Raw genomic sequence first — 288358 nt, 5'->3', positions numbered from 1 at the left:
TAATTAGACAGGAATAATTTGTCACTTTTGACAAACCACTCATCTGAAAATAATCCTTTCCTCTCGCAGTTCAACGAATTTTTCTTTTTCTGCACAAAATTAAAAACAAGTTTTTTTTTACAAAAATTTATAATTACAATTAAAATTAAATAATTTAGAAAAATTATACATTATAAAATTAAGTGTGATTAAATAAATAATTAAATTTCTGAAAATTAAATAACAATTTTCTGATAATTAATTAAAATTAAATCACTAGAGTATGTTAGAAAAAAGAATATGACAGGGTTGGGTAGAAATGATTTGTAAAATACGTTTTCTGATTTGCTGGTAATATTACCGGAAATATTACCATCCAATCAGAAACGTACAACAATTTACGAACAGGTGCTACCCAACCCTGCTTGCGTCTTGTCATTCTGTCAAATATTTCTAGATTATATTCTCTTTTTTTTATTTCTTAATGAATATAATAATAATTGTTGATTGTTTTTTATTTTGAAAAAATTTGTTCCCCTACTCCGTGTATAAAAGTATTCTATAAAAGTGTTTGGAAAAAATTCAATACTCTAAAGAAATAAACATAAATAACCTAAAAAATTACCATATTTTTCATTGAGAAAAAAGAATTATTAAAATACTAAAATTTGCAATTTTAATTAATTTCAAATAAATCGGTAATGCTGAACAATATTCAGATAATTTATTAATTAACGTTATAATTAAACCACTAAATTAGGTCAGAAAAAAAATTTTAAAGCAAAGAAAATTTATAAAAGATTGTATATATATAGTTTTTTCATCAAAATACCACAGATTCATAAAAAAAAATTTTTGATTTAAAAAAAAAATTATAAATTTATATTTTATCAGCTTCACTGAACTCGAAAAGTTCCTTTTTTTTAAACCACATAAAGGTTATTCTGTGAGAGAAAAGTATTAACTATCTGTAAAAACGACGAGAATGACCTAGTTCTTGTGAATGTAAAAAAAAAATATATAAATAATAAATTATTTTTAAATGTCTTTTCATTATTACTGTATTATAATAATAAAATTTATTTTTCGGTTTCATTAATAGAGATTAAATTTTTTTAAATAAAAAATAAAAAAGAAAAAATCCGTATTTTTTTACAAAAAAAAATGTTGTAATTACTTTTTTTCGAAAAAAAAACAATGACAATGATCTTGAAGAATGGGTCTCGTGTTTATTGTAGGTTGCTCGGAGTTCCACGGAAGCTAGGATATCGTGTCCGTTACGAAGAGGGAACAAATTTGCGATGCCGCGAAGACCCGGATCCCGAAGCCGATTCGGACGACAGGTTGGCATTCGGAACATGAATCGTTGAGTAAAATTCTTACATTGGCAATTCAATTGTTTTTTTTTTATCAAAATTTTTTTTCTTTTATTAATAAATTTTTTCTCTCTTGAATATAATTATTTTTTTTTATTTTATTATTATTAAAAAAAGAAATTTTTAAATAATATTTTCAACGGTACCAACATTTTTTTAAATTTATTATAAAATTTATAAATATTTTTTCTATTGTAGTTAATTGAAATGAAAATTTGCTATTTTGGTTTAAATCCTAATTTTTATTCGATTGTCAATTATTTTTATTTGAAAAAATTGCTCCTCATTTTTAAGACTCAAAAAAAATGTTCTTTTTTCCTACTTTTCTTTACAATTAATTCTTTGTTGTTCATCTTTTTTTATTATTTATTATTATTATTAATAAATGAAATTGAAATTGAAATTATTATTAATCTTAGATTATGTTACAAAAACTTTCAATATTTTCTATATATGAAATTAAAAAAAAATATTGGCACTTATTGTAGAAGCACCTTAAGTATTTTAAGAAAATAGCAAAAAGGAAACAATTTTAAATTAAGCTTTAAGCTGTTTCTACAACAACTTTTTTTGTCTGTTTCTATTTTTATGTCGAAGAAAAAAAGTTATTGTAGAAAGAGCTTTAGCTGACAGAAAGTACCAATCGCGTGGCTAGAAATTAACAACGAGCGCAGCGCCACCAATATCGCGAAATTTCAAAACGAAGAGTAAATAAATATTGGAAAAGTGATTAAATTCTTGTAAAAAAATTTTATTTTTCAGTTACTAATTAATTGACTTATTAATTATTATCACTAATAATTAATTATTAAATAATAAATTAAAAGAAATGGAAAATAAAAATTTTTAAATTTTAAAAGTAAAAATTTTTATTTATAACATTTAAAAAGTTAAAAAAAAAGTTAAATGGAAAAAACAAGCGATAAAGTAAAATAGAAAAATAAAAAAAGGAAGAAATGTGAAAAATTCCAAAAGAAAAATAAAAATGTGAATCAAAAGTTTATTATTATACGAGTGCAAAATTTTACCTAACGTATTCATCAGTTTAATGAGCAATATAACGCAAGGAAAACTCGAAATTTCATATATAACTAAATTGAAGTGTAGGTAAATAAACCCTCATTCGCAAGTGTGTTGAACAGAGTAATTAAGTAATTGTTGATTGATAGTAATAATTGAAGTCTTCAACAAGCTGAAATATACGCGGATAGAATTTTATACCTCCATCATCATTCAATTCGAGACTAAAGTTTATAACTCAGAGTTTTCAGCTTCTCGAAACTCATCCAATATTCATACTTGTTTCTTTTATTTTTTTTTCCTCCTATTAAATCGTAAATTGAAACTTGAGCGAACAAGTACATTTCTTTCAATACAACTATTCTGCATATTGGAAATTATTCTTTTAAAATGAAGATAAATATTTACATCAATTTCCAATGTCGACAAATAATAATGAAAACTATCAAAAAAAATTTATCTCCGTTTTTTTTTTATTTAATTTTATTTATTTTTATTAAATTTTTCAATAGTACACATTATAGATATCGGAAGCGTATGACAATTTACAGACAGTTGCTACCCAACCCTGCTTGCGTCTTTTCTGTCAGATGTTTCTATACAGATTATATTCTGTTATATTCTCTTTTTTTGCCCAGAGTACATTAATTGTTTTTTATTTTGAAAAAATTTGTTCCCCTACTTCGTGAATAAAGTATTTTATAAAATTGTTTGGAAAAATTTGCTTAAAGTTTGTCATTGAGCAATGGACAAAGGAAAAAAGGAAACGAAATTTCCTAACCTAAAAGTTTGGAATAGCGAAAATTACGAAATGTTTACTATTCGCGTGTCATTTTATCAAATTTTGAGGTTAAGAAAGTGCTTCGACGAAATTTCGATGCACACGAAAAAATTTTTATTTCGGTTTTTTTAATTTTATATTTTTATTTCTTTAAAAAATGAAAATTTTTTTCATTAAAGAAAACAAAATCTTAGAATCAAAATGTGACAAGGAATCAAAATAATTATAAATCAAAAAAATATTAAAATAATGTATTTATCAATTGAATTTAATTAGCGATGTCTATTTTAATTAAATTTTTTTGCTCTTTCATTTTTAATGTAAAAAATTTTTCTTTTTTTTTTATTCTCCGTTGGATTAAATTGGCATGACCTGATTTCATTATATTTCTTTTTTTTCAAACAAATACATTCCTTTCTTTATATAATGACAGATACAAAGTTTTTTTCTCGAAGAGGAATTCAGTCGAGGTCAAGTGCATCAAAGGATTTCAAAGTTTATCTGGCGTCGTTTTAACACTTTTTTTTTACTTTATGCATTTTTCATAGTTTCGCGCCAACCCTTCTCACCCCCCACCACTCTTTGCTAAAGTGCGCGCTCGGCAGTCACTTCAAAACTTTATGACTCATTATAACTGAAAGATTAAATATTAATTAAAATACAAATTAATTAGTCTCACATTATAGGGGTGAGAGAGAAGAATTTAAAAAAAATTTTGTTGAAAAATTAAAAATTAATAACTCCTGTTGTTATTATGTCAATTCATTTTTTGTGCTGGAATTCTTTTTAATTTTAAAAATTAAATAAATCAAAATTAAATAAATTTAAATTAATTAAAATTAAAAATTTATTAATTTTTAAAATAGGAGAAAAAAAATTTGAAATAATTATTAACAAAAAGATGTTAATAATAAATCATTGGTTACATTTAAAGAAAAGTTTATTTCTTTTCTTCATTTCTTTTTATTTTTTGTGCATGCATAAGAAAAATCGATTGTGCGTAAACAGAGAGATAATCAGCCTGTATCGTTTAAAATGTAAATTTTTCTCGAACGTCACGTTTTTACTACAAATACTGTTACAAATATATGAATAATTCAGTATCACAATTTTTTTCAGTGTAAAGGTAAATTTAATTATAAATCCCAAATTAAATGCAAATTCAATCCACAAATGAACTGTTTTTCTTTTCTTAAATATGTATAAGGGTTGTGGGTTCAAAAAAAAATAAAAAAAAAATTTCTATTCATATTTTATACAGAGAATCTCTGCTTTCTATATTACGAGAATATATACATGTAGCGTAAATGCAATTGTAAATTCCACTCTCATCATGTAATGAACGAGACTCTATTTAGAGAAGAACTCGCTCGTATATACGAAAATTGTATTTTAAATTTTTGAACAGTTTTTTTTTTATTTTTAAACTATATAAGGAAAAAAAATTAAAAATTTTTTTGAATGTAAAAGAAATATATTTTTTTTTTACTTTTAAATTATTTGAAGAAAGAATTAAATATAAATGACAAATTGAAAAAAATTTGATTTACTAAAAATTGAAAGTATATTAAAATTTAAAAAGAAATTATCATTTTTGATTTTTAATTTTTATGATATGTAACATTTTATGTAGATGAAACTGCGATGATAATGCATATAGAATGTCAGGTACACTTTAGTTGATAAAATAAAATATAATTTCAAAATTTACATATTTTATATACTTTTACCATATATTATGTAGAATTTAATTTTACGATGGTTCGTAAAATAAATGTAATTAGTGCCATTTTCGAAAATTATATATATTTTTGAAATATTTTATATGAACAATTTATTTAACATATATTTATTATATATATATCAATATATCATATTTATATTAATTTTGTATTCACTTTAAAAAATTTTATTTTTTTATTTATAATTTTCTTTTTATTTTTTAAATTTTTATTATTTTTTTTTTATATTAATTATTTATTTTTATTAAATTTTTTTAATAGCACACTTTATAGATATTTTTAAGCTGAAAAAAATATAATTTGCCAACAATGTTATAAAGTAAAATCCAATTTTGTTTTTTGTATTATCGCATATGCGGATAGAATGTGGTGGTAGTTTCATTTTATTTCTGTTGTTAGTGCCACATAAACGTACGTATTTACTGCTGGGCAATAAAAAAAAAAGAGAAAAAAAGTGTCACTAACATGGCAACAAGAAACAATAACTAAAAAGGTTTTTATACTAATGATTGTTTCAATTTTTTTTTTTTTACTAAAAAGTTCCATTTTCTCGTTATTTATGTGATTTCCTAACAAATTTTACTATTCGCATGGGAACTCTCGGATTTCAATACCTCAAACGTCATATTATATATACACCGAGACACACCAACGTTGCACTAATGATCCATTGTGTTGCGGTACATGCATTCACAAGCACATTGTCAGAAACTTAAATTCTATGCTTAAAATTATGCGACACGTTCCTTTTGACAGACTTAAATAAAATATTCATTTGGAAAAAGCATGAGAGAGAAATTTTTTTTTTTAAAACCAACGTTGATAAAAATTAAATGAGAAAAAAAGGTTGAGTAGAAAGGCTACGAAAAATGTTTGTTTCTGATTTGCGGGTAATATTCTCGGAAACATTGCCAGCCAATCAGAAGTGTACGAAAATTTACGAACAGTTGCTACTCAACCCTGCTTGTGTATAGTCATTCTGTCAAATGTTTTCATATATTCTCTTTTTTTTGCCTTTAATTGTATTTCATTTTTAAAAAAAAATTTCTTGCCCTACTTCGTGTATAAAATATTTTATAAAAGTGTTTGGAAAATGTTGCTCTACTTCGTGTATAAAAGTATCTTATAAAAGTGTTTGGAAAATGTTGCTCTACTTCGTGTATAAAAGTATCTTATAAAAGTGTTTGGAAAATGTTGCTCTACTTCGTGTATAAAAGTATCTTATAAAAGTGTTTGGAAAAAATTTGTTCAAAGTTTGTCTTTAAGCAATGGAATTATTATTAGCTAATTAGTAATATACTATTACTAATTATAGAACAAAATGAAAAAAGGAAACGTAATTTCCTAACCTAAAAATTTGGAATAGGGAAAATTACGAAAACTCGCGTGTCACTTTATCAAATTTTGAGGTTAGGAAAGTACTTGGCAGAAATTTCGATGCACACGCAATATGAAGAGGGGTTTTTTTTTATTATATTCGAGTCTATTGACAGCAATTAGGGACACGAGGATCTCTATTAGATATATATACCCGCAGACTATATTAGTGATGGAACCTATATCGTGTATTGAACGGAAGATATATAGGAGGCTTTCTAGCTGACATTAGCTCATCAATTTGCCTCGTTTCAAACTATTAACCTGACAGGCGTGTGCGGAGCAGTAAATAAGGACCTTTCCTAATAGCATATATAGATATCAAAGTTCAATTTCTATATATGTGACAAGATACTAAAATTATTTTTTTTCATTAAAATAAAAATCCATTTTATTTTTTCAAAAATAAATATATTTACTCTCATCTCGATCTATTAGCTTTATTTTATTCGTCTCTGTTTGTCGATTATTGCCAGAGAGAAAAGAACTCAAAACTAGGTAAACTACGTTTTTTTTCTTCAAGGGGAAATAATCTTCCGAGTACAGTAAAAATAATCCACTATGCATTTTTCAAAAAAAAAAAAAAAAAAATTTGTACATGTTTATTCAATGAGAAAAAGCAATTTATTATGACGCAGTAAAAAAAAGTCGTTTTTTTCGTTCAAAACCACATCCCTCTTCTAAAGATAAAACGTTTTTCTGTTTTTAGGCTGGTCTTTCTTATATACGTCAAACAATGTTTAATGACCAAAAAAAAAGAACAGTTGTTTTTTCTCGGTCCAGTAAAAAAGAAATTCTTGCCTGAGAATCATTTTTCAGAAAAGGAAACATTTTCTGAGAGATGAATATTTTTAGAAAATGAAATTACAAATCATTTTTCGTAATTTTATGTAGTGAAAGAAATCTTTTGAATTTTTAAAAAAAATTTCTTTATTTTTAATTGTGTGAATTCTTTTGGGAATAATTTTTCTTTTTTTCGCTTGTTCGATCAATAATAGATTTTTGCTTTTATTGAAATACTCGTGTTATTTCGAACGGGAAGCTCCTCTCTATTTACACGCGAAGGCTTATTTTCATGCAAAACAACCCTTACGGAAACAAAACACTCAAGTCTCTACAATAATTTTAACTGCTTTTCTATTTTTATTTATTTTATTAAGTTTCAAGAAAAAACAATTGCATATCCGAAAGTAATTCTAGTACTTGAAATTTTTTTCCTCCTTTTTAAATATGTTCGTATTTTTTTTTTAATTAACTTTTTATAAATAAATTTTTTTTTTTGTTATTTTACCATATCAATTCAATTATTTTTTTCTGTCTATTTAAAATTTATTTAAAAAAAAAAATTAGAGAGAAAATAAAAAAAAAAGTTTCGAAAAAGAATTTGTTGAATGGTTTTTTTTTATTACAATGGATTAAGAAATATTTAAAATATTTTTTGGGGGGGTGAAAATTGATGAATTCTTTTAAAAATCAAGCAATTTTTCAAATTGACCATCATTTTTTTATTGGCATTACTCTCTCTCTCTCTCTCTTTTTTTCATATATGTATACATATTGTGCACGCGTGATAAAGGAAACAAAAAAACAAATCAAACAAATGCACAGAAATCGATTATGACAAATTGCTTGCGGATTGAGAGAAAAGTTTCTGTAATCTATATATAATAAAACGTATTTCGTGCAATGAATAATTGATATAAAACAATCAATTTCAATAGTTTTCCCCCTTTTTTTTATCTTCTTTTACGTGATTCATATTTTTATATATAGAATAAATAAATTATATATTTTAGAAATCATTAACTAATGAGAAATACATTATTGAATGATTTTCCTATTTTTATGTAGAAATAGAGAAAAAATATTTCTGACTTTATCATTAAGATCACATTAAATAATTCACAATTTTTTTTTAACAATTATTCACTTGAAGGATATTACATTTAAATTTCCCGCTACAAAAATGAATTTTACCACAAAAATAGCCAATAAGCTGCTTAATAATCGATATAAATCGATATATTTACATGTTTAAAGAAAACATAACCTATTTGCCATTTGTCAGGAAATATATTTTAATAATTTAATACGATAGCAATAATTAAAAAAAACAATTCCAATTATAATAAAAATTTAATTTGCAATAAGTATAATTAAATAGTAATTTCAAGTATATAATTATATTTTCATTCTAATTATAAACGTACTTTATCAAAAATAATATATATTTATAAACGTACTGAATCAAAAATAAATATATATATTTATTTTTGATAAAGTACGTTTATAAATCATGTTCAATGGTTATAAGTCAACTATTTCCAAAAACGTTTTAATATTTAAATAACCAATTAATCACGGGTTCGTGACACCGTTTGTCACGGTACACTAACTTTAGCAATCCACATGCTTGTGTGAACAAAGCGATATCACTTGATGCCGCCTTTTTTATGAAAATTTCATCTAAATTGTCCCTTTTAAGAAATATAATAGTAACAATAATTATTATTAATTCCTAAAATAATAACAATTAATTAATAATAATAAATAATAATAATAATAATAATAATAATAATAATAATAATAAAAATAATAATAATAATGATAATAAGAATAAAAATAATATGAACAAAAATAAAAAATAATATTCATAATAATAGTAATAATAAAAATAGTAATAATTATAAATTTCTTGAATAAAATTTTTTTTATTGACTATTTATATTAACAAATTAATTTAAAGGGAAAATAAATTATTCTAAATTATGCAATATATTATATAGAAATATGTTTATATTAAAGTAAATTTTTCCAATAAAGTGAAAATGTTGACAAAATTGTTTTTATATAATGAAATAATCAATAAATCTTGGGTACGTGACACCATTTATCGCGATACACTAATTCGGATGATTCGCCTCTTTGTAAGCACAACGTTATCAGTTGTCGGCAACTTTTACTTGAATAAATTTTTGTTGTCAAACAATGAAAAATACCTCAGTTGTTATTAATATGGTTTTTAAAATTTAATTCTTTTGTTTGTTATGGTAGGCCATAATTATAATAATTCAACTGCTTCTACACTCAACGTTGTCACATGTTTTATTATTATTATTTTTTTTTTTTTATTAAATTATTCTATTAATAAAAACGGATTTAGTGTTGGTGTTTTAGCAAATTAAAAAAAATATATATATAAGGCTACCGTTGATCGCGATACACTTGCAAAAAGTTTTTGCCTCATCGTATGATAATTTATTTACACTTCTTGTTTAGAAAAAAAAACGTAGTAGTACCGTTATTCGCGATAAACTTAGGCGATTTGCCTCTTTGTATTCTCGGAGTTGCCATTTGTCTTATTTATTCTTATATTTTTTTGTAGCCCATGCTTTTTTTCTGAGTTGTCATTTGTCTTTTTTTTATTATCTTTTTCGATACTACCATTCATGGCAATATACTAATTATGAAAATTCGTCTCTTTTTTTGTAGAGATATCAGTTGTCTTTTTTAAACTACGAACAGTTCTGTTTACCATTTATCGCGATACACTTTTCTCAGCGTTTCGGTATCTAAAGGATACAGTACTGTACAGTTTTTTTACAGAGTTGTCACTTGTCTTTATTAAAATTATCTATTTCGATACTACCATACATTAATTGTAAAAATCTGTCTGCCTTTTTGCAGAGTTGTCAGTTGTCTTTTTTATAAACTACCAACAGTAGTGTTTACCATTGATCGCGATACACTTTTATCAGCGTTTCGGTATCTAAAGGATACAGTACTGTACAGTTTTTTTACAGAGTTGTCACTTGTCTTTATTAAAATTATCTATTTCGATACTACCATAAACTAATTATAAAAATCTGTCTGCCTTTTTGCAGAGTTGTCAGTTGTCTTTTTTCAAAACTACCAACAGTCCTGTTTACCATTGATCGCGATACACTTTTCTCAGCGTTTCGGTATCTTAAGAATTACAGTACAGTCGATTTAAATTGCGAACAGATGTTTAATCATTCATAACATAAAATTTTTCTCTTTCTAAGAGGTGAGAGAGGGGGGGGATTGAGAAAGAGAAGGAGAAGTGGTGAAATTCGTGTGTGACGTGTTGCTTACGCCACTCCGGGGGCTCACCCTGGTATATCCAGGAGTCGTGCATATGCACGTGCGACATATATCTATGTATATATCTATATATAAAGGTATAACACTTGGAATCCCGAGTACCTCGTTGTGCGTCACTATATATATATGTGTGTGTGTATGTGTGTTTTCAGTCATTTGAAAGGGCGCATGCCTGACCGAAAGAGGGAATTGAGGTACAGAGAGGGTGGGTGGTGGGATCAAGAGAGGAATGGAAGAGCAGCAACGTTGAGCGGAGCAAGGAAAGAAGCCAGTGGCTTATTGGGCACCCCCTCGCACTTGGCCCTCGCAACGATAACCGAACCCTGGTCAGTAGTTTGCGACTAGTCCACCCTGTGCAAACCACAGAGACATATACACGCGGCGCGCCGCGATTTTTCTCCTCTCTCTTGTCACCGGGGTTGCGTTTTTTTTTGAAAAAAAAAAAAAATAAAAGACGACAAATTTTTGTTTTTCTTATTAAGAAAAAAGAAACTATTATTTTTTTTAAAGAAAGAGATTAAGGGGAAACATTGTCGTGAGTCGTACAAACGTTTCTCGTATATAGAGGAGCCGGGTCGGTGATTGTGTTTGCCAGGATCGAAAGACGCACGCGGGATATGGAGACCACCTGAGGCAATCCCTCGCTCTTCAAAGGACCCCACCTTCCACAATCCTAGTCAGTCTCTCTCTCACTGAAAGCAAATTACTAATTCCCTTTTGGATAATTAAAATTGAAAACAATTTTTTTTTAAATGATTACAAGTTAGCCTCACAGAATTTGAATTATCAGTTGGATTATCAGTTTTTTTTTTTGGAAATTAGGATGTGATATTCTAATATCCTAATTTTCAAAAATGAAAAATAAAAAATTTTGAAAATTTGTTTTTCGATTGGTGGATCATTTTTTGAAAGCATTGGTATTAGGATAGTTTTCTGGATATCCAAACAATAGCCAGTTTGAAAGTTTGGATAAAAATGGATGACGTTTGGATATTCAAAATACCTGAAATAGGTAAGGATATCCATGGATCACCTGACGATATTCATAGAAAATGCTGGGACAGGAATTGTCATCCATAGGGGATGTCAGGATATTCTTAAATAACGTGGGACAGGTTCGGATATCTTTGGATAACCTGAGGGTATTCGTAGGTACCTTTGGGACAAGTCAGACATTCCAGATATTCTATGGATGTACTCAGATAACACCAGGACAAGTTTGGATATTTATGGATGACCTAAGGGTAATTATAGATAATACCGAGACAGGTTTGGACATCAATTGTTATCCTTTGGTTATCCATAAATATCCAAACTTGTCCCGGAGTTAGTCATTGATATTATTAATCCAAAAGTTATCTAAAAGTTGTCCAAAAGTAATTCTGGAACAGGATTGAAAATTTATGGATACCATTGGGTCATCCATAAATATCCAAACTTGTCCCAGAGTTACCAATTGTTATTCTATGGTTATCCATTAATAATTCCGAGAAATGTTCGAAAATTTATGAATATCGTAGGCTTTACCATAAATATCCAAAGGTGGTTTCTAGTTATCCAAAGATATTTTTTGGTTATCCATTGGTAACTCTGGAACAGGGTCAATAATTTTTGGATATCATTTAGTTGCTAATAGATATCCAAACCTGTTCCATAGTTATCCATTGATGTTTGGAGGATATCTATAGGTAATTTCGGGACAGGATTTTGATATTTATGGATGACATTTGGATATCCATGACTAACTCTTGGATATGTTTGGGTATTTATGGATGACATCCGCAGCTAACTCCTGGACATGTTTGAATGTTTATGGATGACGATTTCCTTAACTCCTGGACACTTTCAGAAATTTATGGATGACCTTAGACTATCCATAACTAACTCCAGGATATTTATGGATGATTTAAGGATATCCATAGAAAATTTGGAACATTCTATGAATATCCAAAGCCGCTAAATGTGAAAAAAAAATTTTTGGAAATGGAAAAAAAATTTTGGATAGATAAAAATAATTTTTTACATAATTTAAAAAAAAGGAGCATTTATCCTTTTTGGATAACAAAAAAGAGAAAATATTTGTTTTTCCTTATAAATTTTTAAAAATTAAACCCAAAAGAATCGGTTTAATAGCCACGGAACAATAGTTATATGCAATCCGGAAAATGCAATTAGTATGTTAATGACGAATCAATGGTTCAGAAGGGATTTCAAGGATCGAGTTTCCTGAAATGCCGAGAGTTCTCGATATATATATATATAGAGAGAGAGAGTAGCTTCCGGTGAGATTGGAGAAGTTTCCTGTGATGGAAAGCCTTCCAAGATTCTTTTTGAAGACCACTATTTTTTTCCATTTTTTTCTAAATTTTAAAATTAGCACTGATTTCCATTCTTAAAGAACTATTGAAAATAATTTTCCCCTTTTTTTCTATTTTCTTTCGAATCGTAATCAAAATTTTTTTTTTTTTTTTTGAAAATAATTGTGTAAAAAAAATTTTTTAATTTGCTTTTTTACTTCTATTGTTAATAGCAACAAATGGAACTTTTTTTTCTGAATTTTAGTTTTTAAAATTTTCTCTCTGTATATTGTTTTCTGTTTTTTCCATTGTAAATTTTTTTTTTAAATTCTCTCTTTTTTTTCATTGCAAATGTGTTTTTGATTCTTAACAAAATGTGTTTAAAAATTGAAAAAAATAACTCAAATAATTTTTGCACTGAGTCGTTGAATTATTGATAAACTTGAATTATTTCACGCTTTGAATGTTACATTTTGAAAAATAAATTTGAATTTATTTTTATTTTGAAAATAAAGAAAAATGTTTATTTGAAAAATGTTGAAATATTATTTTTATTTCATAATGAAGAGGAAAAATATATAATATTTTTTAAAAAAATGTAATTTTAAATTAAAAATAGAAAATTAATTAATATTTTTCTTAAACACAAAAATTAAAATTAAAAATTTATATAGATTTTCCTTTGACGAGTTATGATTGTTTGGAAATTTCGCAATCATTTGGCTTTAAATTATTTACGATGCTTTGATAATTTGTGGTTTCTTAAAGAAATAAAGAATTCGCCTTCATTTTTTTTTGTTTTCAATTCTCATCTAAATTTTTTTTTTTTTAATCATTCCAAAAATATTTGATTTTCCCACGGAAGCTGTTAGATTTGTTAGATTGTTCAAATTTTCCCTCGGAGATAATTATAAATTCTTGGTATAATTCCAAAAAATTTTTTGATGATGTCAGATTATTTTAAATATGACAAGAAATTGTTTCATTGGTCTAAAAACGTGTTTCAAATGATTTACAAATACTAAAGATTAAGTAATTTAAAAAATTTTAAGACTAAAAAAAATTTTTTTTTAATAAAAAATTTTTTTAATTTTTTTTTTGTTATTTAAATTTCTTTGTATTAAAATTAAATTCTGAAAGAAAATAATAAAAAAAAATATGTTAAAAAATTTAGTTTTGGAAATAAAAAAAAAATCTTTCAAAAATTCCAAGGGGACATTTTTTTTTTTTCTTAAAAATTGACACGTCCTAAGAAAAACCTATATATGGTCGTAAATTTTCTGCATCGTAAAAAGAAATCCTGTTGGATTTTTAAAATGTCGTAAAGAATCTAATAAAATCCTGGGAACATGGTCAGATTTTTAATTCAAGGGTCAATATATTGCGCAGCGAAAGCAAAAAACTATAATACACAAAATTTTTCTCTTTTTGGAACTATACTTTTTTCCTTTTGTCATTAATTTTTTTACCTAATTTATTTTTTACAAGAAAAACTTTTTTTTTGCATAAATTAAATAAATTTCAATTTTGTCCACTTTTAAAAAAATTAATTTTTAGATTTTTACTACAATTCATTTTTTTTAATTTAAAAAAAATTCATTTTCAAATTTTCCTCTAAATTTCAATTATATTTTTTTTCAAAAACTACTTTCTAAATGTTTAAACAGGAAATATTTTGTCAGGAAATTGCTGTGTTCATTTTCTGGAAAATTTCTCATCTATTTTCTGAAAATGATCCTTACGCTTTTATCGAGTTGTTAAAAAGAAAAAAAAAAAATTTTTTTTGTATTTAAAAAAATGTTTTTCTAACTGTCCCCACAAAAAAAAGAACACATTCTTTAGAAAATTCTCCTGGTAAAATTTTTCCTATTTACCATTTTGAAGAAAAACAAGAAATTTTACTTTTAAATTCTTGGAAAGTTTTTTCCAGTATAGAAAAACTTAAAAAAAAATAGAAACTCTGAAATGAAATAACTTTAACAAATAAAAAATTTGTCAAGAAAAATTTTTTAAAAAAAATTCAAAGAAAATTAAAACAATTTTTTTTTAAATTTATTTTTTAATAATTTTATATATACAAGTAGAAAAATTCGAATAGGAATCCTTTTTGTGTATAAATATATTGATAAAATGAGAGGCAAGAAAAATTTAAAATTCAAAATGGTGGATTCAATATGTCAGTTTTAATATTGCAAAATCTAAACAAAATTCGAATGGAAATATATATATATCTGAGAGAGAGCATCACGGGTCACTGCTTTCAAAATTGAATACCAAATTTTTTAAAGTTCAACATTTTTGTAGTTGTAACATTTCTATTCAACACATTTATATATATATAAAACATTCGAAAATGATAAAATAGAATCAAATTTTTTTTTATTTCAAAAGTTATAGATAAAAAAAAATTTTTTTGAAATTCTCATCAAACTAATTTTTATACAACTTTTTTTTTACTAAATACACAATTAATTATTATTATTTTATGTTAATTATTTTTTATATTTAATAAAAATTTTTTTAATCAAAATTTTTAATTAAAAATAATAATTAAAATACAAATTTTGTTGAAATTTGATTTAAGATTGAAAAAAAATTTTTTTGAAACCAAATTGGAAAAGAAATAATAATAATAATAATAATTAAGTTAATAGAAAAAATAAATAATAATAATTAAAAAAAAGAATAGTAATAATTAAAATTTTTAACAATAATTATATATTTTGAAAAAGTGTCAAACACAAAAGGGTTTAACATATCCGGAAAGCGTTGTGAGGGAACCTTAAGCGATCGGTTATTCCCCTGTATCGAAAGTTGAGCGCGCAGCATGTTAATTGTAGAGGAACCTTTACTTACCAGTTACCCCCACTTCTTGAAAATTGCGCGCGCAGTATTTTTTTTATCTCAGTATTAAAAAATTCATAGATAATCATAAAAATAAATAATATATTAATTAATTAATAAATATTATACTGATTAATAATCATATAATAATAATAATAATAATAATAATAATATTATTATTATTATACTAATTATTAATATCTTCTCAAGTACTTAAAGAAAATTAATATTTTTATTAGAATGCAATATAATTAACAAAATAATAAATTGAATAGTAAAAATGTTTTTATATTACTTTCTATTTTTTTTATTATTATGCATTTTATCTAAAAGCGCTTTTTCGACCTTTAAGAGAGTTTTTCGTAGCGCAGTTGCGTTATTGTCAACTCTGTGTTCCTCCGTACGCAGCCTGCGCACGAAGGAACACTAGTCCCGCCTCCACGATGCGCACGCAGCTTTCAAGTAGTGGAGGTAATTACTGAACCCATTCCCTATTCTCCCAATTAACTAGTTTATTTGCATCAAAAAGTAACAATATTTTTTTTATATTAAAATAAAAATAATAATTAACAGTTTGCTAAAAGTGAGAGAGAGGGACTATTTCTAAAAAAAAAGGATCAAAAAAACGCTCGAGAAGTGGAAAGGGTGAAGTGATACTGAGATCACTTAGAATGGGCTGCAGATCGGCAGCTGACACGAGGGCGACGACGACGACGGAAGGGAGCGAACGAGGGACGTCGTCGTCTTGGAGGCAACTGACATCGAAAAGTGATTGTCAGGACGAGGAGGAAGAAGAGGAGGAGAGTGAGGGACGACGGTGGTGGTGCAGGTCAATTGAGGCCAGCACCAGGTGAGGATGCAGAAATTGCGCTCGACCTTCAAGAGGTCACGCACGCCAACTGGCTCAGAAATGAAATCACAGTCAAGTCTCGAGGTACCAAAACAAGTTCGTTCTGCATCATTTGATGAAATTCAATTGGAAGTTAAACGTCACGATGAGTGTCGTGATTTGCGTCTTGCAACGAGAACATCATCATCGTCATCGTCATGTTCACCTGTACGTTCTCAAGATCCCAGCAAGAGGCTAAATACCCTTAGGGTTCCACAACTTCAAAGTGGACAGAGATCGAAAAGTTTTGATGTCTGCGAAAGGAGTCTTTTTTCTGAGAGATTGACACGAAAACCTGAAACACCAGTGATACAGGTGTCGGGTTGTTATCATTGTGCTTGTGTTGAGGAGTACAAGAGCCTCTATCAGAGTCGTGACGATGATGATGAATCGTCGTCGAGAGATGAGGAGGAAGAGGAGATTGAAATCATTCAAATCTCCGGCGATGATGTTAATAATGATGATAATGATGATGATGAGGAGGAGGAAGAGGAGGAAGAAGAAGAGGTGAGTGGCGATTCGAGAAGGGAGGGAAGTCCTGAGATAAGAGTAACATTAATGACGTATTCGGAGAAAACTTCATCGGAGGGAGAACCAGAATTGGAAGCACTTGAAGTAACCGAAGGAATTCCATGTATGGAGAGGAGAAGATCTTTTGGAAGATTATCACGTCAAGAGGCGCTCACATCGTTTCCCATTGAATTCCCAACGGTTATTGGTGGTTCAAATGATGATGACGACGATGATGATGATGATGACGATGAGGAGGATAAGAGTAAACTTGTTGTGAGGGATATATTTCTCACTGTTCCCGAATTGAAAAGAGATCGTGCCGCATCGGTTGATTCGTGTTTTAATAATACAAAAAATGGAAAAAGCGAAACTGGTGATTCATTGCTTGTGCCACAGCAAAATATCAGAAGCAAGAGTGTGGACATTGTTCTTCCAACGGATATTCAAACAAGATATACGGCACTTCTACCAGGGAACGAAGCATTGAGAGGGTGGGTACGTTAGTGGACGTTATTTTTAAGCTTTTTAATTTAAATACGAATTTTTAGATTGTTATTAAATTTTTTTTTCATTTTAAACAAATTTTATCAGAAAAAAAAGATAAAACATATTTCAAGGGGAAATATTTTTAATTTTTTACAAGTTTGTAACTTTCTTTTTAACGAGGATTAAAAAGGCTTGACGTACCTATATATATATAGATATCTATATAATAGTGGTATATAAAGATCAGCTTGAATTTTTATGAGGCAATTTGACTTTATCTTAAAATAATGCATTTCAAAATTTCAAGCGTTAAAATACTATTTTTATATACCTATATGTATTAATAATAATTTATTTGAATGAAACATTGTTTATATTGGGGGAAAAAAAATAAGAGAGAAGAGATAAATGAAATAGGTATTATCTTTTCTTGTAAATAGAAATAAGGGATGTTGAATATAAAAAAGTTGAAGGTTCTTTTTTTCCTCTATATATAAAAGTTTTTAAAACAACTGCAATGGAAAATGTAAATTTTCGAATTATAATTTTCCTAGCACACAATTTTGAGATAATAATTGGAGGGAAAATTATAAAGTACTTTTTATAACCACAGTTATGATAGCATTAATTAAACTCCATTCCATTTTTTTGCATTTCATTGTTGGAACTTTTTCTCTCTCTATATATATATGTATGTATTTTAAAGAGTTGAAATTTTCATTTCATCCATCAATTTCTTCTTCTATGTTAATTTTAATTATATAATTATTTATTGTTTCCGCGGTCTTTTTTGGACTTCATCAATTGTTTAATTCTTTTTCCTTCTTTTGTCATTAAAAAAAAAATTTATTATTAATCTTTTAATATTGAAATATAAAAACAAAATCAATTTTCTTCTATTGATTATAAAAATGCTTTGACTTTACGACGTTAAGCAGATTTATCAAAATTTAATTAATTTTCGTATTAATTATTCTTCTTAAAAATAAGACGTTGATTTTCATGTTAATTTTCTTCTACTGGCCATAAAACTGCATTCATTCATTCATTTCATTAATTCATTAATTTTTATATCAATTAATTAATCATTGCAATTAATTGTTCCTCTTCCAACTAAACTTTCATTTTAAATTTTCTTCTGCTGATCATAAAACTGCGTTTACTTTTATATATTGAGCATTTTTATAAAAATGCCATTTACGTTTATATGAATTTTCTTCTACTGGCCATAAAACTGCATTCATTTTTTGATGTTTATAATCTTTATTAACATTCAATTTATTTTTATATCAAATAATTTATTATTGCAATTAATTGTTCCTCTTCGAAATAAACTTTGATTTTAAATTTTCTTCTGCTGATCATAAAACTGCGTTTACTTTTATATATTGAGCATTTTTATAAAAATGCCATTTACGTTTATATGAATTAATTAATTAATTGTTATAATTAATTTTTCCTTTTTCGGAATAAACGTTGATTGTAAATTTTCTTCTATTGTTCATAAAACTGCTGTTCTTTTCGATGTTGTAAATCTTTATCAAAATTCCATTAATTTTTATATAAATTAATGAAATATTCTTCTCAGTAATAATACGTTAATTGTAATCAAAAAATTTCTTCTACTGGTCATAAAACTGCATTCATTTTTGTATATTGACTATATTTCTAAAAATTGCGTTAATTTTTATATCAATTAATTAATTATTAAAATTAATTGTTTCTTTTCGCAATAAAATTTAAATGTAAATTTTCTTCTATTGATCATAAAATTGCTGTTACTTTTTGACGTTATGGATCTTTATACAAATTCCATTAATTTTCATATTAATTAATTATTTCTCTCTGAAATAAAACGTTAATTGTAATATAAATTTTCTTCTACTGGCCATAAAACTGCATTCATTCATTCATTTCATTAATTCATTAATTTTTATATCAATTAATTAATCATTGCAATTAATTGTTCCTCTTCGAAATAAACTTTGATTTTAAATTTTCTTCTGCTGATCATAAAACTGCGTTTACTTTTATATATTGAGCATTTTTATAAAAATGACATTTACGTTTATATGAATTAATTAATTGTTATAATTAATTTTTCCTTTTTGGGAAAAAACGTTGGTTGTAAATTTTCTTCTATTGATCATAAAACTGCTGTTACTTTTCGACGTTGTGCACCTTTATCAAAATTCCATTAATTTTCATATAAATTAATGAATTATTCTTCTCAGTAATAATACGTTAATTGTAATCAAAAAATTTCTTCTACTGGTCATAAAACTGAATTCATTTTTGTATATTGATTATATTTCTAAAAATTGCATTAATTTTTATATCAATTAATTAATTATTAAAATTAATTGTTTCTTTTCGCAATAAACGTTGATTGTAAATTTTCTTCTATTCATCATAAAATTGCCGTTACTTTTTGACGTTGTGCATCTTTATCAAAATTTCATTAATTTTCATATTAATTAATTAATTATTTCTCTCAGAAATAAGACGTTAATTGTAATATAAATTTTCTTCTACTGTTCATAAAACTACATTCAATTTTGGATATTGGTGATTTTTATCAACATTACGTTTATTTTCATATCAATTAATTAATTATTATAATTAATTATTCCTCTTCCAAATAAATATTGATTGTAACTTTTCTTCTGCTGATCGTAAAATAGCGTTACATTTTTTCATATTGACTATCTTTATAAAAATTTCTTTTATCTTCATATCAACTGATTAATTATTTCTTTTTGAAATAAACATTAATTTTAAATTTTCTTCTATTAATCATAAAACTGCGTTTACTTTTCGACGTTGAGTAAATTTTCTTCTACTGATCATAAAACTGCTTTCATTTTCCAATTTAAAAATCCACTTTTTATATAAATTATTATTTTTATTAATATGAAAATTTAATTAAAAAAACAAAATTTTAATACAATTTCTTTTTTGTTTTATTATTTATAAATTATCGAATAAACGTTGTTTGAGAAAAACTTAATTATATATAATACATTCTTTGCCTGGGGGGATAAATATCGGATTTGTCTCGATATCCAAAAGTGTTACTAACTGTGATAAAGTTTCCTTTGGTATAAAGCTTGGATTTTCAGTTTAAGTTTGCACACGAAGCACACTGTGAAGAGAGGAGAGAGAGGGAACCTTTAGCCAATGAGTAACCGAGAGCGAAAGATTAAACTCAAGTTTAAGCTCAAGGGTTTGAATTGAAAGACGAGATTTAAATCCATTACTTGTATAAATACAGAATAAGAATTTCAATTTTTGCTCTTATTTCATTTTTAATGGTATTATATTTTTCTTAAAATATCTCTTACATCAAAAAACAATCGTGTGATTTTTTTTTTTAATAATTCTTGATAATTAGAAAAAAGGAATGTTGACAGTTTTTAATAATTCCAAATTACGGATTCAATATGAAGATTTTTAAAAATTTTGATGTTACTGATTACGAAATTAATTTTAGATAATTAGTGATCCTAGAAATAAGTTTCAATTTTTAAAAAATCTTTCACCGTTTTGAATTTTGATAACGGATTCCTAATTTTTCATTTATGAATTAATTACTTCTTTTTTTTTGTTGTATAATTTAGCATTTTTTCTCCACATCATCATCATAGGGGGAAAATTATTATTTTATATTTGCAAGGAATATTCATGGGCTATATGTATATATGATAAATTGCCAAGTCCTTTTTGAATACTCCGTCAATTCCAATGCGAAATGTGACCTAATTGAACTTTAGTTTCAAAAACATTTGCAGATACATTATCATACATTTGCATATAAATCTCAAAGTTGTACCCCGATATAACTATATCAATACATATATGTGTGTGAGAGGTATTGTATTTTTTTTGTATTATATATCTAGATAAAATGATGAAAGGGAGAAATTTTTTTTTTTAAATCGAAGTTACGTTTTTCATTGTTAGTATAAAATATCTAATTTTGAAAAAATTATATCCTCAAACTTGTTTTCAATATAGTTTCAATTATATATATTTGTTTTTGAAAACTTTGTGATAATAATAACAATATATATTTGAATAAGGGTTTGTTATATTAAGTGAATGTAGGTTAACATCTGCTGTTGACTTAACATAGTTAACTGACGTTTATTAATTAATTATATTCAATAAAAGAATAATTAAAAATTTTTTTAATCTTACATTTTTTGTTGCCCAAAAAATATTTAAATTTTTTTTTTCTTTTCAATTGGTTCTAAATATTTAATTTTACTTTCCTTTTCACTTTCACTAATTAGAAATTAGTGAAAGAAAATAAATAAAACTATTTTTAATTCACATTTTCCTTTTTCATGAAATTGATTCTATATCTGAAATTTTATATATTTCTATAATTTATAATCAATTTTTTTTACTTTATTCTGGTACTCAATCTTTCTATTTCGAGATATTTATTCCTGTCGTGTTTGGTTGTTTTTAAACATTTATGATATGCATATATTATTAAATAGAATTTTTATTTTTATATTTTTAATCAATATCTCTTTTTTTCAAATAAAATATTCAGCTCACTGTTAAAAAATATGGCAATAAATTTGATGTAAATAAATCGAAAATATATTAGCATATCGAATAGAAAATAACTAATTTCATATTATTAAATTTAATTTATCATTTTTTTGAAATAATATAATTAATTAATAATAATAAAAAAAATATTAAAATATAATTTTTATAGAATGGTGAAAAATATTTTGATAATTGAAGAAATATTTTCCTGCTAAAAAAAAATATTAGTAACGTTTATTTTTATAGAAAAGAAAAATATGAAGAATATTGTATTTCCTGTCTAATGTTTACAATATAATTTTCTCATTGGACGATAATCGACAAAGTTTTTTTGACCCTCTATTATATACTGAAATGGAAAGGTAGTAGAAGAGGGAGAGATACTTCTCGCCCATTAACGAAGTAAACGTCAGTCACTTTGACCCCTCGATTAAGTCAACATGTCGGGACTTTAAGGTGGTGGTTTCCTCTTTTTCTGAATTGAAGAAAGAAAGGAAAGGGGAAAAAAGAGTCGTTCACTTCTTTCTTTTTTTTTTTGCCAAGAGAAAGAGAAGTTTCTACGAATCACTTTATATAAAACCCAAAGAACCTTAAAAGAAATCCTCTTGGAAAATTCAATTTATCCTTGTAAAATTGAAATTCCCCCTTCTCACATCAGAAAACGTTTTAATTTCCATCGTATCTAGAATATCATCTCACATATATTATTATTATTATTCCATAGATCCATTTGAAACTATTTTCATTCCATTAACATTGTTTTCTTTAACATTTTTTTTTTATTTAAAAATTTTTGTTAATCGATAAATGAAAAATGTGAAGCAAAATTTAATTATTATAATTCGAGAAAAATGAAATGACAATTGTTCTTGGGGGATTTTTTTTTTAGTTCTTAATTAATTCAAATTGTGTGATAGAGAAAATTCTTTTTTTAATTTCAGTGGGAGAGAGGAGAGCGGACCAAGTAGTAGTCACAGAGAACCGCGATCAACTCCCGACTGGGGTTCAGGTGCAGTTAACGGAGAACATCTTTGGGTACCAACCGCAGCATCCGGGGATTTCTGTTACGTCAACGATTGCTCTGTAAGTGCCGGGGATTACTATTAATTAACTTCGTTGATTTTCTGCATTAATTAACACACTCTTACTTATTATCCTCGAATTTCCTTTCCATTTAATTATATACAGTAAATCGTTTGAGCTATTTGAGAATATTCAAATGTAAAGGCAATTACGTAATTATTTTTTTAGATTTTCATTTAGAATGAGTTTGCTCTCTTTAATGCGCTTTCGTTGCATAGAACTTCGTTGCGTGGAGAGCGCACACGATAGGATATCGTAGCGTGGAGAGTCTGCCAATTGGAAATTGCCTAACGCATCAAGGGGAGACACACAATTCCTTCAACTATTTTTTTAATTTCTCTGCCTTTTTTTATCGTTTTCCAAATCATCTCTACTTTTACAATCTGCTTTTTTTGTCAATTTTTTTATTTTTGGTTTTTCTAATTGAAGAGCTTTCTCCTCAAATCGTTATCTCTCTGAACGGACGCTATAAATAAACAAATTGCTTCTGTCCACTTGTCCTAGTTTCAAAAGACTTCAGAATATACATATATATGCGAAAAAACGCGAACCTTTTGACTAACGACACGATCAAAAGCAATTATATGTATAGGTCCTTTTTTCATTTAAAGACCCGCTTGACATAAAAGGTCTGAGGGAGGAATGATTAATGAACGATCTGAGATGTTAAACAGCGTGGCAAAACTGTTGAAATTTCTCCTAAGCGTTCAGTTTTATCGCACGTAAAATGGAGATTGGAACGATAGACTTTTATATTTATATATTTAAAATTCCTTGTGCAAATTTTCGTAGGTGACTTTTTTTTCATTCTCTCGCGTGCTTACATTGGGAGGTTCTTTTTAAACATCGCTTCATAGTGAATAATTACACTAAAGTATTATTAACAATTTTCAAGTTTATTTGTTATTCACGGAAAAAAAATTTATTTAAATTTTTTTAATTTTAATTGAAAATAATTTTTAATATTCAGTTTATGATTTTTCGAATTATTTAAGTAAATGCGCATGTGGTATATATATATATTTTGCATTTACATTTTCGAGGCACGTAAACTTGTTGGGGGATTTATAGAGTCGTAACAATTGTAGGAAGATGATGTTTAATGCAATGCACCTCAAAATACATTTTAAATACGAGCACCAACGCCATGTTGATTCAAGTTTTAATGAAACGACTCCCAGGTGGCTCTAATGTTCCATTTTCTGTAAAATAAGTCAGGGAGTTCATCCTCTTTGTATGCCTCCTATTCTAAGCATATGTGCTCTAATTTTCTAAACCCTATTTCATGTTTCATCATTAAAAATGTAAATAATAATTCAGCTTCGAAAGAAAAAAGGTTGATTGTAAATTTTCTTCTACTGAACATAAAACTGCTTGCACTTATCGACAATGAAAATATTTATCAAAAATTATATTTATTTTCATGTATATTAATTAATTATTTATTGTAATTAATTGTTTCGGTGCGAAATAAAAATTGATTGTAAATTTTCTTCTACTGATCATAAAATTGCTTTTAGTTTTCCGACTACATTTATTAAAAATTCTATTAATTTTTATATCAATTAATTAATTATTACAATTTAATTGTTACTCTTCGAAATAAACTTTGATTTTAAATTTTCTTCTGCTGATCATAAAACTGCGTTTACTTTTATATATTGAGCATTTTTATAAAAATGCCATTTACGTTTATATGAATTAATTAATTGTTATAATTAATTTTTCCTTTTCGGAATAAACGTTGATTGTAAATTTTCTTCTATTGTTCATAAAACTGCTGTTACTTTTCAATGTTGTGAATCTTTATCAAAATTCCATTAATTTTCATATAAATTAATGAAATATTCTTCTCAGTAATAATACGTTAATTGTAATGAAAAAATTTCTTCTACTGGTCATAAAACTGCATTCACTTTGGATATTGACTATATTTCTAAAAATTGTATTAATTTTTATATCAATTAATTAATTATTAAAATTAATTGTTTCTTTTCGCAATAAACTTTGATTGTAAATTTTCTTCTATTGATCATAAAATTGCTGTTACTTTTTGACGTTATGGATCTTTATACAAATTCCATTAATTTTCATATTAATTAATTAATTATTTTTCTCTGAAATAAGACGTTAATTGTAATATAAATTTTCTTCTACTGGTCATAAATCTGCATTCACATTTGGATATTTGTGATTTTTACCAACATTTCGTTTATTTTCATATCAATTAACTAATTATTATAATTAATTGTTCTTCTTTCAAATAAACATTAATTGTAAATTTTCTTTTGCTTATCATATAACTGAGTTTACTTTTCTATATTGAGCATATTTATAAATATTCCATTTAGTTTTATATAAATTAATTAATTATTTTAATTAATTATTGCAATTAATTTTTCCTATTCGAAATAAATGTTAATTTTAAATTTTCTTTTGCTGATCATAAAACTGCATTAACTTTTGTACATCTTAATGAAAATTCTAATTATATTTTTATAAGAATTAATTAATTATAATAATTATTTTAATTCGAAATAAACATTGATTTTAAAATTTCTTCTATTGATCATAAAACTGCAATTTTCATTTGTTAAGCATCTTTATAGAAATTACATTTGTTTTTATATGCATTAATTAGTTATTTTAATTAATTGTTTTTTTTTTTTGAATAAACGTTGATTGTAAATTTTCTTCTACTGATCACAAAACTGCTTTTTTCGGCAAATATAAATAAGAATTTTTTTTCTTATTTCTAGAAACACGGACCACGTATGAAGTGCGCAGCGTGTAGAGTTGTCACTCATGTGCTTTGCTTCGAACACTTGAACTTTGCCTGTAAGTCGAGCTTTCGTGACGTTGGCGTACGACAATATCGTGAACAAACACAAACACATCATCATTGGGTTCATCGACGTTCGCAAAAGGGCAAATGTTCCAACTGTGGCAAATCATTTCAGTCAAAACTGAGTTTCTCTTCAAAAGAGATTATTGCTGTGAGTTGCAGTTGGTGTAAGACAGCCTATCACAATAAAGAATCATGTTTCAATGTCGATCGTATTGGCGAGAATTGTGAACTTGGCACAAATTCATCAATAATTGTCCCACCCTCATGGATAGTTAAACTTCCTAAAAAGGGAAGCTTCAAAAGCAGTTTAAGAAAATCACCACGTAGAAATAAGAAAACATCTGGTAGCACATCAGCTGCATCGAGTCGAAGAAAAATTAAAGATAGCAAGGAAAAGGAAAATAATAAGGAAAAAGAGAAGGATGAAAAGGAGCAAAAACTTTGGGTGATTAAACCAATTCCCACTACCACTGTTAAACCAGTTATTGTCTTTATAAATCCCAAATCGGGTGGTAATCAAGGTTCAAAACTTCTTCAAAAATTTCAATGGCTTCTAAATCCACGACAAGTTTTTGATTTAACCCAAGGAGGACCAAGAATGGGGTAAGAATAATATTTTCTTACAGTGAATATTTCATTTTTTTATCTCCCTTTTTTTTATCACCAAGAATAATTTCCCCTTTTTTCCCCCACTGCTATTTATCATCTACGTCAGAATCAGAAATTGTGTCCACAAAATTTCCATTTTCATTAAAAAACAGTTATCATCTGGGAACATGTTATTATTATTAATGTGGGTAAAATCCTTCCTCTAGTTAGCAAAAAAAAAATGAGCCGATTAATTATTCCATTTCTCATTTTGTGTAGCTCTTTCAAAAAAAAAAATTTGAAAAGAATTTCGGGTCAGGGTTACTTGAAAATAAATTGACATTGAATTTTGTCAAGATCAAAATGAAAGGTTATGTTTTCTTTTCCTGAAGACGAAAAAAAAAATTTACTAATGACAAAATTTTTCCTTTCGAATAGATTGGAACTATTTCAAAAAACACCGAATCTTCGGGTTCTCGCTTGCGGTGGAGATGGAACTGTTGGATGGGTACTATCAGTTTTGGATCAAATTGGTGTGAATCCATCACCTGCAGTTGGTGTTTTACCATTGGGTACAGGAAATGATTTAGCAAGAGCACTCGGTTGGGGTGGTGGCTATACGGATGAGCCAATAAGTAAAATTTTAAGCAACATTGGCGATAGTGAAAATACTTTACTGGACAGGTGGCAATTGACAGTGGAGAGGAATCCTGATGCAAAAAGTGATGAAGATGCAAGCAAGGGCAAGGAGAACCTTCCCCTTAATGTCGTTAACAACTATTACTCCCTTGGGGTTGATGCTCACATCGCTCTCGAGTTCCACGAGGCTAGAGGTGAATAAGTAATATCGACTTTACTCGTACTCCTCCCTTTTCACCCCGCATTCCATTTAAAGTGCGCCACTGGGATATCTTTCCTTCAACTTTGTACCCGGAACGTCCTTTAATAATCTAGATCGAAGGAAATTGACTACGGTAGTTCGAGGGATGAGGGGTGGGGGGATTTAACGACTCAAAAACCTTTTTGCTTCGTCAATTATTAAAGGTGTAATTAATCTTCAAATAGAGTTGTATCATGAAATATTTGTTATCAAACATATCCCCTTTTTTTTGTTGTTGTTGTCAATTTAATGTTTTCCTTTGAAGTTTAACTACCTGTAAAATGGTCTCCAGTCGAGCCGATCGAGATAACCCTCCTTTTTTTTATTACTTTTCAATATTTATTCAACTCTCATGGAAGTACTTTATATTTAGTATCTCCCCCATATCTTTTGATTTACTGTATTAGAATTTTAAATCATTTTTTTCTATTTACTATACAGTTAATTAAAGAGGATAATTTGGGAAATTAATTTAAGTACGAACAAATTTTATTTGTATTTTCAAGTGGACCACTTGAAAAGAATTTGCAGCAATCATTCAAATGCGTTGGGGATACTTGAAATAAAAGTCAATAAAAGATTAAAAAAAAAAAAAAAAAAAAAAGTTCCCATGGAAACCAAATAAAAAATTGATAGCATGCTCTTGTGCTATTAAAAATAATATATAAAATGCAATAAATTTTTTTTTTTTTCATCTCAATTGTCGAAAATCATGCCATATATAGAAACCGAAATCCATTTACTATAATATTAATTTATTTATCGAGTAAAGGGAATTGAATATTGATGAATTCTATGTTTTTTTGAAAAACCAGAGGCACATCCAGAGAGGTTCAATTCACGATTGAGGAACAAAATGTTTTATGGACAAATGGGTGGTAAGGATTTGGTGCGTAGAAAATGGAAGGATCTCTCAGAATTTGTGACCTTGGAATGCGATGGAACTGACATGACACCAAAATTAAAGGAGCATCGTGTTCATGCTATCGTTTTCCTGAATATCGCTTCATATGGAGGTGGAACACATCCCTGGGGAGGTGGAATCGGCAAAGAGCCATCGACTGATGATGGTCTCATTGAGGTCGTGGGTCTCACGACATATCAGCTTCCACTTCTTCAGGCCGGTGGTCATGGAACGAGTATTGCGCAATGCAGCAAAGCTAAACTCATTACAACAAGAACAATTCCCATGCAGGTATTTGATAATCTTAATTCCTTTGTATTTCTTGTATTAAAATTTCTGTTAATAGAGGAATTTCTCGTTTATACACTAATGTGACTTGAGGCAAATTCATTGAAAATTTAAATTTTGTCTCTATAATTTGAAATTCCTTTCACCTTTTGAAGGATTTCCTTTTGGAGAAATATCAATAAATCTAATGAATTATTTTAGGAGTTCAGAAATTAGTTTTATTTGATTTTGAATGTTTCTTTTCATTAAAGGTTGACGGTGAGGCGTGTCGTTTGTTACCATCAATCATCAATATGAGTTTATTGAATAAAGCAACAATGCTGGCCAAGAGAAGAAGTTCTGGTAAGCCGTATGTTGCAAAATTGGAGAGGCTCAAGCTACCGGTGATGATGATTAAAATGTCAGACTACGAGACCTTCCATTCTGATAAGGAAAGACTGAAAATGACTGCGATTCAATGGTTGGCTGATCCTCTCGATTTAGATGCGACGACTGATCTTGAATCCTTAAGGAATCTACTAGCCAAGGATCATCCTATGGACACGTGTTGTTTCCTCGATTGTAAGTTTCTTATAAATTTCTATTTTGCTTCTTTTAAAATAAAAATCCCTTTTGAATTATTCCATTTCTTATTGATATTCTGATTATAATTAGATATTTAAATCAATTGAATTATCCTGCAATTCAATAAAAAAATTAATTTAATTAAATTACTGTAATCGAATTTTTAAAGTTGTCGAAAGTTTTATGAATGAAATTGAACATCAACTGATTATTGAAAGTAATCGATCACTGAACCCCCCGATCTTGTTTACGGAAACTGAAAAGGATATTCGAGGAAATCAGATTTAGTATAAAATAATTTCATTTAATTGAAACGATTCCTCTAGATTTTGATATTGAGATGATTAGTTCACATGATCTGGTTTGTAAATTGGATTTATACTTAGTTTGTTATAGATTGAATGTTGAGATTAAGATTCGTTTTCTTCTAATTGATTTGAAATTTAGAATTTAGTGCAAATCTTATCAAAGATTTTTGGGATAAATTTAATTTTAGATTAAAGAAAATAATTAAATTTCGATGATTAATGTTGGTAATCTAATTATTTTTCCGTCTAAATCGCCTATGTCTAATTATCTAAATGATTAATTACATTTTTATTTCCCCCGGATAATCTGGATAATCATCTTAATATAAAATCAATTAATTCGTTAATCCCTCTAAGATAAAGAAATTTAGAGAATAATTTGTAATTTCAGTAACCCGGCAAATTAATATTTAAATAATTGAATTAGGTTCTTGAATAATTAAATTTAGCAATCAAATTACTAATTAAATATTCAAATAATTAAATTTAATTCGATAATTAAGCTATCAGAATTATTAATTCGATATTCGAATACATTTTAAATTGGACACGGGAATTATTAATTAGATATTCCAACAATTAAATTTAATTAGATAATTAATTTGTCAGATTTATTAATTATATATTCAAATAATTAAAATTAGATACTGGAATTATTAATACGACATTTGAAAACGATTTAAATTGAAAGCTGGAATTATGAATTAGATATTTAAACAATTAAATTTAATTAGATAATTAATTTAACAGACTTATTTATTATATATTCAAATAATTAAAATTAGATACTGGTATGATTAATTAGTTTTTCGAAAACGTTGTATATTAGACACGGGAATTATTAATTAGATATTCAAACTATTCAATTTAATTAGATAATTAATTTATCAGATTTATTAATTATATATTCAAATAATTAAAATTGGCACTGGAATAATAAATTAATTATTCGAAAAATTGAATTCAATTAAATAATTAGATAATTAATTTATCAGATTTATTAATTATATATTCTAATAATTAAAATTGAACACTGGAATTATTAAATAAATATTCGGAAAATTAAATTTAATTAGATGCTAACCTTATCAGATTTATGAATTAGATATTAAAAAAATTGAATTTCTTCAATGACCAAATTGAATATTATCATATAAAATAATTAAATATTTTTCTTTAAATTCACTAATAAAATTAATTAAATAAAGAAAATTAATTAGACAATCGTTTCGAAAGAGTATTTCAGATTTAGACATTCAATTTGAAATTAGACAATTACAAAGAAGATTTCTGATTTAGAGGGTTTAATTAGATAATTCAAAAGAGGATTTCCAACCTAAACGATTAATTAAATAAATTGCCTAGAAGGATTTGAGAATTGGATAATTGCAAAGAGGATTTAAGATTAAGTAAGATGATTATAATTACATTATATATCCCCCACAAATCGATATAATTGATTAATTAGATATAATTAGCTAAAGCTTATTTCGAGTGACAATTTTTGTTTTTTTTTTTTAATTTAACAGCTTGCACAGCAGAAAGATTCTTTAGGATAGATAAAGCTCAAGAGCAGTTACATTACGTCACGGACGTTGCTGTTGAAGCTGTTTACGTCCTTCAGGAGAGTACATCTCATCAGGAAACGGGAAACAAATCTCAAAGTGCAACGAATTCTCAACGATTATCAAGGTTTGCTAATTTAGTATTGAATTTTTTTTTTTGATATTTATAGATATCAGTTTGTTGATTTAATAATTTCCTTCACCGATAAATATTCGCTATTGATGAATTCTTTGATTGATTGTTTCATTGACTGACAAATTGTGTGATTGATGTGTTTGGCTCATAAATTTCCCCTCGTTTTATTGGCTTCACATTTTTTTGAATTTTCTTCACTCGATCAAGATATTTGAATGAAAATTTAATTTAATTAAAAAATTCCAATATCAAAAGTCAAGGGGAGAAAATTAAAGGGAAAATTATTGTTAATTATACAAATATTGAACAATGTTTTGAAAAAATAAGAAAAATTGTCAAATAAACCTAAAAATAAAAAGTGATTTTCAGTGAAAGTCGTACAAGAGTTAATCGAACGGTAACGGACGAGAAGATGCGTCCAGAAAGTAGATCCCGAGAGGCTTCAATACCGGAACCGATTTCAGAAAATAGATCTGCCTCTAGACTGGAATCTGTTTCAAAAATTCGTGAGCATAGTAGGCAAGCGTCGAGGAATTCCCATCTTTCGACGAGGGATTATGAGAATGAAGACAAATTTCCCCAAGGACCATCAAAGCAAAGCTCCACCTCCAAGTCCCATTTGGCTGCTGGTCAGTCGCACAATACTCCTTCTTACATAAGGTTAGTATTATTAATATTAAAATTAGTAATTAAATAAGAATTTTGCAATTGAAAATTAATTAATTTTTTTTGTGCAAGGTTGTGAATTAAGAAAAATCAAAATGGAATTTTGTTTTAAAAAATTCTAATTATTTGATTCTAGCCCGCAGGATAGACTATTTAGCCTAGATTCCGAGGTTCATATGTTTCACACTGGATTGACGTCAAGGCCATGTGATGGTGTGATAAGAGCTGCAAAAATGGGCGATCTTCCCGCTCTGAAAGCACTACACAATCAGGGATTCTCACTCCTGACAACCGATGCAAATGGCCAAACTGCCCTTCATCTGGCTGCATGCCTTGGTCACAGGGATATCGTCAGATACCTCATTGCCTGTGCTCCTCCCTCAATTATCAATATGACTGATAATGACAAGTAAGTCCACTATATAGTTTCATCGATCATTTAATTTTTTTTCATTAAAACTAATTTTTTTTTTTATTTAATTACCCAGGGGACAGACTGCCCTTCACAAAGCAGCCGAAAGCAAATTTCGTTCAATTTGCTGCATGTTGGTAGCAGGCGGTGCCAATTTAACACTTCAAGATCGAAAAGGCAATGTACCAAGGGACATAGCAATGAATGCCAATGATCGTGAACTTGCCGCTTATCTTCATAGTGAGTTTACAAAATCAGTACAATATTCAGTACTTTTGTAGTTTAGTAAAATTGTTCCTGCAGTTCTTAAAAGACAAAATATATTTATTTTCTCAAAGTTGAAAATACTGCGCAACTAGAAGCAAAAAGTGTTTTTGCAGTTCTTAAAAGACAATATTTATTTTTACAATTTGAAAATAACGGCTATTTTAACAAAGAGAGGGGACGCAGCGCGCGCAACTTTAGGGAAGGGGAATAACCAATCACCGATGTTTCCCTCACCCCCTTTAGCAGCCGCGCAGTATTTTCACAAATAAATTATTAAATTAATTTTTTTTACGCCCTGAAATTAAAAAAAAAAGAATTATTTTTTTATTATTCTGACAATAATAAAGAAAAGAAAAATTTTTCTTTCAGGTCAGGAACAATTCCAAATGGTTACAGGGGACATGGACAATCTTCCATGACCTCGTGAAATTTGCGCGCGAGCGTAAATACAAAAATTTCAAAGAAATGGAGATTAATAATTTTAAAATAAAAAAAATTTCGACTTTTTTCAAATTGTACGTCAACAGTTGAAAAAAAAAAATTTTTACTGTGACGGATACTCGTGATAATCCGAATCCTTAGACACACACACATATATTATATATAAATATATATATTGTAAAGGCTCTTTTTTGTAGGCTATACAATTAAATAGCAAAAAACGGTCTCACTTATATAGTTAAACGAAAAAAAAAAAATATACGAAGTTGGTAAATTTTTTCAATCGCTAACGAACTACGTATAACGCATATACATTTTAATAATATCGTACACACATTTTTTGTCTTCTTCTTCTACTTAAAAAAAAAGTAAAAAAAATGCGCAATCATTTGTCACTTTTTGGGAACGGTATAAAAAAAAAAATTTCATGAAAATCATTTGGCGATTTTTTTTTTATTTTTTGTTCATTTGACAACGAAAAATATTTTTGTCACAATTCTCATGTTTTCTGCGATAGAATAAATTTTTTTCCAAATCGCCGATTGATTTTCTTTTTCATTGGGCTTTGAATTACAGGGAGACATTTTTTTTTTAAATTTAAAAAATATATTTCATTTTCAGTGGAATGTTAAAAGAAATAGAGATTAATAAATTAAAAAAACGAATTAATTTATTGCAAACAAAATTATTTCTGTAAATTTATTAAAATAATTTAGATATTTTATTGAAAAGATTTAAGAAATTTTTTCAAAGGAAACTTTTAACTCCATTTAAAGAGGATAAAGTAGAATGATATAAAATTTTTCCTAATATAGAATTAATTATAAAATTTAATATTCCATTATTAATAAAATGATCTGAACGTAAAACTTTGAACAACACTGAAACCTCTCAAATGTGACACTAATTTTATCATTAACTAATTAAACAGATTTGACTGTATTTAAAAATTAAAATTTCAACTAATTTTCCACCTTGATTGTGAGGCTCAAAAACAATTTAATAAAAAAAACTTAACAAAACTATGTAAATAAATAATTTAAATTTTAATTAAAATGCGACTATTAAATTATATAAATTACATTTTTTACTAAAATTCATCAAAAATTTAAACATTGATAAAAATAGAAAAAATTTATAAATATGTATATCTAATTCAACTACAATAAATTTTTATAAATAATTTTCAATGCACCAACTAATTAATAAAATTTCACTGCAAATTTTGAAAATCATATTTTTTTGTAATTAAAAAAAAAAATTTTTTTTGTCTCTCTGTAATCCAATAAGGGATTTGAATAAAAAAAGAAAAAAACAGTTCGTTGGTCGCTTCGAGGTAAAAAGAAAAAAAAATCTTCAAGTTGAACAGGAGAAAAAGTATTAAATATTGAATGGAAAAAAAAAATTCAAAGTATCCTTTTTTTTTAAAAAAAAAGAAAAGGATAGACATAGAATTTCCATATGTCTATTTACTAGTCGTATTTAAAAGAAATGAAAACAAAACAAAAAAAAACCAAGAATTATTCGGTACCAAAATGAAAAAATGGGGATCAACGTACTAACACCAATTAGTTCTTAGAAGGCGGTCTATCGCCACCACTATTATTACTACTATTGCTAAACTATTTAATCTAATTAAGAGTACTATTATTATTATTATGAATTATTATTAATATTATTAATATAATTATTATAATTATTATAATTTTTATAATTATTATTATAATTATTATTATTATAATAATTATAATTATTATTTTTATTAATAATAATAATAATATTATTATTATTTACCAGCCTATGTAGGGAAAACGTGCAAGTAATTCCCATGTCTTATAATATATTTAAATAATAATTATATAAAATTGTTTTTTGTGACAATTCGACGAAATGCATAATTATAGACTGTAGGAAGTTTTATGGTATAATTATTATTATAATCTTTAAATCTTTATGAGGCCAATGAACGCAGAACAAGGGGGAATATTATTTATTTATTTTTTTTTCTGTTTCTTTTTTTTTCATTTCAATTTCCACGAAAGTGCATCGCAACACTCTCGTTAATTACTGTAATTAGCGCGTACTTTTCAATGCCACAATCGTATTTAGAAATTAGTGCGAAAAAGCGTTGATGTCTCTGATTTTCATTTAACAAAAATTTTATTCATCGAAAACAAATGAAAAATGATCAATTATATATATCTCTGTTAATTATTTTATTTCATGAAAAAATTTGATAATTCATTTGGGAATTAATTAAATTATTAATTAATTAATTGGGAATTAATTAAATTAATAATTAATTAATTGGGAATTAATTAAATTATTAATTAATTAATTGGGAATTAATTAAATTATTAATTAATTAATTGTATCTAATAATTAAATAATAACCATTAATTTATGGTATCTATTAATTAATTATTAAATTTCAAATTAAATTTATTGACTAATTAATTAATAAGATGTATATTTAATTGACAATGTAATTAATTAATTCTGAAATTAATTAATTGATTATAAAACTAATTAATTTCATTCTTACATTACTAATTAGTTAATTAATTTTTAATAGTCTAAATAATTAGATAGTAAATTATATAATTCATTAGTTAATTATTTAATTAATTAGTTACTTATATCAAAATTTATTCGTTAATTAAATTACTGATGTAGCCAATTAATTAATTGTTTGCAAATAACTAGTTAATTAATTAGATATAATTAATTGTCTAATGAGTTATTTAATTAATTGCCTACAAATAATTAGTTAATTAATTAATTAGATGATTAATTGTTTAATGAGTTAATAATTTAATTAATTCTAAATAATTATTTCGTTAATTACAATACTAATTAGTTAATTAATTAATTTCCATCAAATAATTAATTAATTAATTTTTCAACTGCCAAAATAATTAGTTAATTAATTAGTTAATTGATAAATTGCCTAACTAATGAGTTAATTAATTAATTAATGGCCTAATTAATCAGTGAATTATCTAACTAATTAGCTATTTAATTTGATAATTATCTTAATTATAAGTCAATTACCTTAATAATAATTTGACTGATTAATATTTAATATAAAATTTAATTAACTATCTAATTAATTAATCAATTATTCAACTAATTGACAAATTAATTAACTAAATAATTACCTAATTAACTAAATAATTAGCAAATTAACTAAATAATTATCGAATTAACTAAATAATTAGCTAATTAACTAAGTAATTTGCTAATTAACTATGACTTTATAATTTTTCAAATTATCTAATTAATTGTTTTAATAAAAAATTTATTTCTTTTAGTTTTAAAAAAATGTACCAATTGATAAAAAAAAAAATTAACTCGAATTTGTGCCAAGATTTTTTGCAAGGTTTTCAAAAATTTTTGATAATGAAAAACGAGACATTTACAATTTACAATGTGTCAGGACAATTGTTAATAACTGTTATTAAAAAAAATGAAAAATTAGGTACAATGCATCATATCGAATTAAAAAAAAAAAACTTTCTTATAATAAAGCCTTCAAAGTACGTCGCGCGCGCGGTATAAATTTTATTCGTGATAATATAATAAATTTAAAAAAAAAGAATAGAAATATTTATAAGAAATAATTAATTGCAGAATATAATTAAACTTATTAAATCAATCAAACAATTCATTATTAAAAAAAAAAAATTATTTCATTTTTATCAAAATTAAAAAAAAAATGTTTTCAAATAATTTTACAATGATTATTTAATTATAAAATATTCAAATATCATTAATATTAAAATTTACATCTAAATTTATTAATTAATAATTTTGTAATTTATTAATATAATTTTATTAGAAATTTTATTTTATTTTCATAATTACAAAAATTATATTGTAAAAAAAATTTTAAAATGTGTATATTATAGATAAAAATTATAAAATTTTAATATTACTATTATTTTAATAAGAAAATGAAATGATACAATATTTAATTATATACGACAATTATAAATTCCAGAAATGTGATTTAATTAAATGTAAAATGTAAAATTGTGATTTAGTTTTAATTTGTACAAAGTTTTTAAAATAGCAAAAAAATTGTCAAATAATAGTCGAGTGTTGAAAAAAAAAATATTTAAATATTTTAAGAATTTGAAAATTATATAAAATTTTTAAAATAAAAAAAATTATGAAATATTTTAAAACAAAAAAAAATTATGAAATATTTTAAAACAAAAAAAATTATGTAATGTTTTAAAATATTTTTTTTAATATTTTATAATTATTTTAAAAATATTTTTAAAAAACTAATTTGAAAAAATTTCTTGAATAAAAATTTAGAATTATATAATAAATAATTTTAATATAATTATTGTAATAATAAATAATTTTCATATTTAAAAAATATTTTAATATATAGTTTGGAGAATTAAAAATTAGAATATGTAGAAGGATTTAAAAAAAATAATATATAATTAGGAAGTACATTTTAAAATGTAAAAAAAAATATTTTAAAATAAAATAATATAAATTATTATTAAAATATAAAGGAAAAAAAATTAATAAAATTTATACCGTTCGATGCAGCTATCACTGTATATTATAAATACGCATGATATTATTATAATTATTATAATATAATATCTAAAAAAAAAAATTGTACTCTCACATCACATCGAGCGCAAAATGCGCTCTCGAATATATTAAAATTAGAAAACGTATAATAATAATAATAAATTAATTATTTGCGAGTACTTAACGAAAAATGCCTTCTATGGTCCATATATATATATATAAATAAAATATACTAACGATTATTATCGTAGGTTATTACGATCACTTTATAGATGGAAAAAAAACGTTACTCATTTATTCAGGAGAATGTGTGCCATATGAGACAGCAAAAAAAAATTTACTCTTAAAATTAAGTTTAATTTCAAAAAAAAAAAATTGTGTGTACGAATGTGAGAAATAAATTCTTGTGTCAATATGATAATACAAAAAAAAAGAATACTAAAAATCTGAGCGGATGATTAAAAAAAAAAAAAAAAAAATTGTTGCAGAATGAAGAAAAAGTAAGAAAAAAAAACACAGTATTGCCTTTCTCAAAAAAAAACGAGTTTTTTTGACGTGAAAATAATATTTTCCCTTTAATTTTTTAAATATTTTTTTAGAAAACAATAAATTCCAGGACAATCACAAAAAAAAAAACAATTTTCCCGTCAAAAAATCTCGTTCAATTTTCATTTTTCTTTCTACTTTTTCTTTTCTTTTTTACTATATACGAGAAAAAAAAAATTCTCGCGCTAATTAAAAAAAAAAAAAAAAAATTTTCCCTCATCCTTTCCATGTGAAAGAGAAAAACAGAGAGACCCAAAAATAAAAAAAATCAAAATGTTTCTATATTTAAAAAAAAACTTTTTGGATTTTTTTATTTATTTTTTCAAATTTTTTTTTTTAGAATGTTTAAAATAATTTTTACAACTTTTTGGGTCTATCTATAATAATATCATTCTACAAAAAAAAAAAATGCATTCTATTTGCATTTTCTTTATTGATTCCTTCTTAATACAGGGTAAAGAATTCGGGACGAGCTAAAAAAAAGAAACAAATTTATTTCGCGGAAGAATGAATTTTTTTCTCAATTGTGCAAAAAAAAAAAAAATTTTTTTTTAATTAATAATTATTTAATGTTTAATTTCGAAAAAAAAATTTTTCCCTTTTTTTTTGTCCCTCAAAAATTGTAAATAGTTTAATGTAATTTATTTTGTTTTTTGTAATATTTATTAAGAAATTTAGTGCTTCCAATTTAATAGAAAAAAAAATTACTAAACTATATAGCTCGTCCCTCCGTCTCAAAAAAAAAAAAAAACCAACAAAAAAACTCCAAGGGGGTGACGAGCGAGGGTCGAAAAATGCGTTCATGAGCATTTTTCGAGAATCGCAGTCAAAAAAACGAAAAAAAAAAAAAATTTGAAGCGATACATATATAAGAGTGAGAGAGAATGAAAAAAATTTGTTACGGGTTTCGAATGAACCCGCTCGACACCCACTGTGATATATTTTTAATTTTTTTTCAAATTTTTTTTTTAAACTCGCTTTTTGAACGTAAAAAAAAAAATTTGCAAATAATTTTCCTTAAAAAAAAAAAAAATTCTATTAAAAAGAAAATATTTTCTAAAAATGTGAAAAAAAAAAATTTTTTTTTTCGAAAAAAAGCGAGTTCCTTCTATTTCTATACTCTTTACTGACAAACACCAAATGGATATGAATGTAAATTGAATTTTTAGCTATAATAATTCTTAAGTTGACGTATTTTAAAATACGCGGCCTGTTGATACAATTATAAATATAAAAAAAAAAAAAATATTAAAATACAAAAAAACCAACTAAATCGTCATATATAAAAATAAGAGATTGCGATTATTCTGATAATGTTAATATTATAAATAATTAAAAAATATATAAATATTATATCCTATGCCGTTTTAATTAAAAAAAAAAAAAAAAAAAAAAATAGTTAAATTTAACTATCTATACTCTTCTTTAGAGAAAAAAAAAATTCTTTTCTACTCTGTTTTTAAAACAAACAAACAAACAAACAAAAAAAAACACTGCAATTTTCAAGAAAACATCGTCGTCCGCCTTCACTTCGAATTTCCTATTTAAGAAAAATAAAATATTTTTTTCGATAAAAAAAAAAGAAATATGTATAAAAAAATGTTATATTCCACTGATACCATATATAAAAAGAAATATATATATAAACATGAAAAAAGAACCAAAAAAAAATATATTGTCAAACGCGTCGTAAAATCAATTATTTCTATTGCACATTCGTGATATTATACAAAAAAAAGATCCGTTCGTCGATATATTTATTATTGTACAGATTACACGCTAATGAAATTTAAAAAAAAAAACTTTTTTCAAGTAGAATCACTAAAATCGATTCATTCTTAGAACTATTTAAAAAAAAGAGAGAAAGAGAGTTATTGTTATTAATGTTACTATCGTTGCCATTTTCTGTAATTAGAATTAAAAAAAAAAATTATTTATCATTCGTTATCACGAATTTTGTTTAGTTTAGAAAAATCATCTCATTATTTTTTTAAAAATTATTTTTATTATTATTTTTATTATTATTTTATTATTTTTTTTATTATTATTATATTATTATTTTTTTTATTATTATTATTTTCATTATTTTTTTTATTTTTATTTTTATTATTATTATTATTATTATTATTATTAAAATCATTTATCATTGAAATGTTTGTCGACTAGGCGAGAGATTTCGCGCTTGACGACAAATCGTCTCGGTACTTTCCAATGGAATCTCAACGTACTTCGTATATATTATAATATCTATTTATGGTACTCGTTATAGTTACTATACGATATATTTGAATCGCTATATTTTCCTCGATTAACGAAAAAAAAAACAAAAAAAAAAAAAAATTTGTCTCTAAAAGTTTATGAAATTTTACGAAAAATAAAGCACTTTACGATAGCAAAAAAATGTTGTTGTTTTCTCATTTTTTTTTGTTTAATATATTTTAAATTTCGCAAATTTATTGTCAAATTCGTAATCAGCGACCACAAAAACCCCCGAGTAACAAGTTTCAAGTAAAATAGTTTGATTTTTCAAAAATGTCACCGCCATATTGGATCCGCCATTTTGAATTTTCAAAAACTGACTTTAGATTCGTAATCAGCGACCCCAAAAACCCCCGAGTGACAAGTTTCAAGCAAATTTGAACAATTTTAAAAAAATTGCTACCGCCATTTTGGATCCGCCATTTTGAATTTTTTAAAACTGACAGTAGATTTGTAACCAGCGACCCTAAAAACCCCCGAGTGACAAGTTTTAAATAAAATAGTTTGATTTTTCAAAAATTTAACAGCCATATTGGATCCGCCATTTTGAATTTCGAAAATTTATTGTCAAATTCGTAATCAGCGACCCCATAAACCCCCGAGTGACAAGTTTCAAGTAAAATAGTTTGATTTTTCAAAAATTTAACAGCCATATTGGATCCGCCATTTTGAATTTCAAAAATTTGTTGTCAATTTCGTAATCAGCGACCCCAAGAACCCCAGAGTGACAAGTTTCAAGTAAAATAGTTGGATTTTTCAAAAATGTCACCGCCATATTGAATCCGCCATTTTGAATTTTCAAAAACTGACCTTAGATTCGTAATCAGCGACCCCAAAAACCCCCGAGTAACGAGTTTCAAGCGAATTCGATCAATTTTTTAAAAATAACGACATTTTGAAACCGCCATTTTGAATTTCGAAAATCTGATGTCAAATTTTCTTAAAACCAGTAACTGACAAGTAGGTGAGTAAAATTTCAAAAAGAATACCATATATTTTTTTAACAAAAACAAATTTTTAATACAGATTTAGACATTTTACAATAAAATTGGAGAAAAACATTTGTTTTTTTATAATCTACTAAAAAGTTGTTAAGTGAAAAAAAATTCCCCGACGAAGCCACAAATCCCTTTCGTCCCTTGGACAACCAACAGGTAGGGAACAAATTAAAAAATTTCTTTGTGAATCACTATAAACAGGAACATTCAAAAATTCATCGTCCTCTAATTTTAAGTCTTCTGAAATTTCCAAATTTTCATCATTTTCCTTGGGTAGATAAGCTATTTGACAACCCGGAATTGCTATCACTGGTGCATCATCCATTGTCACTTGTTTCAAAAATCCTTTCTTTATTGTTGCACCTAAAAAAAAAAATTTTTTTTTTTTTGCTACTATAAATAGAAAGGAAATAGCAAAAGGAAATGTAAAAAAAATTATACAAAACCTGTCAATAGAAGACCATCGATAGTAATCGAAGTATTCCAATTTTCTGCTGTTGTACTCTCGGACCAATTGGCAGAGAGTCGAAGATTTTCCAAAGATTTTCCACATTCTCTAGCTGTAAATTGTTTCAATGCCGCTAAAAATGCTCGAGGTCTTGCGAACCAAAATAAATTCACTCTTTTTGGAAGTGAAGAATTTAGAGAATTTAGTGACTGATGCCTGTTTATCAATCCATTGACAAATGGAATTATTTCCAATGGTCCAGTAGGCCATTCACTACTCCAACGTTTTGGTACCTAAATCAAAAAAAAAATTCACCTTCCACTAATTTCAAAAAAAAAAAAAAAAAAAAAAAAACCCACCTTCATTCCCTCAATATGTAACGATTCAATATCAGATTGTACAATTCTCAATAAATTCACTGCCACATTGTTTTCATCTTTAAAAAATTCATTTAACGGATTTTGATTTGTTCCCTCCGTGGGTTTTACATCAGTAAGACACTGATTAATCCAATTCTTCAAATCTCGTTCAGTTTTTGTTTCAATTTTTCGATGTTTCTTATCCTCTTTACTCGAAACTCGAACCACGATATCTAAAAATTTCAAAATTTAATTCCCAATCCAAAAGAGGGCAAAAAAAATAAATTTACCTTTCAATAATGCTAACGCTCTTTTCGAAGCCGATTTCTCCCATGTTCTATGAGCATTCGCTGGTAATCCAAAATAATCTTGTGGCGATTCTAAATCATTAAGACGATCAATAGAACGCACAGGATCTCCCAATGTTGCCTCTTGAACATTGAGAATACCACCCAATTTTTGTTGACCTCTATAAATTTCATTACACCAAATATTTCGTAAAATTGATCTAAGTGCTCTCATATCGTAATCATCCTGTAGACGACCACCATAAACTGCCACATCCAAAAGTCCCCTACCCTCATCCCAATCGTCATTATTTGTTTTCACTACCAATTCACAAGCTGCTTCAAGATCAGCCTCACTCCAATCGTATTCTTTAATCCAACCCTGTGGTACAAATTTTCTACGTTCTTGTAAAATTGCATGCAACCATGATAGTAGAACAATTTTCTTGCTATCGCCCAATTCGGATTGTTGAACAAGTTGTTGTAGGGATTTTTTCACATTTCTCTTGACACCCTCCGGTGGTTCGTAGGCTAATTTTAGACAAAGTCCCGCTAAACCTGGATAGAATCCTAAACATTCCTCGGTTGTCAACCAAATTCTCGTGCTTGGATTTTTGTCAACTGTACACATAGGAGAACGTAGAAATCCCTCAAGACGAGGTAACCAATTCAAAGCTAATTGAAGATTACTCAAGAGGATCCAACTCCCGTTTCTAAAAACGAGATATTTATTTGATTCTTGGAATTAGAAATGGAATTCTAAACTTACCTGCACGCTTCCTGAAGAGCAGCTTCGGCCTGATTCACTTGACCCTGACCTAGGGATACCTCAATAAACCCAGCAGCTTGTGATACATGACCAGCGGCAAGGGATTTTAATTCCGGACACGGATCAGCTCCGGGAGACAGTAACAATAGCACAGGATATGTTCCCGATTCCTCTGCCACTGTTTTTAGAGTCCATGTAGGTGGAGCTAAATTTCTAACACCTAGCAAAAAACAATTTGATCAATTTTCTTCCAGTGAATCGAATTTTTAAAACAGTTAAAATTACCAAGCTGATCAGCTGCCCATTTGGAGAGAGCAGCATGTAGATGATCAGGTCGAATTGCTTGAATCACCAACACCTTCTCAAATGGACTAATAGTGTTCTCAGCGTAAATGTGACCTACATCTTCAAACCAACTGGCTTTCATTTTCGATGCTATCTAAATTTTTTCATTTAACACCAAATAATTCAATAAAAATAGCAATGGGATTACAATATCAGAACCTAATTAAATTTTACCTGAGGCAATGTTGATGTCAGCGCCCTGACTCCAACTTTCCTCTCCTCAGGAATCCAATCCGGTGTTTTAAATTCCGTAGAATTATTTACTGCCAAATTTTCTCCATTTAGTAGTAAATTTTTTTCCGCTTCAGATACCGGTGAGATTGTCAACGCTAAATGAAGAGCTAAAGCAAGACGATGTTTTCTGTACGCAGTTTTCGTACAATGATGTAGTGTGAGTGCCACTAAACTGAAAAGATTAATTTTCAAAATTAATACTTTTTTAAATAAACAGAATTAGGCTAAAAAATCTAATTATAACAGAATTTTAATTACCTTTTCTCGAGATATTTATCCCTTTCGACTTTTTCATCAGCTTTAAGAGAATTACGATCTTTCTCCGCATCCAAATAAATATCAGTTAACGCTTCATTGGAGAAGACATAAAGTGGACTTAGGGAATTCAAAAATTTTACAGCCTTAAAGAAACTAGCGGCAAATTTGGCAAGTTTCTCATGTTCCTTCATTCTTCGTGTAACATCCTCGAAACTGTGTCTACTCTCCTCTAGTGCTAGTGCAATTTCCTTGGCTTTCGACTGTGTTGCCTCCAAAGATGACAATAAACCACCTTCCTGTAAAAGATCCTGTCCCTTAGCTGCTCCCAATTGAACCAAAAGATCCAATCTAGCAGCATCTCGTTCGCCAGCCAATTTCTCTTCCTTCTCCAACGCCTCCCTTCGTTGAACTTCTATTTCCGGTGTTTCTTTTAAAATCACCTTCTCTATGAATTTCTCCGCCAGACTTCTAGTACCAGCGCCAAGGGTGAGTCTAAATAAAACTGCATCAGCCTCACTTGGAAGACCGTCTAATCGTTCTCTTCTAGTCGCAAGGAATAACTGAAATCCATGCTGACAGGAAAGAATTCTATCTCCTAATCTAAGGGATCTTCTTCGAAGCAAAGGAAGTAGAATGGAGGGAAAATTAACAAGATCCTCTACCAGAAGGGGTTTTCCAAATCTCACGGCTAATTCGACTGTTGTCAAGAATTTGGTATCATCCGGTTTTGTAACTTCAAGCCTGGATCCTAAGTTCGATCTTAACCAAGCAACAGCCACGCCAGAGGGATCAATAAAAATAGGAACCAACGGTCCTCGGAGAGCACAAGCAGCACCCACCAAACTTCCAGTGTCAATTGGTAAACCCTGAGCTCTCCATAGTAAACGTTCTCTTTCATTAATCAACAAATCCAGCACTGATCTCCTCCAATGATCATCCTTACTAGGATCCTGATAAACCAAAAGTGAAGCAGCATCAGCGGCCTCAACAACCAAAATTGTCTTTCTAGCCGTAAGTGCCTCAAACTGATTCTGCCAATCACAGTGTTCTGTGTCAAGTTTCTGCAAAAGTGCCCTAGCAGTTGCTAAACTAGCTTCAGTCGCTTCTGATTTCAACTGAAGAGCCGCAGCACCCCTAGAATGAGCTGCTAAATGTTCCTGGAGCTGTGCAACTTTACTCTCAACAGTATTAAGACCTTCGGATAATTTTCCAAGTTGTGCTTCAGCAACAGCTAAACTCTGCGCCAAGGCTCGCTGTTCCTTCTCCAAAGGTGCAACTTGTTGCAAAATTTGTCCATACTGCAGATTGGCAAGTACCCAAGCAGCTAAAGGAGCCGCTGCCACCGAAGCTCTTTTCGCCGTCTTCTCCTCAAAACTCTCATGTCGTTCTTTTACAAGCTTATCAACAGCCTCTAAACTTGCCGGAGTACTACGTCTAGCGTCCCATGATCTAATTTCCTCCTTAACACCTCGTTTTGCCAAAAAAGTTTTCATACTATTCCAAGAAGTATCTCTAATTCCCATTAATCTTAAAACACCCTCAAGAACGTCTCGAACAGGCGCTGGAGGTGCTCTCAAGGATCGAACTTCAGAAATTGCATCAGCACCGATTCCCGCAACTGCCTGAGCAGCTTGTTCAACTAGAGGCTCAACGTTACTTAATTCACTTTCAATATCTGCTTTTCGTCGCGCTAATTCCGCACTTTCGCGTTCTGTAGCCGCTTTTAGTGTTGTCATTTCTCCCCTCTGACCAGTGGCACCTCTCATAGTAGCTGTAATTTGCTCCAAAGCTGCATTGGCTCTTCCTTTCTCGGCCTCCAATTCCTGCCGTTGCTTATCCGCCTCCTCTTCCAACTTAGCGACTCTTTCCCCAGCTTCTCTAAGTCTACTAATCCCAGCCTCAAGACTCTGAAGTTTCTCTTCTATCTCCTTAGTCCACTTCTCCCGAAGTTGGCTCCATACATTCAAAAGAGCTAAGAATCTAGCCGGAGCTTGTTGGTGCCGAGAAACCTGTAAGTGAGCCTTAACTAATTCCTTAACACCCGAAGAATCATTTTCAATTTCTACGTCCGTCTGTTGAGACGCCAATTCCATTAGAGATTTCTCCAAAGTCCACCATTCTCTACCCGGCCCGTAACCAACAACTATGCACTGCTTCAAAAGACTTGATCTTGATAACCAAGCAGCGTTCACATCATGAACGTCCAAAATTATGATAACCTTAAGCAGAGTTCGTAAACGATGATAGAAATATTGTTCCAAAGTTCCTGGAAAGTCTTCCCTTCTGGCAAGTTCAGCCAGTGGAGCAACGAGTCCATCTAACTCTTCCGGAGTCAGTAAACCTGGTATTTCACCTTGCGACACGATGGCACCGGCTAGAATCGCTAAACCCTCCTCTCTGATATGATGCTCCTCCAAAAGAAGTATTGTAGCTTCTCCGTCAATTGCGGATCCTTGCACAGCCGCCTTAATCGCCGGCCGTCCTCTACCTGGACCAAAAGAAACCACATTCATCGATAAATACGTACTAACTAATCTCACAGATGACTTGCGTCCAGCACCAGGTTTCCCAATCAGAACAATTCCCCGTTGTTCATTACCCAAAACCCAACTAATTCCCGCAGTCGTTTGTAAAAGATGAGACGAAATCACAGCCTGTAGTGGATCTCCTTCTCTCGCACATTTTGCCGCTGCACCTTCAATCTCCTTCCTCCATGATTCCTTCTCCATTGGTGACAAACCAACTCCTTTCCATACAAAAACGTCATCTAAACCCTTGTCATTCGGTACCCTTGATGTAATTATCATCTCCCACTTTTGAAGATCAATTGCTTTTAATTTAGGTCTAAACAACTGTCGTCCAGAGTATATCAAATAACAGGTAATATCTGATTCATCTTCAGGCAGCGGATAATACCTCAACGAATCAGCCCAAAGAGCCAAATCCTTGTACGACCACCGTGAAGATAAATCCTCCGGAAAAATATTCCCAAACGCCTCTACCATGGCGGGAGCAACTCTAGAAATCCAGGACTCAACCATAACATCATTTTTCTTCAAAGCATTTCTCAAATGAAGTTCCACAATCGCCACCATGTCCTTTGAAGATTGCCGAGGAAGATAGTGTATCATCAAAAGCGCATTTAACCTTGGATGAATTTTCGTATTTAAATCTCCACTGCAAATAACCGATAAAGAAATACTTGCAAACTCTAAATCATCCTCATGAAATCCTCCTTCCTGCAACAATTGTCTAAGAAGTTCCTGTAAATCCTTAGAAGCCAAATGTAGATCTTCCAAAATTAATATCAAACGTGAACCATTTCTAGGTCGATATGTTCTTCCCTGTGACGACGATTCTACCTGAACACAAACCCTTTTTAATCTTGCAATTAAATCCTCTGGTCCATAAAGCGAAGATCCTCTAACAACCACCAAAGATTCTCCCTCATTATCCCTAATTGATGACGAAATCATACCAATCAAAGCCGTCTTTCCACAACCATCGGGTCCTCGTATAAGAACCGATCTACAGCTCCCAATCCACGGAAGAATTATCTCCATTGCCTTCTTCATCGTTCCTGACACATTAACAGGACCACTATCACTCATTACTGATTCATTTGAATTACCCAATGGTTCCAGTCGATCTGTTTCAGGATTATAAAGAATCGAAAACGGTTTTTGTGGATCTGGACACCAACAATCCGTTAACTGGTAAATAGATCGAGCCAACTGATCTCTTTTCTGAGAATCCTTAATCTGACTGCATAAAGGAGCCAATAGTGAAAAAGTTCCCAATGTCTGCGTATGAGCTTTAATCAAATGAGGAAGAGCACTATTTATCAATCCTGACGCCGATGAATATTCTTTATTGATCCTTAACACCTGTTTAATCACACTACTCAAATGGGTATTAGCAATGTCTTTTCCAATAACTGGTAGACCTTCCAAAATACCAGGAGTGATCAGAGAAGAAATTGTCGCTGATCCAAGATGCAAAACTCCAAGTCGTGAAACTGTTGCCGGACTCGCGGCATCAAGTTTATGTGTCTCAAAAATAAATCTTGTACCACTTCCAAGTCTCATTCCAACACCATTAGGAAGTGTCAGTATTCGATTATCATCTAGTGCTGAATTTAAAGCTTCTGCCCATCCTGGTTCAACGTCTCCATTTAATACAATCCAAGTTGGTCCATCGCCAGCTGACGCAACGCCATTTGCCAAAAGTCCCTCTTTCCATTCCCTCGTTTGAGAATCGACTTTTCCCAAAAGCTTCGATTTTGGCATTGCTCCTGGATAGACAACAATTTGTACAATTGGTTGTCCTATCTTTGCAAAAGCTTCAGCTAACAATTTCCTAACTAATGTCTTCCCACTACCTGGAGGTCCAACAATAGCCACACCAGTTCGATTCTGTAATTGATCATTCAACTGTAAACATCTGCTAATGAGGTTTTCTTGCCATCCTCTACCTTCACAGATTTCCATCAAACTTTTTTGTAAATCCACCCTATCTGTTGAATCCACAGTGGATAAATTTATTTTTGGAAATACGTCCTGCAAAAGCCCGAAGAATTTACCTGTATCTTCTTCATTCAATTTGGGTAAAGTTGAGGCTTTAATGGCAATTAATAGCCTCATACTTTCACTTGTATCAGACTTAACATTCGAGGGAATTGAATCAAGAACGGATCTCAATGCCCTGAGACCCCAATCATAGTGAGGCTGTTTGGATAACAATTTCTCTGCAATGTCCATAATCTCCACCAATTGATTAGCAAGATTGGAAGCTTCTAAAAATCCCGCGCATTCCAAAAGGGCTCTAACGATATTTATCTTGTCTGGATGTGCCATTCCAATGGGTCTGAATAGACGAGCTAAAGAGTCTGGTAACTTATGACGACCTCCATAATCATTACTGGCAGGATTCATTGTAATAAAAACACAACAATGTGAATCCAGGGGCACATTTTGTGAACCTAGTGATACATTACTTGCTCCATCTCTCACGGCTTCTTGAAGAGGTCTCACCAACATGGCAACAGCACTAAGCGTCTCTTCCTCAAGACGATTAAACTCATCAAAACATCCCCAAGCTCCAGCCTGAGCAAGTCCTCCAAGAATTCTTCGCATACTTCCAGCATCCATTCCCTCATCACAATTAAAGACAATTACAAGACGTCCCAAAAATGCCCCTAAAGCTTTTACACTTTCAGTCTTTCCAGTACCTGCTGGTCCAGTGGGACTTCCTCCTAAACCCAACTTCATAGCCTGAGTAAGTGCTAAAAAGCATCTCTCCGTCAATGGTGTCCGTACTAAACCCAAAGCAGCCCCTTGATACTCAAACCGATAGGAAAATTCCGCTCCGGCACATTTAATAACCGCTCCATTGCCTCTACGATAACTCCTAAACTGTTTGCTCCAACTCCAAGAAACATTTTCTTTATTTGTCAAAATAGTTAAAAGATTTCTAGTCACCTGCAAATGATGAACCGTATCGAGCAAAAGACCTCTTGCCTTTAGAGACGTCAGCCTATCCCCAGCATCTTCCAGTCCTCTAAACTTCGCCCTCTGCGATTCCAAATACTCCAAAAGTTTTTTAACCGAGTGTTTACCTTCCTTTATAGCAACTTCACACTTTTCAGTAAACAAAATCCTTCCACTGAGAAGTAAAATTTGTGCCGGATACAATGTGGGATCTGCTGATGAATCGGAGAGACATTTGGACAAACTCTGACGTAGGGCATTTCTCATACCTTCTTCTAAATTCTTCAACCACTGAGGCAGCGATTCTGTGGTGTCTACAGGTTGTGGAAGCTTTAACACTTCACCTTCCGGGGAGACAACACTTTTTATCACATTCTTCTCCCTTTCAATTGTCCCAACCCCTTGATAAAGTTTAGGTAACTGTGTCTCGAGTCCTTTTCCAGTTCCTGATACCAATTCCAAAAGATCCTCATCACTTAGAAAGTACAAACGAGGATATGATGATCTTTTCTCCTCCAAGAATTCATCTAAACTTCTCTGACATCTGTCCAGCAGATCCTTTAAATTCGTCAAAGCTGGAAGTGGCAATTTCCTCAAAGACGGAATTCTAGGATCCTTGACAACCTCATTCATAACATATCTAAATTCCTTATCAGCTCTCAACCACTTTCCAGTATCATTAGGTGCTGCCCCACCTCCATAAACAGGTTCCAAATAAACCCATTTTCTCTGCAAAACACTCAAAATTTTGATTCTTTCCTCCAACTCATACAATGCAGCCTCACATCTAGAAGCCCTAGAGGCAAATCTTTCATAACCCGAAGCACCTCTTGCTCCCTCGAGCAAAAGTCTAAGTTCACCGGCTCTTGCCAAAAGGGGTCCATATTCTCCAACCAAAAAGATTCTACTATTCTTACTATCCGTTGATTCTTGCAGAGGAAGTGACGTTGAACCTTCCCAGGCTTCCAACTCAACCAAAGCCTGACGAATTCCACTCTCGGCAGTTGCTCTTTTTGTTATCTCCTTAACACGATCTTCATTCTCCTGTATATTTTTATAACACCTCAACAAATCACCCAAACTAATATCCCTCGTATTAACATTTAATTTCAAAATTGGCTTCAATTCTGCCCAATGTTCCTCGGCCAATTCATCACCGCGAAGAATCTGTATCCATTCAATTGCACTTCTAATTTCGTCTATTCTCTTTTTCACATAGGATTCTGGTAAAACTTTCTTTCTTTCTTGATCGAATTCCTGATCCTTGGAATGAACCTTAAGTCTCGCATCCCATGAATCTAACCAATCGTGAAGTCTAGCTATTCTCCTTCTAGCCACTGACCATTCCTCATCTTCCTGTTTCTTTAACTCCTCAATGAACTCTGATTGGAATTTACAATTCACCTCCTCAGCTTCAAGTTCCGCTTCTAAAGAATCAGCATTATCTTCTTCTTGAAATATTTCCCCGAGATCAATTCCAATTCTTTGACAATCAGATTTTAACGCCTCTTTCTGATTTTTCAAAGTTGTCCACCTTTCCTTCATCGAATCTAACCAGTCGATGGTAATATCCTCCGGCTTCGATGACCATTTAGTTTCCCATCTCTCTCGATCGTCACGCAAAGCAATAGCCTTATGTCGTAGATTTACTTTCGCGTCCTCCACCTGACGAATCATCACCGCTTGATGACGTTGTAATTTGTCGGTTAAACTTTCCCATGTTGCATGTGCGGCACTTATTCCTACAAAAAATAATTAATACAATATGTAGATAATTTAATACCTTCTAATAATTTCCGTAACTACCTTCTAATTTCTCTCGGGTCCAAGCAGCAAGAACTCTTGCCAAACCAGTAACATCGTCTAATTCCTTAGATATTCCCTCTGATGCTTTTTGAATTCGAGAATAGGTCTCATAGGCCAAACCAATTTCTTCAACATTATGCGGTCTCTTGTCCAATTCTCTTGCTGATGCTGATAGAAAATCAACAATTGCCACCAATCTCGATGAAGCTTCTGCACGTAAATCAAAAGACATTCTCTCCCAATATCTTCTTGATGCTGATTCTAAATCATTTCGCGCCGTTGCTGTATCGACGACAACACACCAAATTTTCACATCACTTCCACGTAATTTACCAACTTCCTGTGCCCATTGTTTTGCCTCCTTAAATGCTCGTTCCCATTCCTGAGGACTTTTTCCCTTGAGTCTGAAAAATTAGATTGGGAACAGATTTAACTTACAATTAGCACTGCTATCTCTTAAAATTCAACATACCGCACTGCAATTTTGTTTTCTTTCGGAATTTTTTGTGAAAAGTATAAACTAAAGGACCCATTACAGAGCCCTAAGGGTTAAAAAAAATTACCGACATAGAAATCTACCTTGCCGACTGATGGTAAAACAGGTTTTTGGAAAAAGACAATATAAAAATTACCGACACAGAAATCTACCTTACCGACTGATGGTTAAGAACTTTTTTTTGGAAATTTTACTAACTTTTCAAAACTGTTCTACCATCAGTCGTTAATTACCATCTAACGTAAGGTAGATTTCTATGTCGGTAATTTTTATATTGTCATTTTTTCAAAAAAAAATTACCATCAATCGATAAGGTAGATTCATATGTCGGTAATTTTTATATTAACATTTTCCCAAAAAATTTCTTTACTATCAGTCGGTAATATAGATTTCTAGGTCGGTAAGTTTTATATTAGCATTTTCCCAAAAAAAAAAAATTTCTTTACCATCAGTCGGTAGGGTAGATTTCTATATCGGTAATTTTTTATATTAGTATTTTCCAAAAAAAATTATTTACTATCAGTCGGTTAGGTAGATTTTTAGGTGACCCACGTATATCGGATTTCATGGAACCAAGAAAAATATTCGATGTTAGCCTGAAGAATTTGATTTTGAAAAATACTTACTGTTCGCCAGCGTCAATTTTCGCCGGTGCTGCCAAAGGTATCCATTTGCATCGAAGTGCTTCCAGGGAACTTAAAACCATTTCAGCCTCTTTATAAACACCTCCATAAAGATAGGCGCATCTCTGTACAAGTGTATGAAACTCCGCATCAGATGGATCACCAACTCCACGAAAATTAGTTGGAATTGCTAGAAATCGTCGAATTCCGGAATAAATTTTAGCTCGAATTTCCTCCAAAGTTGGTCTCCATTGTAGAGATCCATAGCGAAATGTTAATTCCACTCGAATCTCTGGTAATTTTTTCATCAACGTCGGAAGAGCTGCTCTGTCATACACAAAAAAAAATTCCAAATGCAAAAAAACCTTTGGTTTATATTTCTAAGGTTAAGGAAATTCGAGAAGCTTTACGAAAAAATAATTTTTAATAGTTTACCTATAGGCAATACTTAATGCCTTCAATAACTGACGATCCCAATGTAATTTCCAAGCTTTTGTATTTCCATATTCAGCTTCCACAGAATCGACAATTGTCCTCATATTCTTTAACGTATCCTTCCAAGTATTTTGATTAACTGCCAAATTCACAGCGTCACCTTTCAATAAATTCGATACCAAATCATTTAATGTTGAATGTTTAGCCGCAAGTTCCGCGTTCTGTTGAGCAAAGAGCTTAACCTAAAAAAAATTGTATCCAAAAGAATTAATAAAAAAAAAAAAAAAACGTTCCTAAAATAATTAGGATGTGGATTTCGAAACAGATGATGCTAATTACAAGGCGATTTAATCGAGCAGTGTAGGCATCAACGGCATGAGGATCGGACCAAACAACTCCCGATTGTTCCTGAACAGCTCGAGCAAGTTCAAGAGCCGCTGACAGCATCAATGGTCTTTGTGATGGTACCATACGATCTCCAATTGTATTATGAAAATTTGCAATCTGCTGAAGTGCTCTGGCTCTACTTGCCAATAATCCAGCTCGTTCTACCAAATTTTTCACTTCCTTAGGTAGCTCCACACCTTGACCGGCCAAAGCTCTGGCTTCTCTGATAAAAGTCGTTAAACGTGGATCATAATTGACTCTCATCATACTTGTTCCCGTTAATTCAACAACTGCTGAATCTGTACCTAACGTGAGTTCCCTGCTTGCTATTGCGTCAGTTGTTTCTGAAATCTGTAGATTTCTTTTTAGAAATTATTTTTTTCTAAAATCAGGTGTCTTAAAAGGTATAATATTGGTTGCCCGCTTTACCAATAAATAAACTATTAAAGGAATAAAGGAAAAGGATTGAATTTCGAGGAAAGTATAAATTTGTAATTTTGTTTAGACATTCACATAAATTATTATTAATTATTCAACTTACAACTGATATCACCTAATCCAAATTAATAACAGAGAAATAGGTAACCAGTGCACAACACTAAACCACTGAGATTACTTTTGTTTTAAAATTGTTTATAACGATCTCTCCAACACTCTTAACGCGTAATAGAGACGACCGATCCGTAAGACAGACGCAAAGCAATTGAATTTAAATATAATGAGAGGAACCAAGTCAAAGCGGAATAGACTATAGCGTCATACGATGAACAGAATAAGGGAAACTATAGTATATAAGGGAAAGACTGTGACTATGTTACAAAGGATTTCAAAATTAATTTCTTTTTTTACCCAATTATCAACGAGTTCTTGTCTCTTTTTTCCAGCGTCTTTGGCAGCAGATGCAACCTTCTCTGCAGCTTCCTCATAACCAGGTAAATCCGCCAGAAGATCTTTTCCCAATTTTTGGAGATTTTCTAATTTTATTTCCGAGGCACGAATTGTTTGAATTTCCTGTAGTATCAAAGGTGTGTCGAGGAGATTTTCTGTATCTGGACCAGCACGACAGGATTCTGGATGAAAATAAAAAAAATATTTTAATTCCATCAAAAATTGGGAAATAATGAAAATCATTTTAATTCCTACCAACTAGATGATTGTAAGCTGACAAAAGTGCTTCACGTTCGCTACGAAGATCTCTTTTAATTCGTTCTCTTTTTATTAATTCTCGATATCTTCTAAATTCCTCAGCCATTGTTGCAGAATTTTTTGCCTCGGCAATTTGTGTTTTCAATTTTTCGGCAACTTTTTTCTCCGCCGGTACTAAACCATCTTCGAATCTTCGTCGCAATCTCTCCCAATCAAAATCCTTGTGATCCTCAGCCAAACCTAAAGCAATTTTTTGATTTGAAAATTTAATTCTTTAAGGATAATAAAATTAAAAATTAAATTTTTCAAATGGTAAATTATTTCCAAAAAAACAACCATCAATGTCACCGAAGCCATCGAGAACGGAATTTGTTCCAAGACCAATTCTTTCTTTCGATGACAAAAGTCTCGTTAATTGTCGATGTTGTGCACGAAATTCGGCAATTTCTCTGTAAATAAAATTTACAAAATAACAGTTATGAAAAAATAATTTAAAAATTAAAAAACAGAATTTTTAATCCAAAAATTAAGTACTTCAATCTGTTTCCTAATTTTGAACATTTTTTTGGTGTAAACGCTGGTCCCTTCCATGGATGAAGAGAATAATGAGGCCAAAATAATGTCGTCAATCTCTCCGATACTGTGATCCATTTTTCACAAGCTGATGCTCCTAATTCTATTGTTTCATCCTTTACTCGAGTTTCAGAAGATTTACCCTATTAATTTTTTTTAATTATTTTTTTGTGACTGGAAAAAAAATGTGAATTTTTTTTTTTAATTCCTTTTTTTTACCCCATTTATTAAATTTTCAACTAGTGTTACGACTTCATTTCCAACAATATCCAATAACGTTTTCATGCGTTCTTCGCTGTAAATTTGACCTGTTAGTTTCCATAAATCGTCAGCGAATCCGGAAGCAACTTCGAGTGTCTCTTCCAGTCCAGCGAGACCTTCTCTAAAATTTTCATTTAATATAAAAAAAATTTTTTAAAAATTAAAATTAAAATTAAAATTTTTGATAATAATAAAAATTAATATTTTTTATCATTAAAAATTAATATTTTTCATAAAGAAAAATTTTGGAAAAATCCCCCTATTATTAATTTATTGAAAAAAAATATTAATCCAATTTTTTTTTAATTTAGGAAAAAAATTTTTTCGAAATTTTGAATTTTTTTTTTTATTTTGTAATAAAAAATATTTTTTTGCTACAAACTTGGAAACTGCTGCACTCTCAAGTTCGACGCGGATTTTTTTCAAAAAACTAACAACTTCAAGATGTGTTCTTTTTTCGTCATTTTTTTTTAATTCCTTAGAACGTCGATGCCAAAATAATTCCTCTTCCTCAATTGTCAATGATGGTCTTGGTCCCAAAATATCCTCCTCCAATTTTCTCAATGAATTCGCATCGACACCTGATGATTTTAAAGTTGGTGCCCAAACTTGACGAAGTGCCTCAATCAATGATGAGCCACCATTTTTACCCGTCGATGTAACATGAACGAGATCATGAAAATTTTCTTCTGTCACTCTTGCTTCGTTCACCTCAAAAATTAGTGTTAAAAAAAAAATTTATTTTGAAAATTAATCCATTTTTTCTATTTTTAATTTATTTATTATAAATTAAATAACAATAATAGTAATTAATAAATATTTATTTATTATAAATTAATTATTAAATTTTTATTTTATATTTTTTAAATTAATTTTTCACTTCTGAAAAAAAATTCCAATTATTTTTTTAACTTTTTATTTTTAATATAAATAATTTTTATTATAAAAACTGATTTTTTTCTTTTATCAAATTTAATTTTGAAAAATATTTTGAAAACTAAAAAAAATTTGTTCTCTTGAAATATTTTATGAAAAAAAAAATAATATTTAAAACATTTTTAAAAAAATAATTTTCTAAAAAATGTTTGTTGAAGATAAAAATTTTTTTTTTTGTAATTTTTTTTTTTAAACAAATTTTAAAAATTACCTTAAAAAAGACAAGTGTATTTTTTCCAATTGGCAATTCATTGGTTAAATTGAGAAAAGTTTCATTATCCTCATGAAAAGTTGGATGCGCGCACAATGTTCGACATGATGATTGATTTAAAAATTTCTCAAGAACTGAGGAATCAACAATTTCAGAATCAAGTTGCGATGTAATACCAAAAAAATTACCAGCCGTAGAAATAATCAATGTCCTCCGTTTATCGAGAACAACCATTTTTTTTTTTTTTTGGTTTTGTACAAAATAAATATTTATTTCATAATTTTTTTTTTATTATTAAATTATAATATAATAATTAACTAGAGTAAAAGTGTTACTGCAAAAAAAATTACTTTTTTTAAAAAAAATATCTTGAAAAATATTTCACACGTGTTGTTTGACTCATTAGGACACGTGTGTGAAAATTACTGTTTCAATGGAAACACACTAGTGGTGTGTGATCGAAGTGACAGTGACAGCGTTTGTCTCCATGACAACTGAATAACAACAAAAATCGCGCGCACCTGCTATGTAGTAAAATACTTTGAAATATTGTTGAAAAATTTTTGTTATCGATTTTTTTTTTTTTTAAATTTTAAAATATTTTTAAATTCGAAATATTTCATAATTTTTTTAAAATAAAAAAAATTAAGTTGTTAAACAATTTTTGAATAGTTATAAAAAAATTTAATTTCTTTTTTAAATTTCATTATTAATTAATTAATCAATTAATTAATTTTCAATTATATTTTTTATTTAATTAATTTTTTTTATTTTTTTCCTATTTATTTATTTTTTATTCATTAATTTTTATTTTATTTATTTATTAAAAAAAATTTTTTTTTTTATTTATTATCTATGTTTTATAAAATAGTAAAAAATTATAAAATATCGTAGTAAAAATGTCAATAAATTGAAAAAATTAAATTATAAGCAATGATGTAAATTGTATTTAATTTTCTATAGTAATTTTTTTAATTATTTATAATTTCATCGATATCGTAAGTAAATAAATATAAATAATTAACACACACGATAATATTCATATAGCTATAATAACTTTAACTTTTTTTTTTAAATTATCTATTCCACTGATAATAATTTTACAACTATAATTACGTTGTTAACAATTTTTTTCCAATTATCATTATCATATTAATTCTTATTAATTTTAATATAGGTATCACAATTACAAAAAAGTGGAACTTTTCTCAACTCATAAATATTTTTCAAAACTATGTATTTTTAGAAAAAAATTAAATTTCCCCCATAAAAAAAAATATTTTCCAAAAAAATTGTTATCTTATAAATATTTTTCAAAAGATTAAAATTTTTTTTTCTATTCTTAGAAAAAAATATTCACCTTAAAAAAAAAAATACTGTTCAAATACAATTACAAAAATTTATTACAAATTCTCGTTTAAAAAAAAAATTGCGTAATTAGAATAAATGCGCGAAGAAATCTCAAAGAAGTCATTAAAATCATTGAGGCGCATCGAGGCACACAATAAGAACGTGTTACATATATTTATATATATATATATATATTTACGTGTGTGTATTCATATTATAATGACCTCATCACAACAATTAACCTTGACAGTGAAATGTTATTTTTTATTATGTTTAATCTAAATCAAGGTTATTGTGAATACATAATTAATTAATTGAAGAAAAAAAAATCCGCATTCCAACTGGTTATCTCTCAGAATCTGCAAGTGACACAAATACTACAATAATAATATATTTTTCTCTTTCCTTTTTGTTTCAACATTTCCAGATGGAAATTAATTCTCCAGTTGTGAATCCGCATTGAATTATTATTACTATAGAAGAGAACTATTAGCATAAACGTAACATACGTATAGCAGCGCATAAGTGCCAAGAGTGCATTCCATTGCATTTTGAGGCCACAATATTCGAGATGCTTGCGTGCATTCCTATATATATATATACATGGATTTATAATGTCAGTGTATTTTCATCATCCATCAAAACCAACATTCAGATTTATTCATATTTTTAAATCGATAACAAAATTTAATAAAATTGTCGAAATATTCAATATTCATTCGAATAAAAATTATAATACTAATACTAATAACATTTATAATAATTATAATTATAATTTTTATTATAGTAATTATAATAATACAAGCAATAAACTCGCGTTACCAAGATCCCATTCGTCAACTTTCTTCTATAAAAATATTTAAATCATTATAATAAAGTAATTTTATAAATCAAAGTAATGATACAGCTCCCAAAAAAATTCAATTATTCATACACAGAATAATTCATTGCAAATTCTTGCACAAAATACACACACAAATGTAGAAAAAAAATAACAGACCGATCCGAGTAGAGGAACACCAATTTTATGACGATTAAAGCGATTTTCGTCAAAAAAAAATTTTCAAAAAAATTCAATTTTTCTTAGGCACACTATTTTATTGCAATTTCTTGCACAAAATACACCTGAAAGTGTAGAAAAAAATTGACAGCCCGATCCGAGTAGAGGAAGACTCCTATTATGACCTTTAAAGTGTTTATGGTCAAAAAAAAATTTTCAAAAAAATTCAATTTTTCTTAGGCACACTATTTTATTGCAATTTCTTGCACAAAATACACCTAAGAGTGTAGAAAAAAATTGACAGCCCGATCCGAGTAGAGGAACACCAATTTTATGACCATTAAAGCGATTTTCGTCAAAAAAAAATTTTCAAAAAAATTCAATTTTTCTTAGGCACACTATTTTATTGCAATTTCTTGCACAAAATACACCTAAAAGTGTAGAAAAAAATTGACAGCCCGATCCGAGTAGAGGAACACCAATTTTATGACCATTTAAACAATTTTCGTCAAAAAAAAATTTTCAAAAAAATTCAATTTTTCTTAGGCAGACTATTTTATTGAAATTTCTTGCACAAAATACACCTGAAAGTGTAGAAAAAAATTTACAGCCCGATCCGAGTGGAGGAACACCAATTTTATGACCATTAAAGCGATTTTCGTCAAAAAAAAATTTTCAAAAAAATTCAATTTTTCTTAGGCAGACTATTTTATTGAAATTTCTTGCACAAAATACACCTGAAAGTGTAGAAAAAAATTTACAGCCCGATCCGAGTGGAGGAACACCAATTTTATGACCATTAAAGCGATTTTCGTCAAAAAAAAATTTTCAAAAAAATTCAATTTTTCTTAGGCACACTATTTTATTGCAATTTCTTGCACAAAATACACCTAAAAGTGTAGAAAAAAATTGACAGCCCGATCCGAGTAGAGGAACACCAATTTTATGACCATTAAAGCGATTTTCGTCAAAAAAAAATTTTCAAAAAAATTCAATTTTTCTTAGGCAGACTATTTTATTGCAATTTCCTGCCCAAAATACACCTAAAAGTGTAGAAAAAAATTGACAGCCCGATCCGAGTAGAGGAACACCAATTTTATGACCATTAAAGCGATTTTCGTCAAAAAAAAATTTTCAAAAAAATTCAATTTTTCTTAGGCACACTATTTTATTGCAATTTCTTGCACAAAATACACCTAAAAGTGTAGAAAAAAATTGACAGCCCGATCCGAGTAGAGGAACACCAATTTTATGACCATTAAAGCGATTTTCGTCAAAAAAAAATTTTCAAAAAAATTCAATTTTTCTTAGGCACACTATTTTATTGCAATTTCTTGCACAAAATACACCTGAAAGTGTAGAAAAAAATTGACAGCCCGATCCGAGTGGAGGAACACCAATTTTATGACCATTAAAGCGATTTTCGTCAAAAAAAAATTTTCAAAAAAATTCAATTTTTCTTAGGCACACTATTTTATTGCAATTTCTTGCACAAAATACACCTAAAAGTATAGAAAAAAATTGACAGCCCGATCCGAGTAGAGGAACACCAATTTTATGACCATTTAAACAATTTTCGTCAAAAAAAAATTTTCAAAAAAATTCAATTTTTCTTAGGCAGACTATTTTATTGCAATTTCCTGCCCAAAATACACCTAAAAGTGTAGAAAAAAATTGACAGCCCGATCCGAGTAGAGGAACACCAATTTTATGACCATTAAAGCGATTTTCGTCAAAAAAAAATTTTCAAAAAAATTCAATTTTTCTTAGGCAGACTATTTTATTGCAATTTCCTGCCCAAAATACACCTAAAAGTGTAGAAAAAAATTGACAGCCCGATCCGAGTAGAGGAACACCAATTTTATGACCATTAAAGCGATTTTCGTCAAAAAAAAATTTTCAAAAAAATTCAATTTTTCTTAGGCAGACTATTTTATTGCAATTTCCTGCCCAAAATACACCTAAAAGTGTAGAAAAAAATTGACAGCCTGATCCGAGTAGAGGAACACCAATTTTATGACCATTAAAGCGATTTTCGTCAAAAAAAAATTTTCAAAAAAATTCAATTTTTCTTAGGCACACTATTTTATTGCAATTTCTTGCACAAAATACACCTAAAAGTGTAGAAAAAAATTGACAGCCCGATCCGAGTAGAGGAACACCAATTTTATGACCTTTAAAGCGATTTTCGTCAAAAAAAAATTTTCAAAAAAATTCAATTTTTCTTAGGCACACTATTTTATTGCAATTTCTTGCACAAAATACACCTAAAAGTGTAGAAAAAAATTGACAGCCCGATCCGAGTAGAGGAACACCAATTTTATGACCATTAAAGCGATTTTCGTCAAAAAAAAATTTTCAAAAAAATTCAATTTTTCTTAGGCAGACTATTTTATTGCAATTTCCTGCACAAAATACACCTAAAAGTGTAGAAAAAAATTGACAGCCCGATCCGAGTAGAGGAAGACTCCTATTATGACCTTTAAAGCGTTTATGGTCAAAAAAAAATTTTCAAAAAAATTCAATTTTTCTTAGGCACACTATTTTATTGCAATTTCTTGCACAAAATACACCTAAAAGTGTAGAAAAAAATTGACAGCCCGATCCGAGTAGAGGAACACCAATTTTATGACCATTAAAGCGATTTTCGTCAAAAAAAAATTTTCAAAAAAATTCAATTTTTCTTAGGCACACTATTTTATTGCAATTTCTTGCACAAAATACACCTGAAAGTGTAGAAAAAAATTGACAGCCCGATCCGAGTGGAGGAACACCAATTTTATGACCATTAAAGCGATTTTCGTCAAAAAAAAATTTTCAAAAAAATTCAATTTTTCTTAGGCACACTATTTTATTGCAATTTCTTGCACAAAATACACCTAAAAGTGTAGAAAAAAATTGACAGCCCGATCCGAGTAGAGGAACACCAATTTTATGACCATTTAAACAATTTTCGTCAAAAAAAAATTTTCAAAAAAATTCAATTTTTCTTAGGCAGACTATTTTATTGCAATTTCTTGCACAAAATACACCTGAAAGTGTAGAAAAAAATTTACAGCCCGATCCGAGTGGAGGAACACCAATTTTATGACCATTAAAGCGATTTTCGTCAAAAAAAAATTTTCAAAAAAATTCAATTTTTCTTAGGCAGACTATTTTATTGCAATTTCCTGCCCAAAATACACCTAAAAGTGTAGAAAAAAATTGACAGCCCGATCCGAGTAGAGGAACACCAATTTTATGACCATTAAAGCGATTTTCGTCAAAAAAAAATTTTCAAAAAAATTCAATTTTTCTTAGGCACACTATTTTATTGCAATTTCTTGCACAAAATACACCTAAAAGTGTAGAAAAAAATTGACAGCCCGATCCGAGTAGAGGAACACCAATTTTATGACCATTAAAGCGATTTTCGTCAAAAAAAAATTTTCAAAAAAATTCAATTTTTCTTAGGCAGACTATTTTATTGCAATTTCTTGCACAAAATACACCTAAAAGTGTAGAAAAAAATTGACAGCCCGATCCGAGTAGAGGAACACCAATTTTATGACCATTAAAGCGATTTTCGTCAAAAAAAAATTTTCAAAAAAATTCAATTTTTTTTAGGCAGACTATTTAATGGCAAATTCTTGCACAAAATACACCTAAAAGTGTAGAAAAAAATTGACAGCCCGATCCGAGTAGAGGAACACCAATTTTATGACCATTAAAGCGATTTTCGTCAAAAAAAAATTTTCAAAAAAATTCAATTTTTCTTAGGCAGACTATTTTATTGCAATTTCTTGCACAAAATACACCTAAAAGTGTAGAAAAAAATTGACAGCCCGATCCGAGTAGAGGAACACCAATTTTATGACCATTAAAGCGATTTTCGTCAAAAAAAAATTTTCAAAAAAATTCAATTTTTCTTAGGCAGACTATTTTATTGCAATTTCTTGCACAAAATACACCTAAAAGTGTAGAAAAAAATTGACAGCCCGATCCGAGTAGAGGAACACCAATTTTATGACCATTAAAGCGATTTTCGTCAAAAAAAAATTTTCAAAAAAATTCAATTTTTCTTAGGCAGACTATTTTATTGCAATTTCTTGCACAAAATACACCTAAAAGTGTAGAAAAAAATTGACAGCCCGATCCGAGTAGAGGAACACCAATTTTATGACCATTAAAGCGATTTTCGTCAAAAAAAAATTTTCAAAAAAATTCAATTTTTCTTAGGCAGACTATTTTATTGCAATTTCTTGCACAAAATACACCTAAAAGTGTAGAAAAAAATTGACAGCCCGATCCGAGTAGAGGAACACCAATTTTATGACCATTAAAGCGATTTTCGTCAAAAAAAAATTTTCAAAAAAATTCAATTTTTCTTAGGCAGACTATTTTATTGCAATTTCTTGCACAAAATACACCTAAAAGTGTAGAAAAAAATTGACAGCCCGATCCGAGTAGAGGAACACCAATTTTATGACCATTAAAGCGATTTTCGTCAAAAAAAAATTTTCAAAAAAATTCAATTTTTCTTAGGCAGACTATTTTATTGCAATTTCTTGCACAAAATACACCTAAAAGTGTAGAAAAAAATTGACAGCCCGATCCGAGTAGAGGAACACCAATTTTATGACCATTAAAGCGATTTTCGTCAAAAAAAAATTTTCAAAAAAATTCAATTTTTCTTAGGCAGACTATTTTATTGCAATTTCTTGCACAAAATACACCTAAAAGTGTAGAAAAAAATTGACAGCCCGATCCGAGTAGAGGAACACCAATTTTATGACCATTAAAGCGATTTTCGTCAAAAAAAAATTTTCAAAAAAATTCAATTTTTCTTAGGCAGACTATTTTATTGCAATTTCTTGCACAAAATACACCTAAAAGTGTAGAAAAAAATTGACAGCCCGATCCGAGTAGAGGAACACCAATTTTATGACCATTAAAGCGATTTTCGTCAAAAAAAAATTTTCAAAAAAATTCAATTTTTCTTAGGCAGACTATTTTATTGCAATTTCTTGCACAAAATACACCTAAAAGTGTAGAAAAAAATTGACAGCCCGATCCGAGTAGAGGAACACCAATTTTATGACCATTAAAGCGATTTTCGTCAAAAAAAAATTTTCAAAAAAATTCAATTTTTCTTAGGCAGACTATTTTATTGCAATTTCTTGCACAAAATACACCTAAAAGTGTAGAAAAAAATTGACAGCCCGATCCGAGTAGAGGAACACCAATTTTATGACCATTAAAGCGATTTTCGTCAAAAAAAAATTTTCAAAAAAATTCAATTTTTCTTAGGCAGACTATTTTATTGCAATTTCTTGCACAAAATACACCTAAAAGTGTAGAAAAAAATTGACAGCCCGATCCGAGTAGAGGAACACCAATTTTATGACCATTAAAGCGATTTTCGTCAAAAAAAAATTTTCAAAAAAATTCAATTTTTCTTAGGCAGACTATTTTATTGCAATTTCTTGCACAAAATACACCTAAAAGTGTAGAAAAAAATTGACAGCCCGATCCGAGTAGAGGAACACCAATTTTATGACCATTAAAGCGATTTTCGTCAAAAAAAAATTTTCAAAAAAATTCAATTTTTCTTAGGCAGACTATTTTATTGCAATTTCTTGCACAAAATACACCTAAAAGTGTAGAAAAAAATTGACAGCCCGATCCGAGTAGAGGAACACCAATTTTATGACCATTAAAGCGATTTTCGTCAAAAAAAAATTTTCAAAAAAATTCAATTTTTCTTAGGCAGACTATTTTATTGCAATTTCTTGCACAAAATACACCTAAAAGTGTAGAAAAAAATTGACAGCCCGATCCGAGTAGAGGAACACCAATTTTATGACCATTAAAGCGATTTTCGTCAAAAAAAAATTTTCAAAAAAATTCAATTTTTCTTAGGCAGACTATTTTATTGCAATTTCTTGCACAAAATACACCTAAAAGTGTAGAAAAAAATTGACAGCCCGATCCGAGTAGAGGAACACCAATTTTATGACCATTAAAGCGATTTTCGTCAAAAAAAAATTTTCAAAAAAATTCAATTTTTCTTAGGCAGACTATTTTATTGCAATTTCTTGCACAAAATACACCTAAAAGTGTAGAAAAAAATTGACAGCCCGATCCGAGTAGAGGAACACCAATTTTATGACCATTAAAGCGATTTTCGTCAAAAAAAAATTTTCAAAAAAATTCAATTTTTCTTAGGCAGACTATTTTATTGCAATTTCTTGCACAAAATACACCTAAAAGTGTAGAAAAAAATTGACAGCCCGATCCGAGTAGAGGAACACCAATTTTATGACCATTAAAGCGATTTTCGTCAAAAAAAAATTTTCAAAAAAATTCAATTTTTCTTAGGCAGACTATTTTATTGCAATTTCTTGCACAAAATACACCTAAAAGTGTAGAAAAAAATTGACAGCCCGATCCGAGTAGAGGAACACCAATTTTATGACCATTAAAGCGATTTTCGTCAAAAAAAAATTTTCAAAAAAATTCAATTTTTCTTAGGCAGACTATTTTATTGCAATTTCTTGCACAAAATACACCTAAAAGTGTAGAAAAAAATTGACAGCCCGATCCGAGTAGAGGAACACCAATTTTATGACCATTAAAGCGATTTTCGTCAAAAAAAAATTTTCAAAAAAATTCAATTTTTCTTAGGCAGACTATTTTATTGCAATTTCTTGCACAAAATACACCTAAAAGTGTAGAAAAAAATTGACAGCCCGATCCGAGTAGAGGAACACCAATTTTATGACCATTAAAGCGATTTTCGTCAAAAAAAAATTTTCAAAAAAATTCAATTTTTCTTAGGCAGACTATTTTATTGCAATTTCTTGCACAAAATACACCTAAAAGTGTAGAAAAAAATTGACAGCCCGATCCGAGTAGAGGAACACCAATTTTATGACCATTAAAGCGATTTTCGTCAAAAAAAAATTTTCAAAAAAATTCAATTTTTCTTAGGCAGACTATTTTATTGCAATTTCTTGCACAAAATACACCTAAAAGTGTAGAAAAAAATTGACAGCCCGATCCGAGTAGAGGAACACCAATTTTATGACCATTAAAGCGATTTTCGTCAAAAAAAAATTTTCAAAAAAATTCAATTTTTCTTAGGCAGACTATTTTATTGCAATTTCTTGCACAAAATACACCTAAAAGTGTAGAAAAAAATTGACAGCCCGATCCGAGTAGAGGAACACCAATTTTATGACCATTAAAGCGATTTTCGTCAAAAAAAAATTTTCAAAAAAATTCAATTTTTCTTAGGCAGACTATTTTATTGCAATTTCTTGCACAAAATACACCTAAAAGTGTAGAAAAAAATTGACAGCCCGATCCGAGTAGAGGAACACCAATTTTATGACCATTAAAGCGATTTTCGTCAAAAAAAAATTTTCAAAAAAATTCAATTTTTCTTAGGCAGACTATTTTATTGCAATTTCTTGCACAAAATACACCTAAAAGTGTAGAAAAAAATTGACAGCCCGATCCGAGTAGAGGAACACCAATTTTATGACCATTAAAGCGATTTTCGTCAAAAAAAAATTTTCAAAAAAATTCAATTTTTCTTAGGCAGACTATTTTATTGCAATTTCTTGCACAAAATACACCTAAAAGTGTAGAAAAAAATTGACAGCCCGATCCGAGTAGAGTAACACCATTTTATGACCATTAAAGCGATTTTCGTCAAAAAAAAATTTTCAAAAAAATTCAATTTTTCTTAGGCAGACTATTTTATTGCAATTTCTTGCACAAAATACACCTAAAAGTGTAGAAAAAAATTGACAGCCCGATCCGAGTAGAGGAACACCAATTTTATGACCATTAAAGCGATTTTCGTCAAAAAAAAATTTTCAAAAAAATTCAATTTTTCTTAGGCAGACTATTTTATTGCAATTTCTTGCACAAAATACACCTAAAAGTGTAGAAAAAAATTGACAGCCCGATCCGAGTAGAGGAACACCAATTTTATGACCATTAAAGCGATTTTCGTCAAAAAAAAATTTTCAAAAAAATTCAATTTTTCTTAGGCAGACTATTTTATTGCAATTTCTTGCACAAAATACACCTAAAAGTGTAGAAAAAAATTGACAGCCCGATCCGAGTAGAGGAACACCAATTTTATGACCATTAAAGCGATTTTCGTCAAAAAAAAATTATCAAAAAAATTCAATTTTTCTTAGGCAGACTATTTTATTGCAATTTCTTGCACAAAATACACCTAAAAGTGTAGAAAAAAATTGACAGCCCGATCCGAGTAGAGGAACACCAATTTTATGACCATTAAAGCGATTTTCGTCAAAAAAAAATTTTCAAAAAAATTCAATTTTTTTTAGGCAGACTATTTAATGGCAATTTCTTGCACAAAATACTCCCAAAAGTGTAAAAAAAAAAATTGACAGCCCGATACAAATAGAGGAACAACAATTTGAACACCAAAAACAAATCATAATATTTTTTACTATGGTTTTTTTTCAATTCTATTTATAACAAATATTATCCATTACTTTGCAAACACTCTTCATAATTTATTTTATTTCTCTTTTTTACAAAAATTTTTTTTTTATTATTTCCAAATCCGCATAATCTAAACAATGGTAATAAAAAAATTTTTTCACACATTACAAAATTTAAAAAAAAAACATTGTAATAATTCCTACTAATTTTTCTTTACTTTGTATTCGTGGCATAGTTGTTGAATAGCGATTTATTTTAGTAAATTCGTTTTTGTTTATTTCAATGAACACGCCTAAAACCGGATACACTAAAGTTGTAATCGCATCGTTCGATTTTATATCCGCCGCCGCGAAAAAAAAATTCTCTCGGATGTGATTCCTATTCATGGATTTGTTTCGAAATGGTGGGTCGTTGAACGTCTCGAAATAAATAAAAAAAAAAAAAGAGTCAGTGTTATCTCTTCCTCCTTATAATTAGACCGGCACGCTCGGAAACTCTGTCGAGTCGATTGTACAAGTCGAGGAATGCGTTCACCCACGCGAGTAATCGACACTTGTGAGGTCATATAATCCCCCGATAAATTGTACATATATGTTGAGAATAATAAATCATTCATTTTCAATCATAAATGAAGAAATCTTTTTTTCTCTCGCACTGTCAATTTTTTTTTGCATATAAAATAAATAATTTTTTGAAACATTTTTTTTAATTTTTATTGTTTATTAATATCTGTTTACTTAGTTTATTAATTTTTATCAAATTTTAATTCTTTTTTTTATTATTTTTGTTTAATAATTAAAAGAAACTGTCGGGAAACTGTTTTTAATTATTTTTAATGGAAATTCTGATGTGGTCAAAATGATTTTGGTGGGATAAAGTTGAGAATCACTGGACGTGCTGTAGAGGGGATAGCGTGCAGCACAGTTGATTGGTAATTTCCTTCCCCCACTCCAACTATATGCAGTGATTCTCAACGTCAACAGCGGAAAACGATTTATATTCTAACTTTCTATTGTAATTTTGTTTTAAAAATATTTTTGTTTATTTTTTCTCTATTACTATTTATATTTTTAATTATAAAAATTAATTTAAAATTAAAAAAAAATGTTCCTTGTAAAAAAAAATAAATAAAAAAAGAAATTAAGAGACAATGAACTAAATGGCTTCTTAAACATCATGATGATAATAATAGTAATAATTTTAATTTCGAAAAGTAATATTAGGTTTGCAAATAATTTCAGTCTCTCTCTCTCTCTCTCTCTCTCTCTCTCTCTCTCTCTCTCTCTCTCTCTCTCTCTCCTTGGGTTTTACAGTGATGGTCTAATGCAATTCCGTGAAACATTATTTAAAAAAAAAACAGAAAATAGAACACAACGAGACTTCGAAGTGAGAATCGTCGAAAAGAGGGAGATAAACAGCAATTAAGAAATGTAAGGTTAAACATCATACTTACATAGTTTGAGACACGTTTATCTTCATCGTGCGCGCCTTGAAATGGCATAATTGTTGTTCATCGTTAACAAGCAACCGCACTCGAGGTCTTAAGCGCTAATAAAAACTGAAATAGAGAGAGTGTAATAAACTCAGTTATTTTGAATTCCTCACATTTATTTATTTAATAATAATAATAATTGCAATTTACATTTTTTTATAAATTTAATTTTTCTCACTAAATTGTGTACTGAAAAAAAATTTATTTTATTTCTCATTAATTGGTTACTTAATTGTTATAAATAAAAAAATATATTCAGCTTATTTATTAAAATAAATATTATTATTTAAATAATAAACAAATTTCAATAAAAATAAATAAAGATTAATATAAATAATATAAATTAATATTAATATAAATATAAAATAATAAAAAAAGAAAAAAAAATAGTTCGTGGTCGAGTGGTTAGCGCACTCGATTTACAATGCGGCATTTAGGGTTCGAATCTTGTCACAGTTACATTATGAAAATGAATTTTTAAAAAATTGAAACAATTTTAAAATAAATAATAAATAAAAGTAAATAAAGTAAATTTAAAAAAATTTACTATTAAATAATTAAATTTGTAGAATGAATCATAATTATAAAATTAAAAATTATTTATTAATATTTTAAATATAATAAAATAAAATATAAATATTTTTCACACGTCTATTTTTAATTTAATGTTAAAAGTATAAAAATTATTTTAATAATAATTAATTAAAAATATAAAAAAAATTTTTTCAGTTAAAAAAATCTAAATTAAAATTTTTTTTAAATTTATTTAAATTAATAAATTCTATAAAAGAAAAGGAAATTTCCTAATATCCTAGAAAAGAGGAAGTATGTAATTTTTTACACTTTAAAGGAATGTTTAGATTTTGAAATTTGCCGCCAATCTCTTTCCTCTCTTTTCACATAAACACACATACATATATTTTCAGGTCAAATAGTGTGGGTGGCAGGTGGTCAGAGTTGGAATTTTCTGCCACATCAACAATTTCTTGACACTTATGCGTGAATTTTTATACATATTTTCGCGCAAATTATTATTATTTACATTTGTTTAGAAATTAAATAGTTTTTTTTTTGAATGAAATAAAATTTTTTTTTTTTTTTTGACAAATGAGTGGAAAAATGTCAAGAAACAGATCAAAAGCAAGTTATTGTAAGTTTTGAAATACAAATTAATTTTTAAAAATATATAAAAAAAATTTTTTGTTTCTACATTTCCGGTAACTCGCAAAAACTTTTTTTTCTCACATTTTCCTAAGGAAAATTTTTTTCAAATCTCTATCAATTTTTTCCTCATTAATTTAACTTTTTTCGAAATTTTTTTAATTTTTCACAATTGATTCAGTTTTTTTTTTAAATTTTTCCAAATTTTGTTCCGAAAAATTTTTTTTAAATAAAAAATAAAAATGCAAAATTGTAAATAAAAATTATTCTTATCAGATAAATATTGATTTATTTATAAATATGTAATTTATAATATAATAATGTTTATAAATATAATGAAACTAATAAAAACTAATATAAATAATAAATTATTATTTATAAAAAATATTATACTAAACACGTAACATAATTAATTATGAATTTAATTATTATTTTTTTAAATTTATCATTAAAAATATTTGAAAAATTATTAATTAGTTTATTAATTGTAATATTAATTAATTATAAACTAAATTATTAATTTATTTTTTAATTATTATTTTAATTAAAAAATTAAATTATTTATGAGATATATTATTTAATTTTTATTTAAATTAAAAATAATAAAAAATAAAATTAAATTTATCAAAAATTATTTCTCTATCAGTACATAAATTATAAGATTATAAAATTTAATTGAGAAATTGAAAGAATATTTTTATTATAATAAAAAAGTAAATTAAAAATTAAAAGAGGGGAAATTTTTGTTGGTTTGGAAAAAAAAATCTAATTGATAAAATACAAAAGGACCAGTGTATTGTGACTAGTATAGAAGAATGTTTACGATTGTAATATATAGCTGGAGGAGAAATATGTTGGATGGTATTGCATTTGCAGTAAAAAGTGATCCCGAGTGGGGAACCTGATTACAAGGCCATTATGTTTTACGCTGGTTTTTCATCCTAGACAGTAAGGGGATTCAGTTCGACTTGGTTCGACTCCAGTAGTGCCCCATAAAGACACGAGCTTATAGTTTTATCATTTTTTTTTTAAATTCACATTATTTAGTTCAACCCTTATTTATTCAACAATTTTTTTTTTTGATTCAGTGCGTGCTTATTGTTTATTTATTCTGTTTTCATTTAAAAAAAAAAATAAATAAATAAAACGGAATTTACCATTCTATAAGGTAAATATTAACAATTTATTTAACTCCACAGAATCAGTTTTCCATTTGTTTTTTTTTCGTTCTTTTATTTATTTATTTTTAATTGTTTTAATTTTTATTTATTTTTATATACTTTTTTTATTTACTATTTTTATTAATTTTTTTATTTATATTTTTCATTTACTTTTTTTTAAAATAATTTTTTTTTTTTTTTTTAATATTTATAAATTTTTTTTCCATTCTTTTTTTATTTACTTTTTTTTATTTAATTTTTTAATTATTTTTTTATTTATTTTTTAAAATTTATAGATTTATTTCTTTGTACATTCTTTTTTTATTTACTATTTTTATTAATTTTTTTATTTATATTTTTCATTTACTTTTTTTTAAAATAATTTTTTATTTATTTTTTCATATTTGTAAATTTAATTATTAATTTATAAATAATTTTTTGTTATATTTCAATTATTTTTAATTCATTTAAAAAAAAATTAATTTGTTTTTAATTTTTTTGCATAATTTATTTATTTATATTAACTATTGTTATCATATTTATTATTAATCACTTTCTTATATTTTTAAATAAATTTATTTATTTATGAAATAATTTTTTTTAATTAACTAATTAATTAAGAAAATTATTGTCATCCAAATTAAACTTTTACTTTGTTATCTAAATTTTTTTTCAATTTTCGAAAAAAAAAATTCCATTTAATAATAATAATTAGCCCTCGATATTTTTTTATAAATCATTCTGATTGAAAAGATATAAATTAAATTTATTCACCCCTCTCTAATTTAGAGAACGTAAAAATAGAAAAAAAATTTTTTATTTTTATAATTTTATTAGAATAATCATTAAATATCAATTAATTTCTATTTTTATTATGCTATATCACTGTTTAAAATCGCTATTAACAATAATAACAACAATAATAACAAAAGTGATAAAAATGAATAACAATTAAAATAAATAGTTAATACAAAAACTATATATAAATGAATACCATAAAAATATTACTAATTTTTATTATTAATTAAAAATAAAATAATTAATTATAGAATAATAATAATATTATTATTTTTAATTAATTAATTAATTAATTACATAATTATATTATTATTATTATTATTATTATTATTATATTGTTATTATTTGAAAATTTTGTTTACCAGCAGATAAAAAAATTTAAATATTCATAAAAAAAAATATATCAAATCTATAAAATTGCGGTACAAAATATTTAATAAATATAATATTTTTAATATAAGAGCACCTACGTAAAATTAAAAAAAAAAATATTTTTCTCGCCTACGTTTTTAAATTAATGTGCAAAAGAAATCATCAGTAAAGTTTTTCTCTCTCTCTCTCTCACTATTTCTCGGAGGAAAATGAGGAATTCAGGCGCGCAATAATTATTTTGATGAATCACTGTGTGAGCATTCTCATCTTTGTGATTACGTAAGAATTAAAAGACACATTCATTGAAAAGAAAAATTTTATTCTTTGCGTGATAAAAAAAATATTTATTTTTATATTTATAAATATTTTTTCTTAATTTCTTTTTCTATATATATATATATTTTTTTTCCAGCACAAGACTTGGGTGCAAGGGACGATTTTGAAATGAAGACAGAACAACAAAGTAGAAAAGCGCCACCGGGTTCTTTGACCCTAGGCGTTTCATTTCTAACACATTTACTATTAATTCTACCAATTATCTATATATTGGTCATTGCTTTTCATCGACCTGAACAATTATTCACATGGCATCCAATTTGTATGTCATTGGGGGTAAGCAATTTTAAAAATAAATACTTTTTTTTAGTTTAAACAAAAATTAAAAAATAATTTAGAAAAAATATTAATTTTTCTACAAGTCATAATTGTTTAGTGCAATAATTATTTTTAAAATCATATTTTTTGTATAATTATTTTTTAATATTTTTTAAAATACTTAAAAACAAAAAATAGCGGAAATATATTCCTAGAGGAATAATTAGTTTGCTTTAAAAAAAACAAACAGATTTAATGATTTTCTGATAATTACCACCTACAAAGAAAAAAAAATGAAGATTACTGATTAGTTGTCTGTAATATAACAATTCTAATGTGGTAATTGTGAGCAATTTTATTGAAATGAAAATCATATTTTTGCATTGAATTAAAAATCAAAATTAAAAATGACATCAACCCAATATAAGATGTGAATTGTTCCTGAATTTATTGTCTTTGTTTCCTCAAGGACTGACCTCTGAAGACTTCGAATCGTTAGTTTGAATTTTGTTTTTGTTCTTACAATCTGCAAATTTATGATACAATTTTTTGTACATTAGAAGCACACGGAATTAATATGTTCTTGCTGGGTAAGACAATCCAAGTCGCGGATTTCGAGAGTTACTTTTCGATCCACCAGCTTATGCCTGATTAAAACCACTTTGGTGACCTGTGCTGTAATAATTACGTTTACGTTTAGAACCTGGGACCTTGTTTGCTGGCTTTTTGAATACATTTTTTAGCATCTATTAAACCTCTACTTTCTAGGTAAAACAATCCAAGTCGCAGATTCGAAGAGATACTTTATGTTCCATCGATTGCAGATTTTCCATGCTTAAGACCACTTTGGTGACCTTTCCTATAAAAACTGGGTTTACGTTTAGATCCTAGGATCTAGCTTCCTAGCTTCTAATCAATTAGCATCTGCTGGCCTTCATCTTCCTGGGTAAGACAATCCAAGGCGCGGATTTTAAGAGTTAACTTTCGATCCACCGATTGCAGCTTACTTCTGATTAGAACCCTTTTGGTGACATGAGCTTTAAAAATTACGCTTAGGTTCTAGGATCTGATTTCCTAGCTTGTAGAATCCATTTTTTAGCATCTACTAAATCTCTACTTCCTGGGTAAGACAATTCAAGTCGCAGATTTCGAGAGTTACTTTTCGATCCACCAGCTTATGCCTGATCCAGAACCACTTTGGTGACCTCTCCCATTAAAATCGCTTTGACGTTTAGGTCCTAGGACCCAGCTTCCTGGCTTTTGGAACACTTCTTTTAGCTTCTACTAAACCTCTTCTTCCTAGTAAGACACGCGGATTCTAAATTGACTCAACGACCGCAACTTATTTTCCACTACTGTTTTGGTGACCTGTGCTGTAAAAACCGCTTTGATGGTTGGATCTTAGGACCCAGCTTTCTGGCTTTTGGAACACTTCTTTTAGCTTCTACTAAACCTCTACTTCCTGGGTAAGACAATCCAAGTCGCGGATTTCGAGAGTTACTTTTCGATCCAGCAGCTTATGCCTGATTAGGTCCACTTTGGTGACCTCTCCCATTAAAATCGCTTTGACGTTTAGGTCCTAGGACCGAGCTTTTTGGCTTTTGGAACACTTCTTTTAGCTTCTACTAAACCTCTTCTTCCTGGGTAAGACAATCACAGTCGCCGATTCTAAATCGACTCAACGATCGCAACTTATTTTCCACTACTGTTTTGGTGACCTGTGCTGTAAAAACCGCTTTGATGGTTGGGTCTTAGGACTTTGCTTCCTGGCTTTTAGAACACTTCTTTTAGCTTCTACTAAACCTCTACTTCCTGGGTAAGACCATCCAAATCGCGGATTTCTAGATTAAGTTTCGATTACACTTTATCCAAGCTTAAAACTGTTTTGGTGACCTAGTAAAAATTGTCTATTTGGTGACATCTTCTATTGTAACTATAAAGTCTCCCTTTTTATACCTCCTGCTCCTGCTCGTCTGTGGCTGACTATGAATTTCCTTACGGAGTTTGCTCAGAACCTCGCATACAACTTTTCTTTTGGTGATTGCGGTCATCATTGTTGATACTTTGCTGGACATCTTCTTCTCTGTCCTTCAGGTCTGGACTTCTACCAGAGTATAGCCGGTGGGGGATCAAGGTTCATTTCCATCTGGATCATTGGGTCGGACTGATGGCAGTGGTTAATAGTCTACATCGCTTAGGGCTTAAAGCTGATGGTGGAGGGCAATTCTTTGGGTGCTTTAGCGCCATCGGAATTGTTCCAGTCTCTAGGTTTCGATGTGTGAGTTGCAGTTGCAACTTAGGAAGCTGCCTGCAAAGCCGTTAGGGATTAGAAAAGTCCGGATCTTCGCAGAGGGTCCTTACCAACCTTGTGGAAATCCGCAGATGACTAGACCATCAGGTTCATCGACATTTGCCAAGCGTATTTCGTCTCCGTGACTATGGGGTCTGTGTGGGTATACCTGTACATAAAAATCTGTCAGATAAAACTTGTCCTCTTGATCTGTAGCTATGGTCAACTTAGGGTAATTTCATCATCTTAGGGTTTTATTTTAGATGATGCTGCTTCGTTTCTCTTGTGTCCAACACGAAATCTTCTTCTTCTTCTAATTAAATTACTATGGTTTCGCCGACTGTCAGATCTATCCTAATGTCATCTAGAGTGGAACTTTTCCAAATCTATTGTTAGCAGATTCCCTTAACTGTTGTAAATAATTTGAATATTAAAATCGGTGCCGTACCAAATCTTCAATCCCACCAGCTGATGCGGGTTCTCCTGAACACTTTACTTTCTCCCTTACCCATTGGAATATAAAGGAAACAAACCAAAATCAATCTTGTTAATAATTCTCCAATACAAAAAAGCACTTCTCTATAAAATTAATTTTACATTACTTACTAAATCTCTTTCTAATTTTAATTCTCTAGTCTCATTAAAAAAAAATTTCTCTTAATTTTTTCAGGCACTCTTGATAATTGAAGCAGTCTTCAGCATATCAGGCGAAGTTCTATTGGCCCATAAATTATCACGTGCTCAACGAATAACAATACATTGGATAATGTTGACAATTGGATTATGTTTAATTTTATGTGGTCTTATTATTGCGATTGTCAATAAAAATAATAAAAATAAAGAACATTTTGTCTCGTTTCATGCAATTTTGGGATTAACGACAATTGTTCTTGCATCATTGGTGGCAATATTTGGAATTATTGCAAATAATACAAGATGGCTATATCCACGTGTTAGACCAGTTTTAATTAAAGTACTACATGCTTATGGTGGTATTGTAATGACAATTTTATTTATTGCAAGTTTAATTGCCGGCGCCTATACACATTGGTTGGAACATCAAAATATTGGTGATCATGAAGTTGGACAAAAACTTGTTTTTGCCTCATTATTTATTGCTGGGGTATTGGTATTGTTTAAACCAATTTTAGGAGCAATTTCAAGGACAATTGTTCTTACTAAAACACCCCAACAACCAAGTACGTGACCTTGTTGTCTTTTTTTTTTAAATGAAAGATCATGAGTGTTACATTCTATTTTGTCCAAAGAAAAAAAAATTTTTTTTTTTCAATTTTTGTTATGGTGAAAATTTTTTGAGAATTATGTTTTTTTTTGAAATCTTCTTTTTTAATTACTATAAAAAAATGAAACAAATAGAAACATAGCTATCGGAAAATTTTCATCAGATTTTCAAAGTCTCAAACACAGTGTAACGCCTTCACTTGAAATCGAGACACGTATGTATATCTATTTTCGTACTTTGTTTTATGAATGTGGCACGTATCAAGAATTATGTGATTTCAACAAAACAAGGAAATTTTTTTTGTTTTTTGTTCAAATAATACGTGAAACAAGATTTTAAGTTTTATAATTGATTATTCGAGGAAAACAATTTTTATTTAATATAATTTGAATTTAGTTTGCTTTTTCATGAAAAAAAAAGGAATAATTATTGTTACAACGAAAAACTCCGTCCATAGATTGATATATACGACTCGATTGACCAAAGAAGAGATTATTTATTTTGTTTTTTTTTTTTATTTATTTAAATCAAGTGACGCCGTTACATTAGCGAGAATTATTTCACTGCGTCTATTTTTAAATATATAAATATATTTTTATAAAAAAAAAAAAAATTTGCAGAATTATAAACGTTAATTTTTTTTTTTAAATAACAATTTTAGATTTTAATAAAAGGATTTTTTTTTATTTTTGAAACCGGGGACAGACAATAATAATAATTATATTTATATTTTATTGCGTAAATTTGAAATTTTTTTATTTCTACGGCATCTTTATGACGGTATAGTAAATTTTACTATCCACAACTGTAATGAATTATTGTACTATACGACAGTATGATAAATTTTACTATACAAAACTGAAATAAATTTTATTTTAGAACAGTATAGTAAAATTTACCACAAACGTAATGTAATTGTTACTATATTTAGTTATGAAGTCTTTACACGACGGTATAGTAAACTTTACCACAAATTTAACGTTCACAGTATAGCAAATTTTACTATACAAAACTATAATAAATTGAATTATACGACAGTACGGTAAAATTTACTATGAAAAACTATAATAAATTTTACTATACGACAGTATGGTAAATTTTACTATGAAAAACCATAATAAATTTTACTATACGACAGTATGGTAAATTTTACTATGAAAAACTATAATAAATTTTACTATACGACAGTATGGTAAATTTTACTATGAAAAACTATAATAAATTTTACTATACGACAGTATGGTAAATTTTACTATGAAAAACTGTAATAAATTTTACTATACGACAGTATGGTAAATTTTACTATGAAAAACTATAATAAATTGTACAGTATAGTAAATTTTACTATACAAAACTGTAATAAATTTTACTATACGACAGTATGGTAAAATTTACCATAAACGTAAATTAATTATTCAGTTGTAAGGCCTTTAAACGACGGTATAGTAAATTTTACCATAATGAGTAAAATTTTTACCATTTAAAAGTTGAACTTACCGAATTTTTTTCTAAAACATAAAAAGAGCATAATATTAATAATAAATATAATTTTAAATGTACTACGTGAAGCAGAAAAAAATATAAATAAAACTCAAAAGTCTGATTTTTATAAACTGTACAAGCTCTACAAATGTGTATTCGTAAGCTCATGCATTTCTTGTTTTTTTTTATAACCAATGGATACTTAAAACCGAGTTTAGTTTATAAATTTACTTTAAACTCAGTTTAAAGTAATATTATCTAGATAATATTTTATCTATAAATATGTTCTACAATTTTTTTGATACAATGGATTTTTAAAAAATTTTTTAAATTTTTTTTTTGAATTTTTTTTTTTGTTTTTAAGAAAAATGTGCAACATATCGTCAACCATATATCAACACTTTATTATAATTACACACGCATCGTATACATATACACAGAATATAATGTATATATATATATATATATAATATATCTTTCGTAATACAATGTACATGTATAATAATACAACTTTTGCAATACCTTATTAAATACCACATCTTATGTATAGACGCTCGTTTTCAAAGTTGTCTGTATTTTTTTTTTATTTACCACAACTTCGCAGGTTTTTTTTTTAACATTATGTAACAACGTGCATGTATGTATATATATGTGTATATTTATACAATATACATACATACATACATGCATATATACATAATATGTATATCGAATATAAACTACAATTTATATTTTTCATATATATATATATATATATATATATATATATAATTTATTAATATTAAATAATTTAATAACAATATATTATAATATACACATATATATATGTGTATATATAAGAAAATTATATAATCAATTTTTTTAACAAAAAACAAAATAATTATATATAATATATATTTAATAATATATATCATATATAATATAAATATATTTTACAATATAGTATAAGTTAACTATTATATCAATAATATTTATTTTAATGCATATTTTTGCATATAACATTACTTTTAATTTGAAATATAGAATTTCAATATTAATTTTTTTATATATATATTTTCTTTTTTTTACATATTATATTATTGTATATAAATTTTTATATATATGCATGTACGTATGTATAATGTATATTAATCTATTTATTTATATAATAATATTCTCCTCTCTTTAATATAATATTATTTATTTGTACACACGGTGCATACAGAAAGTGTCATAAAAAAATGTTTTAATCAAATTTTTTTTTCAAAAAACTTTTTCATTTTGATCTTTTTATTATGTTTCGACCAAAAATTTATATATTTATTTATTTATTTATATATATGATATTAATATATTAGTAAGAAACGATTATTATTATTATTATTATTTTTCTCTTTAAAGAAAAATATTTGAAATTATTATCATTTGACACTATTTTGTACACCCCGCATATATAAAAAAGTTATATAATCTCTCTCTCTCGCTCATTCGGAAAGTCCCGCTTTTATTTATTTTTTTTTCTCTTATACAACTATCGACTTGATTTGAAAATAGTTTTTTTTTTTTATTTTCGATTTTTATTTTATTTATTTATTTTTTTTTGCAACTTCCTTTGGCTTTCATATTATTGTGACTTGATTGTATATCGTTCCAATTGTGTGACACTTTTGAGCTTAGGACCATTTTTTTTTTTGTATTTTGCTTCACTTGCGAAACTTTTTCATTTAATTACTAATTATAATCATAGTAATTAATTAATTAATATTTTATGATTATTAAAAAAAAGTAATTAAATGAGATTGGTATATGGTAAACTTTACCAGACTGACATATAAAAAGTTACATGACAGTTTGGTAAAATTTACTAGTCTATCGTGTAATAATTACTCGACAGTTCAGTAAAATTTACTATTCGATCGTGAAAAATTATTCAACAGTTCGATAAAATTTACTATGCTATGGTGTTAAAAAAATTACTCGATAGTTCGGTAAAATTTACTATTCTATTTTGTAAAAGTTACTCAACAGTTTAGTAAAATTTACAATGCTATCGTGTAATAATTACTTGACTGGTAAAATTTACTGTGCTATCGGGATAAAGTTACTCAACAGTTTGGTAATATTTACTATATATGTTGTAAAGTAAAATTTGCACATTAAAAATTAGTTTTAATAATTAATTAATTACTGTTGATTTTTTTTTTTTTTATTGACTTTTCTTTGCCAAATTCGAGTCGTTTTTCCTATTGCTCAGTGTCAGGCACGTTACGACGAACCTCTGAGAATCGCGTTTGATACTCTAATGAACTTTTGTTTTTTGCTTAATTTTCTAATTTCTCAAATTCTCGACGTTTTTTTGAAAAATGAAACTAAGAATGAAGAAAATATTATTTTTCCTCCCTATTTAATAATAAATCCATCGAATTTAATTTTAATTTTTTTTTTTTTGTTCTTTTTAAATCTACGTATATAATACAAACAGATATGTAACTCGTAACAAATATTTTAGAGTTTTTTTTTGAAGCATCAAAAAATTTTTTTTTTTGTCTTTCAAAAAACAAAAGAAATTTCTCCGGTTTCTTGAAACTTTCAATATATATATATATATACATGTAAGTAACTTCTGTTCATTTTTTTTCGTATACATTCGAAATTTTTTTTTTTGATTAAAAGAAATTTTTACAATTTTTCTATTTTGATAAACAAATTTTTTTTTACTTAATTCTCTTACCTTTGACTTTTTTATATGTATATATATATATTTATAGTTAATATAATTTTTACGAAAATACGTTTAGCTTGGAAATTGGTAATACCTTTTTTTTCAAATTAAGAAAAAAAAAGGTATAAAACCTCTCCATTTGCTTTTTAATTCTAGGACACATTACTTTGTACTGTTTGCTCTACGGTTGCTCTTAATTCTATCTATCTAGGACACTCAGCCGATCTTTTTTTCTACGACTCGTTCCCATTTTTTTTTTTTTTTTTTTTTTTTTTTTTTTTTCTCATATTTTTTTACTATTTCTATATAATTTACACAACCATTATTCTTCATTCGCAATATCGAGGTAGATCTCTTTATTAGGTGAGAAAGAAAAAAAAAACTTAACACACTGATCCAATATTAGATATAATAATAAAAATAATATTTTTTATTAAAAAGAAAAAAAAATTTTAAGAATAAAAATAATATATTTTAATAAAAAGAAAACAAATTTTTAATAATAAAATAATTTAATTAATTAAGATGAATTAAATAAATAATAAATAACAAATAATAACAAATAAATAAACAATTATAATTTAACAAATAGTTAATTAAATGAATAATTAAATAATATATTTTTATAAAAATATATATAAAAATAATAAAATTGTAAATGAAAAATTTATAAAAAAATTAAGAATAAATAAATTGGAAATAAAAAAAAAAATTGGAAAAATTGTGTGATTCAAAGCATCATTGGAAAATGAATGTAAATTTTTTTTAAGTTACATAGAAATTTCCTGGGAGTATAACAATTCAGACAGATTCTTGTGAAAATTGTAAATTGTCATTAAATGCTCGACTAAATGAGTGCCAGCTCACATGCCATAAAATTTATTGACGCTAACTACCATCATCATATTATCATCATCATCTTCATCATCAGTCACCCTATTCCTACCAACACTTCGTCAGGAGAAAAATATTTCACTCATTGAAAAATACATTTAATCGTATTAAACGGTGTCTGTATTTCTCGATATTTAATTCCCTGCATTTCTATATATATATATATTGCTATATATATATATACGTATTTGTACGTATATATAGTGTTTTCCGGTACGCAGCATTATATTCTTGAATTAAATTTTTCTACTGTCAATTTACTGTTGTCTAATCCAAGGGCGCCGGAAAAGGAAACGAGCCGTGAAATAGTACAAAAAATTATTATTATTATTATTATTATTGTAATTTTTATTTTTATTAAAAAAAATTATAATTGTACTCAATTTATTACTCAAATTATTATTTACAAAAAATTTGACAAATAATTTAGATATGTTTATTTGTTTTAATTTTTTGAATTTGATGAAAAAAAAAAAATGTTAAACCAAAAAAATTTTTGGAAAATTTTTAAAAGCCGAAAATAATTTTGGTAATTTTTAAAATAAAAGAAGTTTTGGAAACTAATTTTGTGAATTAAAATAAATTTTAAAAAAACCTTAAAATAACGTTTTTTGGAGAAATTTTTTTTTTGCAAAAATCTAAATTTTCGAAAAATTTTTTCAAATTATATATGCAAAAAAAGGCTAATTAGAACTATTTCCCGATTCTCACGCATTCATTTCCGGTGCCCTTGTACTTAATAAACAAAGAGGCTATAGTCCTGTATATGATACTATTTCGTCGAAGATACAACAATAAAAAAAAAAAAAACTATTTTTTCTACATGGCGAACAATCGATGCCCTAATTTTTGTTTCCATTGTGCCATTTGTTATTCTTCAATAAATTTTGATAACAATCTTTAAAAATTTTTCATATACATAAGCTGGGAAAAAAAAAATTTCCTGTTATTTGTAAATAAATTTATTTTATGATAAAAAGTTTGTTAAGAAAAAAAATACCTTTTTTTTGCAAATACCAGAAAATAAATTTATAACAAAATAATTTCAAAAAAATTTTTTTTATAAATACTATTTTTAAATAACAAATTTAGAAAAATTACTCCATATTCTTTTTGTAAATACTATTTTTGGAGAACATTAAAAAAAAAAAAAAGAAAAGTTCAAAAAAATAAAATCTTAAATGCAGTGGAAATTGAGTAATTTTATCCCAGCATAAATATAGAATTAAAAATTATTAAACAATAATTAGATGTTGATTTTGCAAAAAGGAACAAACCCTTATTAATATCCTATATAATTGATATATTTGCTTTTTTTGACTATAGTTCTTTGTCGCCGTTGATTTCTAATTATAGGCTAATTCACTCTTTATTTTTGTTCTTATCTTTTTTACTTAAATTTTTATACAATCGAAAACTCAAAAAAAACAGTGTATTTTGAAAAAAAAAATTATTTAAATAATTCCTCGTCAAAAATAAAAAATAATTTACAATATTTTTTTTTTATACCAAATCGTTTCTGTTCGAGCTTCTTAAACAACGATAATTTTTTTTTTTACATTTAAATTCATATTTTTTTCATATATACGAATAATTCCTTTTTATTAATTCTATTTATACATATATATATGTATATAGACTAAAATTTTATATTTTTTAATAATATATAGATATATTAATACGAATCGCGCCAAAATATTTTCCCAGGCCACTTTATCGTCCCTTTGAGCAAATTATGAATTACGAATTAAATATTCTATTTATTTCTATTCTCGCTTATTTTCAAATTTTATTTTTCAAATTCCAAATTTTTTTTTAAACTAAATAGAAGGGATTAGATTTAAAAAAAAAAAAAAAAAAAAAAAGTGCATTAAAAATAAAAATTCAAGTGACAAGGAGGTGAAATTATTTTTTTTTTTCTAAAGCGAGAGTTTTTTTTAATAAATTAAAAACAAGGAGTGCTGTGCATTAAAAACAATTTTTCATATTTTTTCTCTCTCTTTCTTATTCCTTCTATGAGGTAGATCCATCGTCAAAAAACTTCGAAAAATTCAATATTATATTCTATCTCTCGCGAAGAGAGTATTTTTTTTTTTTTTTTAGATAAAAAAAAGTGATTTTAATATAATTCACTCCCTGCGATGAAAAAAAAAAAAAAAAAAAAAAATTCTCGAGATATTGAGAAATATTTATTTTTTTCTGTCACAGCAACATTTTTCCTAAAATAATTTATACATTAACGACGGTTTTTTTTTTTTTTTTTGGTTTGCAATTGATAATACTTTCACTGGCTATTGACGTTGTTTGAAAAATATTTTATGTATCACTTTTCTTTTTTGGCAGGATCGCAAACGCTCTCAACTCTCGAGAATTTCCCTTTATTATTTTTTTTTTATTTTCATAAAAATTTATTGTTTTGTTACGAAATCACTGGTTTGGTAAAAAAAAAAAATTACTAGTTCTTAATTTAAAAAAAAAAAATTCCCAGAATCATAAAATAACTAAAAAAAATCACTAGAATAAAATAACTATAATCTCCATTTTAATAGAGAATAATAAATAAAATAAAAATAAATTTCTGTATTTAAAAATCCCCCAGACTTAACATATAAAAAAAATTCATTAAATAACAAATTCCCTAGTTGTTTTAAAATTCTATAACAAAATTAGTTATAACAAAGTTACTAGCTTCAATAAAAAAAAAAGTTACTAGTTACAAGAAAATCACTAGTCATAACAAAAAGTCACCATAAAAAAAATAACTAGAACAATAAATTCCCTAGAAATTGGACAAGAAGTAACAAATAGGAACTTTCGATATAACAATTTTCCTGATATCGATTTTCCATATTTTTTTTTGCCCTAAATATATAACTAGAAAAAATATCAGTCGATTTGAAGGTTTCTGTTTATAAGGGAACGAAAAGTGGACTCGCATTAATTTTTTTTTATCGCTTGTCCCCTCTATAATTAGAACGCTCCCTTTTGTCTCAGATTCATTAAACATTTTTTTGTTTTTTGTTCACGCAATTTTTTCTCTTTCTCACACACACATACAAATTTTTACGCCAACACACACATACGCACACAATTTATGAGGTAATCCTAAAAACTCATAGATATGAGTACACTTGAACGCAGCGGGCTTTGTTTTATTAAATAACATCTCCGATTTTTTTTTTGTTTACTTTAACCTAAATTTTTAGACGCTAATTTTATTTTATTTCACATTTAATTCAACTTATTTTTATAGTCATTTTTTTTCATTTTATGTATCGTGTAACATTAGTTTCATTTTGCTTTTACAACTAGTAACACTTTACAAACGAGATCACATAAAAAATAAAGAATTGCAATCCTTTACTTTTTTTTTTTACTGTTATTTATTGACTCTTTTCGTGCGCGTAAACGTTTGATTTATTTTTTTTCACGATATTAGCGAACTCTTCAATATATATAGCCAAAAAACACAGCCCGATTGATTATTATTTCCATTTTTTTTCTGTCATTTCGATGGAAAAAATCATTCATTTTTTCGATTTTTTTTTTAAATTGTTGTATCATTTAATTCATTAAATGGAAATTATTTGATTAGTAGTAATTTTTTTTTCAAGTAATAATATTGAAAGAGTGCCTGGAGAAGTTTTTGTTTGGCATTTTTAAGGAGCCAGGTTGAGAACACTGTGCGAGGAGTGGGGATAGCGCGCACTGATTAGTTGACGCGCGCCTCCTCTACTTCTCGCTTTACCCCCACTACCGAACATATCGAGTGTTCTCAACTCCGTCGCCTACGAAACACAAGAATTAATTCATTTTTACTAATTTTAATTTAATAAACTTTACTAAACAATTTAATTAATTTATAATTAATTTCAAAATTAATTAAATAATTAATTGAATTATAAAATTTCAGAATTAAATTTATTTGTCAATTTAATATTCAAATGTAACGTCTTTTCTGAAACAACAATTTTCCCCTTATTCCGAACAACGATTTTAAAAACAACAATATGTTATAGAGAAAAGCAACAATATTAAATGTTATTTATTCTCGAACAACGATAGTATGATGATTTATTTAAAAGTGTTAAATTTTATTGTCTAAGGCAATAAAAAAATTTTTGATGAGAAAAATCCAGGTCTCATATTATTTGTTGTAAAAAATGTTTTCATTAACAAATATATTTTTTTTTGTCACCATTTCCATCGAGAGACCAAAAACTTTCTCATTTTTTTTTCAGAAGACATTTCCACTGACATTGCTAAAAGATAATTAACAAGAGTATCAAAATACATTTTTTAAATAAAAAATTCGTTTTTAATTTTTAAATCCACTGAATAAATTTAAGTTTAAAAAAAATCAGTAGTGTAAAACAGTGGAAATGTCGACTTATAATTTCACGTAAAACGCCAATACTCTTTTTTTCCGATTTATTTGCATTTTAATTAATTAAATTTTGTAAAATAAAAATTTCTAAATTTAATTAATTGAAATAAAAAGAAACTTTAAATTTTTCGCTTACGTTGAGAACACTCGGCACGAGTGGTGGGGGATAGTCGAGGAATGTGCGCGCGCGCACTGTCTCCGCCTCCACGCTATCCCCACTTCACAGCGCAAGCAGTGATTCTCAACTCCGGCGCCCATAAAACAGGAGAAATTTCGTCAAAAAAATTTCAAACTAAAAAAATCGAAATAACAAAAATTCAATAGTAAGAAGAAGTAAAAGACGAATTACGTGAAACCTCGATTTTTCAAAAGTATTCTATACAGTTTGAACTATAAAGCCTAAAAGTACACATGTCTAAAATATACTCAGCTTCTTTAAATCGCGTTTTCCTTACTTACATCAATAAAAATCTACTTTTTTTTGAATTATTATTAATTTATCTATGGAGCGACATCTGGACAAATGGCAAAAATTTATTTTTCATCGCTAATATATATATATTTTTTTTCTCTTTTAATATTTAACTAAATTCTTTCACCGAATCATTCACACAATTTTTTTTTTTAAGGGAAAGGAAATTTTATTAAATCACACACGACACGCTTATTTATACACAAAACCTTATTTCTTTTTCCTAACAAATTTCACCCCCTCATGAAAAATAATTATCTTAATGATAAACTTTCAAGAATAATTTCTTTTTCATCAAGGATATTTGTCAAAAAGAAAATAATAATGAACTTTTAACGTTCAAAAAAGATGGACACAGTCTCGGGTTTGCGATTTATAGAAAACATAATCTTTTTCAACATTAACAATCATTGGCCTTTTCTTTCCGTTTTTTTTGCGAGAAAGATAAAACGAACTAGTTCACTTTTTTTTGGCGAAAGAGGATAAAAGTCACGATCCTCATTCTTAGGCTTTAATTTTGTAATATATATATTTATTATATAGGAAAACGTTATATTATTTAGCTGAAATTTCTCACGTGAGAAACTTATTTTTTTTTCAAGCAACTTTGGTATTTTCGAGAGAAGCGAACTTTTTTTTTTTTTTTATCTCATTTATTGATGATTTTCCATAATTGGATTTCGTCATCCAAAGTTGCTGATTTTTTATTTCGTATCTAATGTTTCGTCGTCGTCGTCACGTTTCCCGATGATAAATTCTCGATTGGCTTATTTTCAGGAGGATTCATCGGAATAAAAAGAATTATCGGGTCAAACCTGTTGGGATGTGATGAGATCCGTTTTGCTCGAATTCTTTAAAATCGATGGGCCCGGTAATTTTTGTGATGATCCCATTGAACTTGCCGGTTGTACTGTCATTGGTTGTCCATTCACCAAAACAATTGTATCGCGTACCGATTCGTATCCCAATGGTCCTCCAACTATTTAAATTCAGAGAATTATCTTTAATCACAGAAATGAGCGCACCAACTTGACCTCACGAATTTTGATTAAACATAAAAAAATACCATTTCTCATGCTATTACTAATTTAGTCTTGGAGTATAAAAACCCACTACGCAGTAGTTTTGGAAAAAAATATAAATTTCTCCAAAAAATATTGCTTAGTGGGTTTTTGTACTCTAGGAGTAAATTGGTAATAGCATAAGAAATGGTATTTTTTGATATTTGAGCAAAATTGGTGAGGTCAAGTTGGTGCGGTACTTTTCCAGGAAGATTTAGAATGGGAATAGGAGTCGAAATCACCGAAACATGCCCAGCTTTTTGAAGCCTTTGAAGAAGACCCAAAATCGCAGGAAATAAAGAAATTACCTGGAGATTGAGAATAAGTGAGTGTTCTTGAAGGTGTCAAATGATTCCGAGATGCTGGACCCCAGTCCAATGTTGGCTGAAGAAGCATTCGAGCTCGGCACCAAACACTTTCATCAATTCCCTTTCGTCCAACTCTTTGAGAACCTCCGGCATTCAAATAATCATCATCGTAATCATCGTCATCGTCGTAGGTTGGTTTTCGACGTCGTTTCCTCAACTGGATCTAAACCGCAAAAAAAGAATAGTATAACCAAAAATTGTTTATACAATTATCAAAAGATTAGAGGCCATTACTTACTAAAGCCATTCCAACGATGACGAGAACTGGTAACATTCCAATTACCCATCCAACAGCATCAGCCCATCTTGGATACACATAGGTACCATACTTAAGTGGTTCGTATTCCACCCAATTGAAAAAGAGAATAAAGAAAAGTGCCGCTGGTGTCACAACTTTCCACATCCACGTCCAAAAGAATCGCCAAAGTCTACAACGTACTCCAATCATTTGTTGAACATCGTCCAAAAAACGATCGGCACCATAAATCCAAGCAACCAAAATACATTCGGTGATTGCTATCAAAAGAACTGACCAATTTGCCGCATATTTATCCATTAGTTGTAGCCAATACATTCCAGCCTATTAAACAAAATTCATGAATTAAGAACTACCTAAAGAAGTTATCTAAATAAAATACATTACATTAGTTGTGAAGATAACACCACCAGCGTAGCCAAGTACCGCTGCTCCCAAAACAACCCAAAATTTATAATTCCTCAATGATGGAATACCATCGAGTATTGCCGTTGTCACTGTTTCCATTAGTGCAAATTGTGAATCAAGTCCCAATGTTAGGAGCATTACGAAAAATAATAATGACCAAACAGGTGCAACTGGTAACCTCGCAACAACCTTTAAACAAAAAAAAAATTTTCAACCACTACCTGGTATTGCTCCTATTTTTTTTTGCAAAAGTCCAAATTACCTCTGGATATACAATAAAGGCCAATCCGGCTCCCTGATCAACGACTGATGCAACAGGCACATTAAGCTCGTGTGCCAGAAAGCCAATCACTGAAAAGATGACTAATCCGGCAAAAAATGATGTTCCAATGTTACTCACGGCAACAATTAACGAGTCCTTGTAGCAATTGTTGGAGAATTTATTGTACGAACTCAAAGTGATGAGACCTCCCCATGCTGGACTCAAGGCAAAGAAAATTTGTACCGCTGCGTCGCCCCATACTTTTGCCGATGATAATCGCTTCCAATCGGGCGTCAAGTAGAATAGAATACCTTCGTCAGCGCCAGGAAGCAATATTCCCCGAATGAATAACGCGATCTGAAAATTTTTATTGATATAATTTTGATTACGGTGATTTTGATTTATTTTCGATGCAGTTGTAATGTACATATATTTTGTAAGTGGAAGATAATTCTTTCTTGTAATTCACTTTCGGTGGAGTTCTAGTTCGACCATAATGGAGTCATCAAGACTGTATTAGCAATAAATTGTTCCTGTTTCTTGGTTAGCCTTCTAAGAACCTTAATCCCTAGCTTAAATATCATTCGGAGACTTGGGGTTCTAACTCTAGGCTTTGATCTCCGAATAGAGCAAAAGGTTTACAAAACGATAATATTCATTGGTCTTCTGTTCAAGATGCAGAGCTTAACATTAACTTCTACTTTTTCTGGGTTCGCTTTCTAAAAACCTAAATCCTAAATATCAATCGGAGACTTGGTTTTCTAACTCTACCCTTTGATCTCCGAATAGAGAAAAAGGGTTACAACACGATTTGGGTCTTACCAATGATTCAATGGAAAATTCACGGTACCCCAAGAAAAGATTTGTTGAGATTAAGGTAAATGTCCCAATTTCCAGTCACTTTAAGATTGGTACGACCCAAAATCTGATCACCGTGTTAATACAATTAAATGGTAGGTTTTTGGGTCGTATCAATCTTTCAATGGGGAATTTTCGGTACCCCAAAAAAAAGGTTTGTTGAGATTAAGGCAAATGTCCCAGTTTCTGGTTACCTTAAGATTGGTAAGACCCAAAATCTGACCACTGTGTTAATACAATTAAGCGGTCATTTTTTGGGTCTTACCAATCTTTTAATGGAAAATTCTCGGTATCCCAGAAAAGGTTTGTTAAGATTAAGGTAAATGTTTCTCTCTATCTGAAAATTGGTATGACCCAAAAGCTGACTACCGTGTTAATACAATAGAGTGGCCAATTTTTGGGTCTTACCAATTAAGTTTTGGTACCCCAAGGAAATGTTTGTTGAGATTAAGCTAAATATCCCAATTTCTGGCCGGTTTAAGATTGGTACGTCACAAAATATGACCACTATGATAATACAATGCAGTGACTTTAGTTCTTGGGTCGTACCAATCTTTCAATGCAAAACTTTTCAGTACCGCAAGAAAAGGTTTGTTGAAATTAAATTAAATGTTCCAGTTTCTGGTTACCTTAAGATTGGTAAGACCCAAAATCTGACCATTGTGTTAATACAATTAAGCGGTCAATTTTTGGAGTCTTACCAATCTTTCGATGGAAAATTTTCGGTACCCCAGATGTTGAGATTATGGTAAATGTTTCTGGGTGCTTTAAGATTGGTAAGACCCAAAAGCTTACCACCGTGTTAATACAATTAAGTGGTCAATTTTTGGGTCTTACCAATCTTTCAATGAAAAATTCTCGATACCGCAAAAATTTTTGTTGAGATTAAAATAAATATCCCAGTTTTAAGTCACTTTAAGATTGATACGACCCAAAAGCTTACCACCGTGTTAATACAATTAAGTGGTCAATTTTTTGGTCTTACCAATCTTTCAATGGAAAATTCTCGGAACCGCAAAAATTTTTGTTGAGATTAAGGTAAATGTTTCTCTCTACCTGAAGATTGGTATGACCCAAAAGCTGACCACCGTGTTAATACAATAAAGTGGCCAATTTTTGGGTCTTACCAATTAAGTTTTGGTACCCCACGAAAATGTTTGTTGAGATTAAGTTAAATGTTCCAATTTCTGGCCAGTTTAAGATTGGTAAGACCCAAAATCTGACCACTCTGTTAATACAATTAAGTGACGAGTTTTTGGGTCTCGTGGCTAAATTTTGGGTCTTACCAATCTTAAGCTTGCTGGAAACTGTGACAATTACCTTAATAAACCTATCAACCAAGGATTGGGAAAATAAATTTAATTGTGTGTCAAAATTAAGGACCACAACTTTTCTAAAAAAAATTCGGATGCACCTTGTACCTGTTGTTGTTTGAGGAATCTAATTAGGCTAGAACCTATTTTTCAAAAATAAATGTAATAATCTTCCTACAGTTGTTAGCTGATTTTGTCATCAAATCTTAATAAATTGCAAAAAAAGAAAAAAAATTTGAACTCACCAGCACTACGTAGGGAAAGAGAGCAGTGAAGTATACAACTTTTCCTGAACTCTGAACTCCTTTACTAAGGCAGAGAAAGACGATAATCCAGGCTAATAAAAGGCAGGCTGCCATTTTTGGATTCACGGATCCCGTTTCCTCAATTCCTCGGCTCATGCCCAGGACGTGATTACTGTACAAAAAAAAAGAAAATTTTTAATTCATCTTTTTCCAATTTAAATCAAAAATTTGGATTTTGATTTTAATTTAGCAATTATTACTTGAAATATTCCTCGGCAGGTGGTTTTCTAATGAAGGCGGTGATATTCTCAATTGTGAGATTCAAAACAGCGAGTTGAGTCGAATTTAGGCATTCGTTCTTATAATATGACAAATTCTGTTCTAGGCATGCGTCAGATACTTCTGGAGTAACACAATCGTCTGTACTCCATGCTGGGTCACATTTGCTCCAAGGCAATTCACCCCCTCCTGTAAAATAGAAAAAATCGAAACGAAACGTTTTGTAATACATTTTATAAATTTTATTTTAAAAAAAAATTTTTTAATTTAAAATAAAAAAATTTTCAGTCATTGCATATCGAAACAAGAAGTTAGTTTGGCAAAAAAAAAAAATGCAAACTCTAAAAGCGAGGGAATTATAAAATCGAGTAGCAAGAAGGATCGTCGTCAGGGACTTTTTTCTCTCTTAAAAGCTTTTTAATCTTCCTAGACAAAAGGGGTGCACCCTTGAGTGGAAATAATGAATATTGCAGACAATAGAAGTGTGTCTTCCTTTAGATATCTTATCCACTTATCTGCTCAAAAGTAATAGGTTTTAAAGAGGGAAAATTTTGTAACAAGTATTTTAATTTTTTTTTTCTATATCAATTTTTGGAAACAAAATTTTTTTTTTTTTTTCTTACCGGCTACTGAGGCGAACATGTAGTAGAGGGTCCAAGCGATGATTAGATTATAATACAGCATCACTATTGAACTTACTAGGACCATTCCATATCCAACACCACGAAGTAATGGACAAAATCGTTTATAAGCTGCCACTGGACCCAGACTTGCATATTGACCTGAATTTTATATTCAAGAAAAAGATTTCTTTATTTAAAGGAAAATTTTTTATTTTCTTTTAAAGATTAAATTACAGAAAATGATTTTAAATGATTATAATGTCTATAGTGAATGTTTTATTTTTATATTTGAATATGATATATAAGATTTGATCTTTAATATTTTTCCTCGTGAGAGAATTTAATTTCAGCGATGCTGTATATATGTATATAGTGTAGATGTCATATTGTGGAGCAACGTTTTGGAACGTGAAACATCGATTAAGTTTCGTAACGGATGTCCGGTTGGATAGGCTCAACTACTACTGTGTCTCAAGGTGGCGCGTCGAGATTTAAATCAATTTTTCCTCCATAAGATTAGTCTCGAAATCAGGTCAAAATAATATTTTTCCTGATTCGTCGAACAATTTCCCATGTTATGTATTAAATGTAAAATTTTACTAAATATTAAAAGAAAAATAGAAAAAACCATTTTTTTTGGAATTATATTTAAAAATGATTTTGAAATATTTCAAAATTATGCTTTGTTACTCCAAAGTTATATTTTGGTATTTTAAAATTATATTTTGTTACTCTTAAACTATATTGCGTTACTCCAAAATTATTTTTTGTTCCTTACAAATTATGTTGGGTTACTACAAAATTATATTTTGTTACTCCAAAACTAGACTTTTCTGTATCAAAATTATTTTGTGTTACTCCAAAAGTATGTTTTGTTACTACAAAATTATGTTATGTTACTCCTAAACTATGTTGCCTTACTCCAAAAATATATTTGTTACTTCAAAATTATGTTTTGATACTAAAAAATTATGTTGGATTCTACAAAATTATGCTTTGTTGCTCCAAATCTATCGTTTTCTAATTAAAAATTATGTTGCGTTACTCCAAAATTATGTTGCGTCACTCCAAGAATATGTTTTGTTATTTCAAATTATGTTGTGATACTGCAAAATTATGTTTTTCTATTTCAAAATTATGTAGTGTTACTACAAAATATTTGTTTTACTACAAAATTATATTTTTGCACTCCTAAGCTTTGTTGCATTACTCTAAAATTATGTTGTGTTACTACAAGGTTATGTTTTGTTGCGTTTCTCCAAAATTATGTTGTGTAACTCCAAAATGATGTTTTGTTACTCCAAAATTATGATGTGTTAATACAAAATTATATTTTGTTACTCCAAAAGTAGACTTTTCTGCATCAAAATTTTTTTGTGTTACTCCAAAATTATGTTTTGTTACTACAAAATTATGTTATGTTACTCCTAAACTATGTTGCCTTACTCCAAAAATATATTTGTTACTGCAAAATTATGTTTTGATACTAAAAAATTATGTTGGATTCTACAAAATTATGCTTTGTTGCTCCAAATCTATCGTTTTCTAATTAAAAATTATGATGCGTTACTCCATAATTATGTTGTGTTACTCCTAAACTATGTTGCGTCATTCCAAGAATATGTTTTGTTGCGTTACTCCAAAATTATGTTGAGTTACTCGAAAATTATGTTATGTTACTCCAAAATTATGTTATGTTACTCCAAAAGTATGTCGTGTTACTACAAAATTATGTTGTTTTACTCCTAAAATATGTTGCGTCACTCCAAGAATATGTTTTGTTACTTCAAAATTATGTTGTGTTACTACAAGGTTATGTTTTGTTGCGTTACTCCAAAATTATGTTGAGTTACTCCAAAATGATGTTTTGTTACTTCAAAATTATGTTGTGTTACTACAAGGTTATGTTTTGTTGCGTTACTCCAAAATTATGTTGAGTTACTCCAAAATGATGTTTTGTTACTCCAAAATTATGTCGTGTTACTACAAAATTATGTTGTGTTACTCCTAAACTATGTTGCGTCACTCTAAGATTATGTTTTGTTACTTCAAAATTATGTTTTGATACTATAAAATTATGTTGGATTCTACAAAATTATGCTTTGTTGCTCCAAATCTATCGTTTTCTAATTAAAAATTATGTTGCGTTACTCCAAAATTATGTTGTGTTACTCCAAAAATATGTTTTGTTGCTCCAGAACTTTGTTTTTCTATTTAAAAATTATGTTGAGTCACTCCAAATTTATGTTTTGTTACTCTAAAACTCTATTTCAAAATTATGTTGTGTCACTCAAAAATTATGTTGTGTTACTCCAAAAGTATGTCGTGTTACTACAAAATTATGTTGTGTTACTCCTAAACTATGTTGCGTCACTCCAAGAATATGTTCTGTTACTTCAAAATTATGTTGTGATACTGCAAAATTATGTAGTGTTACTACAAAATATTTGTTTTACTACAAAATTATATTTTGTTACTCCTAAGCTATGTTGCATTACTCTAAAATTATGTTATGTTACTACAAGGTTATGTTTTGTTGCGTTACTCCAAAATTATGTTGTTACTCCAAAATGATGTTTTGTTATTCCAAAATTATGTTGTGTTACTAAAAAATTATGTTTTGTTACTCCTAAACGAAGTTGCGTTACTTCAAAGTTATGTTTTGTTGCTCCAAACCATGATTTTGTATTTCAAAATTACGTTGTGTTACTCCAAAATAATGTTTTGTTATTTGAAAACAATTTTTTTTCAAAACTATTTTTTGAATTTAAACAATTACCGTTTATTTTTAACGGAAACAAAGAAAAAACACGTTTCAAATGAATTTCTAACTGATAGGTATAAAAATTAGTAACTTGCTAATGAAGAAGAATGAATATGCTAAAAGATTTAATTATAAAGCATGCTTCTAGATTTAGATTCTCTGTATCAAATAAACGACTATGAAAAATAATTATCTCCATTTCGGTTTGTAAGGAAAATTTAAAAATGGGGTACGATTTTGTTATTTCACTTTGCATTTCACTTTCACTTTAAATTTCACTTTCACATTCACTTAAACGTTCTTTTTCACTTTTGTCTTGATTTTCACTAGATATTCTTCATCGAAAATATTGAAAACAAAGAAATAAATGGAGATGAAAATAAAAAAGAAGAAAGTGAAAATGAAAATGTGTTTTTTTTTCACCTAAAGAGAGTTCCATGAACATCAGTGGCAGGCCAGCGATGATTAGCATTATTGTGAACGGAATGAGAAATGCTCCACCTCCGTTTGAATAACAGAGATATGGAAATCGCCAAACATTGCCAAGTCCAACACTATAGCCAAGAAGAGACAGAAGAAAGTCAAATTTCCCAGTCCATGTTCCACGTTCCGGATGATCGTCATCGCCACCCTGAAGAGGTGCTTGACTATTTGCCACTGAATACTTGTCCTCATTCTAAAACACGTGTTTCAAAAAAAAAAAAAAAGAATTCCTCTTTTTACAATCTTCTACATTTACAAAAAAATAATTTTCCTTTCTTTCTAAATATTTCTATTTATACAAAATTATTACAATTTTGTAATAGAATTATATTAGCATTTCCATTACTTTTTCCTCTATTTTATTAGCAGCACTATTCGTCAAATTGATAAGAAATAATAATAATAAAAAAAATGTTTTAATGCAATATAATAAAGATTAGAGATATTGGATTTTTTACAATGCGGTGGCAGCGGTGGGATCAATAATTTGCAGACTGTTCATAAAACCAAAAGGCAATTAATCAAATATTCTAATTTGAATAAAACTGCAGTGTAATTTAATATAAACCGCAACATTTGTCATAATTTTTTTTTTTTTATTTAAATTTAATTTTCTTTTATTCTTAGAAATTTTTACCTGGAACAGCGAAACGTTTCACTGTAGTAGCAGAAGTTTAACTTGTTTTAGTTAAATATTTCGATATTCTAGTGAAATCTTTCGCTGTTTCAGGTAAATTTTTCTTTTAAATTTTAAAAATTGTTATAAATTCGAATGTAAAAAGAAAAATATTATTGGAAGATTAAAAAAAAAAATGAACTTACGTCCCATGTGTCAATATAGGAACGAATTCTAGGTGATGAGTCTTCCATTTCTCTCTTATTTTTTTTGAGGCGACACCTCCTTTATTGGCGAACAACCACCTTCCACAATCAATGATCTCTTCTTCTTTTCATGATGATTGATATTTTTTTTAATTTCCACAAAAATATTGTACTAAATTTCATAATTATTATTGACAATAATGCAATTAGTAATTTTTTTTAAATTCAAAATCACTCGATGGAATATCATCAAATTTCTTCCTCGTGATTTCATTTCTCCCTTTTTTGCGTCGTCGTCGTCGTCGTCGTTGTTGTTGTTGTCGTTAATCGACGAGATTTTGAATATTTCGTCGTTATTTTTTTTTTTACTTTTTGTGCGCCCAATAATACTTTAACTATAAATAAAAAATTTATAAATATTAAAAAAACAATTTATTGTCTAATTGAAAAATTGATTTTTTTTGAATTAGCATTTTTTTTATGAAGATAACACAAGGAAAGAGAGAAACGAAAGTGATTTATATATATATATATATATGTGTCTCTCTCTCGCTCTGTTATATAATGGATATTGATTCAGTAACTGCGAGTGCGGAACGTTCAACAAAAAAAAAAAAAAAAGTTACTTGTATAATTTAATTTTTCAAAATCTTAAACTGAGAACTTCATCTCTTGGAAAAGAAAAAGGAAATTAAAATTTCTTTTTTAGAGGTAGAAGAATGTTTTTTGAGATTAAGGAAAACCACTTGATCTAATTCCTCCCCTTTTTCTTTAGATTTACTTGGAAATTTTTAATTTCAAGGTCAGAATTTTAAGTAACTAAAAAAATCATCACTTGGAAAAATAAAATTCCACCCATGTCCTTCACCTCTTAATATCCTTGAACTCTTTTTTTTTCTTTTTTACTCTCCTTTTCTCCTTCTCTCAAAATCAAATTCCAAAAATTCACAATTATTTAAAAAAAAGTAAAATTTTTTCACATTTTTATATCCTTATCATCGGCGCAGCTGTACGCGATCAGCTGTCGTTTTCAAGGTCTCCTCTCTCTCTCTATCTCTCTCTTTAAGCCACCGAAGTGGAGAACCAAAAAAACAGAAAATCACATCACAAATGTTTAAAAATTTGAAAAAAAAATTTTTTTCTTCACAAATCACACTTGAAAATATTAATCACGATTGGGAGAAATTGAGATTAAATGAATTTCCTTATTAGGAAAGAATGAAATTGGTAATTAGTAAAAGGTAATTTTTTAACAAAAGGAAAGTGAATGGGGTAAAAGTGTACACTTTTGATGAAAATAGGGGGGGTTAAAAACTAACCGGTGTAAAAGCGGCAAAACGAGAGGACAAACGGAGGGACGGACGACTACTTTTTTTTTTTTTTTTTCTTTTTTGATGAAAGCGACCCGCGCCCGGCCAGCCAGCCAGCCTGCTTATGGGAGCTTTCGCCTTGCCAACCAGAGCACCCCTTGTGGTGCCTCAAACTAGACGCTTCAATCGATATTACTGCTCCTGCGAAACCTTGCACTCTCCTCCTCCGTCACTTACTCTCATTCTCTCTCAGTTTCTCTCTCTCTCTCTTTTTCTGAACCTCTCTTGCCTCTCGTGTCTCCTCATTCACCTCCCTTTGGAAAGGAGGGAGCCCTCCTCCCCCTCTCAAACCCTAGGACACAGTTCTGAAAATCATTTCACACTTCTTCTTCCGGTTACATTTCTTCTTTTTGAACGAGTACTTCCTATGTACATCCTACTCATCTACCCACGCATTATGGTAATTTTAGATTGAAGAAAGTTTTAGAAATAGGGTCAAAGTAGATTCTAGATGAAGGTCGATGAAGGTTCAAAAAACATTTAAAGTAGGATTTAAACTATTTTTGAACCTTCATTGACCCTACTTTGAACCTACTTTAACCATACGTGAAAACTATGCTACTTTAAGTTCTACTTGTATACAATTTAAACTTAGATTGTGACCACTTTGAACCTATTAAAACTTAAACCATACTTTGAACTTATTTTGATCCTAAATTACACCTACATTGACACTGGAGTATACTTACTTTAATCCAACCTTGGATCTATTTTTCAAACTATATTGAACCTATTTTGACACCACATTAAACATAGTTCAACCCCACCGTGGATCAACTTTCAACCTATATTGAACCTACTTTAATGCTATATTGAACCAACTTTAATCCTATATTGAACCTACTTTAATCCTACATTGAACATACTTTAATCCTATACTGAACCTACTTTAATCCTACATTGAACATACTTTAATCCTATATTGAACCTACTTTAATCCTACATTGAACATACTTTAATCCTATATTGAACCTACTTTAATCCTATATTGAACCTACTATAATCCTAAATTGAACATACTTTAATCCTGTATTGAACCTACTTTAATCCTATTTTGAACCTACATTAAACTTACTTCAATCCTACAAGGATCTATTTTCAACATATCTTGAACCTACTTTAACCCTACCTTTAATGTAGGATCAAAGTAGGATTACAAGAGTTCAAAATAGGTTAAAAATAGATCCAAGGTAGAGTTAATGAAAGTTCAATGTAGGATCAAAATAGGTTTAATGTATGTTCAAAGTAGGGTTAAAGTAGGTTTAATGTGGGTTCAAATTAAGGTTAAAGTAGGTTCAATATGGATTAAAAATTGTCTCACCTGCGAACTACTTTCATCTATATTGAATCCTCTTTAACTCTACTTTAAACCTTCATTAAACCTATTTTAATCCTACCTTGGATCTATTTCCAACCTATATTGAACCTTCTTTAATTCTACTTTGAACCTACATTAAACCTACTTTAATCCTACAAGGATCTATTTTCAACGTATCTTGAACCTACTTTAACCCTACCTTTAATGTAGGATCAAAGTAGGATTAAAGGAGTTCAAAATAGGTTGAAAATAGATCCAAGGTAGAATTAATGAAAGTTCAATGTAGGATCAAAATAGGTTTAATGTAGGATCAAAGTAGGGTTAAAGTAGGTTTAATGTAGGTTCAAATTAGAGTTAAACTAGGTTCAATATGAATTAAAAATTGTCCCACCTACGAACTACTTTCATCTATATTGAATCCTCTTTAACCCTACCTTAAACCTTCATTAAACTTATTTTAATCCTACCTTGGATCTATTTTCAACCTATTTTGAACCTTTTTTAATTCTACTTTCAACCTATATTAAACCTACTTTAATCCTACCTTGTATCTGTTTTCAACCTAACTTAAACCTACTTTGACCCTACATTAAACATACTTCAACCTCATTTTGATTTATTTTTAACCTATATTAAACTTACTTTAATTCTACTTTTAACCTATATTAAACCTACTTTAATCCTACCTTAGATCTATTTTCAACCTAACTTGAACCTACTTTAACCCTACTTTCAATATAGGACTAAATTATAGGATTCAAGTAGGTTTAAAATAGGTTGAAAATAGATCCAAGGTAGGATTAATAAAATTTTAATATAGAATCAAAACTAGGGTTAAGTAGGTTAAATATAGGTTAAAAATAGTTTTAATATAAGATTGAAATGAGTAAAATGTAGGATCAAATTAAGTACAAAGTAGGGTTAAAGTAGGTTCAATGTAGGGTGAAAATAGATCCAAGGTAGAATTAATGAAAGTTCAATGTAGGATCAAAATAGGTTTAATGTAGGATCAAAGTTGGGTTAAAGTAGGTTTAATGTAGGTTCAAATTAGGGTTAAAGTAGGTTCAATATGGATTAAAAATTGTCCCACCTTCTAACTACTTTCATCTATATTGAATCCTCTTTAACCCTACTTTAAACCTACATTAAACTTATTTTAATCCTACCTTGGATCTATTTTCAACCTATTTTGAACCTTTTTTAATTCTACTTTCAACCTATATTAAACCTACTTTAATCCTACCTTGTATCTGTTTTCAACCTAACTTAAACCTACTTTGACCCTACATTAAACATACTTCAACCTCATTTTGATTTATTTTTAACCTATATTAAACTTACTTTAATTCTACTTTTAACCTATATTAAACCTACTTTAATCCTACCTTAGATCTATTTTCAACCTAACTTGAACCTACTTTAACCCTACTTTCAATATAGGACTAAATTATAGGATTCAAGTAGGTTTAAAATAGGTTGAAAATAGATCCAAGGTAGGATTAATAAAATTTTAATATAGAATCAAAACTAGGGTTAAGTAGGTTAAATATAGGTTAAAAATAGTTTTAATATAAGATTGAAATGAGTAAAATGTAGGATCAAATTAAGTACAAAGTAGGGTTAAAGTAGGTTCAATGTAGGATGAAAATAGATCCAAGGTAGAATTAATGAAAGTTCAATGTAGGATCAAAATAGGTTTAATGTAGGATCAAAGTTGGGTTAAAGTAGGTTTAATGTAGGTTCAAATTAGGGTTAAAGTAGGTTCAATATGGATTAAAAATTGTCCCACCTTCTAACTACTTTCATCTATATTGAATCCTCTTTAACCCTACTTTAAACCTACATTAAACTTATTTTAATCCTACCTTGGATCTATTTTCAACCTATATTGAACCTTTTTTAATTCTACTTTGAACCTATATTAAACCCACTTATAACCTACCTTGTATCTGTTATCAACCTATATTGAACCTACTTTGACCCTACATTAAACATACTCGAACCCCATTTTGATTTATTTTTAACCTATATTAAACTTACTTTAATTCTACTTTCAACCTATATTAAACCTACTTTAATCCTACCTTAGATCTTTTTTCAACCTAACTTGAACCTACTTTAACCCTACTTTCAATAAAGGATTAAACTAGGATTAAACTAGGTTAAATATAGATTAAAAATAGTTTTAATTTAAGATTGAAGTAAGTTAAATGTAGAATCAAATTAAGTACAAAGTAGGATTAAAGAAGATTCAATGTAGGATGAAAATAGATACAAAGTAGAATTGAAGTATAAGTTTAATGTAGGGTGAAAGTAGGTTTAATATGGATTAAAGTAGGTTCAATTAGGATTAAAGAAGGTTTAATAAAGGTTGAAAATAATTCAAATGTGTGATCAAACTAGGTTCAAAGTAGGATCAAATTACGTGCAAAGTAGGCTCAATATAAGTTGAAAATAAATCCTAGGTAGGATTGATAAAAGTTTAATGTAGGATAAAGTAGAGTTAAAGTAGGTTCAATATAGATTAAAAATAGTGTCACCTTGGATTTATTTTTAACCTACATTGAACCTACTTTAATTCTACTTTCAACCTACATTAAACATACTTTAATCAAACTTTGAATCTATTTTCAACCTTTCTTAAACCTACTTTAACCCTACCCTTAATGTAGGATGCAAGTAGGGTTAAAAAAAGATTAATGTATGTTCAAAGTAGGGTTAAAGTAGATTCAAAGTAAGGTTAATGTAGGTTCAAAGGATGAAAATAGGTTCAAAGTGGATTTGAAGTATAAATTTAATGTAGGGTTAAAGTAGGTTTAATATGGGTTAAAGTAGGTTTAATATGGATTAAAGTAGGTTCAATTAGGGTTAATAAAGGTTCAATATAGGTTGCAAATAATTCTACGGTGGGATCAAACTGGGTTCAAAGCAGAATCAAATTAGGTGCAAAGTAGGATCAATATAAGTCGAAAATAGATCCAAGGTGGGATTGAAGTAAGTTTAATGTAGAGTCTAACTAGGTTCTAGGTTTGGACAATTAAGGTTCAAGAAAAAATCAAAGCATGATCAATGTTTCGTAGATTTAAAATAGGTTCAAAGTAGGTTCAATATAGGTTCAATGCAGTTTGAATGTAGGTTCAATGTAGGTTCAATATAGGTTAAAAATAGATCCAAAGAAGAAGACCTGAACTAAAAATTTAAATTTATCACTTAATGTGCAATATTAAAATAAAAATCATTTTACCGTTTGTTGCTTGAAATAAAATTTAAATCAACTTTTATTTAAATTATAAAAATGATCATTTCTTGACTAAAAAGAAAAATGGCTTGAAAAGCTGATCGATACGCATCGCCTTGGAGTCATGAGAGGGAAAAAAAATCTCAGAGTTGCTCCTACACTGCTCTGCTTCTTAGATTGACAAGTGGCGATTAAAAATAACTTATTATCCTCAACTTTTCCCCTTGATTCGAGTAGAGCTTAACGAGTGACACCTATTTTTATACATATTCTTTTAAAAATTATTACTATTATTATTATTATTATTATTATTGTTATTATAAGAATAAATACTGTATAAAATTTACTATATTTTTAATAATAAAAATAAAAAAGAAAAATTTTCAAAAAAATGATTAAGTTAAAGTTCTTTATCAAAGTTTCATAATGAACAAAAAAAAAAAATTTTTTTCACCCAAATGCCTTTAGCGTTTTCGTGACTGCATCGATCAACTCAGCAATTATTTCAAGGGGCATTGTTTCCTTAAAGAGACTCTTGATTTTTTTTTCTTCACAGCTCTTTAAAAAAAAAAAAAAAAGGCAAAAAGGGAAATCATTTTATTCATCTATAAGTAGAGGGATAATAAAAAGCGAGTTTCTCAAAAGGCCTTTAAAAATTTCATTTATTTTATAATTTTTCCACTATAAACTCTTTTTAGCGCAACAATTAAAGAAAATATATTTGATTTTGTATAACAAAAAAAAATAATAATAATAATAATAATAATAATAAGGAAATTGCCATTATTTGAGAGTAATCACCCGTTACATTTTCAAATGTGATACTTGGTGTGGGGGGGGCAAATTAAGATAAGGGGTGGAGGGGGTGGTGGAGTTGCGTGGATTCGGCGAATTTCAAATGAAGAGAAGGGATTTTAAAAGTAGTGGGGTCAGGGGAAGGGAGGGTAGTTTGAAATAGGGATGAAAACATGTGTGTGTAAGAGAGAGAGAGAGAGAAAGGGTGGAAACGAATAGCAAGGTTGGCCTTGATCGAAACTCACAGCCGCACCAAAACGGAAGCTCCATCTCGTATCAGCGACCTTTAAGCTCTCTCTTTCTCTCTCTCTCTCTCTCTCTCTCTCTCTCTCTCTCTCTCTCTCACCGAATTAGCCAATCAATTATATCCTCATTCCGTTCCCTTTAATCATCGTACTGTCTCAATGAATTCGACTTTTGAGGGTTTTTTTTTCTTTTTTCTCTCTATTCTCTCTCTTTCTCTCTCTCTCTTTTTACAACTCGAATACTTTATGTGGAGGATTATTTTTTTTCACATATATTGGTCCTATTACTTCTCTTCTGGTCGAGGAGGTGAAGGTCGACCCCAATATTGTAAAACATCCTTAAAATTCAGCGATCGATGATTTTTTACAACACACACACACATGTACTTACACGTGTGAAACAATTTTTTTACGATTTTCTTTTTTTTTAATTTTCATTGGAAATTTAACCTAATAATTTTAAACAATTAGTTATAATTTATGTTTTTTTGGGGGGGGTATTATACAATTTTTTTTTAATTTTCGGAGAAGCAACATAACCTAAAAACTATCACAAATCCGCTTGTATTGGGAACTAAACTGCAATACGCCATCTGGTAGCGAAAATCAGATATCGCCTTGTCTTTAAGTGAAAAATAGAGACAGAGATGTTAACAAACCTTTTTTTATCTTTTTTTTTAATAGCAAAAGTAAATAATAAATTAAAAATAGGAATGTTTTTAACTGTTTTAAAAATCCTTTTTTTAACATTGAAAATTTATTTTTAAAAATAGGAATGTTTTTAACTGTTTTAAAAATCCTTTTTTTAACATTGAAAATTTATTTTAAAAAATTTAGCTTCTTTCTGAAATATTAGAATACTAAATTTAAATATGAGACGTAGATAAGAAAATATTTTTTTTTTTATTAACGTTCCAGTATAGATAGCAACGGCATAAAGTAAAAATAATAATACATGAAATACATAAATTAATATTGGCACTGCGGTCTAATTATATTTTTCTTTATTGTAATTTAATTACTTTTGTAACATTATTATTCAGGTACCTATGTACTCAAAGGGCACAGCCCGTTTACAATTTCTAAATAAATATTTCTTTTAAGATTTCAAATAAAAGAAAGAAATATTAATGAACCAGGAAAATAAAGAAAAGAATAGAAAATTAAATACTATTAATTTATTTCGCTAGTACTTATGTACACGTCATTTTTTTTTATATATATTTATATACACAGAGATAAAATACTTTTGCGTAGAAAAGAAATTTCGACTAGTTGCATTATGCAAAATTTTTTTTTTTCGCCCAAATTTAATAATTTATCCACTTTTGTTATTAGTATTCTAATTTTTTTTCTTTAAAATTTTCTGCAAAAATTACAATTTCTCAAAAATCGTCGTTTAATTTGAAAAATTTCTTATTAAATACAAATTCAATTTCAAGTGAAAGTACAAAAAATTGAATAAATAAAAATAGATTTATAAATAAATAGTTTCTTACTAATCAAGAAACAATAAAAATTTGCCAAAAACTTTTTCTCCGAAAAAAGTGGCAAAAGAAAAATTATCTAATAAACTAGGAATGTGAGAGGAAATTCGTTTCTTTTTTTTTCAAAAACAAATTTCCTTTATGTGCGATAAAAACCATATTTTCTTTTAACACACACACACACACATATACTTTTTTACTTTAAATTTAGCGATGAAATAAAAATTTTTGGAATGTATTAAAAGGTATCCCACAAGAAAAATAAATTACTCGAATTTTTGTTTAAATTTTTGCTTAAAAATAACAGGTACCAATGAAAGAAGCGCAAAAATACAGAGAATAATAAAACTTGTCCATGACCATGCATCACTTGACGATGTTAATTTATGTAATGTTTGTCCAGCTTGAATTGCAACAAATGATGGTGGTGCAACACCAAAAAATGTTCCAATTAAAAATGGTATAATTGGAACACCAATAACGGGACTCGCAAGATTTATAAACCAATTTGGTAATAATGGTGTCATTCTTAGGAATAACATATAATTTAAAAGATTATCATGATGTTTTGTCACCATCATTGACCATTCTCTTGCTTTATCAGGAAAATATTTGTAAAGTATTTTTCGCCCCAATAAAGATGAAAGTAGATAGCATAGAGTTGCTCCTAATGCGCTGCAACAGCATACAAGAAATAATGCAACTGGAAAGGGAAAGAGAAATCCTGATAAAATTGAAAGGAATATTGATCCTGGAATTGCAAATGTTTGTAGACTATTTTGAAAAAGAGATAAATAAAAAAAGAAGCTAAGGAAAATATGACATTGTTTTGCCTACACATAATTTTAATTAGTTTTAATATAAAAAAATGATTTTTAAAGAAACGAGCGATACGGTAAAAAGAGGTTGATTAAAAAAATTAAAATTACAAATATCGATTAAGTATAAACTTATTTTTGAATTTGGCGCGGTTCAAATAGTATAAATTTAAATTCTACACCGTTTAAACTGTACAACGTTAAATTCTACAATATTTAAACTATCAACAATTTATTTGAGAAATAAATTGAACTAAATTGGAATACAGCTCAGTCGAAATTACAATGTATTCTTTTTGTTTTTATGATTAATGCAATTTTTATTTTTGTTATTATGTAGATCTTATATTCTTCAATTATTTTTGTTATTTTCGTTTCACAGAAATGTATTGCCCTTCAATGGTCTTTTGACTGTGGGCTCGATATTTTGATTCAAATAAAAAAAAAAAAAAACATTTGTAACGAAAGCGATTTTGATGTATTTACATCATGCATTTATTTCTTTAAATGCCTTTTCGAAATTAGTGAAATTTTTATTTGTTTTTATATCTAAAGTCGTCAGCTTTTTGCTTTAAACTATTGCTTAATTTTTGTCGATTTATTATTTTCTCACTGTTCGGTTCGTGATTGTAATTTAAATTACTTTCAACAGGACAATCTTTGTTTTGGAAATTTTTTCAAATAATTGTAATATTAAAAAATTAAATATTAGTATTCAGAAAAAAGAAAACTACTTAATTTTTAAATTGTTAAATTATCATTTCAATGTTTTTTATAGTTTAAAATATTTTTTTTCTTTTAAGTGTTAAAAAGAAATAAATTTGAAAAAATTATTCTTTTTCAAATTTCAAAAGGATACAATATGTAAGTGATGAATACTCCAGCTAGGACCTGAATGTAATACAAATCCTTGTAACGTTCAAGAACACCTCCGAGATTTTTGGCATCTTCTATGTGGAAAGGCAGTTTTATATGTTTCTTTTCTTCCCTGAAAAAAAAATATTTTCCGTTTTAATATAAAAAGAAAATAAAATCTAAAAAAAAGGGAGATAAGTCTTACTCTTCTAAATCTGGAAAGCTCATGTACACGTAAAATAACGATGTTAACGAAACTAGAAAAATAAAGCCAACTGTTAAAATGGCTCTTCTTGTAGAAACTTCATTTTCTTCTTTTAATGGCACTGTAAATAATAAAAAATTAAAAACTAACTATTCTAAAAAGAAATATTTTAAATAATACAAATGTTCTCTTTCTTGAAACAAGTGATTTAAATTTCATCATTAAAAAAAAAAATAATTTGAAAATAGAACAAACGAATATCATTGGTTCACGTCATTCTCACGTGTTCAATCACCTGAGAAAAATTTTTCTTCATCACTAATCACACCAACCAATCAGAATTTAAGAAAAAAAAAAATTTTTAGGTTATGTTCTACATGAAACTTACGTAAAAATATCAAAATCATGAAATCTTTGCAACAACAATGTTATTAAAAATTCAACAATGAATAACAGGAAGATAGTAATTAAAATGATGTAAAAATTTCGTATTAAATTTTATAGACAAAGAGAATTTAAGAGAAAATTTTATAGGTTATAAAGTGACATTTGAAAATCAATTGATTTATCAATGAAATTCCTTTAATGTCAATGATTTTCTTTAATAATTATCATTAAATTAATTGAAATTAATTAAAAAATACTAATTTTCCCAAAAATTGGAAGAAGAAAATTCTTATTAACTGTCAAATGGAAAAAAAAATTTCAATAATTTTTGTATTGTATAGATGAAAGAAGAATAAAAATTTTTAATTACCTGAATTTTGTTGTACAGTTTTTACACTCATCTCGAAGGATAAAGAAAAAATAAACTATTTTTAGATAAAAAAAAAAAGTCCTCTGATTAATGTATATAAAAAGAGAGTTCAACATACAATCAGACAGCCACCGAGGTGTGACTGTGACTAAAAACCAACTAAAAATGCCAACGACCGTTCACCAGATGCAAATTGCGCTTGCGTCCTATAGAATCCTCTCATTGGTCAGAATTAGCGCGCGCTTATTTGAAATGTATGAATTATTAAAACAATTTTATTATATTATAATAAAATTGTTTCAATAATTCGATTCAAAAAAAGATAATTTATTAAAAATAAAAAATTAATTTGTAAAATATTACGAATATTTTTTATGCTGATTGTATAATAAGGAAAAAATTAGTTTAAAAAAAAAAAAAAAAAGAAAATAGATTAATTTCTTTTTTTTCGGACAAATTGTGTAAATTTGGACAAGAAATAATAAGTTGACATAATATTATGAAAGATGAGAAATAAAACGTAATTTTGCTTCAAATTATTGGAATGAAAGTGAATAAAAAAAGGTAAAAAAATTTTTTGTTCTACTATATAAAAATTTAGATTTGTATTTAGTTGTATATTTTGTGAATTTGTGACTAAAATTTCGTAACAACTCGATAATGTAAATACCTAACCTAAAAATTGCTAATTTTTTTTTAAAAATATATAAACAAATAATATAAATTTTTGAATTTTATTAAGATATTTTAAATTATAAAAATCAAATGACTATTAAAAATTTAGAATATTAACAATTTAGTATTTTTTTTTTTTAATCCTTTAGAATTTTTTTATTTAATCGAAAAACAAACAAATTTGTTTAGTAACTGTTATTCAACTCGTAGTAATATTCACTACACTCTTCTCTCAATGATATAGGTATCGAGATTTTTTTATTTAAATATTTAAATTTATTACTATTAAAAATACAAAAAAAAAATTTATTTTATAGATATCTAATATAAAATTTTAAAAAATATATATATATAGTTTTCAGATTTTTTGAAAGAAATTAATTTTTTTCTATCGAAATAAATATTTTACACAATGGTTACCAATATGTCGAGATTGAATGATGATTGTCTTCTACATATTTTTCAATATCTTCCAATTGTCGACAAAATCAAAATGGAAAGTGGTATATATTTAAATTAATATTAAAAATAATTCAATAAATATAATAATTATTATTATTATAATTAATAATTATAATAAAATATTAATAATATTTTAATAATATCTTAATAATTATTATAATTAATAATAATAATAATTATTATTATTATTATTATTATTATTATTATAATAATAACAGGCCTCGGATAGACTTTAAGGCACAAAAAAAGTCGTTTTAGTTGATTTATATTCCAAAAAAGTCGATTTTTTTTTTATTTTAACAAAATTTAATTGGTTAATAAATTTATAAAAATATTATCAAGAAAAAAAAAATTATAGTTTTTAGTTCTGATGTTTAAAAAATTTTCAGTCAATACTTAATTAAATTTTACAGATTTAAAAAAAAAAAACTTTTTTTAAATAATAATTTTGGAAAGAGTTTAAAGATGAAATTTTTAGAAACAATTGAATTTCATAAGATTTTTGTTAATTTTCAGAACAAATAATTAAATTTTACAGAACTAAAAATAATTTATCAAATATAATTTTAGATAAAATTTTTTAAAATTAATTGAATTTTCAAAGATTTAGAAATTTTCATTTTTCAAATTAATTGAATTTCAAGTGTTTTTTAATTCAAATTTTTTGATAATTTCTGTTATTCAATTTATTAGAAATTGCAGACAAAAATACAATAATTTGAAAATTTTTTAAATGAAAAATCGTTTCAAATAGTTGGAATTTTCGAAGAATATTTATAAAAATCATTAAAAAAAAATAATTGAATTTCAAGAGAATTATATAATTGAAATTATTAAATTTCAAAAAAAAATTTTAGATTTGTAAAATTTTAGAAAATAAATAAAATTTTAAAAGCTTTTAAAATTGAAATTTTTGAAAATAATTGAATTTCAACAAGATTGTGTTCAATAATTTTAGACAATAATTATAATAAGAGAAAGAATTTTTAGTTTTTATTTGAAAAATGCTTTTAGATAATTGAAAAATTTTCGAAGAATATTATAAAAATCATTAAAAAAAAATAATTAAAATTTTTGCAAATAATTAAATTTCAAGTGATTTTGAATTAAAAAATTTTTGGTAAATTTATTTGTTAATTTTTTTTTTTTGCAAAATTATAAACAAATTATAAACTTTCATAAAAATTTTAATTGAAAAATAATTTAAAATAATTAAATTTGTGAAGAATTTCATTAAAATTATTAAAAATAATTAATTTAGTGAAGAATTTTAGTTAAAAATTTATTAAATAATTGAAATAAAGAAGATTTGAAGAAGATCTACATTGTATACTAAGAAAAAAACGTATTAAAATTTTTTATTTAAATGTAAAAAAAAGACGAAAAAGTATAATTCGAGGCCTGTAGTAATAATAATAATAATAATAATAATAATAATAATAATAATAATAGCAATAATAATAAATAAATAAAATAATTTAATATTGAAAAAAAATTAATAAAATTAATACAAAAAAAAATATTTCTCACAGTTTCTCATCGATGGCGTGATTTAAGTTTAAAATCATGGTCAAAATTTCGAAAATTGAATCTCTCATGTATTACATGGGGTTTTCCTGTAAGTGATAAATTCACCTATGTTGATGATCAAATTTTAAAACACGTACTAATTCGTTGTGGTAAATTTTTAATTGAAATCGATATTTGTAAACCATTCAATGAAGATGGAACAATAAGTCGTAAAGACGAAACTAAAGTACACATAATTGGTGCAACAAATGATATTTTAAAAATTATTGCCACCTATTGTCCATTAATTGAGACAATTTTTATTTCCGATCCATGTATTAATTTAATTGGCATACGTATTTTAATTGAAAATTGTAAAAATATTTGCAAATTATGTCTTGTTTCACGTAAATGGATTTGGAATGAAGATGAATTAGGTGAAATTTTTGCCATAATGTTAAAATTAAAATATTTAAAATTTAGTTGCAATAATATCACTGGAAAATGTTTACAAAAATTGCCAATTAATTTAGAGGAATTACATCTTATGAAAATAATTCATTCGTCATCGAGTGATGTTTCAAATGTGAGTTAATTTTTTTTGGGGGGGAAATTTTTTTTTTTAATTTTTATTAGAAAAAAAAATTGAAATTAATAATTTTGTTTTTTTTAGGCAATTAATAGACTTTATAAATTGAAAGCATTGACAATTGATTCGTATCCAACGATAAATGTTGAATTATTGCGAGCTATTGGTAGTCGAAATGATAATTTACAAATGTTACGATTAAGTGGCTATGTGGGATTGGATTATATTAAAAAGGATGAAATCAAGGAAATTGCACGTTTTGAAAATTTGATAATTTTCGATTTTCAACACAATAGCTACATCACTGATAATGCACTCAAAACTCTTGCATTTTATTGTCGAAAAGTTCAATACATCAATATAAGCTGTACTGTTTTTAAATTTCTCTTTTATTTATTTTATTTTTGTAATTTAAATTTATAGAAAAAAAATTTATTTTATTTCAATATAAAAGAAATTTCTTTCTTTTAATTAATACAGAAAAAAAATTTATTTATTTCAATACAAAAGAAATTTCTTTCTTTCAAGAAAAAAAATTTATTTATTTAAATAAAAAAAAATTAAATTATTTCTCGCTATAAAAAGTAGATTTTTTTTTACATTTATTTCGTTCTTTCCATTTTTGTTATTATTTTCAATTATTGAATTGTGATTTTGTGACAGAAATTTGGAATTCAATTTTTTTTCTATTAATTTGCAGCATGTTTCGAAATTTCGGAAAAAGGAATCGCACATTTATCAACGAAACCACGACTCGAGCATTTAATTTCAAATGGCCTGCCAAAAGTAACTGGTGAAAATTTTGAAAAAATGCTACATTTAAAAACACTCGATTGTCAAAATTGTCATCGGCTGAGGGAGGAAAATTTATTTAATTTAATAAGAACATCAATGAATCTTGAAATTCTCGATATATCGTGGAATAAATTTAATGTCAATAGATTAATTAATATTGCAAATATTTCCACAATGGTAAGAAAACATGGAATTTTAAAATTATACGTTGGCAATACAAATTTTAATAATGATAATGATAATGATAATGATGATTTAATTCGTGAATTAAATCCATTTTGCAAAGTAATTAATTCTTCTTTATCTTTGAGTGATGGGGAAATTTATCGGAAAATTTGCGACTTATTATAGAGAGAAGGAATTAATTTCCCTTAATTCGAAAATGATAATGAATAAATGGAAAAAGAATTTCTTTAATTTATTTTTAATTAATTAAATATTATAATCTATAATTTTAATTAGAGAAAAAATACAAGGGAAAATTGTTAATTTTTGAAAAATATATTTTTGTAATTGAAATAAAATAATTTTCCAATAAATATAATTCGAAAATAGAAAAATATAGTAAATATTTTTTTATACATTTTTTATATATTTTTTTATAAACTATAATTTTAAAAAAGGAAATTCTTTTCCTATATGTGAAAAATGAAGAAAAACTTGAAAAAATATATTTAATTTGGAAAAAAAAACTGAAGAAGAAGAAGAATGAAAATTGGAATAAAATAATTGCAAAAAGAAGAAGAATAAATTATATCAGGCAAAAATGTATAGAGAATCGAGTTTTTGGATATGTAAATTTATCAGTAGAGATCTGATTTAACAGCCGAGTCAATGACTTGTGAGAAATAAATGAAATGCGGGTGGGAGTTAAATGCAAGAAAGAAAAATAAAATGTTTCAAGTTTGTATAATACTTGGATAAAGTCACGTAGTCACACACAAGTGTTAGGATTCGGAAATTCAAAATCTCACACACAATCTCATTGATAGACAACACGTAGACAAAAAAAAATTGATAACATTAACGGAGAATTTAAACAAAAAATCACTGAAAGAAAATTCGAAATTTTTTTTTTTTTTTTAATAACGACAATGAAAAAAATTGTGATTTTTGGTGCTACTGGAAATACCGGCCAATGTTCCTTAGATTATGCAGTACAAAAAGGTATTTTTGTATTTTTTTTTAAATTAATTTTCTTTAATTATACACAATAATTAATCGTGGAAAATTTTATTATATTTTCAATGTCAATACAAAAGCCACAAGTCATCATGTAATTTATTATTTTCTCTACTGTTCGCTCTGAAATTATTAAATATTGAAAAAAAATTTGAATCTTGATTTTAAATTTCAATAATTATTTATTATTATAAAGTTTAGAAAAAATTAAAAGTGTTTCCAATTTTACAGTGAAAAATGTAATTTAATATTTTAAATCTTCAATTTTTTTTAATTGTAAATTTATGTATACTTATGTATAAATAGCATTTATTATAAATAATTTATGTATGTAATTTATATAATTAATTTAATTAATTTATTTCTTTTTTATTATTTTTTTATTTTACTTATTTAATTAATTTTATAATTTATTTACAACAATCACAAAAGCTTCAGAATATTAAAAATTATTAGTTACACTTTTTTTTTTTTTTTGTTTTTTATTGTAAAATATTGTAAATAATAATTTTAATAATTTGTCCTAATGCATTATTATTTATGTTAATAAATTATTTTCTATATTTTAAATTCTCATTAATATTTATCTCATTAATATTCTTTATTAAAATTTTAATCTACACTGTTATCAACGTAAATTTAGATTTCTATAATAATTTTTGATTATTTTAGTAATAATACAAAAATTTTAAATGTAGATTTTTTCTTTTTTTTTACGATGGAAAAATTTGATTTTCTTTTATAAAAGAAAATTTTGTTTCTTTCGCAATTAGAAAAAATAACGATTTTTTGATTATGAATATATAAAAATATATTTTTTAATTCATAAATGGAAATATTAAATTGAAATAAATATTTAAAAACGAAATAAATTGGAAATAAATAAATAAAAATAGGAGGAAAAAAAATAATTAAAATTCGATTGTACTACAGGTTTGAAGGTAAAAGTTTTTGTGAGAAATGCATCGAGTGTACCTGAAAAATTCAAGGGAAAAATTGAAATATCTGTTGGTAATGTAACAAATTCCGAACAAGTTTCAAAAGCAATTGAAGGAACCGATGGAGTTGTCGTTGTTCTTGGCACTCGTAATGATTTACGTAAGTTTCCAAAATTTTCGAATTTATAACAAAATTTGAAGAAATTTTCTTTTCCAAAAATTATTATTATATTATTATTATTATATTTTTAATTATTTTTTTTTTAAATTACCATTAAATTTGAGAAAATATTTTTTTTTTCCTTCAAATTTTCAATTTTTTTTTTTTAGAACCCACAACAGTTTTGTCTCAGGGAATAAAAAATATTATCGACGGAATGAAAAAGCACAATGTTCAATTAATTTCCGTTTGCTTATCAGGTAAATTATATATACATAATTATTTTGTAAAATAGAATAATTAAAAACAATTTTAATTCTGAATTTCTAATTTTTCGATGGTTATTATTTTTTTTTTTCTGTTTCTAAAATTACAATAAATTTTTTTAAGCCTTTCTTTTTTACGATCCGGAAAAAGTTCCAACAATCTTTAAAGATTTAACGGAAGATCATCGACGAATGTATAATTTAATTAAGGAAAGTGGTTTAAAATGGATTTCCGTTTTTCCTCCACACATTGCAGGTAATAAAATAATAAATAAATAAAAAATAAAAATTAATATTTTCTACTAATCATTAGCAATAATATTAATTAATAAAAATAGTAATAATAATAATAATTGTTAAAATTTCAGAGGAACGTCATTCCAATGTCACTGTGAAATACGACGAATCTCCTGGTCGTACAATTTCAAAATATTATTTAGCCGAATTTCTTGTCGATTGCCTTGATAATCCGGAACATTATCAACGAGTCTGTGGCATAACATCAGTATAAAAAATTATTTTTTAATCATAAAAATTCGAATTTAAAAATAAAAATAGTTGTTCATAGAATAATTAATTAATAAAAAAATTACAATTTTTTGTTTCCAGAAAATATAAATTCATGTGATTTAAAAGAAAACATAATTTTATTTTGTACATTTTCGATGATATAACATTTTTTTTTTTATATCTATATATATATATTTACAGATAGAGGTAACAGGTTGTGATTTTTTTTTTTTTTTTGTCAATAAGAATAAATAAATAAAAATATTTGAATTATATCTATAAATATATATAAATTTTAAGACAATTTTTTACACATATAAGTGTAAGGCGATTCATATTGTCGTTTTTTTTCAATAAGATTTGGCAATGGTGGCGGAGGTGGTGCTCCAGAAAATGCATTATTTTGTTGTGTTTTCAATTCTTTACGTCTCTCATTTGTTTTTTCAATAATTATATTTTTAATTAAATTAATTTGCTTTTCTTTATCACTTTCATTTATTGAATTCATATAATCCATTAGTTTATAAAGATTTAATGGTTCACTTATTGAATAGCCATTTTTACGATAAAATCCCTCTTGATCGCGTGTTGTTAATAAAATTTGTTTTATTCCTCTTTTTGCCACATATTGTTCAACACCACGCAATAAAATTGAACCTAAACCCTGTGATCGATTATCCCGACTAATCATAACTATTGGAAAAATTAAAAAGAAAATTTATATTAATTACAAAATTTTGCAATAAAATTTACAATATTAATAAAAAAAAAAAAATTTCATTAAATTTTTAATATAGAAATTTTTTTCAGTTTTTCAAAAAATAGAATTTTTAATTGGAAAAAAATGAAAAAAATTTTATTGTATAAATATTTTATAGTGAAGAATAATTTCTTATTGTAATTTGTTAATTATATTTTAAATATTATTATTTTATTATTTTAAATTTTGTTTATTATTTTTTTTCGAGGGAAAAATATTATTACTCACAAGATTCAATGACACAACAATCGTCTATGCTGGGTATTAAAGAAATTTTACAATGTCCAATTACTTTATCATTGTCGAGTAAAACTAGAGATGTTGGAAATTTGTCACAGGACGAACTCAAACTGATGAGTCTGTGAAAAAATAAAATTTCGGTTAATATTTTTGTAAATTCATTATTTACAGTTGAAAAAAAAAATGATTTCAATATTTAGTTTTTTAGTTTATAAATTTTGGAAATATTTATTTTTTTAGTTTACAAATTTTTGGAAATATTTATTTTATTTGGAAAATATAGACGAAAAAATACTCATCGGATCAAATTGAAGGAGCAAAAAAAAAATAACGTTTTAGTCGATTTACATTTCAAAAAAATTTGTTTTCTTCATTTCAAAAAAATTTGTTTTCTTCATTTTAATTAAATTTAATTAGTTAATAAAAATATTTTAATTTAAATAACTATTGGATAATAAATTAATTTTATTAATTCCATAATAAGAATATCAAGAAAATTTATTTCAAATTTCAGAATCGAAAAAAGACAAATTTTTTAAAATTTTAAATAAATTTTCAGTTTTAATGGTGAAGAAAATTTTTTAGATAAATAATTAAGTCTTACAGATTTATGAATTAAATTTTTTCTAAATAATTGAATTGCAGAAGATTTTAAATTTGAAATAAATTTTTTTGCTAATTTAAACTGCTGTATTTTTTTTCAAATTTCTATCAATTCAATTTTAGAATTTTTATTTAAAACTTTTTTAAATAATTGAATTTTTAAAGAAAATAATTAATAATAATTGAATTTTTAAAGAAAATAATTAATAATAATTGAATTTTGAAAGTGTTATAATTTAAATTATTAGAAATAATAAAATTTCAACAGACTTTGTAAAAAAAATTGAGAAAATAATTAATTTTTACAGAATTGAAAATAATTTACCGTGCTTTTTCGCTTCGTCGCCACTCTGAATTTAAAAGTTTACAACACTGATTCATTAATTCAGGCCTATGATGAAGTGGAATGATGTTGTACGGCGTGTCTTTCATAATTTCTCTAAAAATTTTTTATTAAATAAATAAAAAAGGAATAAAAAAATTAAATTTAATATTAATAAACGTAAAAGAAAATTAAAAAAAAAATAAATAAAAAAAATAAACGAAATAAAAGAAATAAAAAAAATAAAGAAAATAAATAACTAAATATTAATAAATAGTAAAAATATTTATAAAATCACAATTTTTAATATTAAAATTATTATATAAAAATTATTAAATTAAAAACACTTACAGAGCACTTCGAGAGCTATAAATAGCCCGATAATAAATTTCTAAAATCACCATTTTTCTATTTTTTTTCAAGTCTTTTTTAAAAAAAAAAATGAAATACAAAAAAAATTTTGATAATTCACGTAAAACGAAAAAAAAATCGATTGATCTCGGTTCGATGTCAGGCCATGACAATGGATTTTAAAATGACACTTGGCTCTGTCACAAGGTGTAAAATAATTCTATTTAAACTTGCAATCGCATCCCAAAGATTTAATTCATTGCGGTTTTTTGTCTCGCATTCATTCTCTGAGTCATGAAGACTCACTTTCATTATGTTTTTCTTTTCTTTTTTTTTCTGCTTCTATTTTTGTTTCTATTCATTAATTCTTACGCGTACAAATAAAGCAAAAAAAAAAGCATTTCAATGTGACGTTGCTCAAAAAAAAAAAAAATAGAAAAAAAATTCTATTTTTTTTCTGGCTAATATAAAAAAAAAAAAATTTATAACGCGAGAAAACATTGTAACAAGTGCAATTGGCATCGAATTTGAATATTATAAATAATTCTTCAATAAAACATTTTTTTTTTCCAAAAAGTAAAATTAATTATAGAAATAAATGATTTAATAATTTCAATTTAATAAAATAAATTACTAGATAAAAAATAATATTTAGAAATTGGAACTATTTTTTCCTAAATGTAATATTAATAATAATTGTCCCGTTAATAAATAAATAAATTATATTATTTTTAATTTTCTCTTAATAAAATATAATTATAATTATTTTATTAATTATTAAGTTATAATTATGAATTAAAAAATCAAAAAAAAAAATTGCAAATTAAAGAAAAAATTTACATAATAAAAACAAAAATTAATTTCTCAATTTGAGGCTCGTACACGCCCTTAAAAATTTAATTTTTGCTTTTTAGTATGACTGAACGGCAAGAGAGCAAAAAAATTTTTATTTTTAGCCTTACGTCTGCGGTTCAAAAAAAAAAAAAAAATAAAATAAAATAAAATAACTTTTTGCCAACAGACGAAGACGAGCTTCTAATAGCTTCCCCTTTAAAATTGTTGACCGACTCTATTCTTTCAAGGTTTTCAGGGTCACTTCCGTAAATCAAAGCCAATCCTGACATCGCGAACATTATTAACACAACAATAATTCATTACCGGAAGTAATTATTATTAATTTCCTATTTTTTTATATTTCAATGCGAAAATATTGCAAAAAAAAAAAAAATTTACTCCAAATAATTAATTATTATCTCTGTAGAAATTAGGAAAAATTTCGGAAAAATTAAATTTCGAGAAATAATTATATATTTAATAAAAAATCAAAAAACACTTTTTATATTCTAATATGAAAATTAATTATTTAAATTTCAATTATTAATACAGTAATTAATAATAATTTTAATTATTTTAAAATTGACAGAAATGGTAAACAATTGTTTACATAAAGATAACCTAAAAATACCAATATTTCGAAAAGTAGGTCACACAAAATTTTCCGTTTTGTAATTAAAAACCATAACTTAAATTAAAATTGAAAATTAATAATTAGAGCTCATGAAAAAAAATTTTAATTATTTAAAACTCAATTTTTACCTGGAAATTCCGTAATTGCCGATAGACATCAGTTGCAAGTTAAATTGTTTTTATTTTGTTTTTTCTACTTTTTTTTTTCAAAAAATAGAAATATTCGTTTTCTTTTCCAATTTATAAAATTTTCCTACTACTACTTTTGTCACTTAAATATTAGAAATAACGCTTTTATATAACAGCGAAACATTTCACAATTATCCAAAAATACTTGTGAACATTTTTTGTTTTTTGTAAAAATACACAAATTATGGGAAATATGTGAGATTTTTGTCAGTGTGTTAAATTTCAGGAGCGTATGTACAATTAAATATTTACTATAGAGTAAATTAACACAAATATTAAATAGAAAAAAAATAGAAACAATTTATTATTATCCAATTAGTGGGAAATATTCTACAAATAAATGTATTTTTACTAATTGTAATTAGAAAAAAATCCAAATTTCAAAAAAAATATTTAAAAAAATCATTTTTGGTTACGCTACTGAAATAGTTTCAAAAATTCAACACGCAGTGGCGCTGCTTTACCACACACATATTTGTTTTCTGTTTCTCGTGTGCGGGACAAAAAAAAAATATGTAATAGTTTTGTGGGAAAAAACACGTTTTTTGCCATTTATTTCGCAAAGTTTTTCAATGAAAACAGTCGAAATGGAGGTAATAGACTGTGACACTTTAAAGGAAGAACCAACAACTGATGTAAATGTAAGTAATTTCATTTGAAAATAAATTACCGGTGAAATGTTGAAATTAATTTTTGAGGTTAGATTTCCACGTTTTTTTTTTATTATTAATAAAAATACTAAATTACTTTCTATTCATTTTATTGGCATTATTATTTAGTTTAAATATCATGGCTTTAGTTTTTCGTTAAAAAAAAAATTGACGTCAATTACAATAATTTAGTCAAATTCGAAAAATACATTCTCGTTTTTGTACAAACGTTATGAGAACGTAAAAATGTTTAAAGAATAAATTTAGGCTTTTTTTTGCATTGCAAATTTTTTTTAATTCTTTTAATTTTGCAAATTAATAAAATAGTTATAATTTTTCGAGGGAATTTGAATATTAGGATTTTTTATTTTATTGCCGCGTTTTATTATAAATATAAAATAGAATCTTATTGATTGTTATTATTTATTAAAAAAATATTTCAGAATGATGTGCAAAAAGTTGAGAGGCTCAAGTCTTTGGAACTTTTGAAAAAGAAAATGTGTCGTTCGCAGTGAGTAATTTTTTTTTTTGTGAAAAAAAAATTAGGTTATATTTTATTGATTTTATCTAAAATTATTTTATTTTTTCTTAGCGATTTAATTCAGTATTACAATGACAAGAAAAAAGAATGTGAACAATTGACAATTTCATTGCGAAAAGCTCGAGTCGAAGCAAATGAAATGAAAAACAATTATAACACGACTCTTTCTAAATTAATAAAACAGGAACTTGTAAGTATTAATTTGATTAAAAATTAAAATTATTAAATTTATTTTTTCGATTTAAAATTATATTTTTCTTTAATTTCCAAATTTTTTTTTTTTTTTAGCAAAATACAGAACAGCGAAAATCACTCGAAACTTATATGACAAGAATTAGTGAATTGGAGACAAAAATTGCTGGCGATCAAAGATTTATTCAACAATTAAATTGTAAAATTGACAGTATTCAAACGAAAAATTCGGAAAAAATAATGGACGCCGATTTGGAGATATTAAAATTTAAGGGTAATTAATTTTTTAATTTTTTTCAATAGAAGATAATTTACAATTTTTCTCAAAAAAAAAAATTTATGATATTTTCAGAGAAAATAAAAACTCTTGAATTGGAAATGAAGACAACGAAAAAAAGTCGAATTACTAATAAAATTGTAAAAAAAGATCAAAGTGTTAATACGGATAAAGTAACAATCACTGAAATTGGTGAGGAAAAAAAAAATTTTCTTTAAAAAAGGAAAAATATTTGTAACTTTTTTTTAATTTTTCTTTTTCTAATTCTTTTTTACAGATACAAATATTATTGTTGGGGAAAAAATTTTACAAGATAAGAAAAATGTTATTAATACAGTTAAAAAAGGAACAAAACAAAATTCAACTTTTCTCTGCAAAAAATGTGATATTGCTCTTGAAAATCTTGTAAAAACTTTTAAAGCACCCGAACCAATTATTCAACCATTACAACCAGAAAGTAAGAATTTTTAATCACTATTTTCTAATTTGAAAATAATTTTTTTTTTTAAATTTACATATTTAGTTAATTTTTTAAATTTCTTTTTACAGAAAATGAATTTAAATTCAATTCGCCGAAACATTCGAAACTAGAAGAGAAGAAAATTGAATTAAATACTTCATTAAGGGAGGAAATAAAACACGAGGAATCGGAAACAATGAAAGTTCTGACAAAAACATTAAAAACCCTCGAACGCGTTATAAAAACTAATAAAAAAACGGAGAAAAAATCTAAATGTTGCCACAATTTAAATTCCTGTTCATCGAATAATGTGGAAAATCAAAATATCATGTTTGAATTATGGAAAAAATTACTCGACAAAGATAAGCCAACGGGAAAAAAATTAAAACGCTGTCAAAATAAACGAAAATCAATTTTAAAAAAGGAGAAGAAAAAAAAGAAGAAGAGAAAAAATTCGACAAATTGGTCAATTGAATCGACAATTGAAAATAATTTCGAAACAATTTCGTCAAACGAAACTTTAACGAAAACAAATGAAATTGAAAATTTGATTTCACTATCAGCGAAAAATACAAAATCAATTGAAATGAAAAATATTTCAAATTTAAAAACAATTGAAATAGAAAATTTAAAACCAATTGTAACTGAAAAATTGAAATCAATTGAAACGCAAAATTTAAAGCAAACGACACGAAAATCGAAAATTAAAAATTTGAAATCACTTGATAGGGAAAATGATATTTCGGAAAATTTGCCAAAAAATGAAAATATTTTAAAACGTAAAGAATTTACTTTAGAGGAAAATTTGGAAACTATTAAAACTTCAACGCCAAGGAAAAATAATAAATTTTCTACCATGGAAAATGAACAACCAAAAAAAATTATTTGTCAACGATTAATTGAGAATAATGAAATTATTGCTGAAAATAGTGAAAATATTACAACTATTGAGGAAAATTTAAAAAATAAATTTCTAATTCATGGAGAATTGGAAATTACAACCGAAAAAAGTGACAAAGAAACTGAATATTTGAAGAATAATAAATGCAATGAAATTGAAGAAAATAATTCTACAAATTTGCCGAAAAAAATTGTGATTTCATCTGAAAATAAAAAAGAAATTGTCGAAATAATAAAAATTGAAAATTCAGAAAAATTGCCGCTAAATGAAGAAGAAATTGATATAAATTCACAACAAAATCATCTTGAAAGTTCACAAGAGTCAATAAATTTCAAAGGATTTCAAAATTTAGAGGAATTAGAAAATTCGCAAAATTTGGAAAATAAAGAATCTGAAGAAAATTTGAAAAATTCTCAATTCGAGAATAAAGAGGAAGAAATTTTGGTGAATGAATTGAAAAATGAAATTTTAGATAAACAAATTGAAAATAAGATTCTAGTGAAAAATAGTGATGAGAAAATAGTTGAAAATTCGAATATTGAAAATGAAAAATTAAATTCAAAAGAGAAAATTGAAAATTTTGATAAAGAATACAAAAATGAGGAGAAATTGGAAAATTTGGACAAAGAATGCAAAAATGAGGAAAAAATAGAAAATTCAGGGAAAAAAGTAACAGATGAGGAAAATTTATCCGATGGTTTATTGAATGCCATCGATATTTTAGGTGAAATTTCATTTTCCGATGAATCTGTTCTCGATTGTAACGCTTCATTTCTTTCGTTTTCCACTGAAAAACCACAATTACTTCACATAAGCGAATTAGAAGAAAACGAAATGGAATCGAAGGAAAATAAATCAGAATCGAAAATTTATTCGGAATTTAGACAAATGGAAATGGAAATGGAAATTCAAAATGAATCTCAATTTATCGAGGAATCGGAATTAACCGAAGAAGAAGGAGAAATAGAAGAAAAAGCCGAAGAAGAAGAAGAAAAAAAAGTAGAAGCAAAAGAAACAGTATCGAAAAAATTGCAAAACAAAGAAAAAATGGATGAGGCAAATATTTTTCTACCAAATTCGGAAATTGAAAAAATTCCACGTAATTCAATTCACGGTCATCGTTCAACGGAACTTCGTCTCACATTAATAAGTCCAAAGAGATGTGGACGAAAAAGAAAAATAGCCGACGTTTTAAATAATTCGAGAACAACGAGAACAAATCTTTTGACAAAAATGCGAACAATGAAAAAACGTTCAAGTGAAATGATTGTCACTAAAAAAATATTGAGAAAAAAAGTCGAAAACAAAAATGAAATAATTATTAACAAAAATGAAGCAATTATTAATAAAAATGTAATAAATCCCACAAAATTAAAAGAAGATGATAATAATCCCGTTGTTGTTTCAAAAAAACGAAGAATCGCTCATACACCAAAAATTGAGGACGATCATCAACCAATAAGAAAATCTTTACGCTCAGCATCAAAATCACCGGGTTCGGCGCGCAATTCATTATCAACTATCAAAATGGAAAATTCCACAAATACAAGAAATTTGAGAAATTCGATAAAAATTGAAAACGAATTAAAAATTAAAAAAGAAGAGGAAGAAGATGATGATGCACCTATCGAAATTCCAATTGTGAGAAAAAGAGGACGTCCAAGAAAAGTGACAAAAATTATTGAAGAAAATTTAACAAATTTTCCAATCAAGAAAGAAACGATGAAAAAAAGTCCATTAAAAATTCAATCATCAAATTCTCAAAATGAAAATTTATCAAATGAAATTAAAATTGAATCTACAATTATTGACGAGGTAAAAAAAAATATTTCTCTAAATGAAACTGATGATGATGATGATTTGGAATCGCCTTTATCGCCTGAGGCAAATAATGAGGAAAATATTAATAATGAATCGATTCCAATTATTATTCCAAGTGAAAAAATGATGGATGTAAATAATAAAGCTTGGGAAATTGCAAGAGAGGCTTTAAATAAAAATACAGGGGAAATTTTGAGTCCTTGTCGAGAACTTCGATCATCGCGTGTTGTTGATAATAAAGTGACGAAAATTTGGCGAGATTTTAAAACTCTCAATTTGCCTCATCTAAATCCAATGAACGATCATATGAATAGTCCATTTTTACGAATGATATTAAGGGATCAAAAATCACAAAAGGAATTAGGTGAGTGAATTATTTTTTCTTTTTTAATTATTGAATTGCTTTTTTTCAATTTGAAATATTCAGGCCTCGGATAATACTTTTTTTTATCAAAAATACGACTATTTTCGACTTATTTTAATAGAATGCGAATTTTTCGCCTTTTTTTATAAAATTTTTTAAACAAAATACCTTTTTTCTATTATACAATAAAGATCTTTAGATCTTTTTTAATTTCAATTGTTTAACAAATTTGCAATTAAAATTATTCTCTAAATGAATTATTTTCAATAATTTAAATAAAAATTCTTTACAAATTCAATTATTTTAAATTATTATTTTTAAGAAAGGGTTATTGAAAATTATTTTGCTAAATTATTTTGAATTCTGTAAAATTTTAAAAAATCTTTTGAAATTCAATTGTTTCTAAAAATTTGATTAAATCCCAATAAATTAATAGAGAAAAAATAGAATGTTAAATTTTTGATATTTATTTGTAATTATTAATTTGAATAATAATAATAATCGTGAATATCTTTCGTTCATTCTGTCCACACCTGAAGTTAGTATTTGTTATAGGTCTTTTGTTTTTTTTAAATGTATTGTTTGACATTATTTTGTGTTGGTTAAAATTTTTCAATGTTTTTTTGGCATTGTTTCGATAATTAATTTTGAATCGAAATTTTAAAAAATAATTGAATTTTATTTTATTTTAAATTGAAAACTTGGTAAATAATTGAATTTTAAATTGAAAATTTGAAAATAATTTAATTTTAGTTGATTGTTGATTGAAAATTTGAAAATAATTAATTTTAGTTGATTGCTGATTGAAAATTTTGATAATAATTAATTTTGACTCGAAATTTTGGAACATAATAAAATTTTAATTGAAATTTTGGATAATAATTTAATTTAATTTGATTTTGGATTAAAATTTCGGGTAATAATTGAATTTTAATTGAAATTTTCGATTATAATTTAATTTAAGTTCATTTTTAATTGAAAATTTTGATAATTAATTTTGTATAAAAATTTTAAAAAATAATTGAATTTTATTTCATTTTAAATTGAAAACTTGGTAAATAATTGAATTTTAAATTGAAAATTTTGAAAATAATTTAATCTTAGTTGATTGAAAATTTTGATAATAATTAATTTTAGTTGATTGTTGATTGAAAATTTTGATAATAATTAATTTTGACTCGAAATTTTGGAAAATAATTGAATTTTAATTGAAATTTTGGATAATAATTTAATTTAAGTTGATGTTGAATTAAAATTTCGGGTAATATTTGAATTTTATTTAATTTTAAATTGAAAACTTGGTAAATAATTGAATTTTAAATTGAAAATTTGGAAAATAATTCAATTTTATATATAATTTAATAACATATAATAATAATTTTCATTATTATCATTTAATATGAAATAATATTCTAATAAATTTAAATTATTATTGATAATATTAATCTTTAATTTCTTTATAACAAACAATTAAATACTCAATTTGGCGCGCTTGCGCGCGTTTAATATTGCTAGTTTGAATAATAATAAATAATAAAATGAAAATGATAAGAATAAAAAAAAAAAAAATTCCTTTATTTTTTTTTTTTACAGAAAAATGTATAACATTGCAATTAAATAGATTAATAAGCAATAAAGACTGGACGAGTGAATTACACTTTGATGTAGTTGAAGAAATTTGGAAATTGCGTGAAATTAAAACAACAGCCAAGTGAGTATTTGAATTTTTAAAATAAAATAAAATTTTTTTGAATTAAACCCAAAAATCTATTTTAAACCTGCAACAAATAATAATAATAATTATTATTATTATTATTATTATTATTATTATTATTTCTTGCCGGTTTAAAATTTTTTTAGTATTTTAAAAAAAATTAAAATTAAATTATTTCTTGAGTTTTGCATTTATAATTAATTTTAAAATTGAATTTATTATTTATTTTCTGTACTTTTTCTTTTTGTAGATGTATTTTAGATTTTCTGATAAGTAAATTCAATGATAATAGTGATGAACGATTGGATACAACGCATACACCACCGGCTCCAATGATGACGTTGACGCAACAAAAAATAATTACTTTAATTTCAGCTTTAGAAAAAAAATGCAATGAACTTGAAAATATCAGTATTTTTGAGTTTATCTTTGACGGTATTAATTATACACTCTTTAGACTTGGCTACGCTCCGGAGGTTTGTATTTTTTTTATTGATTTCACTAAATTTTTTTTAATTAATTACAAAAATTTACAATTTCAATCATTCCGAAAAAAAAATCAAGAAAATAATTCAACTTTAATTAAATTATAAAAGAGAAAAATTTATCTTCAAATTTAAATTTAGTTAATTTTTTTTTTTGAAATTTATTTTACTTAGAGAAAAATACTTTTATTTATAGAAACAATTTTTTTCTTTTAAATTATTTTTGTATTTTTCTTGATTAATTTTTAATTATTTTTTGTGCTCTTTTCTTTTTTTTGTTTATTTAATTTTTGTTATATAAAATTGTAAAAATTAAAATTTTTTTTTTCAGAAATGTGTTGTCGAAGGATTGACGCGTATTTTCACGTGTATGACACGATTGAAAAAAGATCGCGAAAGAGCAAGATTATTTATAATCGATGCAATTTATTGTTTACGTTTTAAGGCGAGTGTTGCTATTTTTGTTGTTCTCACCTGCTGGTCAGAAGTTTTTCCCATCTACGATTCAAATTCAGGTAAAGAAAAAGGAAAAATTTAATTTTTTTATTTTATTTAAATTTAGTATAAGCAAATAATTTTTTTTCTCTTTATATTAATTTTAATTGAAATTTTACAGAAATTTTATCCAAATGCATGGCATTTAGTATTTTTTCGTTTGAAAGATGTTTAGACGCATTAAAAAAACTTCTTTCAAACAAGGGACTTTATAATTATCCACTTGCTGAATTTTCCGCCGAGCAACTTGCCATTGAATGTTTATCTGCATTGGAAAGTATGTATTTTAACTTTTTTAAAAAATAATTACTTTTAATTAATATTCTATTTAATATTTTTATTATTTATTATTTATTATTTAATATTTTAATATTTTGCCAAAAAAAATAATTACGATAAAATAGTTTAATATTGAAAAAGAAAGTGAATTTTAGAAAATTTTGTAAAAATCAATATATTCTCGTTTAATTTCAGAAAAACATGAATCAAGCATCGATACTGCAATTATTTTATTAGCAAAAAGTATGGGACCAAAATGGGCGCAAAAAATGATCATCCAAGGTGAATCTGGTTTGAAACAATTAATTGTTGGAAAAAGACACAAATCTCCCTACGATGCATTCACATTACTTGGTAATTTATTACATTTTTTTTGTCTCATTCTTCTTCTTTTTTTTTCCTGCATAATTTCAGTAATTAATCGAATTTTTATTTTTTCAATTTTTTACAGGAACTGTAATGCGATCTTTTCCTGAACAAGATCAAGAGGGACATCTCAGTCAAATTGTCGAACAATTGTGCGATTTATTAGATTCAAATGAAGGTATTTTTTTTCCCCCCAAAATCTTTTAATTAATAAATTTTTGTAATTTGAAAAATTTACAAATGCCAAATTTTTTTTTTTATTTACAGGTTCAAATGATCATTTAGAAGGTGTTGCATCGGCTTTATTGTGTTTCTCAAAATATCGTAAATTCTTTTGTAAAGTATCAAAATCACTTTTAAATTGGACACCAAAACAAGAATTACGCGATGAAACAAAACAAAAATTTCAATATTTCTGCAATTCACAGAAAAAAAATTGGTGGTTTGATTTTATAAAAAGTAATTATCAATTGGAATTACCTGAAATTCATAAAAATTCACAAAAACAAAATTCGATAAAACAAATAAATGTACCAAAAAAAATGACTAAAAGCATGAAAAAAAGAACGAAAAATATTATGAAAAAAAGGAAAATTGCCGAGAATAATGTTCCAACAACTTCTCAGTAGAAAAAAAAAGAAAAAAAAAAGAAATTGTGATATTATGTTTAATAATTTTCATTTCTAAGATCTGTATATATATATATATATTTTAAAGTATTTTTTTATTCTTTTTTTTTCTTTTTTTTTTTTTGTTACAAACTAAATTAAAAATCTTAGATTAGTAATTAAATTTCCAAACTAAATTATTTAAAAAAAGTCAGTTTTTATTTGAAGTAAGTTTTTAAATTATAAAATAATAATAAAAAAAAAAAAATTTACGCAGTTTGCTGATTTTTTTTATACAGTCTCACATAAATCAGGTTTTTAATTTTCTGCGCAGACAAAATGCAATGAAGATACTTCCAATCTGAAGCAAAAAAAAAATGATTACTTTTTTACATTTTTAAAAAATGTTTTTAATTTTCTCGGCAAACAAAAAAATAGTATTAATTAAAATTGAATTTTAAAATTAATTGTCCGAGGACTTCAAAGCAATTGAAAAAATAGAATTGATAAATTTTTTCCTAAAAATTAATTACATTTTTTAAAAATGTAATTTTATGGTATATTTTTTCATTATGTAAATATAATTTCCTGGAAAAAAAAATGGTAATTGCTCGTTTAATGGAAGGGAAAATATTAATTTTTTGTAAAAACAAAACCAAAAAAAAAACAAAAAATGTAGAGAATAATTGTCAACTCACGATCGTTAGGGAAATAAACAAAGTCATTAGGGAAACTTTGTTTATGTGCGATTTTAATAAGAGAACTGCGCTTTTCAAACATCCAGATTGATAAACTACCTCTTCTGTCATTTTTATACACTAGAAATTAAAAATAGAAAAAAAAAATACCAAAAATAAAAAAAAAATATACAAAACAAATTTTTTCTATTAATTTTTATATTACCTCTTCCATTTTTACAGCGCAACAACTTCGCGGAATTTGTTTTTCCTGTTCTAGCCAATCTTTATAGGATTTTATTCCACAACATTGTAACTGAATTTGAAAAAAACATTTTTTTATTTAGAAAAAAATATTTAAAATCTTAATTTAAAAATATTTTAAATATTTAGTAGAATAAAATTTAGAATTTCTGTTTTTTTTTGTGAGTTTTGAAAATTCGTAAAAAAAATTAATAATTAAAAAAAAATTACATATCGTTGTGTATTGTCCCATGTTTCCGTTGCCCAATCAAGATAAGAATATTTTTCAATGGAATTTCTCATTTCGTCGCGAATTTTTTTCACCAAATTATCGAAAAATGTAAAACTCATAATCGCAGAAATAAATATCATGCACAAGGCTATAACATAGAGCACAATATACTGGAAATTGGAAGATTTCTTTTGATTTTAATTATTAAAAAAAAAAACATACAAACACTTACCTTTCAAGAAAAATTAATTAAAAATAGGAAAAAAAAAATTAATTCTTATTTTAATTAAAGCAAAAGACACTTACAATTATTAAAATACCTTTTCTTTTTTTCACAAAAGCAAATAATCCTAAAAATGAAACCACTGTGCCAAAAATTGCAACCATTAGAAGAATTGACATATACATTTTTTGACCCATAAATAATTTTATATCCATCATCATCCAAACGGAAAGTACTAAAGTTACAATTCCTGTTAACTGTTTTCGAATTAATTACACAATTAATTTATAAACATAAAAAAAAGTAATTTCAAAAAAGTTAAATAAAAAATATTTTTTTTCCTGTTAAAATTAAAATTAATAATTTCTAAAAATTTAATTAGAAATTTTTAAATTAGAATAAAAATTTTTCATCACTTACAAAAATAAGACTGTTGATTGCAATAAATGAAAATTTTAAACATTTCCAAGGAATTCTTTTATAAGAAATTTTCTCCACTGGAATGCCGAGAATTTTCAATTTCTTCAACGAAACACTAGTTCCGGATACTGTGATCTCTTCATCATCATCATCATCATCATCATCATTCGATTCATTAGTCTCTTCATCTGTTTCCTCATCATCTCGATGTGTCATAATTTTTTTTTTCTTTCAATAAAATATAAAAAAATTTTCCAATTGCGATTTTTATAATAATCAAATTAAAAATTTAGCGAATTACAAAAAAAAAACAATTATTCTAAAACGAAAACTGACATTATAAAAAAAAAACAAAAGAAAGCTTAAAAAAAAGTATTATTAACAAAAATAAATTCTTTTTTAAAATAAAATTAGTTTCCTAATTTTTAAATTTTCTAAATATTTCTGAATTATACAATTTTCCTAAAAATAAATTCCTAAATTAATTTTTTCCTATAATTTTCCATTTTTTTTTTTTTTTTTATAGGGACAGAAAATTTTTGTAATTGAAAGTACAAATAATTTTTTATTTTATGGACAGAAATATTTTTTCGGCCCCTATTTTTTTAAATATTGAATTTGGGGAAAAAAAACAAAAATAGTATTTATTTTTTTTTAGTAAAATTTTATTCGCCAAAGAAGGAGAAAATAAATTTTTTCAGCTAATTCCTAAATTAATTTTTTCCTATAATTTTCCATTTTTTTTTTTTTTTATAGGGACAAAAAATTTTTGAAATTGAAAGTACAAATAATTTTTTATTTTATGGACAGAAATATTTTTTCAAATATATTGAATTTGGGGAAAAAAACAGAAATAGTATTTTTTTTAGTAAAATTTTATTCGCCAAAGAAAGGAGAAAATAAATTTTTTCAGCTAACATTTGTTAACAGACGACTTTTTACAATTAAAAAAAAAAAAAATTCCAACGAAAGAAAATAATTTGTTTTTGAAATTACATTTTTTTAAAATTACATATTTTAATAAATTATTCATAGCTTTTGTTTTTCTCCAAAATAAAAAATTAACGTTTCGAATGTCTCTTTGAGCCACCGCGAGAATTTGTATTTTTCGTCGATGTATTTGCCTCGGGACCAATAATAATACGTCCCTCAGCAATTTCATCGCGATCGGCGGAATTTTCAATTTGTTTTTGTGCCTCAAAGAAAAACATAACATCTCTCAATTGTTCCTTTAAATCAACTAATTCAGCTTCTTTTTTACATTTATATTCCACTAATTCATCATTAAGCTGTTTATGTTTCGTTTGCCATGATGTTTGATTCATTTCAAGTGATTTTCTCAACGCCTTCTCCTCAGCGAGTTCCATTTGTGTTTTCTCCAATTTTTGACTTGTTGCCTGTATTTTTCTCTCCAATGTTTGTTTCTCCTTTGTGAGTGATGACAATTTTTTCTTTACGAAAAGAAAAACAATTTTTTTTTTAAATTAAAATTATTTATATTTATTTATTAACGAGACAAAAAAAATCAAGTATTTTTAATTTTTTTTTTCCACATACCTTCATGTCGGCATTTTCATCGATGACCTGTGTCAATTTATCCCTTAATTCATTTGTTTCGGCAATTGTTCGCTGTTCAATTCGATTGAGACGATCCTCAAAAAATTGCCGTTGCGTCTCCAATTGTGATGTGAGAAGATAAGTGAATTCCAATTGTACAGAATCGACTTTCTCGTCCATTGATGCGCCTTCAACTTTCGATGGCTCGTGTCCCTCGACCATTTTTCCATCCTTATCCTGAAGCAATCGATGAACAAAAGTGTCGGCCACATAGTCCCAAACACGATTATTGCCCAATTGCATCGCATAACAATGATGCGTATCCTGATAGTGCTCGAATGCATGGCCCTTTGTGTAACGCGAACAACCAATGTGTCCGCAAATTAAACATATCCAAAGACTATCATTCGACGTTCCTGGAACTGGAAAATTCATTTTTTTTAATTTTCAATTATTCATATAAAATAAAATAATTTAAATAAGAAAGAAAATTAATTTTTATTTATATTATTTTTTTTGGAAAAAAGATTTTTAAAAAATGAGGAATTTTTACCGCATTCCATGCAATGACTGTCGGCAAGTGGTTCCGGTGTTTGGGCGTATCGGCAAATTGGACACGATGTATCGCCCCATTTAACTAAACAACTTGCGTGAAATGTATGATTACAAAGTACAGTTAAAATTCCATCGACACTCTCGTCCATTCGTTCCAAACAAACGGGACACGATGGCAATTCCGTGTGTCCTGCAATTGGTAAACCATCGTCTCCAACTTCAACTTTTGAGACAAATACCAAATGACAAACAATATCGGGCTCCAATGAATTGTATGGTGCACCATTGAATGTCTCGTAAAATTCACTGGCAGCCGCCTGAAATGAAAAAAAAGAAAAAATTATTAAATTTTAGTAACAAAAATAGAAAAAATAAAATTAATATAACCAAAAGGTATAAATTTATAATAATAATAATTTATAATAAAAGCGGACAAAAAAAACGAAAGAAATTATAATAACAAATTAAGGAAAAAGTAAAGGAAATATTGGATGGTTTTACGAATTTTACGAATTTTACGAATTTTATTTATATAATATTTTATATTATATTTTATTTTACGAATAATTTATAATAAAAGCGGACAAAAAATTGTAAAAAAAAAGAAAGAAATAAATAACAAATTAAGGAAAAAGTAAAGAAAATATTGGATGGTTTTACGAATTTGAAAATTTCAATTTCCTTTTAGATTTTTACAAAATTTTTGAAATATAATTTTAATTTGTACTTTCAATTACATTTTACATTCGGTATCTATAGGTGAATAAATTATTAATTATATTATAATTATTATTTGGGTGTAATTATAAATTTTTTTTTAATAGAAACTAATTTATTTAAAAAATTTTCACGTATTATTTATTAATTAGAGAAAATTAATAGTTACCTGTAGTACTTTATTATTATTATCTTTTGAAAATATCATAATTACTTGTTGAAAGATGAATTAGGAAAAACACCAATAACATTATTTTAAGTATTATTAATTTAATTTATTTCTTTTAATTTTTGTATTCATTATTATTATCAAAATTTTATTTATTTTACTCATATTATTTTATTTATTTACAGAACATCAAGAATTTTAATTTATTATTCATTATTATTTTTATATTATTATTTATTATATTATTTATTATATTAGTTATTATATTATTTATTTATTATTTTTATTTTTTATTATTATTATTTTTTTTTATTATTATTAGAATTTTATTCGTATTATTTTATTCAGTTTAGGCCAATTCATTTTATTTGCACTATTTTATTAATTTGTGAATTCGAAAAAAAAAAAAATACAATTTGTTGGCGTCGTCAAGCCGAAAATTTATATAAAAATTGGAAAAATTTACAAATTAAAACAATAATGAAAAATACGATGCAAAATTTATAACACTGAAACGTAGGCGATTTAAGCCACTATTGAATTTAAAAAGTAAATTTTAATTAGAGTAAAAATTTAATTGTTTAAATTAAAAAAAAAAGGAAAATTTTTCTTTAGTATACGTTTAACTCCAAAATGGGGAAAAAAAGGACTGAAAAGGACAAGGTTAGGTTAAAATTCATCGCCACGTGGCAATTGGAATTTAATAAATCTACAGCGGTAGATTCAAAATTTTTTCTTAAAAAAAAAAATTACTTATTTAAAAATTAAATTAATTAATTTACAAATCGAATTTTTACCAAAAAAAATAATAGTATTTAAAAATTCAATTTATTTTCCAAACTAATTATTTTTATAGTTATTTTGCAATTAAATTATTTTTAAAAAATTATTTAATTATTTATTAAATAAATAAATTATTAATTAAATAAATTAATTTATTATTAATTAATATTAATTAATTAAATTAAAGGTAAAGTTTCAAAAAGCTGAGATATTTAAAAATTAAGTTTATTTTCAAAAATAGTTATTTTTTTTAGTTATTTTTGTATTATTTTTAAAAATATATTTGAAAATTTAAAAAAAAAATGGGAAATTTTCAATAAAAAATGTATAGATTAATGAAAAGAAAAGTTGAGAAATATTTTAAAGAATTGGCGAAAGGATATTTAAAAATTAAATTTAATATTTCAATAGTTAAAATCTTATTTCAAAGAAAAAGAATAAAATTTTGATTTACTTTTACTTTTTTTTTACTTACGGAATTACGAAAAGTAATTAACGCCATGTATTGATCAGGATTATCGTCGCGTAAAATTCGAAAATGTTGAATATTTTGATGACAAGCAGCGGTAAATGTTAAAACATCATGACAAGTCATTGTTGCAGGTACTGAGAGCATACAAATTGTATTGCTTCGCGTTGCAGCGCATTGTACATCCGTTAATTCACTGTTTAAATTAATTAATTAATTAATTAATAACAAAAAAAAATAACATCACTATAATAATTATTATTTATTTTTTTTTATTGTAATAAAAAAAAATTAATAATAATAATAACAACTAATAATTACAGGGTGGAAAATAAAATTTAATAATTATAAATAATTTAGGACAAATTAGAAAAAATTTCTCCAATTTTTATAGAAAAAATAAATTTATACATTTTTATTATATATTTAATATTTAAATACATTTAATTTAAAACAATAACTAATTTTTTTTTTTTTATTTAAAATAACTGTAAAAAATTTATTTTTCATACTTTATTTTTATTTATTATAAAATTAAATTTTATTGTCAATAAATTAGTAAGGAGTAAATTAATTTTTTCTTAAATTTATTCATTTTGGGTAAAATTTTGAAACAAAAAATGTATTATTATAATTTAATTAAAATATATTATTTGCGAATAATTTAATTATAATTAAATAAAAATTTAAATAAATAAAAAAATAATTTTGTTATAATAATAATAAATAGTAATAATAATAATTAAAATAATTAAATTAATAATAATTAAAATTAAAAAAATTATAAATAATAATAATTAAAATAATAAAAAATAAAAATTAAATAATTAAAATAATTAAAAATTAATTAATAATAATTAATTAATTAATAAAATTAAAATTAAGTTTAATAAGTTTTTAACTCTCAAAATTTACTTATAAATAAAAAAAAATAACTCACTCTTCTTTAAACAAATGAAGAATTCCTTTAGTGACCTCAACAAATGGATTACCAGAGAAAAAATTAATTTGATCAGCAACATTACACGATGTTGCACCTTCAGAAGATGCAATTTCCTCTGAATTCATTCTTGATGTTGAATGTGATTTATTTAAATTTTGATGTAAAAGTGGCACTGGACCTTCCTCGGAATTTGAATAATTTTCTATTGTTATTTCCCGAGGTTCACGGCATCCTCGCATTTTTCTCACAGCCATTGCTTTATTATTGCGCAGAAAAAATTAAAATTTTACAACTTATTTCAACAAAATTATAAATAATAAATAAAATATAATAATAATTTAATTATATTATTATAGAAACAAAATAAACGCGAAATTAACCTCAAAATATTTAAACCGTAAAAAAAACGAAATACAAAATGAAAATATTCAATATAAAAATAAAATCGATTTTAATGAGAAAAGTAATAAACTTTACCTTCTTCGGAATCGGGATCACTGACTTCGATTCGAATAACACAGAGAGATACTAAAATTTCGGTCGAAGTCATCACATATTCGAAATTATTGTTTTTAGTACAATTTTTCGGGAAATTTTCATTAAAAGTTTCGTTTTAAATTAGATTAAAATTTGTTATTGCATTAACACTCAACTGATTTTTAGAATAAAATGGTGGTGAAAAACTGCACAACAACAAAAACATGTGTATATATATATATACAGACAAAAATGACGCAAAACATATGATTTATGAGCATGCGCACTAAGCGTTTAAAGAGGGCGCAATTTAAATTTTTAAGGTTATGTCACTTCAAGGTCATTTTCTTAGGTACAATTTTAAAAATAAATAAATAGATTTCAAAGAACGTAGTTTAATGTATGATTTAGTTTTAATAATGTAAATATAAGTTTTTTAAAAAAAGTGTTATCTTTCCTTAAATAAAAAACCGATATCTTCTTTTCGAAAAAATGTTGAGAACAACACGAATTTTTTGCTTCAAACATCAAGGGGCTTTTAATTTTCAAACTGGAGTAAGTTTTTAACTCAAAATTTGTTATTTATAACTATAATTATAATATTTAATTGTAATTTTTATTTATACAAGTAATTCTAACCTAAAAATTCTGTTGTCATTTATGTTATTAATATTTCGTTTATAAATTATATTTTTTGAAATAAAAAACAATTTAGTAAAAAAATTATTTAAAAAAAAAACAATTTAGTAAAAAATTAAATTTTTTTATTAGAATCAATGTTTGAATTGTACAAAAATTACGAAAGAGAAATTTTCCGAAATATTATCAAATGGACCACAATTGGAGAATTTTTTATCAGACGAATCAACAATAAAATATGATGGTAAATTAAAATTGGAAAAAGGTGATAATACAAGATTAAGATTACCACCATGGTTAAAGAGAGAAATACCAATTGGTGAAAATTATAGTCGAATAAAATCACAATTACGTGATTTAAAATTAAGTACAGTTTGTGAGGAGGCAAGATGTCCAAATATTGGTGAATGTTGGGGTGGAGGAGATCATGGAACAGCAACTGCAACAATTATGGTAATTATTCTATTTTTTTTTTTTTATTCTAATGACACAATTATTTTTTATTATTAAAATGTCTCGAAACTTTTTTTGATAACCTTTTGAATTTTATCTCTTTCGCAAAAGTCGAGGGAGGAGATCAAATTGACGAGTAACGAAATTTTTTTTTTTTTTCTTAAATATAATAAAAATAACAGAAATATTTACAAGAAAAAAATTGTAATTTTTTAAAGGATTTTTTTTTCTATTATTATTAGAATTTTATTTATTTTATTTAAACTATTTTATTAATTTATGAATTTGAAAAATAACGCAATTTTTGTTTCTATTTTAATTTTTATTAAAATTTTAATACAAAAAACAAAAAATTTCCTTTAAAAAAAAGAATTTGTTTAATAAAAATGTTTCAAATTAATTTATAATAAATAAATTAAATAAATAATAATTATTATAATTAAATAAATAATAATTATTATAATTAAATAAATAATTATTATTATAATTAGATAAATAAATTTTTTAATTAAATTTAGTTAAAATAAAAAAAGTTTCAATTTTTTCGACTATTTTCCTTTTTTTCAATTTCAATTATTAATTTTGTATGCAAATTTTCAGTTAATGGGCGACACTTGCACTCGAGGTTGTCGATTTTGTTCAATAAAAACAGCAAAAATTCCCCCACCATTAGATCCAAATGAACCAAAAAATACAGCAACAGCAATAACCGATTGGGGTCTCGATTACGTTGTTCTTACTTCCGTTGATCGAGATGGTAAAGGATTTTTTTTCTCTTTCTTTATTTTCTTTTTTTTAATTCTAAATATAATTTTTTTGTTATTCTCGTTTTTTAGATTTGGAAGACGGAGGAGCGCAACACATTGCAAATACTGTTAGAGAAATTAAGAAAAGGTCAGAAAAAATACTTAAAAAATAATAAATAAATAAAAAAAAAAATAATAAAAAATACTTAAAAAATAATAAATAAATAAAAAAAAATACTTAAAATATTATTTCACGGAAAAAAATACTTTCTAGGGAGTAAAATGATCTTTTTTTGACTCTAGGGTGTAAAATTATTTGTATTTGTATTTGTATTTGTTTTTTAACAATGAGTAAAATTATCTTTTTTTAATTCTAAAAAATTAAAAAAAAAAAATTCAATTTATTTTTAGAAGCAACATTTTGGTTGAATGTTTAGTTCCTGATTTCCGAGGGAATCAAGATTGTGTCGCGACAGTTGTTGATTCAAAATTGGATGTTTTTGCTCACAATATTGAAACTGTCGAGAGACTCACGCCTTTTGTTCGCGATAGACGAGCCAGATACAGGTAAAAGCAAAATTTAGACAATAAAATATGAATTTAATTTTTGTTAAATTAAATTTTGAAATAATTATTAGAAGTTATTTTAATAAATTATAAATTTACAATTTATTAGATTATAAATTAAAAAAGTTGCACTTTATTAGTTTATAAATTATAAATTTACAATTTATTAGTTTATAATTTATAAATTTGCAAATTTTTTAGTTTATAAATTATAAATTGATTAAATTAAATAATGATAAATACTATTTTTTTTTCTATAGACAATCGCTCGCTGTTCTTGAGGGAGCAAAAAAATTAAATCCCGATCTAATAACAAAATCGTCAATAATGTTGGGTCTATCGGAGACGGATCAAGAGGTGGAACAAACAATGAGAGATTTACGTGCCGCAGGTGTCGATGCATTGACACTTGGTCAATATATGCAACCAACAAAACGTCATTTAAAAGTCATTGAATACGTGACACCGGAGAAATTTAAAGCCTGGGAAAAGGTTGGCAATCAACTGGGATTTCTCTACACAGCCAGTGGACCATTGGTTCGTTCCTCATACAAAGCTGGCGAATTTTTCCTAACAAACATTCTCAAGGAACGACGACAACAACAAAAACAAAGTAGCGAAAAAACAACTCACTCTTAAGAAAAAAAAAAAGTGAGGAAAAAATAATTAAACCAAATCTACTGTAAATAGAGGAAAAAAATTATTGTTTTTGTTTCGAAAAATGAAATAAAATTAATTACAAAATTAAAAAATGAGTCTTACAAATTAAAATTATCAAAACTTTAATTATTATTAAAAAGTAATTTCTAATTTTTTTTTAAATATAGATTGAATTAAATGGAAAAAATACTTTTTTTGAGAGAGAAAAAATATTGCAGAAAACGTAGACATTATTTTTTTTTTATTATTAATAATAATGAAAAAGACAATTTTTTTTTTTGTGATATAAATATGTAACCGTTTATTCGGTATCCATGGCGACGGAAACTCGTGGATCCTGTGGACCCTGATCGGCAGGTGGATCCTGCGGTGGTTTATTATCGTCGGCTACTTCCGGTTCAGTTGGTCTTCCTCTATTTTCGTCGCCTTCAATCTCGGAAAGATAGACCGACGTTGCAGCCTCGTCCAAAATCGTGAAATCCGTTCCTTTCCCGACTATTGCAATTGAAACATTCTGAAAATTTGGAAAATACAATTAATAAAGTTAATAATTATACAACAATTAAATTATATAATTAAATTTCTTTGCCAAAAAAAAAGGGTAAATTTTCGAAAGAAAAAAGAATTTTATTTTCTTAAAGATATTTAGAATTAAAAATTGAAGTAGAAAAAAAAATAAATAATAGTAAGGAAAAAAAATGAGTACCTTCACGGATAAATCGACTTCATTGGGCAGTGTATCGCGCAATGCTCGTAATCCATGTTTCACAAGTTCATCACGATCGCTGGTTAAAAATTCATTGAGATGCTTTTCTAAATATGTTCGAGCACTTTGTGAACGTGAACCAACAGCCATTGCTTTGCAATCAAAATAATTTGCCGACGGACACGTTTGATAAATATGTGGACCTTGATCCTGAAAAAACAAATGCAAAAATTTCTCCAATTTTCCAGAAATGTCTAGAGAATCATTTTTAAATTTCCAATTTTTCTGGATCTAAAAAAATTTTCTAAAACCAAAGAATTTTCGATATATTCGAAATGATTAAATTTTGAAAGAAAATTTTATACTAAAAATATCATTTTTTTCAGTATAATTAATTTAGTTTAATTATTTTTTAAAATAAATTTTTTGTTTCTGTTAAAAAAAAACTTACATCGTATCCGGCGACAAGAAGACCAACACCGTAGGGTCTTCGATCGTATCGTTGAGTGCAAGTTTGCATTTTATTTCCAAGCGCTGTAATTAAACGACTCACGGGCAACATATCGTCGTGTGAATATTTATAATTCAAACATTCCGTCCTCATATATCGGCTGCAATTAAATATTTCAATTTTTGCTTTGCAATTAAATGCTAATAATTTATAAATAAAAAAAATTACAGTATTACAAAAATTATTATTAAATGGGTCAATCCATTATATTTCGAATGAAGTCGTCGCTGACTAATTTTTAAAAATTATAATACTTTGCAGGAATGATTTTGAAGTTATCAAGATCACGAAATGAAAAGAATTTTAATAAAATTTTAATTATTTATTGCAAAATATGAATTTAAAGTATATGAGGTGCTGAAAACTGTCAATTTTTTAGCCATTAGAAAATATGCAAAAATACGTAGAATTTACTATAAAAATAAAAATTTTTTTTTGTAATTTACTAAGAATGAATAAATTTGTCATTATTAATTGATGTAATTATTTAAATATGTGAAATAATATATAAAATATGATTTTCAAGTTCGCCTGTCAAATAACCTAAATTTGCAAATTTCATCTATTAAATGTGAGAAAGAGAAGTCATTAAATTGAAAAAAACATTACCAAATATAAAGTACCTGTGACTAACTTTTAGTTTTTCTTAGCACTTTTTTCCTTTTTTCTTCATAAATGTGAAATAAAAAGCAATAAAAATTGTCACTTTGCTTATTTTCACTAGTTTCAAATGTAAATAACTTTCTTGGAGAAAACTGAAAAATATTACAAAACTTGGGCAATATCTAATTGATCACTAACTACACACACTGGAAAAAAATTCGCTTTGGTCCCGAAGATACTTTTTGAGATAATTATGTTTAAATTTTTCACAATTTTCATCAGGTTAATGCATGTGATTTTTATAAAATTGAAGTTAGTTCAAAATGTTTAACCAATAAAACCTAACTTCGTCCTTAAAAAACTACATGTATTAACCTGATAAAAATTGTGAAAAGTTTAAACTTAATTATCTCAAAAAGTATCTTCGGGACCAAAGCGAATTTTTTTCCAGTGTGTGTATTTAGTGATCAATTAGATATTGCCCAAGTTTTGTAATTTTTCAGTTTTCTCCAAGGAAGTTATTTACATTTGAAAATAGTGAAAATAAGCAAAGTGCCAATTTTTATTGCTATTTATTTCATATTTATGAAGAAAAAAGGATAAAAGTGCTAAGAAAAACTAAAAGTTAGTCACAGGTACTTTATATTTGGTAATGTTTTTTTCAATTTAATGACTTCTCTTTCTCACATTTAATAGATGAAATTTGCAAATTTAGGTTATTTGACAGGCGAACTTGAAAATCATATTTTATATATTATTTCACATATTTAAATAATTACATCAATTAATAATGACAAATTTATTCATTCTTAGTAAATTACAAAAAAAAATTTTTATTTTTATAGTAAATTCTACGTATTTTTGCATATTTTCTAATGGCTAAAAAATTGACAGTTTTCAGCACCTCATATACTTTAAATTCATATTTTGCAATAAATAATTAAAATTTTATTAAAATTCTTTTCATTTCGTGATCTTGATAACTTCAAAATCATTCCTGCAAAGTATTATAATTTTTAAAAATTAGTCAGCGACGACTTCAGTCGAAATATAATGGATTGACCCAAATATAAAATTAGTATTTTCTTTTCTTGAAAAGCCCGTAAATTGTGATTAAATAAATAAATAAATAAATAAATATTATAAAAAATTGTAAAATCCGACGTCGGATCGACTTTAAGACACAAGAAAAGTCGTTTTAGTCGATTTATATTCGAAAAAAAGTCGATTTTTTCAATTTTAAGAAAATTTAATTGGTTAATAAATATTTTACTTTAAATAACTAATATTATTAGATATTAAATTCATTTTATTAATTTTGTAATAAGAAACATTCTATAAGAACCATATTAGGAATTATTAGAAATAATTGAATTTCAAAAGATTTTATTAATTTTCAGAAAATAATTAAATTTTACAGGACTAAGAATAATTTATGTTTTGGAAAAAAAAAATGATTTCAAATAGTTGAATGTTCGAAAAATTGAATTTTAATTTTTAATTGATTTTAAATTGAAAATTTGGAAAATAATTGAATTTCAATTGAAGTTTAAAAAAATTATTGAATTTTAGTTGATAATGAATTGAAAATTTGGAAAATAATTGAAATTAGTTGATTATAAATAGAAAAATTTGAAAATTAATTGAAAATTTTGGAAAATAATTGAAATTAGTTGATTATAAATTGAAAATTTATAAAATAATTGAATTTCAATTAAAATTTTGGAAAATAATTGTATTTTATTTAAATTTTAGTTAATTTTGAATTTAAATTTGGAAAATAATTGAATTTTAATTAATTTAGAATTTAAAATTTGGATAATAATTGAATTTTAGTTTATTTTGAATTAAAATTAAAGAAAACAATTGAATTTTAGTTGATTTTGAATTGAAATTTAAAAAGATAATTAAATTTCAAAAATTTTTAGAAATAATTCATTTTTAGAACCTTTTAAATTGAAATTTTTAAAAATAATTAAATTTCAATTGACATTGAATTGAAATTTTAGAAAATAATTGAATTTCAATTTAAGTTTTGAAAAATAATTGAATTTTAGTTGATTATGAATTGAAGATTTGAAAATAATTGAATTTTAGTTAATTTTAAATAGAAAATTTGAAAATTAATTGAAAATTTTGGAAAATAATTGAAATTAGTTGATTATAAATTGAAAATTTATAAAAAAAATTGACTTTTAATTAAAATTTTAGAAAATAATTGTATTTTAGTTAAATTTTAGTTGATTTTGAATTGAAATTTTGGAAAATAATTGAATTTTAATTAATTCAGAATTTAAAATTTTGAAAATAATTGAATTTTAGTTTATTTTGAATTAAAATTTTTGAAAACAATTGAATTTTAGTTAAATTTTAGTTGATTTTGAATTGAAATTTTGGAAAATAATTGAATTTTAATTAATTCAGAATTTAAAATTTTGAAAATAATTGAATTTTAGTTTATTTTGAATTAAAATTTTTGAAAACAATTGAATTTTAGTTAAATTTTAGTTGATTTTGAATTGAAATTTTGGAAAATAATTGAATTTTAATTAATTCAGAATTTAAAATTTTGAAAATAATTGAATTTTAGTTTATTTTGAATTAAAATTTTTGAAAACAATTGAATTTTAGTTGATTTTGAATTAAAATTTTTAGAGATAATTAAATTTCAAAAAAAAATTTAGAAATAATTAATTTTTAGAACCTTTTAAAATTGAAATTTTTGATTATAATTTAATTTCAAAAAATTGTGTTAAATTTCAAACAATAATTATAATAAGTGAAATTTCTAGTGATTTCTGTTGATGAAGAATATATTAGAAATCACAAAAAAAAAAAAAACAATTGAATTCCAAAAGTTTTTAATTGAAAATTGCTTTCAGATTATTGAATTTTCGAAGAATATTATAAAAATCATGAAAAATAATTGAAATTTTTTGCAAATAATTAAATTTCAAGTGATTTTGAATTAAATAGTTTTTAGTAATTTTATTTGCTATTATTTTTCTTTAAATTATGAACAATTATTATATTTTATAAAAATTTTAATTTGAAAAATAATTTAAGAAAATTGAATTTTTGATAAATTTCATTAAAATTATTAAAAATAATTAATTTAGTGAAGAATTTTAGTTAAAAATTTGTTAAATAATTGAAATAAAGAAGATGTGAAGAAGATTTGCATTGTATACTAAAAAAAAACGTATTTTGTTTAAATTTTTTTTTTATTATATAAAAAAAAGTCGAAAAAAGTCGTATTTTATGAAAATAAGTCGAAAAATGTCGTATTTTTGAAAAAAAAAGTCGGAAAAAGTGGTATAATCCGAGGCCTGTAAAAATAAAAATAAACAAACCTTAACATTCTTGCGTCGGCAGTAAGTCCAGCAATTGTGATTCCCATATGTTTATCAATGGGAATTATTTTCTTTTGATGAGCAGAAAGTTCGGACGATGCTCTTTTAAGTGCAATAAGTACTGCGTGTGTTTTATTTTTTAAACCAACAGTAGCGGAACCTAATTTTACAGCTTCCATTGCATATTCCACCTGGTGCAATCGTCCCTGAGGACTCCATACCGTAACGTCACTGTCGTACTGATTTCGGAACTAAAGAAAACATTTGTTTTCAGAAAAAAAGTACTTTTTTTAAAAATAAAAACGCATAAAATCTAATTCGATTCAATTTCAATAAAAATTATTAATTTCATTATTTATACTCCAAAAATTAATAACCCCTTCGTATCAATAAAAAATATTCTAAATATAATAAAATTATACTATAATCTATTTACATTAATTTTTCATTTGTATATATATATACATTATTCAATAATTATTATTATTTATTTAAATAGTTAAGAAAAAATATTTGGATTTACGGCTCAAAATTCCAAATTGGAATTCTAACCTCAAAAATTTTTTCTCTAATTTTCTCTGCAATGTAACGCTAATACCATCACTTTTAAAAAATACAAAAATTATTTAAACGAAATTATTTTCAAAACTTGTGAAACATAATAATGAAAAAAAAAGAGAAAATATAATTAAAAGAAAAAGCAATGATTTCCAACCAACAAAATTGAAATGACAATGCAATAATTCTAGGAAAATAAAAAAAAAATGAAAAATTATTAATAAAAAAAAAAAATTATCAATTACTTACCATTTTTATATACTAATAGTTTTTGTGAATTATTTAACGTAAAAAAAGGGCAAAGAAATGGAATTTGTTTCAATAGAACCAAACAAAACTGTCAGGCATCGGCGTGATACATCAGAAATTTCTCACTCTGAAGTTTGGCATAAGTTTAGTGCAAGTGTGGTCCAATAACATTTTTCTTCACATTGCTGCCAATCGGAAAAATTGAATCTGCAAAATTTGTGTTATTTTATTATTAGTATTATTATTACTATTATTATTAGTACTATTATTATTTTTAGTGCTATTATTATTATTAGTACTATTATTATAATTATTATTATTTTGTTATTACTTTGTCATTATTTTCTTTTCCAAATTCAAAATTCTGCGCCATTGCGCATTCGATAGCAACAATCGAAATTATCGAATTTTTCCTTCAGTAAAAAAAAAAACCTGTTTGTGTCAGTGCGTCATATGTCATTTTTTTAAAAAAAAAAAAAAACGTCATCATCGTTTATAATAATCAAAAATTATTCATTATTTTAATGTTTTCCCTCATTTACTAGTAATAAAATATATATCCTCTCTGCTTAATAAAATTTAATCAGTGTAATCAGTGAAATTTTATATCGTAAATTCTTAACCTCTCTCTCTCTTTCTAATGTTCCGAATTTGTTAAATGCATATTATATTTATAAACAAAAAAAAAGTCACGTGTTTTGTGCCAAATTATCTCCAAAAACAAGTTTCAACAATATTTCTTCAATCTACAATAAAGGTATTTATTTTTTTTTTATTTTACATAATTTTAATGTAAGCATATTTCGGTGAATTAAAATGTATAATGTATAAGTGCATATGATAAATTTTTGAGGTTAAGACATTTTTGTTTCATTCGCGGGTCAGGATGAAATATTCAGGATGATTATTAAAACTATTATTGATAAAAAAAGGGTCTTTTTTCGTGAATGGGGAAAATATTTTTCAGTTTTTTGTTTTTTTCGGCGATGGGAGTTTTTTTTCTCGAAATTTTTGCAATTTAATTCGCGCGGAGTGAAAAATTGGCTTTTTCTCGCGTTGCAGTGTATAGGATCAATCGAACACTCGTGTTTCAGGTTTATCGCGCTCGCGCACAAAAGATGACAAAAATGCGTAACGAGAGAGAGAGAGAGAGAAAGAGAGACTATATGTTACTGGCGGGGTGTTAAAAGCCGAGTGTGAGAATCAAGAACGTAGTGAACAATCTACACAGCATGGTCTTCAGTGTTTTTTTTTTTTTTTTTGGTGACATTTCCTAATAATACAATTCAAAACCAATAACTAAATTTGCGTTTTTTCGCGAGAAAATTATTTTTCCAAACGATTGTCGTCGTGTTATCTCGAGAAGAAAATCGAATTTTTGTGAAAATAAATAAAAATAAAAAAAAAACCGCGAATTCTGTTTTTTCTCGTATATTCTGACTCAGCTTTAAATCTTCTTTTTTTTTTCTTAATACAAGTAGTTATTTAATTAACATACAGAAACTAGTTTTCGTGATATTATGAAGATTTTTTTTTCTTGTTGAAACAAAAAAAAAAATCATGGATCTACTTATTTAATCTCAATAGGATTCTGTGTGGGGTGGGGGGGAGGAGGAAAAAAGAAACAAGAAGGTAACTATATATACAACTGCAGTGCAGCTTTTTGCGTGTATGTTAAAATTTTGTTTTTTTTTTCAACTTTAGCACAAAAAAAAAAAATAGTCAATAACGACCTGCAAAAGTTTCAAGTTAACTTTGCCCTTATTATTGATTCCAAGTGAATATTTAATGATCACCTTCAAGGAATGTCAAAAGAAGTTGAAAAAGATTTTTTTTTTTCGCGATTAATAATAAAATTTAGAAAATATACGAATAATAATAATAGCAGGCCTTGGATTATACGACTTTTTCCAACTTTTTTTTTCAAAAATACGACATTTTTCGAATTATTTTAATAAAATACGACTTTTTTCGACTTTTTTTACATTTAAAAAAAAATTTAAACAAAATACGATTTTTTTTTAGTATACAATGCAGATCTTCTTCACATCTTCTTTATTTCAATTATTTAACAAATTTTTAACTAAAATTCTTCAATAAATTAATTAATTTTAATAATTTTAATGAAATTCATTACAAATTCAATTTTCTTAAATTAATTTTCAAATTAAAATTTTTATAAAATTTAATAATTGTTCATAATTTAAAGAAAAATTATAGCAAATAAAATTACCAAAAACTATTTAATTCAAAATCACTTGAAATTTAATTATTTGCAAAAAATTTCAATTATTTTTCATGATTTTTGTAATATTCTTCGAAAATTCAATAATCTGAAAGCAATTTTCAATTAAAAACTTTTGGAATTCAATTGTTTTTTTTTTTTTTTTTTGTGATTTCTAATAAATTCTTCATCAACAGAAATCACTAGAAATTTCACTTATTATTATTATTGTTTGAAATTTAACACTATGTTTTGAAATTCAATTATTTTCAAAAATTTCAATTTTAAAAGGTTCTAAAAATTAATTATTTCTAAAAATTTTTTGAAATTTAATTATCACTAAAAATTTCAATTCAAAATCAACTAAAATTCAATTGTTTTCAAAAATTTGAATTCAAAATAAACTAAAATTCAATTATTTTCAAAATTTTAAATTCTAATTTAATTAAAATTCAATTATTTTCCAAAATTTTCCATTAATTTTCAAATTTTTCTATTCAAAATCAACTAAAATTCAATTGTTTTAAAAAATTTTAATTCAAAATAAACTAAAATTCAATTATTTTCAAAATTTTAAATTCTAAATTAATTAAAATTCAATTATTTTCCAAATTTAAATTCAAAATTAACTAAAATTTAAATAAAAAACAATTATTTTCCAAAATTTTAATTAAAAGTCAATTATTTTAAAAATTTTCAATTTACAATCAACTAATTTCAATTATTTTCCAAATTTTTCAATCAATTTTCAAATTTTTCTATTTAAAATTAACTAAAATTCAATTATTTTTTTTAAACTTCAATTGAAATTCAATTATTTTCCAAATTTTTAATTCATTATCAACTAAAATTCAATTATTTTTCCAAACTTCAATTGAAATTCAATTATTTTCCAAATGTTTAATTCATTATCAACTAAAATTCAATTATTTTTCCAAACTTCAATTGAAATTCAATTATTTTCAAAAATCTCAATTTTAAATCTTTGAAAATTCACATTAATTATTTAAAGTAAAATATTTATTAACAAATTCAATTTTGTTAAAATTGAAAAAATCGACTTTTTCGACCTTTTTTTTAAATATAATTCGACTAAAACGACTTTTCTTGTGCCTTAAAGTCGATCCGAGGCCTGTAATAGTAATAAAAATAGAAATAAAAATAGTATAACAAAAATAATAGTAAAAATAAAAATTGTAAAAAATAAATTAAATGAAAAATAAAAATTTAGGGTAATTAAATTTTTTTTTTAAATAACAATTAAAAAAAAAGTAATAATAATTTTGCATATAATTTTCGCATAATATCAGCGACATAGATCTCGCAGAAATTATAGTTTTGCGACAAAATGAACTTTTATGTCAAGTTGGAAAATGGAAAAACAGTAATTAACTGAGTTTTTTCTTCTTTTTTTTTTTTTTTTTTTTGTTCTGTTTTCCGATGACTTGAAGGAAAAATGAATTCGACACCAATTATGGTTCCTGGTGGTGATCGTCGATCTCATTCGGATTTACATTCATCATCTTCTGTTGGAACATCCACGGAAGCATTTAAAACAATAACCCCACCGAATGTTACACGATCACTAAGCAGTGGTAAGTAAATCTATATATAATAATAATAATAATGATAATCGGCTTGTATATAATCATTAAAAAACTACACTTTATTATAACCAACAGTTTGTACTTGAACTTTTTTGAAAGTTAACGTGAATAATAATAGTTTTTTACAATGTCATTATAGAAAAATTTATTGTCAAAGCATGAAATGTATTTTTTACATCGTATTCGGTAAATAAATTCTATTATCTTTGTTTTTTTTTTTTTTTTTGAACGAAAAAAGAGAATTAGTGAAATAATTATACAATTTAACAAAGTTTCAAAAATTTCATTTTATTTATATTTTTAATTTATTCTTTTACGTCGTTTAATATCGTTTTTGTTTTTCATTTCGTTAAGGTTTTTATTATTTTTATTTATTATAACTATCGCTATTTTATTATTTTTTGCATTGCTTAGATATTTGTTTTTTATTTTTTTATTTATTTTTTGCTGTTGATATTTTTTTTAATTTTGCTTAGATTTTTTGTTATTTTATTATTTTTAATTATTATTATTACTGTTGCTATATTTTTAATATTTTTAATATTTAGATTTTTATTTTCGTTTTTATTGATTTGATTTAATTTCTCTCTTTTTTCGTTTCATTTTTTCTTTAATGACTAGTTTTACTAATTTCGTTCTATATTTATTGAAATCTATTTCTTATTGTATAATTAATTTATTTTAATTTGGTTTTTTAATTTGTTTTTCACTTTGCAATTTTTACAAATCATAAATTATTCAGTAATTGCAATAATTTTACATAAAAAAAAAATTATTTTTTTAATTTTAAAAATTAAATTCTAAAATAATTTTACAATTTAAATAAATTATAATAAAATTAAATAAATTGGAAAAATCTACTTGTAAATATTTGTTTATTTTTTTTCAATTTTTTAATAAAAAAAAATTTTTTTTTTTTGTGTAAAAATAATTGAATTGCAAAAGAGGTACAATAATAGAAACTTAAATTAAACAATAAATTCAAACAAGAGAGCTATAAAATTTTGAGAAATATGACAATATTTCGATTACAACAGAATTTATTTAATCGGAGATAAACGCTTGACTTTATTATACTAACTTTTTATGGGCTAATTTTGTAATCATAAAACGCTTCTTAAACTGCTCTATATATATACATTATTATTGTCTTTATCTTTTTTTTTTTTTTATGTTGAAATTTTTTTCGTTTTAAAAAGAGGAAATATTTATTGCTTGTGTGTTTTTTTTTCCAATATGTATAAAGGAAAGAAAAAAATTTGAAATTTTTAAAATTAATTATGGCAATAATAATCCTCGTACGAAAAAAAAAATCCCAGCAAAATTCATGTGTTTAGGAAGATAAAATTCTTTAATGAACGTGCAGCACCAGCAGATGATCGACACTTTAGAAGAAGTAGCGTTCAAGTTCATCCCACGTCGTTATCAAAACTTCCATCATCCGAATCACTTGCCGCAACAATGCATGTCACAGAAGGTCCACCTTTATCTCCAGGTGAAAATATTTTTATAAATCTTTTTTTTTTGTTTCGTTTTCTATTTACACAATATTTTGGGTCTTTATTTTTTTTTTTTGTTTGCTCAGTTTTTTTTTATCTTCAAGACTTTTTTTGGATTTTAGTTTTTTCCTTGACCTTAATTTAATATTTGTAACGTTTCTTGGAGAGTAAAAAATATATTTAGAAAATTGTTTTTTAAATTATTAAAACAATTTTATAAATATGGAAAAATTTTATTTTTTTATATTAAAAAATTTTATTAAAATCAGAAATTATTTTTTATTTAAAAAATTTGTTATTATTAATTTTCTTTATTACTTAATTTTTTTTTGTATTAATAAAATTGCATTCGATTTAGAGTTTTTTTTTGTAGATATGATAAGTTATCAGATTTGATAATAATTAAAAATGGGACAATTGTTGAGTTCAGTTTGTTTCTCTTGTCTCGAAAGTACGAATTTCATTTCCGTATTGTGTGTGATTTTTTTTATTTTATTTTTTTTTTTTTTGCCATCAAAAATGAATATTGAAAGAATGTGTCAAAGTGAACCTACGCTAAATATACGGGGTAGAGAGAATTTTTTTTTCATCAGTAATTAATAAAATTGAAAGAGAGAGAAAAAAATGATGGAATATTGAAAAATAATATTCACTTATATATTTTTTTTTATGCAATTTATTATATTGAAAATAAAGTAAAATTTAAAATCAACTCAATTAGTGAAAATAAAAATCTTTCTAAAAATACACAATGGAAACAATAAAATAATAATAATAATAATAATAATAATAAAAAAGAGAAAATAAAAAAATAAATGTATCAAATTTGAAATAAAAAATTAAAATTAGAAAAATAGAAATCAAAAATTGAAAATTGATTTCGAAACTAAAAGTATAGAAAAATTTCGAAATTGAATGGGATGGAAAATGGAAATCGAAATGGAAGTTATTTAAATACGATTTCGAAACGGAAAATGAATATTGAAATTGAAAACGGAAAATTTTTTACAATAAAAACGAAAATTTGAAATCTAAATGTAATATGAAAATTGTAATTGAAATTTTAAAAAAATTATTTCGATTAATAATTGATAAAAAATTATTTTGATTATAGAAATTTAAAAAAATTATCATTGGGATTTTTCTTTTTTTAATTTCAATGTTTTTTTTTATATATACGTAAACTAATTTTCTTGTCAGCTACTTCACAACGTTTAGCTTGTATAATGAGAAAAATATCTAGTGTGTTGATCCCTTTAATGTGAGAAGTCATAGAAATGCAGAGAGGCAAGGGATTACGTTATCATTTAAGCAACGTTAACTCTCATAGAAGAAAGTTTTCCCTCTTTTTTTTTCTTAAAATATGCAAAAAAAATAATTAGATTTTCATTCACCAATTTTCTCCCATCATAGTAGCTTTTTTCTTCTCTTTTCTTTTTTTAGTAATTTATCAAAAAAAAAAAAAATCTTTTTATTCTTCACTTTCAGGACTCTCCGCCACTGGGGAAAGTATAAAAACTGATAACACGTCCGAGAAGGTAATTGAAATAATTATATTTTCTCTTTTAATTTAGTTTAAAAAAAAAAAAAAAAAATGCTTTTTTGTTTCCTCGGGAAAAAATTATTACCCGAATGAAATTTTTTATATTAAAATAATTTTAAAATAAAATAAATAAAAAGAATAGAATTGAAAAAAAAAAATTGTAAATTTACAAAAAAATTTTTAAAAAATAAAAAAAAAAGTTTAAAAAACATTTTAAAAAATAAAAAATAATATTAAAAATATTTAAAAAATACTTATTTAAGAAAAATATTATTTTCAGTCGGGCGAGACATGTAAATTAACGAGAAAAGAATCTTACAAGGCGCAGAGGAAAAATTATCGAATAGAAAAGAAACGAGTGGCAAATGAACTTTTAAGTTCATTAAAAGATCCAACAGTTGTTGTTATGAGCGATTGGTTAAAAATTCGAGGAACATTAAAAAGTTGGACAAAATTGTGGTGTATTCTTAAACCTGGATTGTTACTTCTATACAAGAGTCCAAAAGTAAAAGTAAATTCTATTTTATATTCAAATTTGAAAATATTTATTTTGTATTATTTTTTTTACCTTTTTTTGTTTTTTTTGCATTTTTCCATTTTTTCAGGCAAAATTCAAAAAGAAAATAAATTTTTTTTCTGTTTTAAATTATATTTTTATATAGATGGAAAAAAAAATCAAATATTTTATATTGGTCTGATTATTATTTACAGAGTAGTCATTGGGTTGGAACGATATTGTTGAATACGTGTCAAGTGATAGAACGACCCAGTAAGAAGGATGGATTTTGTTTTAAATTATTTCATCCATTGGAACAATCGATTTGGACACCACGAGGACCTCAGAATGAAGCCATCGGTAAAATTAACTTTTCTTTTTATAACAAAAGACAAAAAAAAAAGAAAAAAAAGAGTGCAATAAATTTTAATCTCACTGATCCATTTTTTCGTATATATTTAGATCAAGAAGTTGGTAATTATTTTTCTATTTTTAGCTAAAACTACAAATATTTTAGTTTTTCTTAAATTAAAATCGAAATTAAAGAATTTTATTCAAAATAAAATTTCGTGATATTTTTTTTTCTTTAGAACTTTTTTCCTTCTTTTGGAAAAAAATTCTTTGATTTGAAAAAAAAATGCTACAAACGTTTTTTTTATGATTTTGTTTTGTTTTTTGTTCAAAATGAAGGTTAATTAAAAAAAAAAAGATTTTTTCGAAGAAATGACTTTTTATTTTTTTGCAGGCGCTGTTGTGCAACCTTTGCCAACTTCGTATTTAATATTCAGAGCTCCATCGCAAGCTGCCGGTAAATGCTGGCTTGACGCTCTTGAATTGTCACTTCGTTGTTCATCTTTGATTGTGCGATCAACGAGTGCAATTCCACGTTCGCCTCAACATGATTCGACAACCACCCACGAGACCCAATGGAGTGAAGCGGATTACGAGAAACATTTCAATGAGCACGGTAATTTTTTTTTCCCCCCATTTCAAGAGGTTGCAATTTTTCCCCGAAAAAAGAGGAAAAACAAAAAAGTACCTTTTGAATTTTTCTTGAAAAAAAAATTTCTCTAAAAAATAAAAATCAAGACTCGAAGTTTATGAATTTTTTCAATGAAAATCATACAAAAAAAAATATTTAAGAAATTTAGTTTTGAATAATTTTATGAAATTTATATTATTTTGCTTTTAATTTTTTTTTTATTTTGAAAAGAAGTTTCGATGTCTGAAAATAAATCAAAAAAATGTTTTTGGGATTTTAGAGAAATTTTTTTTAAGTTTTTTTATTTTTTTGCTTTTTAATTTTTAATATCGTAAGTTTGCATGGGAGATTTTATTAACTGTTCCTTGCCCACTAAACATTGCCAAAAATACTAACTTTCAATTTCTTTACTAATAATAATCGTTTCTGCTTAATTGTGTTCAAATTTTTTTTTGCTTTTTTGTTTTAATATTTTTCTTTCTTTCTTCTCATTATTTTTTTCAATTTCTGTTTTTATCGATTTTTATTTTAAATTTCATTTTTTTCGGTAAAAACTAATAAAAAAAAGTTTCTTTTAATCTTTTTCAATTTTTCTCATTTTGTCTTTTAATTATTTTTTTTATATTTTCAATTTTTTTCAGAAAGAAAACCAAATTTTTTCAATTTTTTGCCATTTTTTTTTTAACTCGATTTTTAACTCTCGCAAAATTTGCTAAATTTTTTTTATTTTAGATTTTACTATTTTTTTTTCACTAAAATTAAGTAAATATTTACTTGTTATTACATAAAACCGAAAAAAAAGAAATAAAAACTATTTTTTAATTTTAAAGAAAACAAAATTGAAAAATTATAATTATTTTTTTTCCTAAACTGAATGTTTCTTTTCATCTGAGGCAAGAAAAAAAAATCGAATATAAAAACAATAAACAAATGCGAGAAGAAGGAAAAGCGAAATATTAAAATCGTTATTTAATGAGAATTTAATATTTTAAATATATTCTTAACAATAAAGAATATAATTTTTGTCATTATTGCCACGCGATGATCATCTACATCATATCGTGAAAAGATTACAATACTGATGACATTTCGACGACAATTTCACTAAATCATTACGCACCACGTACACCGACAACACCACAACGTCGCTTGCTATCGTGTCCTCAACCAATTTCGCCTAAATTTTTTTCTCCAAACAATTCAAAAACTAACAGTAATAATAATAATAGTGTTTGTCCCTCGCCAATTTCAATGTTTCAATATCTCTATTATCCAGTTTCCTATTGGGAAAAAAAACTTGCCCGTCGTCTAACTTCACAAGAAGAAAAATTATTGCAAAATAGTGAAAAAAAAATCGTACAATTATCATCAAATTCATTTGACGATGACAATGACAAAATGGAAATAATTTCGGTTAATAATGAAAAATTGACATTTAATAATAATAATAATAATGCTATTGCTTCTTCTTCATCGTCATTTTCTTTATCTGTACCATCTTTTAATCCCATCCGTCGCATGACAAGTCCTTCTATCGATGCCCTAGAGTACGCGACCCGTCAAGTAGTAACGCTAGATCCTGTATACACCTCGCACACAGACCTGGACGATATCAGCCAACCGGAAAATGGTGTTGTTGCCGATGTTGAAATTAGTGCAACTGAAAGTGAATCCGATGCATCTGGCAAAGATGAAGAGGAACAACAAATTAATGAAACGCCCTATGTTTCTAATGAAAATGAAGTTCTTGGATCTGTAAGTTTTTTTTTTTGAAAATTATTTCTTTTACATTTTTCTAATAATTTTTTCAAATCTTTTTTTTTTAAATTTCTATTTTTAATTTGTAAAGTAAATTATGTCAGTTTTGTTAAAAATTACCAAAATAAATTTTTTAATTTTTAATAATTATTTTTACACTAATAATTTAGTATAATAATAATAATAATTATTTGTTTGCTTTTATTAACAATTTTTTTTTAATCTTTATTAAATTTGTAATTATATTATTTCGTCACCTTTTTGTTCTCATTTTTAAAAAAAAAAATTTTTTGTCTAAAAATTGTGATTTTTATAATTGTCTTTTTTTTTTTTTTTTTTTTTTAATCCAAGGCTGGAGAAGTTGTTGCCGAATTGCAAGATGAACAAAAATCTCTAATTTGGTTTTTAATGAAACAAGTACGACCTGGAATGGATTTGTCAAAAGTTGTTCTTCCAACATTTATTCTTGAACCACGTTCATTTTTGGAAAAACTCGCGGATTCTTATTATCATGCCGATATTTTATCGCAGTATGTAAAAAAAAAAATTTAATTTCTCTTTTTTAGTTCGTTTATTCAAAAGTATTAATTAAATGAAATTTTTCTTTTTTTTCGAAATAGAGCTGTTCTCGAAGACGACGCTTTTACTCGTATGAAATTAGTAGTCAAATGGTATTTGTCTGGTTTTTATAAAAAACCACAAGGTTTAAAGAAACCATATAATCCACTTCTTGGCGAAACATTTCGCTGCTATTGGCAACATCCAAATGGCTCTCGTACTTTTTATTTAGCCGAACAGGTAATTTGAATTTTTATTGGAAATTATTTTTTAATTGAAATTTTCTAATTAATAAAGAAAAAAACCATTTTGGCATGTTTTAATTTTTCACTTTCAAAAAACATTTTTTTTTAAGTAAATAAAATATTTTTTTTTTGTATAATTAATCATTTTTAATGTCTTTTTTATAAAAAAAAAAATGTTTTTTATTTCGGTCAATATTTTTTTGTATATAGTAATTACTGGTTGTTCACAATGAAAGAAAATTGTGAATAGATCATTAAATAAAAATTAAGACTAATTGCATTTAGAAATACACTAATTATTCTATTTAATTACACAGTTTAGATGAAAAATTATAAAAAAAAGATTTTTTTTTTTTTAGATATAACAATTTATTATTAAATTTTAATTAATCTATAATTTTAGTTATCACATCATCCTCCAATTTCTGGTTTTTACGTGACTAACCGACAAGATGGATTTACAATCAGCGCATCAATTATAGCAAAATCGAAATTTTACGGTTAGTTTTTTTTTTTAACAAAATTTTAAAAATGAATTTTAAATTATAATTATTATTAAATTTAATCATTATTTCTCAATAATGTAAAAATTAACTATCAATTTTTTGGCAAAAAATTTTTAAAATCAATTTCAAATTTATAATAATTATTAAATTTAAAAATAATTATTTCTTAGTTATAAATTAGTTGAATTTAAAAATAAATTTTTTCATTTTTTGTAATGTTTGACAAATTGGGAAAAAAAAGAAATTATTTTCTATGATATAGGTAATAATAGTTTTTAAATTTCTAAAAAATTTAAAAAATATTTTACTATCAATAATTGAAAAGAAAGTTTGGTTTTTTTTAGTTTAGATTTTTGTTTTAATTTGAGTATTGTTGAAACAGGAAATTCAACGTCGGCTGTACTGGATGGAACAGCAATTTTAACAATGTTACCGCGAGGTGAAGATTATACAATGACAATTCCTTATGCACATTGTAAAGGAATTCTTATGGGTACATTGTCAATGGAACTCGGTGGGAAAATTAATATTGTTTGTGAAAAAACTGGCTATCACACGGAATTGGAATTTAAATTAAAGGTAAATTTTTTTTACAAAATTCTCCGACTATTTTTTGTTTTTTTTTTTTTTATTTTACAACTACCGATTTTTTTTTATTCTATTTATTTTATATTTCTATTTTAATGTACAAATTAAAATTAATTATTAATAACCAAATTGAAATTAAATAAGTAGAAAATTAATTATTAAAAACCAAATTAAAATTAAATAAGTAGAAAATTAATTATTAAAAACCAAATTGAAACTAAATAAGTAGAAAATTAATTTAAATTGAGTTTGAAAAATAAATTAACAAAAATTGTTTTTCAGCCATTTTTGGGAGGTGCCGATCAATTGAATCAAGTTGTTGGAAGAATACGACTTGGCAAGGAGACTCTTGCCAATTTTTCCGGTTATTGGGACGGACAAATCACAATCACCGATAAAAGATCGGGGGTAATTTTTTATATTAAAATTATGTGATCGAATCTCAATTTTAAAAAAATCTTCATTTTTTTCAAACCTTGAAAAACCAATTCTTATTTTATAATTATAATAATAATAATAAAAATAATTATTGCTGATTATTTAGAAAAGAAAAAACAAAGTTAGTGTATTTTTTAATTTTCCTTTTTTTTAAAAAAAACAGCAAGAGAGTTCATTTTTCAATCCAACGCCAGAAGTTCGATGGAATCGATTAAAGAAATTTACGGTTCCTTTGGAAAATCAAGGTCAATGGGAAAGTGAAAAATTATGGTTAGCCGTTACGCACGCTATCAATAATGATGATCAAGTGGCAGCGACGGAAGCTAAAACACAGCTGGAGGAAGCCCAAAGAGAACGCGCGAAAGAAAGAAAAGCAAAATGCGAAGATTGGATTCCCAAATATTTTGTGCAGGTAGAAAAATTTTTGCAAAAATTTTTTATTGGACATTTTTGCTTTTTAAAACTATTTTTTTCTAAATTTATTTACTTTTGATAAATTAATGTTAAGCTAATAATTTAATGTAATTGTCAAAATTGAAAATTACTTTTCTCTCGAATCTTTCTTTTTTTTTCTCTCAAAATAAATAAAATTGTTCTAATAATTTTAATTGAGAAATTAATTTAATTTTGAAAAAAAATTTGACATTTTTTTCAATAATCTTTTTTCCCTAAAAAAAAAAATGGAAAAAAATTGTCCTAATAATTTTAATAAAGAAAATGTATTTAATTTGAGTTAAAAAATTGATATTTTCTTTCTTCTTCTTTTTTCTTCTAATTTAATAGGATATAATTACGGGACATTGGGTTTATCGTAATGCCGACACTCGTCCTTGGGATCCTAGAAATGATGTAGTGCAATATGAACAGGATTATATAATTCGCACAAAAACTAGACACAAGACACCAATTATGCGTACCGGTAGCATTGTCTCGATTGATCCACAAACACAGGTAAAAAAAAAAAAATAGAAATTTTTCGAAAACAAAATCAGGTTTTTTTTTTTTAAATCTCAAAATCTGTTCTTTGTTAAATATTAAAATATAATCTAATTAAAAGTAAAAAATATATATATAAATATAAAATTCACTTTTTTAATTTACCTGTTTCTTAATATTTTTTTCTTTTTAAAAAAGAAGTCGAAAAATTTTCAAAATCCAAAACAAATGTGAAGAGAAAACTTTTATGAGGGAGAACAAACATATTATTGTATATATATATATTTTACGTGAAGATTGTGAAAAACAAACAAAAAAAAAAAAAGGGAAAAATCGGATTCAACTGAGGAATGAGAAAAAAAAAGCCAACAAAAAACTGTGAATTTTTCAGATGCCTTTGCTTCAGGCCGAATCTCGTTCATCTCTCTCCGTCCTGAAATCGTCGAAACGTCAGCTCTCTAGCAATATTCCTATCACGGAAACGGTACATGATTCTGGAAGTTCGTCGGCGGAAGTTCATTCCGATTCAAGTCAATCTGTGGGAAAACGAAGACGATCTGCAATTAGGTAAAATTTTTTATTTTTTTTGGTTTTAATCTCATTTATAATTTTAATTGATTTTGTTTTGTAATTTATTATAAAAAAAAAAATAATATTTCTTTTATTTTCTTCTCGATTTTAATCTCATTTATAATTTTAATTGCTTTTATTATTTATTTTGTACTTTATTATAAAAAAAAAATATTTATTTTCTTCTCGATTTTAATCTCATTTATCATTTTAATTTATTTTCTTTTTGTTAGAATAGAAATTTTCTTTTTTTTTCTTGAATTTTTGCTTTGTCTTTTATTTAAAAAATTTATAATTCTTTTATTTTTTTCTCGATTTTATTTGCTTCAATTGGATTTTATTTCTTTTTTTGAATTTTTGTTTTGTCTTTTATTAATTTTTTAATTTTTCGAGTTTTTTTTTATTGTATTATTAAGCATTTTCTGTATAATTTTCAATTTATTTTTTGTTTTTTTTTTCTTTTTAGTTTTTCTGATTGAGATTTTATTTTTTCTCATTTTTTACTAAATATATTTTGTATTATAATTTTTTATTGTTTTCGAAATTATTTTTTGTTTGTTTTGTATTATTTTGTGTTTTTTTTGTGTATAATTTTCTGTTTTTTTTTTTAATTTTTAATTAGAAAAAAATATTTCTATATTAAAACAGACTCGCGGGCATGGTGAAGGGAATGGAGGATCGATTAACGGAGCACAGTGAGAAACTAAACCAAATTCAACGATTAATCGAACAGATTGCAATAAGACAAAGGGGATTAAGAGACAACCAGAATAATGTTAATATGTTGAAAAATTTTATAGATACATTTATTGTTATTGTCGTCGTCTTCTTTGTACAATATATTATAAAGGTCTGGAATGGATCTGCTGAAACCAAAGGAATGTGGTGAGTTATTTAAATAATTTATATATATATATATTGTTGATATTATTAATTTTTACAATAATAATAATTTTATTTTTATTCCCTAATAATGTAAATAAAAAATTTTTTAAAATTATATCTAAGATACAAAAAGATAGTTAAAAAAATATTTTTCTAATATTTTTCTCTCTTTTTTCTCTCTCTTATAGATCTGCTTAAAAAAAATAGTGAAACTCGTATATAAAAATAAATATAGGTAAAAAAATAAATTCTAAAAATTCTGATTACTCAGAATTTGTGTCAACCATCGAAAAAAAAAAATTAGATTTTTTGATGAAAAATCGTAAAAGAAAAAAAAAACATTTGCTTGCCGTACCAGATAGTCAAAAAACAAAAAATTAATAATTAAGTGCAGAAGTGACAACGCTCGGAGAAAAACGTTTCTCACTAACGCACAAAATAATAATTAAAAAAAAAAAACACTTAAAACTCGAAATCGTAAATTAAATTATCGGTCTAAAGGTTTTTTTTCAACAAAAAAAAAAAAGCTATAAAAAATTTTCAAAACAATTATTTTTTTGTCACACTCTTTTTGAATACAAAAAGAAAATTGCCCCGATTTAAAAAAAAAAAATTAATTAAGAATTTAATTGATAATTTAATTCAATTATTAATCGAATATATTTTTTTATTAATTGATATAACAATTTTTAAAAATAATTTTTTTAAATTGATTATTAATTGCAATTAATATATTATTCAAAGAATTAAACCGTTAATTTTTTGACTACAGTTTTCTTATTTTTTTTTTAGATAAGAAAATATATTTGAAAACAAAAATATATATCTCGCTTCTTTAGAAAGAAAAAAATTTTAGCAAAATTTCTACTTTTTACTAAAAAAAAAAAAAAAAAAAAAAATAAATATAATTGTTATTTACAAAAAAAAAAAAAAAAAAAAGGAGGGAAAATTTAGTAATGAATGGAAATTTTTTTGAAAATTAGTTTTCAACTGGAATATTTAAAGTATTTTCCCAACCCTTATATATAATTAGTAAATTCTATATATTATATATATATATTATATATTTGTATATTATCTTTTTATCGGACTGAAATCTAATTGTAAATAATTTATTTAAAATGAAAAAAAAAAGAAATGGAAAATGAAAACATGTGCAAAATGTTTAGAAAAGAAAATGTTTATCGTTTTTATTAGTTGTCGATTAATTCTTTATGAATATAATTAAGAATATGTTATATAGTTTTTCGTAAAATTAGAAAATGAATCTCACAGAAGGTTTTCATTTTTTATTTTAAATGTACCAAAAAAAAAAGAATCCAATTTCTCATTTATAATGAAAAAAATTTGTAAAGAATTCTTTTCTTTTTTCTATTTAATTAATTTTTGTTTTAAAAATTTTTAATTTTCTTTCTTTTAAATTCTTTTTCGATTAATTTCTTTAATTGATTTTTCTTTTTTTTTCGTAAAAATCAGAATTCATTTTTAATTTGGATTTTAGTACATTTTTAATATTTGTAAATGTTTTTATTGATTTATCAACGATTCGTAACAATTGTGAGAATTGTAATTGGAATCTATTAATATTTTATTAGAATAACGAGATATAGATAATTCTCTTTATACATAATTTAAGTGTTAAAGCCCATTTGACATAACTTTAAATTAAAAAAATTAATTTTTTTTACATTCACTTAAGATTACATGAGAAGGTATTTTATATAAGAAATATTTTATTCAAAAAATTTTAATAGAGAAACTAATTTCAAATTGAAATTATATTAAAAGCCTAATATTGTTTATTAAAAATTTCTAATTTTTTAATTTGAAGTTATGTTAATTGGTTAATTTTTCTTAAGGCCATGTATAAAAGAAATGACGCCATGAAAATGTAAACATTTTTTTTTTTTTAACAATCTTTAAACGAAGATTTTTATTTTTTATTCTATTTTTAATTATATAGGGAATTTAAAAAAGATTTTTATGATAAATTGTTGGAGAATTTTTTTTTTAAATTTCATAAGGCGTTGGTTCTCTTAGACATAACCTCAATGAATATTATATAATACAATTAAAGGAATCTTTGCAGAAATCTGCTCAATTAAAAAAAAAAAATTACAATCAGTATATAGAAATCAAACATTTTTTTTCACTCGAATTTTGAAATAATTGGGTGATAATTTCTCTTGGAACTTTGACTATCATATTATATATATATATATAGGAAGATAAATATTTATTTATTGCTGTGAGATAAAAGGTGTTAAGCCCTAAGCCAAATATTTACTAATCCTAAATGTCAATATCGTTATAATTATATATTATATAAAATTTATTTTATTTTTTCTTTTTGAAAAAAAACAAACAAATTTTTCGCTTGAGATACATAACCTCAAAGTATGTGAAAGATTTTTCAAATATTTACAATTTTACGTTAATAATATTCGGAAAAAAAAATTTTTGAAAATTATTTCCTATTTATATACAAAAATATTTTAATAAAAACAAATGTTTTTTTTCAAAAAGAAGAAAAAGAATTTGAGGTTACGTTTCTGATTTATAATAAAATCGAATTTTATCGTAATTTTTATCGAATATTATTGATCAAATTGAATTTTATCGATAAAATATCGATGTACGCTTCAAAAATTCACTGCTCTGACGTTAGCATTTTTTTAATCGAAAATTCGAAAAATTACACCAGTAAAATTCGATTTTACCCTTCGAAAAAAGAATAAGAAAATAAAAAAATATTATTACAAAATTATGACAATGTCTAAAGCGTTTGTGAATGCGTTTTCGAAGATGCATAAAAAAAAAATCGATTTCGAGAAAAGAAAAAAAAAATCAATTTTTGAAACTCGATCGATATTATTGTAATTTTTTAGAAATTACAATAAAAAAACGGCAAAATGATCATAAAAGTAGTTATAATTAAATAAGTGAACGTAGATCAAAAAGACAAACTAATATATATACATACATATATATATATAAACATTATATTCCAAATAAAATTTTTATGGATTAAAAAAAATAATTTTCTGGCAGAAATCGAATTCAAAAGCAGCTTGAAAAAAAAACATTCCGCAATTTTGTAATTATTATTATTATTATATTAATTATACAACCCAAGGAAATTTACATTTTTGCGAAAAAAAAATTAATTATAATAGTGAAAAAAATATGAAAAATTGTATATTATTCATTGCCAAAAATGCCAAATTTTTAATCGAAATTTTTCGCGTTTTTATTTTTTTTTTGCAATAATTATTTCTAATTTATAATAAATACATTTATTAGTTCATTGCGAGCGAATTATATGTGATACCTAAGTCTTGAAAATTTTAGACAACGACGCCAGCGAACATCTGCCTTTCTTGAATATTGCAAAAGAAAAAAAAAATTCATTGTCGTAAAAAAATGTATTGTAATGCTGCGTGAACGTGCCATGTCACTTTTGTATTATATTGTAGAAAAACCTTTACAAAAACCCACGTCTATATACTTAAAAAAAAAAAAAAAAAAATGCAAATTTCAGTTTTTCCTATTCCACATTTATATTTCTATTTTATCGCAATAAATATATGCGTTATCGTATTCCTATATAAAAAAAAAAATGAGTAATTTGTTTTAATTATTAATTTCCGTACAAATCCTTTATTATATTGGAATTTTTTATTTTTTACTTTAAGTGTTAATTTGGAATTTTATATATGAAATATAATTTTTGAGTATTAAAAAAATTATTTTCGACTTTTGCACCACCTTAATCAATGCAAAATGTGGAAATTTGAATTTAAATTTCGCGCCAATGTGAATTTAAAGTTGGTAGCGTTGGTAATAATCGATAAATGTTGACAACTTCAGAGAGGTCCGTTGCCGGTAAGGGCACGGTCGTATATACAGGTCCGGAATCTCATAATGGTTCGCAGGGTCGCCGCGTGAAGCCCGAGGGCGTATTTGTCGAAGAGTCTATGGTTGGAGTGTAAACAAACGAACATAACCTCAATTTTTGGTATATACACTAAAAAATTTTTTGAGTTGATTCATAATTTCGACTTGTATATTTACAAAATTATTAAAAAAAGTGTTTTGATAGTGGAGAAATAAATAAGCGATTTTATAAGTGCATAAATGCTAGAATTGTACAAATATTTTTGTTTTTATAGTTGACTTATTATTGTAAAAATGATTTCTTTTTCAAAAAATTAATACTCTTCCTGTATTGAAATAATCCATAAAATATTGATTGTGTTTTTGTTTTGTTTTTTAAATTGACATAATTACGAAGATTACTTCGGTTTGTATAAAAGTGACAATATTTCTTTGGCTTTTGTAAAACATAAAATATTGACCGATTGTATATAATATAACGTATTATTAAACACTGATAAGCGCAGCTGAAGCCTTGTTTTAAGGAAAAGAAAACTACCTTTGATTTGAAAAACGAAAGTTTTATAATTTGCAAAATATTTTTTACAGCTTTTAACGAGACATAAACATAATTTACATTTTCTTAAAAAATTAGACTCTTATTTGTATAGAATTTTAACTGCTTTCTAATTTGGAAAGTTTTCTTTTGATAGAAGATGTTTTTTTCAGAGTTTGATTGAACTGAAACGCAAATTGGCACATTCTTAAACGTATATAATAAAATAAGGCATAAGTTAAAATGCTGGAAGCATGTTGTTTACAGGGAAAAGTGAATTTATAATTGTCTGTAACTTCATCAATAACCTTATCAAAGACGTGTTGCTGGTTAGCGTATTTGCGAAAAACTGTCTCTGTGAAACAAATGAGATTAAAAAAATGGTAATTGGGATGAATTAATCTACCCTGATCTTTTAACTCTACCAGGTTGCTGACTGCAGACTTTTTATCGCAAAATGTGAGAGCTTTAATACAAGAGTCACATTGACTGTAGTCTTTTTTCTTCAAAATTTGTCGACAAAGATATCCTAAAAATGAAATATAAATGTTAAAATTAAAATGATAAATTTTATTTTAAAAAATTAAGTTTTAATTGGCTTTTCTGTGGACGATCACAAACTACTTCTAATTAAAAAATACAAGAACTACTTTTTAATTTCATGCAATATATTTAAATTCAAATATTTTTTTTTTATTTTTGCTTAAAGGAAATATGGACAAGCACATTTTTATTGTATATAATCAATAAAAAATTGAATTAAAAAAAACTGTTTACATCGGTAGAATATTGATGAAATAACATCTGTGCCTCAGTTAAGTTGCTGTAAAATGTAAACCAATTCCTTTTTTGGACCAATAGGCTGAAATAAATATATGTATAAATAATCATAACTACAGATATATCTTAATAAATAATTAATAATATTGTAATAGTTATTATCATAAAGTGATTGTACGAAATATGTTAGAAAATATTAGAAAAAGCGTTAGAAAAATGCAAAACAAATATACACAAAACACAAAAACATTAATAAATGTTAGTTAATAAAGAATCTTTAAAACCTGTGGTGTAATAAATAATGCAGTCTATAACTGGTCTAATTGAATAGTCATGTTCAATGACTTCGTCAACTTCCCAGGTGTCTTCCTCAATTAGACTGTCCAGTTTGTTTTTAATACTGTTTAACAGTGATGTCGATTTGGAATGAGACTTTTCAAAAATTTCTTTAATTTCTGAAATTGTGATAAGATTTTGAACTTTCTGCTCAGTCACTAAACAATTTCCATATCTAGGCGGCTTTAATATACTGTATGCAGCCAACAACTTGTATAACTGCAAAAACGTTGGACATGTGGGATGCTCATTGGATCCAGCTGCCAATCGAATTGTGCCAAAGAATTTCTAAAGAAAAGACATTTATCCACAAAGCAATGAATATATAGTATATTTGAATCAGAAAAAATAACTAAAAGTACCTCTAGATTGTCTTGATTAACTTTTCCGGTTAGAAGATAAGAAAAATCAAATTTGTCAATTAAATAGTGACACATAGTCAGTGTTGACATAATTGTTACTCGTAATCTTCCTGCTGTTTCTAACGTTAGGTAATTACTTTCATCTATTAGACCATTTTCAAGATTTATCTCCCAATTGTTTAGCCACAGAAGAATATTTTGCAACACCTTTATAAAATATTATGGAAATGACTTTGAAAATAATTCTTAATAAACAAAAATAATAGAAAACGAATGAAAAAGTAATTTTTTCATGAAAATAGAAAATGAAGTACAATACCTTAAAATCTTTAGAATTAGGTGTAAGACCTTGATTTGGTTGATGCCGATTGAGTGCATCAAACATTTCATTCATTTTCATGCAAAAATTAGCTGTATCTTCACAACCTTCAAACTGAGGATATTGGTGCATTTGATAAAATATCAAACCTTTTGCTACTGAATCGCTAAAAATCTGAAAAGAAGTAAATAACTTGAATATTTCAAATAAACTAGGGAATTATTATTATTATTGGTAATAGAATATTTTCATAAATATGTACTTGAGTTGCATATCGAACACGCATTAGTCCTTGAGGATCTAATTTAATATGTCTTTTAGTTAATTTAGGGCACGCACGAACTCTGGCCTCGTGATTACTATCGACATGAAATAGATGTAGAAAATAATCCCACTTTATTTCATTTTCATCAGGATGAATCTAAAAAAGAAGGTAAAAAATTGAATTTAAATATGCGTTATAATAAACAACAAAATTTAAAAAAAATACACTAAAATTGTAAAAAAAAAAACTCACACGAAGATTATTACTGTACAGTCTATTTCTAATACATTTAATTAAATGCGGTGCATCCGAAAACATAAATACTTTTCTATTTTCATCACAAGGATGTGTAAACCAACATTTTGTATCTTCTCGTGAAGATTTAATATTCAATAGTTTCCACATTTTATCATTAGTTGAAGCACCATCTCCGAGAATCCCATGAATTTTCGCCCCACAATTTTCTAAATAGTAGATTGATTGCACGACGAGTTTCGCCAATTCATTTCCATGAACAGAGTTTTTTGAGGCAAAAACAGCAATGGGCTGAGAATATTTTTCAGTTAGAGATTGGAACATGAGAACGAGACCATGAGTTGCTACGGCGTCAAGATTTTCACCCTTTTTATTATTTTCACCAAAATCAGTTAATCCAGAGTATGTTAAATCTTTCGACGAAACAGAAATCGATTTCCTTAAATGTATTTCATCTAGAATTAATATACCATGGCGCTTCATTGGATCCTTTCCTTTAAATGATTTCTCGAGAAGTTTAAAGAAGCCGTCGTCAAAGCCACATTTAGTTCTAATCATTGATAAATAATCTCGTACAGTTTTGGAACACGGTAATGGAAGAATATCATTTTTTCTTAAAAATTCATAAAATGAAGGAGATCTTATATTCATAAGTAAACACAGCATTATAAAATCGTCTGAATAACGTCGACCCTTTGGATTTGTGTATTTAGCAGCACGAATAATTTCTTTCACTATCATCTTCTGATTTTGAGACATATTTAAAGATGAGGAATTTTTATCAAAATCATTTTCATTAATGTTAGCAATATTACATTGATTTTTCTCGAGAGATTTCTCTAAAACATGTAATCTGTATTTTAAACGAATTAATTCTTTTCTTCTCCTTTGATTTTTCCTCTGAAGTGCTTTTAGTTTTATTTGACTCGAAGGTTTTAATTTTTTAATCTCCTCATTATTGCTTAGTTTTTTTAATCTTCGTTTTTGCTGCGACAAAAGTTTTGACAATTTTTTACAATCACGACATTTACTGTAGTTTAGCGATAATAAAGAACAATTTTTTGACCGACATCCCGAAAGATTGTAATTATTACAATTTAACAAGTTTGATGTACAATCAACATCGTTTATATTTATTCCTTCACAAGCACAAAATTTTTTGAACCCTTGTAGAATTTGTGGCAAATTTTTAACATTATCTACTTTTTTCGGTAATTCAAACATTTCGGCATTCACAGTATTTGAATGTACTTCGTATTGCAATTCTCTATTTTTACTCATCACAACAACCTTCTCAAATGTATGTGTTTTAACATTTTCTTTGTTAACAAAGCATACAAATAACAAACTTTCTTCTTTTCCTGTCTGAGATTTAAGTACACTCCACGGCTTAGGTATATCTATGCTACATGGTTCATCTTCAGAAAATTCACTACCTACAAAAAACAATTACGAAATTATATTTCTAAAATACAATAAGCAAATTCAAAACATAAAAAATAATAATTAATCTTTCAATAAATAATTCTTAATTACGTACTTTGTGAACACAAATCAAAAGTTACAGCAGAACTGAATTGAACCGTATGAACCGCATAATCCGGATCAACTGTATAACCGACATTATCTGATACATTTTCTTTATTATCGTAGAAATAATCTTCAACATGAATTAAATTTGAATTTGTCGACGTATTATTCGATGTAAGTGGTGCATTTCCTAAAAAAAATGGAAAATAGAAAATATTGTACACAATACTAATACTTAAAGCATATATTTATTTATATTTACTTTATTTCTTTAAAAATTGTGGTATTTAAAAAAATAACTACTAAAATTAAAATTTAATTTTAAATAATATTCTGTGCACATCAAACTTCTGATTTTGAAAACTTAATTTATAAATTTTAAATTGCAATAAATATAATGTATTCTGCCAAAAACGTTAATATTTAAAAATCAAAAATATTAAATCTTTATAAAATATTTGCTCTTCAAAAGTAGATCAAACTTTATGAAACATTTTAAAAAATTATAACAAGTCATACATAATAATAGTTGTACTGAACGAAGTATAATTTGAATAACGCTTGTATATTTTACTTTCTATTCAACATATAATTAATTAAATAAAAAAATGAATACCATAAACATTATTTCACATTATTCTTTTTAAAAAATATAAAAACGTACCGTTTTTGTCTACGTCATTTTGAGTCTTATTATTATTGTTAAAAATCGAGGGCACTGCTCCCAAACGTAAACGCGGCTTTATTAAATTTTTTTCATAAATAATGTTGTCTTCTTGATTATATGTTTGTACTTTTCTAATAATTTCTTCTTCTTTGAAATGCAATTCACACACAGACATTGCAGATCTTAAACGTAAAACCCCAGGTATTGCTTGCTGCCATTTTTGTCTTATTTTGTCATCTTGCGGCACATGAAAACACGAAACACTTTTTCTTTCTGTTTTACTGTCACATTTTGGAACTACACAAACGGAAGGCATTTTAAAATTAAAAACAAAAAATACACCGCACGAAAAATTATATTTTTATAGGTTATGTTCGTTTGTTTACACTCCAACCATAGACTCTTCGACACGTAGCCACCTATCGGAGGGGCTTCAACGCACGACCCTGCGAACCATTATGAGATTCCGGACCTGTATATACGACCGTGGGTAAGGGTAACAAAGAAAAATATTTCTGGTCTATTTTTCGAATGTTTTTTTTTTATAGTTTTTTAATCTTTCGGTTTTGTTTAACAAAAAGTTTAAAAGTGACACAATTAAAGTAAGTAAAAATCCTTGAAAAAATGTGCATGTCGAATATTTAAGATAACAATTTTAAAAGTAGAGAAAAATAATTTTAGAAACATGTGACTACATAACCTATTTTTACATTGTTTGAATTAATTTTTTAATACTATATTTATAATTTTGAATTTCTTTCTCTTTTGTTATTTATATTATTTTTTTTATTGTTGCTAATTAGATTGTTATTAAAAATCAAGTAATATTCTCGACTTTTGAGGTTATGTTTGTCGAATAATTTTTCTTTTATTTATTTTTTTTTTTGACCTATTTACATTTATTTATTTATTTACAGAATTATAGTGTTTATATTCATATTTTTTTTGTGTATCCTTTAATTATTAATTGTAATCAAATTTCTAATTTAATTATATTCGCAAAATTGTCAAAATGAATAATTTTTTATAATTTTATTTAAATTTTTTTTTCGTATTCGCCACTAAATTAATAATTAATTAATTTTCGTTACAAAATTAATAATTTTTTAATTTTATTTAATTTTTTTTTCGTATTCGCCAAAAAATTAATAATTAACTAATTTTCGTTACAAAATTAATAATTTTTTAATTTTATTTAATTTTTTTTCGTATTCGCCAAAAAATTAATAATTAATTAATTTTCGTTACAAAATTAATAATTTTTTAATTTTATTTAATTTTTTTTTCGTATTCGCCAAAAAATTAATAATTAATTAATTTTCGTGACAAAATTAATAATTTTTTAATTTTATTTTTAAAAAAATGTTTAAATTTTTGTTTTCATTTCCAAAAATAGTTCAAATTTATTCCAAAAAAAAAAAATCTTGTTTAAATTTTATTTATTTTGTTATTTTACAAAAAATAAGTGAATAAAAATTTAATTTTTAATTTGTGATAAAAATTTTTTTTCTTTTTTCTAGAAACTAAAGCTGCCTATAATAAAATTATATTATTAACGTAATTTTTTTCTTTCTACTCTAAAAAAAAAAAAATGGAAACTAAAAATTTCACGGAGAATTCACTCAAGTGTGAAGAAAAAGAGGAATTTTTGAAAAATGAAAAAATTGAAGATTCCAGTGATAATGAAAGAAATATTGAAAATATTAACAAAAATTATAATAAAAAAAAGACTATTTCTTGCACCTATCCCGGTTGCAATATGAAATTTTCAGCACCTTTTAAATTTAGGACACATTTTTGTACTCACACCGGACTGGTAATTTTATTAATTAATTTGTTTTTTTTTTCATTTTTCAATTAATTAATTAAAATGAAATTTTCTCTCATTTAGAGACAATTTACATGCAACTTTGATGGCTGCGATAAATCTTATGCGAATAATTCACGTTTAAAACGACATGAATTGTCTCATAAAGAAAAAATCAAAAAACAATTTCCGTAAGTTATTTAAAAAAATAATAATTATAATAAAATTCAAGAAATATTTTTACAGCATTTTTTATAAAAAATATTTTATTTTAAAAAATTCAAATTCTGTTATAAATGAAAATTTGTTTAAATAAAAATTGGAAGTCAGGAATTTAAATAAAAATTTTTAGTGCAAATAGAAATTATTAAATAATAAATAAATAATAAATATTAAATAATTAAATTATTATTATAGTAATATATTAAAATTTACTGTTCTTTTTCGAGTAATTTGTAAATTGTTTTTTTTTTAGATGCAAATTTTGTGATATGATATTCACAGAAGAACATAATTTAAAGCGACATTGTTCGCGAAGACATGAGAATAAAGGATATTTTGAAGTAAAATGTGAAGAATGTTCACTCGTATTTTTAACGAGAAAATATTTAAAACAACATTTAACTGATGTACATAATCGAAAATTATATGTATGTCATATTTGTTCGAAATCATTTGCACAACATAATAAATTACAATTACATCTTGAGTCAAGTGTTCATAATAAAAATTTTATTTGTCAAATTTGTCAAATTTCCTTCAATAATTTCAATGAATTCAGAAAACATAAAAAAGAACACACTCTTCATTATAAACGTATGTATATATTAAATAAATTAAAATTTTTTTTTAAAAAATAAATAAATTTACAATAATTATTTTATAAAAATAATTATTAATAAATTGTTGTTTAAATAAAAAAAAATATTTTTTTTTTTTTGCAGAATTTACATGTGATATTTGTGAGAAAAAATTTCCTTTCAAAAGTAAATTAGCATTTCATTTGAAAACACATGAGAAACAATTTCTCTTTGCTTGTCGGCACGATGGATGTAATCAAGTTTATGAATATCAACGAAATTTAGATTCACACATTCGTATTCATCATATGGATATTAGATTTTCATGTGAATTTTGTTCACGTAAATTATCAACGAAACAAAAACTTGACGAGCATATTATCAAGATTCATGAAAATCCAAAAAAAAGAAAATCACCAATAACATTAAAGGAAAATCGTAAACAACGACGTGATATTGGTTTAAAAAAAAGAAGTGAAGTTACAAAACTTTGTGGAATTAAATTGTCATCGAATTTAGAGAAAATAATAATAAATCGTCACGATGAAGAAAATGAATTATAGGTACAATAACTTTTCATATATATATATTTATATAATATCGATTTTTTTTTCAAATTTAATCTTTTTTGATAAAAAAAAATATTAGGTACTTTTTTTACAAATTAAAAATTAAAAAATATTTTTTTTTCGCAATTTTTAAAAATAGAATTTAATTATTAATAAAATATGTAATTTCGTCATTTCAAAATTTATTCTTTTTATTATATTTTAAATATTTTTATGAATTATAATTAAGTGACTAATAAATAATAATATTAATTTTTCAAAATTGTAACTCCGTTTACACGTTAAAAAAAAAGAAATAAATAATTTTTATAAAAAAATAAATTCTATTTTTATTTATTTATTTAATAAGTTGTCGGGACAATATTATTATTATTTATTAGTATTTTTATTATTATTATAAAATTAAAATTCTAAAATTTTAAAACAATTTTCGAAAATTTAAAACCTAAAGAAATTTAAAAATTAGTTTAAAAAATAATAATTTTTAAAACTATTTAAAATTGAAAATTTTAATCATAAAAATCATTAAAAATTTTTTCTAATCTTTAAAATTTTAGAGAATAAGAAAATATTTTTTATTTTACAAATAATATTTTTAAAAATTCAATTTTTTCTTATTAGAAAAATTCAATTTTATTGTTTTATTTAAAAAAATGTAATTATTGGAAAATTAAATAAATTTTATTTTCATTTGTTTTTTTTTTCAATTAAGAAAATTTAGAAAACTCTCAGTTAATATAAATTTAATTGAAATTAAAAAATTAAAATTTAATTATTGAATTTTAAAAATATGTTTATAATTATAAAAGAATTAAATTTTATGATAAATTAAAATTTTACCTAAAAATGGAAAATAATTTACCGAACTATATATAGAATTAAACGTTAACCAAAAAAAAATAAAAACTATAGATTTACTTTTGTTTTCAAAATGTCTCGTCGATATAAAATTTTTACAATTTGAAAAAAAAATTCATTTCTAAAATAATAATGTAAATAGACATTCATTAAAATTATTCATCATGTCGTCGGATTTTTATAAAAATTCTCCAAATTAAAAAAAAAAAAAAACAAAATTTTTTTTTCAAAAATGGTTGATTAAAATGCAGATTTTTAAAATAACATGAATGGAATTAGAAGTAAATAAAATTTTTAAATATTTTACTATTTTTAATAAAAAAATTTATTTTTTTTTTCGTGTTTATGTGAATTTAGGACCAATCAGATATGGAATATCAATAACGCCCGAAATGATACGAGATATTGTTGAGGAATTGCAAATGAGACGACTTTATGTCCCATCATCATTGATTCTCAATCATTTGCAACTTTATTATCCAATTTGTAATAAACGAAGGGACAATTTAAAGAGCGAAGTGAGAGACAGTTTAATTACTGCAGTTAATAATGGTTATATAATTCAATGGGACACTGACAATTATTGTATTCCAACTCTTCGTCAGGAAGCAATGTCGGAAAAATCGAGTTTTTCCAACTTCAATGAACGATTCTACTTTCCAGGTGAATAAAATTTTGAATTTAATTTTTCCCTAAACATTAAATAATAAATAATTTTTTTGCAGCAAAATTATATTTATTTTATTTAAAAAATAAATAACAACACCGTTAATGAAAGTATTTATTTTACTACCATAAAATAGTTTTTGTAAATTCAAAATTCGTTTTTTTTTTTATTTAGTGAAAATAATTTTATTAATATTGTTTGTAAAATATAATTAAATAAATAATTAAATTTAAATTGTTAATTAAATTAAAAATTTCTTTTTACGAAAAGAAAATTGCCCAAAAAAAATTTTAAAGAAATTGTAATTTATTATTAATTAAAATTTAAATTAAAATTTCAAAAAGAATTTTTGATAAACAAGGAGAATCATTATAGTGAAGTTCACCTTGAAATGAAAATTTTTTTTTTTCTATTTTATTTTATTTTTTTTTTCGCAGATTGATGACCGATATGACACGGAATTTTATTGGTGTTAAACTTTAAAGTCGAACAGTGGGACTTTTGTGTGACATCCACAAATGCATTGAAATGACGAGGAAACGATCCTGCGCTCTTCGCATCCGGCTTTTTTCATTACATCTGGACTCCCTGCCAGGAAAGTAACAAGATAAGAGCAACAGGTACGCAACAGGGCACTATATATTTTAACAAAAATACACATATGTCTCCTTCTTTTTTTCCTCTATACATGGGCCAATAATATATTTTCAATTTAATAAAAAATAATTTTTCTAAACAAAATTTTCCGAAAATATAAATATTTAAATTTTTAACAAAATTTTAAAACGAGGAAATGAAAATTTCAAATTTGGAAAGAATTTTTTTTAGTTTCAATTATTATTGAAGGAAAAATTTAAAGTTTTGTGTAAATTAAAAAAAAAATTCTTTAAACTTAAAATTTTGATACTTAAAATTTTGAAAAATTAAAAATTTTTAATTTAAAAATTGAAGTTTGAGAAATTTTAATTGAACAAAAACGGAAGTTTCCGAGGATGTTTCAAAAATTGAAATTTCGAATTTTAAAATTTTAAATAACTGAAATTTTCAATTTAAAAGCTGCAAATTCCATTCGGCGATTTTATTTTAACAAAACAGAAATTTCTAAAATTAAAATTTTGAATAACTGAAATTTTTTAATTGAAATATGAGAAATTTTATTTTCTACAAATATTGAAAAAATTAAAATTTGACAAAATAGAATTTTTTTGTAAAAAAGAAATTAAATTAAATTAAAAAAGAAAAGTTTTGAAAATAATTGAGAAATATCAACAAATATTATTGCAGGAATTTTACACTTGTATATATAAATAACTATGCACACAATTTTCTTTTGTCAAATGAATATTTTAAAAACTATGGAAATCGAATAACATACTGATTGCCCCTTAAATATTAAAAGAGAGTAAAATAAATCGATGACCTCTTAGAATTTATTACTTTTTTTATATATATATATATATATATATAATAAGAAAATATTCTTCGATAAGAGAAATCAGATTTTTTTTATGCCAAGATCAGTTTTTTATTAAAAAAATTAAAAATTTTTTATTTCTTAGTCTTAATAGATATTATTTTTTAATACCAAAGATGATTTTTATTTAATAAAAATTAGATTTATTAATTGAAAATTAATTAAACTAATAGTAAAATTTTATTTATCGATTTCTATACTTCAATTTTCTGTCTTTTATTAAATAACAAATTTTAATTAACTAATTTTTGTTTTTAAAAACTAGAATTAACTAATTCTTTTTTTTTCTTTTTCTTTCTCAAAAATTACAAAAATTAAAAATTTTTTTTTTCACTATTCTAATAAATCAAATAATAAGAAACTTTCCCCTAAACAGAAGTATAAAAAAAAAATCTTTAATAAAGTTGGTTCTTTTTTTTTCAAACACACAAAAAAAAAAAAAAAGAAAATAAATAAGATGAGAATCTCGGCTTGTTTTTTGTGAATGAAAAGAGAAGGCGGAAAATTGAATAGGATAATTCTATAAGTGGATTGTTTTGGAAAGCAACGTGGTAGGGGGGGTTGTTATCCACCCTAAATGGTTCCGTCCCTGTTTTGTCACCCTCAAAGCCTGCACAGAGTGAGAGCAATGTGTATATATGTTATATCTATATATTGCTTTCACCAGGCAGGTTAAGAAAGCTGAAAGCACACGAAAAGCACGCAGTCGCGTTCTTTGCCGTCTACGGTGAATATCGTCGCGTTTGGTGAGAATTTTTTTTTTATTTTTTTTGAAAAAAAAAGCTCCCCCCAATTTTATCCCTTCGATTTTTCAGTTTTACATTATTTCAATTTTTTTTTTTTTTTTGCCTAATTCCTTCACCGTAAGGACTTGAAATAAAGGACATTTTTTCCAATCGCGCTTCCACCCCTATTTTGGGAAAAAATATTCTCTAGGGGGGGGGGGACAAAAAATATGTCCAATTTGTGCAATTTATTTTCAAAGGCGATTATTCGCTGAATTCAAGACAAAAAAGTGAGTGTCAAAAATGTGCAAAAATTTGAAAAAAATAATATATATTCACTGTAAGTTCGATTCTTATTTATATTATTTGCATCCCTTGAAAAAAAAATCAGTAAAAAAAATTTGTTTGTCAATTGTGAGTAAACAAAAAATTTTTTATTAAATAGAAAACAATTGAATAAAAAATAAGGGTTTAAAATAATAAATTCATTGATGTTTTATTAATTAAATTTAAAAAAAAATAAATAAATATTCTTCAAATAACTTTCAATTGGAAAGAAAAATTTTTGAATATGTATGAGAACAGAATTCAAGAATAGAATAAAATATAATTAAATAGAAAAATTGCATTTATAAATAGAAATGTTTGGAAAATTTTTAATATTTTATTTTTATTTTCAATTAATTCTATTAATTATTAATAATTTAATTTAAAAAAATCGCTAGTTTATAAATTAAGTAAAAAAAAAAAAATAATTAACTCCAATTTGTAAATTTTTTTGAAAATTTTAATTAACAATTTTTAATTATTAATTAAAATTTTTAATATAGAAAAATACAATCAAAATTTTTTTAACGTTTACTTTACAAATTTTTTGAATTTTCATATTTAGATATTTTTATGGAAATGTAAAAATATAGAAATTTTTTTTTGAAATTGAAAGATGAGAAAACAAAAATCGATTTTCGAAACAATTTTACATATTTAGATTTTTGCTTATTAAAAATTTTTATGTAATTACGAAAATTTTTATATTTTATAATTTATTAATAAAATTTTTATTTTTATTATTATTAAATTTTTAATATTAATTTTTTTTACATTTAATAAAAATGAATAATATAAATCAAACCGAATTTTTATATAACCTCTTTTTATCATTGAATAAATATTTTATTATTTATGATTGATTTTTCCAAATTATCGAAAGCATTAAAGTGAATGACATATATTTCTGAGATTGAAAATCTGTTTTCTCTTATATTGAGGAAATAATGTTGATGACATTTTATTTTTGGAACCCTATATATATATCATATTATACTGAATATATGTATATAATAAAAAAAAAAAGATTTATTGAGATGCGTGATTTTTTCTTTCCCCTTTTTTTGACGAGGGTGAGTGTTATATATACATGCGTTCACCATAAATTTCGGTTTTGCGTGACTTGGAATTATAATTTTGGTGTAGGTAAGGTTTCAAAACACGCAGGAAAATTTAAACGTTTATTATTATTATAATTGTAATGTGGGTGTATATATATATATATATAAAGAAAAGTCCCTGGGACATCTCAATTTTTCCGGGTCACCTGACACACAAATTAAACTGTCAGGAGAAAATTTTCATTTACCTACTGATTAGCCGTCTAATTAGATTATTTTCATTAATTTCACTTTCGTGATTGACAAAATACCAAAAAGTATAATTAATTTTATTTTTGAAGAAAAATTTAATTCAAATAATTGATTATTTTATTGTCAAATAAATATTTATTTGTATTAAATAAGATTCAATTAAATGGTTTTTGTTAACCAAAATTTAATAAAAATTATTTGGTTCAATATTTATTTATAACCGATTATTTGAATTAAATTTTTTTTTCAATAAAGAACAGAATTTAATAATTTTAAAGAAATTTGAAGAAAAATATTTTCTGAAAACGCGTTATCATTAATTCATTTCGAAATATTAATTAAAATTTTAATTAAATTTATTATGAAAGTATTATAAATAAAGAAAGGAGTAAAAATAAAGTGTCAAATTCAAATAAAGTGGTAAAGCAGTTCATTTACATGAAAATGAAATTTTAATGGAAAATACAAATATAAAATGAAACTATTTAATAAAATGGTACTAAGTTATATAATAATAATAAACTGTTGAATAATAAAGTAAAAAAAGTTTTTTCTTTAGCCACTTGTGAAGGCTCTGCAATTCCATTATTTGTTGAATTTATCACTTGGTACTTTAAATATTTTATAACAAAAAAAATATATATATATATAAATAAAAAATTGTTAATTTCTAGTTGGAAAATTCGTATCTTTAGAGGTTATGTCAGACAAGTCGGGCCGTTATGAATTTAATGTTGATAACAATAAAATAGTCTTTTCTGGTTTTCGAACAATTTTTTTCAGGACATATTTATTTTCGTCCTTGAAATTTTATGAGAATCTAAAATGTGAAATTTCACCACTAAATTGGTGTATAAATTTGTTTTCACAATTTTTCATCTCATTCACTTTACTCTCTCTCCATATTATCAAAATATAATTATTCTCCTGCATTTTAAAGGGAATGTTTGTCTATTTTGAGAGGTTATGTGTGTTACACTATTCAAAGGCGCACAGTTAATTTGCTGCTTTTATGCATCAGCCAAAGAATGTTAAAATGTCTTTGAGCTGTTATTAACTGTTTTTCCTTAATTTTAAATTAAACACACACATATATTGCTTGTATAGCCTTGCGAAAATTGCGAACACTGAGAGAGAAACCAAAGTTTCAACCGCAAATTCAGTGCCAATTTTGGTTCCAGCGGTTCTCTATAGGGTCACTTGTTGAAGGCCCAGTGATTACATTAGTTCCACAATTTGTCACTTGAGTTCGCTTTATTACAGGAAATTGCATCCAAAATGAAAAACAGAATATTACACAATGATGAAGAAAATGTTAAATAAAAATATATTAACTAAAAAATATTAAATAAAAAAATAAATTTTTAATTAAATTTTAAAATGACAATAAAATGTTCAGTAAAATCGCGGGAAAATAATTTTTTTTGAATAAAAAAAAAGAAGTTCAATATAAGACGAGAGTATGAGAAAATGGAATATTGGAAATAATTGATTTTTTTTAATGAAAAAAATTTTGTAATTCCTCGCATGCTCAGTTCACATAAAACCATAAGTTATACTTTATATATATATATATAGGTATTAGAGAGTCATAAAATGAATTTTATGTAAGACCAGTTTATAATCGTCTTATCGTGACCAACGGTGGCGATAAGTTTTGATTAATTGATCTCAAAACTTTAGAGACTTTTGATTATATATATATATATATATATATGTACTTGCATTTTATTCTTAAAAAAATGTATGTACATCTCAATATATATATATATTAAATCATATTGATAACCACTTGTTGATTCTTTAATATTTCGTCCGAATATAAATCTACAGAGTATGATGATAAAATTAAAATTTTAATGAAAACTCCCTCAGCCGGAAATAAACTTTTGTTCCTTTTATAGAATCATTTACGGCTAATTTCAAACAAAGTTATTTGAATATATAAACTTTAATATATATAGACGATCGGTATATATATATATATAATTTGAGATGGTTCTTTAAATAATTTACTCTATGATGAAATTAACTTTCTAAATAAGGAGAATTCTTTTTTTTTTGTAATACATTTTTTATTGAATTTTTTTTATTATTAAATATTTTTAAAAAAAATGTTATTATTAAAAAAATATATTTCTCTATATTATTCAACAATAAAAACAAAATTCCAAAGTGAAAAATGCATTAAAATTGGAAAAAAGTTAAAAAAAAAAGACGTTAGTCTAGATTTGCTATAATATCAGTATTGAAATTTACATAAAAGGTTTTTATTTCTCTGCGTATACATAAACCGTATAAAGTGATGCTATTTTCTTTTTTTATTTCCATTTAAATAAAACCATCAGTTTTTATCAACAACAACAACAAAATGGTTTATAAAAATTTTTTTTTCTTTTTTTATTAATGAATTAATTTTTTCATTATAGAAAATCAAGAAAATAAAATGTCTTTTTTGCATTTTATTCTCTCTGTCTCGTAAAATATTTAAATTCGTCGATATATATATATATATATATATACTTGAAACTCATTTTTTTAAATTGGAGAGCATTAAAAATGGAAAAATTTACCCGAGGCTTTGTGGATAGAATTAATTATATTCTCATTAAATTCGCGGGTGAATTACTTTATACCTATGGAAGTTGAGATGAGAAATTAAAAGTGAGAATAGGAAAAGGAAAGAATATATGAAAAAAAAGAGTTTCAAGAATGAGATAAATATTCCGCTAAATGAAGTATCCTATAGAATATTCTATTTTTTTGTCTTAAAAATTAAATGATAAAAAGAATAGAATAGAATCAAAAAATAATAATAATAATTTCATCTAAAATTATGTAGGAATACGGAAAATTGAAAAATTATAAAATAAAAAAAATCGCAAACTTACAAAATAATCTAAAAGTAAGAAACAAAAATATTTTTTCTGTGTAATTTTCTGTTTTTTATTTTATTTTTTTTTTTGCACATGTATGGGGCAATTAAGATAATACTTTTTTTTAAGGGCGTGTATTAATAATCATTTTACCCATGCACGAAGCTATTTTTAAAATTCAAGTACTCGGCACGTAAAGAACGTCATGATTTCGTGTTGAAGATAAGCCGAGGGTACTCGGCGTTGCGACAGGTAATGCTGAGCTCAGTTCCACCTCATTTGTTTACACCTGTTACATGCTTCTTTTTCACTCAAGTGTAGTCTTCTACTTTCCCATTGACACAGAAAATAATATATATAATTCACCCCCCCCCCGCTCTCTCCCCTAAAAAATATAAGGCCTCAACTTTTCTTCATCCTTAAATATTCAAAAAAATATACACTCTGAAATATATAGTTTCATAATTATTTTCCCCTTATAATGCAATTCAAGTTTTAGGAAAAAAATTAAATTTACGTAAAGTATCGTAAACAGGAGAGTTGAATTGAAAAAAATGAAAAAATAAAAAAATTGAACACAAGATGAGAGCTGAAGAAAGGGAATAAAGAAAAAATTTATAGGTTATTTTTACCATAGGTACATACAGGAGTATTTAGAAATTATGTCGAGCAATTAAAAAAATAATGTTTAACGGTAATAAAGTCTTATCTGATTTTCAAAGAAACCCTTTTTTCGAAGAATATTCCTGAATCCTATATCGAAGTCAATAAATAAAAAAAAATAGTCTTTTCAGATTTTCAAAAAAACCCTTTTTTTCGAAGAATATTTCTGAATCCGTTGGCAGAAATAAAAATTAAAACTAATAGTCTTTTCTGATTTTCAAAGAAACCCTTTTTTTCGAAGAATATTTCTGAATCCGTTGGCAGAAATAAAGATGAAAATAAGTCTTTTCAGATTTTCAAAAAAACCCTTTTCTTCGAAGAATATTTCTGTATTTGTTGACAGAAATAAAAATTAAAAATAATAGTCTTTTCTGATTTTCAAAGAAACCCTTTATTTCGAAGAATATTTCTGAATTCGTTGGCAGAAACAAAGATGAAAATAAGTCTTTTCTGACTTTCAAAGAAACCCTTTTTTTCGAAAAATATTCCTGAATTCTATATCGGAGTCAATAAATAAAAAATAATAGTCTTTTCAGATTTTCAAAAAAAAACCCATTTCTTCGAAGAATATTTCTCTATTTGTTGACAGAAATAAAAATTAAAAATAATAGTCTTTTCTGATTTTCAAAGAAACCCTTTTTTCGAAGAATATTTCTGTATCCTTTGACAGAAATAAAGATAAGAAATAATAGTCTTTTCTGATTTTCAAAGAAACCCTTTTTTTCGAAGAATATTCCTTTGGCAGAGATGACGTTGAATATATGCGGTCTGAAGAAAGGGAAAAAGGAAATTAATTATAGGTTATGTTTGATAAAGGTTTTTACGTGCGCAGTAGCGTAATAATAAATAATCAGTTCAGGTTAGGTCAGAAAGAAAACGTGTGAAAAGTAAATAATAATAGCGTTTTCTTAAGTTTTTACATTTTATTTTTAATCTAAAATTTTCTTAAAAATGGGTCGAGAAAAGCACAAAAAAAATTTTCCAAGAGGATCAGTTTTCTGAAAAATAACATTAACTTAGTCATACTAAAATGTTTTACGACTATTTTTGTTACTAATAAACTAAATTTTTTTTATTTGATGAATTTTTAAAAATTAATTTTGAATTTGTTTTAAATTAAATATTTTATTTAAAGAATAATAAGCCAAAAATTATTCAAGCTGTGATTAATTGATCTCGTTTCTAATTAAAATAAACATAACCCAAGGTAAACGTAAAATTGTAAACATAACCTATAATTCGTTTGCTTTGGTCCCTTTCTTCAGAGCGTGTCACATAATATGAAGAAACTAAATAAATATGTAAATTGAAGTATCGCAAAAAGAATTGTGATTTTAATAAAGTGCAAAATAGGAAAAAATTGATCACAAAAAAAGCCAGATATATAATGTTCAGTTATGAGTTTATTAATATTGGCAATTGCAAGAATGAAGTTCCGCCACTTTCAGTGATGAGTTATCACGGCTTATTGATAAATCGATAAACTGTAAAATGCAATTAGTTTTTAAAAATATTTCACTAGAGCTGATTGAGCTTGAGGGTAGTTCAGGTGTGATGGTCATATTGGCGCAACCACACAGTGGTTGAGGTAACTCGGTCGTCAAGTGTTTCACACACAAAATTAATTAATCCAAAGGAAGTAAACGTCAAACGTTTAAACTAACAATTCCCTTTACATGTATTTGAAAATCAGAAAGTAAAATAAAATTTTACATTTTTTCTTTTTTACATAAAATTTTCAGTTTTATCTCTCCACAAAAGAGATCTGTAAAATAACTTTAAACATAATTTTCATTCATTTACATCCTCAATTCTCTCATGAATTGTATTTTTTTTTCTTTTATTTCTCGTTGAAATTTAAATAAAAAAAAATTATTTTTTTTCGCTAACCGCTTCATAGCATTGAAGAAACGCGAAGAAAATGAGAAAATAAATTGATGCCGAGTGTTATATATTCTATAGGACACGATCTCTCAGTTATGTTTTGAGATATATAGCATATCTTATTTTATGCACCTCTCGTAAAACGTTTTTCTTTGTCGAGAGAATAAAACGGAATAATTATCCTCAATTTTTTTCTTCTTCATATATATTCTCTTTCAATTTTACAATTGCTGCTTTTTTATGTCTTAAATGTAGTTTATTTATAAGACAGGCGGGCAAAAAAAACAGAGTCAGAAAGTTTATATAATATTCTTCGATGTGGAAAATGTTGGGGAAAAAGTTTTACGAATAAGTGACAATATATATATATATATATATATTATATATATATATATATATATATATAGAAGACAAACAGTCAAGTTTTATATATATATATATGAAAAACAGGAAGTGAAAAGTTTTCGAGAAGAGAAAGATTTCGAAAACAATTGTGTCGAATATGAGCATGATTTAAAGCTTTTTCATTTATCTTCAATAAGTTTTAGTTTCTTGTTGTAAATTGTCTTTTTAAAAATTTTCTATAAGAAAATGAATGAATTCGGTACTTTTTTTTCATTTTATTAATATTATATTTTCGCAATTAAAATTATATTGTATTGCTTCCGTTAAAAATAATTTTATTTTGAGGTTATGTTAAGGCGAATAGAGAATCATTTATTTTAAGAAGAGTTTGTAAAAGTAATAAATAAATAAAATAATCAAAAGCAATAATTTATATTGGGATAGCAACAAATTGGGTTTACTTGCAAAATCTTGAAATTCCTCCAGGATTTAATTACTTACTCAAACTGTCCACTTGAATTTGGTATATTATATACAACAAGTGTTAAACCCTACAGTTGGAGGGTCAGGAGTATTTAGAGATTATGTCAAATAATTCGAGCAGTTAATAAAATAATGTTTAACAGTGATAAAGTCTTTTCTGAGTTTCAAAGAAACCCTTTTTTGAAAAATATTTCTGAATTCGTTGTCAGAAATAAAGATTCAAAATAATAGTCTTTTCTGATTTTCAAAGAAACCCTTTTTTTCGAAGAATATTTCTGAATTTGATGGCAGAAATAACTATTAAAAATAATAGTCTTTTCTGATTTTCAAAGAAACCCTTTTTTCGAAGAATACAGGGAAAAAATATTTACCTAAAATAGCTAAAAGTTTCACTAGAATAACGACAGATTTAACTGAAACAAGTATAACTTTTGCAACTATAGTGAAACGTTTCACTGTTCCAGGTAAATCGTTTTTTCCGCGTATTTCTGAATCCGTTGGCAGAAATAAAGATTAATAAGTAATAATCTTTTCTGATTTTCAAAGAAACCCTTTTTTTCGACGAATATTTCTGAATCCGTTGACAGAAATAAAAATTAAAACTAATAGTCTTTTCTGATTTTCAAAGAAACCCTTTTTTTCGAAGAATATTTCTGAATCCGTTGGCAGAAATAAAAATTAAAACTAATAGTCTTTTCTGATTTTCAAAGAAACCCTTTTTTTCGAAGAATATTCCTAAATCCTATATCGGAGACAATGAATAAAAAGTGATAGTCTTTTCAGGTTTTCAAAAAAAAACTCATTTCTCGAAGAATATTCCTTTAGCTGATACGATGTTGAATAAAGTCTTCAGATTTTCCAAGAATCACTATTTTTCGATAAATATTCCTATTTGGCAGAGATTCAATTTAACTTCGGTACCAATTTTGGTTCTGTCTATTCACTAGGGTTAGTCACCTATTTTTTTTCATTTTCTCCAGCGTCAATTGGAATGATTTTACTTCCTACTTACTTCTTCTTGTTCTTCTTCTTAGAAGGAGCCTGCAAATTCAAAGGAATTAATAGAACGGAAAACAAGTTCGCAATTACAAAATTCAAAACTTTTCTATTACCTCTTGAAGACTTGGTTCCTTCATTACTAACGAGAACTGTCAATTCGGTAAATCAGCTGAAGAGTTAAGAGCCTTGATGAAAAGTCATAAGAGCCAAAAAAAAAGTTTTCTTCACAATTTTTTGATTTATCTGCCCTTGAGAGTTATAATAAAAAATTGTCTGACCGCAAATTCGATATGCCAATTTTGTATAAATATACAAATCTCTGTGGCGCGGTTCGTGCTAGGGACTTGAAAAGAAATTGCAATCGGCAATATAACCCTTTGTCGGTGCGCGGGTCGACCTTGTAACACCGCATCAGGTGGTAGGTTCGAAATCCTTTAGTTAGAAAAGAGCAGAAGTTGGGAAGGTTCGTGTTTTTGAGTATATATGTGTGGGTAGGTCAATAGGTAGGAGGACTGGAAAGTCTAGCTATATATGTATATAGAAACATCGTTGTAGGCCGGTAATCAATACTGTTTGCCTTGTCTCTTCTGGTCATCCAGGTCTATGTGTATCTCGGTTATTTTCCAATTAAACTTTCAAAAAAAAAAAAGAAAAATATGAATCCAGATTGATATTCACTGTAGATTTTCTTTTTCTATTTTTTCATTTCCATTTCGTCAATCCCAGTTGGTTTTACGTTGCGCGCGGAAATTGTTGACGCATTGAATTTATATATATAGTTACCTCTATTGCGGATCAGAAATTCTCGCATCCACGTGAATACATCCACACAACTGTTGATCCAATTTATTTCTCAACCCAATTCACGTTTCTTCCATCCGCGTTGTAATTAACTCCCCTCCGGTAATCAAATTTGAGAATTTAAAAAAAAATTGGAATAATAGAGGTCGACTTATTTCAAACAAAAGCTTTTTATCATAATCTAGATTTAAATACCAAAGTTCACTTTTATGGATTCTTGGAAAAACTAACAATAAGTTGTTAATAATGCAAAATATTAAAAAAAAACTTGTTTTTAGAATAAAATTGAGATTACAGAAAATAGAAATGTGAATTGCAATTCTAAAATTAAGAATGTAAAAAATAAAAAAAAGGGAAACAATTTGATCTTGAACTAGATTCTCGTGTAAACTACCCTTCCAAAAATAGACAATTATCGGATATATGACACGTATATAGAAGTCTATTTTCGATGTTGGTTATATACTTGATTCTTCTTTTTTTTCAGGTGGGCGATGATGCGCCATTCTTAGCGCGGTCATGGTAACCATGAGCACCGAAAAGTCTACCTGCCGCAGGCGAAAGCCGGCAGAGAGCAACGGAGTAGAAAACAGTTCGGAACAACCGGGAGCAAGGTCTTCTGATAATAATGAGCAAAGTACACGTGAACCGGAAATCGCTCGAGATCCACCTCAGTACACTTCTGGCTATGCGGCCATCACTTGTGCTGAAGACACTCCCAATTATCTTGTTTATAAAAAGGTTCGAAAATTATTTCACCACCTCCCCAAAAAAAAGAGAGAGAAAGAGAAATTCTTCTTTTTTTAAATCCATTATTGATGATGTTCTAATGAAAATTAATTGTTCAAGATGGAATCGATAGTGGAGAAAATGATGGATGAAACCAATGGTGTTCCGGTCAAGACAGTCAAGAGTTTTATCAGTAAAATCCCCTCCGTTTTTACAGGTAATGTCATTAATTTACAGAGAGAGAGAGAGAGAGAAAAATGGGAAGGAAAAATTGCAATTACAAAAATGTGGTAAATTTTATCCTAATGGAGAAAAAAAATAGTTCTATAATTGAGGTTTCGAAAAAAACGTTCTTAACGTTTCCAAAACATTTTAAAAACGTTAAGAACGTTTCTTTGCTCACTAAAAGTTTTTAAGAAATGTAAATTAATAAATAATTCATTTATAAATGAAAAAAATTGCAACATAACCTCATTTTTGTGTCTGCTATTAAAAAGTATTATAGTCTTTTCTGATTTTCAAAGAAATCCTTTTTTTCGAAGAATATTTCTGAATCCGTTAGCAGAAATAAAAATTAAAACAAATAGTCTTTTCTGATTTTCAAAGAAACCCTTTTTTTCGAAGAATATTTCTGAATCCGTTAGCAGAAATAAAAATTAAAATACTAATAGTCTTTTCTGATTGTCAAAGAAACCCTTTTTTCGACGAATATTTTTGTGCTAAATTTGTATATGATTCGAAATAAACATAAAAATAATCGTCCTATGGATGATATAATAAAAAGTTATTGAAATAAAGGTAAATTATTCGCGTTACAATATTATATGAACTTTTTACACTTTAGAACAGATCAATATTGACAAGAGTTGTAGCAAGGTTGGGTAACTGCGCCTCGAACGTTTCTGATTGGCTCGTAATATTACCGGCAAATATTACGAGCCAATCAGAAACGTTCGAAGCGCAGTTATCCAACCTTGCTACCCCTTCTTTGATGTAGAATTTCTCTAACCGATTTTTAATTCCCATTTTTTTCTCTTATGTAATTTTGCAAAATATTTAAATATTTACAAAATATTTTTGCCACAAATATTAAATTTTTAATAAAATTTGTTTTTAATTTATTTCGCCTTTTTTTTGTAAATTAGGAACCGATTTAATAATCTGGATGATGAAGAACATGGACATCGATGATCAAGGTACGTTTTCAAAATTCACGATAAAAAAATTGCTGGATAATAAATAAATAAATGAGCAAATAAATTAATTAGTTAATTAGTTAATTAATTAATCGGTTATTAAAAATAATGGATCGTCTTTTTTTTCGCACTAGGAAATTAGATTATAAATTTAAATGAATAAGTAACTCGGTGAATGACTTTAAAGACGTGTGAATTAAGAATAAAGTGATGAGAGAAAATTTTCATCAGTAGAGAGATAATTAGAGAAATTTCTTTAATTGAAACAAATTGGCCTCTTTTTTTTAAATTGGATAAATTTTTTTTTTTTCATTTTTTTATTACTTTACGTTAAAATAACTATGTGTACATTACTGGTATGTCAGAAATTTTTACAGAGGCCCTTCACGTCGCACATCTCATGGCCTCCCATGGATATTTTTTTCCCATCGACGATCATTGTCTCACCGTCAAGAACGACAACACATTTTATAGATTCCAAACTCCCTATTTCTGGCCGTCGAATTGCTGGGAACCTGAAAACACAGATTATGGTAAATATTTTCTTTTTTTAGTATTTTTTTGCCAAGTACAAATTTTTTTAAAAATTCGAATTTTCAGGTTTTAAAAAAGGAAATTGAAAAATAATTTATTGAATTAAAAAACTTTTTTTTTAGTAGGAAATGTATTTCTTTGAAAATTCAATTATGTCCAAAATTTGAATCTAAAAAATCTGCGAAATTTTTTTTTCAATAATAAATTAAAATTATTTTTTTTTTTTTTCAAATTCTTCGAAAATTTAATTATTTAAAAACATTTTTCATAATTAAAATTCGAAAAAATTTAATTATTGCTTATAATTCTTTTAAAAAAAAAGTTTTCGGCAATTTGAAATTTTCAATTTAAATTCTTTTAAAAAGTTGAAATTTGATTAATTTTAAATATCTGAATTGTTCCCCTTTTCTGAAATTAAATTATTATTAAAATTCTTCGCTAATTTATTTTTTTTTTTAATAATTTTAACAAAGTTTTTCTAGAATTTAATTAGTTAAAATATTTTTTAATTATTCAATTACAATTTTTTTTTAATAGTCTGTAATTTGTAGGAAAAAAAATAATCTTTAGCAATTTAATTTTATAAAAATTTCAATTTTAAATCTCTTGAAATTCAATTATTTTCTAAAATTATCTAAAATTCATTACAAAAATTAGTAGTTTTCAATAATTTTTTAAAAATTTGTTTCAATTCAATTAATTTTTTTCAATTCCTTCTAAAATTCAATTATTTACAAAAATTTTCGTTAAAAATTCTTCCATTTTTTTTTGAAAAGTGACTGAAAATTGTTTTTTTAAGATTTTCAACTTTAAACTTTGACATAATTTTGAATTTTATAAATAATTTGCATGAATCAAACTTTTTCAAATTTTTTAAAAAACAATTTTTTCTAAAAAAGTAACTTTCATATTTTTTATAAATCTAAAAATTTTTCAAATTCTTGAAAATTTAATTTTGAAATATTATCAAAGTAAAATTTATTTATTTTTCAAATCTAATAATAATAGAAATAAAATATTCAGAAAATTAAGAATTAAATTTAAAAATCCGACTTTTCTTCTAATTTAAATCGAGTGGAACGATTTTTTTTTGCGCCTTAGTCGATCCGAAGTTTAGGAGAGAAAAATGCAAATTATTATCATTATTGAGTTATTAAAATAATAAAAATTTATTAATTTAAAAAAATTTGTTAGAAAAAAACTATTTTTAATTTAAACAATTTAATTTTTTAATATTTCTTTATTTTTTAAAAATTCAAAAAAAAATTGAAAATTAGAGTAAATAAATAGTAAATTAAAAAAATAATTTAATAAATTAAAATGAATTAATTGACGTAAAAAAAAATTTTTTTTCACGTCGTTCATTTTCCGCGTGTTAATATAAAAAAAATACTTTTATCGAAGTTGTTGAAAATTCCTCGAATGTTTCTTTTTTTTCCATCATCATTATCATCATTTTTTTTTTCTCTCCTTTTTCATTTTATTCCTCTCAATTTTATTTCAGCCGTCTACTTGTGCAAACGAACAATGCAGAACAAAACTCGATTAGAGCTCGCTGACTATGAGGCTGAAAATCTCGCGAGGCTACAAAAAATGTTCTCCAGAAAATGGGAGTTTATTGCCATGCAAGCCGAGGCCCAGAACAAAGCGGATAAGAAAAGAGACAAATTGGAGAGAAAAGTCCTGGATAGTCAAGAGAGAGCATTTTGGGACGTTCATCGGCCAATGGTAATTAGATTCAAATTTTTTTTTTTTTTTTTATTAATTAAAACTATATTTACTTGCGCCAGTTTCTCTCTCTTTCTCTCTCTGTATATTTATATAAAGCATAAAAAGTTAATACTAGAAATTGAAAAGATTTTATATTTAATTCTATTTCCATTGGATTTTATCTCTAAATTCGGGTTTTAGTTTTTTTTCTTTCCTTTTTTTCTTTACTTGTTATTTTTCACTGTTGGTTTTACCTGACGTTTTCATTTGGAGTTTTTTTTTTTTTAAATTTTCCTTCTCTTTTGTTTGTTTATTCTCTCTTCGCATTCGTTTTCCTATTTTCCTTTTGTTTCGTTTTTTTTTCCTCTTTAATCTTTTATTTTGACTTTGCAATCTTTTTTTCTATTTCTCTTTGTAAATTTAAATTATATATTTCTCTTTATAAATTTAAATTATATATTTCTCTTTATGAATTTAAATTCTAAAGGTATTGTAAATTTAAATTAATTATTATTATTATTATTATTATAATTCTTAAATAAATTGTAATAATGATAATTTGTTAAAGGCAAATATTTGTAAAATTTAAAAACTGCTTTTGTTTATTTAACTTTGAAAACATTTTTTCATTTTTTAAAAAAGTGTGAAATAATGAACATTTTTTTTTTTTTGAAAAAAAAACTAATTACAGCCAGGATGTGTGAATACGACGGAATTGGACATAAAGAAGGCATGTCGCAGCCACAAGCCTATTGTTAAAGCGAGCAAACATTTGCAACTGGGAGTTGCAGGTGGAAGAATTTCTCCACCTCGGACGAATTCTATGTTAAAACAGTCAGCAGAATCTTTACAAAGGGACGTTGATATTTTAAAGCAGAGACTTGATCGACGAATCATTAAAATTTCCAAGGTTGCTGAAGCGTAAGTTTTAAATTGATTTTTTTCAATTTTGCATTTATATATATATATTTTTTTTAATTGTATAACAGCTCTCACGAGATATTATTATAACATTTAAATGAAATGAATCGGTTTCGCCTATCTTTGTTTAACCTTTGAACTTTCTTAATTTCAATTCAGGGACACGACACAACAAATTGTACGTTAACACGCTTTATTAAGTCGGTTTTCATTTTATATAATTTAAGACACATAGTTTTGTATACATTGTCATTCTGGAATGGATGATACTTTGGAAAAAGTGAGAAGAAAAAAATCTTTATAAAATAGAGAATTTGTACGCACTTTTAAAAAATCATAAATATTTGAAATTTTTGAAAAAAAAAAATTATATTTCGACCTGTAAATTGGTTGGATTTAAAAAAGAATTTATAAAATAATTACAAAGTGAATTTTTCAAAATGTAGAAAATAATTCTGTGATGTAGATTTTTCAACTGAATTTTTTTTCAAAAAAAAAATCAAATTCTCGTATTTATCTCCCATTTTGTTCTTCTTCTTCTTATTTTTTTTTGGTAAAATTCGTGTTTAAATAATATAATTATTTATTTTTTAATAATTTTTTCCGACTTATTGTAATAAAATTCAACTTTTTCGATTTTTTTTACATTTTATACAAAATTTTTCTTTAAAAAATATTTTTTTTTATAGTATAAAATGCAAATCTTCTTCAGATCTTCTTTATTTTAATTATTTAATAAATTTTTATCTAAAATTATTTTCTAAACAGAAAATTTAAAAAAATTTCAATACAAATTATTTTTAATAATTTTAATGAATCTCTTTTCATAAATTCAATTATTTTAAACTATTTTTCAATTAAAAATTTTATAAAATTCATATTATTTTCAATAATTTTAATGAATCTCTTTTCATAAATTCAATTATTTTAAATTATTTTTCAATTAAAAATTTTATAAAATTCAATAATTGTCTAAAAAAAAAGAAAAATCAGCAAATAAAATTCAAATTTCAATTCAAAATCACTTGAAATTCAATTATTTCCAAAATATTTCAATTTAAAAACTTTCTAAAATTTTCCATGTAAAACTTTTTTTGAAATTTAATAATTTCAACTATAACTTCTTCCGATATTCAATAATTTAAAAAGCAAAAAAAAATGTTATTTTAATTAATTATTAAATTATTGTCAATCAATAATTTTTATCAAATTCATTGAAAATACAATTTATTTTTTTAAAAAAAAAAAGTTTATTTCAAATTATTTTGTAAATTATTTTCAATTCTACAAAAATTTAATTATTTTTTGGAATTTATAATAAAATTTCTTGAAATTTAATTATTTATAAAAATTTTGAATGTAACTTTAATTATTTATAAAAATTTTAAATGTAACTTTAATTATTTTTATAATATTTTTTGAAAATTCAATTATTTAAAAAAAATTTTCAATTAAAAAATTTTGAAGTTCAATTTTTTTTTATAATTTCTAATAAATTCTTTGGCAATAGAAATCACGGAAATATTTCAATCAAAAATCACTTGTAGTTCAATTATTCTCAAAAATTTGAATTATAAATTTTTCGAATATTGAATTATTTTTGAAAAAAGTATTATCTAAAATTATTTGATAAATTATTTTCAATTCTGGAAAATTCAATTATTTTCCTGAAAAACAAAATCTTTTAAATTTCATTTTTTTCTTAAAATTTCAACTGTAACTCTTTCAAAATTCAATTATTTAAAAATAATTTTAATATTTCTAAAATAATTCAATTATTTAAAGTTTTTTGCGCCTTAAAGTCGATTCGCGGTCAGGAAAAATAAAAATAATTAAATTTAAAAAACAATAAAAATTTGAATCAAAAAAGAAAAAAATAAAAATAACGGAAACAAATTTTTTCCTCACGTTAAAAAATCAAATTCTCGTATTTATCTCCCATTTTGTTCTTCTTCTTCTTATTTTTTTTCGTAAAATTTCCGCGCGAAGTTTAAAATAATTGTCTTGAGAGACTTTGAATTATTGTCATTATATAGCTAAGAATGATAATAGGCACACTATTTTGTTCCGATTGCTTCGTTATAATTATCCGATTCTAATTAAATTTTCAAAATCAATAATTCCAGGACGAGAATATATTAATAGGGTTGTTCCAATAATGTTTCCTTGATTGCTTTTCAATTTCCTGTACATATATATATATATATATATATATATATGTCGAGTTTGATCGAAAACCACATTCGCGCCTAAGGCTTTTGTTTTCGCGCGACAATAATATTTTCTCTCTCTCTCTCTCTCTATATATATATACATATAAGTAAAACTGTTTTCACAGGCTTATAGGATATTTTGAACAATACGCAGAGTACGATCCATTTTTTACGCAACCAGAATTGACGAATCCATGGATTTCGGATAGTTTAGAAATGTGGGAACAGGAAAAATTGGCGTAAGTTTTATTTTTAAAAAAAAAAAGAAAGAAAAATGTTTATTTCTTTATTTTAATAATAATTTTTAATTTTTTTTTTGTTCTATTTTTGTAGAGATCTTCCAGTGAGAAGAGTGAGAAGATGGGCTTTTGGATTACATGAACTTTTACGCGATCCCGTTGGACGAGAGCAATTCGAACGATTTTTGGATAAAGAATTTAGTGGCGAGAATCTCAAGTAATGAATACTAATTTAATATTTATTTATTAATATTTTATTTTTTATACACGGGTTTAAAAAAAAGAAAGAAAGAAATTGGAGTTAAAAATTTCAAAATTCTTCTAGATTTTGGGAGGCTGTTCAGGAATTAAAAACATTACCTCAACGAGACGTCGAGGCAAAAGTGGAGGAAATTTGGAACGAATATTTAGGAGCCGAAGCAAGTTGTCCAATTAATGTTGATTCCAAATCGTTTGAGGTGACGAAGAAAAATATCGAGAAACCTGATCGTTGGTCATTTGACGTTGCAGCAGTGAGTGACGTTTATTTTAATGATTTTGATTTTTAATAATTTTAAATAATTTTAAATATTGTAAAAATTTAGTCTTTATTAGAAAAGAAGGGAAAAAAAATCCGTAGCAATGAAAAATTAGAAAACTAATTTAATTATCGAGAAAATCCAACAAAAAAAATTCTTATAAAAGAGGAAAAAAATTTATTATTCTGTAGAAAATGAAAAAAAAAGAAATAAGAGGAAAAAGAGAAAATTAATTAAAGAAGATGTAATTTTAATTTTTGGTACATTTTATTGAAAGAGAATTTTTCATTTCAGACACACGTTTATCATTTAATGAAAAGTGATTCATATTCAAGATATTTGCGATCAGAAATGTACAAGGACTATATTAACGGATCGAAAAAGAAGGTAGAAAAATCCATTAATTTTATTTTTATTAATTTATTTTATTTTTCTAAATTTATTTTATTACAAATTTATTTTATTTTTACAAATTTTCTTTTATTTTTACAAATTTATTTTATTTTTATTTTTTTTCAAATTCCACTTTTTAATTGTCATTTTTATTAATAATAGAAAGAAAAAAGGAAAAATAACTCAATTTTTTTTTCTGATTTCTTTTTTCACAGACATCAGTGAAAGGAATTCGATCTATTGTCTCGTTCACTGGACGGAAGGATACGACGACATCTTAATCGATATTTTCGCCTTCTAATGATGTTGGAAATATAAATATTCGTCTTTAGAGACACAAAAGATAGAAAAGTAATTGCAATCAATTTTTCCCATTCGCTCGTTCGATATATAAGGGAAATGATGCAAAATATTGGCAGTGAAACAGTTCGATCCCATTTTTCTCTCTTTCTCTCTCTCTCTCTCTATCTATCTATCTCTCGCAAACAATTAGAAGAAAAATTCAACGGTCACATAAATATTTCTTCGCTTTTTCATGCTGCCAAAGAAAAAAAAAAATAATAATAAATCACACAATCGGTCGATTTTTCTAAAAAATAAATAAACGAAAAAAAAGAAAAAAATTAGCTTTGTTTTCTACGCGTAGATTAACTGGAAATTTTGCGGCGTCAGCTGCGGGAATTGATGTCATAATAATAATAATAATAATATTAATAATAATAATAATGAATAAATAATAATAGTTGTTTCTATAAGAAAAAGAAGAATTCTGCACATTATATAATAGAATGTACTGGAACTGCATTCGCGACTGGGATCTGTAAAATTGTAGAGAAAAAAAAACTTTGTAGCGGGAGAAACATACACACTGTCAAAAAGTCGAGTGTATTTTTTGTAAAAACATTTGACTTTTTATGTAAAACACCGAAGAAACATAAAAATATAAGTGACGTGATCACTAAGAGGGAAAAGAAAACAAAAAAAGGAGAATAAAGGAGTGAAACTGAGATGGAAAAACTAAATAAAAGGTGAGAAAAAAAAATTAAGGAATATTAAATCAACTAGAAAAAATAATATTGAGCAAGTTGAGAATAAATAAGCTGGAGAATAAATAAGCTAAAATGGCTTTAAAAAACCAAAAAAAAAGAATTATTTAATGGCATGTAAAAGTTGTTCCAGTTTTTTTTTAATGGTAATCGAATGTTAAAATTGACACAACTTTGACATACCCTTAAGAAGAATGCAGGGGCCTAACATAACTTAAAAATTGAAAAATGGTTTTTAATGTAAAATTTTAATAAAAATTAATTTCCAACTTTATAGGATCTTGTTATACACTTTTTGAAAAAATGTGTTAAATAATTATTAGTATTAATTATATAAAAATTAATATATAATTAAAAAATTAGTATAATTAAATATTCTATAATTGTTTGAAATTAATTTTTATTAAAAATTTTGTTTACGTTAAAAAGTTTAAAAATAATTTTTCAATTTTTATGTTTAATTAGGGCCTCCATCATTCTTAAAAAAAAAAGAAAAACATTTTTTGAGTAATTGAAAAGACATTTTTAATAAGCTGAAAAAGCTTAAACAAAAATTTTTTTTGAAAAATACAAACAAACATCTTAAGGGGATGGGACTGGTGAAATTTTATCTCAACAAAATTTATATTTATCTTCGTCAAATTTTCTTTTAACTTCGATAAAAAATATTGCTATTTAAAAAATTATTCTATTAAAATTTTTAAATAAATTATTTTTCACCATTTTCAGATTTTTTATTTTTTGAAAATATATGTAAATTTTTCCACAGAATTATAAATAAAATTAAAAATTAGAAAGAAAAAATAAAATTATCGAGGAAAAAGTAATAGAAATTATAGGAGAGAAATTTAAATCTAAATTCTATTAAAATTTCCATAAAAATGAAATTTCCTCTTTATATTAACTTGTAAATATTTTTTTTAAATTTATATAAATTAATAAATTTTCAATAATATCGATAAATAAATTTCACTAATTCCTCCCCTTAAAGTTAGCTGAAAAAATTGAAGTAAAAAAAAAAGCTTCAATTTTTTAGTAGACAAAAAAAAAATTTTTCGTACATGATAAAAATTGCATTTTTAGAATCAAAAAAAAAAAAAAAAAACAAGAAAATCAAAATAATATGTTGATAATTTTACAAAATTCGGCTAAAATTATATCGACGATATTTTTGTATAAAATTCTATATATATATATTAAAAAAAAATAAATTTTCAAAGCGCGGATAAAATGAGCAACTTGATTGTTCTTTTTTTCTCGCTTTAATTATTACACGAAAATAGAATTCACTTCAATCATATAAACAATATCGTTCAATCACATGCGCTTATTAACATCTTTGTCCACAATAATAATAATAATTATAATAATAATAATAATTTCTTTCGTATATACGCGGCGGTGATGGAAATTTTTTTTTTTCTTAATATTCGTATAATCCGTCTCTTGTCTATTCGTATTTACAAAAGAAATAAAAAATAAATACGTGGATCACGTGGTTGTGGAAAACGACCTTAAATTAAAAAAAAAAACTTACTAAATAGTCGGCCAAGGTCTTTAGAATTTTACTGAATTTTCATTTGTGAGTTATAAAATGACCTTTTTTTGGCTCTAGGGAGTAAAATGATCTTTTTTCACCCTTGGGGGAAAAATAATCACTTTTCGCTCTAGTGAGAAAAGAAGGTCGTTTCTGATCTTGTTTTAGATTAATAATTAACATATTTTAATTTTGATTTTTTATTAATTATTAACATATTTTAATTTTGATTTTTTATTAATTATTAACAAATTTTAATTTTGATTTCTTATTAATTATTAATATATTTTAATTTTTTTTTTATTAATTATTAACATATAAAAAAAAGGTTGATGGAAAAATTTTTTTTTTCTCTCTTAATGTATTAAGTTTGAAAATATTTTGGAATAAAAAGAAAAAAAAAAAAAAAAGACTCTTGGTCGACATTTGAAAACGGGTAGTAGATAATATATTCATATATATATAGATAAGTTACAAAAATTTCTGAGTGGCATTGTTCAGAGCAGAATGCGCGTCGCATCTGAACAATCTGCTCTGCACGAGTAAACTTTCCAAAACAAATTCATATATAATAGATAGTCTCTGAAAGAAAAAGCTTTAAAACAACGTATATACATATTACATATATAGTAATTCGTCACTGTATGGAAAATAAAACCAAAAAAAAAAAAAAAAAAAATTTTTGAAAAAAGAAAAATCTCCCACAAGACCTAAACAGTGTATAAATGTGTGTATATGAGTGAAAAAGTATGAAAGCAAAGTCGAGAATCGTTTTTTGAATAGTGCCTGTAAATATAATGAAAGAAAAGAAAAAAATCTCGACTTGTGCGCCATCACGAATATGGAAAAAAAAAAATTTGTAGAAATATAATGTCCCTTAGCAAATTAATATCTCACATCGATCATTTTTTTTTTTTCGCTAATATTGACGATATTTCGAAAAAAAATTATTTTTTATTTCTCGGGAGTAAAAAGAGTCATTTTAACCCTAGGGAGTAAAAAAACTCAAAGAGGAAAAAAAATACTCTTTTTAATCCTAGAATTTTGAATCATTTTTTGTTTAAAAAAAAAAAATCTGTAAATAAAAGTCGGAAAACAATTTTCGATAAAAAAAATTTGTAAAATATAATATAATTTCCAATTATATTCTCCAATATTTCTTTTCAGTGAAAAAAAAAAGAAAAAGGGACATTGTAGAAATATATTGTTGAAAAAGCGATGATATAAACATATATATATATATATAAATAGTAAAAATGCCTTTGGAAAATACAAGAAATTGTGTAGGTGTAGATATATTAGTAAAATTAATTTCAAAAAAAAAACATGTTTTTTCAAAGGGATCTTCATGGTGATAATATACAATCAATAAAAAAATAAACCTTGTCATTTTTAAACGTCTAAGTCCAAGATTACTTGGAGATAAAAAAAAATAGAAATTCGCTTACGTGGAATCGATATATTAGTGCGTGGCTGTAGAAAAGTATCCTCTATGTATGGATTTTTTTTTTTTTTTTTAGGCAATTTGTGCAAAAAAAAAGGACCTCTCTAAACGCTCCAATATTTGTTATGTGCTTAAATTAGCGATCCATGTGCCACACAGAAAGAAAAATCGTTCCATGTCTGCGCCGGTTAAATTGGTATTGTTATACGACCTTCATATATAACTTTTGCACCACCTTAATTCCATAAGGTGTATGGTGCAGCCTTGTGTAAAACGTCACAGTACCTAACGATGAAACAAAAAATAAACGATTATAAATCAAAAAAAAATTGTCTTTTAATTATTTATTAAAATTAAAATTTAATTTGTACCAATTTTTGTTTCACCAAAAAAATTTTTTTGTTAAAAATTTGAATTTAAAAAACTTTTTTTATTTAAGCGACCGGAAGTTGGAGTTACGCCATGACATAAGAAACGATTCACAATGTTTCGAGCAACTTTATGTATAATAAGGTTATTCAAGTTGGGTGGGGGAAAGCCAAGATGGTTGCTTGCTGGTGCACCTATCAGCCTATCAGCATTCATTCCCACGAGAAATTTCTCATGGGAATGAATGCTGATAGGCTGATAGGTGCACCAGCAAGCAACCATCTTGGCTTTCCCCCACCCAACTTGAATAACCTTATATGAAAATGTACAGTGGTTTGTAAATTTTATTGAAAAACTGAAAGAAAAATGTATTCTAAATCAATGTTTTGAAAAGGTGAAGAAAAACACAATCTAAAATTCATAAATGTATCTGCTTTGTTTACCTTTTCGTAAACATAACCTCAAAAATTCAAATTATATACATTTTTCACAATTTTCACAGTAACTGAACAAGTTTTTATATTCTCAATATTCTTTTTCTAAATGTTAAAAATAGTTTTTAAAGTGAAATAAAATACTAAATTTCGGTTAAATAACATAACCTCAAAACAGAAAAATAGTTTTTAAGGCAAAAAAAAATTTTTTTATATTAATTTCTGTAAGCATTTTATTCAATATATTCTTTTACTTAAATATCCCGCGATTTTTGTGTGGAGAATGAGAGAAGGGTAGGCGCTGGAGTGAGACTTCCGGAAGAGGTAATTTCCGTTTTGATGTTTTTGAAGATACGCCGTCAATTTTATGTACGCTTATAAAAACTTTCCGAATATACGAAATAAACTATTTAAAATTACGCACGTTTTATTTGTTACGAATCGGCCAAGTGCCTTACATTTCAAACAATTTTAAAACATTTAATTATGAAAATTTATTTGTTTGCAGTAAAAACTATTATTCAGTTTTGAGGTTATGTTAAGGCGTCAATTATATTATATTTTGTTTTAAAATACAAAAATTAATTTTTTAATTCTAAAACTAAATAAATATACAAAGTAAAAATAATTATTGTTAACAATTTTTGTTTTATTAAGTCCATATATATTTTGATAACATTCGTTTTTTTAAATCATGTACCTTAAATTTCAAGTTGATCTAAATCTGTACATTAGATATACAAATATATAACAATTTTTTTTAAATGCGAAATTAAATTTAATTCAACAATAGAGTAGAGCTGCTTTTATAATATACTTTCATTCATTCATTTAAAGTAAAAAAAAAATAATAAATAAAAGACGATTTATATAAATTGTTATGTCTTATAATTAATAATAAATATTCACATACTTAAAATTCATTAAATTATAGAAATATTTTAATATTTGATTCTAATATGGCGATTATGTAGTAACAATATTAAATTAATAAAATTTCTAAAAATTGTAATTTTCATATTATGAGAAAAAAAAATTAATTAAATAACATTAAAAATTAAATATTTGTTCATAAATTATCTATACATATTTGTAAAAAAAAAATATTAAAAACTATGCCCTTAATTACAATTTTCATAATTTACATAAAAAAATATTTACAAAATAATTTTTTTCGTAACTTATAAAATAATTGAAAAATTGCTAAAAAAAAGAAAATTGTCTTTAAGTCCCGCTTAAATTATCGGTAACGATATTAAATTTCATTTTTTTCATTCCTATATAATAATATAGTTTCGCTATTTATATATAAATTCTATAGAAAATTCGCATTTCCTTTCATTATACACTTTTACAAATCTATTTAAATTGTCACTTTGATATCACTTTGATGTATCACTTGAATATTGAAAACTAATTTTTTTTTTTCAAATCTACATCGACGGATGAGCATAATTCGTACTTTGTACATCCGGCCTCTTCATTACTTTCAGCTCCTCATTTTTTTCTTCATCATTGCTGTAAATTTCATTTGTGATCATCTCTGAATCGTGATCTTTTCCATCGTGAGTCGCATTTTCTCTGATAGAAATAAAGAAAATTAAATTTTTTTTTTTCATATCCAAAAATTAATAATAGATAAAATACTAACGTGTATTTATTTTCAGATGGAAGGAACAATGATTTTGGACAATCCTTAAAATAAGGCCAACATTCACCATCAATTTTTCCACGATTTTCTGCTTCGACATATTCGTGAAGTATATTGGCAAAAGGTGATTTACTCGCTCTGGAAAAAATTTTTTTAAAAAATTAAAAAAAAAAAGTCGAGAAATGGTTAGAGAATTATTTGGAGGTAAATTGATTATTACGTGAAAAATAATTTCAACATTTCGCCAACGAGTCCAAAATTATCAAAAGGATGACCTTGTACTTCACAAATTGCCCGAAGAAGACATGCCTTTCCATCGAGACCTAATGTACTTAGCATATCTTCAGCGGTACCATAAAGAAGAGCTCTTTCACCACCATGAAACGCATTCTTTGGCACTTGGAGTGCTTCTCGTTTATGAAATCGACGTTTAATAAATGTGGCAATAAAATCTGCCATCATTCTTCCGGCTTGTCGACTTTTCATTGCTCTGTCAAAAACAGTTGGTAACGCTCCATAAGGATTTTCATTGTCCGTCAAACCCAATTTGTCAAAGTCAACTGAAAAATAAAATCAAAATTTTACAAGTTGAGAAAGACTTGGAGATTATTGTTACTTCAAATAAAATTATTTTTTGAAAACCTGAAAAGACAATTTTGCAAAGCGCGAAAAAAGTTTCAAAACCGAATTTATAACAATTATGTTATTACAGTAAGTTTTGAAACAGTGGTTCTTCGAAAACCTTAAAAGACAATTTTACAAAGCGGGGGAAAAGTTTCAAAACCGAATCTATAACAATTATGGTTGTTATTACAGTAAGTTTTGAAACAGTGGTTCTTTGAAAACCTTAAAAGACAATTTTACATAATTCAAAAACTAAAATTTAAAAAAAATTATTGTATAGTAGTAGTAGTAGTAGTAGTTGCATGGGGTTATGGTAACAATATAGTAGTTGCATGCGGTGATTACAGTCAATAGTAATTCAAATGATTATTGTTACTGACAGTAGTGATTTCAAAATAGTAACAAGAGTCATTCAGAATTTTTTTGAAAAACAAAAATTGTTTTATTATTAAAATAGTTAATCCAAAATTTATGGAAAACTTACTGGTGAAGGGTAAACTGATAGTCATGTTACTCAAAAATCCCGAAGGAGGATATCTAACGAATGGCAATGCTAATGTTGGTGTGATAGTCATTATTGTACCCGGTGGTAATGCTATCCTCCCATCGTTTGTTATCCAAAGAAGTCGTTTTTGACGATGATGTTCCTTATCCTCAGTTTCTGATGAGTAACAATTCCTCAGGGTCGTTAGACCAAAACAAAACATTATTATCACTCGCATCATCGTCTCTCTGAAAAAAAATTGACAAAAACTTCCATTACATAAATTTTCATTAAAATAAAACATTACTTTTTTTTCATAATAAACAAATCCAGTTATTGGCAATAAAATGCAAAAAAGAACATATCTCAGATCATGAATTTCGTCTAATTATAAATTTGATTCAATTCGACATGAATCTTTGATGTATAATTGTGTGTTTACAAGTGCAGACATATATAAAAGTGCAACGCGATAACAGCTTTTGCGAGAGCTATTCTAACGGATTTGTTCCAAGATGGAATTACGGCTCGGCAAACACGGACAAAAGCGTTCATAAAAAAAAAATATATATATACACTTGATTAACAAAATCAAAATTATTATCCCAACTGTTAAAATAATGAGAGTGGACTAAGTGATTAAAATTCTCACATAATTGGAACATGTGTTTTAAATATCAAATCTACATATTTCTGACAGAAATAAAATTTTGAATATTATTTTTTTTACTTTTTCGAATAATTTTAAAAGAAAGAGGTGTACAATAACCGCGACAAATAGAAACTGTATATAGTGGAATATAATTAGTATTGCAGAAGCAATCATTGAAAAGACGTATCGGTTGGAAAACGTTTTAAATGATCGATGAACGTGACTCGTATCAATGCAAAGTCTCCCCTTGGTATATAAGAAAGTAAGCAACATATATTTTCTGGCGCCTAACTTGGAATTGGCTAGTTTACATTTACAATATATACAATCGATTCGAAAATATAGAGGGCGTAATTAGTATTCGCGACGTAGCACTTGACGTTTTTTTTTTCCTCGTCTCGTTCTCCATTGCGATGTATGTTGTCCCTCTCGATTTTCCAGATGACAATGAGAATCCATTGTTAATTCTGGGTCAATTTCGTATTTTTAATTTATTTATTGTGTATTTGTTTCTAGTGCGGAGATGAATTGTAACAGGTTCGAGGTTTTGTGAAAAAGGTGACGAGAGGATCATCAATGGTGACCAGAGTCGTCAAGGGAAAGTGCAAGACCTAGAAAAAAGGGACACCTCCTGATCAAAATCGGATACAACTCCAACTGAATAGGCTTCGATAGCAAAGATCATCAAAAGAGTTCGCAAAACTAAAAAATTAAGTCGAGTTGATGGATCGAACAATAATGATCTCCGATTTGGATTGCCTTACCCAGGAAGCAGAAGTCCAACCTCGAGAAGACGGGAAGCTGACAGTCCAGGACCCAACCGTCAAGGGATGAAACTCGCAGTTGTAGTCACCGATCAAGGCAGACAGGTTCGTAGAAATTGGTTATATAAAGATAGGCTTATCTCTAAACGGCACCTAAACTTGCAGCAATATTGGCAACATTATCTCAATATTCAAAAATTTCAAAAATCACCGAAATATTTAGATAATTTTGGCAATATTACTGCAATTTTAGGTGCAGTGTTGCAACAAAAGAAAGAGGATGATGGTTCAAATCCTAAGAAACCGATCATAAGTTTGCAGACTGTAAGAAAAACCCAAATGATTTCACCAAACTAAAATTTCCAAAACAAAATTTCTTAATAATCGGTTCGATTTCCAGTGGGTAAAAAAAGATTCCTGTAATTTCCCTTCATATAGTCAGCATGGATAACGTTCACGTAATATGGGTGAATCGTCGGTTTTATACTGTTAACTAGTTAAAGAGACTAACTGGTCTTCCACCTGAGGCCAGACCTGGTCCACACGACTTGTCCTTAAGTTTCTCAAGCAAGTGGAAGTTTATATATATATATGTGTGTGTACGTATATAAATACTGGGATGGGAAAATGATCTATATATACATAATACATTACCCACTGCTTTCGTCATATCCTCGCTCACCTGGATAAAAGCAGGAAAAAGAGTATTGTAAAAATAGACAAAATCAGAATATTCGACATAATAGCCATGCCTGCATGATGCTTAGAATCTTAGATCTGTCTGTCTTTCCTCAATTGCTCCTCATGTACATTTACGAACCCGTATTTAAACCATAATTTAGATTTATAAAGTGTGTTTTAAATTATACGTTACTCAGAAACAAATTTGCATAATATTGAAAATTTTCTTTTGTTGCAATACAATTAACAAGAAATTATTTTCTGTTTTTATTTTCTGCAAAAAAATTTTTGGGCCCTTTAACCCTAATCTGAAAATACTGACTATAAAAATAGTAGGAACAATTTTATTCTACCAATCAGAACGAATTAGTTTAAATCTTTATTTGCAGACTTTTAGGATATTTGGCGAATTTATTATATTGCGTAAGTTCACTTTGTTAGCAAAGTAAAAAATTGTCTTATCTCATCTTTCAGTTACGAGTCGATGCACTCAAGCCTGTTTTATCCTTTCGCACCTGTATATATATTTAATATGGTCATGGCACGCTCGTAAAAAAAGCGGACCTTTGATTCGAGTCCTTTTAATTTTTGAGGGACCGTTACACACGCCTGAAACTGGAACGTCCAAAAAGTCACTTCTTTTTCCGCATTACATTCTGTCATTATAATCATTTATCGTGCGACTTTACGTGTTCAAAGAAATTCCCCCAAAAAACAGAGAAAAAAATTCTCTAAATTCTAGAAATAATTTCAATAAAAATAAAAAACATTTTGAAATAGGTATGAGTAATTTTTTCCAATTTTTTTTTAGGGATTATAATATGAAAGAAGATATGTATGTGTTTGGGTGACTTTTAGTGTAAAAACACAGTACAAAGGGGGGAATGAACTGTGGATTATTGTACTAAGAGGATTTCTTGCAGACTTGAGGCTTCTTCAAATTGCTTACATGCATTACAAACACACAAGATCCCCGATTATATTATAACCACTTTATCCATTTATAATGAAAGAGTCTCCGTCCCTTTTTTTTGCCTTTCACATCATTCTCGCTCTCACTCACGCATCATCATATTAATCGCGCCTCTTTACATCATATTTCCAATGGCTCATTATATGAAAAATCAATTTACAACTTTTTGTCAATTTCAATTCCATCTTTTCTTGCGGCGATGGAATTTTTAATCCTCTTGTCATATTCAAATTAATTAGTATTATTTTTCAAATAATTATTAAGAGAAGATTTTTGGCAATTTTTTTTACCATTTCCAAATTTTGAGTACTTCTAAATATTTAGAATTTAGTTATTAACAATTAAGTTAAAATGTTTATTCAAAGCTTTTTACTCTCTATTAATATTTATGTGTTTTTTTCCTGTAATTTTGTCGTGTATCTTTGCTTTACATTTTTCTTTTTTATCTTCTTTTTTTCTAGATACACCAGTTGATAAATCTTATAAATGTGCTTATGAGGTTTGTCATGCTCGTTGCTTCGCAGTGAAAGTGAACGTGAGAGAGATGAACACCTTACGGTTTTCTCGAGGCACGAAACCATAGAGGACTTTTCGCTGAAACTAGTCAATGTTAAATTGGAAAATTATTTTACTCTAATTCATTTTTAAATTTAGTTTTGAAAAAATTTAAGTTATTATATTATTATTGTTAATCAATATAAAAACATTTTTAATATATAAACTAAATTCTGGTGAAAAGCAAGAAAAGAAGAATATTTTGTGTGTGACTTGTGTAGTATTTGTGTACGTCGTTATAATTTTTTTTACCCTGTGTTTATATTGTTAAAGTGATAGTAAAATAGTTACAATGATTGATATTAGTTTGACCAGCGTAATCAAGAAATAAAGTTTTTATTTCAAAATATTAGAAATCTCAGAAATGAATTTACAATATAATAATTATCATTGGTAGATAGTTACTGAATATAACATTGCGGTTATTGTTACGGTACTTCAAATAAAATTTTTGAAAACCTGAAAAGACATTCGAATCTACGAAAATAATTGTTGACTGCTACCAACTATGGTAGTTACAATAATTATGGTTTTTTTTGAAAATCTTAAAAGACAATTTTGCAAAGTGCGGAAAAAGTTTCAAAACCGAATTTATAACAATTATGTTTGTTATTACAGTAAGTTTTGAAAAAGTGGTTCTTTGAAAACCTTAAAAGACAATTTTACATAATTAAAAAAAATAAAATTAAAAAAATTATTGTATTGTAGTAGTAGTAGTAGTTGCATGGGGTGATGGTTGTAATATGGTAGTTGCATGCGATGGTTACAGTCAATAATAATTCAAATGATTATTGACTATTACTGTCGGTATAGCGATTTCAATCATAGTAGTATGCTACATAGAATCGATTTGTTTTTTTTCTCACAATTAATACACATTTTAAAAGGGTAAAAAAAATTTAAAAAAGCCGTTTTTCCCTCAATTTTAAATGACTTTTTTTGCTTGAAAAAAACTGGTCGCGAATATTCATGGTGTTTGAAACGTGCTCTGGAAACAAGAGCATCGCTACTTGTCGATTCGGACAAAATTGACAAGAACCGCTTCCTTGATTTCTGGATCTCGTTAACTGAAGGCGGTTTGGTTGTTGATTTTATAACAAAATTAAGTATCGTCGTCATATATAGGTATATAACAAGCATATATATATGCATATGAACCAGAAGAATTTCAACAAGGTCATGAGATTTTGATCGCGTGCTTAACTTGATTCCAAAAAAAAAAAAAAAAGAAGAAGAAGAAGGAAAAAATCAGTTACATATCTCTATATTGAAGACAACGACATCCGGAGTTCGTCGCACGTAGATATTAAAAAACTGCTATTCGTGAACGATACTGCAACCAAAACGTTGCAGGAATTTCAATCCATATAAAATAAGCGGATAGTTTCAAAATATTCATATATTCTGCAATTTATTACGATTTCCGAATTCTTTAGCGTAAATTTTTTCGCGATTTCTATTCTTGATTTTAAATGATTTGATTTTGTTTCCATAAAAATAAGAGCAAAAAAGAAAGTCGTAAAATATTTTTTAGTGAAAAAATTTTCAAGCATAACTTGTTACAAAATGTCAATAGTTTTAGGTTTTCTTCAAATACTTCTTGTATCCTAATTAGAACTTGTCTCACTAATTTATATAAAATATTGCCAATATGTACAAAATTTATAAACTAAATATATGCGCGTGACCTTAATTGAACAATTAAAAAAATGTAAAAGAGAAATTTTAAATATTTTTAGCGAAATAAATTTATATTCTAATTTGTCCTGTATATGCGAAAAACTGTGAAAGAATATATATAATTACATAATTCTTGCAATTAATATTAGCTAGTTATATGAATCATCATTAAATTCCCATTAGGATGGATTTTATCTCACACCTTTAATTAATCCCTGGGTATTAACGAGTCAATAAAATATATAAATTTTCCCCGTATGGAAAAAAGTATTTGTCAACCAAAAAAACACTATAAAATTTAGCTAATTATGCTTAAAATTAATTTATTTTTTAATTAGACAAAAAATAATTTTCATGATGATTAAATTTATCTCTTCTTTTTAGAATTATTTAATTAAGAGAAGAAGAGAAGGTAAATTATTTGGGAGTGTAAAAAAAAGAAAGAAAAAAAAATTCTGACGTAAGGAAGGAAGGCTATGATTATAAGGATTATTATGAGAATGGCCCAGTTGCTGCGCGCGATGTAGCGAGTCAACTTTTATTATGGCTCCGGGGTTCTTGAGTTTCCTCCGAAGGGGGATTCCTCAGTTTAGTTGTCGAGACGACCTAGCGGATCGCGAAGAAGATAAGCAACAACCTTGCACAATCGTTACAAGCGTTTATTATTTAACGACCGCAGACCTTTATACATATATATATATATATATATATACATATACAAACACACCAATGGGGTAAAATGACCGAGAAGCAAAACCGGACCAACGTGCTTTGGTATCCAAGAAATTAAATTTAAAAAAATGACATTCTTCGGTCAAAACGATTTGACCCCCTCAACGTTTATTTCTATATAACATTTTTCGTTCATATGACAGTTACGAATGTATATATATGCAAAATGAATTCATTCTATATATCTCCTAGCGAGATATGCAAATTTTAGAAATGATTTATATTTTATATTGCCTCGTGTTTCATTTAAGCATTTTATTTCAATATTTTAATTTGCCTGGTGAATTTTTTTTTTAAAAAGAATAATTTCAATTTTTTTTTAGGTTATGTGTGATTGTTTTGATTTGACGAGTTTTTCTCCTGATCTAAACACCATAAGAAGAAGAAGAAGAACAATAATCACATAAAAGGAGAAATTAACGTTTGTATTTTTCCATTTTCAATTACTTTTTCATAATTATAATGTGTGAATAAATTAAATTAAAAAAAATATATTTTACAGGTTTCAGTGTTCAATATAATTTATAATTTTTTTTTTAATATTACCGTCAACTATTTAATATTTTCTATATTTTCTAGGTTTTTCATTAACTGAGACGACTCTTTTTATTGAAATTTCAAAAAAGAGAAAGAAAAATCTTTTTTGATCCATCCCAAGGATAATGTTAATGTGAAATTTAATATATGCTGCAAGGAAAGAATCCAGAAACTACCGATCATTAAAACCCGTTAACTCTAAAGGGTGGTGCACTATATATTAAATTTTTATTTTTAATAATTTAATAAAAAAAAATTTATTACAAAGAAACAAAAGTATATCAAATTTTAGAATTCATCAACTTTGAAATATAGGTTCACATACATAGAAAATGAAAAAATAATATAAAAAAAGAAAACAGAATTTAATATTAACAGAAATAACTATATAAATGAAACTGAAAGTCATTGAAATCGAAAATAATTAATTTTTTTGATAAAATTTTAATACTAAAATATAAATTGAAGAGAAAAAAAAGGATTTTAGAAAACTGGAAAAGACAATTTCAAATTTTTGTTTAAACATTCAATACTAATGTCAAAATTTCCACTAATTTTTAGTAAAACATTACTATTTGATTTAGTAATATTTTTTACTAAAGTTTTAGTGGAAACTGACTAAAAATATTAAAATATCGAAAAATTGAAGAGAAAGAAAAGGATTTTAGAAAACTAGAAAAGACAATTTCAAATTTTTTTTTCTTTAAATTTAATACTAACGTCAAAATTTGCACTAATTTTTAGTAAAATATTACCATTTGATTCAGTAATATTTTTTTACTAAAGTTTTAGGAAAAAATGACTCAGAATTAGTTGAGATTTTTTTTTACTAATTTTTAGTAAAATATTACTATTTGATTTAGTAATATTATTTTACTGTAGTTTTAGTAAAAAAAAAAACTACTAAAAATTATAGTAAAAATTTCGAAAGCTAAAAAAATTTTTTGTTAAATATCTTTCCGAATTTTTTTTTTTTTATATATATTGATATACATGTTATACAATTGTGTTGCGGATCATAAAACGTAACAGGTCCGGAAAACTGCCGTTTTGTTTCCCTAGATTCATCATAGATATATACTATATACTCTTAGTTGCAACGTTCCTATCTCTATACCAGGAGCTTGAAAGTGATTTAAGCGCAGCAATACCACCCGGGGGCACTAATCGAACTCTTTCATTGGAGAACCAGTGCCAGTGTGGAAAAGTCTCTGGCTCGTTGAAATGTAACAATTCACAACACGACTTATTTCAACGGTATCAGAAAATGATCCGAGTATTTTGCAACATTGTTCTTTATTTTCATTTTTAAAATTACAAAATAAAAATTTATTTCTATTAATTCTCATGTTATAAATTCGGAAAATATTTTACAAAACATTTTTTTTAAATAAAAAAAAAATAAAAAACAAAAATAAATAAAATAAATAAATAGTAGAGAAAAATTATTGATAAATAAATAATAATACACAGAAAAAATATTTATTTGATTCAAATAATCGGTTACTTGACTATTATTAAATTAATATTTACAACCAAACAAATAATTTTTATTTGAACTAAATAAATTGTATTTGAACAAATAAATTTTATAATTGAAGCAAATACAATTTCTTTAATTTATATAAAAATTATTTGGTAGAGAGAAATATTTATTTGATAATAGTTAAATGATTATTTGAATCAAATAAATTTTTTGTTTAGTAAAATTTTAGTGGAAGCTGACTAAAAATATTAAAATATCGATAAATTGAAGAGAAAAAAAAGGATTTTTCGAAAACTGGAAAAGACAATTTCAAAATTTTTTTAAACATTCAAATACTAATGTAAATAATAAATATAAATAATAATAATTTTAAAAAAATACAAAAAATAATAAAAAAAATTCAAAAATTATTATAAAAATGTTTATTTATCGAAGAAATTTTCAATTCTTATAATAATAGCGTTTATTTTGCAAAAATCTATTCTCCTATTCTGAATTTTGATTTAATACTAAAAAACCGCAATTTAATCAAAAAAAAAAAAGGAAAAACTCACCAATTTCAAATCGAAAGGCCAAAAATAGGAAAATTCTCGTTTTATCTTCGAAATTCATTAATTTCCCCGCACGTTTTATAAAAGCACGTGCACATTCGAATTATCGTTTCCCTCACATTTAAAATATAAAAGAAAAGCACGTGTGTCTTTTAACTGAATCCTCTCCAGCACTTTGTATTAAAATTCTCATTTATTTTATTTTCACTCGTCATTGTAACGACAATTTTCAATTTTTTTTTTCAATTTAAATATATAGCAAATTATAAAATTGTAAAAAAAAGAATTTATAAAAATTTATTTAAAAACAAATTTTTTTTTTTAAATACACTGTATCCTGAAAGGAAGCACTGTAAAGAGACCTTTGACGATAGGAGAAAAGAGAAAATTATTTCTTTTTTTTTTTTTCTAAATTAATGTGTGCAGAAAAATTAATTTGTTCTGGGTAACGAATCGCGAGTACTGTGTTCAACCGACTGAAGGTGTTTAAAAGTTGCTCGCAAATGTATTTGCTTGATTCTTCAACGTATACCTCCTTCTCCTTCTTCTTCTTCTTCGTCTTCTTCTTCATTTTATACTTCAATTTTATTTTCCCCTCCAAGGCACAAGGTCATGCACGCAGAGAACCACTGACCAAGATTCACGTATACTATATCGCGTGGTTGTGTATCATGTGTGGGTTTATATACAATCTCTTCCGGAAAATGAAGATACACATCTTCATTTACTTCCTTTAAACAAATAATTTCATTTTTTAGAAAATAATTGTTTTATTTTAATTCTAATTTTTTCATCACTATCGTCATTAATTATAAACTTGTATATATAGACTCCGTTATTTTTTATAGTAAATTTTTTTTATTTTTTTTTTTGACAAAATTAATTTTTTTGATTAATTTGTAATTAAGATTCGAAAGTGCAAATGTAAAATTCGAAATTACAAAATTTGAAATTGCAAGATTCGGAAATGAAAGATTCGAAATTACAATATTCAGAAATTTATTGAAAATTTCGAAAACTCTAGAAAAAGGATTTTTAGAAAACTGGAAAAGACAAATTCAAATTTTTTTTTACTTTTAAATACTGAAAGTAATTGAAATCGAAAATAATTACATAGATGGTTAATAAATTTAAAAAAAGCGTTTTACCATCAGTCGGTAACGTAGATTTCTATATCGGTAATTTTTTATATATTCATTTTTTCAAAAAATGTTTTACCATCAGTCGGTAAGGTAGATTTCTGTGTCGGTAATTTTTTTATATTTTATCAAAAAATATCAAAATTCAAAAATACATGATTCAAATTTACAATATTCGAAAGTTTTTATAATCGAAATTGCTTTTTCTTCAATTAATTTAAAAAAAATTTAAATTTCATATTCGAGAAAATACACAAATAGGAAATGGTATTACGGGCAAAAATATTGTTTTTCTTTTTTATTGTAAATCTGCGAATCGAATAATAGTTTAATTTTTAATACAATATACGATTAATTCTAATTTATAATATTAAATTACCAGCGCAATCGTGATGCAATGATTTAAAAAAAAATATGAAAAACTCAACATTTTTCCCCCAAAAAAATTCGCTATCATTGGAATTTTTCTAAAAAAAAAAACAAAATTAATTTTTTTGATTAATTTGTAATTAAGATTCGAAAGTGCATATTTTTCAGAAGTGACAAATTCAAAAATTGCAAGATTCAGAAATTGTAAAATTTGAAATTACAAAATTTGTAATTGCAAGATTCGGAAATGAAAGATCCGAAATTACAATAGTCAGAAATTTATTGAAAATTTCGAAAACTCTAAAAAAGGATTTTTAGAAAACTGGAAAAGACAATTTCAAATTTTTTTTTTAAACTTTTAAATACTGAAAATAATTGAAATCGAAAATAATTACAAAGATGGTTAATAAATTTAAAAAAATGCGTTTTACCATCAGTCGGTAACGTAGATTTCTATGTCGGTAATTTTTATGTATTCATTTTTCAAAAAATGTTTTACCTTCAGTCGGTAAGGTAGATTTTTGTGTCGGTAATTTTATAAATTTTTCAAAAATTATCAAAATTCAAAAATACATGATTCAAATTTACAAAATTCAAAAGTTTTTATATTCGAAATTGCTTTTTCTTCAATTAATTAAAAAAAAATTAAAATTTCATTAAATACATAAATAGGAAATGGCATTACGGGCAAAAATTAAAAAAATACACCACCGATTATGTAAAATTCACAACAAATTTTGTTTTTCTTTTTTTATTGTAAATCTGCGAATCGAATAATAGTTTAATTTTTAATACAATATACGATTAATTCTAATTTATAATATTAAATTACCAGCGCAATCGTGATGCAATGATTTAAAAAAAATATGAAAAACTCAACATTTTTCCCCCAAAAAAATTCGCTATCATTGGAATTTTTCTAAAAAAAAAAAACAAAATTAATTTTTTTGATTAATTTGTAATTAAGATTCGAAAGTGCATATTTTTCAGAAGTGACAAATTCAAAAATTGCAAGATTCAGAAATTGTAAAATTCGAAATTAAAAAATTTGAAATTGCAAGATTTGGAAATGAAAGATCCGAAATTACAATATTCAGAAATTTATTGAAATAATTACATAGATGGTTAATAAATTTTAAAAAATGCGTTTTACCATCAGTCGGTAACGTAGATTTCTATGTCGGTAATTTTTATATACACTGGGGACTCCATCCACTGGACGGCTCGAGTCTTAGTCCAGTCGATGGAGTTCGTACTTGACGCAACCTCTACGCCGAAAACTGTAAATATTCAGGGCTGTACTACCAATAAAAAAGATGGGGTCTTTCACTGATACCGTAAAATATTAATAAATTTTATTTATTAATAAATATTTTTTATTTCATTAATAAATATTTTAGTTTCTGATGAGGACAGCAGTGCTGTTGAAACGTCAAAAATAATTTTTTTATTTTATTGACCATTTTGACTTTGAACTTGTCAATGATACACTTTAAACAGACGCTACTGAATATTATTTTCTGAGTTTAGTCACGCCCATTTTTCACCCTCCGACGTTTTACCGCGCCGCGCCACCAACGTGTCCAATGGATAGAGTCACATTGGATGGAGTCTCCAGTGTATTAATTTTTCAAAAAATGTTTTACCATCAGTCGGTAAGGTAGATTTCTGTGTCGGTAATTTTTTATATTTTTCAAAAAATATCAAAATTTACAAAATTCGAAAGTTTTTATATTCGAAATTGCTCTTTCTTCAATTAATTTTAAAAAAAATTAAAATTTTATATCCGAGAAAATACACAAATAGGAAATGGCATTACGGGCAAAAAAAAACACCACTGATTATGTAAAATTCACAACAAATTTTGTTTTTCTTTTTTTATTGTAAATCTGCGAATCGAATAATAGTTTAATTTTTAATACAATATACGATTAATTCTAATTTATAATATTAAATTACCAGCGCAATCGTGATGCAATGATTTTTTTAAAAAAATGAAAAACTCAACATTTTTCCCCCAAAAAAATTCGCTATCATTGGAATTTTTCTAAAAAAAAAAAAAATATGAAAATTACAAAAAAAATTAAACGAAATAATAATATTATCATTGAATCATGATTCGCTGTTTGATTTTACAACGAATCGTGTATACAAATTGAGAAAGAAAAAAAAATGTATACTATATACTAAAAACGATTTTTTTTATCATTCATTAAAAACTAAAAAGTGGGCAATTAAACGAAAAAATCGTACTATTTTTTTTTTTTTGTTTTTTTTTATAATATGGCACCTGTACATGCATACGCGTTTCTTTTTTTTCTCAACTTAAAATTATTATATATATATATTTATATATACGTAAACAGTAAATAATATTCAGCGTTGTTTTATTGTCTAACGATACAATATTTTTTTTTTTTGTTGGAGTACAAATTTTCAAATCTCTATGTACACGTCTCTTTTCTTAAAGACGAAAAAAAAAGTTACCAAACTAACATATATATATATATATATTTTTTTTAATAATAGGAATAGAAAAACAAAATTTCATCTTCACGAAAAGAAAAAAAAACCATTTGTCTCAACACTTTTCATTATTTTAATATAATAGTAATTAAATAAAACTGTCAATGAATTAAGTACTGAACGAGAGAAACAAGAAGTTTTTTTTCTGCAAAAAAAAAAAAAACAACTATTCTATATTAACGGAAGATAACGCTCTTCGTCTTCTATTTTTTTTTCAAAATTAAATTTACTTTTCTGTAATCAAAACATAACAATATAATTTTTTGAAATATAAAAGTAACTTGAAATTTTAAATAAAGATTTTTTTTTTCAAATTTACGAATCGTCACAATTCTCGAAATTGGAATTAGCAAAAAAAAAATTCAAATAGAGACTATGATAATTAAATTGTAACTGAAATTTTCCATTTTTGTAATAAAAAAAAAAAAAACTTGTAAAACAACTTTTGCAGTTTAAGAGCAAAAAAAAAGAAAAGAAAAAATATTGACAATATTAAAGAAATTGTCAACTTAAAAACTGTAACTAATTGTTAAAAATCTTCAGTAAAATTAAAAAATAATTTAAAACTGAATTTAACAATTAATTATTTATAAAAATTAATTAAAAATAAAAAAAATAACTTTCTTTTATTTTTAAAATTATTAATATTAACTGGCAAAATTATTGCACCAATTAATATATATTTAATAAAAATTAATAATTATTAAGAATAAAAAGAATAATAATTTTATTAACTATTAAACAATTAAGATTTTTAATTTTAATAATTATAAATATTATTTCATTCAATAATTTTTTAAATTATTAAAATTAATAGAATATAATTAATAAATATAATAAAAAAAGAAATCATTTTCTTCTATTCTTAATTAATATATTCAATTAAAAATCGCATAAATTTTTTTTTTGTAAAAAAAAAAATAATAAATAAAATTATATTTTTCGGAAAATTTATATTTATTTATAATTTAGAAATTTTTTTGACTAATTCAAATTTCGAGTTATTTCACCAAAAAAAAGAAAATAATTCAGTATAAAATTGATAGTGTGTTTTTTGTGAACTAATAAAAAAAATTATATATAATTACTATAAAATTTCGTTTTTAAATAAAAAAAAGAAAATATTTTTTTAAAATAGAGCTTACGTCTTTACAATTATTTTTTTCTTCTCGAAACGAGCAAACATTTTTTAAATTACTTGGTTTCTCTTTCTTTCAATTAATTTGTTTTTTTTTAATATAAAAAACCTGAGATTTTTTTTTTTTTTTAATGGAATAAAAATGTTTGCTCGTTTTATCGTTCGAGAACTAAAATCTAGTGCTCACGATTGGTTCCCCGTTTGAGCTTAAAAACCTGGATTCATTAATAAGATTTCAAATTAATGCTGAATTATTAATAATTTGTTAATAATTAATTAATAACTGATTTATTAATTTTTATATTATTTTAAACAAAAAATTTTTTAAACAAAAAAGTTATTAATCAATATTTTTAACTAATTAATTTTTAAATCCATTAATTAGAAAATACTGTGAACTTATTAATTAGTCCAGAATGTAAATTAATTATTTTTTTTTAGAGACACAGGCAATCTCCAAAAAAAAAAAAATTTTCTTTTTAAAAATAGAAAAATTGGGAAACAATCGAGAGTTTTTTCTACTACATAAAGTAGATTTTGTTTTCTATATCTGAGCAAGGCACCCATTGTGTTTTCTAGTTTCTTTTTTTCTTTTTTTAAACGGAAAAAGTTAATTTTTTTTTCTATTGTTATTTAATAAAAAAGAAAAATTTTCCAACAAATTCCAGGTGAAATTTTGGGGTGTAATAGGAACTCTATAAAGGTCGATTGTATGATTTTTAGTGCATTATAAGACAATCGAGGCGTTAAATAATATTCTAAATTCGTGTGGCACATTATCGATCATTCTCACTCTTTCTCTCTCTCATTCCTCTACAAAAACACACAATAGCGCAATTTTTTTTTTTTTTTTTTTAAATATATATCGATTTATGGTAGAAAAATTTGAGTAAATATATTTATTATAAATATAATAAGAGAATCTTTTTTTCGATTCATAAAAAAAAAAAAATTTGTTTTTTTCAACCGAAAAAATAATTTACAAGACCTCGTGTGCTTTTTGTCTGAATATTATTATTTATATATGTTTATATAAAAAAAAGACACTTCGGACATTTAAAATGGCGGCAGTGAGAACTGGTTGATTTCAAGAAGAATTTTTTTTTCATTCTCCGGACTTTTCGACATATACAATATTTTTTCCCAATTTTTTTTTTGGTACAATTTACGAAAATTTTTATTCCTTCTTTTTTTTCGATAGTCGACTTTTTTTTGATTTTTAATTATTTTTGCTTCACAATTTGAAATAATATAAAATTATTTGCAAATTTTCAATTTCTTTTAATATTTGATTATTGAAATTTAATTTTAATTATAAATTTTTTGGCTTGCATGAACCTTTGTTTTAGTATATAAAATTTATATAATAAATTTTTAATTTTGTAAATTTAATTTAAAAATTTGTATTTTATTTATTGAAATGAAAAATTTAAAATCGAATATTTTGGAAACAAAAAAAAAACTAAATTGAAAAATTTTTGTAAATTGTCCTCTTAATATTATGTAACTACAATTCGAGATAATTTTTTCTGTTTTTTGATTTTGATCGAAAATTTTGTTTTCTATTCCAATCAAAAAAAAAAAAGTTTCTATTTAATTTCTCGATTTTCAATTTTAAAAACACTTTTATTTTCCTCTTAAAAAAATATATTTTTTTTGAATTTGTTCTATAAATTTTTTTTTTATTCTTTCTTCTTCTTTTTTTTGTAAATTTCTTTCTAAAAATGTTTCTACCTTCTTTTCTTTCATACGAAATTTATTTTTGAAATAGTGAACAAATTTTCCGACTATCGAACAAAACAGAAAATTATCACGAAAAATTCGATGCTCTTTTTTCTTCTATTCGCTTTTTATGTACAATGAGACCTTTTTTTTTTTTTTTAAACAAAGAGCGCTATTTCACACAATTCTTATTCTCTCTATTAATATTATATTTACCAATAGTTAACAATGTTAATTATATTTTTTTTTCGCCAATATTCAACAGCCTAATAATATAAAAATTACCAGCGACGCAATCACTAATATTTATTTATATATATATATTTATATTATATAATATGAAAATATTTTCTATTTTCAAAAAACTTTCAAAAAAAAAAATTTTTTCTCTCTCTGTAGGCGTTTTTCTTTTCCTTTTTTTTAAAAAACACTTTTTACGCCACAATATTTTCTATATTTACAAAAAAAAAGAGGTTTGCGATTTTCTAATTTAGAAAAATTCGTTTCCATTCGTTGAGACGAGTTTCTGAGATATTTTTCCGAAATTAAAAATTGTGTTTTTTTTTATACAAGAATGAGAAAACCGATACAAAGAAAATTATACTTAAAAATAACAAAATGAGTAAATACTTTTTTTTCCTTATACACTAAAAAAGGGGGATAAAAAATTTCAGAAAAAAAAAAAAAATGAAAGAAAATAAATTTCAAAATATATCTATACATTTTTGGGATTTTATAAAAGCCGTTTGTTTCGAAAAAAAATTTGTTTTCTTTAAAAATAATATTTTTATATATTTCTTTTTTCTATTTCTATAATTTGTTTTTGGTATTTTTTCCTTTTTTTTGGAAAAATTTTTTGTTGTACATATAAAAAATTTCTTTTTTCGTTTTATAAAAATAACATTGAAGTTAGAATGAATAAAAATTTCCAATTCTCTGGATCGGTTTTCGGGGGTTTTTTTTTTAATTTTTTTGATCCGAAATGCGTTTAAATTTTCGATTCTTGTTTTTGTCAATTGTAGAAAAAAAAGAGATCTTTTCACCAAATTTTATTTTTGGCAAAAAGATCAACGAACAAGAATCATTTGTGCATTTTTTGTTTTTTTTTTAAATCGTCGTAAAAGAGAACTCTAAATCTTAATTTCTAGACCTTATTATCTAAAGAGCGATCTCTAGTCTAAAAAATAATTTTTCATTTTGTACATTCCACAAAAACTTTGCTGAATGAAATTCCGCGCAGTTTTTTTTTCTTGTCAATCGTTGCGTATTGTAATGAAAAAAAAATACAGGACCAATCACACAAAAATTCTCTCTCACTCGTTTTTTTTCTTTTTCTTTTTTTTTTTTAAGATGAACCACTCGGTTTATTTTTTAATTATTAATAATTAAGTAAGTCTTTGGCGTTTGTACCGATCATTTTACGATATCTTTTTTTTTTTTTGCATTAAAAACTGTTTTTTTTTTTGCGATTCCAGAAAATAAAATAAAAAACAAATTTTCTGGAATTTTTTTTTTTCTTTTCTATAAATGCTTCTCACGGTAAAATGTGAAAAAAATCCCTGAACCAAAAATAAGAGGGGCGGAAGACCTAAGAAAAAAAAAAAAAAAAAAAAAAAAATTAAAAACTTACTTGATAGAGGGGGGGAAAAAAAAATCGAGACTCGAGGTAAGAAAAAAAAAAAAAACAACAAAACTCATGAGTCTCGATTTTTCGAAAGTTTCACCTTAAAAATCTAGTCAACGATTCGCGCTTCCTGCGAGAATTCGCTTTTTTAAAGGACAATGCTCGTTGTACCCACACGAAAAAAAATTGAAAATTTTCCGAATTTTTTTTTTTAAATAATTGAAAAAAATTGTAAATTTGAAAAATTTATATTTAAAAAAATAGTAAATTTGAAAAATTTATTTTTAAAAAAATAGTAAAAAATTTTTATATTAAATAAAAAAAAGGAATTAATTAAATTTGTTAAAAAAAACTAGAAAAGGAAATTGTAGTCGAAAAATTTGAAAAAAAAAATTTACTTGCGATTAAAGTTAGCATATTTAATTGACAAATAGATAAAGGCACAATTGTGATCGTAAAAATTAAACTAGAAATACCAAAAAAAAAAATAAAATCACTTATTTTTCTCACATTATTATTATTGGAAGAGCAAAAATTACAATCAATTGGAACATTTTTCTCTTTAATATCGATATTTTTTTTTTTTTTAATTTCTTTCATATTTTTTCCACTCTCACTATTATCACTCAATTTTTTTTTTCATTTTCTCACATTCACACAATTTCACTACAAAATTTTTGTAAAAAAAAAAGACTTTTTTGATTTTTTTTTTCTTCAGGTCACATCGAGCAGTTCCTATTTTATTTTATTTTGTTTTTTACTTTTTTGTGTATTTCTCTTCTCTTGGCATTAAACTCTCTTTCTCTCTTCAAAGCAGGATGATAAGCGCGATATCGCGTCAGGGTAGAAACTGCGCGTAACAACAAATTAATAATAATTAATATAATATAATAGTAATAATAAAAATGAATTTCAAAAAAAAAAAAAATTAATAATAATCACAGTACATCGAATCACGTTCGAAGTTCTTTTTTTTTTTTTTTTTGAAACTACGATCGAGACTCGACGGGAAGCGTTTATGTCTCTTGTTTCAAAAAAAAAAATTTATGAAAAATTTTTTACCGCTCGCATGTTTATAAAGAGTTTTTATTAAGATTAGTTTTTTTAAAAAGTCCTCGGCACGCGAGTGATGGAGCGGCGAGAGTTCGTTTTCTAAATTTTTTCTTTTTTTTTTTTGTTTTGTTTTGTTTTGGAGTCGATGATGGAAAATTTCGGATCTGTTTCGTTTTGTTATTTTTGTTGTTGTCATCGTCGTCATTTGTTTCGAGGCTCTCAACGGAATTGAAAAAATAGAGAACCGAAAATAATTAAAATTTGTATGATCTTATACAAAAAAAATATAAGATTTGGAAAAAAATTTTTTTGTTTTTTTTTATGGCAATTGAGTTCGCGTTTTTTGTTTTTTTGTTAAACCACGGTTCCCTCGCGCTCCTTCTCTTGCTGCCGGACAGCGACGGCGGCCTCTACGAGAAGATAGAGACACTTGAATTTGTCCTTGTCTTCCTCGGGTGGTGTTGGAGGCGGCGTTTCGTCGCTGTGAGGACTACATGCGTGAGTGCTATACACCTCGGTTTCCTGTTGAACGTCCGGAGTTGCTGCAAGATGTTGCCTCGGCGCACTCCAATAAGCTGCTTCGCTCACTGTCGATTGGTCATCGTTCCTAAATTACGCAAATTCAATTTTTAGTCGAGAAAATGCGATTTTTTTTCTTTTTTTTTGAGCCAAATTTTTTTAAACGCAAAATTTTTCCAATTAATTTTTCTCGATTTAATTTAGTTTTTTAATTCGATTTTTTTTTAAACTGAATTTATTTTTATTCAATTAGAGAAATATTTTTTTTTATTTGAAACAGGAAATTTATTTATTACAAATTTTTAATAAATAAAATTAATAATAAATTATTGATAAAAAAAATAATAAATAAATTATAGATATAAATAAAATTAATAATAAATTATTGGTAAATAAACAATAAATAAAAATTTATAAATAAAATATTTTTGTTCCTTTTTTTTTTTTATTTTGAAATAAAAACAAAATTGAAATTTTATCATTTAGGCAAATAAAAAAAATTTGTTAAATTACTAAAATATTGTAATAAAAAAAATTTTTTTTCTGCTTACCCTCGTCGGGCAGGATGAGCGATCGCTTCAGCATAACTTGGCTGATTGTTCTGCTCGACTTTGGTCTCCGAATATGGATAGACAATCACGCTGGACCATTGGGAGGCTGGACGTTCCTCTTCGCTATGGGAACTACTCTCATAATCATTTGGACTATCTTCTTCACTTCTGGACAAAATAAATATGTTAAAAAAATGTTTTTTAAAATAAATAAAATAAAATAAATAGTTAAATAAATTTATAATTAAATAAATAAATATATAAATAAATAATTAAACAAATAAATACTTAGATAAATAAATATTTGTCTACTAAATAATTAATAAATACTATTTTTTTATATTATTATTATTATTATTATTATTATTATTATCAATTAATTAATATAAATATTTAAATAAATAAAAATTGAATAAAAAAATTGTTTTATAAAATTTAAATTATTAAAATTTTAAAAAAAACGGTAAAAAATTAATTAAAATTTGAAAAAATGGTTAATTTTAATAGAAAAATTTTTTTTTTCGCTATTTTTGAAATAAATACTAACCGATACATAAGACCGGTTGGATCTTCATAATCATGATCGCGGCTACGTTTTGGAGCACTCATTCCAGCGAGTGGATCCCATTCAGGAGTGGCGCGTGGACTGAGACTTGATGCTTGTTGATGACTTCCTCCGGGCATTTTTTTTCCTCGTCGCGAAATAGTGTATTGAAGAGGATCGTGGCCCTCTCTGCGAATCATTTCCGGTAAAATGCGTCTTCTTGCGTTTATAAACCAATTGCACACCTGCATCAGAAAAAAAAATAAATTTTTTTTTTTTTGCTTCAGAATTATTGTTACTCAATAATTTTATTAATAACTTAATAATAAATTTATTATTGAAAAAAAAAATTATTAAAAGTAATTTAATAAAAAATTATTTTTAATAATTTAATAAAGATGTAAACGAAATAAATAAATAAAGAATTATTAAAAATAACTGTTTATTATAAATAATTTAATAATAAATTATTATTATTTTATTGTTAATAAGAAATCAAAAAAAAAATAATTTCATATTAATAAACATTGTATATTATTTTTCTTGGCGATGAGAAAAGGAAAAAAAAATTATTATTTTTCTCCCCTGGAATCTGGACAAGTGCCAAAGGAGATGGTAAAAAAGGGAATTTGAAAAAAAAAAATATTTCAATAATAAAAGAAAGAAAAGAACTTGTATATAAAATGACCTATTGACACTTGCGACACTTTCATATTTATAATGTACAAGTTAATGATATTTGCTTTTTCTTTTTTGCGACAGCAAACGACATGTGTGTAATTATAATTATATAGAAGCGTGCTGGACCATGACGAAATTTTTTGCTACCAATATTATTTATCTCACTTTTATTTATTCCTTAAGGACGTTTGTTTTTATTTTTTTAATTCTTGTTTCATTTTTTTTTTCGATTTTAATAACAATTTTTTTTTGTAAAAAATTAAATTATTTTTAAATATAAAAATAATTAATAAAAAATTAATTTTAAATTAATTAATTCTATCTATTCTGTAATTTAAATAAAAAATAATAATTTTTAGGAAAAAATAATAATAAAATACAAAAATTTCAAATAATTTTTCATTGAAACAAAAAAAAAAAATTTGAAAAATATAGAAAATTCGATTAAATTAATAAATAACATTTTTGGAAATGTAAAATTATTTTGTTTGAAAATTATATATTCAAAAAAAAGAAAATACTGAATCTTTTTTGAAAATACAAAATTAGTAAAAATTAAAATGAGAAATATATAAAAAATAAAAATATAGAAAATTTGAAAAAAAAATACAAAAAATTGGAATAAATTAAACATTTTTGAAAAAGCAAAATAATTTTTTCTAGAAAATTATGTTTTCCCAAAAAAAAATTATTTTTTTGAAAATACAAAATTAGTAAAAATTAAAATGAAAAATATAGAACATTCATAAAAAAAAAAAAAAAAAATACAGAAAATTCGAATAAATTAATCATTTTTGAAAAAACAAAATTATTTTGCTAGAAAAAAATTTAAATTAAAAATAGAAAAATTAGAAACATAAAAAATTCATGAAAAATAGAGAAAATATAAAAAAATTAGAATAAATTGTGAAATAAAATTTTTGAAAAATCAAAATTATTTTGCCAAAAAATTATATATTAAAAAAAAAAAAAATTCTGAATATTTTTTGAAAATACAAAATTAGTAAAAATTAAAATGAGTAATATATAAAAAATAAAAATATAAAAAATTTGAAAAAAATACAGAAAATTCGAATAAATTAACCATTTTTGAAAAAACAAAATTATTTTGCTAGAAAAAAATTTAAATTAAAAACAGAAAAATTAGAAACATAGAAAATTCATGAAAAATACAGAAAATACAAAAAATTAGAATAAATTGCAAAATAAAATTTTTGAAAAATCAAAAATTATTTTGCCACTAAAATTATATATTCAAAAAAAAAATTCTGAATATTTTTTGAAAATAAAAAATTAATTATTAAAAATAAAATTCACTTTCCCTTGGGGAAAATAGAAAAATAAAATCATTAAAATAAACCAAATTATGAAGCAAAAAAAAATGACAATAAATATAAAATTAATAATAAATGGCAGAAAAAAAAATTATCAAATATAAAAAATTAAAAAAGAAATTAGAAACTTTCATTCACCTTTGATTTATCATCGTAATCGTCCTCAGAGATAAAAGCTAAAAATTTCACTTTACAAGATGAACAAATTTTCCCTTGCATCGGTAGAAGTTCAGATTTATATTTCAATTTCAAATGAATCTCATAAATATCATTCATTCTACGCGAATGATAATTCACTTGAAATGGATCACAGCACACTTCTACTTTTTCCTCAGTTGCCGATGATGATGATGATGACGATGATGATGATGATGAGGATGATGACGACGACGACGATGACGATGATGATGATTGTTTTTTCGACATTTTTCACAAATTTTTTTTTTTTTTTAATTAATTAAAATTAAGAAAATTAATTAAAAAAATGAAAATTAAAAATTTAATTTTATTCTTTAAAATAAAATCGAATGCAAACGGAGTCAAAAATTTTAAAACAAGTCTATATTATTCAGATAATGATAGTCAGAATAATACTGATGAAAATTTGCGTGAAACATCTCTATTTAATGACAACGGGGACCAATCATAGGTAAGAATTTTCCAAGGAGGTAGGGCCCAAAAATTTTATAAGGGTTTTCATCCCCACTCTTCAATGTGTTTAATGGGTTAATGTAAGTTAATTAGTCAAACCCACGAGTTCAACAAGACACACCCCCCATAGCAAAATCGAGTATAACTATTTTCTATGTAAAATAATTTTTCAAAATTATAAACAATTTTCTTTTTTAATAGGTAAAACGATTCGAAAAAAAAAATAAAAATTTTTTTAAATAAAATTTTAAAAATAAACAGTTTTATAATAATAATAATAATAATTATTATTATTATTATATTATTATTTAGCTTTACGAGAAAAAGAAATTAAATTATTTATTTCTTATAATAAATTTTGAAAATTATAAACAATTTTTTTTTGAATGAAACAATAATTTGCAGTGATTTTTTTGAAAAAAATAAACATTTTTTGATTATTATAACAAAAAAGTACATAGATTTTTTTTACTTTTTTTTTGAGAAAATTATTTATTTCTAGAAGTGAGATTAAATTTTCAAAAATTTTATTTTTTTTAAAATAAAAACATTTATTTTATGTAAATAAAAATTTCAAATTTTTAATAAAATTAGAAATTAAATATTTATTTATTTATAAAAATACCAAAAAAAAAAAAATATAAAAATTATTATTTTAATTGAAATTTAATTTAATTAATATCTTTCAATGTTACAAAGACAATTCGAATTTAATTTATTAATGTTAAATTAAATAAATAATAAAAAATTAATATATTGTAAAAAAAATCTTACAGAAAATATTTAAAAAAAAAAAACGAAAAACTTTTTCAAAATTTTAACAAAGAATTCAAAAATATTTAATAACAAAATTGCAAATGAAAAAATTTTTGAAAAAAAAATGAAATAAATATATAAAAAGAAACGTATCAAAAAACCTAAACGCAAAAAAATTTAATTTAAGTAAAAAAAAAAAAAAAATTTGTATATAAAATATTAGAAAATCATTTAAAATGATTTTAATCCAATTTGGATTCAAAATAAGTTTAAAGTAAATTAAAGAAAAATACTTTTTTAAAATTAATTTATTATAAAATAAAAATAAAAATTTCTTTAAAATCAAAAAACTACTTTTAATTTAATATACTATTTTAAAATCCGAATTTTTTTTTTGTTGAACTTTTCTCATATTTTTTGGCATTTGAAAAATTCTCTATATAATAATTACTAAAAATACTTAGCACCTGTATAATTATCAATGTTTGAAAACTATTTATACAGACTAATGATTCTAAAAGTCGAAAAGTCAAATTATAAATAGGATTTAAGTTAACATTATAACAAAATAATAGGAAAAATATTAAATCAGGTTATTTATGGTTGATAATTATTTTTAGGAAAAAAAGAAAAGGGTATTTTCAAAATACCACCATTTGAAAATTAAGTCAATTCACCCACTAAAACCCACCATTCATATAGTTTCATTCATATACAAGTACAAAAAAAGGACCCAACGACTTTCAAGAAAATTAAACACAATGAAAACTCATTAACTTCTACTTGCATAAATACCTGTACAGACTATTATTATATAAGGGAGAAAAATTTTGCAATGTTTCCCTCTTTTTCGGAACAAAGCAGCGAAACTCATTTGTTAATTTTGTATATATATACGTATAGTCCATTAACGATTGTTAAGATCGTTATCTTATGTGACAGTCTCCGTCAAACAAATTTTTATTCTATTGTCAAAATTTTCCAGAAAAAAAAATAATGAAAAATAAATAAATAAATAAATAAAATAAATTACAAAAAAAATAAATAAAATAATTATCTGGTCTTAATAATAAAAATTATTAAAATAAATTATTATTTTATTAATTTTTATTATTAAAACCAGAAAATTATTTTATTTTATTATTTACTTATTTTTTATTTAATTAATTTATTATTTATTTATTTTTTAATTTATTTTTTTTAGTATTTATTTATTATACATTTTTTTTAAAGGTCAAATTAATTAATAGTGAAAATAAATATTTCATTTATTAATAAAAAATTATTTACTATTTAAATTTTAATTAGTAAAAATTAGTTCACTAATTTATTCAAATTAGTAAAAATTAGTTCACTAATTTATTCAAATTAGTAAAAATTTTCACTAATTTTTTTTCGTAAATTTTACTATTTTATTAAGTCATATTTTTTTAAAATTTTAGTGAAAAATGACTAAAAATTAGAAATTTTCAATAATTTTTTTTTTTTAGTAAAATATTACTATTTGGATTTAGTAATATTTTTTTTTACTAAAATTTTAGTATCCCAAAAAAAACTAAAAAATTAATGAAAATTAACTAAAATCTATACTAATTTTCAGTAATTTTAAACTAAAATTTTAGTAAAAAAAAAAAAAAAATTACTGATTAAAATAGTTACTAAAAATTATTAAAATAATTACAAAAAAAAATTACTGAATAAAATAGTTACTAAAAATTATTAAAATAATTACAAAAAAAAAATTACCAACTAAATTTTCTTCTAGAATGAATTTAAAAAAAAAAAAAAAAAAAAAATTGGAAAAACCCAAACGGGATTTTCCGAACATTTAATATTTTCAGAGGCATAAAAGTATAAAATTCCCTCCAATTTCGAAATATATATATTTGAGAAAAAAATAAAAACCCGTCAATCTTGAATTTATTATGTCTTTGAGAAATAAACGCGTTTTCCTAAAATTTTTGTTAAAAATATAATACACACAATACAAATTACCATCTTTCGCAAAATTATTTTGAAATAATTGGCTAATCCTTCAGGCGCCGACCACCTTAATGGGCCTTAATAATTATGTCGTTAACGAGCGCATCGCACCCGGTTCGAATATATATATATATATTATAATTTTAAATCAATATAATGGACAAGTGAGACTTAATAATACTGTCAAACTAAGTATTTCTTTTGTCTGCAACCTGCTTTATTTTTCAGGACACAAGTCATAAATAAATTTATATATATAGATGATTATCTCAAAAATGCATCCAAAATATGAAAATTGAAATTATATTTGTCAAATTTTTTTTTGAATAATTAAGCGTCAAGTTTTACTAAATTTAATTATATTTAAATTAATTAAATTAAATTACATATTTTTTTTAAATGAAAAAAAAAAATTTTTTTTCCAAATAGGACAAAAAATTGACTAAAGTTTTAAAGAAATTCAATAAATTTTAATTTTTAACTGGTACATTTGACGAAGAATTCCCCACATGGGGCGTTCCACGTAAAATTTTCATTAAAATTTTTTTTTTCGCATTGATCATTTTTTTCAAAATCTTTACTAAATTTAATTATATTTAAATTATTAGAAATTACATACTTCTTCAAGTGAAGATTTATTTTTTTCCAAGTAGGACAAAAATTTACCAAAATTTCCAAGCAATTCAATAAATTTTTAATTTTTAACTGGTACATTTGACGAAGAATTCCCCACATGGGGCGTTCCATGTAAAATTTTCATTAAAACTTTTTTTTTTTGCATTGAATATTTTTTTCAAAATCTTTACTAAATTTAATTATATTTAAATTATTAGAAATTACATATTTCTTCAAGTGAAGATTTACTTTTTTTCCAAGTAAGACATAAATTTACCAAAATTTCCAAGCAATTCAATAAATTTTTAATTTTTAACCGGTACATTTGACGAAGAATTCCCCACATGGGGCGTTCCAGGTAAAAATTTCCTTACAAAAATTTTGTTTTGACTGGAATATTTTTTTTTTCAAAATCAGTACTAAATTTTATTATATTTATATTAATATAATTTTTTTTTTTATATTAATATTATATTTATATATTAATATAATTAAATTAAATATTTCTTCAAATGAATTAAAATTTACCTTCTTTCCAAGTGGGACAAAAATTTACCAAATTTTCTAAGAAATTCAATAAATTTTTAATTTTCAACTGGTACATTTGACAAAGAACTCCCCATATAGGGCGTTCCATGTAAAATGTTCCTAGAATTTTATTTTTTTTCGACGAAAATTTTTATAAAATTCTTTATAAATGTTAATGGAAGGTTAATTTTTGAACAAAAATAATTTTTTACATCTGCAGAACTTAAATATTTTTTTAAAAAATTTTTTTTCTCACGTCAAAAATGTTTTCGAAAAAAGTTTAATATATTGAATATTGATTTAAAGATATATTATTAAAATTCAAATAGCATTACGTATTTTATGTTGTATAATAATTTTAGTTTAACGTTGTGCAAAATAAATAAATTTACAACGTGACAATATAAAAATTTGTAAAATATTATAATATATTGTAATCTAAACATTTTTTTTTATTAACATTAACTAAAAATTAATATTAACTTTTGTGTCAATAGTACCGTAATTGTTACATTAGAGTATGGTAATTTTTACATTACAGTATTGTAATTTTTATCTCACTGTATTGTAATTATTTACAGTTTAGTATGGTAAATTTTACTTTACACTATACTGAGTATATAAATAACTATACATTTTAGTATGGTAAATTTTACAAAAGTCTATATTAAATTTTCCTCTACTGTATGGTAATTTTTACAAAACTCTATATTAAATTTTCCTCTACTGTATGGTAATTTTTACAAAACTCTATATTAAGGTATCACATCGGCACTAATCGGAGTCAAAAGTTTGTAGCTCGCATTACTACTTCCCGCAGTATACTTTCGTCCTCAACTCCCTATACTCTCAGCCCATACTGTACCTACTTCTACAAATACACTCGTACACGTATACCCCACACTAGCAGCGATTGGAAGGAGTAGGAGGTTTGACAACGTCGCTATAAGTCTCGCTTTGACTACTGTGGACTACTGTCTCTCTCTAACTAATGTTACCATCCTGCGATGTTGCCACATCAAAGTGGCGGGTGTGCTATATATTGCAAATGACGTCATGAAATAGAATTTTTAATTTATAATTACAAATAAACGGCACGGTAAATTATAAATTTCTTTGTATATTTTAGTTCCAAATTTATTCGTGAATTCAACATTAGTTTTTGAAAAAAATTTATAGAAAACTTCTGATGATATTTATGAAAATGTACTTCTCCCCCATACATTAGTCCCGTCTCCCATGCAAAATAAGCAACTTTGATTGCTAATATCTCTGGTTTCGTACGGCGAAAATTCTTCATATTTTGCAAATTTGTCAAGAATGATAATAAGAACATATGGTAAAATTTTCAAGAAAATCTATAGAAAACGGTTTTACCGATGTGATACCTTAAATTTTCCTCTACTGTATGGTAATTTTTACCAAAACTTAGCAAAAAAAAAAATAATAATAAAAAGCGAAAATTAAACATAAAAATTTGAATAAAATTGTAGAAAAATAATTTTTTAAAAATATAAATTATAATTTTTGAGTTTTAATACCTGTAAAACAGTGAGATTTGCTTCTTGACTGAGGGTGAGTTTTTCACTATCACTGGGATATGCATTGTACCTGTGCTCGTATAGCCATCTTTTTAAAATTTTTACCGAATGTTTCGGTAAATTTCCCCTACGTTTTCGTACGGAATGCGTTCCGGAATGATGTAAAATTCCAGAATGACCCTTGCCACGTATTGTCGCGGAATCCTGCTCCGCGTCCGATCCACTTTGATCGTCATCAGTGCTGCTCGACGATGGAAAGCGATCTCTCGCTGAAAAAAAAAGAAAATTAATTAACTTTCACTATATTTTCATTTTATTATTATTATTATTATTATTATTATTATTGTGTAAATTAAAAAATAAATTTTATAATTTTGGAATTATTTTCAAATTTTTGTAATGAAACATAACCTTAAATAAGTGCAAGTTACCGACTGATTATTCTCCATGGGTAACAAGAAAAAATTAATTGTAAACCTAACCTCAAAAAAAAAATACAAGTTACCGACTGAGTATTCTTCAAAGATAATAGTAAAAATGACTTGTAAACCTAACCTTAAAAAAATGCAAATAGCAGTAAAAAAACATTTTCCAATTGAATTGAATAACAGAAAATTGTTAAAAAAACAGATTTAACATTAGATAAAAGACATATTCAAATCGCAATGTAATTTTCCCTTCGTTTCCAGGTTGCTAAGAAAAAAAAAACAAAAAACTATTGACAAGAAAATGTAATTTAGCCAATTTTTACTTTGTTGCCAAGTTACAAAGAAACAAAACAAGAATTCAGTATATTAAAAAATAGTAAGAATACTTTTTTTTTTTATTTAAAACCATCAACAACATTTTGAATTTATATAAAAATCATTTCTCAGTGAATTATTGTTTGACAAGATCAATAAAAAAAATTTTCAACAGAAAATAGATATTCTAAGAAAAAAGAAAATGAATTTTTAAAATAATATTTATATATACAATATTAAAAAAAAGGAGTGAAATTATTAATAATTCATAAAATAAGTAAAAACGTATAGTTGAAGAAACAAAAAATAAACCGTATAACTAATTGCAGTTTAATATGTAAATTAATGTTTATCGGAAATATTCTTATATAAAAGAATGATTATTATACAATGTAAGAATGAGAGTGGAAAAAAATCGTTTAATATATAGAAATTCATATATAGTTTTATTTTATTTATTCATTGTAATAACAGCAAAAAAAATGATTCAGCGATAAATTAACCTATTGATTGTTTATCTTGAAGGACTTAATTTTCTATATATTTTTTTTTTTAAAAACGCTTATATAATTATTTTTTAACTTGCTGTATTTTATTTTCCATAAAATTTTATAATTTAATTTTTTTTATTGATTTTATTTATTTAAATTTTTTATTGTTTTTATTTATTTAATTTAATTTTGTCATTATTTTAATCTATTTTTTTTTTCTAAATTTATAGTATTCCTTTTTTCGTTTGCTTCAATTTTTTAGTATTATTATTTCTCGTAGTCATTTAATCACGTGCGGGAAATTAATAATATGATCTACTTATTAATCCTTTTGCTCTCACGCTTCCTCCAATTAGCCTATTATTTCAAGGAAAATAAACCTATTTCCAATTAATGTCAACTAGAACAATTTTTTTTTTGAAATACATTTTAAGAAATTTTATTTTTATCAAAGGAAGAGAAAATTGCATGTAGAATATTAATTTATTTTTTTCTGTATTATTATAATTATATTACTATTATTGTTATTATTATTATTACTATTTTTTACTAGATATTTTTACTATTATTATTACTATTACTATTTTTTACTATTTATTTTTACTATTATTATTACTATTACTATTTTTTACTATTTATTTTTACTATTATTATTACTATTTTTTACTATTTATTTTTACTATTATTATCACTATTACTATTTTTTACTATTTATTTTTACTATTATTATTACTATTACTATTTATTTTTACTATTATTATTACTATTACTATTTTTTACTATTTATTTTTACTATTATTATTACTATTACTATTTTTTAATATATATTTTTACTATTGTAATTACTATTATTATTGTTATTATTATTAGTATTATGATTATTACTATTAAATTATCCAATTTTTATAATAGTACTAACTATTTAATTAAACAATCGAGAATAAATTTTGAATATAAAGAAAAAAATTCTACCGGACCTGGACTTGAACCCTCGATCCCAATAACACAAGTCGGGTGCTCTATCCACTAAGCTATTCTAACATAACGAGTGTAAAGGACAATTTTCTTGCTTTTTTTGTATTCTTTTAATAAAAAATACTGCGTAATATATAATTCCAACATTTTAAAGCAATTGATAGTCATAATAATATTTAAAAAAAAAATTTTAGACATAAATTGAAAAAAAAGAGAAAACAGTTTATTTGGCACAAAGTGGAAAAAGTATTACTAAGGGGATGAAATCAATTACTCTTTTTTTCTTTTCTTTTTTTTTTTTTTGACAGGATTTAGAAAGTTGGTGAAAATCGCGTGCGAGCAACAACACACTAGATATAACAAACGGATGCCAGTTTGTTTTTATCGATCTATCGTCGACGTTGACCACGTTCAATCGAGTATTTGGGTTAAAATTCGCGCGCAAATAGGTCGTTGGTGGGGTGGGGGGTACTTGACCCGACCGAGAAAACAATCATGCCATAGGCTACGAATCATCTTCCATTTATGAATTCACATATATATATATATATATATATATATATATATACATTACAGTTTGAAAATAAAACTAAAAATTAGGATATGGATAAAATTTGTAATATTTTGTAATATTTTGAAAATATTAAAAAAAAAAAATTATTTTCGAAATTTATTTATTTAAAAAATTTTCGTTAATTTTCCCGCCAAGTAATAATGATAAACTGAAAAAATCTATAAATAAGGAAACTAAAATAAAAAAGTAATTAATAATTTTTGTAATAAAAATAATAGAAAATAATTTTTAAAAAAAGTAATAAATAAAAGCAAAAAAAATAAATAACAAAAGAATATTAAAATAACGAAAGAACTGTTAATAAAAATAATATGACAGTTGAAAAAATAAAAAAAAAAAATTACATTTGTGAGGATTCGAACACTTGCTTCTAGTTTCACAGTCAAGCGCCTAAGTAGCCAGGCCACCGGCACATAGACCGAGGAAAATTCTCTAAATTTTTCAATTCTCATTTACAGAATCAAAAATTATGGTAAAAACAATAAGACTAAAACATCAGCTAACTAAAAACAACGGCTTCTTCAAAGGGAAATTGTTGTCGAGAAGATATAAATTAAATTGAGTGTGAAGTTTCATGATTTGTCGTGTCAAGAGAGAAAGAGAGAGAGAGAGAGAGAGAGAGAGAGAGAGAGGAAAATTGGCAGAACTCCCAAGTGTCATTACACTCTCCTACATTTCCGTGTATCATACTCGAAGTAATATAATATTTTTTTTCCATTTCCTCACACTAATAAAAAATTAATTTTTTAAGAAACTATAATCAAAACAAGTATAAACAAAAAATCTCATAAAAAATGAATATTTGTTTTTGAAAATACAAAAACGAAATTTGAAAAAATGAAAATTTGCCAATGAATGCATATTTTATGACAGGTATTTAATACAATTATTGCATGTGCGTAACAAGTAAGAGTAATATTGAAGGAAGAAGAAGATGATGATGAAGAAGAAGAAGAGAAGAGATTCGCTCGTTCCGAAAATAAACGTGGCGGCAGCTGTCGTGTTTCCGTATTTAGCTTGGATATGTGGGACTGACTCAAGAGAGACAGAGACAGAGATAGAGAGAGACTCAGAAAGACGTCACAGGTCATTTGACATTTAATACTCCACGTGTTCTATACTCTTGAGAGAGAGTCCAGTTGATGGATTTGGCTATATATATATACATATTTATATGCATTGTCTAGTGTTAAAAAAATTAACAAATTTTCACTTCATTCTAAATTTTTCAACGAAAAGAAAAATTCATGAATGAATCTATTTTGAGAAAATAGACATTAATGACAAAAAAAAAATTCTACTGTCAATCAAAAAATAATTTATGAATTAATAACAATAATAATAAAAAAAAGCTAATAGTAATAGTAATAATAATAATAATAATAAAACAGTATAGTAATTATTACTGAACAGTATAAAAATTATTACTAAACAGTATAGTAATTATTACTGAACAGTACAGAAATTTTTACCAAACAGTATAGTAATTATTACTGAACAGTACAGAAATTTTTACCAAACAGTATAGTAATTATTACTGAACAGTACAGTAATTTTTACCAAACAGTATAGTAATTATTACTGAACAGTACAGTAATTTTTACCAAACAGTATAGTAATTATTACTGATCAGTATGGTAATTTTTACCAAACCGTATAAAAATTATTTCTAAACAGTAAAGTAATAATAATAATAATAATAACCAGAAATAATGAACGAAAAATAAATATCCATATTTTTGTTATCTAAAACCAAGACACAAGTTCGATTCAGTCAAAAAATGATGTTTGCATTATTGCTAAAAACGCAGATTGCGGGCCAATGATTTATCGCAAACTTGAGATTGTATTATTTTTTTAGTAGGTTAATTGAGATAAATATAACCGATAAGACTAATAACCGGCATAATATGTGCGTCTGACATATTTCTTATCGTCATCAAAAATTATTATCTCTTTCAATCAGAATTATTCGCACACATGACAAAATGAATTGTCAAATAAAGAAAATCTATTTCCTCATATATATAAGACATATATTTTTTATGCAATCCTTATATACGATAACAATACCATATATATAATTTGAATTTACGTTCCGTAAAGAGATTATTTTTCATAATGTAAATTTTTAATTGTAAATTATAATAAAATAACATTGTAACTTTTACAAAACAAATATGGTAAATATTACAATGAATTGTATAGTAATTTTTACTCAACTATGTAGTAATTTTTACTCAACAGTATGGTAATTTTTACTAAACAGTATAATAATTTTATTTCAACAGTATATTAATATTTACTAAACAGTATAGTAATTTTTACTCAACATTATAATTATTCTATTTAACTGTTTAGTAATTCAAGAGTATAGTAATTTTTACAAAACAGTAAGTTTTAATTCTTTATAAATTTAATTAGTCAATAAATAAATATTAAATAAAAAAAGATTAATAAAAATATTTTTTTTCTAGTTAAATATTTTTTTTTTTAATTCTCAAAATAGAAAAATCATTTCCATCTAAATCGTTATGGGAAAAAATAATTGTATCCCTTTTGTTTTTAATATCTTTTGAAAATTATTAGATGCAAAAAAAAAGAGTGATTACCATTTCTAAGAAAGAGATTTCTTCACAAGTATATAGAGAAGTATAGTAGCAGTACATAGTAGTATTTAAAATTGTAAATGTCGACGTGTTTGAGGCGTGAATGGCGGAAACCGAAACTGTTTGACTGAAGAATTTCCATTTGGCAGGTTCGGAGGTTAATGTAGAAAAAGAGAAATATTCTATCGTTTGTCGAAGGTGAAGGTAGGTAGCGGTTATTATCGTGGAAAAAAAAGAATAAAGTAAAGAAAGAAAAAAAAAAAGAAAAAAAAAAACTTTGAAAACCTTTAAACCGGTTCGACTGCGAATTGATCTCTTTAACATTTAAATATTAACCGCACGGTTATAGTCTGCGAATTAATACGAACAAATGTTACGAATTTTTTTTTTTGTTTTTTTATTTTATTTTTATTTCTGTAGGAATTGCTTTTTCATTCAAAGTAAGAAAGTTCCTAGCAATGCTAATAAGACAAAAGTCTTAAGGTCAACGAGTTTATACACTCTTCCTTTTTTTTCTTTTTTTTTTTTTTTTAATTCGTTCCTGACTTCTTAATCAAGTCACTTCACTTTTTTACTCAATTATTCTGTAATTTATAATCCACTTAATAGAATTTCCATTCTCTTTTTAATTTTGTGCCGCTTTTAATTTATGACCTTAAAATAAATAACTCGATTTTATTGTTAAAATTCATCAAATTTATAATATTAGCTAAATAAATATATTTACTAAAGAAATTTTTAAAAAATATATTTCCGATTAATTATTATTATTTACTACTATTTATAATATTAAATATAGTAATTTTACTTATTAGTATATTATTTTTTACTAAACAGTATAGTAATTTTTACTCAACATTATACTAACACAACCGTATAGTAATTTTTTACTAAACAGTATAGTAAATTTTTTTACTAAACAGTATAATAATTTTATTCCACTATGTAGTTATTTTTACTCAATAGTATAATAATTTTTAATCAACAGTATAGTAATTATTACTGAACAGTATGGTAATTATTACTGAACAGTATGGTAATCTTTACTAAACAGTACATTAACACATCCGTACACTGTAAAAACTGGCCGTCGTAAAAGTGCAAAAAACGTCTTGTTTTAAGACTTTTTTCGTGTCTAAGACAACAAATGTGTCTTAAAACAAGAAGTTTTTTGCACTTTTTAAGACAGCTAGTTTTTGCAGTGTATTTTAATTTATACTACACAGTATAGTAATTTTTATTAAACAGTATATTAATTTTATTCAACTGTATAGTAATCATTACTGAACAGTATAGTAATTTTTTTTACTAAACAGTATATTAATTTTATTCAGCTGTATAGTAATCATTACTGAACAGTATAGTAATTTTTTACTAAACAGTATATTAATTTTATTCAACTGTATAGTAATCATTACTGAACAGTATAGTAATTTTTTTTACTAAACAGTATAATAATTAAAAAAAAAATGTTTTTTTTCTTAATTTTAATGAAAAGCACAATAAGTAATTATGTTATTAATGCGATAAAATGATTGGCATAAATTTTCCGAGTTGGAGAATCGCTTGAATGATGACAAGCTGAGGAAACATAAGAGAGAGACGAATGAGACGACATGATAAATGTTTTAGAAAGAAGATGTCTGTCAGTATAATGATCAGTGTATAACGAAGAGACGAGCCTCGCACAGCCATTGGTTCATTGCACAACGGTACGCAATTCTATACAACTATAAACTGGAAGTCCTTCTCTCTATTATAAATGTCGTTTTTCATTCAGATTAAAATTATGTCACGTGGAAAAAGCTTTACGTCGTCGTATAGTACAATACAAAGAAGAAAAAAAAAGCGAACGGAAACAAATCCACATTTTCCGCTATTAATTATTTTTACATCTTGCGACAAAAGAAAAAACAAATAATTTTTTTTTATTTTTAAATAAAAATTCCTAATATATAAATTAATTTTCATAAATAATATTAAGAATAAGACTTTTAAGTAAATTATTTACTTTTTAAATAGATAGAAAAAAAAATGAAACTCTATCTGGAATCGAACCCTTACACATCAGTTTCACAATCGGGTGCCTTTTACCCTTGGCTAATTTAAACATCTTTAGTTTTTTTTTTTTTGTTAATTTTTATTTATTTTCTGTTTTGAAAAGACCAAAAAATTGAAATTCTATAGAATAACAATAATAATGCTAATAAATAAAATAACTAAGAGTAGAAAAAAATTTTAAGTTATTTGAAAAAAAAAAAAAAAAAATTACATTCCATAATTGGAAAAATGTCCTTGGTCCTAAATTTCAAAGTGAAGCCTAGTCTCTTTCTCTCTGTCTCAGTTGCCAGATCGTGAATCAATTTAATAATGCAATGTTCGCTACGGCTCGTCTCTCCTGGCACTCCTGACAGACCTTGAGTCCTCTGCACTCTAACTTTAAATTTACACGCGGAGAAATCCCTCAATTCATTTGCAAATGTAGAGAGCCGACGAAAACCGGTCAATTTAACTACAAATTATAATTTATCACCGCACTTAAATTTATTAATATCAACATCGCGATCTTAAAATAGGAGTGAATTTCAAGATTTTTTTTTTAATCACCCTCTTCTTTTTTAAATTTATTATTATTATATTATTACTATTATTATTGATTACATTATAATACAAATTTATTATACTATATAACATAACCTTAAATTTTACCTAGTAGTTAATATATCATAATGATAGTAAAACCTAACCTAAAAAATTCACTTTAAAACATGACATTTCATTCATAAAGAGCAAAAGTACAATTTTCTCAACAAGAAACTAAGAATTTTCCACTCAATGATATATGTGCGTATAAATATAGTAAAACTGCAGTGAAAGCGTTTCCGTAATATTGTATCTTTTTTTGTAAAAAAAAAAAGTATACCGATTGGATGTTATCAAACGAGAGAGAAAGATGAATAATTATAACGATGACTCGGCAAATTTGAATAACTGATTCCATCAGCGCGAGTCTCGAGATTTGACATATATAATCAGGGGCGAGGGGTGGGATAGGAAAAATGGTCTAGTGTGATGACAAGAAAACAAACATATAGTTCATATTCACAATGATATTAAAATGTATAATGTTCAAAGATATCAATGAAATTTTTGTATTTTAATTTTTTCTTCTTTTTAAAGATAATAATATTATTCTATTATTATCCATCCTAACAAAATTCAAAAATATATTTTTTATTCCAGAGCGATAACTTTATTCATTTATTATTATTATTATTTATTTTATTATTACTATTGTTATTACTATTATTATTACTATTTTAAAATTAATTATAAAAAAAATTACAAAATTAAGCTAATAAAATTAAAAAAAAAAAATTCCAGTCAAGGAGATTCGAACCCTCGCTTCAAAGTTGTATAGTCGGGTACCTAACACCCTAGGCCAACGACACGTGAATTAGTCAAAAGTTTCTAAATTCTCAATTTTCCATACTTTACATTCAAAGAAAAAATACAAAATCAAGGAAAAATTAAATAAGAACTTGAGACAACGAATTACAATGTTATAATTAACAAGAAATAAAAAATAATTGACAAGAAATTTCAATACTCGAGATGAAATTAAAAGAACGATAAACATATAGTATAATTAAGATATACTTGAATATATATATGAAATTACAATACCAACGATAAAATACAAACTAACATAAAAAGTGAAATAATATTCAGAATTCCTTAGATAAAATCTGGATAAATATTGAAAATCATCATTATAATTAAGATAATTAAACTAAAATTCAGATACAAAAGTATAAATTTATCGATTTCATTTTGAGAATATATTTAAAAATATTCTTAAAATTAAATCCAACTTGGAGATAAAATTAAAAAAAAAAAAAAAAAAAAAAACCAATCAGAATCAGATAAAAAATAATCTGTCCAATGAGAAAATTTTAAAACAGGTTAAGTAAAAAAAAAGTATCAGAATAAGACAAGTTCAAATTAAAGGTTAGATAAAAAAAAGTACACCAAAAAAAAGTAGAAAAAAAATAGATAAAAAAAACCCTAATTTTTCAAAACAGATATAATTTTACGAGATGCTTAACGCGATATAGGATCATAAATATATATATATATATATAAGAGAAACGTATAGTGTCATTGGGAAGAAGAAAGATGAAGTTAAAAGTATTTGTTTGGTCCCGCATATATGTGTCTCAAGATACATATATATATATATATATACACTACAAACTGGTAAAGTAATTGAACTCAGTTGACTTTAGAATCGCGTTGACTGGTTCGCATTCTGAACTGTGTCTAACGTTTCGTGCGGCAATAATTCTCAACAACTCAAGTTCACCTTCGGGAGAAACTCGACGATGCGAAAAACGAACGAGGACGAACAAGGAGTGTATGTATGTATGTATGTATATGTGCAGTGTTTGTCAGCAAAATGGCCTCAGGGCTATTCAATATTTTTACCTATATATAATAATAATATCAAACTAAACACAACTATCTCAAGGAATTTATCCAAAGACCTAATTACAAGATTGCTGAATATCAAATAAGAATCTCTTCAGAAGAACATTTTTTATGTTTAGTATTTTACTGCTTTGTACTATAATATACTATAGTATAATATAATATACTATGCTATAGTATAATATAGTAACTTATGGTATAGTAACGCATCATATAGTACCGTACAGTATAGTATTTTATAGTGTAGTATATAGTACACTATACTATATTTTACTATACTATGCGTTATTGTACTATAAGTTACAACACTATGCGTTACTGTACTATACGTTACTATACTACTATTCGTAACTGTACTATAAGTTACTGTACTATAAGTCACTATACTGTACGTTACTGCACTGTAAGTTATTATACTATGCGTTACTATACTATATTTTGCTATACTATAAGTCACTATACTATGCGTTCATATACTATGCGTTACTGTACTATATGTTACTATACTACTATGCGTTACTGAACTATACTTTACTGTACTACTATGCGTTACTATACCCTACGTTACTATACTACTATGCGTTACTATACTATGCGTTATTGTACTATACGTTACTATACTATGCGTTACTGTACTGTACGTTACTATATTATGCGATACTGTAGCATACGTTACTATACTACTATGCGTTAATGAACTATACTTTACTATACTACTATGCGTTACTATACCCTACGTTACTATACTACTATGCGTTACTATATATGCGTTATAGTACTATACGTTACTATACTACTATGCGTTACTGCACTATACGTTACTGTACTATGTGTTACTGTACTGTACGTTACTATACTATGCGTTACTGAACTATACTTTACTATACTACTATGCGTTACTATACTATTATACGTTACTATACTATGCGTTACTGTACTGTACGTTACTATACTATGCGTAACTGAACTATACTTTACTATACTACTATGCGTTACTATACTATTATACGTTACTATACTATACGTTACTGTACTGTACGTTACTATACTATGCGTTACTGTAGTATACGTTACTATACTACTATGCGTTACTGCACTATACGTTACTATACTATGCGCTACTGTACTATACGTTACTATAGTATGCGTTACTGTACTATATGTTACTATACTACTATGCGTTACTATACTACGCGTTACTGTAATACTATGCGTTACTGTACTATACGTTACTATAGTATGCGTTACTGTATTATACGTTACTATACTACTATGCGTTACTGTAATACTATGCGTTACTGTACTATAAGTCAAGTTACTGTACTGTAAGTTACTATACTATATTTTAATATACTATGCGTTACTGTACTATAAGTCACTATACTATGCGTTACTGTACTGTAAGTTATTATACTATGTGTTACTCTACTGTAAGTTATTATACTATGCGTTACTATACTATATTTTACTATACTATAAGTTACTATACTATAGTATGCTATAGTATGGTAACTTATAGTATTGTATAGTAACGAATAGTATAGAAAAACGTAGTACAGTAACGCATAATGTAGTATACTGTAGCAAAATGTGTTTTTTTTAGGTTATGTACACCCATTCTTTTTAAGAGTGCAAAGGCACATGATCCTTGTTTGTCAAGACATTACTAAAGAGGTTAATTGTTTGTATACATGTACTCTAATTGCTATTTAGAAAGAATTTTCCTTTTTTATTGTTGTTTTTGTTATTATTATTGTTACTCTTATTACAAGACTTAAATCCGTCATATATATATATTAAATTGATCCCGCAATCGTTAACTATATACTGACGAGCAACAATATTGCATATGTATTTGTATATGTAATCGACTGTATTCAATGCAAAACAAGGAGGCGCCGCGTGCGCAAGCAGATGTCAAGGAGGTTATAGCATTAGGGTGAACACCACTGCTTCATTTTTATATAGACAGTGTTCACAAAAAAAAATTATTCTTATTCCTTTTATTATTATCACATATACCTCTATATATGAAATCAAATTATTTTATTTCAAAATCATTTGTCTTGACTTTTACAACAACCAGCTGCTTTCGTTCTTTCGCTGCATTAAGAGAATAAGAATAAAGAAACAAAACAGAAGAAGAAGAAGAAAAAAAGAGAGGGACAGGTGTTGTTCGTTACAGAGAGTTAATTATGCGTCATGTGCGATTTAAAAAAAAAGAAAAAAAAAAAAAAAAAAAAGATAAAAGAAAACACAGAGAAAATTCGTGCAAATCACCAGAGCTTATAATTGCCAAAATTTGATTTGTCATTATGGGATAAATATTCGAATAAGTTAACAGAGAATGTACAATGAGAATCAAAATGAAAATAGTGAAATTATGTTTTTTATTTTTAAATTCAAAGAAGGAAGTGTATTTTAAAATTTTAGTATAATTTAATATGTAACGGATTATAAAAGAGAGCGTAATTTTTTAATCCATAATTCTTTTATCTTAAGAAGACGTTTGAATGGTTTCAAATGAATAATAAAAATTTAATTCTAGGAATGCCTTAAAAGTAGGTCGTCGAAATTTTAATCCGACTCTTAAAATTCGTTTGAAATTTAACTAAACATATATTTGCTTCGTTATTGTTAATAACGTTTTAATTAATTATAATATTGTCTAAATAATTTTATCGTAATTTTTGATAAGGTATAACATTTTACCTCAAAAAAGCAATCGAATATTAAAAATACAACGAATTTTAAATGTAGCATAATTTTTGGGCATAATAAATAAAAATCGAAAGAATTGAAATTTAGAATTTAAAAAAAAATAAGAAGAAAAATCCAAACTTCTTTTTTTTTTTTGAAGTAAAATAAGAAAAAAGAATTTGACAGCGAAAAAAGTGAAACCGCGCGTCTTTTTCTCCATTCCAACAAACAGCAGTTAACATTTAGCAACCACGTGGCGAGCGGCTGGATTTCTGGATACGGGGTCCACATGCCTTTCAACAAGGCAGACTCGCGCGTATCGAGCACGTTTTTCCCATCGCGACAACCGTTTCATTGATAGAAAAATAATGAAAACGAGACATATACAAAACTTTCCGCCTGTTTTCTCCTATTACAAAAAAGAAAATAAAAAACAAATCATAAATTTTTTTTTTTATCTGTAAATAAATGTCAAATAAAAATTTTTAATTTTCCCTTTTTTCAAAATTTTTTGAATATAAAAAACAAAATCAAACACATAAATCAATGACGTAAAAGAAAAGGAGATCGTTATAAATGAACCATATAGCGATCAGCAATGGATGTCGAGAACAAAGGTCCGTTTCTGAACTTCCGTTGGCCTTTGAATCACGTTAAGAACCGGAAAACCTATCTCGAATAACAGCAAGAGTGACAAATTTTTTTTTTTTTTTTAAGAAATATGTCATAATTTTATTTTTATTAATAATTTTATTTGGGTTTCTTTAATTTGTTTTCCTTTTTTTCTTTTAGTATGAAAAAATGATTATGTATTTTAAATGTGACGAATGAAATGAATTTAATAAAAATAAAAGCCGTAAGTGTTGATGTCCTTTTAAATATAGCACTTGTATTAAAATACAAAACTAATATATGTGTTTCACTTTTTATATATTTATGTGTTAGTATGTATATACAGTGACGATGGATCATTGATATATCAAAGTTCATTCAAATTACTTTGTGTCACGATTGCCATTAATTTAGGCGATTTATGAAATAAGGTTCGTGTCAAATGTTTCGTCTGGTATGTTTAACGGAAAAAGGTTGTTTATAATAATACTAAACGAAAATTTATAAGAAATTATTCAGAAAATTATATATATAAATATCCATAGATAATTGTGAATAATATTTATTATTGCTGTATGCTTAAAAATCACTAAGGAATGACAAAAAATAATAATCCTAAGTATTAATGGAAAACAATACTAAGGAATATCCGAAATTAATGCTAAAGAATATCCAAAATTAATGCTAACGAATAACGGAAAACAATGCTAAGGAATATCCAAAATTAATGCTAAAAAATATCCAAAATTAATGCTAAGGAGTAACAAAATTTAATGCTAAAGAATTAATGCTAAAGAATTTCAAAAATTATTGCTAAGGAATAACGAAAAATAATGCTAAGAATTAACGGGAAACAATGCTAAGGAATATCTAAAATTATTGCTAAGGAATAATGGAAAACAATGCTAAGGAATATCCAAAATTAATGCTAAAGAATTTTAAAAATTAATGCTAAGGAATAACTAAAATTAATGCTAAAGAATATCCGAAATTAATGCTAAGGAATATCCAAAATTACTGTTAAGAAATAACGAAAATTAATGCTAAGGAAATAAGCTCAATAATAATCATATGCATTTGAAAACAATTTGAATAATAATCACATCTTGACAAGTCACATGGACAGAAGAAGAAGTAGGTCACAAAATTCTAAAACCATAAAAGGCGGGAATTTACGAGAAGATTCGGAGAATGTACAACAATATATATGTCTAAGGGTAAACAACCCTCGGCTTTGAAGAAGAAAGGAAGGGGATTGACAGCTGCAAGGACTTGCTTTACTACCTGGTGAAAGATTCATCGAATTTTGCGAACACTCTCCTTATAATAAGTACTGCTTTTGTACTTTGCTTTTTTACTTTTTGTAAATACTTTTTTTTTGCTTCTATATACTTTTCTACTTTGTATATATGCTTTTTTACTTTGTATATGCTTTTCTATATTTGTATATATGTATTTATATGTTTCTCGTGTTATTTTCCACTTCAAGATAATTTTTTTGAAACAAAAGAGCGCAAACGAGTACGATTCTCATGATAAGTTTTGAATTACGCCAAATGATGACAATCATAAATACATGACTAGAAATTCTATTGCGTACCTGACCGATCGCCATTAATTCTCTGCTCCAAATGCATTTCTGCTAATTGACTGTCACTAGCTGATTGATTACGTTCTTCCGGTTCCACTATCATTTGGATGCACTATTTTTTTTTCCACACAGATTTTTAAAGAGATGTTTCTTAATGATTCTTAATGGTCCCTTAAAGATGATTCAGTTTTCCTTAAAGAACACTTATTTCCATTGCTGAATTTCAGTTCACTGTTATTTCACAATTTACTATCATTTCGGATGTTTAAAAATTATTTCTGTTTATTATTTCTGTTCACTATTATTTTTGTTTACTATTATTTCTTTTCAAAATTATTTGTTTACTATTATGTTCACTACTATTTCCATTGTTCAACATTCTTTAAGACGACAGTATACTCACAAACGAAACAGTTTTCCAAAAAAGTTCACTAAAACCTTCACTTCATAGATGTTCACTAAATCACACTGTTTCTAATTTCCCAACACTTTTTCAATATTTGCCCTTCTTCACGATCCACAAATATCCTCAAAAACGTTTGTCTGTCCTTAAAAGTCCATTTCTACTTCAGAAAATTTAAAGCTCTTAAAATTCCAATATTCCTTAATTACTTAATGCATCAACGATTTCTATAAAAGCATTTGGATTCTATTTCAAGTGATGTGGTTGAACTGTCACTGGGTCAATAAAAGGTCACCTTTTCCTAGAGCGAGAGAGAGAGAAAGAGAGTCATCCTTAAAACTTCATCTCTTGACAATAATTATCGACAATTATCCTCCCATTCTTTTGTTTCTTCTGTTCCTTGAAAATACTTTGCAAAATTATTGATCCTTATCTTTCTTCGCACATCACCACCACCTGTCATAATGTTCCAATTGACATAATCACTGAATTTCTCTCGCATACTTAAAAATCAGAATTCAATCAAAAAAAAAAAAAAAGTCATCAACTTGTCCCTCGATGAACATGACATTCACGTATACCTGACATAATTATTCCTCAGGATTTTGGATAAGAAAAATATGCAAAAACACCATTTCTTGATGGCATTTGATTTTTTTTGGATTTGGAGATTCAATTTTGCGTTTTTTTTTTTTTTTTTAGAGAGCGCGCGTACTTTCGCAAGAGTACAAAACAGATGCCAGAGCGAGACTGAGAGGGAACTTAATATTACTAAGTTCCAACACGCCAACGCCGGCTTGACAGCCCGGGGTCTCGAGGCAACTCTCAAACGACGAGAAAGAAGGCGAGAGAGAGAGAGAGAGAGAGAGAAGAGAGAGACCCTCTTTTACCCGCTTTGCACCCAAGACATCTATCCCCAACACTTGGCCTCCATACCGGTTGGCGGGAAAACGTATCTCATGACAGCTGCCGCCGGCCGGCCGGTTCACTTGCCTGCTTTGCTCCTTCTTCTTCTTCTTCTTTTTCTTCTTCTTATTCGTCTGATTTTGTCCTCTCTTGGTCTCCTTAGTCCCACACTTTTCTAGTGATTTCTGTTTAAGGATTTTTATCAGACATTTTTGCTTCTTATTGCCGATTTAGTTGCGGACAAAATAATTGGTATCTTTTTCATCACGAGGGGCTAATTATGCATTTTAATATCAACATCCGCAGTTTAGGACTAACTATCTGCTCCTTACAAGATGACATTGCAATGGTTAGGTGGATAATTGTTCTTTACTGATTAGAAATTAGAATTTAACCGATTATACTAATCGATATCGATAATTGGTATAAGTTGTACAGGTACTAGTGATTTTTCAGAATCAGTTTCGTGTAAACAAAAGGAGCAATTCTCTAGAATCATTTTCATGCTAACAAATATTTAAGGAACAATTCTAGAATCAGTTTCGTGCTAACAAATCTTGAAGAAATATATAGTTAATAATACAGGTCGATAAAATTTTAGTCTACAACGAAAAACCATTTGACTATCTGAACTCAGAATTGACACAGCATATCAGGTTTTCGAGTTTTAATAGATAATTTTTTCCATAAAGATCAATACAGCATCTGAAAGTACTATTCTTACCCTTTAAAATGCATTTTGTTTACCAAATCTTTATTTGGCTCTTCATATCGTCATTTGAATTTTCTGATACTGAAAAAATCAGCCGAGAATTCAGATGACAATAACTCAAAGGCAAATAAAGATTTTTTCAAACAAAATGCATTTTAAAGGATAAGAATAATACTTTCAGATGCTGACAAAAAAAGGTTTGATTTTGACAACAAAATATTTGGTTGGTATTTACGCTGCCGTACGATTCTAAAACTTAGGTAACCGTCATTGTCGTTTAGGCTGATTTCAGTAGTAGAAACAGACTAAAATCAGCCTAAGCAACAATGTCGATTACCTAAGTTTTTACATCGTACGGCAGTATGAAACTAAATATTTTCTGTAGCGTCAACAAAATTTTGCATGTCCCTATACCAAAAGCAATCAAAGCTTTTTGTCAAAATCAAACCCTTTTTTCAGTGTTCAGAAAACGTAGCCGACAAAACACTAATTTTTTATTAAAAAAATCAATTAAAATCTACATTTTTGGTAACAGAAAAATTTTTTTATTTATTGTGTGTTGAAGACACAATTTTCAAGGTTGACGTTCTATTTAAAGTTGCTTATTTATTTCCACTCATATGATTTGAATTTGGTTGGGTATACCGTATGGCTATTACAAAGCGGGGGAAATATATACACACACTATATAGATATATACACTTGTATATAAGCATTTGCCCTCGACTCGGGAGAATTTTAATCGACTTCCGTTAACCCGATATTCTATCGTTTTATAAAGAGCCAAGAAAACGTGTCAATAAATTAAAATGCTGATTGTAGTTGATAAATTCTTTGATTCCGTTGCTTTTATATGTGTGAAATTAGTCCAAGGGTTTATAAAGGGGAAAGTTAATATAGCATATATATATGTATGTATGCTATATATATGAAATATGCACTCCCGAAGAAATAAAATCAACTTCCTTGTTTGTAAGATTTATAACAATTTTCATATAAGAAAACATTTTACATGTACAAATCTTATTTATTTTAAATATTGAGTTTATTAAATAGTTTTTATAATTTTTTTCGATAATTGTATGAAAATATAGTATATAAAAATTCAGTCAAATAATAATTCATTGACCTTTTTCTCTTTCGAAGAAGCCGCAACTATTTTATTTCACCAACCATTATATTAAAATAGTCCCTTTTTCTACGAAAAAAAGAAACAAAAAATTCAAGGGTTTCAACACCTATGAAACTATTGGGCACTGTACATATAAACGAAAACTAATAAGATGGAATAAATCTTAAAGATATTATCTTCCAGGTAAACGTTGTACTCAATATATATATATATATATAATATTGGAGAGACGAAGAATATTTCAGATTATAAAAATGACGAAACAGTAGAACAGAAGTGGAATTTGAAAAATAAATATATTTTACGATCTCCGACTCTCTCTCTCTATATATATGTATGTACATTGTAAAAAGGAAGTACTTTACGATGAAAAATTATTGTCAACGCACGAGGTACACGAGAGAGGTAGTGAAAAACTTTTTAAATTACTCTTTTTCAAATGTGCACAAACTCAATATATAATGATGGTAATACTTTTTTCTGAGAAAAAAATTTTATTGTCACGAATTATAGGATTGCTTTAGGAGGAAGAAAGAAAGGAAGGGAAGGGGGTATAATTTGGCAAAAAAGTGAAAGTGTTCATTATATTAATCTTTTTTTTGGGGAATTATGGAAAATAATTGAGTAATTGAAAATCTAAACTGAATCTATATTAGGATATAACTTTGAACCTAAATTGGAAATACATTAAACACAAATTAGGCAAACTTTAAAACTAAATTAGGCCTACTTCTGCCCTACTTTGAACCTAGATTAAGCCAACTTTGAACCTAGATTAGGCAAACTTTGAACCTATATTAGTCCTGCTTTGTCCCTACTTTGAATCTAGATTAGAACAACTTTTAACCTACATTTGACAAACTTTGAGCCTACTCTGATCCTATTTTGTATCTACTTTGAAACAAGATAAAACCAATTTTGAACCTAAATTGGACCTACATTGAACCTGGATTAGACCAACTTTGAAACTATAAATTAGGCCTACTTTGACCTTTTCATGTACCTACTCTGAACCTACATAGAACCTACACTGTAAAAAGAAAGGTATTAATTTAATACCGACTTTAGGTACTAAATTGTTATTTGGTTCTATTTTGATACCTAAAATCAGTACTGTTTTAGTACCTTCTTTTTACAGTGATATTTTGAATCTAAATTAGATCTAATTTGATCCTATTTTGAACCTACATTGAACCTAGATTAGGCCAACTTTGAACCTAAATAATACCTAATTTTGAACTTAAATAGAATCTATTTTGAAACTATATTGGACCTATACTTAAAACTGCTAAAACTTTTACTAAAACTAAATTAAACCTACCTTAAACCTACTACACAGGAAAATTTTCACCCTTTAATAACAGAAGTCAAATCAAAATTCTACGAATATATACGACTCAAGTGACCGACATTTACGATCCTTTAAATACTTGTTTGAAAATTTATTCATACATATCGTTGGGTTTATGTGTGTATGTGGAAAACCACTTTGAACAGTAATCAAGTGAAGATCAAAAGTCTGCGGTTTAACGAACGATAGGCCTTTTATCTTTTCCAACAATGTGTGTGTGTGTGGTTAACAGATATCGCATACTTTGTCTCTCTCTCTCTCTCTTCACACTCTCACTCAATTCAATCCTCTTTTGTAAAAGTTTATATACGCGTACACTGTATTTTCTTGTTAGCCAATGTCGTACATCAAAATGCAAACGTTTTTATGTTTCCTCATTTTATATGTATACACACAACAATACAATACAAATAATGTGCGTGCGTAATTTTCATAGTCAGAAGTAAAATTTTTTATTTTTTAATATTGAAAAACTATATATTGTTTTTACGATAATTTACACAACGTTAAAATATATTAAATTTTCTCTTTGTTAACGAGATTTTTAAATTAGATTTTATGTAAAAAAAAAGAATGAATTTTTTTCTTAATGAATATATTATATTGTTGGGGTTGGGAAAATTTACAATGACTAAAGTTAATGAATTTTAAAGGAGTATCTTTGAGAGGACAATTTCAACTAATTTTACCAAGACAAACGGGATTCCATACCTGTCATAGTCGCGCGAGAATAAGACTCGTATATCATCGCGTGTGTCTCGCGGTAAGAAAATGTTGTCGCGTTCCTCGACTATAAACAGAAAATTAAAAGGCATTAAAATAAGATGCAACGCGCTTATTATTTTAATCCAATTTTGCTTATTTTAATCCATTTTGGTATTTAAATAAGCAAAATTGGATTAAAATAATAAGCTTATTTTAATGCCCTTTAATTTTCTGTGATACTTATTTCTTCCTTATTCCCCTTTCTTTCATTTTGCTTTTTTGTTATCTTTTTCTTTTCACATCGATTCTTTTTTTAAATTTCAATTATTACTTTTTTGAATTATGTGCAAAAATTTTTGAATTTAAATTTCTTGCCTTTAATTGGACTATTCAAAATTTGCTGTTCCACACTGAAAAAAAATTCTAGTTAGAATAACCAGAATTCTGGTTAGGGTATATTTAAAATTTTGATTCTGGTTAAGTTAACCAGAATTCTGGTTATTTTAACGAGAATTCTAGTTAATTCAACTAGAATTCTGGTTAACATAACTAGAAAGTAATGTTAAATATAGCCTAACCAGAATTTTTTTTCAGTGCAAATAAATTTTAAGTGACACAACCAAAAGTTTGGTTGTCCTAAAACAAATTTTATATATTGTGGCTAAAGCAAACTTTTTGCTGTCCTAACAAAATTAAAATTTAGTTGGCACAACCAAATATTGTTTGTCCCCAAATAAAATCAAACTGTCCCAAATAAACTTTAGTTGGCACAACCAAAATTTAATTGTCCGAATTTTCTTTTGTCCGAAATTACAAATTGTCCGAACAAACCAAACGAACAGAAAGATTTATGCGCAATTTTCAAAAATTGACCAAAATTAGAAATTATCAAAAAAAATTGTAATTGGTCAATTTTTGAAAATTGCGCCTAAATCATTCTGTTACTTGGTTTGTGCGGTCAAATTTGTAATTTCGTAAAAATAAAAATTCGGACAACAGAAGTTTGGTTGTGCCAACTAAATTTTATTTGGAACAGTAAATTTTTTGTTTTGGGACAGTTAGGTTTTATTTGGGACAAAAACAAAATTTGGTTGTGCAAACTAAATTTTAATTTTGTTTGGACAGCAAAAAGTTTGGTTTAGCCACAATATATAAAGTTTGTTTTGGAGCAACCAAACTTTTGGTTGTGTCGGACTTAAAATTTATTTGGAACAACTAAATTTTGGTTGTGCCAACTAAAGTTTATTTGGGACAGTTCGATTTTATTTGGGGACAAACAATATTTGGTTGTGCCAACTAAATTTTAATTTTGTTAGGACAGCAAAAAGTTTGGTTTAGCCACAATATATATAGTTTGTTTTCGGACAACCAAAATTTTGGTTGTGTCACTTAAATTTTATTTGGGACAGCAAATGATAGTAATAATAATAATAATAATAATAATAATAACAAGGAAATATAAACAAAAATGTACATAAATAATACAACATGCCATAAATATAGTTTTTTTTTAATAATCGAATAGAACATATATAATTATAAAAATCAATTATCCGATCGAAAGATCAAAGAAATCGATAATAACTTTGTATCGAAGTGCGTGTGTATAAATATAATATTAGAAAATGAAAATGACAGGTTTGCCTTGGCTAGAAATTAGGCGCCAACGTAAGATATAGTTCTATTTGTCAAATATATATAGATATATGTACTTATTATGTGCATTTGATAACGAAAATGGTGGGGTACGATGAGAAGAAGCGTCAAAAAAAAGGGGGGAAGGAAATGGTAAAGAGAAAAAAAAAAAAAGAAGGAAAGAAACAAAAATATATATGAGAAAAAAGGAGAGAGAAAAAAAAGAGAGAGAGGGGGGGATTAAAAAAAGAGTGGGGGAAATAAGGAGTTAAACAGAAAGAGATTACGCAACCAACACGCTTACATAATCACACACAACCGCGTCTCTCCTTGGTTTTTTCCCCCCCTTCAATTATACAAGAATTCTCCCTCCTCTTATATATATATATTTCTGAGGATATATTGTACAGTTGTCAGTGGAATTTACGACCTCGTTTTGCAGTATTTGTCAAAACATTGCATTCTCTCTTTCTCACTCTGAGTCTGTCAAAAAAATTTGACAGATGCTAGCACATCTTGTCAAATAATAATTTTCTGCGTATAAGAAATTTCTTGTATTCCAACATTGAATTTTTATTTTATTTATTCTATTATTTAAATTTTCTTTTAATAATTTTTATTTAGGAAAAATTTTTAACAAAAAAGGCCAACTGTGAACCTAATTTTGACTTTATTTTGAACCTATACATTAAGCCAACTTTGTACCTAAATTAGATATAATTTGAACTTATATTTGACCTACTTAAAAATTAATTTAGTCCTACTCTGAACCAATAGATTAGGTCAACTTTGAATCTAAATTGGACAAACTTTGGACCTAGTCTAACCCTATTTTGTACCTACTTTGAACCAAGATTAGACCAATTTTGAACATAAATTGGACATATATTAAACCTAGATTAAACCAATTTTGAACCTAAATTAGGCTTATTTTGTTCATACACGGAGAAAAATAGAAAAACGAGTAAAGTAATTTTTACTATACTTTAAAAGTAAAACTTTAACTGTCAGCAGTTCTTCGCATTTCTGGCAATTTTTACTCCAGAAATAGTTAAATTTACCCCGAAAATAGTCAAATTTACTCCTGAGATAGTAAAAAATTATTGCGGATATAGTAAATTTTTTAATATTTCTGGAGTAAAAATTGCCAGAATTGCGCAGGAACTGCTGATAGTTCAGGTTTTACTTTTAAAGTATAGTAAAAATTACTTTATTCGCTTTTCTATTTTTCTCCGTGTATGGACAAAATAAGCCTAATTTATGTTCAAAATTGGTTTAATCTAGGTTTAATATATGTCCAATTTAGGATCAAAATTGGTCAAATCTTGGTTCAAAGTAGGTTCAAAATATGGTTAGAGTAGGTCTAAAGTTTGTCCAATTTAGATTCAAAGTTGGCCTAATCTAGGTTCAAAGTAGGACTAAACTAAGTTTTAAGTAGGTCCAATATAGGTTCAAATTAGGTTTAATTTAGGTTCAAAGTTGGCCTAATCTAGGTTCAATATAGATCTATTTTAAGTTCAAAGTTAGTCTAATCTTAGTTCAAAGTTGTCCTAATCTAGGTTCAAAGTGGAAATAAATTAAGTTTTAGGTAGGTCGAATATAGGTTTAAAATAGGTCCTATATAGGTTCAAAATAGGGTCATATTAGTTCTAATTATGTTTAAAGTTGGCTTAATCTAGGTTCAATGTAGATACAAAATAGAATCAAATTAGGTCTAAGTTAGGTTCACAGTTGGCCTAATCTAGGTACAATATAGATCCATTTTAGGTTCAAAGTTGGCCTAATCTAGGTTCAAAGTGGAACTAAATTAAGTTTTAGGTAGGTCCAATATAGGTTTAAAATAGGTCCTATATAGGTTCAAAGCAGGGTCAAATTAGGTCTAATTATGTTCACATTTGGCCTAATCTAGGTTCAATATAGATTCATTTTAGGTTCAAAGTTGGCCTAATCTAGGTCCAAAGTGGAACTAAGTTAAGTTTTAGGTAGGTCCAATATAGGTTTAAAATAGGTCCTATAGAGGTTCAAAATAGGGTCAAATTAGGTCTAATTATGTTCAAAGTTGGCTTAATCTAGGTTCAATGTAGATAAAAAATAAAATCAAATTAGGTCTAAGTTAGGTTCACAGTTGGCCTAATCTAGGTTCAATATAGATCCATTTTTTAGGTTCAAAGTTGGCCTAATCTAGGTTCAATATAGACCCATTTTAGGTTTAAAGTTGGTTTAATTTTGGTTCAAAGTATATAGAAGACTATCGAGAGAGAAAGAAAAAAAAGAGAGAAAAATATTTGCTTGATATTTGAGGAATGAACTTTTCTCGTTATTGAAAGATATTAAATACACATAGACACTTGAGGCATTTTGAAAGCGCCATCGGCGATTAACAGTCTCTCTAAATGGCCTCAGTTGTAAAATGTCCTTGCCGAGAGAACGCATTTATATATAAATGTATATAATCATATATGTATAAGCAAAAGAGTGTGGCACATATATATATATATATATATATATATACATAAAAGCTAGTACAGTTCGATACGTATATAATGTATAGTATACGGTTGGACTAGAGCGTTTTATGAATGAACGCCTACGCCTCAGGATAAAGCGGAAGCCACTTGTTTTCTATATTGGCCATGACGTTTCGCGAGAACACCAACTACCCGTAACGATGATTCGCCATGAAAAAAGGAGGTCACTATTTCTTTATTCTATTGTTCCAATAATACATTGTATATAACATCGAAAAAGCTCGATATTTTCTTTTTGCATTCTGCTTTATAATAATAACCTTTCGAAATAATCATGTCTAATTTTTATTTCATCTTATTCATGCGGAAAAAAATATTTACCTGAAACAATGATAAGTTTCACTGGAACAGCGATATGTTTTACTAAAACAGGGAAAGTTTTCCCTAATCTATAGAAACATATCGCTGTTCCAGATAAAATTTTTTTTTCCACGTTCTTGTTAGGTGTAATTTTTGTTGCAATTTATTTTGCCTAGTCTCTAAATCTGAATTAATAAAAATTTTTAACTATTTTGAATTAGTGACTAACTTTTTGCTTTTGAATTAGTTCAATTTAATAAAATTTAACTATATTTTAAAAGTAAAAAGTGAGTTAGTGAAAATTTCTACAAAAAAAGATTTACCTGAAACAGCGAAATGTTTCTCTATATATAGTGTAGCAAAAGTTATACTTGTTTCAGTTAAATCTTTCGCTATTCTAGTGAAAATTTACGCTGTTTCAGGTAAATATTTTTTTCCGTATACTAATTCAAATTTAGAGTAGTAAAACTATACATTCGAGAAAATAAAAAAAATAATTAAAAAAACGCAGTCTGTTCAATTAAAGAGGTGTAAATAGATTTTTTTTTCTTTCTTCAATTTCGCAGTATTGCCGATTTCAGTCTATACGTCAACATATATATATATATATATACGATTCTTAATTAGGAAAAGAATTTACCGTCTAAACTGGTTCCTCTCACGAGTCAAGGTAAAATCGAATCGATTACATAATATGTATATCTATATACATATATAGTTAATAGTTAAATTTAAATCCTAATTGGAATACAAGGACCTTCCCTCTTCTTATGTGGTCCTCATCTCTCTCTCTCTCGCTCGAGGGTCATTCCTTTTCTCACTGTCGTAAATGTTTTGTTTAAAAAAAAAAAGAAAATTTTTTTTTTTTTTTTTAAGACATCAATAATAATTTAGCAAACAATATTATAGAGAAATAATGAGTGATAATATTATTTTTGACAAATAAAAAAAAAAAAATTATACAAGTCATAGAAATATTTTTAAAGAAACATAAAGATTTCATGTTTACTCCTGCCGCGCTGATAAGGAAGAAATGTAAATCTTTGTTTTGTATTTTAAAACAAAAAAAAAACCTTTAACTCAAAGAGAGAGAGAGAGAGAGAGACAGAGATTGATACCTTCTTTCAATAACATATTACATGTATTACAATCAACTGATAAATTCAATAGTAAAAATACGTTAACTTATTCGATGATTATTATAATTATTATTATTTTATTGTATTTTTATTATTATTATTACTATTACTATTATTATTATTATTATTATTATTACTATTATTATTATTATTATTATTATTTTATAGAATAATGATATTTGTATCATCAGTGTATTTTTAATATTATTTATTACAGATATAATAAAAAAAAATTTGTTTTTAAAAATTTCAAAAATAATATTAAGACTTGAAGGCAAAAAAAAAAAAAAATGAAAATCGTCCAATTTCAATAAGTCAAAGTGATATGTATATTAACATTGTGTGAATTGCGGATTTTTGCATACTCATCCTTGAATCGTGTTCCATTGAGTAAGCAGAAGACGAGACTTTACGCGATATTTCTATTTTTTTTTTTTTCTTTTCTTTTTTTCAATTCAAGAACACACCAGACTTAACGACGTACATAAACTTAGCGAAACAACTTCAAAAACCAAAAGTCTTATATAGACCAAAATTTGCCGCTTTTTAGTCGCTAATTAGTTGTGAAAAAAAAAATTTTGTCGCTCTTCAAATTTTTTTTAAAATAGGGTGCTTTGCTAAGTTTACATAAAGTTAGCGAAGCACCCATTCTAACTCCGTTGTTTACAAAGATTCACAAAATTCTTCTTGACAGAAATTTGCCGTTTTTTTGCCGTAACAAGACCAAATAATTCATTTTCCAAATACCCAAAAAATTAATAAAAAAATTTTAAAAAAAATTTATTAAAAAATTTTTTTTAAATTTAAAAATAAAATTAAGAAAAAAATTTTTATACGAACTGTAAATGAATGTAAATTAAACAACTGCAGATGAATCACATAAGTACAGTAAAAAAAATGTAATTCATATAGAAAAAAGAAAAACTTATTTGTTAAATTTTACATTAAACTAAATTAAATTATTTCATAAGAATTTAAAATCTATGCAAGAGAAAATACGTAATCATAAATTATAAAAAAAAATTAATCAACTACTCATACGAAGAACTACTCAAGCAAAAAAAAATGTTCTTAAAAAAAATTAATTTCATTACCTCATTTCACTTACATATAACTAACTACAAAAATTTCATTAAAAATGTTAATTGTTATTAAAAATCAATTTTTTACTTCATTTTTGACGTTAACTTTTTTAAAACAGTATTTATCAATTTTAATTTGTCACGACAAAATCGAAACCAAATAAAATGATCTTAATAGTCAAAGCGACAAATTCCCCAATTAAAATTTTCATTACAAAATATTAATTGTTATTAAAAATCACATTTTCAATTTCGTGTTCGACTAAAAAATTTTTTAATCACTATTTATCAATTTTAATTTGTCACGACAAAATCGAAACCTAATTGAATACACCTTATAGTCAAAGCGACAAATTCCCCAATTAAAATTTTCATTAAAAAATATTAATTGTTATTAAAAATCACATTTTCAATTTCGTTTTCGACTCAAAATATGTTTAATCATTATTGATCAGGTTTAATTTGTCACGACAAAATCGAAACATAATTGAATACACTTAAAAGTCAAAGCGACAAATTCCCCAAGTAAAATTTTCATTAAAAAATATTAATTGTTAATAAAAATCACATTTTCAATTTCGTTTTCGACTTAAAATTTGATTAATCAATATTTATCAATTCTAATTTGTCACGACAAAATCGAAACCTACTTGAATACACTTAATAGTCAAAGCAACAAATTCCCCAATTAATATTTTCATTAAAAAATATTAATTGTTATTAAAAATCACATTTTCAATTTCGTTTTCGACTCAAAATATGTTTAATCAATTTTGATCAGGTTTAATTTGTCACGACAAAATCGAAACCTACTTGAATACACCTTATAGTCAAAGCGACAAATTCCCCAATTAAAATTTTCATTAAAAAATATTAATTGTTATTAAAAATCACATTTTTAATTTCGTTTTCGACTCAAAATATGTTTAATCAATATTGATCAGGTTTAATTTGTCACGACAAAATCGAAACCTACTTGAATACACCTTATAGTCAAAGCGACAAATTCTCCAATTAAAATTTTCATTAAAAAATATTAATTGTTATTAAAAATCACATTTTCAATTTCGTTTTCGACTCAAAATATGTTTAATCATTATTGATCAGGTTTAATTTGTCACGACAAAATCGAAACATTATTGAATACACCTTATAGTCAAAGCGACAAATTCCCCAAGTAAAATTTTCATTAAGAAAAATTAATTGTTATTAAAAATCACATTTTCAATTTCGTTTTCGACTCAAAATATGTTTAATCAATATTGATCAGGTTTAATTTGTCACGACAAAATCGAAACCTACTTGAATACACCTTATAGTCAAAGCGACAAATTCCCCAATTAAAATTTTTATTAAAAAATATTAATTGTTATTAAAAATCACATTTTCAATTTCGTTTTCGACTTAAAATTTGTTTAATCAATATTTATCAATTCTAATTTGTCACGACAAAATCGAAACCGACTTGAATACACTTAAAAGTCAAAGCGACAAATTCCCCAAGTAAAATTTTCATTAAAAAATATTCATTGTTAATAAAAATCACATTTTCAATTTCGTTTTCGACTCAAAATATGTTTAATCATTATTGATCAGGTTTAATTTGTCACGACAAAATCGAAACATTATTGAATACACCTTATAGTCAAAGCGACAAATTCCCCAAGTAAAATTTTCATTAAGAAAAATTAATTGTTATTAAAAATCACATTTTCAATTTCGTTTTCGACTTAAAATTTGTTTAATCAATATTTATCAATTCTAATTTGTCACGACAAAATCGAAACCGACTTGAATACACTTAAAAGTCAAAGCGACAAATTCCCCAAGTAAAATTTTCATTAAAAAATATTAATTGTTAATAAAAATCACATTTTCAATTTCGTTTTCGACTTAAAATTTGATTAATCAATATTTATCAATTCTAATTTGTCACGACAAAATCGAAACCAACTTGAATACACTTAATAGTCAAAGCAATAAATTCCCCAAGTAAAATTTTCATTAAAAAATATTAATTGTTAATAAAAATCACATTTTTAATTTCGTTTTCGACTCAAAATATGTTTAATCAATATTGATCAGGTTTAATTTGTCACGACAAAATCGAAACCTACTTGAAAACACCTTATAGTCAAAGCGACAAATTCCCCAATTAAAATTTTCATTAAAAAATATTAATTGTTATTAAAAATCACATTTTCAATTTCGTTTTCGACTCAAAATATGTTTAATCAATATTGATCAGGTTTAATTTGTCACGACAAAATCGAAACCTACTTGAATACACCTTATAGTCAAAGCGACAAATTCCCCAATTAAAATTTTCATTAAAAAATATTAATTGTTATTAAAAATCACATTTTCAATTTCGTTTTCGACTCAAAATATGTTTAATCATTATTGATCAGGTTTAATTTGTCACGACAAAATCGAAACATTATTGAATACACCTTATAGTCAAAGCGACAAATTCCCCAAGTAAAATTTTCATTAAGAAAAATTAATTGTTATTAAAAATCACATTTTCAATTTCGTTTTCGACTTAAAATTTGTTTAATCAATATTTATCAATTCTAATTTGTCACGACAAAATCGAAACCGACTTGAATACACTTAAAAGTCAAAGCGACAAATTCCCCAAGTAAAATTTTCATTAAAAAATATTCATTGTTAATAAAAATCACATTTTCAATTTCGTTTTCGACTCAAAATATGTTTAATCATTATTGATCAGGTTTAATTTGTCACGACAAAATCGAAACAATATTGAATACACCTTATAGTCAAAGCGACAAATTCCCCAATTAAAATTTTCATTAAAAAATATTAATTGTTATTAAAAATCACATTTTCAATTTCGTTTTCGACTCAAAATATGTTTAATCATTATTGATCAGGTTTAATTTGTCACGACAAAATCGAAACATAATTGAATACACTTAAAAGTCAAAGCGACAAATTCCCCAAGTAAAATTTTCATTAAAAAATATTAATTGTTAATAAAAATCACATTTTCAATTTCGTTTTCGACTTAAAATTTGATTAATCAATATTTATCAATTCTAATTTGTCACGACAAAATCGAAACCTACTTGAATACACTTAATATTCAAAGCGACAAATTCCCCAATTAAAATTTTCATTAAAAAATATTAATTGTTATTAAAAATCACATTTTCAATTTCGTTTTCGACTCAAAATATGTTTAATCAATATTGATCAGGTTTAATTTGTCACGACAAAATCGAAACCTACTTGAATACACTTAAAAGTCTAACCGAAAAATTCCCCAAGTAAAATTTTCATTAAAAAAAAAATAACAATTAATATTTTTTAATGAAAATTTTACTTGGGGAATTTGTCGCTTAGACTTTTAACCCAGACAGCTCATAACATTGCGGCAATGTTGCGGCAATATTGCTGGGCAAGTTTCGCAATATTGCCTTGTAACATTACAGCAATGTTGCCACAACATTAAAATGTCTCACCTTGCTCAATATTTCACAGTAAGCTTGCCACAAGGTTATGGCAAGGTTGCACCACAAGCTTGCAGCAATGTTGCACGGTAACATTGCCGCAAGATTGCTCGGCAAGTTTGCATCGTAAGATTGATGTAAGGTCGAATAGTAAGCTAGCTGCAAACTTGATGCTACAGAAAATTCTCGCCGTAGGCCATAAAAATAATTTTTTCTTCCATTAAAAAATAGCTAGATTTAAATGTTTTAATTCCATTTTTTATCCTATCTTTAATTTTTTTTAATTGAACAATTAAGTAAAATAAAATTTAAATTATGGATATTTTCTTTTTTGAAGTGTCGTTCAAATATTATATAGCCAAAAAACTGACAATAAATTTAAGAAAAGTGCCTACGGCGAGAATTTTCTGTAGCATTAAGTTTGCAGCTAGCTTACTATTCGACATTACATGAATCTTACAGCAAGCTTACGATGCAAACTTGCCGAGCAATCTTGCAGCAATGTAACCGTGCAACATTGCTGCAAGCTTGTGGTGCAACCTTGACATAAGCTTGTGGCAAGATTACTGTGCAATATTGAGCAGGGTGGGACATTTTAATGTTGTGGCAACATTGCTGTAATGTTACATGTCAATATTGCGAAACATGCCCAGCAATATTGCCAAAACATTGCCGCAATGTTATGTGCTGTCTGGGAAGTGTATTCAAGTAGGTTTCGATTTTGTCGTGACAAATTAAACCTGATCAAAATTGATTAAACATATTTTGAGTCGAAAACGAAATTGAAAATGTGATTTTTAATAACAATTAATATTTTTTAATGAAAATTTTAATTGGGGAATTTGTCGCTTTGACTATAAGGTGTATTCAATTAGGTTTCGATTTTGTCGTGACAAATTAAAATTGATAAATAGTGATTAAAAAATTTTTTAGTCGAACACGAAATTGAAAATGTGATTTTTAATAACAATTAATATTTTTTAATGAAAATTTTAATTGGGGAATTTGTCGCTTTGACTATTAAGTGTATTCAAGTCGGTTTCGATTTTGTCGTGATAAATTAGAATTGATAAATATTGATTAAACAAATTTTAAGTCGAAAACGAAATTGAAAATGTGATTTTTAATAACAATTAATATTTTTTAATGAAAATTTTAATTGGGGAATTTGTCGCTTTAACTATAAGGTGTATTCAAGTAGGTTTCGATTTTGTCGTGACAAATTAAACCTGATCAATATTGATTAAACATATTTTGAGTCGAAAACGAAATTGAAAATGTGATTTTTAATAACAATTAATATTTTTTAATGAAAATTTTAATTGGGGAATTTGTCGCTTTGACTATAAGGTGTATTCAAGTAGGTTTCGATTTTGTCGTGACAAATTAAACCTGATCAATATTGATTAAACATATTTTGAGTCGAAAACGAAATTGAAAATGTGATTTTTAATAACAATTAATATTTTTTAATGAAAATTTTAATTGGGGAATTTGTCGCTTTGACTATTAAGATCATTTTATTTGGTTTCGATTTTGTCGTGACAAATTAAACCTGATTAATATTGATTAAACATATTTTGAGTCGAAAACGAAATTGAAAATGTGATTTTTAATAACAATTAATATTTTTTAATGAAAATTTTAATTGGGGAATTTGTCGCTTTAACTATAAGGTGTATTCAAGTAGGTTTCGATTTTGTCGTGACAAATTAAACCTGATCAATATTGATTAAACATATTTTGAGTCGAAAACGAAATTGAAAATGTGATTTTTAATAACAATTAATATTTTTTAATGAAAATTTTAATTGGGGAATTTGTCGCTTTGACTATAAGGTGTATTCAAGTAGGTTTCGATTTTGTCGTGACAAATTAAACCTGATCAATATTGATTAAACATATTTTGAGTCGAAAACGAAATTGAAAATGTGATTTTTAATAACAATTAATATTTTTTAATGAAAATTTTAATTGGGGAATTTGTCGCTTTGACTATTAAGATCATTTTATTTGGTTTCGATTTTGTCGTGACAAATTAAACCTGATTAATATTGATTAAACATATTTTGAGTCGAAAACGAAATTGAAAATGTGATTTTTAATAACAATTAATATTTTTTAATGAAAATATTAATTGGGGAATTTGTTGCTTTGACTATTATGTGTATTCAAGTAGGTTTCGATTTTGTCGTGACAAATTAGAATTGATTAATATTGATTAATCAAATTTTAAGTCGAAAACGAAATTGAAAATGTGATTTTTATTAACAATTAATATTTTTTAATGAAAATTTTACTTGGGGAATTTGTCGCTTTGACTTTTAAGTGTATTCAAAAATGTTTCGATTTTGTCGTGACAAATTAAACCTGATCAATAATGATTAAACATATTTTGAGTCGAAAACGAAATTGAAAATGTGATTTTTAATAACAATTAATATTTTTTAATGAAAATTTTAATTGGGGAATTTGTCGCTTTGACTATTAAGTGTATTCAAGTCGGTTTCAATTTTGTAGTGATAAATTAGAATTGATAAATATTGATTAAACAAATTTTAAGTCGAAAACGAAATTGAAAATGTGATTTTTATTAACAATTAATATTTTTTAATGAAAATTTTACTTGGGGAATTTGTCGCTTTGACTTTTAAGTGTATTCAATTATGTTTCGATTTTGTCGTGACAAATTAAACCTGATCAATAATGATTAAACATATTTTGAGTCGAAAACGAAATTGAAAATGTGATTTTTAATAACAATTAATATTTTTTAATGAAAATTTTAATTGGGGAATTTGTCGCTTTGACTATAAGGTGTATTCAATTAGGTTTCGATTTTGTCGTGACAAATTAAAATTGATAAATAGTGATTAAAAAATTTTTTAGTCGAACACGAAATTGAAAATGTGATTTTTAATAACAATTAATATTTTGTAATGAAAATTTTAATTGGGGAATTTGTCGCTTTGACTATTAAGTGTATTCAAGTAGGTTTCGATTTTGTCGTGACAAATTAGAATTGATAAATATTGATTAAACAAATTTTAAGTCGATAACGAAATTGTAAATGTGATTTTTAATAACAATTAATTTTTCTTAATGAAAATTTTACTTGGGGAATTTGTCGCTTTGACTATTAAGTGTATTCAAGTAGGTTTCGATTTTGTCGTGACAAATTAAAATTGATAAATATTGATTAAACAAATTTTAAGTCGAAAACGAAATTGAAAATGTGATTTTTAATATCAATTAACTTTTTTAATTCAAATTTTACTTGGGGAATTTGTCGCTTTGACTATTAAGATCATTTTATTTGGTTTCGATTTTGTCGTGACAAATTAAAATTGATAAATACTGTTTTAAAAAAGTTAACGTCAAAAATGAAGTAAAAAATTGATTTTTAATAACAATTAACATTTTAATGAAATTTTTGTAGTTAGTTATATGTAAGTGAAATGAGGTAATGAAATTAATTTTTTTTAAGAACATTTTTTTTTGCTTGAGTAGTTCTTCGTATGAGTAGTTGATTAATTTTTTTTTATAATTTATGATTACGTATTTTCTCTTGCATAGATTTTAAATTCTTATGAAATAATTTAATTTAGTTTAATGTAAAATTTAACAAATAAGTTTTTCTTTTTTCTATATGAATTACATTTTTTTTACTGTACTTATGTGATTCATCTGCAGTTGTTTAATTTACATTCATTTACAGTTCGTATAAAAATTTTTTTCTTAATTTTATTTTTAAATTTAAAAAAAATTTTTTAATAAATTTTTTAAAAAATTTTTTTAATTAATTTTTTGGGTATTTGGAAAATGAATTATTTGGTCTTGTTACGGCAAAAAAACGGCAAATTTCTGTCAAGAAGAATTTTGTGAATCTTTGTAAACAACGGAGTTAGAATGGGTGCTTCGCTAACTTTATGTAAACTTAGCAAAGCACCCTATTTTAAAAAAAATTTGAAGAGCGACAAAATTTTTTTTTTCACAACTAATTAGCGACTAAAAAGCGGCAAATTTTGGTCTATATAAGACTTTTGGTTTTTGAAGTTGTTTCGCTAAGTTTATGTACGTGACTTAACGAGGTTTATTATTTATATATATATATATATATAAATAAGACAAAAGTCAATTGTCAATTATTATTTCTTTTCAACTATTAATTAACCAATTTATTTTTATAACTATTTTTTTTCAATTTTATGAAGTATAGTTCCGGATAAAAAAGTTTTTTTTTTAATTTTCTATTTTTAATTTTTATTTCTATTGTTATTGTCATTGTCACTATTATACTATTATAATTATTATTATTTATTATTATTATTATTATTACTATTTTTATTATTATTATTATTATTTATTATTATTATTATTATTATTATTATTTTATTATTCTTATTATTATTTTAAAATTGTTAAGTTTTTGGATTTTGAAATTATATTAATATCAGTAATAAAATTTGTTTTTAATTTAATTTATTTTTATATTTAATGTATATGTGAAAAAAAAATTTGTATATAGTTGAAATATGGAATAAAGTATTTTACGTGTTTTTGATGTTAAAACACATATATATATATATATATATATATATATATATATATATATATATATATATATATATCTGTATGTATACGTATAGAGTGAATATTAAATAGGAAATAAAAGATATAAATTCGAAGTTTGATATGAGAACAGATGTCTCGCGGGTTTAGTGAAACCTTTAGTTTCAAAGTCTATACACGTGTTGCTCAAATGACACGTGACTTAATTTCTATCATTTTTTTTTTTTATATACTTATTATTATCTCGTCATTATCCGAGGTCGGTATAAATATATGACAATTTAGAAAATTTTTTTGATATTTATATGAAATTTTATTCAGCCCCCCCCCTCAATTTTTTTTTATTATTCATAAATATTATAAAAGCAAAGTAATAGGAAAATTTTTAACCATACTCTTAATTTGAGAATAAATATTTCAAATTTTAAAACTAATTTCTAAATATGGTAATATAAGAGTAAAAATATTCTTAAATTTAGAATATCTACACGGAAAAAAAAATTTACCTGGAACAGCGAAAGATTTCACTATAGTAACGAAAGTTTCAGTTAAATCTTCTACTATTCTAGAAAAAACTTTTGCTGTTTCAAGTAAATATTTTTTTCCCATGTATGTAAATATTTCAAAAATTATTCATATTCTCAGTTATTTTAGAATATTTTTATATATAGTTTTCTTCACTCAACGTTTTTTGCGGACGGAGAATTACATATATTTTTAGGGAAAATTCGTCATTGGCGAATAAATATAATTCTCTCTCTATATGTTGTATAAAAAAAAAAAAAAAAAAGTTGTGTTCCTACTTGTCAGAGTGCGAAGTTAAATATATATATGTCTTATCGAGAAATATACAAACGTTTATACCAGAGGAACTCTAAATTAAAATTAATATATGATCTAGCAACAAGCCCTCAACACTGATAAGATAACTCTGAATTTCTTATACGAGTTATATCAAGAGTCTTGTCGTCGTTTTGTGACACTGGAATTTGTGCAAAAACTTTATATACATATATATAGATATATAGCATTGCATTTAACTCAACATACAAAATTTTTTAGACTTTTGTCGAAGAAAAAAAAAATCAATTTTCTGAATAATAATGATAAATTAATACAACAACCCTAAACAAAATAATAATAATAATAATCCCACTTGGAAAGATTCCCCGGAAAGTGCCCCCTGTAGGTTCTACCAGAATTCCGCCGGAACATCCAACGTAATTCCATCGGAATTCCATCGGAGTTCCAAAGAATTTCCGATGGGATTCCGACGGAGTTCCGACGGAATTAGGACTCTAAAAATTTTGAAAAAAAAATTAATCGGAATTCCGTCGGAATCCCATCGGAAATTCTTTGAAACTCCGATGGAATTCCGACGGAATTACGTTGGAAGTTCCGGCGGAATTCTGATAGAAACTTCAGGGGGCACTTTCCGGGGAATCTTTCCTATACTGTAAATAATACTAATAATAATAATAATATTAATAATAATAATAATAATAATAACAAAAATAGTAACATATTATTATTATTATTATTTTTAGTAACAATTTAGTAATATATTAAAAAATGAAAAATTTCTTTTTATATTTTTCTTTTCTATATATATATACACCAACTGCGGGGGTTCTATACCTTTTTTATATTCTTTCTTTTTTTGTCTCTCCTTCATTCTTTCTTTCTTTATTTCTCCGCGGTGATGACTACACCAACTTACTTGTGTAATCAACCGGAAGTAGAGCCCTATCGCAAAAGGTCTCACGATAAAAGCCACAGATTAAAACGCGATCGGTGGCTTAACTCAATATTTAAACTATATATATATATATATATATATATCTATGGGATTTCTGCAGAAATTTTTATTTTTTTCTTTTCTTTTACTTACACTTGTGCCTTTATGTTATATTTTTGTATCGCGAAAAAAAATTGATAAAAATAATAATAATAATAATAATAATAATAATAATAATAATAATAATAATAAAAACTGTTACTATACGATTTAGTAATATTTTTATTACTAAAATTTTAGTACCACAAAAATGACTAAAAATTAGTTAAAATTGATATACTAATTTTTAGTAAAATATTACTATATTTGATTTACTAATACTTTTTTCTATATTAAAGTTTTAGTATCCCAAAAAATAACTAAAAATTAATAAAAATTTTTTTTACTAATTTTCAGTAAAAATATCACTAATATATAGTAATATTTAACTAAAAATTAGTAAAAAATTTCCACTAATTTTTAGTCATTTTTCACTAAAGCTTTATAGAAAAGAAAAGTATTACTAAATATTAAGTAATATTTTACTAAAAAATTAGTGTTAATTTCAACTGTATAATTTTTAGTCATTTTTGGAATACTAAAAGTAAAAAAAAAATATTACTAAATCAAATAGTAATAATTTACTAAAAAATTAGCGAAAATTTCTACTATTTTATTTTAGTTAGTACTATTATTATTGTTGTTGTTTTAGTTAGTTATTTTTTGACTAAATCTTTAGTAAAAAAAATAATTACTAAATATATTAGTTTTGTTTTACTAAAAAAAAAATAGGTGAAAATTTCTATTAATTTTTAGTTAAAACATAACTAATATTAGTAATTATACTTTTTTTACTAAATTTTTGATTTAGTTTAAATAATTTTTTTTTTTATTAAATCACAAATACATTTTTTGAATTCCATTCTATTTTGGAAAATTTTATTCGCGCAGTTATTTTTTGTCCAAGAAAGAGAGTGAAAGAGAGGGGGAGAGAGAGAGAGAAAGAGCTAGAATTGAATTTAGATGAAAGAAATGAGTTAGCACTGTCTGCTGATTGGTCAAGGAGTGTAATGAGTTGCGGCGTGTGTCAGTGCTTGGAATAGAACTGTAACTGTCTTAGGGGCAATGGAGCGTCGTTGGAACGCTTGAGAGCGCCGCATCACAATGTTCTTCTTCAAATAGAGAAAGAAAGAAATAATGAGATAGAAAGAGAGAAACTATATTTGTATATATGTGTGTGTAAAGCACAAGTAGCCAAAAGGTATTCGCGCAACCAAGAGGAAGAGAGTATATAAATGCGTTTGGTCTAATTTTGTTACGGTTATGAATAATCGCGTTCAACGTAACCGGTTCTTGTTGCTAAAGCGTCTCGACGACGCGACGTCGTAATATTATATCTTTTCCCTCCAAAAAGCCGCTCATTTTGTACGATTTGCATTTTTTTTTCTTTTTCATTTTAAAAATTTTTTTCAAATTAACAAAATTTAATTTATCCGAGGGGAAATTTACTCAGGTAGTCAAGTGTACACTCTTCCTGTAATACTTGTGTAATAACGTGTAATACCGTGTAATAATGCGTTATTACAGTGCTGTAATAACGCAAAAAACTCTGTAATATCTCTGTAATAATGTGTAATACTTAGTAATAAGGGTAATATGAGGTGTAATACCGGTAGTCAAGTGTACGTGTACACGTTTTTAACTAGTAAATTCCCCCTCGAATTTATCCAATATTTAATTATTGAAAAATTTAGTTTTTTCCAAAATTAATTGTTTGCAAAATTTAATGTTTTCAAAAATTAATTTCTACCAGCATTATTTTTTAAATAATTTCCAATTATAATTAATTATTATCAATAACATTAAATTAAACTATAATATACATTAGGCATAGTATTTATTCAAAAATAATGATTCTTTATTACTTCTGTTTGATGAACCCCGAGAACTATAATGTGGCTATATAGGATTAAAAAAAGAAAGAAAAAATTTACACACACTCACACATATATATATATATATATATGGTATACTCTAGTCTACTTAGAGTCACTTATGACATGCGAGGAGAAAAAAAAGAGGTGCTAATTGTAGAAATGTTTTAACACTATACAAATTAAAAATCCATATAAACTATACCCGCAGCATTTAATATTCCTCAAATATGATATATAGAACAATTTACTTATTATAAAAGAAAAAAAACACTTATCAATTCTATATTATTTAAAATATTTATTCTGTTTTCTATATAGGTATATATAAATAATCTTTAAGTTTCTTTTTTTCAAATTAATATTTTCCCATTGAAAAGTGTTTATCAAGTTTGATAAAAAAAAAAAAAAAAAAAGTTTTTGATTAAATTGACAAAGAATTATTGTCAATATTTGATAAATATCGAAAATGGATTTTTTCACTTTTTATCATTTAACCGTTTTCGTTATCAATTAATTAATTTTTAATTACAATATCTATTATGTATATATTTAAAAATTTAACATATTAATAATTGCAAATATAATTTATCGTCATACACGGAAAGAAAATGTTCACCTGGAACAGCTATATGTTTCACTAAATCAGAGAAAGTTTTCGCTATTCTAGAGAAACATATATCGCTGTTAAAGATAAAAGTTTTTTTTTCGTGTATTTAAAATTTATTCTAAGTGTATATATTAATTATTTAGGGTAAGTTCATTTAACTAAAACTTACATCATAATGTACTGCATTCTACAGTACAGTACGATATAAAAAATATTGTACTACAGTATAGTACAGTATCGTGAAGTTTAATATCGCACAGTATTAAATAGTACAGTGTAATAAAATATAGTACAATACAGTACAGTATAATACATTATAGTACAATACAGTACAGTATAATACATTATAGTACAATATAGTACAATATAGTACAGTGTAGTACAATGTATTACAGTATAATATCGCACATTATTAAATATTACAGTGTAATACAATATAGTACAGTATAATATCGTACAGTACTAAATAGTACAATATAGTACAGTATAGTATCGCACAGTACTAAATAGTACAATATAGTACAGTATAGTATTGCACAGTACTAAATAGTACAATATAGTACAGTATAGTATTGCACAGTACTAAATAGTACAATATAGTACATTATAGTATCGCACAGTACTAAATAGTACAATATATTATACTGTAAATTGTTATAATATATTATATTACATTGTAGTATCGCATAGTACTAAATAGTACAGTATAGTACAATACTGTACAATACTAAATAATAAAGTGTAGTACAATATAGTACAATACCATACAGTACTAAATAATAAAATGTAATACAATATAGTACAGTATAGTATCGTACAGTATAGTACTCCACAGTACCAAAAAGTACTGTGGAGTACAATATAGTACAAAACAATAGTACAGCATAATACGTTATACTATATAATATGATATACAGTACTAAATAGTACCGTACATAATAATAATAATAATAATAATAATAATAATAATAATAATAATAATAACAATTTTCATTATACTTTGTAAATTGTCAAATAAATTGAAAATTGTAGAATTAATTAATTATGTTAATTAGTAAATTATATTTCCCGAATTGAATAATTGATCTGATTAAAAAAATATAGAATTCAAGTTCAAGAAATAAGTGTTCGTAATATAGTTTTGATAGTGAAACAGTAATTCTGTACTATATACATATATATACACGTCTCTGTTTATCAATTTCGCTCATATGTGAGATTCCAGACGCATGTGGAACAGGTTCGAATGACGAGCGAGGAGGTATTTCTAGTTTACAACTTCACACGTGCTATACTCCTGATGTTCACTTGTAACCGTACAACTTTTTTATATATTTATATATATTTATAAATATAAATATATATAAATACATACTGTGATATACATATATATATATATACAAAATAAAAAAAATTTATATAAAAAATTTATGCACATTATCACATTGGAGAATTATTAGAAAAAAAATGACAAAAATATATTAATTAATAAATAAAACTAATTAAAAATTCATTTTTTTAAAATAAATAAAATATTTTTAAGATTTAAAAAAGAAATTTTTTCAATTCTTTTTATCGAAAAAATAAAGTAGAAACTAAAGTTAACGTATATATATATATATATATATATATATATATATATATATACCTATATGAGAGTTAAATAGTATAAAAGACATAAATAATTGTCTTTCATCGAGTGATTCAATCAAAAGATACGCGTCTTTAGATCTCGAGAGTATAGTGCGTGTTTTTCAATTTGAAGTGCATTTAAATTGCTTCTGGGTTACATTTTCACTAACACACACACATACATACATACATACACACAAAATAAACGCATTTTATTGGCATTGATTCAAGATTGGCTATTGGTCAATTAAAAATGTTAATTGCAATTTTTTAAAAGTTGAACAACAAAATAATTTGTTTATCACATTAAAGCAGAATTATTTTCATAAATTTTCTTTTCCAAAAAAAATATAAATCCGTAATCTATTTTCTTCATATTTTATAACATAATAATATTAATAAAGAAATGTTGTAAATTAATAAATAAATTTGCAATATCAATTAAATATTAGCAAAATTTATTATTATTATTATTATTATTTTATATCAAGTAACGAGAGGGCGTGTTATATCAAGTAGGTGTGATGCTGTAGTTCCGGTTGTACGTCGTCGTTGTCCTTTAGGGACAGGCGGGTGTTTAGAGGGGCAAGAGAAGTGGGGTGAGGGGGGGTGGGGCACATACAGGATTGAACAACCTGTTGCTGACTGGAATGCAGCTTCTGTTTCACAAGTGAATCGGTTTTAAAGAGACATAAAATATCTTCAGGATTAAATTTCAAAATCTTTTATAAATTTCAAAAAAAAAAAAAAGACCAAAAAAAAATTATTTATTTATCCCCCTTACGTTTGCTTTTTTCAATCGTGAAAAAAAATTTTTTTTCCTTCTCAGCAAGAAAAACAAATTAAATAAAAAATTAATTTCAATTAATTATTAAATTATAAAATCTAACAAATTAAAAGTATTCAATAATAATAATTAATTATTTATTATAGGTATATTTTGGTACGCGTATAACTTATCAATTATAATTCATGAATATAATTATTAACTTTAATAATTATTAATAAATTAATATTAATAACAAAAATAGCACTAAATATCAGTTATGAATAACAATTTAAGTAATTTAAAAATACATAATTCAGAATGGTTCAGCGGTTACGTGCTTCAGTTAACAAAAAAAAAATAACCCGAGTTCGATTCTTCGCGACTTTAAAATTTTTTTCTGTTACAAATTCTTCAAATTTCAATAGTGATTTCTCTCCAAGTTCTAAAATTGTCATTTTTATTTTAAAACAAAGAAAAAAAAATTTAGTCACTTGACTATAATAGTAAATTTTTTCGAAACGATGAGACAGTATGGGGGGGGGGGGGGGGGGTGAGGGAAGACAAATTTTTTTTTTCTCAGAGAGACGAAATTCTAACTCGCAAGCCAAAGCAGCACTATAAGGTAATGTTAGTTCGTTGATCTAAGTTTGACTAAGCCAAAGCTAATCTAAGTTTAGCTCATGTCGCGCGTATTTTAGAGAGAGAAAGAGAGAGAGAAGCATTGCACTCTCAGAATACTGTCATTTTGTTCATTCTCCTTTTGCATCGTCGGTAACCGCGACCTGCATTACGTACTTGCATTCGTATGTGGCTCTCTCTCTCTCCCTCTCTTTCTCTCTCTGTCTCGCAAGTACAATAACACCGGGATAAAAATAGTTCCGGGTTAGTTATATAAAGAAAAACATAAATATGCATTGTAAATGCTACTACATAAGTGCTACTTAGAAATCATTAGAATATAGTATATAGATTATACATATATAACAAGTTTTAAATAAATTAATTGAATTGAATTATAATTTAATTGACAAAAAAAAGTAATATACGTTAAGTAATTTATAAACTATTCACTAAAGGCGCTCCTCATACCTTTTTTGACTGCTTGCAGGTTACTCTCTAAATCTGAATTAGTAAAAATGTTTACTAATTGAAATTAATGACTCACTTTTTGCTTTAGAATTAGTTAAATTTTACTAATTATTAGTAAAAGTTACTAATAATTAGTAAAATTTTACTAATTCAGAAGCAAAAAGTGAGTCACTAATTTCAATTAGTAAACATTTTTACTAATTCAGATTTAGAGAGTACCATGGCAATGCATGAGAGTGAGTGCGACAGAAAATTTGAATATTCAAATTTTCAAGTTATGTTTGTTTCTTGGTCGTTTCCCACCAAAATAACATAACCTCAAAATTTAGGTCAATTTTGACGGAAAATCCACCTCCTCCTCTTCCTCAACGTAAGGGAGGGGGGGGGGCGGGCTTGCGACTATATTCAGTGTCTTGAAACGAACATAACCTCTAAATTTAGGTCATTTTTGGCGGGAATCTACCTCCACTTGCGAATATGTTCAGAGTCTTGAAACAAACATAACCTACAAATTTAGGTCATTTTTAGCGAGGGGGGGGATTTTCGACTATATTCAGAGTCTTGAAACGAACATAACCTTAAAATTTACGTCATTTTTGGTGAGCGGATGGGGGGGGGCTTTCGGCTATATTCAGAGTCTTGAAACGAACATAACCTCAAAATTTATGTCATTTTTGGTGAGGAAGAGGGGATTTGCGGATATATTCAGAGTCTTAAAACAGCGGCGGCGGCGTTATGCAGCGAAATCTGTATACAGATAATAATAATAATAATAATAATAATAATAATAATAATAATAATAATTTTTCAATAATAAATCGTTACCTTTTGTATGTGTAAGATCTGGTGAGTGTGGTCTCTTCTCCAAGTGTTCATGTGGAACACAATCAATTGTTGCATCTGTTAATCGTGCGTCCATCAAATTCGATTGTCTATTGATAGTGAATGAGTCAATGTGCAGTACTTCTCCTACAAAAAAGTTAATTAAATTTAATTAAAAATCACATAGAATCAAAGGAAGTAAATTTTTTTTTTTTTTTAATACTACACGAAGAGAAATTTCTTGCGATTTTTACTGTGTTTTTTGTTTTCTTTCTTTTTTTTTTACTAAACAAAAAAAATTCATATTCGTAAGCGCGATTTCATATACAGTTGTGTCGCTCTATAAAAAACATATCCAAGTGCAGATAAACAAACGGAAATGCATTCTAAAAGCGGTTTCCTGTAGTAAATATTTTTTTAAAGAGAGGGTTATCATATAATCCACTTTTTTTACACTCGACGTCTTCAAAAGGGGGTTATTATTTGGGTCTTTCTTTTTCTCACTCAAAAAATAAAATTATTTATTTATTAAAAAAAAAAAATTTCCCGAAGTACTAAAATTAAAAAAATTATAAAATAATATAAATTATCAGAGAAAATAAATAAAAAAAAATTTATATATCGATAAACGGTTTTCTTTTCTATTAGAAAACAATTAGAATCGAACGATTGCAATATATATATATATATATATATATTGCAATATAGAGAAAGACTCTATTAGTGTGGTCAATTATTTCCGAGAGGGGAACTTTTTTTTTTATTAGTACATCGATTCTAAACGTTCAGTCCGATTTGGTCTTAACGGTTAAAATCAATTTCAAAGAGTGTTGAGAATATTTGCACTCTCGTTAGCCTGAACGTGTCAATTGGTTTCTTTGAAAGTATTCGACTCGGCCTAATTATTATTACAACACGAACAAAAATAAAAAAAAAAAAAGGAGGGAAAAAAAGGGAAACGAATTTTAATAAAAGTAATTTTAAATTTAGTCATTTTTTTCCCCTCAATAATTAAAAAAAAAATTTCAATTTATTTGTTTTTATTTCAGCAAAAAATAATAAATGATAAATGATATGAATTTAAAAAAAAAAAGAATAGTATATTATGTGGCAAGCACGTAAAGTAGTACTTTTTAGGTGAGGATGTAATTTTCAGTACGAGCTGTCGTTAGTGCGACGTAGGTGAGACGAAGGCGAGCTGTAGGTGAGATGAAGACGAGCCGAAGGCGAGTCGAGTCGAGCCGAAAGCGAGCCGAGTCGAACCGAAGTCGCACAGACAGCGAGTATTGAAATCATCCGAACCTAAAAATTACTACGTGCGAGCCACATACGCTATTTTTTTCGCCATTGTTATGAAAAAGTGAAACAATTTTAAAGAAAAAAAATAATAAAAATTGATAAATAAAATAAAAGCAAAAAAAAAAATTATGCAAAAATTAACAACTGCCTAAAAAAGACTTTATAGGGCAGTTTACTGCCTAAAAAAGACTTTATACGGCAGTTTGCTGCCTAAAAAAGTCTTTTTTAGGCAGTTGGCCCAAACTGCCTTAAAAAGTGCTACTTTATCTGCCCAAAACAGGCACAAAAAAGACACTTTTTCATGTCAATGGCGAAAAAAAGGTATTGTCGAGTTGGTCTAGTGGTTAAGCGCATGGATTACCATCGCAATAGTTTTGGGATCGAATCCTTCTAGCTGTGGCTTTTTTTTCTTCTTTAATAAAAATTAAAATTCAACACACATGATATAATTAATATTAGAATTAATTAATTATAAATTAATTTTTCCACGGAAAATTGATTTAAATTCCACTGAATTAAAAAAATAGAATTTACCGCATCTATATGAAGAATTTTAAATATTTGATTTTATCGACAATAATTGTAAAAAGTCCTAGATTGACGGATACAACAACTGACTATAACGAGATGAAAACAGATCGATGCCTACAGTCGCATTGATTTTTTATATACTTTTTGGCAATCGGTCCTGGCGACATGTCAAGAAAATGTTTTCTCTCTCTTTTTCTTATATTTTGTGAATTAAATATGAACATTCGATGAACTAGAGAATCTGATGTATAAAATTTCGTCTAAATAGAAAATCTGATGAAAATTCAATTAAATAAAAAATTTAATGAAAATCAAAGAAAATTAAATAAAAAATTTAATGAAAATCGAAGAAAATTTAATCAAAACCAAAGAAAATCAAAGAAAATTAAAGAAATTTTTATTGAAAGCAAAGAAAATTATATGAAAATCAAAGAAAATTAAATCAAAACCAAAGAAAATTAAAGAAATTTTAATTAAAAGCAAAGAAAATTAAATGAAAATAAAAGAAAATTAAAGAAAATTTAATTGAAAGCAAAGAAAATTAAATGGAAATCAAAGAAAATTAAAGAAAATTTAATTGAAAGCAAAGAAAATAAAAGAAAATTAATGAAAATTTAATTGAAAGCAAAGAAAATTAAATAAAAACCAAAGAAAATTAAAGAAATTTTAATAGAAAGCAAAGAAAATTATATGAAAATCAAAGAAAATTAAATCAAAACCAAAGAAAATTAAAGAAATTTTAATTGAAAGCAAAGAAAATTAAATGAAAATCAAAGAAAATTTAATTGGAAGCAAAGAAAATAAAATGAAAATAAAAGAAAATTAAAGAAAATTTAATTGAAAGCAAAGAAAATTAAATGGAAATCAAAGAAAATTAAAGAAAATTTAATAAAAAATTTAATGAAAATCGAAGAAAATTTAATCAAAACCAAAGAAAGTTAAAGAAAATTTAATTGAAAGCAAAGAAAGTTAAAGAAAATTTAATTGAAAGCAAAGAAAATAAAAGAAAATTAATGAAAATTTAATTGAAAGCAAAGAAAATTAAATAAAAACCAAAGAAAATTAAAGAAATTTTAATTGAAAGCAAAGAAAATAAAATGAAAATAAAAGAAAATTAAAGAAAATTTAATTGAAAGCAAAGAAAATTAAATAAAAAATTTAATGAAAATCAATGAAAATTAAAGAAATTTTAATTGTAAGCAAAGAAAATTAAATGAAAATCAAAGAAAATTTAATTGAAAAGAAAGAAAATTAAAAATAAACCCAAAAAAATTAAATAAAAATTAAATTTGAAAATTTGCCTCAATAAAGATTTTCTTCTTTTTATAAAATTCTTGCTTTTTGCAAAAATTTAAACCACAATATATAAGAAAGAAAGTACCCAAAAAAAAAGGAATTTTTTTTTTTAAATTCTAAAAATAGAAAAAAAAACATTTCAAAATTTAATATTAGAATTTAAGCGTCGTGTACGCGAGTCCGAGAGTGGCAAAGGAGTATTTTTTTGGGGTGTCTCTAAATATACCCCATGTGACACAGAAGCATCATCGCGACACCAACGCGCTGCGCTACCGGGTTTGAAATCTCCTTTTTCCTCGACTCTAAATGTTATGTATGTATATATACCAATTCGCGTGTCTTTCTTCCCCCCACCATCCTCTCTTTACATCACCTCGTTAAGGGATTTTAACTAGAAAGGAAAGGGAAAAGGGTGGGGGGGAGGAGACATATCTTGACTCAAGCATCGGCTGCAGTCACTCATTCGTCTACGAATTCAACATCTATTTGCCGACAGAATAAGAGAAAGAGAGAGAGAGATGTCTGTGTTATTTTTAATATCGATCTAATTCCGTCCCGCCAATCGGGCGTTCGACCGTCAACGCTAATGACACGACGGAAGAGTGTTAACGGAGTCTTTGCGACTTTTTTGACCCAAGGGGAATCTCGTCGATCACGTCGGCTTCTCTGTCGACAGGACGTCCAACTTTTTTTTCCTTTACAATTTTTTTTTTGTTTTTTTTTTTTTTATACTTTAAGGCATTTTTTTTGTTGTTTTTTTTTTAAAGGCATTCAGTTTTGGTTTTGAAACACAATTGAATTGCATATTTTTATGTGATTGCTAATTTTTATTAGTTAATTTAATTAGTAAATTACTAATTATAACACTGATTAATTAACTAAATTACTAATCATAACACTGTTTAATTAATTAAATTACTAATTATAATTAATAGTTAATTAAATTACTAATTATAATTAATTAATTTACTAATTATAATTAACGATTAATTAATTTAATTACTAATTATAATGCTGATTAATTAATTTAATTACTAATTATAATGCTGATTAATTAATTAAATCCTCGATGTTAAACTTCCCGCCTGATAAATCGCGATTACAGTGAAAAAAACACCAGGATTATATTGCGAGTACCAAAGCGGTCACCCATCCAAGTACTAGCCGTACACAGCTGTGCTTAACTTTAGTGATCGCAAGCCGAGGCGCTTTACCATCCGAGCTATAACATCGCTCATGTAATTTACTAATAATAATTGATAAATGCAACATATTTTTATTTTGCTTTCAATTACTATAATTGAATATTATTTTTTTTCGATTTCATTTATTATTTATTTAAATTTTTACCTTGTTTCGTATATCGAAAGAAAAATATATTTAAAATAATTGATATTAAATAATTAATAATTTACTAATAATAATTGATAATAATTTAATTACTAATTCACTAGTAATAATTGATAATAAATTAATTACTAATTCACTAGTAATAATTGATAATAAATTAATTACTAATTTACTAACAATAATTTATAATAATTAAAATAACTTATAATAATAATAAGAAGAATGTAATAATAACAATAATAATAATAATAAAATATTTGCTAATAATTACTAATTTACTAACAATAATAGATAATAATAAGAATAATAATAATATAAAAATAATAAATATTTGGTAATAATTATTAATAATTGATAATGCATTTAATAAAAATTTAATTAATTTTCACTGTAAAAACTCGAAAAAAAATTTGTTTAAAAAACCGGAAAAATAGAAATGATTAAAAAAATTTGCATTTTCAAAATAATTATTAAAAAGTTATGTTTAATTTTTTTTTTTCTGAAATTAATTAAACTATCGTCTACGTTTCTGTGGAGCGGAAACTGGGTCAGTAAGTGTCATTAGTGTTTCCGCGGAAGATGCGCGAGAACGATGAGTCAGTAATGTACGCGAGAAAATAAGACGAGGGTAAGTCTGGCGAGCTTTAGGACTATTTAGTTCGCTCAACTTTAGTCGAGCTTGCAATTTCACTAATTTCACTTTTTTTCATTATTATATGTACAGTTATATATATATATATATATATATATATATATATATAAACTTCGAAATTCATTATCTTATTAATTAATTAATAATTTATTTATATAATTTAATTATTTAAAAAAAACCACCCGAAATTAATTACTATATTAATTAAATATTTTTTTATTAAAATTTATTATTATATAATTATTATAATGTTACTATTATTTTTATTATTATATTTTTTATTATCATATTTTTAATTTTGTTATTATTTTTTATTTTATATTATTATTATTATTATTATTATTATTATTATATTATATATTATTACTGTATCATTACATTACATAATTTATTATAAGAATAAATAAAATTTGAAAATTAAAATTGTTTATTGAAATAAAATAAATTTTTGCTTATAATATATTATCAATAAAAGTTTAGAATTTTATTTTTTCTTTTCGTGAAGCTTCGAGAAATAAATCTTTTCTAGAGTCTGAGGGGGGAGGGAGGGAAGAGTGCTCGGACATTCCTGTTCGGTCAGACAACGAATTTAGCTGGCCTTTCGGCTCATCACTTGCATTTTGCATTCGTAGTCTATTATTATCTCATTTAAGTTTCAATAATAGATATATAATCTAATATTAAAAGTTTATTTAAAAGAAAAAAATTAATTTTTAAAAATAATCGAATTTAGTATTTAAATAATAATTCACTATTTTTTACTTTTGTAAAAAAAAATCAAAAAAAATTATTAAATTATTTAATTAAAAAATTGTTTAAATAGTTGTTAATTAAGTAATAAATAATTTTAAAAAAAAATTATTCAAACAAACAAATTTTCATAGGAAAATAAATTGAAAATTTGAATCTAACTGTAAAATGTTTATAAAACAAGAAAATAAATAATATTTTATTATTAAAATTGCGAGAAAATCAAATTAATGTCTAAAGTAATATGTGAAATTTCATCTCTCGTGTCATGTATGTATATAGCAAAAGAGAGAGAGAGAGATAGACGCCATTGCATATCTCAATTTTGCAACACATACACATATATATTTATATAGAGACCGTGTCCAAAATTATTTTAACCGCTTAACGCATAACCTGGAATATGTGACACTAATCCTTCCTCATAACTCGTTATATTTCACATTGTTTCTTTATCCTTAGTTTTAGCACACGACGCGCCACCCTCAAAATATATATACATATATATATATTGTATTTTATATTTATAACTTCTGTCGCATTCTCAAAATTATGCATTTTATAATTTAATACACATTTTTTATATGGAAATTTTATTTTCAAAATTAATTTCACACATTATTATTATTTATTATATTATTATAATAAAAAAAATATTATTGTCATTATATAATAATAGAAAGAAAATTAATTTAATAATTAATTTTAATTATTGTAATTAAAAAATATAATTTAATAAAATAATTAATAATAATTAAATAAACAGATTAATATTAATATTAATTAAAATTAAATTAATTAATTAATGTAAAATTTAATATAAATATTTCAAATTATTTAATTATTTATAAATAACATATCATTATTAAATAAATATTTTAATAACTCTTGGAAATTGATTCACAAAAAATGTAATTTGAAAAATAAAAAATATTATTTAAAAAACTGTACAAATACTAAATTTGAGAAAAAAGGAGAAAATAGTAAAAAAAAAAAATTTAGTGCTTCATAAAAGATTTGTAAATAATTTTGAAAATAAATGAGAAATTTTTTTTTTTTTTTTTTCACTATTTGAGAAAGTAATTTGCATATATAAAATTCAACAAAATAGTTCACCTAATTTTATAATCGAGTCTCGAGAGGGTATTAAATCACGATAGTCCGACTCGATGATGTAATTCATTCATGACGCCCGGCAATACGTTTTTCATTCACACGAGGAGGTTTGCATTCTCTCTCTTTCACTTTATATATTTATATGTACATTAAAAGCTCGACTTTTGCCAATTTTAATCGTTTTATATAAAAAAAAATTTTTTTTTTATTATTATTATTATTGTAATAAATTATATATAATAAAAATATTATAAAAATATTTTTAAAAAATTATAATAATATTATATTAATATTATATTATACTATTTATTATAATTGTAATATTAAAAATAATATTATAATAATACTTATTATAATTATATACAATTATAATTATAATAATGTAAATGGTAATAAAAATTAATAATATAAATAATATAAAATTAATAATATATTAAATTAATAATATAAAAAATTAATAATGCAAATGGTAATAAAATTTGATTATTATTATTATTATTATTATTATTATTATTATTAGTTATAATAAAAAAATTAGATATTTAAATATAGACGTAATCACAAAAAAAAAAAAATAAATCACCAAAAAAAATTAACAATTCCCATGAAATTTAAAAATGTAATTACCATTACAGAGGTCATTAACACTATAAAAATTGATTTGTCGCTAAGTATTAATGTGATAAAGAAATATAATAAAAAAAAAAAATTAAAATTTTATATGAAATCTGTGTTTTTTTTTTTTTTAATTACCGATTGAACTCTTTCGTATAACTGATAACAGACATATATATATATATACAAATGAAGGCCGTCAAAAAAAAGAGAGACGGCAGTGAAAAAAAAAATTATAAAAGCCACAATAAAAGAAAAAAAAACCATGGAGATTTTTTTACATTAGAACGTGAAACAAACATATCATTTGGCGGGGGCGATATAAACAGTTCGAGAGGTTATCAAATGTAGCCTACATCATCAGACATTTTGTTCGATTATTATAGAAGTCATAGAAGAAAATTACGATTGGTATTTTTTTTCGCCCTTTTTTTCATTGACAAAAAAAAAATTTTTTTTATATATTACTTACAAATATTATAATAATATAAAATAATAAAATAAAAATAATTAAAATTCCCTAAGCCAAAAAATAATAATAATAATAATAATTCCCTAAGCAAAAAATAAAAAATTTCCTAAGCCAAAAAAAAATAATAATAATAATAATAATTCCCTAAGCAAAAAATAAAAAATTTCCTAAGCCAAAAAAAAATAATAATAATAATTATAATTCCCTAAGCAAAAAATAATAATAATTAAAATTCCCTAAGCCAAAAAAAAAAATAATAATAATAAAGAAGAAAAAGAATAAGTAAAAATCCCCTATGTAAATATTTTATGAAATGTAAATTCGATCAATGGAAAGGTAAAAATCATAAAATTAAATTTATATTATTTTTTCAAAGTGACAACATTACGATGATGTGATTTACATACTATCTTTTTCAGACTGAATATTATTTGCCTGAAGATAATGGCAAACCATATACTATCGAAATTTTTCAACTTTCAAAAATGGCATAAATTTTATTTTTTATGCTTTTTTTTGCCTTTCCAAAGTGAGTTTTTTTTTGGTGTTGGGACACTCAATAGAAAAACACAATTATTATATTTAAGTATTTATTTGAATTTTATATTAATGAATTATAAATGAGAACACGAGGTGCCGATGTAACGACTTGAAGCAGATCACACACGGAAAAAACAAACTAACTATTTTAGCACCAAACTGCTTTATCCTTTATTAGTATGCAATTTCGTTTACCTATTAAAGTATGAAATAATGGTTTTTTAGTTTAAAGTAAGTCCATACTAAATAAGTATAATGGTTATACTCTTTTAGTAATAGTGACGTACTTTAAAAGCATAAAGTTGATGCCCGCGAAGTACGACATATAGTCTACCTAAAATAGCAAGAGCTTCTTCCTTTTTGGTGTATAAATTCTTGCAACCTGCGTTTTGGCCACGCCTCCTTCTCCTTCCAACCATTGATATATCGATATAGGCCAAAACGCAGGTTGCAAGAATTTATACACCAAAAAGGAAGAAGCTCTTGCTATTTTAGGTAGATTATATGTCGTACTTCGCGGGCATCAACTTTATGCTTTTAAAGTACGTCACTATTACTAAAAGAGTATAACCATTATACTTATTTAGTATGGACTTACTTTAAACTAAAAAAGCATTATTTCATACTTTAATAGGTAAACGAAATTGCATACTAATAAAGGATAAAGCAGTTTGGTGCTAAAATAGTTAGTTTGTTTTTTCCGTGCAGAAGTAGTAAAAAGTAAGATCACAGCGTTGCATATGTGTATAATCAAAATAGTGCCGCCTAGTGGCGCTCTAATAGAACTAATTACAAATAAAGGCGGGCGTATATCTAATTTCTAATAATATATAAATAAAAATATAGAAAAATAGAAAAAAAAATAATAAAAATATAATAATAATAATAATAATAATAATAATAATAACAATAATAATAATAATAATAATATAAAGAGTATATAATTATTAAAAGGTAATTTTTAGTATTAAATTAAGTAAAGCGTGTATTAAATAAAAAATATAAAAGATAAAAAAAATTTCAAAATAGAAAATACTTGACAAATACTAATTAGGTGAAAAAAACCATTTTAAATAGAAACGAAGATAGTAAAGACAATGTAAAGCGATCCACACAGAATCGAGTTGCAAATCGAATTCGTATATATATCCAAGTTCTTATCGTACATTTGAGCTTATTTTACTTGCAAATTCCAGACTTGGCGATCTGAAAGTTCAAGTCGATTCGTAGATATAACTATTTCCCACATAGATATATAAATTGCATATAGAATCCCATTAGGAAAAAAAAATTAGTATTAATTTTTCACTTATATATATATATATATATATATACGAATTAATTAAAATTACCAGAAAAAATTTTATTTATATATATATATTTTATTTTATCGAAAAATAATTTCGGTTAAAGATACCAAATCTAAGTCACGATTAAATTTTCTTACTAATTTATCTATTAATAGTGTTTGAAACATTTTTTTTTTTTTTTTGACAAAAGAATTTAGCGCAAGAATTACGAAACATCTGATATATAATATAATATATTGATTTGATAGAAAAATGTTATTGAATTTTGAAAATTTTCATTTTGATTTATTCTTTTGATATGTATATATATATATAAATTCTAATATTATATTAATTTTCAAGATATTCATTTTAGATTATCATTGTAAACAAGCGAGAAAGCCTTGATAATATCATGAAACTGTGAATAAAAATATTGTTTTATTTCGTAAATTTTATAATTTATTGTTAATAATTATTTTTTTTGAATAACAATTATAATTTTATTATTATTACTCTTTGTTAAAATAACAATTATTATTATTATTATTATTATTCATTTTCCACGTTTCCTTCTAAACCAAAAAAATTTATTATTATTATTAATTTATTATGTATATTTAATATTTATTAATTAATAACTAAATATGTAACTATTACAATTATTAATTATATAGATTTAATTATCAATTAATAATTAACTATTCTTTTCATTCTCTTAAATAAAAATAATTTTTTTTGAAATAAAATATTTTTGGAAATTTTTTTTTTATATTATTTAATATATTTATAAATTTTTGCCATATTATTATTTATTTAGTTTTAATTAATTAATAAATTTAGATTATAGAAAAATTTTTATTTTCAAATAAAATCCATGTACAGTAAAACTAGTATTATTGTATAAGAAAAAAAAAAATGAAAATTTACTCGTGGGAGAAAGAAGAAATATTTTGTCCCGAGTGTGTGACCCCTAGAGCGATGGAATTATGAAATAAAATTCTTGCAATTTTTTTTTTTTTTTTTTTATCTTTATACAATTTAACACCTCGACAAGAAATGCGCCCCCATGCAAGGACGATATCTGCAACAGCTGTCAGTCTGTCTCTCTATATAAAGGCTCACATGTGATAAACGTTTATTTTTCTATAAAAATTTTTAACACTATTTCCCTCCTCAAAAAAAAAAAAAAAAAAAAAATTTAATTATTTTGAATTACTTTTACTTGTAATTAAATTCGAAAAATAAAATTAAAAAAAAAAGAATCTAGGGAACTTAACATTTTGATTTTGAATGGCAAGTACTTGGCTCTTCCTTGTCATTTTAAAGGTCCGTTCAAAATTAGACAATAAAAGTCACGGTGTTTGTTTCGAATGCAATGCGCGTGTCTCGAATTACTCAAATTATCACGAGGAGACATTTCGATTCAATGCGTTGGTAAATTTCTAATTGTAATATAATTATAATTTTAATTAATGAAAATTATTAATTCACAATAATTAATAATATAATAATTTATAATTAATAATATAATAAATTATAACTAATAATAATTAATAATTAATAATATAATAAATTATAACTAATAATAATTAATAATGTAATAATTTATTACTAATAATAATGTAATTAATTATAATTAATAATAATTACGTTGATGAAGTTTGTAACGTTTATGATCAACGATTAAAAAAAATATATATTTTTCACTCAAAAAATAATAACTATTTTTTTGCCTACAATTTTTTTTTCAAAAAATTATTCATCAAGAAACGTTGCAAAAAAATATTTTTTGTTAAATAAATAATTTGCATAGAAAAATATTTTCTCTTCTCAATCGTTGATCATAAACATTGTGAACTTCACCGACGTTAATATGTAATTAATAATATTAATTGATAATTGTAAATAATTATACTGATATTAATTATTATAATTAATAATAATTTACAATTTATAATAATTTGTAATTTATAATAATTAATAATATTTAATTCACAATAGGTAATTTAGAATTTATAATAATTAATTTACAATAATTAATAATTATTAATAATAATTGATCATATATTGTAAATTAATTAAATTCACATTTATAACAAAAACAAAAGAATCAACAATTTCTTTGTATAAAAAAAAAAATCCTGCAGTGAATTTCACCGTAAAAAATTTTCCCTCTTTTTTTCTCAAAGCGGAAAAAATTACATTATTATGTTAAAGAAAAAAAAAATACCAATTTTTCAGAAACTCTATTGAAATAGTTTAAAGGGCAAAATCTACATTTTTTTTTGACTTTTCAAGAGCATGATGAAAATAAAATTGAGAAAAAAAAATATATATATATATATACATTATGGTTTAAAAATTAGAATTAGAAGAATGGATATTTATATATTATGCAAGAGTCAGTTCGAGGGACAACTCAACAAGAAATGAATAAGTTAAAACGACCTAATTGCATTCTCATGGAAATAGCTAGTAATTCACCTAGCGCCGGTGCCGCGACGTTCGTCCGGGTAACGTCTGTCTATTGACTAGGATATTTCGTAACAATGTCACATATTGTTATTATCGTCAAAGATATTATTTTTTTTTCCAATAAAAATTCTCATTTATTGACAGAGAGAGAGAAAAAAAAAATAATAATAATAATAATATATAGATCAAAAAAATATCTCACATTTCACACAGAAACTATTTTTTTACAAATAGGAATTTTATTAATTAAATTTATAAAAAAAGTATTGGTTAATATTCGGAAATATTATTTAATAATAAAAATTATTTTAAATAATAATATTAATAATAATAGTATTTCTAATAATAATAATAATAATAATAATAATAATAATAATAATAAAATAATTATAATTATAATAATAAGAATAATAATTATAATTATTATGATTATAATAATAAAAATAATAATATTAATAGTAATATTATTTTCAACAATAAAAATTTGTTTCACAAAAAATAATATTCGAAAAAAAAATATTTACTATATATTAAATTGACGAATTTTTTTTTTCTTTTAATAAAACAAATTTTTCTCTTCAAAAAAAAAGAGCAAAGTTTAAGAGAATAATTTGTGATTAAATGAACCTCTTAAAACATATTATATGTGACGTAACGAGAGAATAGCTTCCTGGAAGTTTATTGTTAGGCGCAACAGACAGAGGCACCTGTTATCACTATTTTATCCTCATTTTCATCTCGCGATTGTCAATAAAAATTTTTATTATATTTATTTTTTTTTTAACCAATTCAAGTGAGAGAGAGAGAGAAAGAGAGATTAAAATTGCAGTGATGTAATATATATATATATTGTATAAATAATATATTATGTGCGGAAAAAAACTGAATGTCAACAATGTATCACTACTTTTAAAAAAGCAAAAAAAAAAAAACTATTTTTAGATAAAATATTTTTTAATACATATAGATATTGTATTTTCAAGAAAATGATTTTTTTTTTAATCGTAAAAAAAAATTTAATTTCTTTTATCATTATTATATATATTTGAAAACTTATTTAAAGATAATCAAATTTGAGAGAAAATATAATCCTATATAGATACGAGAGGTCCCCATTGATAACTATAGATAACATTAAAAGCAGAGGCTGTTTTGCAAGTTTGAACATGAATACTTTGATCTCCTGTTTTGACATTTTGCCTACGTAATAAGAAGTGTCAGTTGCCGGGAGAGAGAGAGAGAGAGAGCGAGAGAGAGAGAGAAAGAAAATGTAAGTCTTTTTACGTAAGAGAACGAAAGATAAAGTTGGTGCAAAGATTCATCTAGACCGCAAGCTAAAGAAGAAGTTTAATGCTCAATGACCATTACACCACTTGATATGGTGTCAATTTAATTCCATTTTCCTTCACTATTTACAACCAGCTAATAATATACAACTTGCGAGATTAGATTTTTTTTTTAAACTTTCCATTATTTATTTTTAGTTTTCTAAACTTGCAAAATAGTAAATATGAAAAATTAAAAGAGAATTTTATTTTCCAATTTTTATTCCATAATTAATATTATTTTCAATTGTTAAAAATAATTTACAAAATAATTTTACAATTTTTCTTTCTTTCCAACGACATAAAACCTGAGAGATTACGAACCTTTCAAAAGTGACCCTTAAAGGGAGAAAGAGAGAGATAAGAAATAATCATATCGCGATAATAAGTTTATTTTACAGTTCTGAAAAAAAAATCACTAAGGTGCGTATATTCTGATAAAATTTCCAAGAAAAATATATTTAACTGTCATTTTTTTTTTTCTGAAACAATCCTTGTTCAAACTATTACAAATATTTATTTTATCCTTTAAAAAAACAAATCCGTAAAACTCAAATATTCCTGAGAATAGATTTTAGAAAACAATTTTATAAGTTACAATGAAAATATAAAAATATATAAAACACAAAAAAATAATTTTCCCAAAGAAATTTGATTAATATAAAAAGAAAGTTTTATAAAAAAAAAAAGAACGAAAAATAAAAGAAATGAAGAAAAAATGACAAATTCGATTCAAGTGACAAGATATAAAGAGGAAAAACTTCAAACACGTGCTCAAACAAAATTTTGAGGTTAATTTTCCCCATATTTAAATCCCTTTAAAAATGTAAATATTTTCCTCCGCAAGAAAAAATACCTAACCTTTTAAATTTTCCCTTTATGTAATTCTATTCCCAAAATTTCTATACAAAGAAACAAAAAAAAAATTCGGACAATGAATTCGTTACCGAACAAAGAAAATACAATACCAAGACATATTTCTTTTGTCTCTCTGTCAAAAAAAAAAAAAAAAAATTCCACCAATTTTAGTGAAAAAAAAATATCGACGAAAAAAAATTTTTTAAGTTATCAAAAACTGACAAAAAAAAAAATTTGTGACAGAAAATAAAAATTCAAATCAAACCACGTGGTTATTTATCCCATTTTGTCTTTCATAAATACATAAATTAGAATGAAAACCGAAAATCTGTCAAACAAAATTGTATTGACAATTGCCAAAAATATCACCAAGGAAACGTCATAAAAAAAAAAAAAAATCGTCATTGTTTTTTTTTTTTCGCGAAAAAAAAATGAACGAAAATAAATAATGACAACTGACAAGCGAGTTTCCATGAAACGAGGTATGTGAACCCCGTGTAGACGACTAAATTCTCAATCCCGCGCCGCGTTGCGGTAACCACAACCACGTGCATTCAGCGTCAAAAATAAATGTAGCGGCAAATTGACAACAACAGAATGAAATTTATAAAAATAATTTAACAAAAATTTACTCACCATTTAGTTGTTCCATTTTTGCAACGCCACTGGATGATTAAAAATGTCCCTGGACCAAAATGATTTTACGTTGTTTACACTTCACAGACACACACACTGACACACACTGTCACACACACACACACTGAGCTCTCCCGAGAGCTGTCAAAAATGTTATTCCAATTATAAGTCACTTTATTTTAGACACGAGGCAAAATAATTTCCAAATGTAATTATTTATTTACATTGTCCCGCCAGCGGGAATTTATTCACTTTTGTTTTTTTATTTCTCAATTATCGGCAAAAATTTTTTTTGCACGATATTTGCGCGTCCATTCTTTTCAAAGAGAGCGTCTTGTGCAAAAAAAAAAAAAATTTCGTATAACCGGCGCGTGTTTCTCAGTGAGCGCGCGACAACAACGAGACGAAATATCGCGTTTTCCGTTGAATTAAAAACGATCAATGGTCGTACATTTGATTTCACGTCACGTATTTTTAATACACAATTTTCACTGTTATCACTTGAAAAAATTGAAATTTCAAAATAAAATTTTTTTATCCCCCTATAATGATTCTGTTGTTACTGCAGCGTCTTGAAATTGACAGTCGGCGACGATGACAGACAGGTGCGCTTCGGTTTTTCGTACTGTTTCGTATACTGCCGGCACCCCACTGAACCCCTCGCGCCATCTTTTTCGAGTTTGCGAATTAACGACATCTGCCGGTAAAATAACGAAACTATATATTCTATTATATATTTTTGCAGATAATTTTTTTGTTTAATTTTTTCAAAAATTTTAATAAAATTTATTAAAAATTAATTACAAATAATTAATATTTCTGTAATAAATAATTTTTTTTTCTCTATTATTATATTTAATGAAATTAATGGAAAATTTTACTGTATTTTCATTTCTCATATAATTTTTGCGCGAATAACACTGCAAAATTTATTCTAATTTTTAATTATAGAACTATTTAAAGATTACCGAGATTATTGTTATCAATTATTACTATTGTTTTAATTAATGATTGCAAATTTTTATTTGTATTTTATCAAAGTAACCGGTGCCGATGTGACTTTTGCGGCGAAAACTGACAATGAGCCAAACGGATTGAAATTATTTGCAGTTGCGCAGTCGGTGGTACCAACTGTGTAAAATTAAAAGAGCGGAAAATTTAAATTTTTTCTAGACAAGATAGAAAATTAGTATTAAAACTTATTATTATTATTATTATTAATTATTGTATAGTAATTGTAATTAATTAGTGGTGCTTAAATATGGTACATTTGGTACTTAATTAAATAAATAAAATATTAGCAAAACACAATTGGTAGAAATTTAAATTCTATGAAATAAAGAATAATAAATTTAATAAGTGCAATATTTTTTATTGAATATAAATAGAATTTAATTAATTTTACTCTGAAATCACTATTTCCGGTCTTTCCAAAAAAAAAAAAGAAAACTATATAGTGACATCTGTCAGATGAATTCAAAATCATAAAATTACTTTCAACTTGGTAAATTTTGCTAATTTTTCTCTAAATTGGAATTTATTTTTTATATGACAGTTATTATTAGTAAAATTCAAAGTTTGATGAAACACACGGATAATAATTGATATCAGGATTCGAACAAAGTCTGAAATGAGCTTTTTTTCGTTATATTCAATTGAAAGTAAAATTCAGCGAACGAAGGATTTTTAGGTTAGGAATCATCTTTCGCATATCTTTTGTAAGTTAAAATAAATAAATTATT

At 25.5% G+C, this 288358-nt stretch overlaps 20 protein-coding genes across 38 annotated transcripts; 10 read left to right on the top strand and 10 right to left on the bottom strand.

The window, feature by feature from the left end:
* Positions 1–10686: 10686 nt before the first annotated feature.
* Positions 10687–32984, top strand: LOC127280597 (eye-specific diacylglycerol kinase). Of its 4 annotated transcripts, none has more exons than XM_051303692.1 (12): positions 10687–11076; positions 16157–17434; positions 22937–23078; positions 25838–26529; positions 26953–27347; positions 28210–28589; positions 28838–29147; positions 30988–31150; positions 31529–31819; positions 31962–32234; positions 32314–32477; positions 32874–32984. In XM_051303692.1, the coding sequence occupies exons 2-12, from the start codon at positions 16398–16400 to the stop codon at positions 32921–32923; spliced, it is 3897 nt and encodes a 1298-aa protein (XP_051159649.1). In that variant the 5' UTR covers positions 10687–11076; positions 16157–16397; the 3' UTR covers positions 32924–32984. The 4 variants fall into 4 exon arrangements, with proteins under 4 accessions (XP_051159649.1, XP_051159648.1, XP_051159647.1 ...); XM_051303691.1 differs by having other exon boundaries at positions 16126–17434; XM_051303690.1 differs by having other exon boundaries at positions 16115–17434.
* An 8295-nt stretch (positions 32985–41279) lies between these two features.
* LOC127280596 (cytoplasmic dynein 2 heavy chain 1) lies at positions 41280–56795 on the bottom strand. The gene is made up of 19 exons (XM_051303688.1): positions 56372–56795; positions 55607–55935; positions 55183–55345; positions 54925–55106; positions 54727–54839; positions 54388–54630; positions 54094–54314; positions 53197–53595; positions 52858–53099; positions 52426–52749; positions 51304–51707; positions 44009–51239; positions 43691–43922; positions 43457–43610; positions 43172–43391; positions 42406–43115; positions 42116–42348; positions 41755–42049; positions 41280–41671 (listed from the first exon to the last, which is right to left on the bottom strand). Exons 1-19 carry the CDS (start codon positions 56603–56605, stop codon positions 41391–41393), a joined length of 12210 nt encoding a protein of 4069 aa, XP_051159645.1. The 5' UTR covers positions 56606–56795; the 3' UTR covers positions 41280–41390.
* Positions 56796–69641: 12846 nt separating this feature from the next.
* LOC127280470 (transmembrane reductase CYB561D2-like) lies at positions 69642–78292 on the top strand. Of its 2 annotated transcripts, none has more exons than XM_051303469.1 (3): positions 69642–69832; positions 72586–72785; positions 75728–78292. In XM_051303469.1, exons 1-3 carry the CDS (start codon positions 69790–69792, stop codon positions 76262–76264), a joined length of 780 nt encoding a protein of 259 aa, XP_051159426.1. In that variant the 5' UTR covers positions 69642–69789; the 3' UTR covers positions 76265–78292. The 2 variants fall into 2 exon arrangements, with proteins under 2 accessions (XP_051159426.1, XP_051159427.1); XM_051303470.1 differs by lacking the exon at positions 69642–69832 and adding an exon at positions 70754–71011.
* A 4941-nt stretch (positions 78293–83233) lies between these two features.
* On the bottom strand, positions 83234–97495 carry LOC127280464 (sodium- and chloride-dependent glycine transporter 1-like). Its single transcript, XM_051303458.1, has 11 exons — positions 97298–97495; positions 95979–96373; positions 95097–95349; positions 91910–92068; positions 91268–91475; positions 91008–91179; positions 88592–88948; positions 88309–88518; positions 87904–88245; positions 87606–87828; positions 83234–87215 (listed from the first exon to the last, which is right to left on the bottom strand). Exons 2-11 carry the CDS (start codon positions 96024–96026, stop codon positions 87046–87048), a joined length of 2142 nt encoding a protein of 713 aa, XP_051159415.1. The 5' UTR covers positions 96027–96373; positions 97298–97495; the 3' UTR covers positions 83234–87045.
* Positions 97496–104107: 6612 nt separating this feature from the next.
* On the bottom strand, positions 104108–107234 carry LOC127280545 (transmembrane protein 41B). The gene is made up of 4 exons (XM_051303597.1): positions 107067–107234; positions 106310–106430; positions 106109–106237; positions 104108–105205 (listed from the first exon to the last, which is right to left on the bottom strand). The coding sequence occupies exons 1-4, from the start codon at positions 107095–107097 to the stop codon at positions 104698–104700; spliced, it is 789 nt and encodes a 262-aa protein (XP_051159554.1). The 5' UTR covers positions 107098–107234; the 3' UTR covers positions 104108–104697.
* A 297-nt stretch (positions 107235–107531) lies between these two features.
* On the top strand, positions 107532–112185 carry LOC127280475 (uncharacterized). 3 transcript variants are annotated; one of them, XM_051303485.1, is made up of 6 exons: positions 107539–107630; positions 108104–108244; positions 109736–110298; positions 110386–110668; positions 111002–111273; positions 111751–112185. In XM_051303485.1, exons 2-6 carry the CDS (start codon positions 108154–108156, stop codon positions 111772–111774), a joined length of 1233 nt encoding a protein of 410 aa, XP_051159442.1. In that variant the 5' UTR covers positions 107539–107630; positions 108104–108153; the 3' UTR covers positions 111775–112185. The 3 variants fall into 3 exon arrangements, with proteins under 3 accessions (XP_051159441.1, XP_051159442.1, XP_051159440.1); XM_051303484.1 differs by lacking the exon at positions 111751–112185 and having other exon boundaries at positions 107532–107630; positions 108097–108244; positions 111002–111513; XM_051303483.1 differs by lacking the exon at positions 111751–112185 and having other exon boundaries at positions 111002–111513.
* On the top strand, positions 112022–114284 carry LOC127280477 (flavin reductase (NADPH)). Its single transcript, XM_051303487.1, has 5 exons — positions 112022–112263; positions 113212–113376; positions 113547–113636; positions 113767–113898; positions 114011–114284. The coding sequence occupies exons 1-5, from the start codon at positions 112191–112193 to the stop codon at positions 114151–114153; spliced, it is 603 nt and encodes a 200-aa protein (XP_051159444.1). The 5' UTR covers positions 112022–112190; the 3' UTR covers positions 114154–114284.
* On the bottom strand, positions 114271–118276 carry LOC127280476 (N-alpha-acetyltransferase 80). The gene is made up of 4 exons (XM_051303486.1): positions 118025–118276; positions 116081–116194; positions 115141–115271; positions 114271–114845 (listed from the first exon to the last, which is right to left on the bottom strand). Exons 1-4 carry the CDS (start codon positions 118051–118053, stop codon positions 114448–114450), a joined length of 672 nt encoding a protein of 223 aa, XP_051159443.1. The 5' UTR covers positions 118054–118276; the 3' UTR covers positions 114271–114447.
* A 288-nt stretch (positions 118277–118564) lies between these two features.
* On the top strand, positions 118565–128115 carry LOC127280462 (putative autophagy-related protein 11). The gene is made up of 14 exons (XM_051303453.1): positions 118565–118725; positions 119178–119245; positions 119327–119465; positions 119564–119741; positions 119820–119936; positions 120022–120201; positions 120294–123290; positions 124884–125001; positions 125255–125480; positions 125821–126004; positions 126106–126261; positions 126459–126617; positions 126715–126807; positions 126897–128115. Exons 1-14 carry the CDS (start codon positions 118657–118659, stop codon positions 127256–127258), a joined length of 5046 nt encoding a protein of 1681 aa, XP_051159410.1. The 5' UTR covers positions 118565–118656; the 3' UTR covers positions 127259–128115.
* LOC127280463 (tetraspanin-6-like) lies at positions 127458–129361 on the bottom strand. Of its 4 annotated transcripts, none has more exons than XM_051303454.1 (6): positions 129033–129361; positions 128696–128869; positions 128389–128577; positions 128141–128230; positions 127936–128055; positions 127458–127598 (listed from the first exon to the last, which is right to left on the bottom strand). In XM_051303454.1, exons 1-6 carry the CDS (start codon positions 129246–129248, stop codon positions 127548–127550), a joined length of 840 nt encoding a protein of 279 aa, XP_051159411.1. In that variant the 5' UTR covers positions 129249–129361; the 3' UTR covers positions 127458–127547. The 4 variants fall into 4 exon arrangements, with proteins under 4 accessions (XP_051159411.1, XP_051159412.1, XP_051159413.1 ...); XM_051303455.1 differs by having other exon boundaries at positions 128389–128559; XM_051303456.1 differs by having other exon boundaries at positions 128389–128537; positions 128710–128869.
* A 707-nt stretch (positions 129362–130068) lies between these two features.
* On the bottom strand, positions 130069–134916 carry LOC127280588 (BRCA1-associated protein). Its single transcript, XM_051303668.1, has 6 exons — positions 134703–134916; positions 134223–134481; positions 133289–133478; positions 131143–131461; positions 130590–131011; positions 130069–130483 (listed from the first exon to the last, which is right to left on the bottom strand). The coding sequence occupies exons 1-6, from the start codon at positions 134773–134775 to the stop codon at positions 130094–130096; spliced, it is 1653 nt and encodes a 550-aa protein (XP_051159625.1). The 5' UTR covers positions 134776–134916; the 3' UTR covers positions 130069–130093.
* A 133-nt stretch (positions 134917–135049) lies between these two features.
* On the top strand, positions 135050–137859 carry LOC127280590 (lipoyl synthase, mitochondrial). Its single transcript, XM_051303676.1, has 6 exons — positions 135050–135257; positions 135474–135794; positions 136395–136551; positions 136631–136688; positions 136952–137107; positions 137368–137859. Exons 1-6 carry the CDS (start codon positions 135195–135197, stop codon positions 137744–137746), a joined length of 1134 nt encoding a protein of 377 aa, XP_051159633.1. The 5' UTR covers positions 135050–135194; the 3' UTR covers positions 137747–137859.
* Positions 137860–137991: 132 nt separating this feature from the next.
* On the bottom strand, positions 137992–143910 carry LOC127280592 (proteasome subunit alpha type-1). Its single transcript, XM_051303678.1, has 5 exons — positions 143748–143910; positions 142941–143191; positions 138925–139084; positions 138474–138683; positions 137992–138281 (listed from the first exon to the last, which is right to left on the bottom strand). The coding sequence occupies exons 1-5, from the start codon at positions 143748–143750 to the stop codon at positions 138069–138071; spliced, it is 837 nt and encodes a 278-aa protein (XP_051159635.1). The 5' UTR covers positions 143751–143910; the 3' UTR covers positions 137992–138068.
* Positions 143911–144167: 257 nt separating this feature from the next.
* On the top strand, positions 144168–158985 carry LOC127280587 (oxysterol-binding protein-related protein 8). Its single transcript, XM_051303667.1, has 18 exons — positions 144168–144504; positions 147423–147566; positions 148945–149073; positions 150566–150615; positions 150901–151131; positions 151332–151476; positions 151862–152083; positions 153645–153853; positions 154208–154386; positions 154477–154654; positions 155063–155159; positions 155548–155744; positions 156036–156161; positions 156355–156603; positions 156975–157142; positions 157519–157694; positions 158346–158582; positions 158771–158985. Coding segments are annotated over exons 2-18 (2733 nt in total). The 5' UTR covers positions 144168–144504; positions 147423–147427; the 3' UTR covers positions 158772–158985.
* A 3923-nt stretch (positions 158986–162908) lies between these two features.
* Positions 162909–167997, bottom strand: LOC127280586 (uncharacterized). The gene is made up of 9 exons (XM_051303665.1): positions 167526–167997; positions 166872–167051; positions 165329–166767; positions 165074–165232; positions 164812–164985; positions 164493–164699; positions 164079–164418; positions 163792–163876; positions 162909–163543 (listed from the first exon to the last, which is right to left on the bottom strand). The coding sequence occupies exons 1-8, from the start codon at positions 167842–167844 to the stop codon at positions 163830–163832; spliced, it is 2865 nt and encodes a 954-aa protein (XP_051159622.1). The 5' UTR covers positions 167845–167997; the 3' UTR covers positions 162909–163543; positions 163792–163829.
* A 12-nt stretch (positions 167998–168009) lies between these two features.
* LOC127280591 (transcription factor IIIA-like) lies at positions 168010–170802 on the top strand. Its single transcript, XM_051303677.1, has 5 exons — positions 168010–168130; positions 169049–169344; positions 169420–169526; positions 169811–170151; positions 170280–170802. The coding sequence occupies exons 2-5, from the start codon at positions 169120–169122 to the stop codon at positions 170696–170698; spliced, it is 1092 nt and encodes a 363-aa protein (XP_051159634.1). The 5' UTR covers positions 168010–168130; positions 169049–169119; the 3' UTR covers positions 170699–170802.
* LOC127280593 (uncharacterized) lies at positions 170555–172809 on the top strand. 2 transcript variants are annotated; one of them, XM_051303680.1, is made up of 3 exons: positions 170555–170698; positions 171920–172225; positions 172667–172809. In XM_051303680.1, the coding sequence occupies exons 2-3, from the start codon at positions 171955–171957 to the stop codon at positions 172669–172671; spliced, it is 276 nt and encodes a 91-aa protein (XP_051159637.1). In that variant the 5' UTR covers positions 170555–170698; positions 171920–171954; the 3' UTR covers positions 172672–172809. The 2 variants fall into 2 exon arrangements, with proteins under 2 accessions (XP_051159637.1, XP_051159636.1); XM_051303679.1 differs by lacking the exon at positions 170555–170698 and adding an exon at positions 171631–171843.
* LOC127280589 (regulator of G-protein signaling 7) lies at positions 172701–195834 on the top strand. 6 transcript variants are annotated; one of them, XM_051303670.1, is made up of 12 exons: positions 172701–172849; positions 184607–184860; positions 184969–185065; positions 185994–186044; positions 186410–186577; positions 188083–188306; positions 188980–189209; positions 191548–191661; positions 191756–191878; positions 191987–192173; positions 192474–192566; positions 192788–195834. In XM_051303670.1, exons 2-12 carry the CDS (start codon positions 184639–184641, stop codon positions 192851–192853), a joined length of 1575 nt encoding a protein of 524 aa, XP_051159627.1. In that variant the 5' UTR covers positions 172701–172849; positions 184607–184638; the 3' UTR covers positions 192854–195834. The 6 variants fall into 6 exon arrangements, with proteins under 6 accessions (XP_051159627.1, XP_051159631.1, XP_051159626.1 ...); XM_051303674.1 differs by lacking the exon at positions 172701–172849 and adding an exon at positions 174394–174718 and having other exon boundaries at positions 186422–186577; XM_051303669.1 differs by lacking the exon at positions 172701–172849 and adding an exon at positions 174394–174718.
* Positions 195835–198336: 2502 nt separating this feature from the next.
* On the bottom strand, positions 198337–209273 carry LOC127280447 (uncharacterized). The gene is made up of 5 exons (XM_051303420.1): positions 208776–209273; positions 200162–200409; positions 199274–199613; positions 199054–199191; positions 198337–198983 (listed from the first exon to the last, which is right to left on the bottom strand). Exons 2-5 carry the CDS (start codon positions 200400–200402, stop codon positions 198836–198838), a joined length of 867 nt encoding a protein of 288 aa, XP_051159377.1. The 5' UTR covers positions 200403–200409; positions 208776–209273; the 3' UTR covers positions 198337–198835.
* Positions 209274–214260: 4987 nt separating this feature from the next.
* LOC127280459 (homeobox protein TGIF2-like) lies at positions 214261–287319 on the bottom strand. Of its 4 annotated transcripts, none has more exons than XM_051303443.1 (6): positions 286617–287319; positions 271413–271556; positions 228047–228315; positions 219961–220202; positions 219414–219578; positions 214261–218950 (listed from the first exon to the last, which is right to left on the bottom strand). In XM_051303443.1, the coding sequence occupies exons 1-6, from the start codon at positions 286630–286632 to the stop codon at positions 218698–218700; spliced, it is 1089 nt and encodes a 362-aa protein (XP_051159400.1). In that variant the 5' UTR covers positions 286633–287319; the 3' UTR covers positions 214261–218697. The 4 variants fall into 4 exon arrangements, with proteins under 4 accessions (XP_051159400.1, XP_051159398.1, XP_051159401.1 ...); XM_051303441.1 differs by having other exon boundaries at positions 219414–219581; positions 286617–287315; XM_051303444.1 differs by lacking the exons at positions 271413–271556; positions 286617–287319 and adding an exon at positions 242842–243987 and having other exon boundaries at positions 219414–219581.
* Between the last annotated feature and the right edge of the window lie 1039 nt (positions 287320–288358).

Source organism: Leptopilina boulardi, unplaced genomic scaffold, assembly GCF_019393585.1.
Source record: "Leptopilina boulardi isolate dan_hultmark-lab unplaced genomic scaffold, ZJU_Lbou_2.1 LbouV2_248, whole genome shotgun sequence".
Classification (NCBI taxonomy): Eukaryota; Metazoa; Arthropoda; class Insecta; order Hymenoptera; family Figitidae; genus Leptopilina; species Leptopilina boulardi.
The sequence above is the reverse complement of the archived record's forward strand: the minus strand, read 5'-3'. Positions and strand labels throughout refer to the sequence as shown.

Coding starts and splice junctions, on each gene's coding strand:
- LOC127280596 (XM_051303688.1), bottom strand. CDS start 56,605: ATGGTTGTTCTCGATAAACGGAGGACATTGATTATTTCTACGGCTGGT. Junction 43,923..44,008: donor GATAAATATCTCGAGAAAAG/GTAATTAAAATT, acceptor TAATCTTTTCAG/TTTAGTGGCACTCACACTAC. Junction 41,672..41,754: donor CGATGGTCTTCTATTGACAG/GTTTTGTATAAT, acceptor TTTTTTTTTTAG/GTGCAACAATAAAGAAAGGA.
- LOC127280447 (XM_051303420.1), bottom strand. CDS start 200,402: ATGATGCGAGTGATAATAATGTTTTGTTTTGGTCTAACGACCCTGAGG. Junction 199,614..200,161: donor TATCAGTTTACCCTTCACCA/GTAAGTTTTCCA, acceptor TTTATTTTTCAG/TTGACTTTGACAAATTGGGT. Junction 198,984..199,053: donor CCATCTGAAAATAAATACAC/GTTAGTATTTTA, acceptor TATTTCTATCAG/AGAAAATGCGACTCACGATG.
- LOC127280597 (XM_051303692.1), top strand. CDS start 16,398: ATGCAGAAATTGCGCTCGACCTTCAAGAGGTCACGCACGCCAACTGGC. Junction 23,079..25,837: donor GTTACGTCAACGATTGCTCT/GTAAGTGCCGGG, acceptor TCTTATTTCTAG/AAACACGGACCACGTATGAA. Junction 27,348..28,209: donor CGAGTTCCACGAGGCTAGAG/GTGAATAAGTAA, acceptor TTGAAAAACCAG/AGGCACATCCAGAGAGGTTC.
- LOC127280462 (XM_051303453.1), top strand. CDS start 118,657: ATGAAAACAGTCGAAATGGAGGTAATAGACTGTGACACTTTAAAGGAA. Junction 120,202..120,293: donor TCAACCATTACAACCAGAAA/GTAAGAATTTTT, acceptor TTCTTTTTACAG/AAAATGAATTTAAATTCAAT. Junction 126,262..126,458: donor ATGTTTATCTGCATTGGAAA/GTATGTATTTTA, acceptor GTTTAATTTCAG/AAAAACATGAATCAAGCATC.
- LOC127280591 (XM_051303677.1), top strand. CDS start 169,120: ATGGAAACTAAAAATTTCACGGAGAATTCACTCAAGTGTGAAGAAAAA. Junction 169,527..169,810: donor AAAATCAAAAAACAATTTCC/GTAAGTTATTTA, acceptor TTTTTTTTTTAG/ATGCAAATTTTGTGATATGA. Junction 170,152..170,279: donor ACACACTCTTCATTATAAAC/GTATGTATATAT, acceptor TTTTTTTTGCAG/AATTTACATGTGATATTTGT.
- LOC127280589 (XM_051303670.1), top strand. CDS start 184,639: ATGGTAACCATGAGCACCGAAAAGTCTACCTGCCGCAGGCGAAAGCCG. Junction 189,210..191,547: donor ATTTCCAAGGTTGCTGAAGC/GTAAGTTTTAAA, acceptor CTGTTTTCACAG/GCTTATAGGATATTTTGAAC. Junction 192,174..192,473: donor GGTCATTTGACGTTGCAGCA/GTGAGTGACGTT, acceptor TTTTCATTTCAG/ACACACGTTTATCATTTAAT.
- LOC127280459 (XM_051303441.1), bottom strand. Junction 220,203..228,046: donor CAAATCTCACTGTTTTACAG/GTATTAAAACTC, acceptor TTTCTGATGCAG/GTGTGCAATTGGTTTATAAA. Junction 219,582..219,960: donor CCAACCGGTCTTATGTATCG/GTTAGTATTTAT, acceptor TATTTTGTCCAG/AAGTGAAGAAGATAGTCCAA.
- LOC127280476 (XM_051303486.1), bottom strand. CDS start 118,053: ATGTCTATCGGCAATTACGGAATTTCCAG. Junction 116,195..118,024: donor GGCAATTACGGAATTTCCAG/GTAAAAATTGAG, acceptor AAAAATTTTTAG/AGAAATTATGAAAGACACGC. Junction 114,846..115,140: donor TTGTTGTGTCATTGAATCTT/GTGAGTAATAAT, acceptor TTTTTCCAATAG/TTATGATTAGTCGGGATAAT.
- LOC127280588 (XM_051303668.1), bottom strand. CDS start 134,775: ATGACTTCGACCGAAATTTTAGTATCTCTCTGTGTTATTCGAATCGAA. Junction 131,462..133,288: donor TAATTACTTTTCGTAATTCC/GTAAGTAAAAAA, acceptor TTTTCATTTCAG/GCGGCTGCCAGTGAATTTTA. Junction 130,484..130,589: donor ATGAAAATGCCGACATGAAG/GTATGTGGAAAA, acceptor CTTTTCGTAAAG/AAAAAATTGTCATCACTCAC.
- LOC127280587 (XM_051303667.1), top strand. CDS start 147,428: ATGAATTCGACACCAATTATGGTTCCTGGTGGTGATCGTCGATCTCAT. Junction 151,477..151,861: donor ACCTCAGAATGAAGCCATCG/GTAAAATTAACT, acceptor ATTTTTTTGCAG/GCGCTGTTGTGCAACCTTTG. Junction 152,084..153,644: donor GAAACATTTCAATGAGCACG/GTAATTTTTTTT, acceptor TCGATGCCCTAG/AGTACGCGACCCGTCAAGTA.
- LOC127280586 (XM_051303665.1), bottom strand. CDS start 167,844: ATGCCTTCCGTTTGTGTAGTTCCAAAATGTGACAGTAAAACAGAAAGA. Junction 166,768..166,871: donor TTTTGATTTGTGTTCACAAA/GTACGTAATTAA, acceptor TGTTTTTTGTAG/GTAGTGAATTTTCTGAAGAT. Junction 164,419..164,492: donor TTAATCAAGACAATCTAGAG/GTACTTTTAGTT, acceptor TCTTTTCTTTAG/AAATTCTTTGGCACAATTCG.
- LOC127280477 (XM_051303487.1), top strand. CDS start 112,191: ATGAAAAAAATTGTGATTTTTGGTGCTACTGGAAATACCGGCCAATGT. Junction 113,637..113,766: donor AATTTCCGTTTGCTTATCAG/GTAAATTATATA, acceptor AATTTTTTTAAG/CCTTTCTTTTTTACGATCCG. Junction 113,899..114,010: donor TTTTCCTCCACACATTGCAG/GTAATAAAATAA, acceptor TTAAAATTTCAG/AGGAACGTCATTCCAATGTC.
- LOC127280463 (XM_051303454.1), bottom strand. CDS start 129,248: ATGACACATCGAGATGATGAGGAAACAGATGAAGAGACTAATGAATCG. Junction 128,578..128,695: donor GAAAAGGTATTTTAATAATT/GTAAGTGTCTTT, acceptor TAAAATCAAAAG/AAATCTTCCAATTTCCAGTA. Junction 128,056..128,140: donor GCGCTGTAAAAATGGAAGAG/GTAATATAAAAA, acceptor TTTAATTTCTAG/TGTATAAAAATGACAGAAGA.
- LOC127280475 (XM_051303484.1), top strand. CDS start 108,154: ATGGTTACCAATATGTCGAGATTGAATGATGATTGTCTTCTACATATT. Junction 108,245..109,735: donor CAAAATCAAAATGGAAAGTG/GTATATATTTAA, acceptor TATTTCTCACAG/TTTCTCATCGATGGCGTGAT. Junction 110,669..111,001: donor TCAATACATCAATATAAGCT/GTACTGTTTTTA, acceptor ATTAATTTGCAG/CATGTTTCGAAATTTCGGAA.
- LOC127280464 (XM_051303458.1), bottom strand. CDS start 96,026: ATGGAAGACTCATCACCTAGAATTCGTTCCTATATTGACACATGGGAC. Junction 92,069..95,096: donor GTTCATGGAACTCTCTTTAG/GTGAAAAAAAAA, acceptor TATAAAATTCAG/GTCAATATGCAAGTCTGGGT. Junction 88,519..88,591: donor CCTTTATTGTATATCCAGAG/GTAATTTGGACT, acceptor TTTTGTTTAAAG/GTTGTTGCGAGGTTACCAGT.
- LOC127280545 (XM_051303597.1), bottom strand. CDS start 107,097: ATGAGTGTAAAAACTGTACAACAAAATTCAG. Junction 106,431..107,066: donor AACTGTACAACAAAATTCAG/GTAATTAAAAAT, acceptor TATTATTTACAG/TGCCATTAAAAGAAGAAAAT. Junction 105,206..106,108: donor GTATTCATCACTTACATATT/GTATCCTTTTGA, acceptor TTTTCAAAATAG/TCTACAAACATTTGCAATTC.
- LOC127280592 (XM_051303678.1), bottom strand. Junction 139,085..142,940: donor GCCGACGCAAGAATGTTAAG/GTTTGTTTATTT, acceptor ATTTAATTGCAG/CCGATATATGAGGACGGAAT. Junction 138,684..138,924: donor TTCTTGTCGCCGGATACGAT/GTAAGTTTTTTT, acceptor TTGTTTTTTCAG/GATCAAGGTCCACATATTTA.
- LOC127280590 (XM_051303676.1), top strand. CDS start 135,195: ATGTTGAGAACAACACGAATTTTTTGCTTCAAACATCAAGGGGCTTTT. Junction 135,258..135,473: donor CTTTTAATTTTCAAACTGGA/GTAAGTTTTTAA, acceptor TTTTTTTATTAG/AATCAATGTTTGAATTGTAC. Junction 136,689..136,951: donor GTTAGAGAAATTAAGAAAAG/GTCAGAAAAAAT, acceptor ATTTATTTTTAG/AAGCAACATTTTGGTTGAAT.
- LOC127280470 (XM_051303469.1), top strand. CDS start 69,790: ATGAGTGGAAAAATGTCAAGAAACAGATCAAAAGCAAGTTATT. Junction 69,833..72,585: donor CAGATCAAAAGCAAGTTATT/GTAAGTTTTGAA, acceptor TTTTTTTTCCAG/CACAAGACTTGGGTGCAAGG. Junction 72,786..75,727: donor CAATTTGTATGTCATTGGGG/GTAAGCAATTTT, acceptor TAATTTTTTCAG/GCACTCTTGATAATTGAAGC.